The sequence below is a fragment of the Diabrotica virgifera genome, chromosome 10 (assembly GCF_917563875.1).
Source record: "Diabrotica virgifera virgifera chromosome 10, PGI_DIABVI_V3a".
Taxonomy (NCBI): Eukaryota; Metazoa; Arthropoda; class Insecta; order Coleoptera; family Chrysomelidae; genus Diabrotica; species Diabrotica virgifera.
In genome coordinates this window covers 88,961,887-89,250,244 of record NC_065452.1, presented here as the reverse complement: position 1 = coordinate 89,250,244, position 288,358 = coordinate 88,961,887, and the positions used below count along the sequence as shown (strand labels likewise).

The 288,358-nt window shown below is 34.5% G+C and overlaps 2 protein-coding genes and 1 long non-coding RNA gene across 6 annotated transcripts; all 3 read left to right on the top strand.

The window, feature by feature from the left end:
* Positions 1-80,231: 80,231 nt before the first annotated feature.
* Positions 80,232-82,166, top strand: LOC126893112 (uncharacterized). The gene has a single exon (XM_050663058.1). The coding sequence runs from the start codon at positions 80,232-80,234 to the stop codon at positions 82,164-82,166; it is 1,935 nt and encodes a 644-aa protein (XP_050519015.1).
* Positions 82,167-104,219: 22,053 nt separating this feature from the next.
* LOC114337973 (epidermal growth factor receptor kinase substrate 8) lies at positions 104,220-269,283 on the top strand. 3 transcript variants are annotated; one of them, XM_028288557.2, is made up of 11 exons: positions 104,220-104,456; positions 134,920-135,196; positions 207,314-207,460; positions 245,536-246,221; positions 250,439-250,644; positions 251,836-252,029; positions 254,868-254,999; positions 257,668-257,764; positions 264,042-264,292; positions 267,273-267,446; positions 269,010-269,283. In XM_028288557.2, the coding sequence occupies exons 2-11, from the start codon at positions 134,939-134,941 to the stop codon at positions 269,079-269,081; spliced, it is 2,217 nt and encodes a 738-aa protein (XP_028144358.1). In that variant the 5' UTR covers positions 104,220-104,456; positions 134,920-134,938; the 3' UTR covers positions 269,082-269,283. The 3 variants fall into 3 exon arrangements, with proteins under 3 accessions (XP_028144358.1, XP_050497212.1, XP_028144359.1); XM_050641255.1 differs by lacking the exon at positions 104,220-104,456 and adding an exon at positions 120,905-121,118; XM_028288558.2 differs by lacking the exons at positions 104,220-104,456; positions 134,920-135,196 and adding an exon at positions 181,061-181,161.
* Positions 269,284-277,332: 8,049 nt separating this feature from the next.
* LOC126878505 (uncharacterized) lies at positions 277,333-281,613 on the top strand. Of its 2 annotated transcripts, XR_007695684.1 has the most exons (3): positions 279,288-279,570; positions 280,281-280,438; positions 281,433-281,613. It is a non-coding gene; the product is annotated as an uncharacterized LOC126878505 (long non-coding RNA). The 2 variants fall into 2 exon arrangements; XR_007695683.1 differs by having other exon boundaries at positions 277,333-279,570; positions 280,281-281,613.
* The last annotated feature ends 6,745 nt before the right edge of the window (positions 281,614-288,358 follow it).

Below are 288,358 nucleotides of genomic sequence, written 5' to 3'. Positions count from 1 at the left end.
CCGGAGCATCTGGGCCTAAGGCACGTTATCCTCTGGAGTTTCGAGGGTTTTCAGCATTAATAGATTCAAACGGATTACTCATGGGTTTTTGTGGTTTCTGAAGACAAATAGGCCGTCAGAACAAACACCAAAGCACCTGGTTTTTTTTTTCCCTGGAAGCCGTCTGTTGTGAACCGGTTGTACTGCAGCCACTTGGCTTATTGTACATCTTCCATTGTTTATGAAACCCATTCCAGAATTCTGGAACCCTGTACCAGCTTGTACAGGTCTAGTGGGTGGGTGCCATATAATTTTGGAGTCATTTCGATGTCTCCGAAAAGTGTTTGCCGCCTCCGATCCAATGCCTCACAGTCATGCAAAATATGGTTGACTGTTTCAGGTTCTCTGTTACAGAGTCTGCAGCTCAAGTCTCCATGAAACAGCCCCATTGTATGCAGGTGACCCTTAACTGGCGCATGTCCAGTGAGGAAACCTGTTATGACTCTGAGCTGATTCCTGCTTGTTTTCAGCAGTAACTCAGCTCTACTAGCACATGTCCGTCCGATATACATCTTGCCATGTGTTTGACCGGGTACACTCTCCCAGTGTGAGTTGTGTTGGCTTCGGATCCAGGCTTTTTTTCGTTCGCGGACGGTGCTTTTTGGCACTCCCACGGCCGGCTCTGGACCCAGGTATTTTGTAGCTGATGCTCTCTTGGCAAGTGCATCAGCTCTTTCATTGCCGTATATGCCCCGATGACCTGGAACCCATACCAGTATAACACTGTTATGTTGTGCCAGTCTATCAAGTTCTTGTCGACATTCCCACACCAGCCTAGAGTTCACCTTAGGGCTTATAAGAGCCCCAATGGCTGCTTGGCTATCTGTGCATATGTTAACCCGCTGCAGTTCGAATGCCCTCAGGTTGTTTTCTCTTGCACACTGCAAGATTGCAAAAATCTCTGTCTGAAATACGGAGCTACATTCTCCCAGTGGAATAGAAATGTTGAAATTTCCACCACTATAGAATATTCCTGCGCCCGAACCGTCTGCAGTTTTAGACCCGTCCGTATACCAGGTGCAACCCTGCAGTCTGGGTCGAGAGTTTCCTCTGTCCCATTCGTCTCGTGGGCAAATGTCCACTTGAAAAGGTACTTCAGGCATATATCTTGATGTCATATGGTCAGAAATCATCATCCATTCGGCATCATTAATTTCATTCGTTATTTTACTATGTCCTGATGTAACTGGTACGTTGCTCAGGTTTTCTCGCAGTCTATAATAGCCCATTCTCGCCTCACCTCTTATTGTTATATGTAAAGGAGGGAGATCCAGTAGTGCCTCCATAGCTGCCGTAGGTGTGCCCCTCATAGCCCCCGTGATCCCGAGACAAGCAAGTCTTTGCACCTTGCTTAATTTGATGATGGCACTTTTTTGCTGCACTTTTGGCCACCATACCACTGATGCATATGTAATTGTGGGTTTTACTACCATGTTATAAGTCCAATATACCATGTCTGGTCTCAAACCCCACATTTTTCCATGAGTACGTCTGGCTACCATTAACGTAGATACCGCTCTCTTCGTTATTCTTTCTATCTGCTGATTCCAAGTAAGTCTTGAGTCTAATATTATCCCGAGATACTTTACTTCACTCACCAGATTTAAATGTATACCATTTAGACTTAGAGGACCCAATTCCTCTGAATTCCTTCTTTTAGTAAATTTCATGATTTTGGACTTTAGAGGACTGATGTTAAGCCCTACATTTGAAGTCCATTCTGTAACTACTGTCAGAGCCTGTTGCATTCGATCTCTGATTGTACCATTAAATTTTCCGTGGGCTAAGATGACTAGGTCATCCGCATAGCCCAAGACGTGATGCCTATCGTTGTCGAGTCTAGCTATCAGGCCATCCATGACCAGATTCCACAATAGAGGAGATAAGACTCCCCCCTGTGGGCAGCCTCTGGCTACCTGAGCTGACACTGTATCCCCTAGCAACGTAGCATATATCACACGGCTTCTCAGCATGCAGTCTATCCATCTACAGCTTGTTTCGTCTATTCCTTTTAGACGGATCGCCCTTGTGATCGCTTCGTAAGAGGTGTTGTCAAATGCTCCCTCAATATCGAGAAATGCACCCAACATCACCTCTTGGTTTTCTAGAACGTACTCCACTCTCTGTACAAGATGGTGCAGTGCCGTTTCTGTGGAGACTCCCGCTCGATATGCATATTGTCCCCGATGTATCGGACTTTCAACCAATACACCATCCCTGATATGCCTATCGAGCAGTTTTTCTAAGGTCTTCAGTACGAATGACATCAGACTTAATGGCCGCAGAGACTTGGCCCTTTCCTGTCCGATTTTGCCAGGTTTGGGTATAAAAGCCACCCTTATCAGCCTCCATGCTTTTGGTATGTACCCCAGCCCTAAACTAGCCTGCAGTATCTTACACAATTTTTTGAAAAGAAGGTCGTTTCCCTTCTGTAGAAGTATTGGATAAATCCCGTCCGGACCCGGTGATTTATATGGCTCGAATGAGTTTATTGCCCATTTGATTTTGTCCTGGTTTATAACTTCTTTTGCCACATGCCAGTTTTCCCTAGAACCATAATTCATGATATCCAGTCCGGTTTGCCATGTGTCTAGTGGTATCAGTTTTGTCTCAGACTCAGGAAAGTGCACCCTGAAAAGCTCTTTCAGGGTGTCTTCACCATTCTGAGTGTATTCACCTGACTCTTTTTGGAGCGAGGGAATACTTATCTGAGGGTCCTTTGAGAGAACTTTATGGAGCCTTGCCATTTCTGAAGTCCCTTCTATCTCTTCACAATGCCTTCTTCACGATTCTCTTTTTGCCCTTCTCAGTTCCTTATTGTAGTCAGTCAGAGCTTTGCGATAATCGCCCCACTCGCCTGACCTTCTGGCGAAATTAAATTTTCGTCTAACCTCTGTCCTTTGATTTGCAAGATTATGATTCCACCAGCTAAAGCACCTGGTGCCTAAGGTATACCATCTTATAGAGTTTAGAAAAATTTTGGGTACTAAATTGATGTAAGCGAATTGCTCATGGGTTTTTGGGTTTACGGAATACGAACTCTACTATGTTGATCTATTTAATTTTTTACATGAGTTTTATTATGCGTTGACATTATTCGTGATTATCGTAATCACTAGATACTCCAGAATTCCTCATGTAAGCCATATTCGTGTTCAACAACCCCAAAACCAAAAGTAATCCATTTTTCATCAATTTAGTACCGAAAACTCTCGAAACTCTAAAAGATAACGTGCTTTAGGCACCAGGTGCTTCGGTGTCTGTTCTGATGGCGTTTTTGTGTTCTGATACATGAGAAACCAATGAGTAATCCGTTTTCATCAATTTAGTACCGAAGCACTCAAAACTCAAGAAGATGACCTGCCTTAAGCACCAGATGCTGCGTGGGTTGGGTCTGATGGCATATTCATATCCAGCAACCCCAAAAACTCAAGAGTAATCCGTTTCCACTAATTTAGTAATGAAAACTATCGAAACTACAGAAGATAATGTGCCTTAGGCACCAGATGCTCCGGTGTCTGTTCTAATGGCGTATTTATGTTCAGAAACCCCAAAAACCCATGAGTAATCCATTTTCATCAATTAAGTATCGAAAACCCTCGAAATTCCAGAAGATGACGTGCCAGGTGCTCTGGTGTCTTTTCTGATGACGTAATCGTGTTCAACAACGCCAAAATCCGATTAGTAAGTAATCCATTTGCATCAATTGAATGCCGAAAACCCTCGGAACTACAGAAGATGACCTGCATTAGGCACCAGGTGCTCCAAGGGTGAGATGTGATGGCGTATTCGCGTTCGGCAACCCCAAAAACCTATGAGTAATCCGTTTGCATCAATTTAGTACCGAATACTCTCGAAGCTCCAGAAGATGACGCCCATAGCAATAACTTTGGGCACCAGGTTCTCCATGATTCGGTTCTGATGGCATATTCGTATTTAGCGACCTCAAGAACCCCTCAATAATCTATTTGCATCAATTTAATGCCGAAATTTCTCGAAACTCCAGAAGATGACGTTCCTTGCAGTGACTTTGGGCACCAGTGTTCTGGTACATGAGAAACCAATGAGTAATCCGTTTTCATCAATTTAGTACCGAAACACTCAAAACTCAAGAAGATGACCTGCCTTAAGCACCAGATGCTCCGTGGGTCTGTTCTAATGGCATATTCGTGTTTAGCGACCTCAAAAACTCCCCGAGTAATCCATTTGCATCCATTTTATGCCGAAAGCCCTCGAAACTCCAGAAGATGACGTGCCCTAGTAACGATCCTGTCACCAGATACTCCGAAGTTCAATTCCGATATCATATTCGTGTTTAGCAACCCTAAAAACACGTAAGTAATCCGTTTGCATCAATTTAATAACGAAAGCCCTCGAAACTCCAGAAGATGGCGTCCCTTGCAGTAACCTTGGGCACCAGGTTATCGAGTGGTCTGTTCTGACGGCATATTCGTGTTTAACGACTCAAAAACCTCCGAGTAATCCATTTTTATCAATTTAATGTCGAAATCTCTCAAACTCCAGAAGAGGACTCCAGAAGAGGGCTCCACGTGCACAGGGAGTCGGTGTTGATGGCATATTCGTGTTTTTTTTTTAATTGCCCTTTTGCCAGATTTCAGTAAGAGCCTAAGAAGGTATCCATTGAAATCTGGCAGGCAGCGGAAATCTTTTTTTGACATCTAATGTCACGGAGCAAGACACCCTGGCGTCCTCTGGCCAAGTATTATAGGCCAGAAGACACCAGGGTAGTGCCGGATTAACCATATTCCGGCTAAAACCGTAACCACCGCTCCAAAGTAGTGGTAAAAGAAACCAAAATCCATACACCGTCCTTGGTTTAATTTCCTCTTCTGTCTTCCTGTTCCTTCTTCTTCATCATCCCCGAGATCAGACAGTGCACCTCTCTCCATTCTTTCTCTCCTCTAACATCACATTTACTATATTTCTTTCATCCAGCCTGAAACCCATCCGCCTCTCGAAGTCTCCCCTCTCATTTGCCCACCTCTGACAGTTAAAGAGGTGGGCGGGAGCGTCCGGCACCCCACAAACAGCACAGTTCGCTGAAGCTGATTTACCTATCCTATTTGTGTAGGTGCCGAAGCTACCATGCCCGGTCAGAAACTGCGTCAGGAAGAAGTCCAGTTTCCTGAACTTACATTCCCACCACGGCCTCAGATCGGGAATAAGCTCCTTCGTCCACCTTGCCTTTCCGCTATCACTCGCCCATTCTCTCTGCCACTCCTCTATTGTTCTCTCTCGATCTTCATCATCTATATTTCCATCCATCCTCCTCGCATACGCTCTCGCTCGCTCTTTACACAATAAGACGATCGGTATCACCGCTCCAATAACATAAAGAGCCTCGTTTGAGGCCGTCCTATAGGCACTACATACCCTGAGGAGCATTCGCCTTTGCGAAGTCTCCAACAGCTTGGCGTACTTCGCTGTATTCAGCACGCTGCACCACACGGGAGCAGCGTATGTCACTACCGACTGGAAAACTCCATTTAAAACCCTCCTTTTGGTACTACCTGGGTCTCCAATGTTCGGCATTAGCCGTACCAATACCTCCAGACTTCGGTTCGCCTTCTCCACCGTCTTTTGGACATGCACTCCAAATTTCAGTCCTTCCGACAGCCAGACTCCGAGGTACTTAACCGATTTAACTGGTACAACCTCTACCCCTTCCACTAAAAAGCGAAGAGATGATTTGTCTCGGCTCCGTTTGAGAACTACCACCTCAGTTTTCTGAGGTGCTAGTTGTAGATCGTTCTCTCTGATCCACCTACTAATACGACGCAGGGCTGTGTTAGCCGCATTAACCATCTCCGTTTTCTGGCTCGCCTTCGCAACCAGTGCGAGATCATCGGCATAAGCTACAAGAGTGCAACCCCTCGGCATCTGTAACCTCAGCACCCCATCGTACAGGACATTCCAGAGGGTGGGACCCAGTACCGAACCTTGCGGAACACCCTGCGACAACTTGATGCTGGTATCCTTTTCCGTTATGAAACTGTCAGTAAAGTACCTGTCAACCACGTTAACCAGGTACTCACTGACACCCAAATCTCTCAACCTGGACATGATTTTTTCCCATGATGCCGTATTAAAGGCATTTTTGACATCTAGCAAGATGAGAGCCACCCATTTCTTTGTATCCTGCGTGACTAAGCAGGTCACTTCTGATACCGCATCTATGGTGGACCTTTTGGTCCTAAAACCATACTTACGCACCGATTTGGCCGAAAACGCACCTCTTCCTCATACCCTCTACCTTTCGGGATAAGGACAACCTTAGCCTCTTTCAACCGAGTTGGGAACTGCTGATGTTCGAGCAGTTCGTTTAGCAGCCTCAGAAAAACCTGCGGGTATCTTTGTGCGGCGAGCCTTACCGTTTCCGGCATGACTCCGTCTATGCCAGGTGCCTTTCGGATCTTTATCCGTTCAACGGCCTCGCGGAGTTCCAACTCAGTAAAGGATTCCGCATCTACGAAATCGGTAACCCTTTCACGTCTATCCTCCACCCGAGGAAAGAGTTCCCGTATTAAACGGAGTTTCTCTTCCTCGGGCAGGGAGTAGGGTGTCTTTTTCCCCTTTAGTTCGCTACACACAATCTTGAAACCCTGGCCCCAAATATCTCTTTCGAGGTCCTGAAGCAGGTTACTCCACCTTTCTCTTTCGATCGTCTAATCTCATTTCTGTACTCATTCTGCATTCGCTTCAATTCATTCATTCTCTCTTCCAAATCTGCTGCTTGCACTCTTCTTAACCTCTTGCACTCCCTTCTTACTCTCATACAATTTGTCCTCAGATATTCAAGCCGGTCATTCCACCAGTATGGTTGTTTCCTTTCATACCTCCCATTTGACCTCACACATGCCAACTCTTGTGCCGCACTCAGCCCTTCGATCAATTTACTCACATCCTCGCATCCCGGACCAATCAGGCCAAAAGCATCCACAAAAATCTCCTCATTTAAACATCTTTTTAGATCGATATCTCCATCTTTTCGTTTTTTCCGTTTGCTCGATAGTTCAAAACTTACATACTTATGTAAGCTGAGCGATTCTTCTTCCAGAACAGTCCAGCTGACGACCCTGTTAAAAAGTGGTGTTGAAACCAGCGAGATATCTAGAAAAGATTCACTGTTACCTCTCACGAACGTGGGTGCCTTACCGTCATTTAGCACGGTAAGTCCCACAGCGTGAATCCATTCTGTTAGATATTTCCCTCTCCGATCTTGCACTCGTGGATTCCATGGACGATCCTTTGCATTCAGGTCACCAGCTATGACGACCGGTACGCTCTCCGCCCTAGCCTCTTGCATAATCGAGTCAATGTACTGTTCATATACTCCAAACGGGACGTTAGGTGAAACATAGCAGTTGTACACCACCAGGTCTCCAACGTATACCTTAACATAGCCAATCTTAACAGAGTGTTTGATGATGCCCGCTCCTCGGTTCACCACGTATACGGCCACGTCAGATCTCCTATCTTTAATGATTCCCTGTCGAGAGACCACATTTACATTGGGCTCCTGAAAGAGAATCATGTCATAACCTTCCCTTCGTGCGAGTGCTTCTGCAACGTCGTGAGCGGCCCTCGCCCTTCCCACATTTATTTGAAGAAACTTCGTATTAGATGGTTCTTATCTCTCTAACTTCTTTACCCGTACGCTGTCTGATTCCTGCTCCTAGGTGCTTTCACCCACTCTTTCCTCATCCCTTCTGGCAAGGTCTTTCTTGAGGCCCCGCTTTTCTATTATCAGTTTTTTGTACTCTAAGCACTGTAAGCTGTCGGCTCTATGACCAGATTCTTTACAGTGTGAGGCAAAAAATTTCCTTACTACTACAATCTCGTGCCTGGTGCCCCCCCTTCCCACATCTGTAGCATGAGTCCGCTTTGTTTTCTCAGTTGCAGTCGGATTTATTGTGCCCGAACTGCAAGCATCTGAAGCACCGCTGTACATGCAGTCTCTCTCGTATCTTGCACGAGTTCCAGCCAATGGGTATATGCTCCCTTTCCAGTGCCTTCTTGGCTGCGATGCGCGTCAGTCCGATTGTGACGTTTGTGTTCCCGTCTCTATTTTCCCTTATAGAGACGAGTTTGACGTCGTTGGGCCCCCTACTGCCGGTATACCTCCGGACTTGCCTCAGGATTTCTTCCTTTGTGACATCTCCGTCTATATCAAATATGTCCATCTGGACCTGATAGCCTCGGACGTATTCTACTGTGTTTCCCTCCGTACGGGCCACAATGGTCTTCTTCAGGCGCTCAGCCTGTTCTTTCTCTGCTACTTCGAGGATGAGGTCCCCGCCCCTGGTCTTCTTAGCGCTTTTGACGATAATCCCCTCCTTCCTCGTGTCTACGCTACCCTTGATTTCCTTGAGCAACTCGGCATAGGATTTTCCACCTCCCTTCACGATCACCTTCTGCGTTCCCATCCTCATTTCCTCACGTTCATACTCGTCCAGCGCGAGATGGAGGTCCGTACCCCTAAAGGTGATTTCCAGGAGCTTCCTAAGATTCCTACCTCTGTAGCCCCCCACTACTTTTAGGGACGCCTCACTGGTCTCCAGTACTTCCATGTCTTCCCTCAATTTAGATAGAATTGCGAGTAGTTTTTTGTCTCCGTCCATTCTTGTCATCCCTTTCTCTACGGGGACCATGAAAATAGTCTGACGGTTTCCCCGATTCTCTTCCTCCTGACCTTTCCGTGTAATCGTAGTCATTGTATTGAGTTGGAGGTACTCCACCTCTCCTGCTCTGTATGTACCTCCTACACATACTCCCAGTTCCGGTATTTCTCTTATCAGGTCTTGAAATCTTTCCCCCTCACCGAAAAGTCTAGGTTCCATGACCACTACCAAGTCGCCTGCAGGTTTATTGCCTTTTCCCGGTTTAGTTACCTTATAGTGAACTTCTTCCCATTCGACTTCTAAAATGTCCTTTATCTTTCCAAAGCCTCTTTCCCCTGATTTCAGAACCTTTACGACCATTTCGATCTCTCTTTCCCTAAGTTTTTCGGGGGAGAACTCTTCGAAGTCCACCTGGGTAGACACGCTTGCCGTCTCCTTGGTCGTTCCTTGCTCACTGGTTTTTTCCACTACCCTTTTTCGTTTCTCACTCCTGCCCAGGGCGACTTGTCTGAAAGTGCCCTCCATATCTTCGGTGACCCTCTTAAGGAATTTTACCTCATTTTTTATCTCCTCGTTCGTGTTTGTGTAGTCGGACATAAGTTTTTCTAATCTACTTGTTACTACGGTAAGATTCTCCATTGCCTTTACCATGGCCGTTATCTCGGAGCATTCCTCCTCCTCTCTACGTCTTTTCTCGCCAAATGAGGAGCTCCCTTGCACGGTTGCTTCCTCTGGAAGATCTGTCTTGGTAAGCTCCCTGGCCCTAACCGGAGATCTTCCTACAGATCCCCTTCTTCCGAAGATCATAGTTTCCTCCTTCCTCTTTTCCTCTTCGCTGAGGACTTTGCCTTTGTTCCCTTCATCACTCTTGATTAAATATTTATCCATTCAATTCCCACGAGTTGGGACGAAATATATTGTCCGGCGAGGCAGTGCGCCCTTACCTACGCCAAGGCTTGAATTACAACGGAGGTTCGCCAGTTCTCCGAGAGCTCCGTTTGCGGCCGTCTGACGCTAGGCCATTCACCACTCAGGCACGGATCGCCTAACACCGTGTGGTTGCGGATTTTTTATCGAGGTTTACTCCTCTAGGCTTTTTTCACGGTTGCCTCCGGATGCAGTAGCAGTCTGTGTTCACAGGCTGCTTGGAGTTTCCGCGTAACTGCTGCCTCCCCTGTCAAGCGGGATTTGGAATGGATGTGTGGTGGGAAAGGTACTTTGGTGGGGTAAGACATGGCGGCTACTCGCAATGGGTATGTCGAGAAAGTCTTCGAATAAAGATTTGCGATCGGAGTCCGACGGCGAAGCCCCCCGCCCGGTGCGTGGGGCTCCCCCGTCGACCCCCGGTCACAATGCTGGGGTGGACGAGATTCACTTGAGGGATTAGAGTAGCCGTAAGGAAGTTGGAGGGTGTATTACAATTGCTGAAGGCGAAGGCGTCGCAACTGCTCGCCTCAGTTGCGACGCCTTTTAGCGTCCAGCGGTGGTGTCCGGCACTCACCCGGTGCACAGACGCTGGCCGCTGGGACTGTTCTTGGTTTCACCGGTCGTGCTCCCCTTACAGTTTAAGGGACCACGACCGGTTACTCGGCCCTCCCACCGTCGTCGAGGTAGAAATACAGTCCCAGGGAGAGATTACGGAGATTACGAGATAACTCCAGAAGATTACGTGCCTTCAATTCAATTCTGATGGCATATTCGTGTTTAGTGAGCCCAGAAACCCGTAAGTAATCCTTTTGCATCAATTTAATACCGAAAGTACTCGAAACTCCAGAAGATGACGTCCCTTGCTGTGACCTTGGGCACCAGGTAATCCGGTGGTCTATTCTGATGGCATATTCGTGTTTAGCGACCTCAAAAACCCGTATGTAATTCGTTTGCATCAATTTAATACCGAAAGCCCTCGCAACTCCAGAAGATGACGTCCCTAACAGTGTGTACAAGAATTCATCTGTACTCAGTAGATATATCTTAAAAACACCCTGTAATTATCTACGATAATTACTTTCAGTTATTTATGTCATCATAACAATATTACAACCTTCATTCGATTATATAAATATTGTTATCCTAGATCACGATTCACTAATAATTGCAGAGTCAATTATAAACACTTTTCATGGTCGATGCTGAATAGGCATTTCTAAATATATAAACAGCAAAACTATAACAAGGGAATTCTTATTATTATATTAGACATTCGTCATTCTATTTTGTGATCAGATGTAATATTTCCACATTAAAGATAGTGTCTCTTTCTTCACGAGACGTTCTTTGGGTGCGGTGCTACCAGCTTATGCTCATGCGAGTGTAAATAAAACAACTCAACAAGTAAAAGCATATCAATTATTCCACCCCTCGGATAAGGGATAACCACCCTCACCGGGAGCAGATAGCCTTAATGCCAGGGCTGTCATATGGCGATCCAGACCAGACGTGACCTGATGGATCAAGGATGGGAGGAAAGTCATCCAAGGATGAACTCCAGGAGAACGGAGTGGTGAACAGCAACTTTATCGTCAAGAATAAGGACGTCAAACCCGATACGGAGCTGAAGGTGCTGCTTTACGTAATTACGGCTGTTCTGATTCTTAGATTGGCGTGGTCGTTATGGAAGGCCCACAGGAGGAACCTCAAAAGGAACATTCATCGTGGACTGGCGAGATCAACAGCGAACATTGACGTGTAAAAGTGGTAAGTCCATATTAGCTATTTTTATGGTATTTCCTGATTAATATAAAGTATAAAGTATAAACATTATGTGCTAACTTAATTACATTAATATATGTTTCAAGTTTACCTATTTTTACTTAATTATTCTATTCTATTACCAATATTTATCAATATACAAAGATTTTTTTTTACCCTCATATTAAGTTATTATAGGACGCAATGATACAATTTTATATGATTTTTTTTTACATATTTATCAACGTATACTTTATCCTTCCTGACTTTTATTCATTTATTATTTGACTACTGATTTTTAGTACATTTTTGCAATTTTTTATGATTTTAATATTTGCTATCGTAAATATACCTATCAAAATAAATATACGATATATAACAAATATACGCTATATGCATAATACATTTAAATTATTATTCTAACTACTTATTTACAAGGGTTAATATAACGTTATTTATTTTTGAATTTTTCATTACCACTGCAATTTTTACATATTTTTACCATATATTGACTTATTATTTTATCTCCATATTTTTTTACTATATATCTATATACTACATATCTATATACACCGTAAGACTATCGAATTTATATTTTCGCTAAGAAGTGCAGAAGCTGGAAAAAAGAAAAAAATTATGTATAAATGAGTAGCAACAAAGTTACTTGGGAAGATTTTGTCAAAATAGTTGAGGAAATTGCACAAGAAATAGACAGGCAAAGCAGAAGAGTCTTAAAGAAAAAAGTTCCGAAATCTAAGGACATAAAGGAAGAAGTGACGACACAGCTAATTAAAGCTTATAACAAGTTCACGCAATTGACTAGGAAAAACTGGGAAGCACTTTCGGACAAACAAAGGGAATTGTGCAACAAATATTTTGGAAAAATCAGAGACAAAGTTATACGATCATTTCAAGCAGTAAATGTGAGAACAGTGGTTCCAAGTTCAATACATTAACCAATCGACAAGGAAGTTGAAGAGGAACAAAGCGATGAGGAAATAGAAGAAGGAAAAAGCGACGAGGAAGGAGAAGAAGAAATAATTAACGACGGAATAAAAGAGGAAAAAGGTGACATAAAACAAGATATAACAATATTAAACATGGCTTTGACAATCAATGAATTTTTAAATATCGCAAGCAAGATATTGCCCAACGAGTTCGATGGAAGCGCAGGGAAATTACAACCATTTTTAGACGCATTAGAACTACTTGGAAAATTGGCAGAAGGTCATGAAGACACAGCTGTAACGCTAATAAAAACGCGACTCACCAATAAGGCTAGGAACCTAATAACCACAGAAGATACGATTCCACGGATAGCTGAAGCACTAAAGAAAGAATTAAAAGGTGATAATCCGAAGAATTTAATAGCCAAATTAGCCAAAAAAAGGCAAGGGCATAGAGATGCAGCAGTGTACGCATCTGAAGTGGAAGAGTTAGCAGAACAATTAAAAGTAGCATACATAGCGGAAGGAATGCCACTTGACTTAGCAAAGAAATATACGACGGAAGCAGTAGTAACAACAATGAAACGAAACGCTAATGCAGAGAAAGCTAAGCTAATACTGGAAGCAGGTAACTTTACATCACCGCAGGAAGTAGTATCTAAATTTTTGTCGATCGATACGACTGAAGAAAATGCACAAGGAAGAGTCTTAAATTATAGGACAAACTACGAGAATAGGAGAGGACAGCAGCAATACAGAAGAGGATACCATAACAAATATGACAGAGGAAGAAGAAATAACTTCGGACAACGGAAGGAAGGAGAAGCAACGGACAATCAACGAAATTATTCGAACAGAGGATACAGACAATTTAACAATCAAACATACAGAGGAAACCAGAGAGGCGGACGTAACAGGAACGTAAGGTTACTAGAAATAGAGGACAGTCAAGAAGAGCAAGAAAACCAGCAGTTGGGGTTTTGAATGAACAAGAAGTTGGAAGCACACAGGCAGAAATAAAATATAACATTTACAACTTCGACCTAAACCTAACGAACTTTGTACGAATGAAAACAGGAATTCTTGAAAACACAAGCACTTTTATCATAGACACAGGAGCTGACATTTCAATACTAAAATGTTCACAAGATTTTATGAAGGAACAGGTGAAACCAAACACAAAGGCGAAAATAAAAGGAGTCACTAAAGGAGAGTTGCAAACAATGGGAGAAGTTGAGACAACACTCGAAGTAAAAGGAACTCGATTCGAACACATCTTTCAATTGGTAGAACCTAACTTTCCAATTCCAACAGACGGAATCATTGGGAGAGACTTTATTTCTAACTTTCAATGTATACTAGATTACGCAAACCTTAAAATGCACATTAAAGAGGACAACGATTGTTACATTAGTACGAAAATTCTGGATAATATAGACAATGACACCATAATAATACCGCCTAGATGTGAAATTTACAGAATCGTAAAAATTTTTCAAAGGTTAAAGAAAGACAGGATAGTGGAACAGCAAGAAATACAACCAGGAATATTCATAGCAAGAGCAATTATTTCAAGTAATAATCCATACATCAAAATTTTGAACACAACGTACGAAACAGTAAATGTAGACGCAAGCACAATCAGGACGTTGGATATTAAACTATTCAATATATATATAGGCTAGTCAACGACAGCAAGGACAGAAAAAAAGAATTACGAGAATCACTGAAATTAGACATACCAGAATACATACGAGACAACTTAGTATCGTTATGCGAGGAATATTCGGACATATTCGCCCTAAGGCATGATATGTTAACCTGTAACAATTTCTACGAACAAAAACTAAGAGTTAAAAACCAAACTCCGGTATATATCAAGAATTATAGGACACCTCATGCGCAAACAGAGGAATTAAATCGACAAGTACAAAACCTAAGAGACCAAGGAATCATAGAACCATCTACATCCGAGTACAACAGCCCAGTAGTACTGGTACCGAAAAAAGCTATAGATGGAGGAAAAGCATGGAGATTATGCATAGATTTTAGACAACTGAACAAGAAGATAGTTACAGACAAATTTCCATTACCAAGAATAGATTCGATATTAGATCAACTAGGAAGAGCAAAATGGTTTTCAGTTATAGACTTAATGTCAGGCTTTCACCAGATACCATTAGAAAAATCATCGAGAAAATACACATCGTTCAGCACATAAAATGGAGCATTTCAATTTACCAGATTACCTTTTGGATTAAATGTAAGCCCAAATAGCTTTTCAAGAATGATGTCAATAGCATTTTCAGGATTAACACCAGACAAAGCATTTCTTTACATGGACGATATCGTAGTAATTGGAATATCCGAAAAACATCACTTAGACAACCTGAAAAAGACATTCGAGACATGTCGAAAATTCAATTTGAAACTTAACCCAGCAAAATGTCAATTCTTTAGAAGGGAAGTAACATATTTAGGACATGATCTTTCTCAAGAGGGAGTATCACCAGACAAAGCGAAGTATGCAGCAATTGAACAATATCCGACACCTAAGACAGCGGAAGAAACAAAGAGATTTGTAGCATTTTGCAACTATTACAGACGTTTTATTAAAAATTTTGCGGAAATATGCAGACCACTCAACAAATTATCGAGGAAAGGAGTAGAATTTTCGTGGACCGAGGAGTGTGAAAAAGCATTCAAAAAGCTTAAAGCATCTCTGACGAAACCACCAATTTTAAAATATCCTGATTTCAACAAACAGTTTATCTTAACAACAGACGCATCCAATGAGAGTTGTTCAGCAATCCTAAGTCAAGATTACAACGGAATTGACCTACCTATAGCATATGCATCAAGAAGTTTTAGTAAAGGAGAATGTAATAAACCTATAATCGTTAAGGAATTACTAGCGATTCATTGGGGAATTAATTATTTTAAATGTTATCTATATGGAGCACCAACATTCAAAGTAAAAACAGACCATAAACCTTTGACACACCTATTTGCAATGAAAGAACCAACCTCAAAACTCACGAGAATCAGATTAGACCTAGAAGAATATGACTTCGAAATAGAGTATATAACAGGGAAAAGTAACTACGCAGACAGCCTTTCAAGAATAACATTGCATCAACTAAAAAACCTATACATAGACAACGCCCATATACTAGCTATAACAAGAGCTCAAGCAAAAGAAAAGGAGAAAGAAGCAAGACAAACAAAGGCTGAAAGTGAACTCGCACTACAGCCAGAAGCCACCAAACAGACAGTAAGGAAGGTACTAAATAATTTAGAGGCGCATAGACTACCAATTTTGTCCTTTGGAGCAGAACTAATCTCACCAAGACTGAGCATTAGGGCCAAAAACAAAATAAAATGCAGCAAAAGCATAGCCACAGGATTGAATCGTTTCGATTTAAACCAAGCGTTGGTACAGCTTGATAAGCTGGCGGTAGAGAATGCAGTACGTAAAGTAAAAATATACGTAAATGATATTATTTTTAAAATGTGCACAATTGATGAATTTATTAAAGAAGGAAATAAAAAATTGAAGAATATAGAAATATACATATGTGAAGTACCAGAAACAATAAAAGATGACAAAGAAAAACACAGATTAATAGGAGAATACCATAATCACCCGATGTTCGGAGGACACGTAGGGAATAACAGACTAATTAAGAAGCTAAAGGCAAGATTCCGATGGAAAAATTTGGAAAAAGACGTAAGAAAATACGTAAAACAATGCCACAAATGTCAAATTAACAAACCGAAAAGAACACATGTCGAAGAGTTCGTGATATCGGACACATCTTCCAAACCATGGGACATAGTATACATAGATACAATAGGTCCATTCTATAACGATCAGATGGATAAGAGGTCATGAAGACTGAACCAGAAGGATCAGGACGATATTATCCTTAGATGGAATAAAGGAATGACCGAAGATAGAAAGGTCCAATCGCCTACATTGACGAAACAATGGCCACGTTGCTCAGTCGGAAGAGATGTGGGCGCGGTTCTTTGGGTTGGGCTTCTGTTACAATGAAAGATGTTAAATGAATAAAGAATGGTATGCGAATAGGGCTAATGGAACGACGATAGACAAAAGATAAATAGATAACATTAACTGATGGTTTGACTCATGGACTCTAAGGAAACGAAATACTTAATACTCAAACGAAAATATAGGGCGCCAGGTATTTTGACCAAAAAATACTCAAAGGAACAATAATTAACGAAACATAACACAACAATAACAAATTAGCAAGAATGCTACGATAAGACATCAATGTACTAATCTTGAGCTGTAAAAAAATTAAATAAAATACGACATCGTAAGTTTCAATGTAACATTTATTAAAATACTCTACGAAATCTCAATATTTACACAATACGTACAGTGTATACGCAGTATAAGATCGCCAACAACAAAATTAAGAAACCAAAAAATACCTAAACCGTTAATCTATAAGACAAAAGTTGGCGACATAATAACAATCACTGCATATAAATTGGTGTATTCACCAACACAGTAATACTAAAAAAATGGAATGTAAGTGAACGAATATAACTATTAATTATTAACTCAAAAAAAATGAACTGTAGTTACTCGAAAAAATAAAAAATCCATACTCTAAATAAAAACTAGAAATTTTACCGTTCACTTACAACAAAAAAAGAAAGAGCTCTTTGTTTATATTTATACCTATCTAACAATACTTAATAACACTCTAATAATACTCAGAAAAATATCTACATAATGTAAATGTTTATAGTTTAAATGATCACCCATTTAAAAATAAAAAGATAATCATCAACTTCATACTAAAAGTATGACCTACTTTTCAGAATGTCACTATCACAAACTGGGCGAAAACTTTAGGTCATTGAACTTATTTCACGAAAGCACACAAAATTGTCCTTGCCCTGGACATAACAAAGGCGTCTCTACTAATTTCTTCAATAAGTAAAAGATGAGTGACTTACTTAAAACATCTGTTAGAGGGTAGGATGGCCCTTTGTAAGCCGGCAGGCTCTCAAGGTGTGGAAGATGGTCATGAAGAAATTCAACTTTACGACACAGTCGAAAGAATAATAGTATTTAACAGTGTTCATAAAATAGCAGCTGGACAACATAATGCATAGGTGGAAGGTGGAAGGTGAAAGGTGGACCCTTTAAAAAAATAGAAAACGAAATTGTACAATTATTGTACATACCAATAAACAATCATTAATACTCTTACCTGCCTAATCGGCGGGGCCCACAATACACGAACAAACTTGATCTCACATAATGACTATATTAACTCAACTCACAAATGATGCAGAATTTTGAGAATTTGTGGTTTTTATGAACCTTTGGCGTCCTTTGTGTGTGGTGGGATTTTAACCAATCAAAATTATGGGAAACTGTGAAAGATATTCAAGAACAGATTTCCTTACCACTCGTAAAAGGGCTTAGCGAACCTAATACTTAAGACGAGTTATGGGATGCAAGGCCCATATCATTCACCAGAAAGCTATTAAAGTCTAATGTTCGACTCTATCGATAGCACATATGTGTTTCTAAGAAAAACAACGCCGATAGGGACTCTAGGATCTAATCAGTTAAGATAAAAGCGTGAAATGAAAGGGACTAGACCAAAATCTACACTGGGAAAACGTAAACGTTATACAGCTTCCCCCCACGATTTAAACCGTGGTGCAATACCACTGTTTACAATCGGAGTCTGCAGTAAACACCATATTCTGACCATCAAGCAGTAGCCTGACATAGTCGGTAATGATCTAGACACACTAAACTAGGTTTTGGTACTTGAGGTGCTTGAACACAAGTGACCAAATCGGAAAAAGCTAATAAGCAATAAAACTCAAACACCAAACTAAAAAGGGTTATCTCTATGATAGACTAAACTCAAATAAAACACAAAAACTAGGAACTATATATACAAGGACTACTCTAATTCTAAACGACTAAGTCAGCAAACACCTACAGTGTTGCTTTAATCCTTAGCATAAAACTAAACATTCAACTCGAAAGTCGACTCAAAGTATGGTTCGTTGACTCGCAAGTACAACAACCAATGACAGATATCTACACCGATGGCTCTAGCCAAACTAAAAAGGTGGAACATACCAATGTTGAAGTTTTGGACGCGAAAATCAAAGTTGCTCCAGCTCAACAAAGGCGAGTAGCCAACAAGGTAACGTAGGCAAACTTCGTTATGGTTGTCCCCTCAACCGGTAACTAGGTAAGCGTCAAGCAATGCTAAGATTTTGACTGCAAGATCAAAGCAAAAAAGTCTCGAAATTTTATGACAGGGAAAGAAAACAAGTTGGCCAAAAGTTCCGTAAACATCTTGTGGGGTTAACCACGGCGGAAAATTTTCAATCAAGAAACTCCCAGAAAAACAAGGAATGTAATCAGGACAAGATATGTCTGAATACATTATAAGATATTATTATAAATAACTTTAATAATATCTACTCAACTAAAATAAAATCAACTCCATTGGAATTAACTCAAAACCAAACGCAAAATTAGCACAAGCAAACTCAATACAAAAATATTTGTCATAGTGCTTCCACTAACAACAAACAAACTCGAGTTCTAACAAACTCGACTAAACGCATAGGTGCCTTGGAGTCTCTCATCCAGGACTTTATGAGCTACACTCAAAAATTGCCACGAAATCTTTCATTCGGGACTTTAATAATAACAGACGCACTAGTTATTGCTAATGGTTTGCTTATTTGATTTCACTTTGCCGGACTAGGACAAAGCATTTCGCAATCAAACGTTCTTAAAATAAGTATAATGTTCACAGAACACTGACTCAAAAAAATATTTACTGCTATCCCGATAACATGAACCGGAAGAGCCTAAACAAATTCAAACAGCAAACAGAATACAAAAGCAAATAAACACGAGTAACATATAAAATTACCAAAGCACAATTACTATCTCACGTAACGAATAAATTCGAACTCAAACAAAAGGAATAGAGAAGTTAGTAAAACATGCCAAGGAGTTCTCAACAAAGATATATAGAAAGAAATGAACAAAGGAAAGTTCAGATAATTGTCGAAATCTACCTTTAATTAGGACTGGAAGTAATTACGCATACTAGACGCCTTTCTATTAAAATATATATGATAATATATTATTATAAAGGTAATTTAGATCGTTAGGTTAAATCACAGGTAGCTCACAGGTAGGGAAGTATCACAATTTAGTAGGGACTGATGCCCTAAATAGATACGACATTTTATCGAAATAGTATTTTATGTAAGCCCCAAGAACAAAATTCATTCTGCAAACACATCTGGACCTAGTACGTGCCTGTATTTAACAAAAAAATTAAATTCTTAATAGCCGACACAAAATTGCCAAAACATTATCCTAATTCATTCAAACTAGCGACAGAACTAACAATAATTACTCGAATTCTTGTACTCTAAACAAAAATATTTGCATTATCTGCTACCTAAACATAGAAAATTTATATTCACTAGTCAAACTACTTGTGAAATATAAACAAGCAATAAGATGCTACTTTTTACATCTCATTAATACCTAAAATAGGGTCATAGCCCTTTAAAAATATCTACTATCAAAATAAGTGTATCTACAAGCTTTTGCGGTTGCAACATATGCTAAATAAAAGCTAATAAAAACATTATGCCTCTTTATCTGAAATTAGGGTCAAAAGACACACTTAAATACCTCAAGCCCTGACAGATGTTGTTATTGGGGGTGGGACAAGAATTTTGAAATGTCAACCACCTTATCGTAGGCTAGTCGAAAAATATTAAGATTACGTAACGGTAAACGAAGACTCTACACTGCAAAAAGGAATATTTTCTGGACTGGAAGTAGTTTTGTACCGAATAGATTTTGGAATGCTAATAAGTGGTTTTTAAACTCAACGCAAAACATACTTCTCAAACATATTTCACAACAGCATGCGCCGAGATCTCTCACTCGCGACTAATAGCTAATGTAAAAAACAATTTCTGGAATAGACAGCTTAACTTCTTTCATTTAAGACTTAAATCACAAACCTAAAACAATAGCATGACGGGAAGCTGCAGGACTCTTTCCTTCTCCAGACTAACACCACGCCATGACTAAAAACTCTCTAAAACCACTCAAAACATTCTGGTACTGAAAAACATACGATATCAACCAAATAGGATATCATCAAAAATACATAACCACATTAAAATCCGAAAATATAAGGCAGAGAAATCATTACAACAATACTATTCTACAACGTCAGAAAAGATTGGTCATAAAACCGGACAGAACAATATCGTTGAACGACGAAGAAGCATGTACCCGAAAATTTAGAAGACAACGCAATCATAATAGTGATAATTGCTACTTCTGAAAACAGTTACAAAGCATTTCATAACTCAAAAACGGTACCTCAATGCAATAAAATAAACGCAATACAGTACAAGAAAATAAACATAACGCAACACAATACATATACAAAAATATAAAAAGTAAAATGCACAATACATACACTGATATAATGCAAACTGAAATAAATCACAAAAGTTGCAAAGTACTACACAAAACAAAAGTAAAAATCAAAAAGTTAAACAATTACAACTTCTTTGTGATTTGCTACAAAAAATACACAGCTCAAGATCTAGATACTTTTACCTTAATTAGATACATAACAAAAGACGTATCCCTTTGACATAAGGAAAAGTAATAAAAATGCTCAAATTTACTCAACTAAAAATATATCTAAAGAAAAAAGATCGATACTATACTATATACTTCAAAGAATGATACTCTAGAATGCGAAAAGGCAGGAATGAAAGTGTAAGGTACTACACTGACATTTAAATACTAAAAACGGAAATAAACAAACTAAAATGTGTCAAACTATTATTATCTATTAGCGAAAAATAACTCAAAAAATATTTTATCAATAAAAATAGCTACAAATTAGCCAAACTTAAACAAAACAAAAAAAAGAAGAAAAATCAGGTCTAATAGGAACATGATAAAAAAGAAAATCATGCTTCACGCATAGACATGAAAATTTGTATAGCCCGCGAAAAGGCAATTGACAAAGCTCTACGAAATTATGTATAAAGCAACCATAGGTAACAGAAGAAGTCCCACGTAATTTGTATAAGGCTCCACGAGAGGGGCGCCAATTTGTATAACGATCAGATGGATAAGAGGTCATGAAGACTGAACCAGAAGGATCAGGACGATATTATCCTTAGATGGAATAAAGGAATGACCGAAGATAGAAAGGTCCAATCGCCTACATTGACGAAACAATGGCCACGTTGCTCAGTCGGAAGAGATGTGGGCGCGGTTCTTTGGGTTGGGCTTCTGTTACAATGAAAGATGTTAAATGAATAAAGAATGGTATGCGAATAGGGCTAATGGAACGACGATAGACAAAAGATAAATAGATAACATTAACTGATGGTTTGACTCATGGACTCTAAGGAAACGAAATACTTAATACTCAAACGAAAATATAGGGCGCCAGGTATTTTGACCAAAAAATACTCAAAGGAACAATAATTAACGAAACATAACACAACAATAACAAATTAGCAAGAATGCTACGATAAGACATCAATGTACTAATCTTGAGCTGTAAAAAAATTAAATAAAATACGACATCGTAAGTTTCAATGTAACATTTATTAAAATACTCTACGAAATCTCAATATTTACACAATACGTACAGTGTATACGCAGTATAAGATCGCCAACAACAAAATTAAGAAACCAAAAAATACCTAAACCGTTAATCTATAAGACAAAAGTTGGCGACATAATAACAATCACTGCATATAAATTGGTGTATTCACCAACACAGTAATACTAAAAAAATGGAATGTAAGTGAACGAATATAACTATTAATTATTAACTCAAAAAAAATGAACTGTAGTTACTCGAAAAAATAAAAAATCCATACTCTAAATAAAAACTAGAAATTTTACCGTTCACTTACAACAAAAAAAGAAAGAGCTCTTTGTTTATATTTATACCTATCTAACAATACTTAATAACACTCTAATAATACTCAGAAAAATATCTACATAATGTAAATGTTTATAGTTTAAATGATCACCCATTTAAAAATAAAAAGATAATCATCAACTTCATACTAAAAGTATGACCTACTTTTCAGAATGTCACTATCACAAACTGGGCGAAAACTTTAGGTCATTGAACTTATTTCACGAAAGCACACAAAATTGTCCTTGCCCTGGACATAACAAAGGCGTCTCTACTAATTTCTTCAATAAGTAAAAGATGAGTGACTTACTTAAAACATCTGTTAGAGGGTAGGATGGCCCTTTGTAAGCCGGCAGGCTCTCAAGGTGTGGAAGATGGTCATGAAGAAATTCAACTTTACGACACAGTCGAAAGAATAATAGTATTTAACAGTGTTCATAAAATAGCAGCTGGACAACATAATGCATAGGTGGAAGGTGGAAGGTGAAAGGTGGACCCTTTAAAAAAATAGAAAACGAAATTGTACAATTATTGTACATACCAATAAACAATCATTAATACTCTTACCTGCCTAATCGGCGGGGCCCACAATACACGAACAAACTTGATCTCACATAATGACTATATTAACTCAACTCACAAATGATGCAGAATTTTGAGAATTTGTGGTTTTTATGAACCTTTGGCGTCCTTTGTGTGTGGTGGGATTTTAACCAATCAAAATTATGGGAAACTGTGAAAGATATTCAAGAACAGATTTCCTTACCACTCGTAAAAGGGCTTAGCGAACCTAATACTTAAGACGAGTTATGGGATGCAAGGCCCATATCATTCACCAGAAAGCTATTAAAGTCTAATGTTCGACTCTATCGATAGCACATATGTGTTTCTAAGAAAAACAACGCCGATAGGGACTCTAGGATCTAATCAGTTAAGATAAAAGCGTGAAATGAAAGGGACTAGACCAAAATCTACACTGGGAAAACGTAAACGTTATAATTCACGAGAAGTAATGAAGGTAATAAATACTGTATCACAATGTTGTGTGAACTGACAAAATACGCGGTCAGCATACCAGTGTGCAATAAAGAAGCAGAGACAATATCAAGAGGAATCTTTGATCATTTCATACCAACATACGGACTCATGAAGCAAATAAGAACAGACCAAGGCACAGAGTATAAGAACGAAGTAATGCAGGAATTAACAAAGCTATTAAAAATAGAACACAACTTTTCAACGGCATACCACCCACAGTCCATTGGAAGTTGCGAAAAACTACACAGAACGTTGAACGAGTACGTAAGAGCATTCATAGACGAAGACAGAGAAAATTGGGATGTGTGTTGCAGAATGTTCACATACTGCTACAATACAACCCCTAACGCGTATCATGGATACACACCGTTCGAACTGTTATATGGCAGGAAGGTTAATCTACCGGAAGACCTTACACATGAGATTCAACCATGTTACAATATAGATGCCTACTACAATGAGTTACGATACAAACTACAAAGCGCACACGAGAGAGCCAGAACCTTCTTATTAAAACACAAAAAAGAGCGGCAAGAAAAGAATAAGCTCAAAGCAACACCACAACACTTTAAAATAGGAGACCTAGTCCTTGTAAAAAGGGAAGAGAATGGTAAGTTTGATAGTCTTTATGTAGTTCCTTTCACGATAACAGAAGTAAATAACGTTAATTGTAAAATCAGAATAGAAAACAATAAAATCAAGGAAATACATAAGAATAGATTATATGCTTACAATCCGAAAACACAGTGAGTGACAAGTGTTACGAAACAATGTTGTAAAAACGAACATTTTATATTATTTATGTATTTGCGTAGGCTTAGGAAGTTTGTATATAAAATAAATTTTTTGTATTGATTACAACACAGTATGGGTTGGTAGCACGACTTGCAAATTTCCCTCCCCGTAGTCGGAAAATTCCTAAAAAGGGAAGGTGTACAAGAATTCATCTGTACTCAGTAGATATATCTTAAAAACACCCTGTAATTATCTACGATAATTACTTTCAGTTATTTATGTCATCATAACAATATTACAACCTTCATTCGATTATATAAATATTGTTATCCTAGATCACGATTTACTAATAATTGCAGAGTCAATTATAAACACTTTTCATGGTCGATGCTGAATAGGCATTTCTAAATATATAAACAGCAAAACTATAACAAGGGAATTCTTATTATTATATTAGACATTCGTCATTCTATTTTGTGATCAGACGTAATATTTCCACATTAAAGATAGTGTCTCTTTCTTCACGAGACGTTCTTTGGGTGCGGTGCTACCAGCTTATGCTCATGCGAGTGTAAATAAAACAACTCAACAAGTAAAAGCGTATCAATTATTCCACCCCTCGGATAAGGGATAACCACCCTCACCGGGAGCAGATAGCCTTAATGCCAGGGCTGTCATAAGTGGTCTTGGGCACCAGGTGATCCTAAGGTCTATCCTGATGGCATCTTCGTGTTTAACCACCTCAAAAACTCCCCCAAGTAGTCCAGTTACATCAATTTAGTGACGAAATCACTCGAAACTCCAGAAGATGACGTGCCTTAGTAGCGACCCTGGGTACCAGGTACTCCGGAGGTCAATTCTAATATCATACTCGTATTTAGCGACCCCTAAAACCCGTGAGTAATCCGTTTGCATCGATTTAATGCCGAAAACCATCGAAACTCCAGAAGATGACGTCTCTTGCCGTGACCTTGGGCACCAGGGTATCCGGGGATCAGTTCTGATAGCGTAATCGTATTCAGTGACCCCAAAAACCCCCAAATAATAAATTTTGTTCCTTAGTATACTCATTTTGACTTTATTTTTATATTTATGCAATTTTGGATGCATTTTATGCACTTTACAGTGCAATTATACATCTTACCCATTTTTGGATAGTAGACTTTTTTCCTGACGTCATCCTGAACATAATGCAAAAAAATGCAAGTCTCTAGGTGCTGTATTTAAAAATTTATTTATTCAGGTGTTTTTAGTGCTAAATGCCCTGGTCTATTTGGACTGTCAAGAAGTACACAAAGGAATCAAAAAATATTTGAGAAAATATAATAACGAAAAAATGCAACAAATGATACAAGCAAATATATGCTGAAAGTAGTTCAAAAGAAATAAAAACTGGAAAAATTCAAATAATCAAAATTAAACAACAAACAACGTAAAATAATATCCAACAGGACTTCTATCAAGAAATATACAGTACTAGACGGAACTCCAGAATAAGGATAAAAAGGCAACTGAATGTACCTTAGCTAAAAACAACATGAAACAAAGCCTCAAAACAGCTAAAGCAAGTAACTTCCGCGACCCCTATAAAACAAATTTTCTGACATCAAAAAAAGCCTATAGACAAATAATTAAAAAGAAAAACATATATATTTTCATAACCTGTATTCTCAACTTGCAAACAGCAGGGACTCCAAAACATTCTGGTCAGTGATTAAGAAATTTCGGAAAAATCACAATACTTCTTTTATCGATGTAGACGTATGGGAACAATTTTATTCGAATATATATCCCCCAAAACTATATCATAATGCTCGTTTTTTTGATGCAAGCAAGACATCCCATTTTTGACGCTATTATAACCAGTGACGAAATATATAGAGTCCTAAATAACTGTCCCGATCGTAAAGCACCTGGAACTGACCAAATTTCTTATGAATTTTTTTAAAAATCTTCCAAATAATTGGATACTTTATTTAACGGGCATGTTTAATAGAATACTGGAAACAACCATTACGCCGCATAACTGGAGTGAAGTCATTTTTACTATGATAATTAAAAAGGGCAACAGAGATGATCCAGCAAACTATAGAGGTATTGCCTTACTTAATTGTGTTGAAAAAATATTTAAAAATATTTTGTTAAATAGACTCAGAGATTGGGTTGAAGTAAATAATGTTCTTCCCGAATGTCAGTCGGGTTTCAGGGGATCAAGGGGTTGCATTGATAATGTATTTACCCTCACTTCTGCTGTACAACTGCAACTACGACTGAAAAAACGCAAAGTCTACGCTGCCTTTGTAGATTATAAGCGGGCTTTTGACTCCATTATCCATCATTTGCTGTGGCAAAAGCTATTTGGCCTTGGGGTGAGTTCTAAAATAATAGCCATTTTGAAAAACATTTATGATAATGCTAGGATGTACATCAAAACTCCAAACGGCTACAAAAGACCATTTTTTGATATTTCAACAGGAGTCTTACAGGGTAAACCTTTGAGTCCACTATGATTTAGTTTATTTATTGCGGATATAGAACAGTTTTTTATTAGTCAAGGATCCAAAGCTATCTCCATTGATAGCCAAAATCAAATAATAATGATATTGTATGCTGATGATTTGGTCATTCTTTGTGACTCGGCAGTTGAACTCGGTAAAAATTTAAGTTATCTTGAAAAATACAGTGACAAAAACCAGCTAACTGTAAATGTTGGCAAAACCAAAATTCTTCCATTTGTCCGAAGCGGTCAAATTGGCAATAAAGGCGTTAAGTTCCTATATAAGAACGAAAAAATAGAAGTAGTTAACAAATTTGTATATCTTGGAGTCACCCTAACCACAACATCACTTTTTAAAGCAATGGCCGATACAACAGTGGAAAGAGCAAAACACGCAATTGGTAACGTGATAGGTTTAATGGCTAAAACCAAAATGAATTCTTGGACATCTCGTGTGCAACTTTTCGATTCGCTAGTTCAAAGCCTTGTTATGAACTGTGTGCCCGTTTGGGGAATGAGATATGCTGACCAGTTAGAAAGAATACAAATAACTTTCTTTAAAAAACTTTTACATCTCAGTATCAATACACCTGATTATGCTGTTAGGTTGGAGACAGGAAGAGTACAAATTTCTTTTACTATTTTCAAGCTAACTTTAAATTGGTTCATCAAGCTATCGCAAATGCATAATTTAAGACTTCCTGTTATTTGTTTTCTGCGTCAGCTTCAAATTTCTTCAGCAAATAATTCAATAAATACGAACAGATACAACTGGGTCTCACAGCTTAAGCAATATTTTCAAATATTAGATTATGAATTTTCTTGGGATGAAAACATCTCTAATTGGCCATTAAAAAACAAGAAAAGCATGTTAAAAAAGTATATGGATATGCTTCATCAAGAAGACATTCATGCAATTTCCATGTCAACATTCTCAACTATTTACAAACATTTATCCGTAAATACCTCAGTACAGAAATATCTGGAATTTCAAATTCCCATAAAATATATTCGTGCCATGGCGCAACTTCGAACATATAACCGCCATGTGTTAACATTTACCTATAATGGTATAACATATCAAATACGACCATCTGAAATCTGTACTATTTGTAACACAAACAAGTTGGAAACTCTTGAACATTTACTGTTTGAATGTCCCATTTACAGTTCGATGAAACCAGTTAATATGGCCCCCCTTAATAATTGCACCGACCTTATTGGTTGTCTTAATAATGTAACTATAATATCTGTGAAAGCAATTTCAATATATATTTGGAATATCATAAAACTTAGATCTTTTGTTTTAAGCGAATAAGCTTCAGTTTCTCCTTCATTGATGTTTATTAAAAAAACCAAGTTCTCCATTTCACTTAGTGATAGCGATTAACTTTTGTTTAAATTTGTTAATAGTTACTTATGTTCTAGACTAGTTGTTAGTTATATTCTGTACTTACTAAACTCATTGTTATAAAACTGTAGTTTTTAAAAACAATAAATGTCTATCTATCTATCTATCCAACTGAAAAAACCATATTCAATCAAGGTTCTGAAATAATGCCAGAAATAAGGCTTAGTGAAATCAGACAAGCAATAATTGACGAAAGCCAATAAATCAGCAGGAGATGACATACTAATTATAGAATCCCTCAATAACGAGATCCTAAGAAGACTCTGAGCCTGAAAATACTTTTTAGTTTTTACGTTTACGAGAAAAGTCAATACCGTCTAAATGGCTCGTCTAAGGGATACATGGAAAGCATCCTACAAGAGTACCAGACTAGCATTAGAAAGGACAGATCTACTATAGACCAAAACTACTTTAATGGAGATGTAGACAACTTGTTACCAAAGTAAAGTTCCTCTGCATATTTTGTTTGTGGATATTAGAAAAAACATTATGATGAGTCGATAAAGTCAAAATATACCGAGCAACATTTGTGAATACCAAAAAAATAGATCAGACTAGTAAAAACGACAATAAATAACTCTACATGTGAAATTACTTGTTACGGTCACATTGTTAAGGCCATTATTGTATTTTACATTCGTATATTTTTTAATGTCACATTTATTTTTTATTTTTTATTCGCACGCCCATGGTAGGTCAGAGCACAACTTGTAAGCGCATGGCCTACCGCGCATGATCAAGGGAGAACGAAAGAAGATGTCGGAATGTACGGATCAAGCCAGATTCATATATTCAATTTGTCATAAATACTGTTTAAAATAAATAGTTAGTTACTTAGTTATAGAGGTGTTTATTTTAATAGTAAAACAGCTAAAGTGTTTACAGTCCACTTTTTACATCAAACACGTAATCATTGGTCTATCTTCAAAGCCGCATAGCACAGAAGCTAAGTGAAAATATCAATAATTTTTAAGGTTCAATTTCGCACAGCAAGCGTCGTTGGAACCGCGGAGGACAAGAAGGTTCAAAATCGCATAGCAGCTAGGCAGTCAAACGTCAAGTCAACCGTCAACCAAAAAATAGAAACAATAAATAATTATATCCTTTTATTCAAATTCAACTGAAGTCTGTAAGTACAATCTTATCCTTTTTTATACAAATCCTAGTGGCATTTTTGGGTAAATATTCCTCATTAATTAATTTAAAATGGACTCATTAATAGTTAAGAGAGGACAGGTCAAAGCCCGATTAACTCGTTTACAAAATTATGTAGAAAAATTAGATCTTTCACAAGTAACTAATGAGGTAGTAATAAATTTACAAGAGAGATTAGACAAATTTGAGCCATCTTGGGATGAATTCAATGAATTACAGTTGCAAATAAAAAGTTTAAATGCAAATGATTCTGATGACCCTGCCATATTTGAGGATTCATATTTTGAGATTTTCAGCAAAATAAAAAACATTTGTGTAACTCATCATCAATTAAGTGAACAAAAGGAAGTAAGGGGGTCGTGCGCTTCAGGCAATGGTTTGTGCTCTTCAGGCAATAATTCATGCTCTAATAAAAGTTGCAATAATAATATAAATGTTAGGCTCCCTCCAGTGTCCCTTCCTCAGTTCAGTGGGGAAGACTATAGTGATTGGGTTGAATATAGAGACGCGTTTGTCAACTTAGTTCACAAAAATCAACAATTAGGGGATTATTAAAGATATTATTACCTTAGGTCATCATTAAGCAAACATGCAGCCAGCATTATAAAAAATATACCCACATCAGCTGACCACTACAAAGTTGTGTGGGATTTATTAGTGGAAAGATTTGAAAACAAAAAAATTATTAATTCATAATCACATTCATTCCATTTTTGAATTTCTGTCATTGACACGAGAATCACATGTAGATCTCAGAAATCTTTTTAATGACATTTCGAAACATTTACGTTCTCTTAAAGCATTAGTGGAAGAAACACATTCTTGGGATAGATTAATCATTTACATCTTAACTAAGAAATTTGACTCAACAACTAGGCGTGATTGGGAGTCCTTTGAGCACAAAGGGGAGCTTCCGACCATCACCGACATGCATAATTTTCTGAAAACAAAATGTGAAATTCTAGAAACATTATACTTCTCAAAAGAAGAAAAATCAAACAAGCATGGATCTAAACATACACCTAAAAGAGAAGTAAGTGCCTACACAAGTTCCAATAAATTTAGTTGCCACTTCTGTAACGAATCTACGGAATATATCAATGCGATTTATTTCTTAAGTTAAATGTACAAAAAAGAATAGACGAAGTTAAAAGAATGAAACTCTGTTTAAATTGTCTGGGAAAATTTCATTTTTCATCTGATTGTAAATCAAGCAAGTGCAAAAAATGTGGAAAAGGTCATAATACACTTTTGCATATAGAGCATTCTAATAATAAAGTTAATTCAGAAAGAATTCAAGATAATAAGTCATTAACAAGAGATTCACATAATATAGATCATGCCAGAATGCAGGCAAACATCACAACATCCTTGACTGAAAGTCACACATCAATAGCTACGCCTTCAATTCAAAGCACACATTATTTACCATCACAAACATTATTGTCCACAGCTTTAATAAACACATATGATTGAAAAAACAATATACACACATGTAGAGCACTGTTAGACAGTGGATCTCAGTCATTTCATTTCAGAACAATTATGTAAGAAATTAGGTATAACATTTTCAGATGTAAACTATGCAGTCAAGGGTGTTGGGCAATCTTTATCAAATATCAATAAACAAGTTAGTGTTAAAATTAAGTCATGCATAAATAATTTCAAAATGAATATTACATGTTTAGTGTTACCTGTCATTACTGAAAAATTACCTTTAGTATCTTTTAATAAAAGACATTTACAAATACCAAATCATTTAAAATTAGCTGATCCACAGTTCAATCAATCAGGTCAGATTGACATAATGTTGGGATCAAATGTATTTTGGTCATTACTAGCAGTAGGTCAAGTTAAATTGGGGCCAAACATGCCCATCCTACAGAAAACCCAACTGGGTTGGATCATTGCTGGAGATTTATCAATTTCAAGAGGTATATCCAACTCAACTGTCAATTATTTCAGTATTAACAATGCATCAGAGGTCACTGATGATACATTAACAAGATTTTGGAACATAGAAGAAATAAACAGTGTCAATAAATTAACAGAGACTGAACAATATTGTGAGGATCACTTTAAAGGTACTACAGAACGAGATGCTAGGGGTCGATTTATAGTAAACATTCCATTCAATGAACAGATTTCCAAATTTGGAGAATCAAAACAAACAGCAATTAATAGATTTTTTCATTAGAACGCAAATTACTTGCACATTCAGAACTAAGGAAGAAATATGTCAATTTTATGTCCGAATATGAATCACTTGGACACATGACCGAAGTAAAGGAAATTAAAGGTGAAAGGAGTTATTTTTTACCCCATCATGCTGTAATCAACAATAAAAGTTTAACTACAAAACTTCGTGTTGTATTTGATGGCTCTGCAAAAACAGACAGTGGCGTATCATTGAATGATGCACAATTTGTTGGACTCAAAGGGATATATGTATTCACAATTTTACTTCGATTTCGAAAGCATCAGATTGTTATAGCAGAGGACATATCAAAATTGTATCTTCAAATTCAAGTGACTCCAGAGCAACGAAGTTTACAACAAATAATTTGGCGCAGCAATCCTAATGAAAATATAAAAACATACCAATTAAATACAGTAACATATGGTACTGCATCTGCTCCATACTTAGCGATAAGGTGTTTATACAAAATATATGAGGAACACAAGGACAAATATTATATTACAAGCAAGATAATCAAAGATGACTTCTATGTGGATGATTTGCTCACAGGAGCAAACTCTGTAGAAGAAATACTAGAAATTCAGCATGACGTTAGTAAGTTGTTAGGTGAAGCTGGTTTAGAGCTTCGCAAATGGTTGAGCAATAATTCAGTTCAATAAATTTAGGAGAAAATGAGCAGAACAAAACTCTTGGTGTTTATTGGAATGCAAATACAGATTCTCTTCATTATTCCACTAGCACTAGCAATATGTCACAACATAATAAAATAACCAAACGATTAATATTATCTACAATAAGTCAATTGTATGATCCCTTGGGACTACTAGGACCAATCATAATAACAGCCAAACTCATCATCCAGGAATTATGGAAGATCAACCTGACTTGGGATGAAACTGTTCCTCAACATATTCACACTAGGTGGATTCAATTCAAAAATGGGCTCAATTCATTGAATCAGTTAACTATACCAAGACATGTACTACTTCCAAATTACAGTCAGATAGAACTACATGGATTTTCAGATGCCTCCGAAAGGGCATACGGAGCATGTCTCTATATACGTTGCATCTCAGATGCAGGATACATTTCATCACATTTAATATGCGCTAAGTCAAGAGTAGCCCCCATAAAGCAGGTAACACTATCACGACTGGAATTGTGTGGTGCAGCATTACTGGCTAAATTGTCAAGAGTGGTACTGGACTTCTTAGAAATAAAATTTGATATATGTTATTTTTGGTCTGACTCAACAATCACCCTATCCTGGATACAAGGTCCATCGAACAAGTGGAAAACATTTGTCGCAAATAGGGTGGGAGAAATTCAAGGACTTACAAATGCCAATCAGTGGCATCATGTTAAGTCAGCAGACAATCCTGCTGACTTATTATCACGTGGCACCACCACAGATATTCTCATCGGGTCACAACTCTGGTGGCATGGCCGACGATGGTTAGAAACGGATTCATCTCAATGGTCAATAAAGGATGTCATACAAAGAGATAACTTACCGGAGCAACGTACAATTGTAAACCTGTCAGTTAATAATGAATGTTCCATGCAAGTGAATATTGACTTATTTGAAAGGTTTTCTTCTATAATAAGATTACAAAGAGTTGTGGCATACATCATTCGGTTTATGAAAAACACAAGGTTAGCAAAAGAACAAAGACAAATAGGTAGTCTCACTCTCAGAGAAACACAAGGTGCTATGAGCACTTTACTTAAAACTGTGCAAAAGGATCATTTTACACAAGATTATGCAAGTCTTGAAAATTCCAAACCAATCAATAATAAAAGCAAGTTATTGTCATTAAATCCATTTATGCATCATGACGGTCTTATACGGGTAGGTGGACGTATAATGAATTCACAAGCAACTTTTGATAAGCAACATCCAATACTTCTGCCACCCAAACATATCATAACTAAGTTAATTCTCAAGGCTGAACATGAAAGGTTATTTCATTGTGGTGCACAAAATCTATTGTGCTCAATTCGTGAAAGGTATTGGCCACTATCAGGTCTAAACTTATGTAAAGATGTCAATAGAAAATGTACTATTTGTTTCAAAGTCAATCCTAAATCAACTCAGTATTTGATGGGTAACTTACCTACAGTACGGGTTAACCAATACGCTCCCTTTTTTAATGTGGGTATTGATTATGGGGGACCTTATTTTTTAAAGGACAAACGATCAAGGGGAGCTAAACTTTACAACGCATGTATTTGCATTTTTGCATGCATGTCAACTCTGCAGCACATTTAGAATTAGTCACTGATTTGACCAGTGAAGCATTTGTTGCAGCTTTAAAGCGTTTTGTTGCCCGTCGAGGACGACCATCCGAGATATTTTCAGACAATGGGTCTAACTTTGTCGGGGCGAATCGTCAATTAAAAGAAATGATTCAATTTTTAAATTCAAATTCTAACAAAATATCACACTATTTGTCATTAGAAGGCATTAAATGGCATTTTATCCCAGCAAATTCCCCAAACCTTGGTGGAATATGGGAGGCAGGTATTAAAATTACAAAATCTCATTTACTACGGGTAGTAGGAAACGCAAATTTAGTTTTTGAGGAATTTTACACTATCCTAGTCCAGATTGAAGCTATCCTCAATTCTCGACCTATAATCCCTTTATCCTCTGATCCTGAGGACTTACAGGCACTCACTCCAGGACATTTTTTGGTTGGACGACAGCTCACTGCCATTCCTGAACCAGATTTAGTAGATGTACCAGTTAACAGACTATCAAGGTTTGAACATTTGCCAACATTTTTGGACACGTTGGAACAAAGACGTTGTCTCAGAGATGCAGCAGATAGTAAAGTGGAAACAGAATGCAACCCACCTGCTCAAGATTGGTTCCTTGGTTTTAGTGAAGGAAGACAATCTGCCACCACTCAAATGGCAGCTGGGACGAGTAATCGACGTCCACCCGGGTGCAGACAATGTCATCAGAGTTGTTACACTGAGAACTCAAGGTGGAATGCTGAAGCGTGCAGTGTCGCGTGTGTGCGCACTACCGATTGACTAAAGGTTCATAGACTAAGAATATACTCATATAAGTTAATATGTTTCAATTTATTGTGTTAAGTTTTATTTATGTTGAAAGTACATACTTTCAAGGCGGCCGGCATGTTAAGGCCATTATTGTATTTTAAATTCGTATATTTTTTAATGTCACATTTATTTTTTATTTTTTATTCGCACGCCCATGGTAGGACAGAGCACAACTTGTAAGCGTATGGCCTACCGCGCATGATCAAGGGAGAACGAAAGAAGATGTCGTTTAAAATAAATAATATCGTTCGCGGTAACGATCCTATACTAGTCCAGGATTACTTCGCATGCGCACTTTAAAAAAGAGCGTTCGCGGTAATCGAGTTCTGAACTGCTAGTCCGGGATTTTGTCAGATTTGTCGTTCGCGGTAACCGAACTGCGAGTTCGGAACCAGTCCTACCGATCCTTGGTATCTGAAGCGAACTCGGAGTCCGAATATGCGCAGTAGGAATTTCAAAATACTTACAAACATTTCTATATTGTTTTGTGCTAAACACCTGATTTGTAGCGGTGTTTGCTTTTCATTCTGTGTTTATTTCAGTTTCATTTGTTTTTAATACATACTGTGGTTTAACTCAAATGTTTAGAAAGGACATCGCACACATCTTATGGAAAATATAATGTCACTCAAATTCAATAAAATTTATACGAATAGATTCGTTTTAAATTAACGGTCAAATCTTATCATTGCGCCAACTCCATATTTTCAATAATAAGAGCAGAAATTGATATAAATAAATCTGAAATCAAATGGATACGTACATAAGTTAGAGAGAGAAAAAATATTTTATAATACCCAAATTGTCGGTACTCCATGAATCAGCGGATTAGTTTCACTAATCCGCTTAGGCCCAGGGGGGTTTAAGCTCTTTTGAATAGCACCCAGAGCAATAGTGATTGTAACTGACAGTTTTACTGACTCCAAAAATGTGATTTCGATAAAATTTAATTGCAATTTGCGCCGTAATTAATCATAATTAAGAGTTGGCGCAATGATAAGATTTGACCGTTAATTTAAAACGAATCTATTCGTATAAATTTTATTGAATTTGAGTGACATTATATTTTCCATAAGATGTGTGCGATGTCCTTTATTGATTGTGATTGTCAATAAAATCTTTTTTACATATTTTGATGTATAATTTTTACAGTTTAATATGATCATAAACAAATAAAACATTTTTTAATATGAAGGTATATGTACTAAATACTGTGTGTCTCTTTAAAGTTCATTATTTATTTAAAAATAACCAATGTAATGTAAAATGTACTACTTACTTAAAAAATGAATAAAATAACATAGAGGTATATCGGGTATATCTATGAAATCTTTATTAGACGAGGATACCCTAATATAATATTAATAAGCAATACCTAATATGGACGTTACTATTAAAATATGTAGGTATTAGAAATATTAAAAATACTCCATGTAATTAATAACAATTATACAATAGGTACCAGTAACCAGTATAATAGAACAATTTTTTTTCTTAGAAAAAATATTTGGAGAATGTTTTAATATTATGGTCTCGTACTTATTAAAGCCACTAAAACTTATAACAATTTAACAATAAAATATTTCATTAAACCATGCCTATATTCATACTATAAACATATATCTGGTTGATCTGATCTAGTAAAATGTTCACGCAAATCTGAATTAAAATAACAAATTCATCAAAATAAGATGGATACATAAAAACTAGGTTATGATAGTGTTAAGGACTAGTTCTAAATTCTTCGCGGTGTAAATCAATCCTGAACTGATTCTGAACCGCGCTTGCGTACAACCCGAGTACTAAGAGAATTCGTAACTAGTCCTGGACTTGTCCAGGATCGTTACCGCGAACGAAGCTAATAGTTCAAGTGCAAGAGGTGTTTATTTTAATAGTAAAACATCTAAAGTGTTTACAGTGCACTTTTTACATCAAACACATAATCACACATTTTAGATCAATTTTACGGTTGCAAAAGGCGTTAGGGACAGAGAGATCATTTATATAATATAATAGTCTCCCGTCTTATACCGCTGACGCAGCTTTGGGGATATAGCAGGGTAGTCTGCTATATCTAGGACCTACGGAATACAAGGAAGGTAACAGGGTCAGTGCTACGCTTCAACCGCCTATTATTACCTCTGGTTTTACCCAAAGTACTCATTTTATTCAGGCTGAGCCGACCTGGGGCCTATAGACATTTTAAAAATGTCTAGTTGTTCTTGCCGGGGTTGGGATTTGAACCCAGGCCTACCAGCACTCGGGGCAAGCATACTATCGCCCGTAGATCATTTATCCATTACATTATTCAACTTAGTGTTAGAAACTGTAATGAAAAAATGCAGCATGAAGGTAGAAGCAACAGTCATGAAAAATGAGCACCAGTGCATGGCATTTGATGATGATCTACCGATCTTAGGAAGAACCACGAAAGAATTAAGAAGAGTGGAGAAGAAAATTATTGAAGAAGCTCACAAATTCGGATTTGAGCTAATGAAGACCGAACCAAATATATGATCATGGGAGGGACAGAAGAAAAGAGAAGATTTTAGTTTGAGGTCTGTAAGTGGTAAAAGTTATAGTTCTAAAAGAGTAGACAATTTTTAATACATAGATTCGTGAAAATGGAAAAGAAAAATGGGAGCTCGATGCCAGAATAACAAAAGAGAATAAAAAATTAGACAGTGATCCCTAATGAATTCAAAATACGTTTTTAGCTAAGCCAAACTCCGAATACATAAAACAGTAACAAGATCCACAGTAACATATATTATGTTCGAGACTGAGACGCTTATTAGTGAAAGGAAGCTAGAACATACGTGGGAGAGAAGAACAAACAAATAATTAATGGCTATGTACATCTTGATTCAGCTTCCTTATTTCTTCTTTACTTGTGTCTATGTTCCCTTTTATATTTTGTCTCTGTTTCATTAGGGTTTTGTTGGGTTAATTGCTGAGTTTATCTTCGTTATTTATTTTAAAGCAATGTTTCTTTTCGCTTTCTCGGATAGCTTGTGTAATGTATTCATTGAGAATATTTATATCTCCAGTAGGAGGTGTCCTTGTATTTAATTTTCATTCGGTCTCAATATCTTGTTGGTATATTTTGATGTTTTTGGTTTGTTGCCATGTGTATTTTTCCATTTTTTTTTAAATAATCCCTTTGTACCCTTCGATGATCACTACCTACATATATAGAATTTGTTTAGGACAGTCACATCTTGGACGATTTTTCTTTTGTTGCTAATTATATAGTCTATTTCGTATTTGCATCTGATATTAGAGATTTGCCAAGTCCATCTTCTTTGTTGTTTTTTGTGGAAGAAGCTGTTTATTTGGAATAAGTTATTCTGAAGGAACCGGATTTCTCCTCTTTCGTTGTTACATATGTTTCTTCTATTGTGCTGTAAGTTTTAGCACTAAAATTTATCGTAAAAAATCATTTAGCGCTATTGATATTTCGTCGGAAAACGCATCTGAACGAGATGAGACTGGAGAGTCAAGCTGAATAATCTTTATCTTTTGTTGAGTTTTAAGAATAAATAAGCAACTGGACTTGAAATTCCTTTGACCTATTTACCTCTTGCAGACTCCTTGAGGTTGACCTCTCTCGGGGTGTGGGATTTGTCAAATACTGCTCTACCCATCTGGAGTACACATCCATGTTTTAAAATCTGTCATTAAGGAGTCTTTAGCAGTTGGCAGTTAATATACCGCACTTGTTTGGAGCGTTGAGTGTTGGTGAGTTTGATTTCAGCGTCTCATTCTGAGTCAGATGCTGTTTGCAGCCGTCTACTGTGGATCGTGGATCAGTCGCTGCATGTGTTATAGTTTTAGTCATTAATAGAAAGCAATAAAATGCCATTCTAAATAATAACTTATTGTTGGAATTGTTTACCCCCTCTCGTTTTTCGTGCCCTAAGCTTTTACAATATTTCTTAGTTTCTAGTACCTCCTACACAGTCCCGGATTAAGAATATTGAGGCCCCTATGCAAACCATGCTATGAGGCCCCTAAAGAAACCTGTGGCTTCTCCTTCCAACACCTCGGATAACCCCTCCATCTCCGAGCGGTATTCCTTAGATGGGATAACTCTATCTAGTGCTTTTAAGGACTAGATCGTGGCGAATGAGATTGCTTAGTCGAATTTCTTAAGCATTTGATCATAACTTCCAAACGGTGGGTAGAGGCTGAAAAAAGTTGTACACGGACTGAACAAACCCAAAATACGATATTGCTCCAACGCAACTTTCAGCAGCACTTAGAGATGCATCAAGTCAAACTAGTTTGATTTGACTCAACAAACTTGACTTGACTTGAAAACCAAACTTATTTTGTAAATAAGTTTGACTTGACTTGATTTCAATATCTTTAGGTTTGACTTGAAATCAAACTTCTTCAAACAGTTTGAAGTTTGAATATCATATTGCGTTTAGTTACGTTCGTTGTGAAGTGTGCTTTGTGCGATTATGTCTCAGTGGCGGATCTACGGAGGGAAAATAGGGGAAATTCCCCCCCCTCTCCTAACAAGGCCAAAAAAATTAATTTCAATAAACATAAAAATGTATTAGCTGATATGATACTTAAACCACAGACAGACAAATAAAACCCTATAAACGCGCTAGTTTGGATAATTTAGAAAACTTAATGCATATACTTAGGTAGGTTAATATATTTAAAATTTATATCTAAACCCAAACATAACATTTGTATCTGAAAAAAATTGAATTATACACATAAAACCAATAACCCTATTATTATTACTCAATTATTTTTAAATATTTTCTTTTTTATATAAAATATAATCATCGGGCGTAGGCGGTATTACAGTACATGAAAAAATATAAATATGATGTAAAAAGGAAAACAACCTTTAAGAGGTAGATTATTTTAAGCATAACATAATCTTGAATTAAATTTTAAAAAAATACTTCTGTATTGTACGTTTTCGAGCGAACTGACAGCTTGGCACCATATGTCACCAGCGTTTTCGAACTGGCCCTCAGATAAAAGAAATAGTACAAACACTCTTATAAATATATCTCAACTTTCCATTGACAAATTCCAGTTTATCTTTTTTAATTGCATCCCTTACGAGAATTCAAGTGCTTTATTGCTGTTCCAAAATCAAACGAATATCCGTTTCTGCTATAGCTTGCGGTCTACGACACATAATTATAGTGCCGGCAAAAAATCTTGAAATTCTGCAAAGTGAATAAAACGCATAAATTATGAGAATTATTATTTTAATTGTTAATTAAATGTAATGTAATTAATTCTCTGTCATATCAATTTACTATTTTAGTTTGGAATAAGTCACAAAATTAGTGATGAGCGAGACTGGTCTTGGTCTTGCGGTCTTGGTCTTGGTCTTGCAGCAAGACCAAGACCAAGACCAAGACCGCCTTTTGGTTGCAAGACCAAGACCAAGACCAAGCTTGCAAGAACATGACCAAGACCAAGACCGAACCTTGCAAGACCACGCAAGACCAAGACCAACCTGCAAGACTCTTGCACTTTTTTGAGAAAAATTGGTTTTTATTATTTAACTTTATTTTTTAGTTCAATAATATATACTGACATTGTAAGAAACCTTAAACAATATCGAATTTTTAAAATACATAATATTTTGGTTATATTTTTAAGTCGTTTTGATTAAGTCAAACGGTTTGCATTTTCTCAACCTTCAAAGTGTCCAGAAGGCAAGTTTTCAAACGGCGACAGTTCAAGGACAATTGAAATTACTTGTAAGACAAAAAAATGTAATTATAGATAGGGTAATCCATTAAAAAAAAATGCAATTAAAACGGTTTTTATGTACCAGTAGTTTTCGCTTTTTTGTCTAATAAAAATACTGACACTTATTTGAATTCTTTTCGCATAATCGAGGAAAAATGTAGGTCGTTAAATTTAAAGTGAATACAAAAAATATCATAATAGATTTTGAAAAGGGATTCATAATGCTGTGAAAGCATTGTGGCCTGCATAAAAAATAACTGGTTGTCGATTGTAATGTGTCAAGCTTGGTATCGCAAAATCCAAAGCTTAGGTTCAGTTTCTGAATATAATGACAAAAATTCCGATACTGGGAAATTTTTAAAATTATTTTTTGGAATAATTTTTTACAATCAACGAAAGTTGGAAGTTGAATTATTTGTGAAAATCCTGGATGACAAACGCGTAAAGAATTTTACTGATTTCATAGTTGAAAACTTTTGGAAGAATCTAGGTTTTCCCCAGAAAGGGCCAGTAGTACAAATAGTATGTGCCGCACTTGAAATGCATTCGCATCATTTCAGTGTGTTTTAAATTCTAGTTTTTACTACCCACATCCTAATATTTTCAACTTTTTAAATGTCATAATGGGTATTCAATCCAAAAATATGTGAAAATAAAAAGTGCGAATAACTCGTGTTACGAGAGCAATGTTGTAGTTTAAATAAAATTAAAGTACTGCAAGATAACAAATTACAGAATTAAGCGTTTATAACTCCCCATTAGGTTTAGTTATTATGTTATAGTATTAGGTCTATAAATAGGTATGGTAAATATGTACGTATTTACTAAAAGGTATGTTTTAGTTAGTTTATAAAAAAAGTTAATTATATTAAATAATGATTAGAGTAAAAAATATTTGATTGTGTTCTCTTAAAAAAATTTAATTTATGTTCTTAAATTTGACCCTCGTAGGATAAATACTACAGTGTTCGAGTGAAAGGCAGCAGATCATTATCTGTTAACAACTATAAACCGTTTATCCCTTTTAGTAAAATCCGTGAATTGAAAGTCCCCGACCATTTGTGGCACCTTTAAGAAGCTCTTTTTCAACATTTTATTAAAATACAGGGGCAATAAACAATAATCCAGACTCAAGACGTGGTCTGAAGGCAGGTGGCAGGTATCGATAGCATGCAAAACACAACGTGACACAACCGAAGGCCGGCAATTGCAACAAGGGTTGTAAATGCAGGTTTTTCCTACTGATAAACATTACCATTATAAAAATATACTCTAATCTCTTTATATAGAGGAAAATAATTAGGTCATTTGGTGAATGTATAATGTTAAAATTGGTATCCGTTTGAAACTACATTCTACATTCTGTTAAAATTTTAAAGCAAAAAATATAGTTTCATCCTTCACATCTTTATTCATTTCAATGTACATTTTATTCGAAATTGTTTGGTTCAAATTATTACTACCAAAAAGGCAAGACCAGCAAGACTCTTGCAGCAAGACCAAGACCAAGAACAAGACCGGCTAGTGCAAGACCAAGACCAAGACCAAGACTGCCTTTTAGCTGCAAGACCAAGACCAAGACCAAGCTTGCAAGAACAAGACCAAGACCAAGACTAGCCTGGTCTTGGTCTTGTTCTTGCTTTGCTAATCACTACACAAAATAGGCTTATTCTGCACACTATAATATAGCACTGCAATAGATATGCGCAGGTATATACGCATACTATAGTAGCAACCAGAATTTTTTAGTTACATTTAATTTTATAGCATACTTTAACTCAATATTTAACATTTCAATAGTAATTTTACCATCTTAGAGTAGGTCCACTTTGGATGTTGTAATTTTATCGACATACTTACTCAGTTGTAAATGTTGTACTCACATGTAAATATATAATTTAGCTTCCCAGGCCTAGAATGCCCATGGTTTGGTTTACTTTTCTTTTCCATCATCTCCTGTTTGTTGCTTTATTTTTCCAATTTGTGATTTTAAGTTCTTCTATGTCTCTTTTAACATATTTCTTCCATCTGATTTTGGGTCTACCTTTCTTCCTCTATCCTTTTCTTCCTCCCGTTAGTATTATTTTGGGAAGTCTTGTGTTTGTCATCCTTTGGATATGTCCCAACCATCTCAGTATTTGTGATTTGATGATCCCTTCTATATTCGGTTCTGCATAGATCCAGTTCTACATTTGGTATTTTTATCCACATTCCATTTCATAGCTTTTCTCCAAATATTTTCCTGAGGACTTTTCTTTCCCATACTTTCAGCATGACTTTTTCGGATTTGTTCATTGTCCGTGTTTCACTGCCATATAATGATATAGGTGTTATCACTGTCTATTTTTTATCTTAGCCCTTCTAGATATGTTTTTACTTCTTAAGTTGTTTAGAGCAAAGATACAAAGATTACCAGCCATAATTCTCGCTTGGTTTTCATCTTTCATATTTGATCTCCTAGTGAATATCGCTCCTAGATATTTGTATATTTCTACTTCTTCGAATTTATATGATTTTCTTTCTGTGCTTATTGTCCGGTATTGTCCTTGTATGTATTCTCTCGTTCTAGTCATTCTATATATTTAGCATTTTCTTCATTTATGTATATCCCCTTCTTTCTCGCTATGGTCTCTAGTCTTTTTATTATTTCTTAATTCTTGTTTATTTATGGCTATCAGTACTATGTCATCAATTTTGTCATCGGTAACTAGCATCTCAGTCGACACAAAAGTATATCTACTAAATAAATTATTTTTCAAACTGTCAAACTAGTTTGACAAACAGTTTGAATTTTCAAACCTGTAACCATGGACCAGTTTGACTTGACTTGAATTATTTGTCAGAAGGATTGACTTGAGTTTGACTTGAAATTATGTCAAACTCAAGTCAATTTCAAACATTCCAAGTCAAACTTGTACAACTCTAGCAGCATTCACTCCAATAAAATTAAGTGAGTGTGCGGTACAAGGAATGTAAATTGAAAGTTTGGTAATTTTAGATAAATGAGCCTGGAGACTATTGCATTTGCCTGACATGTTTGCTGCATTGTTGTACGATTGTCCTCTCATGTCGTTTTAACATCAATGCCACAGTCGTTTAAAAAAGTTAAAGCAGCAGAAGAAAGATTTTCTCCATTGTGGTCAGGTACTTATGGGTATGAATGAGAGAAAACGCTCATTTACCATTACCGGATTACCATCAGATGAACTAACATAATAATAGTTGACTGGTCAATATGAGACAAACCTGATGTTGAATCGACATTTAAGGAGTAGTATTCGGCTTCCTTAATTTCTTCAACAATTGTATTCAAAACGTGTTTTTCCATCTATTTTCTATTTATTTCTCTATTCGATCTATTTTCCTCTATTACTTCTTCACAGACTTTTGAAGAAAAGTAAGAAGGCTTTCCAGTACTCCTATTGCCATACTTAACCCTATAGTGCGCAGTGTTTTGTATTGTAATAAAAAAAATATTTTTAGTTGCATTAAGGTATAAGCTTATGCCTAAAAATAGTAAAAAAATCTAACTGTCAAAAAAACTTTAATTTTTTGAAAAATCTTGTTGTATCATATGTGATACATAGCCGAAATTTTTGCAACACAAATTTCAATAGATTATTATTAAGTATAATATGTTTAATGGAATGTATTAATGTATAATAACTAAATTGAATGGAATTTATGAAAACAATTATTATTTTTGTTCAGGCAAAGATATAGTCCACATTTTGAACATTGAATATACGAAAAAGAAGTACACTTTGGCATCTTGCATCTCTGTATTGTGTCTTTGTACAATGGCCAGTGTGAGTGACCATTAAGCCTAACGTGTTTTGGAGGAATATACGTTGTTGTTGCTGACCCTTTCTTTTTTTTTGCTATTTATTTTTCAAGATCTGATGGCCTTCCTCTCTTCAGCAAACGATTACTTCCAACGGTGCATAAGCAATATGCCACTTCAGCCCGAACTTCGGCAAGTTTCATACAGTTCTCTGCCTCGTTTTCTCTGCAACATCGACGGTAAAGAAGCCAAGAATTTACAAGCGTCATATCAAGAAGATGATAGAATAGTCTCATATACCACTTTTTTGATTTAATTTTGATTTTGTAGCGCCCAATGAGGCTATCCATAAGATCCACCCTCCCATATGTTGGTTATATTCCTGAACCAACTTAGGGCATTCAATATTAATTTTTGTGCTTTCTTTTTCTATCAAGCCTGTCAACATTTCCTTTCGGCTATTCTCCAGCATATGTTGACAACAAGCAAACAGTATTGTTGTCTCTCCAGGCCACTGACGATATTTCCACGCCTTCAAAGTCACAAACATACTCAGATGGCAACTTACAGGTTGGAATACGGTTTCGTCTTACAGTGCCCAGGGAATATATACCTTTGTTAGCAAGATAATGGAGTAAAGGAAATGACGTATAATAGTTATCAAAGCAAACAACATAATTCTGATTTTCCGGGATAATCCTAGATAATCTGACAACTACATTGGCACTTGCTCCTAAATCTCGTTCATTTACCCGACGATTCCTTCTATCGTTTTCTGTACCAGTGTATATTTCTAAATTGTAGGAATATCCACATAAATAGGAACACCGCATAAAACGAAAAGTTTATATCCCCACTTGTGGGGTTTGGCAGGCATGTATTGTTTCATATAGTGTCTTCCTTTTGAGACGCACATCTGTTCATCTACTGAAAGCTTTTGTTCCAATGGTATGCTTTGGAATTTGTTATTCAAATGATCGACAAGGGGCCGTAATTTATGAAGACGATCTCGATCCACATCATTTTGATCCAAACTCATATTGTCGTTGAAATGTATACATTTCCTGATAAATTCGAATCTTTTCTCACTCATTACGTTTTTTATTTGCGGATAGCCTAGGGAATTGGACCAATAACTACGACAATTAGGCATGTGAACTAGGGACATATAAATGCAAATTCCTAGGTATTGATTTATATCTGCGGTGGTCAGTCCAGCAGGTTTACTCGGATTCTTTTGAATAACATAGGTATTGGACTCTGATACAATTTTTTCGATCAACTCATTGTCAAAAAAGTACTTGAAAAAAGCGTACGGTGTTGACAAATCCATTATAGCATTAGGAAGGTTGGTATTTCCTCTAAAAGTCTTCGCTACTTCAGCAATGGATAGGTTTTTTTTTCTTCCACATTATATTTTTGATTCGAGTGGTGATAAGCTCAACCTCCACATCGACATCGACGATAGTTGGCTCCTCAATAGGTTCTATTGGTTGGTCTGGAAACTCTGTGACAGTAACCCCATCTTCAAACTCTACTGGTAAGCTTTGAATATCAATAATCTCATCAGGATCTAAGTTGGTCTCATCTCTAAAACATTCTTCAGAGTCGCTATTGTCCAAGTCATCACTGTTCCAAAAATTTGCTGCCAACTCCTCTAATTCACGCCCCGACAAAGGTTTTTTACCATACATAATGACCCTGTAACAAGCGCAATGTATCAGATGTGATACAACCATAAAAAGGGGCAAATTTTGAAGAAATTACTCGTAAAAATATAAATTAGCTCGATCTATATTCATAATACTTACCTTCTAAACAAAGTTCATGCAGCCAAAATAAAATAATTACGAAAAAACGAATAAAAACCAACCAAAATCTGAAGAGCTACAACACGTGCTCAACGAGAATAGGCACTTGCCAGACAACTAACAAAATTCACGCGCGAACTTAAACGATTGCCGGGTATGCAGCCTTATTTCCTAGTACGTAAGGACGTATCAGACTTGATACGAAGCACAGCAACGGCTTTAAACACACACAATTTAAGGAAATGATTATTTAAATAGGTTGTAGCAGGTCTGCTACATTGCGCAGTATAGGGTTAATTAAATAAGAGCTTAAAAAGGGATCGTACTCTACTAGTAGCTCTTAAATGTCTAAGTAGTTCTTATTATTTTGTGAACCAAGGATCTCTGTATAACCTCTAAATGCTAATCCGCGAGGAGATAGAAACTTAACCACAGAGACTATTTTTCAGAACTTACATCCAGCAATCTCGTTCTTGATTAAATTGAATTTCCAAAGAGCTGTCAATTCGACCACGAATTGCTTGACTTTCTTCACGTGACTTCATTTTTATGATAATTTTTCCAATCGGAATATCCTGTTGTGAAGTAGGTAACCAAACTAAGAATAAATAAGAGGCTAAATGATAAATTCCGCGGGAAACTAGAGCGAAAGGCCTGCGGTGGTGGATGAGAAGGTAGGGAAGGGGCGCTGACTCATTTGTTCCTTTTGATCTTACTACTTTTCTAAGAAATCGTGCAGACTGACATTCAATTGCGACTTATTCTCACAACATAGGATTTCTATGTGAACAAAAGTATGCATTGTAATGTACATAGTTTTTTACGTCTACCATTAGTTATGGTATTGCGCGATATTTGAATTTTTCAACATAATATGATTTATAGTTTTTATGTAATTCTAATTACTTTTTCGTTTTGGGATTGCGAGGCCCCCTTCGGGGCCGAGGCTCCTAGGCAACTGCCTACTTTGCCTAATGGTTAATCTGGCACTGCTCCTACATTTCTTATAAATATAATAACAATGATATGAATTTTCGGTTTACAACTAGCTACGCGGAAGAATAAATTTTCAGATATCAAATCTTATTATTGTTAACACACTTTACAATATAATATTGCTAAATGATAAGTGGCGGATCTACTGGGAGGGAAAAAGGGGAAATTTCCCCTCTAACAAGGTCCAAAAATTAAAGAAAAAAATTGTTGAATCATAAAAATATATTAGATGACATGAAACTTAAACCACAGACTGACAAATTCAACCCAATAAACACACTAGTTAGAAACATTAAGGGAGCTTAATGCATATATAAGTTATTATTTATGTCTATTTTGTAGTGTGGGTTTATATGTTTTATGTTTTTTAGTTGATGTTTCATTGGAGGTTTCCCCTAAGGCAAATTTCCCCTCCCCAAGGCAAATGTCTAGATCCGCTTCTGTAAATGATGAACTACTAACTACTACTAGTGTTTGAGTCATTTTCCATATTTAATTTAACTACTTACAATGTAGTACATAATATAGACGAGAGCATTTAGCACAAAATAAATAAATTTTTAAATACAGCACATAGAGACTTGCAGTTTTTTGCATTATGTTCAGGATGACGTCAGGAACAAAGTCTACTATTCAAAAATAGGTGGAAATGCATAATTGCACTGTAAAGTGCATAAACTGCATGCAAAATTGCATAAATATAAAAATGAAGTCAAAATCAGTATACTAAGGAACATAATTTATTATTTGGGTGGTTTTTGGGGTCACTGAATACGATTACGCAATCAGAACTGACCCCCCGGATCACCTGGTGCCCAAGGTCAATGCAAGAGACGTCATATTCTGGAGTTTCGATTGTTTTCGGCATTCAATCGATGCAAACGGATTACTTACGGGTTTTAGGGGTCACTAAGTACTAATAATACATTAGTATTAATGTATTAGTATTATTATTATATTACGCCATCAGAATTGACCTACGGAGTACCTGGTGCCCAGGGTCGCTACTAACGCACGTCATCTTCTGGAGTTTCGAGGGATTTCGGCACTAAATTGATGCAACTGGACTATTCGGGAGGTTTTTAAGGTGGTTAAACACGAATATACCATCAGAACAGACATCTGGATCACCTGGTGCCAAAGGTCACTGCAAGGGTCGTCATCTTCTGGACTTTCGAGGGCTTTCGGTATTAATTTGGTGCAAACGGATTACTCGGGGGGTTTTTTGAGGTCGCCAAACGCGAATATGCCATCAGAATAGACCACCGGATTACCTGGTGCCCAAGGTCACAGCAAGGGACGTCATCTTCTGGAGTTTCGAGTACTTTCGGTATTAAATTGATGCAAACGGATTACTTACGGGTTTCTGGGGTCGCTAACCACGAATATGCCATCAGAATTGAATTGAAGGCACGTAATATTCTGGAGTTTCGAGTGTTTTCGTCATTAAATTGATGTAAACGGATTACTCACGGGTTTTTGGGGTCGGTAAACACGAATATGATATCAGAACTGTACTCCGGAGTACCTGGTGCCCAGGGTCGCTACTAGGGCATGTCATCTTCTGGGGTTTCGAGGGCTTTCGGCATTTAATTGGTGCAAGTGGATTACTGGAGCTATTTTGAGGTCGCTAAATACGAATATGCCATCAGAACCGACCCCCTGGGCACCTTGAGCCCACTGCAAGGGGAGTCATCCGCTAGGCGAGGTTTTCGGTACTATATTGATGCAAACAGATTAATTATAGGTTTTTGGAGATGCTGAACACGAATACCCCATCATAACAAACACCGGAGGACTTGGTGCCTAAGGCACGTCATCTTTTGGAGTTTCGAAAGTTTTAGGTACTCAATTGATGCAAACAGATTACTCACGGGTTTTTGGGGTTACTAAACACAAATAAGCCATCAAAAGAGACACCGGAGCATCTGGGCCTAAGGCACGTTATCCTCTGGAGTTTCGAGGGTTTTCGGCATTAAATAGATTCAAACGGATTACTCATGGGTTTTTGTGGTTTCTGAAGACAAATTCGCCGTCAGAACAAACACCGGAGCACCTGGTGCCTAAGGTATATCATCTTATAGAGTTTGGAAAAATTTTGGTACTAAATTGATGTAAACGAATTGCTCATGGGTTTACGGAATACGAACTCTACTATGTTGATCTATTTAATTTTTTACATGAGTTTTATTATGCGTTGACATTATTAGTGATTACCGTAATCACCAGATACTCCAGAATTCCTCATGTAAGCCATATTCGTGTTCAACAACCCCAAAACCAAAAAGTAATCCATTTTTCATCAATTTAGTACCGAAAACTCTCGAAACTCTAAAAGATAACTTGCTTTAGGCACCAAATGCTTCAGTGTCTGTTCTGATGGCGAATTTGTGTTCTGGTACCTGAGAAACCAATGAGTAATCCGTTTTCATCAATTTAGTACCGAAACACTCAAAACTCCAGAAGATGACCTGCCTTCTGCCTTAAGCACCAGATGCTGCGTGGGTTGGGTCTGATGGCATATTCATATTCAGCAACCCCAAAAACTCAAGAGTTTTTAAGAGCTGCACTAATTTAGTACCTAATGAAAACTATCGAAACTACAGAAGATAATGTGCCTTAGGCACCAGATGCTCCGGTGTCTGTTCTGATGGCGTAATTATGTTCAGAAACCCCAAAAACCCATGAGTAATCCATTTGCATCAATTAAGTATAGAAAACCCTCGAAACTCCAGAAGATGACGTGCCAGGTGCTCTGGTGTCTTTTCTAACGACGTAATCGTGTTCAACAACGCCAAAATCCGATTAGTAAGTAATCCGTTTGCATCAATTGAATGCCGAAAACCCTCGGAACTACAGAAGATGACCTGCATTAGGCACCAGGTGCTCCGAGGGTGAGATGTGATGGCGTATTCGCGTTCAGCAACCCCAAAAACCTATGAGTAATCCGTTTGCATCAATTTAGTACCGAAGACTCTCGAAGCTCCAGAAGATGACGCCTATAGCAAAAACCTTGGGCACCAGGTTCTCCATGATTCGGTTCTGATGGCACATACGTATTTAGCGACCTCAAGAACCCCTCAGTAATCCATTTGCGTCAATTTAATGCCGAAATTTCTCGAAACTCCAGAAAATGAAGTCCCTTGCACTGACTTTGGGCACCAGGTGCTCCGTGGGTCTGTTCTAATGGCATATTCGTGTTTAGCGACCTCAAAAACTCCCCGAGTAATCCATTTGCTTCCATTTTATGCCGAAAACCCTCGAAACTCCAGAAGATGACGTGCCCTAGTAGCGATCCTGTCACCAGATACTCCGAAGTTCAATTCCGATATCATATTCGTGTTTAGCACCCCTAAAAACAAGTAAGTAATCCGTTTGCATCAATTTAATAACGAAAGCCCTCGAAACTCCAGAAGATGGCGTCCCTTGCAGTGACCTTGGGCACCAGGTGATCCAGAGGTCTGTTCTGACGGCATATTCGTGTTTAACGACTCAAAAACCTCCGAGTAATCCATTGCAGTGAGCCCATTTGCACGCCCCTTGCAGTGAGCTTGGGCTCGACGTGCACAGGGAGTCGGTGTTGATGGCATATTCGTGTTTAGCGACCTCAAAAACCCGTAAGTAATCCGTTTGCATCAATTTAATACCGAAAACCCTCGAAACTCCAGAAGATGACGTCCCTTACAGTGGTCTTGGACACCAGGTGATCCTAAGGTCTATCCTGATGGCATCTTCGTGTTTAACCACCTCAAAAACCCCCCAAGTAGTCCAGTTACATCAATTTAGTGCCGAAATCCCTCGAAACTCCAGAAGATGACGTGCCTTAGTAGCGACCCTGGGCACCAGGTACTCCGGAGGTCAATTCTAATATCATACTCGTATTTAGCTACCCCTAAAACCCCCGAGTAATCCATTTGCATCAATTTAATGCCGAAAACCATCGAAACTCCAGAAGATGACGTCTCTTGCCGTGACCTTGGGCACCAGGTGATCCGGGGATTAGTTCTGATGGCGTAATCGTATTCAGTGACCCCAAAAACCCCCCAAATAATAAATTTTGTTCCTTAGTATACTGATTTTGACTTTATTCTTATATTTATGCAATTTTGGATGCATTTTATGCACTTTACAGTGCAATTATACATTTCCACCCCTTTTTGGATAGTAGACTTTTTTCCTGACGTCATCCTGAACATAATGCAAAAAACTGCAAGTCTCTAGGTGCTGTATTTAAAAATTTATTTATTCAGGTGTTTTTAGTGCTAAATGCCCTGGTCTAATATGTCTTGGTCTATTATATTATAGATATGTCTTAGTCTATAATATATTATATTATATAATATATATAATAGATAGAATATATATAATATATATAATATATATAATATATTATATTATAGAACTACAAAGTATAGGTATAGTAGATCAAAAAGCATATTGAATTGCTAGAAATCACATAGATCTAATATCTAATGCTATGCAGAATTGTTATTTAAAACCTTGAATGTATCTTATCTTCAACTTCAACGTGAATACTAGCAATGGTGAATGGACCGAGACCGAACCCCAATAAAAATCACTTGTCGCCCGCATATTGAAACAAGAACTGGTATCATAAATAATTCTTAATGAACTCAACCGCTTAGATGTAATCCCGTTTCGTGATTGGAGCACCAGTTAGGGCAGTTGGTTTTCTTAAAAATGGAAACTGATTAACATATTATTTATAAAATCAACAACTAGTGAGTAATATACATCTCCAGGACTGTAGCTCATTTTAACTCTACCAATTATTATTATTTACCTATATAGAAATATACGTAGGTAAATTATTGTTAGTCACTGTAGACTGTAGAGTTACCTGGTTTCAAATCAAAGCAGGTTTCTCGTTAGTCACTTCGTATAATAAGTAGTTTTTTTAACACTACATACATACAATTAAAAATGTACCACACAATAAATAAATCAAATCACAAGTCTTTAGCGCCATCTATTGGCACTAAAGTTTGGCCCTGTAAGTTTTCTACTATACACGTTAGTAGTAAGTTTAACACAATAGCCGAAAAATTTTTTTATTTGGATTTCTTGATTTGCAAGCATTTTTGCAAAACTTTCTAATTTATTAAAGAAAAGTACAATACATGATTATGATGTTCTTTATTAAGGCATTTGGCATTGAAGTAGTCGACAAAACACACTTTAAAATGTTCTAATAGATGGCGCCACTATTGGGTAAGTCTTTTCCATGATCGCTTTCGGACAAATAAATTTATCCAGATTAAATTATTGTTTTCTTGACGTAAAGTCACACATTTGTGTTTACTAAAAATTAATGTATTTAATACAGCATACCTACATGTATTAGTCCTAAACGTGGAGTAAATTTTAATACAATTAAATATTAAGTTCATAGAAAAGACATAGGTATATGCTTAGAGTAGCGGTTTCCAACCTTTTTGAACCTGCGCCCCCCTTTAAACATATTTTTTTTCTGCGCCCCCCCTTAATTTTTCTAACAATCTAATTTCATAAATACTAAAATTATAATTTAGTTCATGGGCTACAAAATAATAGTAATATACAATATCATAAAAAATATACATAAAAAATAATAATGATTTATTATAAGAAATAATATCTTTAAATGTAACAAAAACATATCTTACAAAAATAAAAAAAAAAGAATATATAATTAATAAATTTTAAAAATTTAATGCGATGGTTGAGCTTGTTTTTCGGCACATATTTTCTCAAAGCGAGGTATCATTGAAGAAATTGCAGTTCTCAGTTCCTTTTCAATCACCAAGCGAGATTGATACTTTGTCTTTAAGACAGCTACTGTAGAAAAACCAGTTTCACATAGGTAGGATGTGACAAATGGTAATAAAATTGCTAAAGCTTTGTTTGTCAAAATAGGAAAATCGTCCTTTACTCGTAGCCAAAACGTAACAATATTATTTTCGTCTTGAAACATTTGCTTTAATGTGCTGTCACTAGATAAGTCAATTATCATTTCCTGCTCGGCTATCGTAAGGCCAAAATCGTCATATTGTTCAATCACAAACGGGTTTCTAATACATTCATATTTGGACATGTCAAGATCTTTAAAGTAAAACGAGAATTGCTTCAAGAGGTTGGTCAAATGATTATTAATAATAACTTTACTTTCTTCTATTTCATCAGCAAGACAGGTAATTTTAAAAGTGGGAAACATGTCAAAGTTATTATTTTTTAAACGTATTATACACAGTTCCAATTTTTTTATAAATGCAGTAGTCTTGTCTTTCTGTGTAAAAGCATGAATTTGAGGCCCTTGCATTGATTTATTTAAAGTACTGAGTCTTTGAAAAATATCAACTAAATACGCAAGTTTTACTAGAAATTTCGTGTCATAAAACAAGTTTGCTTCATCTCTATTATTTTCAGTAAGAAATATGGCGATCTCTACTTTTAGCTCAAAAACTCTTTGAAGTACCTTGGCACGAGAAAGCCAACGTGCCTCACAGTAATATAGAAGTGATCTATATTCTGCACCCATGTCATCACACAATTTTGCGAAAAGCCTTCCTCTTAATGGGCTGTTTTTGATAAAATTTACAACTCTGATAACAACTTCGAATACTTTCAGTAGATCTTCATCCATATCTCTTGAAACAAGTGATTGTCTATGAATCATGCAATGCGTCCAAACTGCACGAGGAGCCACCTTTCGAACTAGTGCCTGTAGACCAGCATTTTTTCCTGCCATAGATGGAGCTCCATCTGTGCATAGTCCAACACAGTTTTCCCATAGAATGTCATTTTCATTAAAGAAATTATCAATGATTTTAAAAATTTCACTTGCTGTAGTATTGCCTTCAATAGGTTTACAGAATAACATGTCTTCTCTAACATCAGTTTCCACAACATATCTTACATATGTTATCAAGTGTGCATCCTTAATAACATCGGTAGCCTCATCTACTTGCAACGCGAAAGAAGAAAGTTTTACTTTTTCTATTAATTGATCGCAAAGATCTGCAAGTGGAATGATTTTAAGTTGATCAGCATATGATTCACCAAGCATCGTAGATATCATGTCAATAGCTGCAGGTAGCACCAAAGTTTCTGCTATTGAATGGGGTTTTTTGCATTTAGCAATTCTATAAGAAACTTTATACGACGCAAGCAATGCTTTTTGTGTTACAGACATGGTCTTTGAAAACATTTCTTGTTGTTTATTTAAAGTCTCTAATTTTCTTTGGAAAAATTCTCTTGTCTTGCCAACGTGATCTGCATGTACTTTTTCAAGATGCCGTTTTAATTTATTTGGTTTCATGCTATCTGAGGCCAAAGTATTCATACACAGCAAACACATCGGTCGTTCTTGGCCATTAATAACCTTACATGTAAATCCTAATGATAAGTACATTGGATCATATTTTCTATATTTAGTTTTACTATTTTGCGAAGATGTATTTCCGTTTTTTTCATCACATTTTCTTTTGCCCTCTGCTTCTGCTTCATTTAATTTTCTTTTCAACCCAGTTACGTATTTATCCATCTAAAGAGATTATTTTATTATTCTAATATTTAATTATTTTAAATCAAATAAAAATACTTTTTCACTATTAGCTTTAAAAGGGTCTGTAGACCATATCGCACATTGAAAACAAAATTGACACTATACGAAATTTTATAAACAATTCAATACTACCTATACATTTTATAAACCACTATGCATTTCAATCTATTTAGCTATTAAATACATTGCAAACTAATTAATGTATATTTTACAACGTAAAATATTGATAAATAAAAAATATTTCAACTTCAAAATTAAATTTGACAGGAATTTGATATATTAGTAAGTACGCCATCTTGTGTTGATACAATAATATAGATATAGGCATCTGAATTAGTAAGGAACCTAGCAACCACACATTTTGTTTCAAAGATGACTTTATATTAATTAATACAATACAATTATATTATATCTATTATCAATATTTTCTTGTTTTTATTTTTTCTTTTAAATTAAAAATCAGTCTTAATTGGGGTAATTTTTAAATGTAGGTAGAATTAAAAACTAATTTTTTGTTAAAAATTAATTATTGGAATATAAACAACATAAAAATAACTTGCGCTCTACTTACTTAAACGTGAATTTTTTAAATACCTAAAAATATTCATATTATTCAATTAAAACGGTTACTGGTAAATTTACCAGAAAGTAAAAAATGTGCTAGTAGTGAAAAAACCTATAGTTTATTTTTTAACCAGGAGGAGTAAACTAAAAAGACAGATTCACACCTAAGAAAGTCACTAGAATAATAATCAAATACATCTTCTTTTTTGGTTGATGTAATCGGCCCTCAACGGCAATCCATAAATATTATATAACACAGAAAACACAAAAAATTACCGATATAACTTAATTAACCTATGAAATTTTACTAGTGTCAAAATTTGATAAATGTCACTAGTGTCAAAATTCTATAACAGTGGAGTAAACTTGCCTGTGGTTGGACCAATTACAAACAAGCAATACAGAGCGGGAAATTTGAATCACTCCTCTTGGTTAAAAAATAAACCATAGGCCAGGATGTTATTTTATTGTCTCGGATGTTTAGGTATAACATTGACGCGTTCGTGCCGATAAACTCCACAACAACAAAATAACATTTCCTGGATAATAATGTAGGTAATATTATAACAGTTCTGAAATTTACCCCAATATTAATTTAGAAGTTACTCAACATCAACATTAAGCGAAGTGCTTTATTCTATATATTATTATATCAACGTAGTTATCACAGGCACTACTAACAAACTAATTCTGTTCATTTACAACTGACTAACTGACAACTAGTGACAGACACAGACAAGACAACAGACAAAATTGATGCTTCTCTTTACTGAAGTTTGGCGCAAATAAGCACGAAAATACCCGGGATGTTCCGAGTGCTTGTCTTATTTCCTCGCCCCACCGGCATCGTTGCCATATTTAGTAAATTTCTACTTTTTTGGTAGATTTTTGATATCTTTTAAAAAATCTAGTAGGCATAATTTTTTAGTACATTTTTGGTATAATGTTTCAATATTTTGTTATGATTAAAATAAAACTTCCTTGCTAATAGTATTTACTAATATTTTGGAAACAATTGCACGCCCCCCTTGCAAGAGGCTCGCGCCCCCCCAGGGGGGCGTGCCCCACAGGATGGAAACCACTGGCTTAGAGCATGGAAAATTTTTTGAGAGAGAAAAAATTTTCCAGCTCTAAGGGTATATGTAACGTCTTTCCTCGAAAGTTGGCAAAGTATTGCTGTTCTTTCAGCATTGTGGTACCTGTAGGAAAAATACTTAAAATGACATTTAAGACTGTACCGTTATTATACTTTAGTGAGAATTTTTCAAATTCTAAAAATTAGAAATACAAATATGGTTTTTTCTAATGTACAGATTTCTATATTGCATTTTCTTCATCCATTTTATAGTTTGATCTCCAACTGATAGAGGGAACTAACATGCGCATTTTCGACGAATGCATGCACACCCATCACTATGGAGACCTACACAGAGGAGAGGAATCGAGATAGGACGACCTTGAAATTTTTGTACACAATTTTGCCTGTTTGCTTGGTTTCTCGCTAGGGCGGCGGTGGCGTAGAAATAGATGCTACTTTTGCATTGGAGTGAATGTGAAAATTTCGAAAATAATTAATTATTCGTAGTTAATATAAGATTATTGGTTTTGGTGGTTAATATTATTTAAATATGAGTGCCAAGAAAGCTTACACTAAAAGAACTTGCTTCGTACTGGGATTTATATCGAGTTATCGTTCCGATAAAAAATTCAAAAGGGAACTTAACGAAGTTAATAAAGACTTTTTATAAAGATTTGTCTTTATGTTATTTATAACGTTCGTGGATTAAACCTATTCGTTTGTATGTTATTTCCTTCGGTGTAAATAAAATTTGTGCCTATTATTGGTTTTTATTTTAACCTGAAAATTATAGTGATAATAGTAGGACGATCTTGAAAGTTTTTCTGTCGAAACAATGCATTTTTTGAGACAAAATATTTCACAAAAATTAACATTAATTTTATAAAAGTCAGACTATCGTCTGCGTAGTTTATAGACATATATTTTTATTAACTAAATTTAAACATCTGATAGATAAGCTTTCAGAATATAGATAAATGAAGTATTAAAAAAAAGCAGTTTAAATTTTGATAAAAAGAATACCTAATTAAAAAAAATTGATCAATAAACTTCAAATTATTTAAATAACTTTTTAAACTTTTTAAAAACAATTACGTACAGTTAAGTCAATTTTTTCAACTAACAAACTTTTTAATATCAGTTACAAAGATATTAAAAAATTAATTTGCCGTTGAAATACCATTGGTATATAAATGTGGCAGTTAGATAATGTGACAAAATATTTCCGCTTCAAAATAAGCTGTCCTACATATTAAAGTAATGACAAATTTAAATTTGATGTCACATCTCCATCTACAATGGTATATAAAGAATACACTTTTTACCACACGTCGATATGTTATAAGGGTAAAATAATTTATTTTTGGCATAAAACATATTCAGCTACAATCCACCAATAAATTAATGTCTAATTACGCTAAAAACAAAAATAAAATGAGTTAAATATTAAATAAGTCCATAAGAGCTAATGTATTTGTAGCACCTATTCGAACACTTGCGCCTCTAGCGGCGATTGCTGAAAATTGAATTAGAGGTTGAAAAGTTAGCCCACAAACGATGCATTGCGTTTCCACTCCTTCTTACAGGTCTCCATACCCATCACCCATCACTCTACACTAGGGTGACCAAAAACGTCCCGTAAAAATGGGATTGTCCCGTTTTTAAGCTGTAAAATCGTTGTTTTTATTTATTATAGTGCTTCTCATAGGCTTTTTTCATTGTGACATAAGTGACAGAAAAAAAGGTACGTCGGTGATATGTACACATTTTTAACATTTATTCCAGTTGTTGATAGATGGCGCTATAATCAGAAAAAATAGATTTAGGTATTTACCCATTATTTACCTATTACAATATCTACTATACGACTATAATTTTTCTTCTCAGTCTTTCAGTGTCCCATTATGACTTAATATATGATTTTAATAATTTAGAGAATCATAGCATGCCATTTTAGTTAAATCTGACAGTTGTTGTCAGAATCGTACCTAATCGTATATTGGTATAAAAACAAATTAATTGTGTTTATTTCATTTATAAAAAGGTATGTTCTTTGATTTGTATAGTCTTATAAATTGTACAGATTATAGTCGTATATATGATACTATAAATAAAGAGATAGTATTTTCCCGTAGCGAAAATACGTCCGAGCTCGCGCATTGATGATGTAACTGGAGACCAGAAGTTGAATTTGAATTCTTGTTAAAGTTAAATGGGATTTGTATGCATTATGTGATGAAATTATTCAATTAGCAAAATTAAATTAAACTTCTAATGTATTCGAAAAAATTTAGTGTCATAGATTCCAGTCAAAATTACTGTCAAAGATAAAATATAAAATACAACCGCGAACAATTCAAAGTAATCGGACATTACGAATGATTACGAACCATTACGAACTTGCCGGTCTCCAGTTACGTCACGACTTCCGGATGTGCAATATATTATCTTGTTATTTATAGTATCATGTTATTTATAGTACCATGGTCGTATAGATAATGGGGGCTATGCTGTATCCTTTACGTAAAGTGATTACGTACATGTGTTAAGTTCAGAATTACGTACATCAGATTACAGTCGTCAAAACATAAGTGTATAAAGTGGTATGCTGTATCAAAAAAATTACGTATCATGTTATTTAGGGTTCTGTCATGTCCTGACTGTCATTTAATTCATGTTAACCCAACTTTTTGCTTGTTTTTAAGTTTAATGTTTATATTTTGAAAAGATGAATTTTGTAAATCGGTTATTTATGTACTTAAATGCTGTGGCAGAAAGACATAATTTAAATCTAGAGTGACTTCAGTTACGAGACAACCAGTAATCCGTTTTTATGAGATATTTCAGTGCCAAAAACTATTACTGTGATATAAAATTAAATAAAACATTGTAATTACTACTAGATTAACAATCTTATATTTTTTATGTTTAGTAAGCAAGCAAGCATAGTGATTTAACCCAGCCTGAGAGACTTGCTCACCCCTAGAGAATGACATTCGGGTGATACAATTCATTGGGGCGAGGAGGATTAACTCCCGTAAGCAGGAATCACTCCACCCCGCTTCAATGCTCCAGACCATCCACTTACCCCCCGATAGCACTCTGATGCGCTATAGAGGCTCTCAATCAGCAAAGTGCTTATCATATGGGAGTCTTGGGTACACGGACTCCCATATGAAATCCTACCCCGATCAATGCAGGCCAGCGTGAGGCGCTCTATTCCCGCTATCTCTAGTGACTTATCTTCGATCTGTTTTGCTTGCTCGGGCGCCGAGTCCCCGCTCTGGGCTCTGTCCAGTTCGGCGACTCGGCGCTCGAGGATGTGGGCCCCTCATGCCCTTTTTTTGGGTTTTGTTACTAATATTTTTTTTTTGTGGCTTTCGCCTATTGTTAATATTTTATTGATTTTTTTAGTGGCTGAAGCCGATTTGAAGTTTTTTGTATATTTTTTTGAGGGATGTCTGAAAATTATAAAAATCAACATTAATAAATATAATGAGATGCCAAAGGTGAGCAAGTTGTCTTCTTTTGATAGAGCTACGATTATCTAGCCTTTATTATATATTTACTAATATTTGTTGTTTGGGTCTCCTATGTTTCCATCTATGGTACACATCATACCTTAATATCTCTTGCAAGATCCGGTTTGGGTGGTCTTCTAGCTCAGCAAATTTTGTTCTGGCTTTTTCCTCCATAATATCCAGTACTCTTATTTGTTTTAGGTCTCTAAATAAGAACCGTTCGGCGACGTAACTGGGCACGTTTGCAGCTTCTCTGAGGCAGTTGTTGTGTGCCGCTTGTATCTTCTTTTTGTTACTTTGACTTATGTGACCCCATGCAAGAGATGCGTATGTAATTATTGGCAGTATAATGCTATTTATCAGTCTTAATTTTGTTTTCATAGCTAATTTGCTTCTTCTTCCTGTGAGTCCTCTTATTGCTGATCTGGCCGCTGCTGTTTTCTGGACTGTTGCGTTGACATGTGATGTGAATGTAAGACCTTGGTCCATTGTGACTCCTAAATATTTAACTTCGTTTTGCCATTCGATGGGTCTGTCTTGCAATGTTAGCTGTTCTTCTGGGTTATCTCTTCTCTTTTTGAAGATAACCGCTTGGGTCTTATCTGGATTTATTGCTATTTTCCATTGGATACTCCATTCTTCTATTGTATCCAATGCCGTCTGTAGATTTCTTACAGCTATATCTAGGTTCATGTGTTTTGCAGCAATTGCAGTGTCGTCTGCATAAAGGCTGATCAATGTTCCGGGTGTTCTTGGAACATCTGCTGTATATATGGTATACAGAAGGGGTGATAAAACTGCCCCCTGTGGTACTCCAGCTTCCGGCATTCCGTGTTCTGATAGAACTGGTCCTATCCGGACCCTGAACTTCCGGTCTCTTAGGTACGAGGAGATGAGTTTCGTTTAGTGATAATGTTTAAAATTATGTTTAGTGATATTGTTTTATGTTTAGTGATAATGTTTAAAATTTAATGGACTAAGCTCATGTTGTAAGTTTTTATGCTTCTTTAATACAATGCTTTTTTGTCTTAATTTCATTGTATTTACTGAGAAAAGAATTATAAATTTATTTTAGACTTGATGAAACAAATAAATTTTGCGAAAGCTTGATATTAATACATTCACTGACACAACTACATATGAAGTCACTCCTTAAGAAGATGTGACTACATGTGAAGTGTGTCCGTTAATGTGTCTACAGAGTTTTTTTTTATTCTGCCCCTTAACTTAATGACTGCAACCTCAAAATACAGATAACAGACACTAAGAATTCAGCTTTTTCACCCATTTAGTGAAGATGTTTTGTTTACAAATCAACATTATCAGTTTATCTACATTTCTGTATGCTATACCGCTATACCTACTAGAGGTGTATGCTAGCTTGGGAAAAGATCACTACAGGAGCAATGCAACCAATTTGTGACAATAATGTTAGAAGATCCTAACGATTCCAGAGCAACAACTAACACATCCAAGGAGGAAGCTACAGCTACCTGAGGAAAGGAATGCGGAATGTTTCAAACAATCAATGTTTAGAGTTTTTCAAACAAGGAAAGGTTAACGCAGACCTATTCTAATTTGGCTATACTGTACTGATGATAGCTAATGAGTCAGAGACATGTGTCTGTCTTCACATAGTATATCTTAAACATACTGTATTTTTTCCATCCTTGTTGCGAGACGTGCTGATATATACTTCCTACTTGATTTTACTGTCAACTCGCACTGACCATGAGGAAGTGGTTCAAGCACTTCAAAAAATAAAGGAATCGGGATATTCCTGGGGAAATGTGGAAGCCATTAGAAGAGGCAGGAATAAGTTGGCTAATACGTTTATTTAATAGAATTATGGAAGTTGGACAAATGCTAAACGAATGAAGAAGCAGTATATTTGTACCCGTTTATAAAAACAAAAAAAAAATACAATAATGAACAAACTACAGTCATAAAACCACTTAGACACTTCATGAAAATATGGGAGAGGCACAGTAAGTACTCAGTTCTTATTTATACTCATTAGTTTTGGATCAGTAAACAAGGGAACTGCATAGACCTGGATAATGCGTACCAAAAAAAAGTTGATTAATAGCTAGCTGAAAATTATTTGTTAATAGATTAACAGTGTCTAGTCAGACAAACTTTGATGTATGGGAACAGGGGAAGTATTAATTGTGGAATAAGTTAAAAATTTGGAACGTCAGACTTTGAATACGTTTTATGTATTTTGTCGGACAGAACTTCCAATTGATTTGTTTCCATTTCATTACTCTCATGCAAAAATCAGACTGGTGTTTATCACCAACTGGGCATTTTAATGAGTGGAACAAGAAGAACATGTCAAATGACAGGAATCATGTTGGTTAGTAATATCAGTCTGCTTTTTGCATGAGAGTTTAATGAAAAGGTAACAAATCAATTGGATGTTCTGTCTGACAAAATACACATGAGTTTTAGTAATCTACGTTCCAAATTTTTAAACTGTTCCACAATTAAAACTTCCAGTGTTTGCGTACATTAAAGTTTGTCTGACTAGACACCGTTAAGCTATAGGGCTTTTCATTCACAGTCATTTGTTTCGAGCTTCTGTCATATGCCGTATAATCCGTGTATAGGGCTTTTCATCGATTGTCATTTGTTTCGAGCTTCTGTCATGTGTCATATTATATTAATATATCTACGTCATATGTCTTTGGTTTGTATCATTGGTATATGCCAATAACGTATGACGTAGATATATTAATATTATGTGACACATGACAGAAGCTCGAAACAAATGACTGTGAATGAAAAGCCCTATATTAATATTATATAACATATGACAGGAACTCGAAACAAATGACAATTGATGAAAAGCCCTATTAGCAAATTTTCAGCTTGCTATTAATCAACTTTTTTTTGGTACGTGGGATCCAGGCCTAGCAGGGTAAGGGTGCACTCACTAAGGAGACCAAAGGATGGTATCCTCTCCTAGAACAGAGTATCCTACTACTCTTCATTATCGTGAACGATCTCATCGCATTTAACATAATGCATCGGGCGATCCATGATATGGTACGAGGGATACCAGGGAGCGAGGGTCGGCGCCTCGTTGTGAGCACAACTTTACATTTCCTGGTACTTACTGTATCCTGATGATGTAGTGTTAGTAGGAAATAGTGAAAGCTACTTAGAACAAAAACAAAAATTCATTTTATGATATAATATATTGAAGTACTAAACAACTAAAAAATCACTTAAAAATTAAACACTAAACCAATTAAACTAAAAATCAAATAAAGTCTATCACACAAACAACTTGGTTTCACAAATAAAAATAACAATATTTATTAATATAACATAAACATTTTCACATAACCAAACTAAACGGCAAGTAATTTTTGTTTAGAAAAGTTTAAAATTACGTTTACGCGTGCGTTTACCTAAAAGAAATTACATACGAAGGTAGGCAACCCCTTGGTTATCATTGATACAGCATACCGATTTTACACACAAGATTACAGCCTGTAATTCGAGTTTACCGTACGTAATCAGTTTACGTAAATGATACAGCATAGCCCCCAATACATAAAACATTATTTCTTCGATTATAGCGCCATCTATAAACAACTAGAATAAATGTTATAAATGACTTTAATCACGGACGTACTTTTTTTCTGTCACTTCCAACTTAATGCGTTAGAAAGAAATCGAGAAACTGTGACGCACTGAAAGATGCCTCTGAGAAGGAGTATATACGTATACGCCCAGCATATTACATATTTATAGGTAAATTGAAACAGGTTTATGTGTGAAATTAGCTAAAAAGAGCATGTTTCAATGATTACGTCTAGATGGATGCCCCTGAAGAGTATCGCCCCCAAACCCTCTTTGGATGTGTCCCGTTTTTTCAAGTTTATGATTTGGTCACCCTACTCTACACCAATGAGAAAGACAGGCCAGTATTTTTTTAAAGTAAATCTACCGATTTATTTACATTCGGTAAGAAATTTGTAATCCTCATTAAACTAGGAAAACTGCAAATGTATCTACTACTCAAATGTAATATTAATGTTAATATCAGTAAATTTAATCTAATGAAATTTACTCATTGCTTCTTTCCACCTAACTTTGACAAAAGGCCGTAAATTTACGCTGGCAATGGCAACTGCAAAATATCCTTTCAGTTTGTAAAATTACCGGCGCTAAAATTTCATAATTTTACCATCGCGCTAGTAAAATGATTATTAATACTACAAATCCTAGAATCACTATACTAAATTTACAATCAAGATGCAGTAGAAATGAACAAACCAAGACACGCTAAATGCTACTAGGAGCACTCCCAAATCATAATTTACAATGTATATACATTGTAAATTCCAAATCATGATTTTCAAAGTTTATACATTGTAAATTATGATTCGGGAGTGCTCCTAGTAGCATTTAACGTGTCATGGTTTGTTTATTTCTACTGCATCTTGATTGTAAATTTAGTATAGAAGAAAAGAAAGTTTGCTCCGCTGTCTCCTCGACGTCGCGCAAGCTTTTGATAAAGTATGGCATTAAAACTTAAATGCAAATTAAGCAAAAGTTTGCTTACAATACACAGAATTATTGGAATCTTATATATTAAATATATTTTTTAGATATAAGTAAGAAGAAGCCTACTCCGAACTAAAAGAAATCAATGCAGGTGTACCACAAGGTAGTATGATAGGACCATTCCTGTACATGTACATATTATACACTATTGATATCCCTGAATTAGATCATAACACAGTAACTATTGTAAGCAAAAGTGATGATGTCAATATACATTAATTGTTTCGGTACCTTGTGGAAAATACCAGGGTATGAATCAGACCAATAACGGCAAATGAAGTACGCCACAATCGTAATTGTGACGATTCACATTTTTCCATTATTTATAAAAAAAAGTGCATTCATGGGAGAAAAAGATATTAAAGAGAAACTGTGAATAGGTCGACTGCTAGCTCACTCAGTATTTCACAAAACTGTAAACGGCAGTCATAATGATCCTCGCATTAAGTTGCTGCACTATTTCATATGGATGAAATTTGTTCCTTTGAATGGTTTGGGCGGTTATTCGGTTGATTCCAGGTATAACTGTTAGTTTCCTAGTACTTAACATGGAATCTAAATCTAGGTGAACATGTTCTAACACTGCACAGAATCAGAGGAAACAAAAACAAGCAAATAAAACAAACAAGCAAGCGGTAGGAACATAAAATAAATATCTATGTATGTATAGACAGAGGATATCTATGTATATGGGACTAGCTACCTCACCATCATACCTCATGCTATTTGAAACACCGCAAGCTGGCCTTTGCTCCACTTGGAGATGTATGATTATATTATGATGATAGACAGAGGAAGTCGAAGAAGAAAAACAAAAGTTAAAAACAGAAAAATATGCGATTAAGATGAAATACAGCCAGAAAATGATAAAGCATATATCTACAGAAGAACACGGCAACGAATTCTATGTTTTAAATGTACTGTATTAATTTTGCAAGTACATGTGTTTATTAGGCAACCAACATTACGAATGTGATTTCCAATAAATTAATTATTATTTTTATAGATCACAATAGTGCAGTTGTTATCCAGTAAAATTTACAGAATTTTTGTCCGATAATTACGACACGTATAATTACAATAATAGATTTTAAAGCATTTAAGTTTTTAGAATGTTTGATTAATACTCAAACGTTTGTTTAGTTACGAATGTTTCCAAATGGCTGCATTAATTATTATTATTGTTTCATCTATTAATATCAAATTAAGCAATACGAATGTCACGTCTTCTAACGGGATTATTCACTCATTTCCAAGTACCCAAGGGTTACCCAAGTACATACCAACCCAAAGTGCCCAAAGTAAGTAACTACTATAACAAACTACTTACAAAATTTATTTCGGCAAAGTGATGACGGTCGCAAATTCAATGTTTTTCCCCATCAAAAAGTACACAACATTCCTAAAGAGGTTTTCACTTTACAAGTTTATTTCGCCAAATCGATAACGGTCGCTAATTTAATACTCTTTCCCCAGACAAAGAGTGCAGAACGTCCCTAAAGAAGTTTTCACTTCAAAAATTTATTTTGCCGAAGCGATGAAGATCGCTAATTTAATACTTTTTGCCCATCCAAAAAATGCACAAAGTCCCTAAAGCAGTTTTCACTTCTAAAATTTATTTCGCTGAAGCGATGACGGTCGTTAATTTAATACTTTTTCCCCATCCAAAAAGTGCACATCACTAAAAAGGTTTTTACTTTAAAAATTTATTTCGCCGAAGGGATAACGGTCGCTAATTTAATACTTTTTCCCCATTCAAAAAGTGCGCAAGGTCCCTAAAGAAGTTTTCACTTCAATAATATTAGTATTATTATAGTACATTATAATAATATACGTACACAATTTATTTCGTCTAACCGATGACGGTCACGAGGACGGTCGTGAAATAATTTTTTTCCCCATCCCGAAATAGATTTTACATTTATTTTAAATTTAAATACTTCTACACAATATATTATATACATATACATACACATAATAAATATACGTACAAAATTTATTTCGCCGAAGAGATGACGGTCGTGAAATAAATCCTTTTTCCCCATCCTAAAATAGGTTTTACATTTATTTTAAATTTAAATACTTCTATACAATTTATATATACATACACATAATATACCCATATATGTACAAAATTTATTTCTCCGAAGCGATGACGGTCGCGATGATGGTCGCGAAATCAATTTTTTTCCCCATCCTAAAATAGGTATTACATTTATTTTAAATTTAAATACCTCTGCACAATTTATATATACATACACATACTATATAGCATAAGCGATGACGGTCGCAATGACGGTCGCGATGACGGTAGCCAATTCAATGCTTTTTCTTCTATCCAAAAATCGCACAACGTCCCTAAAGATGACGGTCGTCATCACGGTCGCGAATTCAATGCTTTTTCCCCTATCCAAAAATCGCACAACGTCCCTAAAGAAGTTTTCACTTCAAAAACCTTGATCTGATCTATATTGAAGTCTATAAAATGGGGAAAATCCCCAAAACTCCTTAAAAAACCAGTTTGGATTTTTGAAGGTGGCGCACCTTACGCAAAAATCTAAAAAAATAAAAATATAATTTTTGATATAATACACAAAATAAAAAAAATAGAATTGTGTATACAAATCGTAATTTTGAATTTTTTGATTGATTTTTTATTGGTTGATTTCATGTAATCGAATGAACTATCTTTCAGTAAAGTCGTCCCAGGAATGCAACTCATAAATATTGGCAATATCATTTTAAAGTCTTCTACTTTAAAATGTATAATATATGTCTGAATTGCCGATATAAATGTGTCAGATTAAATAAATTATTAGAAGAATTTTTTACTAAGCAACAACATTTTTGTTTAATTTAGTAGTACCTATTTTGTATTTTGACAACGACACCCGATTTGGGCGTCGAAACGTTAATAAAATTATTTTTTTCAATTTAATTGTGGCTTATTTAACATCTAGATAGTTAATTAAAAAAATAGACATGCAGCTATCTCAAAAAAATATAGATAGGTACGTACGCTTTTTTCAAAAAAAAAAAATAAATTTTTTTTGGGGTTGGACATACAATAGGTAATTAGACTGCACGCTGCTATCTAAAATTATCTGACGATTGTGACAGAGAAAACTGAGGCTATTATTAATGACATGTTTTGTAAAAGCCTCAACTGACCATGCCTGTGAATTTTTTGAAATTTTTAAATTGATTGCTGATAAGAAGTCAAGGTCCTATGGGTGGACTAGCCGAAGCTGCTTTCAGCAGTGGTAATTACTAATAAATTGATTTAATTATATTTAAGGTACTTCGGTATCTATCTATCGAAAAATACAGAGTCGGCTTTCTGAACGAAAACAAGAAGATATTGAAGAATAAGAAGATATTGAAGAATAAGAAGATATCGAAGAATAAGAAGATATTGAAGATAAGAAGAAGACATTGTTGATAAATCTAATTTATTCAAGTGAACATTAATTGTTGATATAAATAAATAAATAAGATATTAAATGGTATTTAAATAGTTTTATAATTAAAGTAAAAAAAATTGAATAATATATAAATATTTTGTAATTAAAGTAAAAAATTTAATTAATTTGATTTAATCAAGTAGGTTTTAATTTGATTTAATATTTGTATTTATAAATACATACCTACTTTAATAATTTGAATAGGAAGAAAGATGGCGGATGGTAATGATAGCATTAATGAGGACGGTAAAAGAAAAAGCAAAGAGGAGCCAGATATATTTAGCAGGAGTAGAAAAGTGAACCGAACACCAGACAGGTCGAAACCATCAACGAATGAAACCAGCAGCCAGAACGAAATGATGGAACTAATGAGACAATTAGCAAGCGATAACAAAAAGAAAAACAAGGACCTGGAAGATATAAAAAATACAATGGGTAATATGATTGAGGAACTAAAAGAAATTAGGAAGGAAAATAATGAATACAAATTGCAAATGAAAGAAATAATAAGAGAAAATGAAAATCTAAAGAAAGAAATGGCTACGATGAAACAAAAAATAGATAAAATAGAAATAACCTTGGAAGCATGTCAGAAAGAAAAGAAGAAAAATAACCTAATAATGAGAGGCTTACCACTAGACACAATAGGAACAGAGCAAATAGAGAACTTCATAGAAGCAAAAATGGGAGTAAAATCAGAAATAAATAGGGTACAAAAGATAAATGAAACAATGTGTGTTATAGAATGTAACAAATTCGAAGATAAAATGAAAATACTGAAAGCCAAGGGTAAACTAATGAGCTATAAACAACATAGAGTATATATAGAATGTGACCTAACATTAAAAGAGATAGAAATACAAAGAAACCTTAGGAAGATAGCAGCAGAGGAAAAGACTAATGGGAAAAGGACAAAAATTGGATATGGATTCATAATTATTGAAGACATTAAGTGGAAATGGAACCAAAAAACAAGCCGGATAGAAAAAGTAACATACAATACAGAACCAACTTGTTCAAAAAACTAGCTGTAGAAAACACAATGATGGACCGAGAAACAAAACAGGCAAAGAACAGGGACATGACCAGATTTAAAGATAATAACACAAACGTAAGGAAAAACAAATTGAAGTACAACCTAAACATAGAAAAGAACAGAACAATTCTGAAAATGGCATCATGGAATGTAAGAGGTATAAATGGGAAAGAAATAGAACTGGGGGAAGAAATTAGAGATAAGAACATTGAAATAGTAGCTATAACAGAGACAAAGAAAAAAGGAAGAGGATCAATAATATTAGAAAACGGAATGTTACTAATATACAGTGGAGTGGAAGAAACGAAGAGAGCTCAGGCAGGAGTAGCGTGCCTGATTAAGAAGGATAGTATCAACAAAGTAAAAAATTGGATATATTACAACGAACGTATACTAAGAGTAGACATATATATGGATACAGAGGAAACCAATACAAACCTAATCATATGCTATGGACCAGATGAAGACGCAACAAAAAACGAAAAGAATGAGTTCTGGGACAAATTACAAGAAGTGATAAATGATTGTACAGAGAAAATGGTGATCACAGGAGACATGAACAGTAGAGTGGGGAAAGAAGCAGAAAAATGGAACAATGTCATCGGACCGTATGGGGAGGAAAAAATAAACAAAAATGGAAAATTACTACTTGAATTCTGTCTAGACAATAACCTGGTGATTATGAACACACACTTCCAACATAAAAGGATACACAAGATCACAAGAGAAGTCAAATCAAGAGACGAACAATCAATTATAGACTATACTATAGTGCAAAAAACAGAGAAGAACTGGATAAGAGACGTAAGGGTGAAAAGGAGTTATGAAATTGGTAGTGACCACTATCTACTAGAAACCACATTCAAAAGCAAAAGAAAAGAAATAAAAAGAAATGAGAACATAAACAGAGAACACAAAGAAATAATAAAAATTTATAAACTAAGGGAAGAAACAACAAAAATAAGATACACAGAAGGGCTAGAGAAAGAAATAGACAATGAACATATAATAACAGAAACAATAGAAGAAGAATGGGGAAAATTTAAAAATGCGATGATAAAAACAGCTAAATCAATATGTGGAACCACAAGAAATAACAACAGAGGGAAACGAACGTCTTGGTGGAACGATGAAGTGAAAAGAGAAATAAAAGAAAAGAAGAAATTATGGAAAGAATACATACAAGACAAAACACAACAAAAATATGATAATTATAAGAGAAAAAGAACAAAAGTTAAAGAGATAGTTAGGAAAGAGAAAAAGAAAAGTTGGGAAAAATTTGGAGAAAAAATGGAAGAAAACAGCACAGAAAACGTAAAATTATTTTATAGAACACTGAAAAACCTAAGAAGCAACAAAGAAACGAAACTGAAACAAATAATGAACAAGGAAGGAATAATAATAAATGACGATAAAACAATAATGGAAAGATGGAGGGAACATTTCCAGCTGTTACTGAATGGAAATCAAGTGAACACAATGGAGAAGGAAAGCCACATAAAGAGAGTATCCATAAGAAACACGGAAAATCCAGAAACTATAGAAAAAGAAGAACTAGAAGAAGCAATAAGAAAGATAAAGATTGGAAAAGCACCAGGAAGCGATGAAGTAGCACCAGAAATGATGAAATATATAGGAATAAAAGCAAAAGAAAAATTGTTATACATATATAACCTAATATGGAAGAGAAAAGTAATACCCAGAGAATGGACAAATGCAGTAATTATACCTATATACAAAAAAGGAAACACAAGAGACTGTAAGAACTATAGAGGTATATCACTACTATGTGTAGCAGCAAAAGTATACGAAACCATAATAGAAAGGAAAATCAGAAAAGAAATAGAACATAAATTAGAGGACGTACAAAGTGGATTCAGGAAAGGACACAACACACAAGACCATATATTTACCATGCAACAAGTAATAGAAAAAGCATTAAAGAAAAATAGAGAAATATACCTGAGCTTTATAGACATGGAAAAAGCCTTCGACTCAGTCAAAAGAAAAGATATATGGGAAAGCCTAAAGAAGAAGGAAGTAAGCGAAGAACTGATAGAAGCAACAAAGAGTATATACATGAAAACAACAAATACAGTAAGAATGTTAAATATACAGTCAGAACCATTTGAAACAACTCAAGGAGTTAGACAAGGGGGAAGTCTCAGCCCAGTGCTATTCATAAATGTAATAGATGAGATAGTGAAAGAATGTAAGAAAACTTTCAAGAAATACTGCATCGGTTGGAACAGAATGCAAATGATAAACGCTGAGATGTGTATATTTGCAGACGACATAGTACTAATTGCGGAAACAGCAGAAAAACTGAAATACAACTTAGAGAAATGGAACCTAGAAGCAAGCAAATACAACTTAAACGTAAACAAAGAGAAGACTCAGATAATGAAAATATCAAGGAAACAAGGGACGGAAGATCAAATAGAAATAATGATAGACCAACATCAATTAATACAGACAAATTCATACAAATACTTAGGAACAGTAATCAACAACAAAGGAGACATAGAGGACGATCTTAACAACAGAATGGAAAACACAGGAAAACTATTCCAAGCACTAAATAGAGGATTCCTTAATAACAAAGAAATATCAACAAAGACCAAGATGACAATATACAAAACAATATATAGACCTACGGTGACATATGGAGCAGAAAATTGGATATTAAACAAAAGACACCAGAGCAGAATACAGGCAGCAGAGATGAAATACCTCAGAAGAACGATAGGAGTAAAAAGAACAGATAGAATCAGAAATGAAGAAATAAGAGAAAGACTCAAAATCAAGCCGATACTCGACTCAATCAAGAAGAAAAAATTGGCATGGTTCGGACATCTAACCCGGATGGACAATGATAGACAAGTGAAAAGAGTGTGGGAAGCCAAACCAATAGGTAAGAATAGAAGAGGAAGGCCCATCCAAGAATGGAACAGTGACATTTCGCAGATACTGCAGAGTAAGGGTAAGACTTGGCAGGAAGCAACACAGATGGCATCCAATAGGAAGGAATGGAGAAAGTTCGTTAAGAGCTAGGACAATTCAGAAGATTGTAAAATATTGTAATTTATTGAATTGTAATTTAATGAATTGTATTATAAATGGCCCTACACCGAAAGGTACTAATGGGTCTACTGATTAAGTAAAGTTAAGTAAAAGTAAATTGATTGCATTCCACCTGAAGAAAAATAAAAATTGATATTTTTGATGGGGTGTAGGGAAAGGGGCGGAGGGTTAAAATTGTGCTAAGTCTTATCTTTTAATTACATAGGATGTAAACAAATTGAATTCTGAAAGTGAGGCCATTTTGACTGTCTGAACGGGGGTACCTTTAATTTATCCCTTCCATACATGGCAAGTTTGAATTTCCACTGTCGACGCATCTGTCACTGAACATTGATTTGGCTCTACTATTTAAGCTACAGGCTCTTTCGGTGCCTAAAATGATTAGCAAAATTTTACCTATCCCGGCTATTAGTCTACTAGTAAATATACGAATTTGTTTTCCCTTATCTGAACCGCCTGAAAATAGTATGAGTGGGTAGAGATTAAATACGCAAAATGAACAAATAATATTTAATTATAAATAATGAATCCAAAAATTCACATTTTAAAATTTTGCAATTCAAAATAAAAAATAAGTAAAAATTAAAAATTTAAGGCACTCGTGGAAGTGCTGACAGAAGTGAAAACTTCTGGCGAACCAAGCGCCTTCGTGTACACACTCTATCCCTCTTCCAACCTGTATAACTTCGGTCGAATTTATGCGCAATTCAACTTGTAGTATATAAGTTACTAATACCTCGCCATAGCGTTGACAGTCGGGACCTCAATGGTTTTTCCCCATCCAAAAATAAGTGCTATACCTATACTATATACGCGTTGCGTACGTCCTATTCTATTTATGTATACATACACATAATTAACTGCTTATGACTCTTATGAGTCAACTTGCTTCATATCCAAGAACACATAAAAAGAGAGGTTTCCATGGTATCACGATCTGTGTACTGCCAAAATCTGCTTTGATCTTTGGATAATTATTATTTTCGCGGGGTTTCTCAAGTTTCTTAGTTTAGTGTTGTTTGTGAAGTACAGATTGTGAAAATCGTTCAAACTCGTTCTCGCATATTGCTCTCTCTCTCTCCAAATAATTCTTACTGATAACAAACAAAAATTGATTAATGGAATACATTACGGAATTATTCTATAATAACATGTAGAAAGAAGTTCAAAATGAGATCATACAAAAGAGACCAGAAATTGCACATTCGGAAGTACCTCATACAATAAAACAAACTACAGGACTAAACCGGATAATTTTCTTCTTCTTCTTTTGGTGCCTATTCGTTTCGAATATTGGCGATCATTCTGGCTATAATTATTTTATTAACTGATGCTTTAAATAGATTAGCTGTTGTTGTGGAGAGCCATTTCCTCAGGTTCTTTAACCATGATATTCTTCTTCTCCCAATTCCGCGCTTTCCGAATACTTTTTCTTGATGGATTACCTTCAGTAATCTGTATTTAGTGCCGTTTCTCATTATATGTCCGAGATATTCTAACTTTCTCCTTTTAATGGTATACATCACCTCCCTTTCTTTCCCCATTCTTCGTAATACGGTTTCGTTGGTTATCTTGGCCGTCCATGATATCCTTAGGATGGATTCGCCTATATAGCCACATTTCGAAGGCTTCAAGTTTTTTCTCCATCGCTTCAGTGAGTGTCCAGGATTCAACTCCGTAATATAATATTGGGAAGATATAACATCGTAGGAGCCTTACTTTTATCTCCAGATTAAGATTGTGACTTTTAAAGAGTTTGGCCATGTTATTAAATGCACTCCTAGCCTTCTCTATTCTACATTTTATTTCTTGTGAGTGATCCCATTGTTCGTTTACTATTGTTCCAAAAGAGGTATACTGTTTTACTCGGTCCACTGGTGTATTCTTGATAAGCAGTTGGGCGTCTCTAATTTTATTTTTGCTGATGACCATGAATTTGGTTTTTGATATAATATGTATTTACTTGTAGTCCAAACCATTCACTTACTTCATTTACTTTGTTTATTAGTTGCTGTAAACTGTTCAAACTGTCTGCAAGAATAACAATGTCGTCTGCATAGCGGATGTTGTTTAGGCCTTCTCCATTTAGGAGTATTCCATGTTCGCAGTTTTCCAAGGCTTCACTAAATATTTCCTCTGAATATAGGTTAAATAATATAGGTGAAAGTATACATCCTTGTCTAACGCCCCGTAGAATCTGGATCGCTTCCGTTGTTTCATCTCCAAGATTTGTTCTTATTGTGGCTGATTGGTTCCAGTATAAATCTTATATTATACGACGGTCATCCATTTGAGCTTTTGTTAGACCATCCATCATTTTCAGGCTTTGAACTGTATCAAATGCTTTTTGGTAGTCCACATAGCAGGTGTAAATATCGCAAGTCATATCTCTGCATCTTTGAAATTAATAATACCTGTAAACTAAAAAGTACATCTCTTGCACCTACGCCTTTCATGAATCCAACTGTGTGTCTTGTATTCTCTCTTCGCACAGCTTGTATATTCTACGATTTATAATTTTAAGAAAAAGTTTTAATGTCTGGCTCATTAGACTGATTAGCCTATATTATCCGCACTTTTTGCTCCCTATTTCTTTGGTAACGTAATAAATTCTGTAGCTAGCCAATCTTATGGGATATTGCCCGTGCCATAGATATTATTGAAAATTTCACATAGTATTCTTAAAGATTCATCATCAAGAAGTTTAAGAAATTCAGATTGTACTCCGTAGAAGTTGAACAACTGCAGTACAATCTAACAAGTTTAGACAACGATAGTACTAGAGAATTGTATAAAAAAAGATTAGAGCAACAACTACCACAGGAATTCAAACACAAAACAACAGAAGAGCTACATAGAATAATAAAAAAAAAGGAATCCATCAAGCCGCCAAAGAAGCCTTAGGTATAAGAGAAAATAAACCCAGAAGGAAAAATAATTGGTGGAATGATGAACTACAGGAAATGAAAGAACAAAAGCAAAAATTATATCACAGATGGCTGGGAACAAAAGATCAAGAACATAAAAGAGAATATAGAGAAATGGTAAATAAATTTAAATCAACGATAATAGAGTCAAAAAATCAAAGCTGGGGAAGAAAATGTCAGGAATTAGATACGTACATCGGCGGCCGCAAATCAAGAGAATCCTGGAGGTTTATAAAAAACATCAGATCCAACAAAACAGAACAAATAGCCATACACTCCATAGAACCTGAAAAATGGGAAAAACACTATAAAACACTGTTAGTAGAAGAAAGACCGGAATACAAAAACATAGAACAACATGAAGTCCTAATTCAAGGGGAGCCATCAACAATCAACATCGAAGACACTAAAAAAGCTGTATCACTGCTGAAAAATGGACGTGCTCCTGGTCCAGAGGGGATATATGCAGAGTTAATAAAAAATGGAACCAACAAACTATTCGAGATACTAACAGAAGTTTTCAATAGGCACTTGCATGGAGAACCAGTGCCACAAAGTTGGAAAGAAGGATGGATAACATCTATCCATAAGAAAGGAAATAAGGAAGATTGCAATAACTATCGGGGTATAACTGTTACGAGTACGCTTAGCAGATTATATGGAAGAATTATAAAAGAATGCATATGCGAAGAATACCGCCCTTTTGAGTCAGAAGAACAAAACGGATTCAGAGCAGGACGATCCACAATAGATAGTATTTTCTACTTATCCCAAATACTCGAAAAAAGAACACTGAGATCTCGTGAAGTGCATTTACTTTTAGTCGATTTAACAAAAGCATATGACACCGTGCCTGTTGCGAAGTTGTGGAAAGTATTGGAGAAAACCAGTATCAGCGTTACACTAATCGATGCTATTAAGGAGCTATATGAGAACACAATAGCAAAAGTTAAAATAGAAAAAGAGGTGTCTAATGGTTTTCAGGTAACAAAAGGACTGAAGCAAGGTTGTTGTTTATCTCCCATACTAGTAGATAGGCAAAGCGGTTTCTGGCGCAACCCCTAAATCGCAACCCTTAAATAGCAACCCCCGGTCGTAAATGCCAAACGGCTTAACGTAGGATGACGTGTGACGTATCGTTGGAAAGGGGATGAAAAAGGGGGTTGAATGCAGTATGTGGCGTGCGCATCAGAATATGCCAAAAGGGCATTACGTCATATCTTCGTTTCTATTGGTCCGATTGTGACGTAAGAGGGCTCGTTGGAACGGGGAGGGGATAACGAATAAGTTGAGACAAAAAACAAAGATGGCGGCAGTGTCAAAAGGGCATTACAGCATATCTTCGTTGCTATTGGTCCGATTTTGACGTATGGGGTGTCAAATGAAAGCGGCGGCGACACAGAAGCCAACTGTCAATTCTTCTTCTGTCAACGTTCAATATTAACTGTCAATTCTTCTTCTTTTCCGTATAGTGCCTAACAGAACGTGACATTTGACGTATGACGTGACAAACGAAATAAATAAGAAGAAGAATTGACAGCATCATGACAAACTAAAAGAAGAGGAAGAATTGACAGCAACATGACAAACTGAAAAGAAGAAGTTGACATGACAAACGAAAAGAAGAAGAATTGACAGCAACATGACAACTAACAGAAGAAGTGACAATGGCTTAACAAAATGAAGAAGAATTGACAAACCGGAAAGAAGAAGAAGAATTGACGGCTGCGGAAAAGAAAAAGAGTTGACATGACAAACGAAAAGAAGAAGAAGAATTGACAGCAACATGACAACTAAAAGAAGAAGTGACAATGTCTTAACAAAATGAAGAAGAATTGACAAACCGGAAAGAAGAAGAATTGACGGCTGCGGAAAAGAAGAAGAAGAAGAAGGTGACGTGACAAACGAAAAGAAGAAGTGACGATGGCTCGACCCAAAGTAGAATTAACAAACCGAAAAGAAGAAGAATTGATAGCAACAAGACAAACGAAAAGAAGAAGAAGAAGTAACAATGGCACAGCACAATGAAGAATTGACAAACCGGAAAACAGAAGAAGAAGTGACACACCGAAAAGAAGAAGAATTGACAGATGGCTTGACACAAAGAAGAAGAAGAAATTAAATACGAGTTTATTATTCATAAAATTCACATCTAATACTAAGTATTAAATAGAATTTCATTAGTCACACAAAACGAATGTGTCAGCGGAAGCAAGGCACATTCCCAATCTCATATTACACCTGTAACATGATATTGCAATAGTAAGAATGTAGGGCAATGACCGCAAAAAAGCAACGATTATATTTTTTGCAACATCGCCAGAAACACCTTGCAAATTTTACACGACTCGTTAAAACGGAAATTAAAACTGCAACTTATATAAATAATATTCACATGTCTAATATTGCATTTTAACCTGATATTGCAAAATAAATAAGAATGTATAATATGGCAATGACCGCAAAAAAAAAAAGCATCAATTATATTTTTTAGTATACGATTTCATTATTATGACACAGCACATTCTACCCGACGCGTTAATAACGGAAATCAAAACCGCAAACTCTAGCAATAATATGCACATGCCGTTTCAAAGAATCCTGCAAGTACATACATGTAAATTTTAATGCGTCATCAGATTAACCTACTATATAAATAGAAATCGGGGGATAGCCAGTTCATTGAGTTTCCGACAGGCATAAAGTACACCAATTGTGTCCGAACCACAGTTTCTGAACGTGTCGCTAGTTAGTTCGCAGTGCAGTGATAAATACTGAATCAAGGTAAGCTATCTTTGTTGTTCATATTAAATATTTTTTCTGTATGTATTTGTTGTGTACTTGTGTTTCATGTCTTAAATATTTTTTAAATAAGTTCTTGTGTTAGTATTATGTACTTGTGGTTCTTTTATCTATGTTTAAAATAATTACGTGCAAAAAAAATTCACGTCTACTGTGCTTTAATAATTGTGGACTATTTCTATTACTCTCTCCCCAATTTTCTTTTGCCGGCCTTCTATATACTTGTGTTTCTTTTATCTATGTATTTTTAAAATACTTACGTGCAAAGAATTTCCCTTCTCCTCTTCTTTAATAATTTGTGGATTACTGTTTTCTATTTCTCTGTGTTCCCAATTTTTTGTCGGTCTTCACAATTCACAATTTCTTATTTTTACACGATCACATTATTTTGTTAATGTAAATTATCGATTTTTTGTTTTTAATGTCTCTGTTTTTGTTACGTACTTCTGTGGATTTTGTTTTCTCTAAACTATTATTTATAGGAAAATAGTAAGATTTGTGCACGTTTTCTAGCAATTGTTTCTTATTGTTTTAGATGGATTTAACAAAAATAAATGCCGTTTCTTTGGTTGCAGACCGTAAACCAATAATTAAATTAAACGAACTACCAATAAACGAGCCACAAAAAGTAATAGACGCCAAGCTGGTGAAAAATAAATTTGGCCAAGTAGTTTTGCTGGAACTGGAGGAGAACGTTGTGTTCCTGCCAAATAGAGTCACAAACGTATATACTCCATTCATCTCTGACTTTGCAACAAAGAAGTATTCCATTATATTTCGAGGACTGATCGATACCGGATACCACCGCCCATCAGCAAAATTTGAGATAATAGACAACTAGCTATTAGAATAAAGGAAAAAGGGTAAGTGATCTTGTTCTTTCTTGTATCTTTTGTGTTTGAGTAGCCATGCAACATAAACAAGTGATCAAACAGTCTGATGATTTGCTTCACATTATTAAAACGCTTCGTAAAATAATGTTTGACAAATTCACTGATAGGGACCGTAAAGTGTGGACAAGACGTGTAAATAGTCAAATTTGGAGATGCAATAAAGTTATTAAAAACAATAAGCTACCCATTGGAACAGTTAGAAAATTGCAAACTAACATAGGTCATTTTAAGCATTTTAGACAAATTATTTTAAATTTCAATAATAAACATGTTGGGATGGGGTTTAGTTCAAAATTACGCAATAGAGTTAAATGGGAAAATGTTATGTCGTGTTTTGCCAGTCGAATTAAAACCGGTGTAATAGTAAATTTAACTCATAAGGACATTGGCCAATTTTTAGAGGATGCTTATACTGTTTTTAGCAACAAAATTAAAATTATTTTGAAAACACATAGAATACTTAAAGTCAATACTGCATTTTGCGGGGAGTTCATTAAAAAATCAAGTGATAGTGAAAGTGTAGATTTAAAATATTTTAATACGAAAAATGCTATTATAGATACATCGACCGATTTACATCTTTGGTTTCGTGAAAATGTTAAAGATAAAATTTATACAAAGCTGTCCGAATTTGCAGAAAAAGATTCAGGAGCCGCGCTGTCTAAAGTAATTTCATTAGAGGTTAATATTAATAGAGTGGACATAGGAAACGGTTCGTCCTTCATTGACTTGCCAAAAGAGATTAGTAATAAAAAGGCTTGTATCAATGTTCGTAATTTTGATCAAGCATGCTTTTATTGGTCAATAGTTAGTGCTTTGTATCCTGCTAACAAAGATGCTCAAAGAGTATCCAAATATCCACATTATTCTACTATTTTTCAAACGGACAAATTAGAAAGCCCAATGCCATTAAATCAAATTTCAAAATTCGAAAAACTAAACGCCATATCAGTCAATGTTTTCGTATTAGAATTAAATATAGTTAAGGACAAACAATTTTACGAAGTAGTACCTGCCAGACTGACACCAACAAAGTTGGAAAAGCATGTTAATTTGCTTCTTGTGCAAGATAAATATTTTCCAAAATTAAATGATTACGATGCTCCTCCAGAAGATGACGATCAGACGGAAATACGTTTTCATTATTGTTGGATTAAAGATTTGGGAAAATTAGTACAGTCACAAGTGAATAAGAGCAAAAGTAAAAAATATATTTGCGATCGTTGTTTAAACCACTTTAGCAGTGAAATCAAACTAGCAGAGCATGAAGAAATGTGTTCGGATATGAATAAATGCAAAATGACTGTTCCTAAATATGATCATGTGGGTTTTCGCAATTTTACGTACAAACAAACAACTCCGTTTATAGTTTATGCCGATTTTGAATGCCAATTACATAATTTTACGGATTCCAATGTCAAATTGAGTAAAACAGCAAAATATCAGAAACATGTACCTTTTAGTGCAGGTTATTATTTTAAATGTGCTTACGATGACAGTTTATCTTATTTTAAGAGCTATAGAGGTGAAAATTGCATGGAGTGGTTTGCAAAAGAAATGGCTGAAATTTCCAAATTTGTAAATTCCAAGTTGAAAACAATTATACCTATAGCCGAAAAGACTAATACAAATGGAGCGACTGTTTGTCATATTTGTGAGAAACGCTTTTTGGCTACAGATACAATTGTAGTAGATCACAACCATTTTACCGGAGAGGTACGTGGATTTGCACACCAAGCATGTAATTTGAACTTTAAAAAATTATTTGTTGTTCCCGTGGTTTTTCACAATTTTAGTGGTTACGATTCGCATTTTATGATTATTGATTTATGCAAACATGGGCACTTGAGTCTACTTCCAATTAATAAAGAAAAATATATTTCATTTACATTACACTCTGACGAACATCAAATTAAATTACGATTTATTGATTCACTAAGATTTATGGGAGCTTCACTCGACGAATTAGCATCAATTTTAGACACATCGGAAAAGAAGATTTTAAAACGAGAATTTAGTAATTTAGATGATGATACATTCAATTTGTTAACTTGTAAAGGAGTATTTTGTTACGATTATATCGATAGCGTGGAAAAATTAGATGAAACTTCTTTACCCAACATTAGGCATTTTTATAATAAGCTAAATAATGAATATATTAGTGAAGAGAAGTATGCTCATGCGCAGAATGTTTGGAATAAATTTAATTGTAAAAATTTGGGTGAATACAGCGATTTGTATTTGAAAACAGATATTCTGCTGCTGGCTGATGTGTTTGAGCAGTTTCGACAAAAATGTCGAGACACGTATAAACTAGATCCTGCTTGGTATTATACCATGCCAGGATACACGTGGGATTGTATGCTGAGATACACAAAATGTAAATTAGAATTGCTAAAAGATGTGGATATGATTTTGTTCATGGAAAAAGCCATAAGAGGCGGAATATCTGTTTGCAGCAACAGGTATTCGGAGGCCAACAACAAATACATGTCGACGTATGACCCCACACAACCCTCTAAATACATCATGTATTTAGACGTGAATAATCTGTATGGCTGGGCCATGAGTGAGGCTTTACCAATAGGAGGATTCAAATGGATTGAAGATGGTACCAAATTTGGTGTTGCATCAAAATCCACTAATCTTCCCGAAGGTCATATTGATATTATGTCAATACCAAATGATGCGAAAGAGGGCTATTTTTTCCAAGTTGACTTGGAGTATCCACGCGAATTGCATGATAAACACAAAGATTTTCCATTTGCTGCCGAACACCGCATTCCGCCCGGTTCAAAATTGCCAAAGTTAATACCAACCTTATATCACAAAACAAAATATATTATTCATTATAGAAATCTTAAACAGGCATTAGAGAACGGTTTAATTTTAACAAAGATACACAGAGTGTTGAAATTTAAACAATCTGCGTGGCTGCGACCATATATTGAGTTAAATACCAACTTACGAACAGCAGCCACAAGTAGCTTCGAAAAAAATCTCTTTAAATTAATGAATAATGCTGTGTTCGGTAAGACAATGGAGAACATAAGACGTCATCGTATCGTAAAATTATGTAAAAAATGGCATGGAAGGTACGGAGCTAAAAATTTGATTGCAAGTAGTCGATTTCATAGTCGAACGATCTTTCATGAGAATTTGGTGGCTATCGAACTGAAAAAATCAGAAGTATGCTTTAATAAACCCCTGTATATAGGCGCAGCAATCCTTGATATATCCAAATTATGTATGTACGATTTTCATTATAACTTTATGCTTCCAACGATGGGAGAAGAAAACTGTTCATTGCTGTACATGGACACAGACAGCTTTATTTATGAACTGCAATGTTCAGATGCATATAGAGAGGTTTTAAAAGCATATCCAAGCAAATTCGATACCTCCGACTACGCCGAAAATAACCCATATGACATAGAACGATTAAATAAAAAAATCCCTGGATTAATGAAGGATGAGGCAAATGGGAAAATAATTACACATTTTATTGGGCTAAGATCAAAAATGTACACATTTAAAATGCAAATAACAGACGTGGAGAGGGAAAAAGAAAGACAACGCCTGGAACGAAAACAACTAAACAAAGAGAGAATTGAAAGCGACGTAAGCAATTTGGGAATAACCAAAAAGGCAAAAGGAGTGAAATATAATGTCGTTCGAAATAAAATTACGTACGAAGACTATGAAAAATGTCTTAAAGAATTCAAAATTCAAAACGCAAGCCAAAGATGTATTCGGTCATATCAACATTCAGTATTTAGCATCGAACAATCCAAAACGGCTCTAAGTCCTTATGACGACAAGCGGTACTTAATACCAAAATCATTTAATACGCTTCCGTGGGGGCATTATAATACATAAAACGGCAGTGTCATCACTAAACATTTATTTGTTGTTGTTGTTGCAGAAATACAGCAAAAGAAAAGATGGTAACAACATTACGCACACAATCTATAAAAACTATTTGTGAAAATATCTTGAACATAACTGAATTTGTTGAGATGTCACCACTGCCGTGGAGCCTTACTGTAGAAATTTGTAATAATTATAGTATTTATCGCTTTCGAAAATTATATGAAACTGATTATTTGCATAAAATACAAATATGTGATCAAATAGATTTTGAACAAACAAAACGTGAAAACGAAGCAGAAAGAAATCATCTTTGTGAGTCAAATTATTATAAAGAGAAAGAACTTAATATGTATTGTGTTTGTTTTTCTGCATTTGTAGCAGATGCTATTGCTTTAAACTTTTGTTTTAGCTGTTTCAAACTTTTCCGAAACGTACTTAAATCAAAAAATAAATGTTATGGTTATGAACAGGTTCTTAATTGGAATGAATATCATGAATATGAAATAAAATATTTGTATGATTTAACAGATAATTGGTGTCAAAATTCGTTTGATCACGTCTTGTTTGATACAACTTGGTCCTTTCAATGTAGATGCTCAATGCATAAATAATTTTCTTCTTTTTGCGCAGTATATGGTTACTTAAAAAAAAAAGAAAAGATCACTTATCGCAAAGTTTTTGTAAATTGTATATAAAAAATATTATCCATTGTATAATGTAATTTTTATTAATAAAATTGTTTAATCTTAATTTTTGTTTGTTTTATTTATATTAGGTAAAAATAAAAGACAACATATTTATTAATATTATTTATTCACAACTATCCAAATCATTTACAACTTTATTGCTATAATACCATACATATTCATTCAAAGCTTGACTTAACAAAGTATCTGGAGAAATTTCACAAAACGCAGTTAAAGCGTGAAGTCGACTATATAAACTGTTACTCTTATGACAATTTTGCTGAATAAAGTATACAACATTTCTATAATACGAAAAAAACTGTAAATTGTCCAATAACGACACTCGTTGAGACACTAAATCAATGTTTGCTCTCAGGATCTGGCTTACATCATCTTCACATAAATAATATTCGATTCCGTGTTTCTCGATAGTCAGGAACTTTACATTTTCCATTACCAATTGTCTTAGTTTGCAGAAATCACCACACTCAAATTCGATTGGATCATACTCATCGGCATAGGTCGGCAAAGGTGGTATGAAAAATTCTTCCATAATTTGTATAAACATCTCAATTAGGGTAGTCCACTCGAATGTGTTTAAACTGATTCTTGTAAATTTACCATGTTGGTACAGAATAATGGATGGAGAAAACTGTCGAGCTGGAGATAGGCCAATTTTTATGTGAAAACATCCTATTGGATAGGTAGTTTCCAATAAATAATATGGTTCATCTTTGGCAGCTTCTTCATATTTTTCCAGTACTCGATCTAATTCAGCGTCGTAGATAATTGTCTCTTCACTTTCGTATCCGCTATCTTGAGAAGTCATAGTACTGCTGTTGCAACTGAATACACAAGTCGGTTGGAGAAACTCAAACTGAATGTGACGGATGGTTGCTGAGAGAATTTATACTTTTTCAATCCCCCACTCTTTGCGTGTAATTGTCAGCATTTTCTAAAAAATGTATGTCTACGCGGCGTATCGAAATATAGATCCTTAAACTACATCTGAACTAGTAATCCAGCTGTTGTGTTTGCTATCCAATCCTAACCATTTAACATACATCTTATTGCCTTTTCGTCTAAGTACTTTTTCAACCAAGTAAATGTCGGGATTTTTTGTTTTCTGTAATTCTTCTTCGTAAAACCCGCCGCTAATCAGTGTACCTTGCATGTCTTCGAGCAAATACGTTATAGGATTCGTTATCTTAACTTGTACAATTCTAAATAATTCTGTAGTCCAATTGGGCGTGTAGGCCTTTTCAAAGAAATGTTTTGCCTTTGATATACGTACAATGTCGCCAACTTTAAATCTTCGTGGACCAGCAATCTTTAAATGACTATAACTTTTGTTTAAAATGGCTTTTTCGTTGGATTTGTTGACATGAGATGGCTTGTATCCTGTTTTACTGTGCTTTGTATTGTTGTATTCCTCAGTGACTGTAGGTAGTGCATCTAGCCATTTGTATGATCCATGTAAACTGAAATACTTGTACAACTTTGCTTTCAACGTTCTAATAACTCTTTCACAAATGGCAGCCTTCTTAACCGTGTAGGTGCTGTAATGATTAATTTCGTGTTTTTTCATTAAATTTTGAAATTTTCTGTTGTAAAATTCGGTTCCCTGATCAGATTGTAGGTTTTTCGGAACTCGTTGAGTATGGGCGAGAATATCCGAAAATGCCCGAGTAATTTCCTCACCTGTTTTGTTCTTTAGAGGGCGTGTCCAAACAAATTTTGAAAAACAATCAATTACAACTAGTATTAGTTTGTAATTTTTATTTTGGTGCGCATAAGGACGCATTTCAGCCAAATCCATCTGCCACAAGTCATCGATTCCTTTGATTATTGTTCGTCGACGAGGATAGTTTTTTCGTGATGGTTTATGCAACTCATACACCACCTGTTCCTTTTCTTTAGACATTTTTATAAACGACTTTCAATTGCTGTTAGGCGGGTATCTATATTCATCGAATGAAGGTTGTCTACTACATCCTGTAATGCCGCGTTCATTTCTTTTATCTTCTTTTCCATCTTCATATCGTATATCGCATGATGTGCAATGGTTTCTGCAGCCGATTTTATATTCTTATCCGTATCCTTTTTTAGTGTATTCAAATCATCTTTGAATATTTTTTGCAACTTTTGCTCGAGAAGTGGAACTGTGGTTTTATGAAGCTCTTTTCTTACTTCGTTTAGTTCCATGGTTAAATTCTTTATATCATTAGTTTTTTGCTGCAACAACTTATTTACATTATTCTCCGTGTCCTTTTTTAGTGTATTCAAATCATTTTTCATTATTTTCTGCAACTTCTGCTCGAGAAGTGGAACTGTAGTTTTATGAAGCTCTTCTCTTACTTCATTTAGTCCGATGGCTAAACCTTCTATCTCCCCAGTTTTTTGCTGCAACAACTCACCATGTGTTTGAATTAATGGTGACTGTATGTTACGCAACTCATTTATTTGTGCATCGACGTATTTTTTCGTTGCAGCATCACCATTTTCTGATGGATCCTTGACATTGCAAATTTTCACATTTTCGGCATTAATATTTCCGTCAGAAGTATGTGGAAATGTAACTCGCGTCACCTTTTGAGCGCTACCACCACCACCACGAGAATGATGACCGAATTTGTCGACACTCATAATGGAAATGATATTGTCATTCCCAGTTACTCTATTATATTAGCTTCTTTTAGTTCATTGATGATGGCTACAATTTCGTTGTCGAGAGATGTGTTGCCGGCGTCTTTCGAAGCCACCAAGAGTTGAAGACGATCCACCAATTCATTTGGGTCGTCCCAGTAAATATATTCCCTAGGCAAATCATTGTATGTCAAATGCGTAGGTAATCCAGAACCGACATCTCCTCTACTAGTTTCTGTATGACGACGTTGAGGTATTAATGATGGAAGATTAGGTTTAATAATTTCCTTCCACTTGTAGCCGTGGGTTCCCTTTAGTGTACCATCCCGTCTTTTATGAGCGCCGGTTATATCCAACAATGAAATATAGTCTTTAACGTCTTCTTCTTTAAAATGATCAGGGTCTTTGTAAAATATTAACTCATATAGTCCACGTGTCCCTTTAACATATTTTCCTTTCGTTACAATCCTACCATCCCGAGTGAAATTAATATCAGTGGAACCAAGTGCCCATTTTGCCGTTTTGCTATCATAGGTTGGACCGTATACCTTATCTATTTGATCTGAAGATATCCCGTGATTTATCACGTAAGGTTGAATTAGAGAATGATATTGGTCTAGGTAATCTTGAAATACTTGTTCGGATACTTCATCTTGCGATTGGTTTGTTTCTATGTTATCTTCGTATTCTTCATCTTCTTTATCGTTGTTTTCAAACACATCTCCATCACTTATAAATGATAATGGTGGTGTAGGATTTTCCTCTCTATCTGGCTCTTTTTTTAGTCCTACTTGTTCCTTTTTCACCTCTTCTTCTTCTTTTTTAACTTGTCTAAACTTGTTATCGATAGCATGATGCAACGTTTTTGATGATTGCGCAATATTCTTGAGTGGTTTCGAGATTGGTTTAAAAAGTTTATTTAGTGACTCATCTTGTTCTGTCTTGCCTAATTTCAATGCCAAATATTTTTTGCGAATTGATCTAGCCAATTCGGCAACTTTCTTCTTGCGCATGGCAATGGCGACCGCATCATAAGACATTTTGTTGACAACTAAACAATACATCAACTTACAATTTTATATATTTATCAAATCCTTTGCGGTATCGGCCATTGTTAAGGGGAAAATCTTTCATAATGACCAAAGTACCATAGCGGTCTGTCGTCCAACATTCTGAACACATTTTTTTAAATTCATCAAACGACATGTCTGGCGATACGTGTTCATCAAATATATGCTTCAAATTTATCTCGTCCTGCTTGAATAATACAATCATGTTACAATTGTCTCTTATTAGCTGCTTCGGTATTTTTGAATATGTTTGACATAAATAAGCGGCATCGATATTTTTATGTCTGCACATGGAATAATACTCGCGAATCTTCTGTTGACCATCACATGCAACATCGTCAAATAAAAAAATTGAGTTTGGTTGTGCTTCATCTGGACTGATAATTTCTTCATTGTCTTTGAATGGAAAGTACCCAACACCTTTGACTTGGGCTATTACATCTTGCAGTAGTTGGTATTTCGGTTGAAAAAGGGATTTCGAATAAACATAGACATTTTTGAATTTGGCGCCATTCGGATTAAATAATAGTGATAGCATGACATTCGTTTTTCCGCACCCACTTGGACCGCAAATAATGGCTCTAAATGAGTTTGGTAGCAATTTACCATGTTTACTGACTGTCACTTTCTGGACAATGTCCAGATTATCAATTGGCAACGTCTGCTCTTGTTGAACGATCTTCATCGTGTGGCAAGTGTAGTACATAAGTACGGCAATATATTATAGATGTCATCACTTGCATGGCATCAGTCCAATGTTGGTCGTCGAAGGAGGAGGTCTCGTGAACTCTTTAATTAATAAACTGCCATTTGAGCTACATATTCCTGGCGGTTATCAGTACTGTGGACGTAAGTAACTTTGCGACAATTTTGTTGTGTTTTATAAGTAAAAAAAAAAATACGTTCTTTATAGCTGGAACAAAACTACAAAAACGTCTTGCACGTGGAGATCCAGGTATTAATCCATTAGACGCAGCTTGTAAACAACACGATATCGCTTACTCGCAGCATTCATCTCTCGAAGAACGTCACAAGGCCGATAAAGAATTGGAAAATAGAGCCTGGGAGCGATTCAAGTCGAAAGACGCTAGCTTTGGTGAAAAAACTGCTGCCTTACTTGTAACCGGTGGAATGAAGACGAAAAGAAAATTGGGAATGGGATGTCAGTTACGTCGTGGAAGAAAGGGGCGTTACTCTTTCAATCGCGATGTTGTCTCAAAAATTGCAAAGTCCATGAAGAGAGGAGCATCGTTACACGATACTGCTTTGACTGCTGTACGAATTGCAAAATCCATAATCAAAAGACTTGGCGGCCGAGAAGAAATTGATGTTCCTCGCGTACTACCACTAAAATCTGGAGGTTTCCTACCCCTCATACCTCTCTTTGCTGGTCTTTCGGCACTGGGGGCTTTAGCAGGAGGTGCTGCGGGGGTGGCAAAAACTGTGGTCGACGCAAAAAATGCCCAAAAGAAATTGGAGGAGGATATACGTCATAATAAGGCAATGGAACATATCGGTTCGGGTCTGTACCTACGTAAGAAACCCAGAGGCGGATTCGGCTTGTATTTGAAAAAAAACTTCCAATAAAGCTGCCCAATCGTCCGCTGTACGACTTGGACATTGCACATTACGCGAAAATACTTAACATACCACATTTTCGAGGAGTTTTCATGAATGACGCTCTGCCTAGAGACGGTCCTCGACAACGAGAATGTGCAATAGTTAACTTGGATGTGTCCGCGCATAACGGAACACATTGGGTAGCATATAGAAAGATAAACAACGACGTGGAATATTTCGATTCATTTGGTAATTTGAAGCCGACCAAAGAACTTGTGAAATATCTGGGTGCACGTGCCAGAATTTTCTACAATAATCACCAGTATCAAACTTACAATCAAATCGTTTGTGGGCATTTATGCTTAAAATTTTTATATAATGGACAGTAGTAGATTGCTTATGTCCCATATGTTTCGCGAAAAATGTTTTACGGAATATAGTGAAGAAGAACTAAAACACATACCGCTAGAGTATATTATACGGACTGTTAGACCTTCAGAATTGTTAAGTATATGGCATAAATTACCTGGGGAATATCGAGGAGAATTTAACTTGCAGATACTACTTCCGTGCTTCGTACATTACAACAGACCAGATTGGAGGACTCACTGGGATGGACCACCCGATTCTCAAGCATCTTGTCATTTATGTAAACTTGCTTTAGAACAAATAAAAAATATGTGAAAAAAAATTGGTGTTTATTCAACTATATATATAAACCTATTAATCTATCGACTTGAATCAGTCATCATGTCGCAGTTGTTGAGAGTAGTTAGCACCACTTATACATTTTCATTTCAACCACCCACACCAATCGTGTTGGATCCGAAAAAAGATTACGAAATAGCTCTTCGTGCCTTCCATTCCTACAACAGTATACCGAACATTGAAAATAACAAGTTTTATTACTGCAATGACAAAAACAAATGGCAAAACTTTGCTTTTCCCGATGGATGTTATGAAATTGCCGATATTGAAGAATACATACAAAAGAAACTGGGTGCTGACAATGAGCTTAAACCAGAATCGATATTTAGTCTAAAACCTAACCACAACACGTTGCAGTGTCAAATATTTAGCAAATATAGGATTTCGTTTAAGCAACCTGATAGCATTAGTACTGGAGCCTTCGACGGTAACAGACCTGCTCATACGATCTACGAATTTGTCATACAATCAAATCCTGGGTACGCAATTGACGAAACTCCTCACAATTTGTTGTATTTACCCGTTGTGCCGCAGCGTGAACTTACCAATATCACTGTCTTGGCTCTCGATCAAGAAGGACGACCTGTAAACTTTAGAGGAGAAGAGAGCACATTGGTGCTGGAACTTAGATCAAGAGGGAAATGGGACTAGTAATAAGGTCATCTACTGCTCAAAGGACACCATTAGTTGTGCAGCCGTCCAAGCGACAACATCGTATTAAAAGAACACCATTAGTTGTGCAACCGTCCAAGCGACAATATCGTATTAAAAGAACACCATTAGTTGTGTCGAAGCGGAAACCTCTTACGTTCGCAAAAAAATTGTTTTTACAATCACTTGGTTTTAAACTAAAAAATGACAACAATGTATGGAAAACGAGCTCGTTCAAACGACAGCAGCGTAATGCCTCCAATATTCGATATTTATCGTAAGCCAATGTTTGATGAGTCGATTCGAAAGGCCGAATACCGAACTTATGCACCATTCATCAAATCATTCAACTGTAATGATATTGTAGAATTTAGCATTAATCAAGTTGACTCGTTTTTTGCAATGAGCGAAACCTTGTTGTGCATTAAAGGATCACTCGTCGATAAAGAAGGATCTGGCGTAGTCAAACTAGCCAACAATGTGGGTGCTTTTCTTTTCGATTCGTGTACGTACAGCGAAAGCGCACGGGAGATGGAAACAGTGCGGGATCCTGGTATCGTAAGTGCTGTACGTGCCATGACGTGTTACAATCAAGAAGATTCCCATTATATGGTTATGGCGGGTTGGAATTACCCTAATGATCCCATTCTACACGATGCAGATAATTCATTCAACATACAGATACCTCTTAAGCATATTTTTAACATTTTCAACGATTATCCAATGATTACGTGTGGTCGTCAAACAATAAGACTAGTTCGAGCTCGAAACGACAACGATTGTTTAATTATTACTGATGAAACTACAAAAGCAAAGATTAACATCACCAACATTGAACTCAGAGTGAAGCACATATTTCCAAATGACGAAATTAAACTAGAACTAATGAAGTCCATTCAACAAGATCAACCTATAGTTATTCCATTTAGAAAGTGGGAATTGCACGAATTGCCTACCATTACCAAAGGTGCTAGGCGTGAAGTTTGGGCCGTCAAAACTAGCACATCAGTTGAAAGACCACGTTATGTCATTGTTTTCTTTCAAACAGGCAAACGTAACACGATTACAGCTGATCCTACCTTATTTGACAATGTTAGCATCCAAAGTATTAGATTATCCTTAAATGGAGAATATTGGCCAAACGAGAGAATGCAGTTGGATTTCAGCAAAACTGACTACAACGAGGCCTATTTCAACTATACCGAATTTTATCCCAGCTACGTACATTCCCACCAAAAGCGACCTCTACTCGATTTCTCAGCTTTCAAGAATCGTGCATTGTTCGTCATCGACTGTTCAAAACAAGAAGAAAGCATGAAAGCATCCACTGTTGACGTAAAACTAGATATTGAAGCACATAATGGTTTTCCCGAAAATACCAAGGCCTACTGCATTATAATTCACGACTGCGTAATGGAGTACTACCCACTTACCGAAATTGTAAAAAGTCTAAATTAGACGCATAAAGTGTCAGTAGTACAAGAGCAGTCATCATGAGAGTAGCATTCGTAGATATTCAGGGATTCGCTGTGGACGGGTGGTTTGTTCCCAAAGAACTTACCATCGAAATAGGTTTTAAACGAAGTCATTACATCTTTTTACCTCCGAAACCATTCAATGCGCTAAGTAATGATGATAAGAAGACAGCATCATACGTGGAGAAAAAACTGCTTGGCATTCGATATTCTGATGGAGCAGTAGAATTGTCCAAAATAAATGAAATACTAGAAACCAAGTTGTTGTATGCAGCCGATTACATATACGTTCGAGGAGAACAAAAAGCAGAATTTTTAAGCAAGAAATGTCACATTTTTGGAGTTTTTCCCCTTATTATTGATGTTTGCAAGTTTGATGGCACGCCTCTTGCTACTGGAAACGTTGGTCCTGCTACAAACCCCTGTCACGCCGTTGGACTATTTTCGTGTACAGAAAGAAATGTGGATCGTCTACGTCACTGGTTTTCTTATACAATATTACCATTGTAATTTTTCTATGTATAAATAAATATTTTTAGAGAGAGATTTTTGCTTTTTTATTTAAACACCTTATTTACTGATCAAGTCTTATATTACATGAAGATTCAAATTTTCTCTTTACAATTTCAAACATAATTTTTAAAATTAAGATAAATATAGATGCTAATATTACACAAGACATTGCAAAGACATTGTCTATTTCACTTTTCACATACTCGCTGGTGTTGTTGCTGGCACCCATGGTGTAGGCTGAATACGTCTCAATGGATATGTAGCTTGTGGTAGTTTTCTAAAAGCGTAAAGACCTTGCTGCTGCTGCTGTAAATTCAACTCTTCAGGCTTCCACGTTTTGTCCTCAATATGCAAACTATCGAAATGTCTTTTAATTTGTTTTATATCCTCATATGATTTAATATCTTTATTTAACTGATTAAGTTTAGTTTGAAATTCCATAACCCTATGTATGTACTCGGTGGGATTCATATCAGTACTGAACATGCTCAGTGTCACAATGTCTCATAAATGCCACGTTCTGCGTCAAATGTCGGACGGAAAACTGAACAATGTCACATATCTACGTCAAATGTCACGTTCTGCGTCGAATGTCAGCGCTTTGCCACGTCACACATAAATGTCACGTCATACGTCAAATCTCACGTTCTGTTAGGCACTATACGGAAAAGAAGAAGAACTGACAGTTAATATTGAACGTTGACAGAAGAAGAATTGACAGTTGGCTTTTCCACGCAATCGTTGACATAAGATTTAACGGACGAAAAAAGAAGAAGAAGAATTGACAAACGAAAAGAAGAAGAAGAATTGACAGTTGGCTTCTGTGTCGCCACCGCTTTCATTTGACACCCCATACGTCAAAATCGGACCAATAGCAACGAAGATATGCTGTAATGCCGTTTTGGCACTGCCGCCATCTTTGTTTTTTTGTTCGTTACCCCCTCCCCGTTCCGACGAGCCCTCTTACGTCAAAATCGGACCAATAGAAACGAAGATATGACGTAATGCCCTTTTGGCACTGCCGCCATCTTTTTTATGTGTTCGTTACCCCCTCCCCGTTCCGACGAGCCCTCTTACGTCACAATCGGACCAATAGAAAAGAAGATATGACGTAATGCCCTTTTGGCATATTCCGATGCGCACGCCACATACTGAGTTCAACCCCCTTTTTCATCCCCTTTCCAACGATACGTCACACGTCATCCTACGTTAAGCCGTTTGGCATTTATTAATATTTAAGGGTTGCGATTTAGGGGTTGCGCCAGAAACCGCTTTGCCTATCTACTCATACTGTTCAACATATATATCGATGAAGCACTCAGGCACTGGAAGAAGAAGTGTAAAGGGATGGGGCTATCTATTGGGGATGAAACGTTATATACGTTGCACTATGCAGATGACCAGGTAGTTATTGCCCAAGACAAAGAAGACCTGGAGTATATGGCTAGAAAACTAATGGAAGAGTACAAAAAATGGGGCCTCGAAGTAAATGTCCAAAAAACACAATATCTTTGCGTAGGAGGAGAAAATACTGCAGATGACCTCGACTTAGAAGATAAAACTATTAAGAAATGTGACCAATGTACATATTTGGGGGTAAAACTGACAAAGACAGGAAGAAGTGATGAAGCCATAAAAGACAGAATAACCAAAGGAAAACAAGTTATAGGTGCGTTGAATTCAGTATTATGGCAAAAAAATATAAGACCGTAAACGAAAAAACTAATATACAGGGTGTCCCGAAAAGAATGGTCATAAATTATACCACATATTCTGGGGTCAAAAATAGTTCGATTGAACCTAACTTACCTTTGTACAAATGTGCTCACAAAAAAAGTTACAGCCCTTTGAAGTTACAAAATGAAAATTGATTTTTTTCAATATATCGAAAACTATTAGAGATTTTTTATTGAAAATGGACATGTATAATTCTTATGTCAGGAACATCTTAAAACAAAATTATAGTGAAATTTGTCCACCCCATAAAAAATTTATGGGGATTTTGTTCCCTTAAACCCCCCCAAACTTTTGTGTACGTTCCAATTAATTCATTATTGTGGTACCATTAGTTAAACACAACGTTTTTAAAACTTTTTTGCCTCTTAATATTTTTTCGATAAGCCAGTTTTTATTGAGATGCCGCTTCTTTTTCAATATATTTACGTAAAAATTTTATGGGGGTTTTGTTCCTTTAAACCCCCCTAATGTTTGTGTACGTTCCAATTAAACTATTATTGTGGTACCATTAGTTAAACATAGTGTTTTTAAAACTTTTGTCTCTTAGTCTTTTGTTCATAAGTTACCTTTTATCGAGATGTAGCTTCTTTTTCAAAATATACCTAAAAATGTAAATTATAAATAAATTTTCAGATTATTAACAGGTCTCTATAACCGTACTTAACCATATACAAATATGTGGTGGATTCGACAAATATTCAAAATATCTCGATAAACACTGGCTTATCGAAAAAGTACTAAGAGGCAAAAAAGTTTTAAAAACAATGTGTTTAACTAATAGTGCCACAATAATAATTTAATTAGAACGTACACAAAAGTTTGGGGGGGTTTAAGGGAACAAAACCCCCATAAAATTTGTATGGGGTGCACAAATTTTACTTAATTTTTTTTTAAGATATTGCTATCGCAAAAATGCCACATGTCAATTGTCAATAAAAAATCTCTGAGAGTTTTCGATATATGAAAAAAAATCGATTTTCATTTTGTAACTTCAAAGGGCTGTAACTTTTTTTGTGTGCACTATTGTATATAGGTAAGTGAGGTTCAATCAACCTATTTTTGACCCCAGAATCTGTGGTATAATTTATGACCAATCTTTTCGGGACACCCTGTATAATACCATATTAAAACCAGTAACGTCTATGGCTCAGAAGTGTGGCAGTTATCACAAAAACTTAAAGGTAATCTATTGGCAGTTGAAATGGATTTTTGGAGGAGAGCAGCGGAAAAGTCTAGATTAGAACATGCCGTGAAAAATAAGGACATCAGGAGACAAATGAAAGTACAAAGATCAATTATAGAAGACATCGAAAAACAACAACTAATATGGTACGGACATGTTAGACGTATGGGGGAAGAAAGACTACCCAAAAAGATATTAGAATGGGTACCACCAGAGAAAAGAAAACGAAGACGACCACCAACAACATGGATCCAAGGAATCTCAAAAGCAATGTCAGCAAGAAATCTATCTGAAGAAGACTGGCAGAATAGACAGACTTGGCGAACGGGAACCCAAAGGCGTATTACGCTGTGAACGGGATATATATATATATATATATATATATATATATATATATATATATATATATATATATATATATATATATATAGATTGTACTCCGTCTGGTCCTGGAGCTCTCCCTTCTTTTAATGATATTATGACTGCTCTTATTTCTGCCACTAGTATCCGCCACTGTTTCCGTAGGTATTGGGGACTGGTTCTCCCTCTCATCAAAAAATAAATTTTGTATGTAATTTTTCCAGGTATTATCGATACTCTCTTTGTCCACGATTATCTCTCCATTGTCATTAACAAGTTTACTACTTATTCTTCTATTTTTACATTTGCTTGTAATTTCTCTTACCTTCCTATGCACGTTGAAGTCGTCGTATTTACTCTGTAGAATTTGATTTCTTGGCATTTTTTCTCCAGTTCTTTGTTTGGCTTCTCTGATCTTTCTCTATATCTCTCGTTGTAATGTTTTATACATGGACTTATCGTTCCTGTTTTTCCTTTTTTCTTCCAAAGAAATCTCTGTGCAGAATCTCTGTCGTCATCCATGTCTTATTCTTACCTTCTTCGGTCTTCATAAAATTGTCTTTAATGTCGTCTATCGTTTTATTAAGGGATTCTATCTTATATTCTGTGCTTTCTGCTGTATTATCAATTTTTTTCTATTTAATGGTTTGCTGACTATTTCTTTTACTTCGCTACATTTTAGTTTTCTCATGTCATGTTTTTTTATAGTTTTTCCGCATATTTTCTTTAACTTCGTCCTATACACGCCTACTAAAGGATTGTGGTCAGATTGAGTATCAGCGCCTAGGTAGGTTTTAACACTGTTGAAACTATTTCGATATCTTTTGTTAACAAGCATAATAGTCTATTTGATTTCTTATAATAACGTCTTCTCCGTTGCCTCTAGATGATTTCCACGTATACAGGCGTCTAGGTGGTAGTTTGTAAAATGTGTTTAGCACGATTAAGTCATGCTCAGCTGCAAATGAGAATACTGATTGTTTCTCCGGATAATTTTAATACCATAAAACTACAAAACCGGATATCCAAAAAATAGATCTAGAAATAAGTGAGCCTAATATAGGGTTCAGAAATGGAACTGGAACAAAAACAGAAATGAAAATATAGTCGTAAAGATGAAAAATACCTTGTTAAAGCCATTTCAAGTAGTAAAGGCCTTAAAGAGGGATGCTACAGGTACCCTACTTTATTTAAAATCCGTATTTAAGAGAAATTACAGGAACAGAGGCAAAACTGTTCAGGAATGATATTACTTTTCTCTGACGATTAACTACTAATGTGCAAACTGTGAAGGAGATGTTGATTGCATATTCGCGAAACATCAGGGGGGGGGGGGGTCAAAAATCTTAAAAAATCGCGTTACGTAATACTTGAACGCTCCCTTTTCGTGTTAATCGGTACGTTAAGAAGAAGACAGTATAAGAATATAAACATCTTTCATTGTTCCGCATACCCAAGAATATAATATCTAGATAATATCTAGACAGTACCATATTTGACAAAGATTCGTCTGAAGTCAAAGTCAAAGTGTGATATCTGACGCAGACTTCAACAGATACAAAAATTTTCTTTAATATAAAATTGACACTCTACAGAGAAATTGTAGAGTAAATATTAAGATATGAGTCAGGTGGCAGCGCGACTGTAGTTTGTTGATCCGTGTTTTATATAAGCAGACCTGTTGAAGAAAATCTAGTTGAAATCATCAAAAGTCTATAATATAAGAGAAATAGAAACTACATAATACACAAAAACATGACATCAACAGAATTCGAAACAACTGAATAGAAGGACTAAGGCAAGGAGGTGTCATGGCCCAACCCACTTGGTGACATCACTCAAGGAGTGAACTGTCAACATCTTTATGGATGAAATCATGGAAGATTGTACACCAAAACTAAAGAACTTGCTAATAGGGTACGGGAATCTCCAAAGTGACATTTAGGAATGTTCGTTCGCAGATGACGTAGTTGTTACTACAGAAAAAGAAAAATACTTGCAAAATAACCTGCACACTTGGAATAACAAATTGCGTAAACATGGTATGAATGTTTATATGTCCCAATATAGGGAATAGGGACATACCTTTAGACGAAATCAGTACTGGAGCATATTGAAGCAAAACAACTAAGTTGGTGGGGACACATGAAAAGAATGAAAGACAACATACCGGTGAAGTAAATATGGGAAGACAGGACACAAAAGAAAAGAAATAGAGGAAGACCTCCATAGAGATGTTCTCATATACATGTTTTCATCTTTAGTAGATATATATTGCGTCTAAATATATACTTAGCAGAATCTACATAGAATCTCAATCCCCACTCAGCGAAATAAATAGAAATTAGAAGAAACTCAAAACTAAAGAGAAATCATGACATATTATTTAATCATAATTAGTAAAATGATAATAATGGTATAATATTTCGATTATGTAGTGTTAGCGTGTATGACTGCATATTTTAAGGTGATTTTAATGCTAGAAAACGGAAACTTTGTTAAAGACATCTGCAGAATATAAAGTTAAGCCACTGTGGCATGTGCATTAAAAAGAATCCGATATAACAACAAAAACAGTTAAAAGAGTTTGTAACACAATTATCAGTATCTAACTTACATCTTTCCCAACGATAGCTTATCAATAATCCATATTATAGAAACTTTTCATATACGAGAATCAATTTGGATTCATGCCAGGCAGATTAACAACAGATGCAATTTTCATTAGAATGCAGTTAATTGAAAAATTTACAAACATAGAAACACGCTCATATGGTATTCATTGATCATTGATCTTAAAAAAATATGACAGAGTTCCTTTGGAGGTTCTCTGATCGGAGCTCCAAAAGAGAGGAGTTCTCGGTGAGTATATCATGATGTAATAGATATATTAGGGAGTAACAACTAGTCATAGGAGAAGGAGAAGAAATATAGTCCCACAAGACATTATACATGAAGATGACATTGAAACGGTTGGAAAGTTTACATATCTGGGAGTAGAAATATATGCCGACGGATCAGAAGACGGAGAAATACGGAAGAGAATAACGCAGGCAAACAGAGCTTATTTTGCCCTCTCCCATATTTTCTGTCTAAAAGTGTCCACCGAAATACAAAGATGAGAATCTATAAAACTTTAATTCGACCAACAACATATGGCAGTGAAGCCTGGGTCCTGAAAGAAACATCCAAAAACAAACTCAACACATTCAAAAGGAAAGTACTGAGGAGAATACTAGGACCTGTGAGGGAAAACGGAATCTTCAGAAGTCGATACAACAGCGAACTTTATCAACTTTATAAGGAAGCACCCCTGTCAGACTTCATTAGAATACAAAGATTGCAATGGACCGGACATGTGATAAGAATGGGAGAAGGTAGGCTACCAGAAAGAGCACTGAATGCTAGAATGCAGGGGACCGGTTGAAAAGCCAAGAAAACGCTGGGAAGACACAGTAAACAGCAACGCACAAGCCCTTTTAGGAGTTCGTGTATGGAGAAGACAAGCAAGGGTGGAGGCAAAAAATAAAGGATGTCAAGGCTCAATTTGGGCAGTAGTGCCGTAGAAGAAGAAGAAGAACTAGTCATAGTTCTGGGATGGACTAAAACATTTCATAAAAACGTAGAAATGCATTAGGGCTTAGTGCTTAGTCCTTATTTATTTTCATTAGTGTTAGATCTTCTTCTTCTTTACGTGCCATTTCCGCGACGGAGGTTGGAAATCATCATGGCTATTCTAATCTTAGATGCTGCTGCTCTGAATAGTTCGGTTGATGTGCATCCGTACAATTCCCTCAAGTTAGGCAACCATGAGATTCTTCTCCTTCCTACACTTCTCTTGCCCTGGATTTTTCCCTGCATAATCAATTGAGGTATGTTGTATCTTTCATTACGCATAACGTGCCCCAGGTACTGCAGCTTTCGTGTCTTGAAGGTTTCCAATATTTTCAGTCTTTTGTTGACTCTTCTCATGACTTTTGTTTGTTATATGCTCGGTCCATGATATCCTCAGGATTCTTGTATACACCCACAGTTCAAATGCTTCCAACTTTTTAGTAGTCGACGCGTTAAGTGTCCATGATTCTATCCCGTCAAGCAGGGTCGAGAAAATATAACACTTTTAGCCTAACTCTCAAGTCTAATTTCAGTTCTCTTGCACAAAGTACTCATTTTATTGAAGTTTGTTCTTGTTTTCTCTATTCGAACTTTGATTTCTTTGGAGTAATCGTTTGTGTGATTAATTATTGTGCCAAGATAGTTGTAGTCTTCAACTTGTTCTAAAGTTTTACCTTTAATTGTCAGGCTTTCATCATTATTTTGGGTTTTTGATATCCTCATAAATTTAATTTTCTTGATGTTTATTGATAATCCATATTCTTCTCCATACTCAACTATCTTGTTCATTAGCTTTTGGAGGTCTTTAAGGTTGTCTGCTATTATAATAGTATCGTCCGCATATCTAATTTTGTTAATTGGCGTTTCGTTTACCTTTATTCCTGATGTTTCTCCCTCAAGAGCTCTTTTCATAATTTCTTCAGAGTATGTATTGAACAGTAGTGGTGACAATACACACCCCTGTCGCACTCCTCTTTTAATTTCGAACTCTTCTGATATGTGTTCATTAATGCGTATGTGTGCTTGCTGTTTATAATATAGATTTGTTATAATTCGAAGGTCATTGTATTGTAATAATTGTTTTGCTTTGAGGACGTCCATTAGCTGTTTGTGGCGGACTTTATCGAAAGCCTTGTTGTTTGTTGTAATCTATGAAACAGACGTACATGTCCTGGTCCACATCCAAACATCTCTGGATTAGTACGTTGAATGCAAAGAGAGCTTCACGGGTACCTACGCCTCTACGGAATTAAAATTGGGTTTCTTCAATATCCATATAAAGTGTTTGGTAAATGCGTTTATGAATGATGTTTAAAAACATTTTAAGTGTATGAGACATCAGGCTTATGGTGCGGTGGTCGGTGCATTCCCTAGCATTTTTCTTTTTTGGGAGACTAATAAATGTTGAGGTCAACCATTCATTGGGTATGTCAACCGACTGATAAATTTCATTAAAGAGAAAAGATAAAGGCAGTTTTTGTTTATATTCGATTCAGAGTTGGACCACCATCTCCATATAGCTATTTCAGCATCCTCATGCCTCCTCAGTGAATCTATGCAGTCACAACTATGTTTCTTATTAAAGAGCTTTAAGAGGGCATCTATGTATGTAGTCATTTTCTATTATTTTAAGGATATCAATAGGCAGTGGATCGGGCCCCGGGCTTTTTCCGTTGCTGGTGTTCTTTAGTGCATACAATATTTCTTCCTTTGTAATTTCTACACTTGTTTCTCTGTTTTCTAAAGATATGTCTTGTACGTTTCCTCTTTTGTCGTCAAAAAGCTCTTCCATATATTCATTCCATCGTTTTAGCTTTTCGTCAGTCGTTATAATAGTATTTCCATTTTTGTCTAAAAGAGTTGTGTTGTGGTTTCTTTTTTGCAGCCCCGCCATTTCTTCAACCTTTTTATGCAGATTGAATAGATCGTATTTGTTCTGAAGATCTATCTCTTTACATTTTTTCTCATAGTAAGTTTGTTTTGTCTCTCTTATTTTTTTCTGATTTCATTGTTAATTATTTTGTAATTGTGACTGTCTTTGTTCTTGGCTTGTCTTCGTTGGTCCATCATGCCGAGTATCTCCTCGGTCATCCAGTTGTCTCTCTTTTTTATCGGCTCTTTTAATTACGCTTTGCATGGAACAAGGAGGCAGTTTTTTAGTGTTTCCCATTGTTAGTTTATCTCGTAGGTGTTAGTATCTAATTTATCAAAGTTTTCGTATATTTTCTGTTGAAGTTTGTTCTTTATATCAACTTCTTTCAGTTTTCTAACATCTATATTTGGAGTTATTTGGGGTTTTCTAATACCTTTAAGCTTAAGCGTGACATTAGCGATTAGTGGGTTATGGTCTGATGTGACATCTGCTCCTGGATATGTTTACGATATCTCTCTTTAATCAGTATATAATCGATTTGGTTTCTTACCACTTTTTCCGGTTTATCTGCTGGTGAGCGCCATGTATATAATCGCCTCAAAGGTAATTTAAAGAACGTGTTTGTTATTATTAGATTTTGTTCTTGGCAGAATTTTATTGGACGATCTCCTCTATCGTTACTTTCCCCTAGTCCTTGATCTCCCATTATTGTTCCAGCACTTCCCTTGCCGACTGTTGCATTAAAATCGCCCATAACTATCGTGATTTCACTGTTCTTTGTCATTTTCAGTGCATCTTCAATTTGTTGGTAGAGTGTTAGATCAGATAAACCGGAACGGACAAGTCACATGAAGAAGAAGACTTTTGCCTGGCGTCTCTCTCGCACATAATACAGAAAGTTGCACGTGAATAGGTGCTGTATTTAAAAATCGATTTATTTTGGTGTTTTTAGTTCTAAACTCCCTGCAGTGGCGTACTGAGCATGGTTCCGCGGAACCCGGGGCCGGCCGGGCCCCGCAGAGGCCCGCTCTAACACGCTTTTTGCTTCTTTTGTTTCTAATTTGCTTGAGACATTTTGAACTACAGAAGTGCACACTACGAAATGTAACTGCTTATTAAATTTTAATTTTTGTGTAGGTATTTATAAATAAAAACAGAACATACCTATTCATAAAAAAATTTGAAAACCAAATTTATTAAGAAACACAGAGAACGCTATTAAGGTTCCTTCGTTTTACCTGCTAAAAAAAGCCCTTTTCTCAACACTTGTTTAAAGAATAGCCGCGCGCCGGTGCCTGCCTAAACACGTGCCAACACAAACACTTTTGTATTTTTTATATTAGCACGATCCATGGGTAAGTTGTAAACTGCAAAGTTGCAGTAATTCGGAAACAGATATTCAATGCAAGTTTTCTACGGTGTGTCATAAAAATAATCCTAAGACGTTCGGTGCTCCTTTTGTTCGTATTTATAGCACCCTCATAAAACTGCATAAATATAGACAATTATAGTGATAGTGGTAAGGATAATAAGGATAAAATATAGACAATAATTTCTTTTTAAGAAAATCTCGTCGTTTGATTAAACATATCAACCTCACCGATCCAAGGTTTTTTTTTATATTTTCTTATTTAAGTGTTTTATCTCCCTAGAGATTTGTATGTAATTATTTAACTTATTAATAAATGTATCATATGCAATTTCAGAATCTATTTTATTGATATAAATGTCATTCCAATGTTCATTTTTTAAAAGCTGTAGTAGTTTTCCGATATTGGTTTTGAATTTTTTATGACTGGAGATTTAGATGTAGAAAATTTTTGAATTTTATTATTTATAAAAACGGCTGGCGTAAAGTGATCAGTCATGTCAGCATGAAAGACGATAGGAATAATATTAATTTACTGTTTTAATAGTCCATTTACTCACGGTAACATATTGCAAAACCTTCAAACCAAAATAATTTAAAGAAAGGCTTGGACAGACATGAAATTTGGCATACACATAGCTAATATGTCAAAGAAAACAAGTGATATTGTGCCGATGTGTGCTTTTGCCCAGGGGGAGACTTTCGCCCCTTCTCGAGGTGAAAAAATATACGTTCAAAATAAGTCCTGAATTGGATGAACTAGCAACTGAGCAACTTTTTTTCTATACTGTTTTTTCACTCAGTCAATACCTACTTTTCGAGTTATTTGCGAGTGAAAATGTTTATTTATCTACAAAAAAACCACATTTTCAGACACTTTTTCGCAAATAACTCAAAAAGTAAGTATTTTATTAAAAAAATACCTACTATTAGCAAAAATATAGCTTATAAAAAAGTGAAAAAAATGGAGTATATTATATAAAGTCTGTAGACTGTAAACCCGTATATAGAAGCAGAGTTGTAGCTAATAAAAAGTAAGTTCTTACTCGTCAAATTCAAAATCGAATATTTCAAGGAGAAATAACCAAAAAATCAAGCAATTTTCGCGGGAAGACTGATTTCAACTTTTTTAAAATTATTTAAAAATACCTTAATTTTTCTTTTTAAAAAAAGTTTCTAACATGAAAAGTAAGTAAGTTATGATCAAAATAATGTTGGTCCCTTTTTTTGTTAATAACAAAAATCGATGAAAATCACCCTCTAATTAAGATCTGTAAGATTCATCGGTTCATAGTACTTATTTTTGAAAAGGCTGTAGTTAAATGGGCTAAACGAGTCACGAAATCACGAGTGTATACAAATTTTGACTAGCCATACCTTAACCAATTTTTGTCTTCATGAAAACAAAAAGTCCAAAAAACAATTTTTACTCAACCAATTTTTTTCAGAAATGAGAACTTTGAACCGATAAAACTTACAGATCATATAAACAATACATAGGTAAGTCAAGTAAGTTGTGAAGCGGTAACGATTAGTTTCATTTGAGATGCTAATTAGCTTATGAGATGCTTAATTCAGCTTTTTTAAACACTTTAAAAAAGGTGTGATGAGTTAAAATATTCGATTTGGAATTTGACGAATAAGAACCTGCTTTTCATTACCTACTACTCTGTTCCTACTGGGTCTACAGAGGACTTTTTGAGTTATTTCCGAAAAACCGTCTAGAAACGTAGTTTTTTGTTGAAAAATGAACATATTCACTCGCAAGTAACTCAAAAAAAGTATTGACTTAGTGAAAACAATCTATGGAACTAAATTTGCTTAGAATTGGTTAGTTTATCCATTTCCTGACTTATCTTGAACGTGTGTTTATTACCCCTGAAAAGGGGTGATACTCACCCCCGGACAAAATCACACATCGGCACAATATCCCTTTTTTTCTTTGACATGTTAGCTATGTTTATGCCAAATTTCATGTCAATCCAAAAGGTTCTTTAAAATTTGGAGCAAAAACCGCGAGTAAAATAAACTATAAATTAGCTTGAGTTTTTATAAAATTATAAAAAATGTATCATATATTTTATGATATATGATGCTTTACATAATATATTCAATGTTTAGTAAAAACTTTTGATATACAATGTGTGGTTTTATTGGGCAGGCGGGCCCGCATCCCAACTGGAACCAGGACCCGCTGATCTATCAGTACGCCACTGACTCCCTGGTCTATTGTATTAGTAAAATGAGGGAAATATTATTATGTACATTATTTAATTAGTCTAATTTTATTAGACGAACATAATAATAAATCTAATACAATTAAATATAGAGAGACAGGTATTAAACGAAACAGACAGAATCCCCGCTGATCAAAAAAGAATAAGTCCCTTCAGAAATATTTCGGCCTGGCATGTCCTTCAGGTACCTACTGTGGATTTTTTTAATTATCCTGTATTTAGCGGCTTTCTAATTTAAAATTAAAAACCTATATCGGGTTTGCAAATATAGGTATTTAATAATAATAGGTAATAAATCAGTAGAATATTAATACACTGAAAATGAACTACGATGTATACAATGTTCAGGTAATTATGAAGGTGAGAGTCACAGATAGTACCCAGTACCCATCCAGGTAGCTCGTTATACGCATGTGCCGGGCGTTGAAGCACCAACTTATCTTACTTACCTGTCAGGTGGGAGCGCGACTGTAGTTTGTCGATCTGTGTTGTATATAGTTTATTTATTCGGATGTATTCTTCGGATTAATTAAACAAAATACCCGTGAACTGTTTGTTTTCTATGAAAAGTTGCTATAATATGGATTATTGATAAGCTATCGCTGGGAAAGAGGTGAGTTAGAAACTGATGATTGTGTTACAAACTTTATTAACTGTTTTTGTTGTTATACCGTATTCCTTTTAATGCACACGCCACGGTGGCTTAACTTTATATTCTGCAGATGTCTTTAACAAAGTTACCGTTTTTCTAGCGTTAAAATCACCTAAAGATATGCAAGCATACACGCTAATACTACATAATCGAGATATTATACCATTATTACCATTTTACTAATATGTCAAGATTTCTCTTAACTTTTAAGTTTCTTCTAATTTCTATTTACTTTGGCTGAGTGGGGATTCAGATCCTATGTAGATTCGGCTAAATATTTGGACGCAATATACACTAAATATGAGAACATATTATATCTAACTTTATGCATAAACATTTAAGAGACAGCAGACGTTCTTACCTCATTCCAAGCATTCCAATCAGTATATAGTTGAAGGTGTGGCAAAACCTTAGTGAAATATTCTGAATAGCAAGGAAATATAAATGAATTCTCAAAATTCTTCAGTATCTTACTATATGTCGTAATAAATAATACACTTAAACCAGTAGTACCCTATATAAGTAGTTTATGGTCTTCTAATAGTTTTCATGGTCTGAGAGAATTATGTCTGTTAAAATTTGCTAAGAGAATATAATACAGTCAGTAACAGTAGTACATACTTGGCGATGTTTTAGAAGAGCCAAAAGTCCCTTTTTGGTCAGTGAATATCATAACTCAATGTCACCGAAAATGAGTGGGTGTCTGCATGAAAATGAATGAAATAGCATAATTACTGACGATTTGCACAGGTGTTGATGGTACGTTCCTTCCAAGGTCTTTAAGCAGATTAGTCACTTTTATTTGTCATATGATATATAAATATAAATAATACTAAATGTATTAGCGACTGGTGGGTGTTTTGTTTTGTTGGAATGTGGAAAGACGACTACTACACACGAAGGGTTTATAAGGGATCTTAAATATCTGGCTTTGTTCTTGAAATACCGGTTTACTTGGAAATATCAAAATGACTTAAGTTGTGGAGTATGGTCAAAATAGATTTTCAAGGACGTCAAATTAGTTTACAACCAACCAGGAGGTTGATGCACATATAAATTTCTCCAAACTTTCATGCTTTCAGTGTTTTATGTGGCAAGCATTTTCTTGTCTCCTCTAGTACCAGTACCTATTAATTTTTTCATCCTATAGTGTTAAACATAAAGCTGATATAAACACACCACCAAACTTACATATATGGAACCAGCTGATATTTCTTATTATTTCAAGCAAGTTAAAAAAGCAATTTATGGAGCCAAGAATGTTTGTTTTAAAGCAATTTAATCACCAATACATAAAAATTAAGGTAAATAAGAAAGTCTTCAAAATAAAAAATTGACACTATTTGTTTTAAAGTATGTAAATAGCATAAAAAATTTCAATGTAGAAAGAATGATGTTTAAATGGTTTTTATTTATTTATGTTTTTTAGTAGTCATTGTTACCACCCCTAGCCCTTATGCAAACTTCAATTTGCATGGGCCGCTCCTAATCAAATGGTCGACATTTTGTTGTGGTAAGTTGTTCCATTCTTCAAGAGCAGCTTGTACTAGCTGTGCGATGCTTTGTGGATTATCTCGGCGAGCTCTAATTATTCTTTTAGCACATCCCTTTAAGCACATCCCATAAATGTTCTATAGGGTTAAGGTCGGGTGAGCAAACAGCCAGTATCATCCATGAAAATTAAATTTTCTCCCAATGCATCGCTCCAGAACCTAACTACAAGTTCTAGAACAAAATCAACATACCTATGAGCCGTTACAGTTGGTTGAATGAAAATTAAAAGAGTTTTTTTGCCGATCATAATGTCTTCCCAGAACATGACACTTCCTACTCTATATCTGTGAACAGATCTGTCAGTTTCGTTGCTTGTCTTTCTCGCCTTCTAAATACACGAATTCGTCGGTTTCTGATTTTATACAACTTGTGTTGTCAACAACTAAAATGCCCTTATCGACTCCTGGACGAGAAAAGTGCAATCCCTGTTAAATCATTTTATTAAACACGTTCGCTACCAAACGAATTACAGTCGGAAAAATGAAAGAATACCCATGAACGAACATATAAAACACGCTGTATTTTCCTGTAACCGTGTCACAAAGAAAATTGTCCAGTGCAAGTACATGAAACAATAATTATACATGTACTTGCGCTGGGCAATTTTTTGTGTGACACGGTGACAGGAAAATACAGCGTGTTTTATATGTTCGTTCATGGGTATTCTTTCATTTTTCCTACTGTACCTATATATGAGCCACATAGATTTTTCATATAGACGAGTGTCTCGACCGTGAGCCGGGGATCGCCCTGCAAATACCGGCAATTTAAATAGCTCTGGTCTATGAGGATGAAACTTAAGTGCCCCCTTGGTAGCGAACGTGTTAAAAATATAGTTAATGATTCAGGCTGTTTGGGAATTCTAACTAATGCCAAAATTAAAAAAAAAACCTCATGCCAAATGCCTCATCTTCCTTATGCCAAATGCCTCATCTTCCTTAGTCTCAGCATCCGTTATGGCTTGCAAATTGTAGAAGCCTCAGAGGTGTTACCAGAGAAGGTTCTCATTGTTCAATCTGGTAGGATGTAGAGTGTAGAGTAACATCGTTTGGTTTTGTTTTATGTGCTAATAGACTGAAAACTTAGTTTTTGCTAGCAGTTGCCGCTAGGGCATCCCTTTCGTTCGTTGCAATCCGTGACTACACGCCGGAGTTTGTCTAGTTGGGTCAGAGAGAGCAGCATATGTGCCTCCTGATGAGAGACTAATAAGTTTCGAAACCGGTAGAGGTGCTTGCTGCACTCTCTGATTGAACTAGAATATAATGCGGCTGTAGTTTCGTGTTGCAACGAAATTGAAAATGGTTATTCATTTTTGATAAAACAAAACCTTTTCCATGCTGTATGTTTTTAGCCACAATACTTTTCTCACCAGGGCTTTTCTGATTTTTCATGGAATTTATTATTTATCTAATTTCATATCTTGTATAAACTATATTAATTGGAATTTCCTCTTTTTATACATTATCTGTCTAATGTTATTCATTTGCAGATCGTCATCATCATTTCTGTGCTGTTTCCGTCGTTCACACATGTAATTTTTTGCCACTATTAATTATCAATATTCATCTTTCACATTCAACATTATTCAACACTATTGACACGTTTTACTTTATCGTCCATTTTCCGTTATTCAGTAAACTTTTCTAAGAAGTCTTGTCTTTGCGATAGTAAACTTGGAAAATGTTTTTCTTATTTATGCTCTACATTCGTCATGAAACTATTGAATTATTTTAGATCTTTTAGTTTCCGGTATGTTTTTCGTCTTGCTTTCATTATGAATTTTGCCATTTTCATATTTCATTCTATGCTCTTTCCTCATTATAGTAGTATTCTCTGTCTTAAAGTTGCAGCAGCTTTCCTATATATTTATATTCGTGATAATTTTGTAATACCACTTCGGGTTTTTGCAGCTCTTCATAATTAAATTTTGGGAAGAACTCGTTATTACACTGTAGAACTTGGCTTCTCAGGATGTATATACATAGTCTCATTTAGTTTGTCTGGTTTGAACGTGGACTTTTTCATAGTTCTTTATGAATATTTTTTTCCTGAAACACGTACTTCTTATTTTTTTTTGACTATTGCAAGTGTAATGATCATTATCAGTTGTATTTGCATGCTACTTTCATCCAGTGGCGGATCTACGGGGACGAAAATGGGGAAATTCGCCCCCCCCAACAAGATCCAAATTAAAGAAAAAAATTGTTAACATATAAAAATATATTGGCTGAGGTGAAACTTAAACCACAGACAGACAAATTCAACCCAATAAACACACTAGTTAGGAAAAGTAAGGGAACTTAATGCATATTATTATATATGCATATTAAGTTATTAATTATGTCTTTTATGTAGTTTATGTTTATTTTTTTATGTCTTTTAGTTGGTGTTTCATTGAAAGTTCCCCCTCTAAGGCAAATTCCCCCCCCCCCAAGGCAAATGTCTAGATCAGCCACTGCTTTCAACCCATTATTTTACTCTTAAAAATGAGTATTCTTTCCCCCACTTGCGTTTGCTTCGCCTGAAATAATGTTAACATCTTGTGTGGTGATTTCTGCTATGACCATCTCTATTTCGTCAAAACATTTATCTTCTACTTCGTCTACTAATTTTTCTCTTGGCGCGCGTATATTTAATAGTGACACAATAATATGGTGTTACTTTGTGTACCCTTTGTGTGTTTAATATTAAAAATGAGTATTCTTTCCCCCACTTGCGTTTGCTTCGCCTGAAATAATGTTAACATCTTGTGTGGTGATTTCTGCTATGACCATCTCTATTTCGTCAAAACATTTATCTTCTACTTCGTCTACTAATTTTTCTCTTGGCGCGCGTATATTTAATAGTGACACAATAATATGGTGTAAATTTGTGCCACAAATTCTTGTCTTGGCAGAATTCTCTGACAGAATTTGTCAGATTTTGGTATAAATTGGTTTACATGTTTCTCATATACATAAATATCATGTATATGGGAACAACTAGTTGTTCTTCTTCTTTTTGTATAGACATGATTCTGTTTTTTTAATGTGCCTCCAGTAAGTTGTCGTTCTATCGTTTTCGTGGTCTTCCCATTGATCGTCTTCCTATTGGGGAACCGTCTCTCGCTGTCCTGACTACCCTATTTGTTGTCATTCGGCTTCTGTGGTCAGTCTATTCTATTTTTCTGTTTCTTTCCCAGTTATTAATGTTCTCCACCTTGTATCTCCGTTGTATATCTGTAGATCTAGTTCTGTCCCATAGTACCTTACCATCGATGTTTCGAAGGGTTTTCATCTCCGCTGTTTCGAGCAATATTCTTGTCCTCTCTGTGGAGGTCGTGTTTCTGCCGCGTATGTCATTATTGGTCTGATGACTGTTTTGGAAATTCTGCTTTTCATTTATTTTCCGATATTTTGATTTCTCCATATTGTGTCATTCAGACAACCTGCGGCTCTGTTTGCTCTATTTTCACTTGATCTTCCACTTCTGGTTCAAGCTTTCCGTAGCTAGATAGTGTCATGCCTAGATATTTAAACTCCATCACTTGTTCTATTTATTTGACCCTTCAGCTCCAATTTACATCTTATTGGATTTGCTGTTATCTTTGCATTTTGTCTTATTTTTGGAAATGAACATGTTAAATTTTCTGGCGGTTATATTAAGTAGGTGTAGCATAAGTTGTGATTTACGTTGATGTTTTACAGTTACAGTTAGTAGTTACATTTACGCTGATGATACAGCGGTGGCAGCTCAGGGAAGAACCTTCAATGAAGTCGAAGTGAAGCTGACAGATGCCCTGGGAGACTTAGCTCTATACTATGATAAAAACCATCTGAAACCCAATCCCACAAAAAACCAGGTATGTGCTTTCCACCTGAGAAACAAGCATGCCCGAAGGTCGCTGGAGGTGGAATGGCGTGGTCAGATGCTGGAACACAACAAGACGCCAAAATACCTTGGCGTCCGTCTGGATAGAACTCTGTCTTACCGATACCACTGTCAAGATGTTAAGAAGAAAGTAAGTGCCAGAAATAATATCATCCGCAAGCTAACTAATACAAAATGGGGAGCACAACCACACACTCTCCGCACTTCTGCCTTGGCATTATGTTTTTCGGCCGCGGAGTTTGGAGCACCAGTATGGGCAAACTCTGCTCACGCAAAGAACGTCGACGTGGCTCTAAATGAAACGGTCCGTATAATATCGGGTTGCCTGAAACCGACACCTATCGAAGAGGTATACCCCATTGCTGGAATTGCTCCACCACCAATCAGGAGAAAGGTCACGTCAGAGGTAGAACGGAAAAAGCAGGAGACGGACCGAAGACACCCCTTATATGACCACCAAACTCAGCCAAGCAGACTAAGATCTCGGAAAAGCTTCCTGAAAACATCAAGATCCATCCCCGAAGCGCCAGAGACGCGCCGAATACACCTATGGCAAGCGTCAACTACTGCGACACATTTTCCTCCCTCGGAGGAAATGGCTGCTGGACACAATTTACCGTATCCGACTTGGAAAGCGCTAAACAGACTAAGAACCGGCGTTTCACGTTGTGCTAGTAACCTGAAAAAATGGGGATACCAGGAGGACGATACCTGCGACTGTGGCGCGGTTCAGACCAGCCGGCATCTACTATCATGCACAGAGATGAGAGAGACCTGCACAGAACAAGACTTAATTATAGCAAATGACAGGGCCATCTATGTGGCCAACCATTGGAAATACAGAATTTAAAGTTGTTGGTGTTCCGGACACGGAAAGTAAGTAAGTAGCATAAGTTGTAAATCATCTTCACTTTGAGAGATTAGTATTGCATCGTCTGCAACGCAGTTTATTTTAAATTGTTTTTGTCCCATTTGGTATCCTTTTTTAGTTCTTACTTTTTTATTATTTCATCCATGATCAGTTTGAACAATAAAGGATTCAAGGAATTCCTCTGTTGGAACAACTTGTAGGTTGTACTTTTTTCTCATATTATTAAAATAGTCTTTTCTGAAAACGATTTCCGTGGAAATAATTTGGTATGGAAGCAAGTTGAAATCGAAACGTCAAACAGTAGTTACAAACATAATTTACTAGTTAAAAAAGAATGGCTAGGGATAGACTAACTCATTTATTTTTGGACTTATCGAGAGTCTATGATACAATACCCCTCTATCCCCAACACTCTTCAAAATCTATCTGAATGAGGTACTGAAAAAATAGAGGAGGTAATGTTCTGGAACGAGTATACCATTTAACGACAAAACACCATTACATACTATTCATTTCGCGGACGATCAAGTTAATACAAGAATACGAGTGATGGGATTTAGATGAAATAGGCCAGAGTAATAAGGCAAAAATATACCCTGTTCGTGACACTCGAGCAGCCAGGGTACCTACTGAAGCGGTTTTTCGACAGGTAATACCTGTGAGAACAAATTGTAACTATTTCCTGCGTAGGATCTGGTGGCCATTTTTATTTATAAACAATTTAATGTCGAAAAACGGCATTTTTTCCGTTTTTTATCAAATCAATGGAAAACAGTGTACCTTGTGGTTACATTAGTACAAACATCTTCGTGAGCATGGAAAAAGCTTTAAAATGACGTATTACACAAATTGATATACTTATTTATTGTTAATATAATTGAGAAAAAGGTCTAAATTGCAAAAAAAATAATTTTGCAATAACTATTGTAACAATTATTGTACAGCTTTGAAATTTTTGTCAAATGAGGGTTCTGTAGTGCGTAATATGTGGTAAAAATTTCCAAGCGATTTATTCAATTGTTTATATTTTTAATTTAAGCGAAAAGAAATGTTTATTTGTGAAATATTTTTTTTTATTTACTGACAGCAGTACAATGTATTTTGAGTTAAATAAATTACATACATTCTTCTTTTTGCGTCAATAAATTTAATTCAAAAATTATTATTTTGGTCACCGTGTATAAATAAGGATATTATTGTTTATATTACTGAATAGACAATTGAACACCCTTTCAAATGAGGTGCCACTATTTGAAAGGGTGACCCCTATTCCCATTTAAAAAAATCATCGATTACGTCATCACGCTCAGATGGATGACGACACTAGTATAAAATATATGCCAAAAAAATTGTAATTTAAAAATAAAATCGACCTGTGTCGGGATTTGTCTTCATAGTCGTCGATTTTAGAGAAAATGGATTTATTCCACAATTTAGCCCCTCTTACAATAAAAGAAAAATTTCTATAAAAGTGCGACTTTTACTCTATAAGTTTGCTTACAGTTGCAGTAATTTGAATTTTGTGATTCATTGTTTATGAAATCATTTTTATGTCTTAGATTTTATATTTATATGAATAAAAAATATACAGTTATTTTCAATTACAAATTTAAGAAATTTTTTTAAAATGTACCTATAGAGTAACTATTTATACGAATTGTCTATTAAAAAACATTCCATGTGAGAAGAACACATTTGGAAAGTATGTACAACAGATACTATTAAGTGGAGCCATTTTTTACTTTTTTGTAAAAAGGACGTGTAAACATCTATTTGTAAGCTAATTTTTGAAGTATCCAAATATCTCTTTTCTTGTAAGAGCTGTAAATAAAAACACTGCTTTGAAGGTTTATTTAATTAAAAATATCAAGCGCACTAAAATTAAATAAAAACAAAACAAAATTAACAACAAAACGAAAAACTTCAATAGTGAGTATGTCCATCTCTTGCAGCAACGACTTCTCGCAATGTGTTTGGCATCGAATAAAGGTGTGTTAATATTGCCTGGGGAATAGTCCGATATTCCTCTACCAAGGCCATAACTGTACCAAATTTTCTGGAGGCCTGGTATAACGGCGAATAGCTCTTTTTAATTCATCCCATAAATGCTTAACAGGATTGAGATCTGGGCTGCATGCGGGCCATTCTAATCTTATCAATCCAACCTCTATTTTATGAGTCAATCAGTGTTTTACTTACAAAAAATGATACAGCTCTTACAAGAAAAGAGATATTCGGATAATTCAAAAAACAAAATTTTAGTGATGTCTCTGGGATAATATGGCAGGACTATGACACAAAATGTGCCCTTCCGTTTTTCCACAAAATTTTTTAAAGTTAGTAGAAAATACAACGCTTTTATTCACCTCTGTATATTGACATGCAAGCAATTTTTTTTTGATACCGGGAAAATACGAAACGATATCAATATATGTATCTACAAATTGGTGCAAGAATCTTAAAAATCGGAGCACAAATAATAAAGTTATAAACTATTAAACTTAATCAAAAATTTTGGGTGGCCGAATTTTGTGCCGGTGAGTGTAGTAATAATATATTTATTACAATTTTTTATCAATTATTACATACATAACATTATAGTTGTTTACCTAAAATAGGGTAAAAAAAATTTTTTTTGAAAAAAAATTTTTTTAAACAAATTAAATTGTTTATTAAATAATTTATAAATCAACAGACTCCACATTTGTAAAGTACGCTAACTACATACAAATTAAAAAAAAACATTAAAATCCATTGGTTGATTCCCAAGTTACAAAAAATTGTAGGATTTTGAAGTTGATATTTCAATTTTAGGTCGCACGGATTTTATGCTTCTACTTCGTCGGTTGCAAGCGGGTCGCGTTTGTACTTCATTTTTGAAGCTTTATTGACGACTCCCTTAAAAAGCAAATAAATCCAAAATTTTTTCTGAATAGTTCGTGTCTTTGAAAGTGGAAGAGCGCTATTTTAGATTCTTATTTATCATAAACAAATTAGCTGAGGATTTTTAAAAAAATGTTGCTAACTTTGTCCCTAATTGACCTAGGCTAACTTATTTTTTCCTAAGTTCGTATAAAAATGCCATCTTTTAGAATGTGCAAAAAAACGTTTGTACCGGCCATAACAAGAAAGTCATTCAAATTGTTTACAAGGAAAAATTGACGAGACTTTTGCATAATTATTTATTACTAAATAATGCACTCTTTATTAACATTTTTTAAACAGGTTTAAAAGTTTAGCTTATGCTCTTACATTTGACACCTGCAGAGTGGTTCTAACATTCTGTTTTTCTGACTTATGTTATTGCAAAAAAAAAGCTTTCTGGGATAAACAATTTGAATAAAATATAAACAATTAAATGAATCACTTCGCAATTTTTGTCACGTGTTAAGCACTAATTAACCCTAATTTGACAAAAATTTCAAAGTTGTACACTAATTATTACAATAGTTATTGCTAAATTATTTTTTTTTTGAAATTTAGACCTTTTTTCTCAATTATATTAACAATAAATAAGTGTATCAACCTTTGTAATACGTCATTTTAAAGGTTTTTCCATGCTCTCGAAGATTTTTGTACTAATGTAACCACAAAGTACACTGTTTTCCATTGATTTGAAAAATTACGGAAAAAATGCCGTTTTTCGACATTAAATTGTTTATAAATAAAAATGGCCGCCAGATCCTGCGCAGGAAATAGTTACAATTTGTTTTCATAGGTATTACCTCTCTAAAAAACGCTTCAGTACCCTGGCTGCTCGAGTGTCATGGAAAAAACCTTATTACCCTGGACTAAAATGATTTCATATAAAATTGGTGGAGGAGGTAGTCAAACAAATGGGCGCCGTAAATTATCGCGCCGTAAAAAATCGGCCGTGTGGCCAAAGCCTAAATGTTAATTCAACAAAAACGAAATACCTGTGTATAGGAGAAATTGAAGTAGACGATGTAACTTAGAAGATTGAGGCAATTGCATCATGTTCGGAATATATTTATTTGGAGGAAAAAATGAAAAGAAATGGACGAACTGAAATAAGGGTCGACTAAGGGAATTAAAGGGAAAAAATTAAAGGTGCGCTGAGCTCACGACTCTGGCATAAAACTATATCTAAATAGGAAACGATAAAGCTATATAATACTATTTTTGAAAGCGTTGTGCTTTATGGATGTGAAACCTGGCAAACTCACTAAGTGAATGGAACAGAGCCTCCATCTTCTGGTAATGGAATTGGTGCAGATCAGCAGGTATATCCAGAAGAATGCCGGGAATAAATGAAAGAAAAACACAAATCATGAACAGAACAACCACCATCATAGAAGAAATCCAGCAGAAACAGCTTACTTGGTATGGACATGTACAGATAATGGTAGACCATTGCGTACTGAAATTAATATTGTATTGGCAACCACCTGATCGAAAAAAACAAGGAAGTGGGAATATGGCTGGAGTACTGGAAACCAGAACAGGGGACTAGATCTGATAAAACCAGTAACTTACATAATTATACTAGTTTCTGCATTGTCTTCAACTTTATTCCCTTTCACTTTTTAATATAATTTAATAATACCATGATCACCTAGACACTACCTTTGGTGATACTTCTATTTATCTTCATTTTTAGTGTACTTATTTGAATTTTCTTATAACATTTCGTTCTTGATAGTACTTCTTGATTTATATTTTTTAAACATCTTATGACTAGCCTGTCCTGTTTATAAAAATACATACACAGCAGGTATTGCCTCATTTAGTGACTTTTGTGCACGGCATGATAAATTGAAAGTACTATTGAATCAGAATTATACAAATGGAACCATATTACCATTTCATGAATAACAGTTAATAAAATTACTAATTATTAATAATTTAAAATCTTTCGTGTCCATTTTTCATGCTGTGGCTATTTGTATGACTTATTTAAATAGTAAAAATACACTTTTCTAGTAAAAGTGAATCAAAATCAAGCATGAAGCACGAAAAATATCAGCAAAACGATGTTTATCTACAAATTCGTTGATACGTATAACAGAAAGTAACTTGTACATACATACTTATAATAATTATAAATAAAATAGATATGTATTCATATTAATTGTATTTCAAATGTACTACCCATCTGCTTTTATTATAGGTATAATGTCAGATAAAATAAATTTAAAAATTTTTACATTTTCTTAGCCATTCTTCAAATTGATCATAAGTAATATGACCAAAGAACATATGAAAAAACACTAAAATAATATCGTCATCATCATTATTATCACTTTTGCTTTTACTTCCATGCAAAGTCGGTGTCTCTAATTAGAGAAATGGAGCTCCGGAAAAACTATCCGGACTTCTTTAGTTCTCCTTACCTGTTCCTTCCAGAAACTTTTAATTAGCTATTCTTTGTATTTAATAATTATCATTTCAAAGTTTATCACTCCCGAACTATCTTTTCGTATATGTATATTTACCCCACATTGGTAAGCAGAGTCTCCACAATAAAACAGTTCAAATAGAAACCGAGTAGTCAGCAAGTTACGATCTTCTTTGTAGCAGCAACTCCATATATTCAAATGACCATATAGTCCAGAGAAATAAGGTTTTTGTCGGGACACTTGAGCAGCCAGATTGCAAATGGATTTTTTGGGTACTATATACCTAATACATTATAAATACAAAAATTCCCGTCACAGTTCGGACGAGAATTTTAGTTATTAACAAATAACGGTCAAAGATGGCAGTTTTTTCGTTTAAATCGCTACAGGTAAAAATAGGGTAATTATGTAAATATCTTATTTATAATATTTTTCTTTGAGTAGACGAGACAAGGTTTAAAATGGCACTTTTTAAATTTTGGTCCCATCATTTTTGCTTCGGAAATTGCAAAATAAGACTAAAATTTCAAAAATAAAAAATGTGCTATAAATTTTGCGAAAATGGCCTTAAGACTTTCATATTGCACGAAAAGTTGAGTCGAACATTTCGTATAATGCACAAACAATTTCAGACGATTCGTCAATTAGTTTAAATTTTATTCAATTTGTTTATCGCAAAGAGCTTTTTTTTTCGGAATATTATTGTTCAGAAAATAATAATGATATAGCAATTCTGTGGAAATCACGAGCAAGAAGAATAGTTGTGTTTTCAAAGTATTGAAACAAATCATTAAAAAGTCGTTTTTATCACACCGAAAACAGTTTAGTAAAACAGAGTGATTTTTGGCTTATAAACAATTTGAATAGCTTTGTTAATATTGACTACAAAGTAAATCTACTTTAGGATTTCAAAAGCTGGTATTTTTACACGAATTTTCAGAAAAAAACTTTTTGACTAGGTTAATTAGGGTCAAAGTTAGCCACTTTTATTATTTAATTCACAATTACTTCTATATACATCAAATTCTCCTGTAACAGTGTTGAGTACTACTCCGAAACGGCTTGGCCGATTTTTATGAAATTTTACACGTATATCCTATAGGACGGAGAATAGGTTTTAATCTCTTTCTTTACCCATAAGTTATAAGGGGGGTTACCCCCCTGACATTTTTTTATTTTTTTGGACAACATTATCTGTCTTAATTTTATATGATGTAGAATTAAAAAATACAAACAACCCTTAATTTTCACACTTCTATCACCAACCCCTATTTGTTAATAGCCATCTATATATTTACATCTATAAAATTCTCCTGTCACAGTGTTACTTTCCATACTCCTCCAAGACCGCTTGACCGATTTTTATGAAATTATATATGTATATTTCGTAGGTCTTAGAATCGGTCGTAATCTATTTTTCATATCCCTGAGTGATAAGTGCAGTTCCCCCTAACATTTTGTAATGTTAGATGGGGATGTGCGTACATAATAACGTACTCTATAAGACTATGAGTACATACAAATTAAAAAAATTATGGTCAAAATGGAAGGGAAAGTACGCATATACAAATCATGTGTAAGACCGATCATGACGTACGCGATAGAAACAAGATGTGACACAGCAGAAACCAAGAGGATACTGAGAACATCAGAAATGAGAACGCTGAGGTCAATAACTGGGAACACACTGAGAGACAGAATACCGAACGACAGAATAAGAGATCTCTGTAACATACAAGATATAGTACGGTGGGGAAGACAGAGACGACGAGAGTGGAATCAGCATGTAACGAGAATGGACAGCGAGATAATAGCCCGTATAGCCAGTGATTCGAAGCCAACAGGCAAGAGACCAATAGGAAGGCCCTTTAAAAGGTGGCGAGATAGCTGGCAGTCAACATCACAGCTACGAATACAAGCGCAAAATCGGTAAGGAACAGGCCAAGGGGCCTATTATAAGAAGAAGAAGAAGAAGAAGATGGTCAAAATCCATCAACAAGCTCCGGCGATATTAATCGTAGCATTATGTTTGAAGAATTAGTTTCATTTTTTGAGTGCATGGATTTTAATAATTCCCCTCCACCGACCACGAATCCGTTCCGTTAGGACGCCATTTTTAAAACTTTATTAACCACTCTATTGAGGTTCAAAGTTTTCTCAAACATTTACACATAAACTATATACCTTGAACTTCAAAATGGCTCTAGTTAGGTTGCTTAATTGTTATAAATAAAGTAGCCGTCAATTAAATAAAAAAAGTGGCTAACTTTGACCGTAATTAACCTAGGTAAAAAGTTTTTTTCTGAAAATTCGTATAAAAATACCAGTTTTTCAAATCCCATTGTGGTTTTAGCCTACAGCCAATATTAACAAAGTTATTTAAATTGTTTATAAGCCAAAAATGACTATTTTAGTAAAATGTTTTCGGAGTAATAAAAATGATTTTTTAATGATTGTTTTAAATGCGTTGAAAATATGACTATTCTTCTTTCATGTTGCTACATTGGTGCGCATTGTTGCGCATTCCACAGAATTGCTATATCATTATTATTTTCTGAACAATAACATTGCGAAAAAAAAGCTCTTTGGGATAAACAAATTGAATAAAATTTAAACTAATTGATGAATCGTCTTTAAATTTTTTGTGCATTGTAAGGACTGTTTAACTCAACTTTTCTTGCAATATGAAAGTCTTAACTTCATTTTCGCAAAAGTTATAGCAAATTTTTTATTTTCGAAATTTTAGTTTTATTTTGCAATATCTGAAGCAACAAATGATCGGACCAAAATTTAAAAAGAGCTATTTTAAACCTTGGCTCATCTACTAAAAGAAAAATATTATAAATAAGATATTTAATTACCCTATTTTTACCTGTAGCGATTTAGCGATTTAAACGAAAAAACTCTCATTTTTGACCCTTATTTGTTAATAACTAAATTTCTCGTCCAAACTGTGACGGGAATTTTTGAATTTATAATGTATTTATTATATAGTACCCAAAAAACCCATTTGCAACCTGACTGCTCAAGTGTCCCGAACATTGTATATTTTTGCGAACATGGTATATTTTTGCCTTATTTCCCTGGCGTAATAGTAGATATTCTGTTTTTGTCCTCTCTCTTCAATCCTGATCCCTGGTGGGAGTATAGTGGTCGACGTGATATCGTGTGTTGTCTGTCTAGAAAGTTCTCTGTCTCTGGTCATTTATTTTAACTCATGCATAGGTCTTTTGCATGTTCCTATAATTTGATCGATCCATCTTGTTGGCGATCTTCCGCGTGATCTTCGGCCTTCCACCTTTCCTTGCATAATGAGTCTTTCCATGTTTTCTGTGTTTGCTCACATAACATGCCCAAAGTATTTTAATTATTAGTGATAGACTTTACTGTAGAGTCGTTGGCTGACTTTTAGCTTTCTTAAAATTGAATTATTTGTCCTGCGGACCTTCCAAGGAATTCGTCTCCAACACAACATTTCAGTGGCGTCTATCTTTCTTCTTTTCGATTGTCTCAGGGTCCAAGATTCACATCCGTAGGTCAGTTTTGGGAATATTAAGCAGTTGATCAACCTCACCTTTAACGCTCTTGAAATTTGACAAACCTTCCACCTTTTGGTCATTTTTGCTGTGGCAATTGTTGCTGGATCACATCTACGTTTTTGTCCTACTAAGTTTTAAACATTTTTATTCCAGAACTTGCTTCCCGTGTTCCAGGTTTTGTTCTGATTCTCTTTCAGAACTTCCTACTAGCACATCATCAGCACACGTTAAGTAGCAAGCAATGACATGGAATTTCCTGTTATCTGATTGATGTGCATCAGTTATATATTCGCTTTACACTATTACCAAAACTTTTTATAACTGCCCTAGAGCGTGCTTTTACAACCATAAAGGGATAAGAGTCGACAGGGAAAGACTGTACCATCTAAGTTATGCTGATGACATGGTTTTGATAGAAGATAACGTAAACGAAATCAACACTATGCTATAAGAACTGGAAAAAGCCTGCAGAGAAATCGGTTTAAAAATAAATTTAATATCCCCAAAACAAAATATATGACGAGCCGCACGTCCAATAACAATTTAAAAATTCAGAAAGATGGATACATATACCTTTTACATGAAATTAGAATAGGCAAGGCTAACCAAACGGTTGAGGTATCAAGAATAATAGCACATGTATGGGCAGCATATGGAGCTCTTAAAAATGTATTTAAAAGCGGTAACATACCTACCGATCGCTCTTATTTTTATTTTGATACACTGCATTTTTACAATATACAAAGTAATAAGTGAATGGTATGTAAGTCAATTAGGCTAAGGTCACACGAGCGATAATTTACGGCGCCGTAAAAGCAGTAAACCTGAAGAGGCATTGGTTGACTAACTCCTATTTCATCTACAATTGGTTGAAGAGTTAGTCAACCAATGGGTTTACTGCTCTTATGGCTCCGTAAATTATCGCCTGTGTGGCCTTTCGCTTAACCCTTATCCGGACAAGGTGGGTCCAATGGGCCCTAGTAGACGCCAATTCTTTTATCATAAGGTGATAAAAAAATTTTTATTGAATTTTATGCATCACTGAATTTGTTTAGAAGTATTTTTCCTTCAACATAGTCATGAGCTATTCAAAACATTTATTATCATTTTTGAAATTATTGCGTCGAAAAAATTTTGTCACGTAAAGGGGCAACATAGGCCCGTCGGACCCTATTTGTATTTATACCTAAAGTCTAAATCTTTGTTACAGAAGTAAATCTGGCAGTCAAGTAATGTTTGTGTGGATTATCTAAATGACTTTTATGATTCCGGAAATCCAATAATAAAGTCTAAACGTGTATCAAACAATGTAAACATATCTTTGATGTGAACATCAAAGAGGTACAAAATAGATACAATAGGTGTTATATCTATTCTAACTGAATTTTAAAAACTGATAATGATTTTTGGAATACAATAATATTGTTAGGTAGGTACCTATATATATATATATATATATATATATATATATATATATATATATATATATATATATATATATATATATATATTTTGAAATAAATAATGCGTCTGCTATCAATCGTTTGATATCGATGTTAGTGTCGACAACTAAGCTCCTAAAATTATATTGAATTACAGTGAAAGTAGATAGTGCGAAAATTTATGGGATTCCGATGATGAAGAGTCTCCTGAATAAGGTGGCATTGAAAGTAACTCTGGAAATTGAAGATCATCTTTCGGAAGCAAAGGATAATCAGCAAGTAGTATTGAGTGATAATGATGAAGAATGTGTAGCTATGTTACCAGATTTCACAGTGTGTAATTTTTGAAACTAAGGATGGAATTAACTGGAAGAGTAAACCACAACCGACAAGACGTATGTGATCCTGCGACATAATAAAAAGCAAAGTGCACAAAGTAATGTTAGCCCTGGTCAAAGGGTAGATGATCCTGTTGATTCCTTTGGTTTGTTTGTGGACGAAAAAATTGGGAACGAAATAGTGAAATGTACAAATAAAGAAGCCGAAAAAGTCCTGGGGACAGAGAACTGGAAATATTGCGATTCTGCAGAGCTATATGCCTTTATTGGACTACTACTAACTGCAAGGCACCTGAGTGCCAACATCCATAATGTAGATGTACTTTGATGTAAGTTTTATGGACCTACTATATTTAAAGCTACCATGGGGTTAAAACGATTCAAAAATTTGCCAAGATTTTTTCGATTTAACGATAAGGACACGAGGTCTGAACGAAGAAGGAACGACAAATTAGCAGCAATACGCGATGTGTGGAATCAAGTCAACCAAAACTTTCAGAAATACTATTTACTAGGAAAAAACATAACTGTAAATGCTCAACTTGTTCCTTATCAGGGTAGGTGTCCTTTCAAGCAGTACATGCCTTCAAAGCCAGATAAGTGTGGCATGAAAATATGGTGGGCATGTGACTCGGAAACATATTATCACCCTTTAGGTGGAATACCATAGACAGAAAAAAACGGAAATACAGTAGCCAAAGGTCTTGCATCTCAAGTTGTAAAGCAACTCATTGAGCCTTATAATTCCAAGAGGAATGTGACTTGGGATAACTATTTCACTGATCTTTTTTCACTGTATTTTTTCTGACTTTATATTAAGCTTTGTCCATAAAATTTGTATAATTTTCAGTGACAATAAAGCATATTTCTATTCTATTCTATCTTGCTCTTGCACATGAATTACTGGCAAATTCACTAACTCTTGTGGTCACAGTGAAAAAAGATGAGATTTGTTCCTCGGGAATTTCTACCAAACAAGAACCGTTTAGAGAAATCTTCAATTTTCGGATTCACTCCAAAAGCATCTCTTGTTTCTTAGGTTCCGAAAAAACAAAGAAGTGTCCTAGTCCTGTCTACCATGCATCACAATGCTTACTGTGCAGATGATGTTGACAAAAAACCAGATAAATATGATATTCTATTATAATAGTACAAAATGTGGTGTCGCTCCAAATTATTCAGGTAGATCGCACCCTCGAGGTAGACCGCATACTATAGTAGCACCTTTTTTTAAATATAGACATAATAGACAATTTAAATTTAACTTTAATAAAAAGTCAAAAAAGAATATTAGAAATAATATGGGTAAATCTGAATAGTACATTCAAGAACAGTGGTGGGCCCAACGGACCCGAGTTGCCCGGTTACGTAAGTAAAATGTGTTGCCCGGATAAAGGGTTAAGGTGACTTAGGTACCGTCCACTTAGTATTATTGTGGTAGGTTGTCTGGCCATACTCTTATCAGTCTTCTTTCATCAAGTGGTTGGGTGAATAAATTATTTATCAATTCGTTGGTGTGGTCAGTGGTGCGATTTTTATATTTTATTGAACGAGTCTTTATTATGTCTTTGATTAGTGGGAGTGGGATGTCCAGATCATTGTGAAGTGTCTGGTTGGATACGTACCATGGGGCTTTACTTATCATACGGAGTATTTTGGACCGGAATGTTTGGAGTATCTTCGTATTTGAAGGTTTACTGCATTGTGAAGTGTCTGGTTGAATACGTACCATGGGGCTTTACTTATCATACGGAGTATTTTGGACCGGAATGTTTGGAGTATCTTCGTATTTGAAGGTTTACTGCAGCCCCATAGTTCTATTCCGTATGACCAAACTGGTATGAGTATAGCTTTGTACAGAAGCAGTTTATTTTCAAGAGATATTGTCAAGAGATAACTGAGACCTCTTGGTAAATAGCCAGTTCATTTATTTTATATATATATATATATATATATATATATATATATATATATATATATATATATATATATATATATATATATATATATATATCATTTTTTATTTACATATATCATTTACATATATCATTTTTTAGTTTAAGATTTATTTATTTACGTTTAGTTTTAATGTGCGTTTTCCATACGAGTTTTTCATGCAGATGCAATCCCAACTATTTGACAATTGGTTTGATGGGAATTGGGGTATTATTTATAGAAACTTGAGGACATGCAGATTTTCTTGTTGTAAAAGTAATTTGTACTGATTTGCTGGCACTAACATTTATTTTCCATCGCTTAAGCCAGTTTTGTAATTGGTCTAAATGATTTTGTACTTTTTGTGATGCTACATTCGGGTCGACTTGCACTGTTAAGATTCCCGTCTCATAGGCAAAAGTAACAAGGTATCATTTCTGGTTGTAACGTCGGCTTTAAATATCAGATACAGAAATGGGCCGAGAACGCTACCCTGTGGTACGCCAGATTGTATGATGTAGTAATTTGAGTAGTTGTCTTCAATTTTGACTTGGAAGTATCGGTTAGTAAGATACGATTTTAGAATAAAGTATAGTTGGTCTGTTAGGTGTAATTTCAGTTTATAGAGGAGACCTTGATGCCATACTCTATCAAATACCTGTTGTATACTGATCTATGTGAAGCAGAAAAACTTCGATTAGTGTGTTCTACCAGAAATGATCTACGGTGCAGAAACATTGTCCTTAACAAAAAACAATCCTTCAACAATAAGAATAGTACAAAGAAGGATGGTACATTTAATAATAGGAGTAACAATAAAAACAAGATCACACACGAATACCTACGAAACAGAACCAGAGTTACAAATGTTGTGGAGAAAGCTTTCAAATTGAAATGGAGAAGGGCTTGCCACCTTGCAAAGATGACGTATGGAAGGTGAAAACCCAGTTAACCGAAATGACGACCAAGAACAGATTTAAACGAAACAAAGGAAGATCACCTACACGATGGCAAGATGATCTGCGAAAGATGACAAAAAATTGGATTCATACTGCACAAGACCGTCCACTCTGGATACAAACAGGGGAAGCCTATGTCCTTCAGTACACGTAAACCCGGCTGATGATGATAATGAATATATTCGCTTACATTAATACATATATGCATTCTGTTATTAGTAACATTTAATAAAAATATTGTAACAGCCTCAATAATCACACTAATTTTTCTGTATATTGAAATGTTATGCATTTTTTTGTTGTATCATTGTGGTTACTTGCTACTACTTTTAAAAGTTAGATAGAGTGAAGCTATTGTGTACTCCTTTTCTTGTTTTCTATAAGTTTAGTATGTCTAGCGGCTTTATGTTTAAATCCAGTCCCTTTGCATGATGCCGTCTGTATTGTGTGATTTAGTCTTCTCTTAAATATGTCACAGAGAACTTTCCTTTCGTAATTATGACGATATTATGGAATCATCATAATTAGTCGTTTTAGTCCACTGCTGAATATAAGCCTCCCATAAATAATTCCATTACATCTGATCTTGAGCACACTAAATCCAATTATGCTAAATGTGCTTGATGTCGTCCTAACATCTTGTTAAATAACATCCTCGATTACGGTAAACATCGTGTCTAGGTCTCCATTCTAAATTTTTCTTGGTCTATCTTCCATCTCTGACTCTGGCAACATGTCCTGCCCAGTTCCATTTCAGTGTTGTAATTCTTCTAACTGCATCGTTAACACCAGTTTTTCTCCTAATTATTTGATTTGAAACTATGTCTCTGAGGGATATATTAACATTGTCCTCTCCATTGCTCTCTGTGTCACTTGTATATTATTGATTACTTTGCTGGTAAGGTCAATGTTTCTGCTCCATACGGTAGAATTGGGAGTACATATTGATCAAAGAACTTCCTTTTCAAGCACATGGGAATATCTGATCTAGAGACTTTCCTCAGTTTTCCGTAAGCTGCTCATGTTAATCGTATTCTCCCGTTTAACTCTGTTGTGCGATTGTTTCTTCCTCATTTAATCTCGTGGCACAGATATTTATAGATATATACTTGTTAAATTTTCCTGCCATTAGTTGAAATGTTTTGGTCAGCACTAGGTTGGTCATGTATTGTGTTTCGGAAAAGTTTTATGGCCAACTCGTGCACAAGATTTCTGAAGGTCTTGAAGAAGTTGGCAGGTATGATATACTCGCTCTGCAATAAGGACTATGTCGTCTGCAAACATCAAGTTGTTCAGACACTCCTCATTTATGTTAACTCCAATATTTTCCCATGGGCATATCTACAGGAAGATAACTCTAGGTTAGTCAAATTCCATCTCTGCCTCTCGTTATTGTCGTAAATAATGTTGTTTTTGTGTGAGAAATAGATTTTATGTCATATAATATACTTTTTCTTCTAACTAGTCTTCTGCTGATAATCATTCGTGCACTGTATTTATTCAACTGTCAAAAGTCCAGTTACCCCAAATTATATTATAATGATTTCTAATTAAAAAATAAATTTCACCTGGGTTACGCGATAGCGTTAGTACGTATTAAAATATGTGATAATATTAAATACCCATATACCTTCTCACAATTAATTACTTTAGACATCCAAAACTTTCACATGTTGTGGATATTTAACAACCAATTAGGAATGAATTAGCCCTGAATGACCAGAATTATTCAAATGGATAATTTTATTGTTGTGTGCTTACTGAGAAATAATTTTCTATACTTGAATGCTTGTGTTAATATAATTTGTGACATTATTTATTTAAGTACTGATAATAGCTTTAGCGAACTAGATTAATTCAAAATGAATTCATTCAAGTATATATATATATATATATATATATATATATATATATATATATATATATATATATATATATATATGATTATTAATATGTAGTGACTGTTAATAATACATAATGAATAATAACTTCTAATCAGCCCAAAAACACATTAACTGCATTCTTAAAATTATTCATTTTATATATATATATATATATATATATATATATATATATATATATATATATATAATGGATTTCTACGGCTGTCGCCGCCTCTCCATACCCAGCTTCCAATTTTTTCTATCGTAACACGTATCTTCATCTAATTGCCTCGAATCCACTGCCTCCTGAATATTGTCCCTCCAGCTTCTCCGTGGTCGTCCTCTTCTTCTTCTCTCCGGTGGGACCCACTCTAATATTTTTCTCGGCCAGCGAGTCTCATTCATTCTTTTAACGTGACCGAACCATGTCAGCTGTCTCTTTTCAATATCGTCTATTATAGTTTTTTCCACCTTCATACGTTTTCTTAATGTTTCATTTCTTACATGTTCTAATCTCGAAACCTGACAACTTCTCCTCAAAAAGTCAATTTCTGTATTAAGTAGCTTCTTTTTATTTCTTGCACTTCATTCATTCAAGTAAGTCACTTTTAAAATCCATTTTTGTGTATCGAAGAAACGGGATTTACATGCATAATATTAACAATAATGGTAGCGTTTAAATGGCTGTCAAACAAGGGTACATCCATAAACTACTTCCTAAAAAATTTGGACTATTTAATACCCTCCCTCTCCTTCGTCTCCTCATGTCGACATCGCAATGGCATCTCATGGCTCCCCATTTCAGTGATTTTTTTATTCAGTGTTATTTGTGGTTTTTTTAAAATCTATCGATATCGATATCGAATTTTTACGAATCTATCATAACAAGAATTATTAAATTAGGTTTATAGAGACAATAGCGACAAATTGACATACACCAAACTACGTCGGATTTGCACTCATGCACCCATCCCCTGCTGTCGTATATCATCGTAATAAGCAAAGTTCCCCCTTCCCCCGTCTCTTAGACGTTTATGGATGTTCCCTGAAGTCATAACGTCTGCTCGCTGTCCATTCTGTATACTTATCTTTCATCTTCTATCTAAGCACATCTTGTTGTCCAATTTCTCTCACTTATTGCTTTCTTGACATTATTCCCCAGCTTGTTTTGAGTCGTCCACGTTTCCTCCTCTCGGCTGGTTTCTAATTCCAAGCTGCTTGCGGAAGCCGTGACCCATTTATTCGGCCTACATAGATACCATCTTAATTATTGTTGTTCCACATCTTCCACAATTTTCCTTTCGGTCCCAATGATGCATTTTATTTGTTCTGTGCCATCGTGATATTCTGCACGATCTTCGTAATACATGTTAATCGTTTAAACTATAGCTGTTAATCGTTTTTGTCCTATTTTGTTCATCTTTCGTCACATTCCTTTGGGCGTTGATTTTTTCTGTGGTAATGATGTTGATTATCCTTTTGTTGGTTCCTGACAATTCTTGTGTATCAACTATTTATTTCATCTGCGTCTTCTGGTTCTGTCTCATTACAGAACTTGTCCTTGGAGCTTTTGGAAGCAGAAACCATGAGGCTAAAGGGTTTATGGTGAGAATGCTTCGGTGAACTTTGGACTGGGTCTTTGTAGATTTGCATTATTGGCGGTTGTCTGAGTGTTTTTTAATTCTTCGCCTTACTGTCATTTATTTGGGTTTTCCTTTCTTGATTCATAACGTCTGCTTTCTTGATTCGCCTTGCGATTGGTTTGAGTCGCCCTTTAAGTGTCCTTTTTAACAATTTAATAATCATGTTATCTCTTTTTTGGGTTTCTGGTTTTGGTGTTGCTTGTCGCTAGTTGCTTTTTTTTGAGGTGGCTGTAGCTCGTGTTAATTTCTTCGTTTTTCTTGATTTTCAGATGATAGGTTTGGAGTTTGGTTGGATTTTTACTTTCAACCTCCTTATATTTTTGTTTATAAGGAATTTATCTAATCTCAACGATATTCTTCGTAGCTAGGTGTTATTCTAGGGTGTTGCTGTCTTTATATGGTATGTCGAGTTTTGTCTTCAATTTTTGGTTTTCCACTTATATTTTGGTTACTTTTTCATTTCATCTGCTATTTTTTTCATCTGCTTGCTCTAATTTTCTCTAAGTTTGCAGTTAGTTGCTTTTTTACGTAGTTTCTTGCGGGCCAGTTCTTTATCATCGCATCTTACTCACTTTTGCTGGCCTTCTTTGCCTGGTTTCTACCATTATTCAGATTTTGTGTGCTAGCACTGGTTTTAGTATGATTTATTATAGTTTATTGGATTTCATTACATTATTTACGTAGTGCAGTCCGGTCCCTAGCAATCGAACTATGTCTTCTGTCGATGTTGTTTAGCTCCTAATTTGTGAGTTTTCAAAGGTCATTCAGTTTTATTTTCAGTCGTATTTAAACAAGAAGTATTTAAACGACGTTGTGCTTTTTAAATGTAAACTCAATGGTTTCTACGGGCAATGCGGTAAAATTTAGATTTTATTCGTATTAGTGAAGATTTTGCCAATTCTATCGGGCACATTTTTACTATGCGGTAAGAAAATTTTAGCTTTTAGTTCTTATTGTCGTTCTTTACGTAGGTCGACTCGTTTTGAACTTATGTTCTATATTCTATCCTAAAGCATTTTATAGATATTTCAAGTCATTAGCTAAGTACTCAGATTACTTTACGTACGCACTGATTTTCGGAATACTCTGTTCCCATGTTTCCTCAGGGTTCTACTTCAACTATTTGCTATATACAGGCACGTAGCCAGAAAGCTTGAGGGGGGTTCAAACAAAACTCAAATTTTGACGCTCTCTGAACTAACTAAAATAAGGCTGCTGTTGTTTCGATTCACAACTAAATGATTATTTATTTATTATTTTTATTAGTTCTACTCCTATTGTAAGTATTGGGAACTAATCTTTGTTGGAATTATGCCGTGTTGGACAGGCGGGTAGTGAGATGCCACTTGATAGATCCTCTAGATAGAGATAGACGCAACTCTTTACTTCGGCGATTCGTTGGCTTGCAAATTTTAGAAGCCACGAATGGTGTAATCAGGAGATTAGTTATGATAAAGTTTTATTTTTAATATTGTTAATATTAAAAGTAAAACTTTCGTTCGTCTTTAGCAGATGCCACCACAGCATCCATATCATCATAATCTTTCGTTTGTGGGCACAGGCTGACAGCCAGAATTTTAGTGGTTCAGAGAGAATCAAATATGTGCTCTCTGAAGAGACTCTAACAAGGGTCGAAACTAGTTAGAGTACTTTTGGCGCTCTATGAACTAACTAAAATAAGACTGCTCTTGTTTCGATTCACAACGAAATGATTATTTATTACAACTCAAATTTTTTGTTAGATGAGACGGTAAAATTTTTAAAATTTTACCTAATTTCACCTTTGTATCTTTAATATCATTTTAGCATCTCTGATGATGTTAGTCATCACATAACAGGGTTAAAGTGGAGATTTTCGGGTCACAATGCGAGACAGGAAGAAAAAAGATGGAATGCTACAATATAAAACTGGAGGCCGTGATAGGAATAAGAGGAAGAGGAAGACCTCAGATGCGATGAAAGGACGATATTGTATAAGCTACAGGAACTCACTGGAAAAGCGCAGCCAAGGACAGATTATATGGAAAGATTTGGGGAAGACCTATGTCCAAAACTGGATAGAAATGGGCTAAAGAAGAAGATGATGATGTTAGAGACTACTATAACAAAACATAGGATTCCATAGAAAATAATACATCTGGTCTTTTATTCAGTTGTCGACCCAGTAATTTTTGGTTATTTGATAAAAAATGTACTTACTTGGCTTTAACTCAACATTCCAATGAACGGACCAAAGAACCAATAAAATGAGTCTTTCGTCGTTTCCCATCTTGTTTCCGGGTGAAGTTTTTACTCGATTCATTGTTGAGAACGAACGTTTTACACTGGCCGTTGTGACAGGGATAGTTGCCAAAATTGTAAGGAATTTGTAAATTTTTGGAAAAAAAGCTTTATTACAATGTTCATTACGCGGACAATTTCGGTATTTGGTTCCAAAGATGATATTGTATTACAGTTATACCATAACATATATTCAGCTTTTATTGCTGTAAGAGAAGGGTCGTGGGAGTACCTAATAGACAGACAAATTTTCTAGCAATTTTGCTTTTTCTGTAGAGGCAAATCCAGGTAAAAGAATTTAAAATGTTGATAGAATACTTTTCCTTGTGGCAAATCTAATTTTTAAACTGGATATATTATGTATGTTGAAACGTACACTGAATAAAAACAAATAATCCTAGTAAAAAATAATAATAATTTCGTTTACTTTTTCAAAAATAATAATAATAACTTGGGGATAAACTTGCTGCTTTGGTACCAAAGCCGAGACAGTTGTGGGAGGGGTCCGGACCCCATGGACCCCCCTTTGGCTACGTGCCTGGCTATATATTTGATTTTCTCGATTTTCGTGGTTAACTGTTCACCTTCCTTGTGGTACCAGGTCTAAAAGGTGTAATTCACAGAACGAAACCAATACATTGGTTTTTATCTGCTAATCGCTTATAATTTTTTCATGGCTCAGTAGACTTCCTATGGCCATCCCATTACTCGATTTGAAAAATTCACCGTCCCACTGGAAATACGTTTTAATAAGGCAGTGACGAGATGCACCCTGTGAACTACTGACTAAGGTTCTCTAATAGTTTTCTTGAAAAACAGTCGAGAATCACTAAAGTTTCAGACTGCCCAATGAATTGCTTTAGCAACTTCGCTAGACATTTTGTGATGTATGTTGGTGACCTAATTACACTGACAATCGATGTTTTAAAGAAACATATTCGTTGAACAGGAAAAAACATCTGCCATCCAAAATGGATTTTCTCAGATCATCACTAAAATTGAAACTACATAATATACAGAGAATGAAAAATAATTATATCGGAAAGAATGCACAGAAGACAAAGAATTGTTGTTCATGAGATACGCTAGAAGCAACTGATATTATAATGATGCCGCATATTTGGGAAAATTTTATTGTTTTTATTAATTCTATTCTTGATAGTAATTCCCAGCTTTCATCTCTCCATTTTTTTTTGGTAGACTTTCTATAAATAGTATTCTATTCCAGATTGTTAAAACTGTAGTTGACTGTTTGCATATGTCGTCCTGCTAATAACTCCCAACAGTTGATGTTTAAATAAAACAAAATATTAGATTATCTAAAGTGCTACTGTGTGACACTTAACTGAGATTATATTTACTTATCGCCAAACTGTGCAGTGATATCATAAACAATGTTAACAAATGACAATTGTTTATATGCCAATTTAGTATATTTAAAAGCGAAAAAGCACTTACTGATAACAGGTACCTCCTGTTCTTTTTACTGACTGTATAGTTAAGTTTACTAAAAATATAAATTTTTACGTTATTAAAGAGATTTCACGTTACTAAAAATATAAATTTTGCTCGCTGCAACACTAAACATGGTATTTCTTTCAACAAAATTGGAACACTCAATGTCCAAAGAAACACAAAACAACATGGAGATATCAGCTCGATTCCATGAAAATAAAATCTTAAAATAGCAACAAAAGAACTTACCAAAAAACATAAGACACGCATTCATACAGACGAGCAAATAATACAGATCACTTTTTGGTAATAACCAAACCGAATTACCCAGCTTAATTGGACAAAAATATATGAAGCCAAAATAATCACTAAAACTGAGACCTCGATCCTCGTTTGGCTTTAGGGAAAAACCAAACACAATTTAGCAATGGCATAGGATAGTAAATTTAATCAAAGACGGTTTAGAAAACAAACAGAAACATTTGCACTGCACCATTTCTTGATCTTCAGCAAGCTATTGATAAAGTTTGGCATCAAGGGCTGCTTTTATATAAACTAAAAAGATGTATGCCCAGTCAGATTTACTTACTTCTAAAACCATACCTTTCCAACAGACATTTTGATGTAAAAATGGACAAAGATAATAGAAGCTGCCAACTTATAAATACAGCAGTATCCCAAGGCAGTGTCTTGGAACCATTTTTGTACTTAGTATATGATGCTGATATACCAACTAGGGATGAAACATTATCGCCACGGTTGCCGATGATACGTTGGCTCCTTACGTTGACGGTTTGATACCAGTAAAAATTTTTAATGATGCAAATATCTTCATATCTTGAGATAACTCAAAAAAAGAACGAATCATGAGAAAAGAACTGCCAAAAAATCAACACTTACATAGAAGGTAGAAGAAGCACAGAGAGTTGGAGATTAATTAAAAATATGAGAACTAATAAGAAAAAAGACGTTATATCACCAATAACAACGGAAAATGGGAAGAATGTTTCAAAAAATTACTAACAGAACAAAGACCAGAATTTGTTAACATAGAAGACAACACGATAGGTGTAAAATTCATCACCATTACAAGTAAATCAGAGATGGAAGAAATAACCAAATCCCTGAAAAATGGAAAATCCCCTGGTCCTGGTGACATCCTTGCAGAATTAGTGAAAGTCGGTACAGACAAACTCCAAGAACAGCTAAGAAAACTCTTCAAAGACTTAAATGCTTAAATGCTTTCAAGGCTTAAATGGTGCTGAATTACCAAAAGAATGGAAATTATCTATCATGTCAAGCATCTACAAAAAGAGCAGCAAGGATCAATGTGAAAATTTCAGAGGAATTGCGGTAAACAGCACAATAGGTAGGATGTATGGTAAACTTATTAAGAACAAAATAGAAAATGACTATAGAGATTAAGAAGCAGAGGAGCAAGCTGGCTTTAGAGCTGCTCGGTCCACAGTAGACCGCCTGTACTCTATTACACAAGCAATTGAGAAAAAAACAGCAGTCAATAAAGAAATTCACCTGGTATACGTAGGCTTACAAAAAGCATTTGACAGTGTGCCCCTCAGCAAACTATGGTCAACCCTACCTACATCAAACCAACATTAAACATGGTCTTATCAAAGCAGTCTAAAGTCTGTATAATGGAACGACTGCAAAAATTAAAACTGGATCAATGATGTCCGAGGGATTTAGGGTCACGAAAGGATTGAAGCAGGGTTGTTGTATTTCGCTTACCCTTTTTAAAATTTATCTGGAAAAAGCACTCACGCTGTGGAAAAGAAAATGTAATTGCATGGGAATCCCTCTCAATAACGACACAACACTATACACTTTATGTTTCGCTGATGACCAAATTCTGATTGCTCAGGATCATGACGACTTGAGTTACATGACGCGGAAGCTAATAGAAGAACATAACAAATGGAGTCTCGACGTCAATATTAAGAAAACTGAAGCCATGTGTATTGGAAGAACAAAGCAGTCCATTACATTAGACGATGGGGTAGAAATTAAACACTGCGCTGAATACAAGTTCCTGGGCATGAAGATAACTCAAGATGGAACACTCGATGCTGCTATAAAAGATAGAAACATACAGGGTAGAAAAGCCATATCCATGATGAACGGCATTCTGTGGGACCAGACAATATCTAAAGCAAACAAACAGCTCATATAAAATAGCATACTTAAAAGTATAATCACATATGGCAGTGAAGTTTGGCCACTGAGACAAAGAACGGAGAAAATGTTATTAGTAACAGAAAGAGACTTCTGGAGACGAGCAGCAGGCAAATCAAGAATAGATCGGATACCAAATGAGAGAATACGAGAAATGGGAGTCACGCATGCAATAATTGAACATAAAAATAAAACAACTAGTATGGTACGGCCATGTAAAGAGAATGCCATATGACAGGATCCCTAAGCAGATTTTGGCATGGACACCACAAGGGAGAAGAAAAAGAGGAAAGCCGAGAAGAAGCTGGAGGGGGGAATTGAAAAAGAACTAGAGGAAAGAGAAGTCCCTCCAGGTCTATGGTTAAACAGAGAAGAATGGCAGTTAGGAGTCGGAAGTCGGAGAACGCTGTAAATCGATAGTAGTAGTATATAATTTATCTTCATATCGTAAATTCCTACCTTCTATTTCACGTGCCATATCAGAATTGCGAAGTCTTCCCGATCTTCTGCAATATGGAATTGTCCAGCATTTGATATCTGAGTCCATTCACGAATGTTTTTTTAACCTTTTATGGCGTTCTATTTTGCCTTTAAGGATCAGTAGCTGTAGTTTTCTATATCGATTTCACCTCACTTCATCTGCCAGATAAGACATTGCAATCTAAAAAGGGCATACAAATGTTTTCTCTGATTAGATTTTTTAAGACTTTCAGCAAAAACTGTGCTTCTGTAGTCCTGATTGCATTTATTATACCAAACGTTGTCTCTTCAAGGTTTTATTCGCCATTTTATCTTGCTGTGAAGTGTTCTTCTGAGAATCCGAGAGTGTGGATCACCAGGCTAATGAGCATTAATAGTTATTAGTAATTCTTATTGTATAAGGTACACTTTGTACTAGAAATTTGTAGAACTTCCAAAAATACATAAATAGTCATATGGATATTGATATGCATATGGTTAAATGAGTAATGCATTCCCTCGTTTTTCTTTGCTATAAATTAATCCTTAACATATCTTTTTAGAGATAAGATTAATTCAGATAATACATTTTGAAAAAATTACTCGGATGTGTATTTAGTAAAGTTCCATTACTGTGTTGCAGGACTGAAGATCCAGTAATCATGGCATATCGAAACGGTTATTCGGGAGACGATAGGGAGCTCGATCGCGAAGACAGAATGACCGAAGGCGTAGGCAAACCAGTTCACGTTATCGAACATTTAGCTACTTTTACGGTAAACAAAGAAACAGGTATCATTTACCCAGCCGATGGAATGAGGAGGCTGCTGCAGTTGGAGAAAAGTAATGGAATATGGTCGCAGAAGATGCAGCTGTGTTTAGACAATAACTGGGTGCTGATTATGGATTATGAAACAGGGGTAAGTTTAGTTGGATATTACTTTTTAGTGCTTTGATTTTAGCTTTGCTATTTTATTTCTTACTTTACTAGTTTCTACTATTTTACCTCTGCACAGCAGTAGTCTAAAGGGTCGTTTAAACACAGCGACAAATCAAACAACTTATCAAGGTCAATCGAGTTGTTGCAACTTATCATTGTGTGTAAACGGTGCATCGCACAACTTATCAAAGTTGGAGTTGGGTTGAAGGTGGTATCGCATTGAATCGCAGCGTCTAAACAGCGTTTCAACTTGTCATCACAACTAGTTGCTGTGACTTATCGTTGTGTTTAAACGACGCTTAAGCTTAAGATAAATCAAGAGCAATAAAAATATAAGATTTTAGGGAACACATACCAGAGAGAGTCCTCCTCCTCATTCGTTGAGCCATTGCCATGGCGTCGGGACTAAATATTGTGGCTTCGATCCTGTGTCAGGTGGACGGATTATGTAGGGATTTTCCCACCAGAGTCTTCATTTAGTTTGACCATTGTGTTGGAAATCTTCCTCTTGGTTTTCGGCCTTCTAATTTTCCTTCTACAACCAACAGTTCCATAGTCCCCATTCCAAATATTTTTCCGTACAGGATAGCATTTAGGAGGGCATATCTGGATTTATTTCACATATCCGAAGAATTGTAACTTTAAAGTTTTGATGGTGGTCAGTACCTCCGGTTCTTCTTAATTCTTCTGAAGACCTCTTCATTTGTAACTCGGTCACTCCACGACATTTTCAGTATTCTTTAATATAGCCATATCTCAAAATCTTCAAATTTTCTGCAAATATCTTCGTTCAAGGTTCACGATTTAACATCATTAAAAAGGACAGAGAATAACAAAGCACCAGGACCAGGGAACATACCAGCTGAACTAATAAAATATGGCACAACAAAATTATATGAAAACCTGGCTAAACTCTTTCAAAGATGCATCAACGGAGCGGAAATCCCAGAAGAATGGAAGACATCATGGATATCCACCATACATAAAAAAGGCAGACGGGATCAATGTGACAACTACAGAGGTATCGCTGTAACGAACTCGATCAGCCGAATATACGGAAAACTGATTAAAAATAAAATCGAAAACGAATATAAAGATATAAAAGCTGAAGAACAGGCAGGATTCAGGGCAGGGAGATCAACGGTTGACCATCTGTTTTGTATTACACAGATTATTGAGAAGAAACTGGCCGTCAACCAGGAGGTGCATCTGTTATATGTGGACTTAAGAAAAGCGTATGATAGCATCCCACAAAACAAACTATGGGAAGCATTAGAGAAAACCAATATAAGCGTAAATTTAATAACAGCGACGAAACAATTGTATACCAAAACTGCAGCAAGGGTGAAAGTTGGAAGCAGGCTATCGAGAGGATTCCAAATTAGCAAAGGCCTAAAACAAGGGTGCTGCCTTTCACCGACATTATTTAAGATCTACCTCGAGCAAACTCTAAAACTTTGGAAACGCAAATGCAAAAACATGGGATTACCGATCAACAACAATACAATATACACTTTGTCATTTGCAGACGACCAACTTGTACTAGCGCAAGACTACGATGATATAGAATATATGACCAGGAAATTAATAGAGGAGTACAAAACAGGTGGTTTGGAAATAAACATAAAGAAGACCGAAAATATGTGTATCGGTGGGACACAGCAGGACCTTACACTGGGGAATGGCGAAATTATTAAACATTGCGACGCATATAAATACCTGGGTATGACCATCACACAAGAAGGAAACGTAGACCGGACGATAGAAGAAAGAAACAACCAGGGAAGAAAAGCAATTACCCTTCTCAATAGCATCCTGTGAGACCAGTCAATATCAAACAACAACAAACATAGAATATACAATACAATTGTTAAGAGTATAATCACTTAAGGCAGTGAAGTATGGCAAATAAAAGAAAGATACAAGAGAAAACTTGAAGCAACAGAAATGGATTTCTGGAGGCGCTCAGCAGGAAAATCAAGATTAGAAAGGGTAACCAACAACAGAATTAGGGAAATAATGAATGTGAAACACACAATAGTAGATGACATTAGTACCAAACAGCTTAGATGGTATGGACACGTACAAAGAATGTCCGAAGAACGACTTCCGAAACAAATCCTAACGTGGACTCCTCATGGTAGACGAAAAAGAGGAAGACCCCGCCTTAGTTGGAGAGAAGGCATAAATCGAGAAATGAGAGAAAGAGAATTGGATGAAGACCTTTGGATGGACCGAAGTGAATGCGACTAGGCATCGGAAGACGTAGGAGAACGTTTTAAAACCGATATATATATATATATATATATATATATATATATATATATATATATATATATATATATATATATATATAAAGGACAGAGAAGACGCTAGCATCCTTAATTTTATACCAAGAAACAGGTTCTGGGTCTGAAGAAAGCCTCCATCCGGTTGAAGGTGAATCTAGCTTTTCCGATGCGTGCTCTTATATTTTGCTTGTTGCTCCATTCTTCATTTATTATGGTGCCGAGGTAATTAGAAAGAAGACGTAGCATTGCAGCATTCTTAATTTTATACCAAGAGAGAGGTTCTGGGTCTGAAGAAGGCCTCCATCCGGTTGAAGGTGGATCTAGCTTTTCCGATGCGTGCTCGTATATTTTGCTTGTTGCTCCATTCTTCATTTATTATCGTTCCGAGGTAATTGTAGTGCGTCACTTTTTCTACATGGGTTTGATTGACGTAAACTGACCTTCTTCCTTCTGTTATCTTGCTATGCTAATGATCATAAGTATTGTCTTCTTTACGTTTATGTTGAGTTCATATTATTGACTCTTTTTTCATGATGATTTTTTTCATAAAGATTTGCACCTGAAGGTCTTTTAGATTGTCCGCAAATACTATGGTCTCAGGCTCTATATGGCAGGAAGGGCCCAATAAAGAAAATGAATACCAATGCTAAGATGGGTAGAAAATATTCAAGAATAATGTATCCTAGTGATGTAACGAATATTCGCACATTTTTTCATATTTGCATTCGCATTTGCAAAATTTATGCGAATAAATTGCGAATATGAATATCAGAAAAACCAGTCTTAAAATAATATTGGGTTAATAAAATAAGAATCCATTCACTTCTTATTTTTTTATTTAGAAAAAGTAACAACCATTTTCAATCACATATTATCAGCCTTCACTTTATTTTACAGACCGGGCTGCATCGTCGCCCCCGCTAGCGAAATTATTCCGATTCGATTTTTTTGCACAAACTTACTCAAAAAGAGGTGCCAGGAGGTACCGCGGCGAAAAATTGTTTAAACAATTTTTTTTAAACAAATTCACAAAATTTTTTTTTTCATTTCGAACAATATTTTTTTAGATAATTCCGGTCATTCTCAACAAAAAAGGTCTCTTTTCATTTTTCTCTAAAATTGATTGTTGTCGAGTTATATGCGATTAAAAATTTGAAAAATGCCAAAATGACCATTTTCAAGGCTTAATAACTCGATTAAAAATTACGATTATGAAATTCAAAAAGTGACCCAATCAAGCTTCAAATCCCTTCTTCAAGGTCCTGAAGAGATTTTTGTCATTATTTGATTACAAAGCTGTTATTTTTAATTATCAACAATTAGCGCTACAGTCCAACTGTATCGTCGCTCCCGTTATCAAATCTATTTCAATTCGATTTTTTTGCACAAACTTACTCAAAAAGAGGGCCTTATAACACATCCACAGGGTGCCGGGCGGTGCCGTGGCCGAAAAATTGTTAAAACAATTTTTTTTACAAATTCACAAAAATAATTTTTTCATTGCGAACGAATTTTTTCAGATAATTTGGGTTATTTTGAGCAAAAAAGGTCTCTTGTGATTTTTCTCTAAAATGATTGCTGTCGAGTTATATGGTCATTTTCGCATTTGTCAAATTTTAAATCGCGTATAACTTGACCACAATCAATTTTAGAGAAAAATCACAAGAGACCTTTTTTGCTCAGAATGTAACAAGTTATCTAAAAACAATTGTCCGAAGTGAAAAAATTATTTTTGTGAATTTATTTAAAAAAAATTGTTTAAACAATTTTTCGACCACGGCACCGCCCGGCTCCCTGTGGATACGGGGGCGACGATATATCCTGGACTATAGCGCAAATTGTTAATAATTAAAAATAACAGCTTTGTAATAAAATAATGACAAAAATCTCTTCAGGACCTTGATGGAGGGGCTTGAAACTTGATTTGGCCACTTTTTAACTTCATAATAATAATTTTAATCGAGTTATTAAGCCTTGAAAATGGCCGTTTTCGCATTTTTCAAATTTTTAATCGCATATAACTCGACAACAATCAATTTTAGAAACAAAAATGGCTAGAAACCTTTTTTGCTCAGAATGACCCAAATTATCTGAAAAAAATTGTTCGAAATGAAAAAATATTTTTGTGAATTAAAAAAAAATTGTTTAAACAATTTTTCGACCACGGCACCGCCCGGCACCATGTGGATATGTTATAAGGACCTCTTTTTCAGTAAGTTTGTGCAAAAAAATCGAATCGGAATAATTTCGCTAGCTGGGGCCAGGATACTCATGTAGTACAGCTTAAGATTCAGATTTATTTATAATAAATATCAATTAATTTCTCATTAAAACTTAGAACACAAAAAAATAAATGTTGCAACATACATAAAACGAAAACAAATTATTCTCGGAAACTTTTATCAGTCTTTAAAAGTTTTTAATGTTAGATAATCATCTTGAACGAAACACAACAATAATCAAACAAAAACCATATTGTGGTTTGCTTAGACAAATGTTATAAAAATAATTTTCCACCATGTTAGAGAGTCGACGTCATTTGCCCCGCGTTTTTCTACTGAGAATTTTACGACAGACGACAGTTTTGTAGATTAAAAAATAGATAGGGTTTTAAAAAGGATGAAGGAGACTTTCGTCAGGTACGAAAAGGAAGCAGAGAAGATGGGGCTCGTAATCAATGAAAGTAAAACTAAATATATGTATAGATAGAATCGGACAAAACATTACCGTCGATGATTTTAACTTTGAGCGCAGCAAAGAATTTAAGTATCCTGGAACAACAATAACTGACGCATCAGAAATAAGGAAGAGGATACAAGCCAGCAACAGGTGTCTTTATGTCCTCCAAAGCCTTATAACATCAAAACAACTAACAAGGCATACAAAGATACAATTATACAGGGTGGGCCAAAGAAAACAGTCCACCTCGATATTTGGCAGTAGTTATTAGATTTTAAGGAAATGACGAAACAGGTCGGTTTTTGTTCTAAGGGGGACACATTTTTACGGTACATACATTTGTTATTTGTCAACCCCCTCCCTTCCACTTCCCCAACCCCTTATTTTTTAAATAGGGAATACATAGGCGTAACCAGGATGATCCTAGGGGGGTTACAACTACTGGAAAGGGGGGGGTTACAACTACTGGAAGGTCTCTAAGGGGTATGGTGTTAAGCGCATAGAGCTCAAAGTACATCCCGATGGGGGGAGGTTATAACCCCCAAAACCCCCCTGGTTACGCCAATGAGGGAATATGTCTGTATACCATGTGCACCACATCATTAGAAAGGCATTGAGATGGAGTATTCAGACATAATGTTCGTTCACGCTTTTGTTTTCGATATTTGCACCGTCTTTGCAAAAAAAAACTGTCAACATATTTGAATTACAACATCGATTAAAACAATAGCGTAACGTCTATGGTTTGCTAATATGTAACTTTTCACGTCACGTCACGTCACATTTACTTTCGATGTGACAGAAAAAATGACATATTAGCAAACGTTACGTTTCATTTTTAAGAGGTGTTGTACTTCAAACGTTTTTTTGCAAAGACAGTGAAAATATCCAAAAAAAATCTTGGACGGTCGTTATGTCTGAATACTCCATCTCAATGCCTTGCTAATGATGTGCCGCACATGGTATATTCCTTATTTAAAAATAAGTTGGGGAAGGGGTAAGGGGTTGGGTAAGTGGAAGGGAGGAGGCTGACAAATGACAGATGTATGTATCGTAACAATGTGTCCCCCTTAGAACAAAAACCGACCTGTTTCGTCATTTCCTTAAAATCTAATAATTACTACCAAATATCGAGGTGGACTCTTTTTCTTGGCGCACCCTGTATAAAACAATCATGTGACGCATAATGATGTATGGTAGCGAAACATGGACGATAACAAAGGAGAGAGACTACGTGTTTTGGGAAAGACGTGTGCTTAATGAAGCAGCAGGACAGCAGGACAATATAGGATAAGAACAAACAAGACTCCAATGGACAGGACACCTTAGAAGACATTCTAACGAGAGGATAGTAAGGCTGGTATGGGAAGAAGTCCAACTAGAAGAAGACCACGTGGACGCCCTCGACTCCGGTGGCCAGATAATATAGCAGGGAACCTGAAAGCTATGGGCGTGAAGAATTGGATGGAAATTGCTCAAGACAGAGAGGAATGTAGGCATGCTGTTGAGTCTACTACAATCCACGAAGGGTTGTAACGGCACAAATAAAGTTAACTGTTTTAAAAAGTAAGTAGAGACATGCCATCTTCTTCAGTGCCATTTGTATCCATTTGTAAGCTAATCATTTGTTGTAAAGATACACTTTTGTGAGTTTCGGAATCTTCAGTTTCATTTAATCTGACACGCAATCGCATTCGCGAAAGTTCAATCGGACTATTCGGACCCACAACCATGTTCTTGTGACATGTCAAGATAAGCTGTTCCCTCAATTGTATAATACTTCATCTTCGAATACATAATATATCTTTATTTATTTGTTATAACTCTTTAATCGAACTACTAATTTGATAGTTTGTTTATTATGTATGTATGTACTGCAACGGATGTTAGAAAGCAGCAAACGCCAATTTATAAGTAAAAAACCTATAGAATTTTAATTAGGTACTGCCGCCATAAATTAGTAAGACATATGCGATAAGATTCTATCAAGTGTGGGTTAGTCATCAGATCGCAAACTTCTATAGACTAAATCATTCTGTCCTTGCCGATGCCTTAAATATGGTATATAGTCTATCAACCCATACCTGTTTGCATATTATGTATGTATGTTCATTAAAACACGTACATTTTTACATACAACCATTTTTTAAATGACCATATTTAAGTCATAAGTTTAATATGTAATAAGCTCAGACAACTCAAAGTCAAAAAAATCGTCTTTAATTACTAAAATTATATATATGTAAGATTGTTAGTGTAATTTCTCCTCTCCTATAGTTTCATGCTTTTTTATTTTTCAACTCACGTTCCCTCACATCTTTTTAGATTAGAAAAAAATTATTATCGTTGACGTCAAAAAGACAATGTTAACAGGTGACTGTAAACAGGATAAGATTGAACAAAAATAGCAGCCAGTCACCTGGAACCTAGGAGTGAATTACAGGACTATACTTCCGAAAATGAAGAAAACTAATGTAAAATAGTAATAAAGACCGTGATGAAGCTCTACAATGACCCAAAAAGTTTCAGCTAGCAGGAAGAAGGAAGCAAGAAAATGGTTTGAGTATCTGCTGAACCAAGGGACCGACTCAGAAAAGCAGGCGTAACAGCAAGCACAAACAGATCTTTCAGGTCGCAGTGTGTAAAAGTCTACGAGATTAAACGACATCGACAATGAGATCGTTATATCGATGGCTTAGTGTGAAAACCCCGTATTTCATTTGACAGAAAATTTTACAGGAGAGACTTTAAACTAAACTTCGGCAGGGCCTATTTTACCACTAGGCCCGTGAGGCACCTGCCACGGGTCCGCATTTTAATGGGACCCGAAAAGATCACCAAAAAATTTTTATTGCAATACTTAATAAAATAAATTTTCAAAATTCTTTCATTTTACGAACAGGAAATGATAAATGTTACATTTTATGAACAGGAAATGACTCCACTGTTGATTTTCAAGACTGTTGACGTCACCTGTCACAAGTACATCTCCGTCATCTCCTATAGAAAACGACATTGTCAATAGCTCTTTTCCTAGCGATATAGAGCATTGGCCAAAACATTTTAAATCTGGAATTTCAACAATATTTTTTAAATAATCGACTGAATCAATATATTGATAAAATTAGTGAATGTGTTACACAACTGGATAATAATAAAGCCACACATTTGCAAAGTGCGATATTTTATAAAATAAAAGCTAATAGGAAAAACGTTCTTCACGAGTAGTTAGTGTACATTCTTAAATGTAGCCGTGTTTATTGTCACGTTTATAAACTGATTTCCACGAAAATGATTGTTCTTATAACTTTCCATGGGTATAATGACTGGAAAAATATCAATAGGACAGTTATTCAACATGACCGATCTCCTGAACATATTTCACTAATTGGTACGTTAGTCAAGAGAAGTAGTACAGCAGGAAAAATTGTAACATTAATGGAAAAAAGTGATTTAGAAGAAAAGGAACATTAGAGAAACGTTCTTCAACGAATAATAACAACCATTAAATTTTTGTCCCAGAACGGTCTATCCTTTTGTTTTTACAACCAAATTATTTACAAACGGAAATGAAATATATACAGTGTGTCGCATTTAAGATGAAGACAGCTCGATATTTTGGCTATCAAAACAAATCCAGATTTAAAGTCTTGCACAATTATACAGTATACAGTATGTCCCTGTAAGTTGTATCCATAAATATGGAAAACTTTTTTATTATTAATTTTACGAAAAAAACTTATTCTTTATAAAAAGTTCTGCATGGTCCAAAACCCGAGATTCAACCATCAGATACTAAATTTTATGAATGTTATACGAGGTATGTCAATAAGTTTGAATTTCACTCAAGAGTAAAGTAGCTTTATTTTTCACAATATTGAAAATTGCTATTATGAAAAGTTGTTTGGAATTAAAAACTATATTCTAATATGCAATTACATCCTTCTAATTAAAAAATTTTTTTTGAAAAATATTTTATTTAAAAATTATGGATAACATTATTTTCAGTAATTTCAATTCTGATAACTCTTTTATTATTAATTTTACGAAAAAAAAATGATTCTTAATAAAAAGTTCTGGATGGTCTAAAACCTAAAATACAACCATCTTATATCAAATTTTATCAATTTTATACGAGGTATGTCAAAAAAGATAAATTTAGATCAAAAGTAAAGTACCTTTATAGTTCAGAATATTTTAATTAGAGGGATGTAATTACATACTGAAACATAGTTTTTAATTCTAAATAACTTTTCATAATAAAAATTTTCCATATTGTGAAAAATAAACGTATTTTACTCTTGAGCGAAATTCATACTTTTTGACATACCTCGTATAAAATTGATAAAATTTAACATAAGATGGTTATATGTTAGGTTTTAGACCATGCAGAACTTTTTATTAAGAATGACTTTTTTTCGTAAAATTAATAATAAAAGAGTTATCTGAATGGCAGCTATGTACGCCGTTGCTCCCGCTTGGCGGCGCAAGTATAGTTGGGGGTCAACGTTTTGACAATTCGTGAAGTTTGTATATGGTGTTTTTGTTTACGATTTAATAAATAATAAATTATGGCAGAAAAATACGGATCTTGGACTGTTTGTATGCTGAAAAACGAATTGAGGAGAAGGAATGCGAGAACTGGAAAAAAGTAAGCCCTTTAACAGCCTCCACTGTTTATATAGCCATCTATTTCCTAACTGCCCTGTCCCAGTTTCTTAGTCTCCTGTTGCCACAAGATCAAATTTATCTTTTTTGGCTTCGTTTACTAGATGCTTCGGTTTTACTTCCTGGAATGATCCTTTTATATTCCCCGTCGCTGTTTTAACTAGTTCTTCTTTATTGTCATTATCTAGTTTATTATTTTTCGATTCTTGTTTCCGTTTTCTTTGCTGGGTCATCTTTGTCGGGTCTCCTAAAACTGCATTCAATTCTAGTTTTTTGCAATGTCTTCCTCTATTCTTTCCAGCTGTTCGTTTTCTTTATTCCATTTCCATAATTCATTGTTTATTGACTGTCTTTGGTATCCTGCTATTTCCTTTGATTTTCTCTTCCTTAGCAATTATTCTTATTTTGGCCATTATTTCCCTATCCGTCCTTCTTCAGATCATCATTTATGCATATTCTTTCTCTCAGTTGCTTGAGTTTCATCTTATTTTGCTTTACTTTGGTCTTTTCTGTCTTGCTATCCATCTCTAACAAATATATTTTGTCTCCCAGCTTTCTTACTTCATTAACGTTTACTTTTACTCGCATTTCCTTTTCTATGAATTTTTCTACCTCATTCCCTAGCAAGAGTGTTTGAGATAATTGATTAATATCTTGAAGCGCCTTTCCATTAATAAGTTTTAGATCTTAAATTTTTTTTCGATATTCTTTTTGCTGGAATTCGAGAGCTACTGGAAAAAAGGAAGCCCTTATCGAAGGGTAAGCTATATTAATCATCGTCTTAATATTTTATTTCTATAGCTTAGACCAAAATAAAAATGAATCCAGGCAGGGGCAATACGTAATCTGTTTCAACAAAATGTTTATTGTAGATACGTGCATTTATTGTCGGCAGATATTTATCCCTTCTTATTGCTACAATCCACTTTTTTCTCATCAGAATATCTTTGGGAAACCTGTATCCTGATGTTCTCGATGAGCACAAATGCACAGCACAACATTGAGGCATTCTATTTTCTCAAATTAAATTCACACAGCGAAACAAATATGCAATATTTACTAAGAAATAGATTGATTTGAATAGTTGACGTAAGTTGACGTGACCTCCAACTACACAAGCGCCATCTACGTTGAGTTTTCTAGATTAGTTGCCATTGAAATAACTAAAAATAATGTTAGTTATCCATAATTTTTCAAAAAAAAATTTTCAATTAGAAGGATGTAATTGCATACTAGAATATAGTTTTTAATTCCAAACAACTTTTCATAATAGCAATTTTCAATATTGTGAAAAATAAAGCTACTTTACTCTTGAGTGTAATTAAAACTTTTTGACATACCTCGTATAATATTCAAAAAATTTGATATTTGATTGTTATATCTTATGTCTTGGACCATGCAGAGCTTTTTATGAAGAATAACTTTTTTTCGTAAAATTAAAAATAAAAAAGTTTTCCATATGGATACAACTTACAGGGACATACTGTATAAGTTGAATGTTCACATTTTTTAAGATACTCATCTGAAATTTAAATTTTAAACGCAGCCTACTACGACTCCACAAATAGTGTAAATTTTTGGTATTTTGCTTCACGTTAGAGATATCAAAAAAAGTTATTTGAAAAAGTTCTTCCAAATATTATGCTAACCCCACATACCAAATTTCAACTTAAAATTGGCTGGCCCGAGGTGCATCGGAACAGCTGAGATAAATTTTAGGATTCTGACTACAAATACTGAAAAAACTAAAAGTGCGAATTTTCTCGTGTAATTTGCTATGTGAGGTTAGAATAAGATTTGCAAGTAATTTTTCAAATAACTTTTTCCGATATCTCTAACGCGAAGCAAAATATAGAAAATTTTACCCTGTTTGTGGATTCGCAGTGGGCCGCAATTAAAATTTCAGTTGAGTGTCTTAGAAAATGTGAACCTTGAACCTGTACGACTGAGCAAAACTTCAAATCTGTATTTATTTTGATAGCCGAAATATAGAGCTGTCTTAATCATAAATGTGACACACTGTATTTAAACAATATTTAAATATAAATTTTATTTAATATAATATAATATATAAATATAATTTAAATTTATTTCTATTTAATAATTAATTCATTTAACAAAGTTATTATTATTATTAAATCATATTTAGGGGCCCGAAAATTGTGTAGTGCCTCGGGCCTGATTTGAAGTAAAATAGGCTCTGAACTATGGCATAGGTAGGTACTCTAACCTAAAAACAAAAAACTATATTTACGTCTTTTGATTCTGAACATAATTTAGATCGTTACATATAAATTTTTACATATATGTATATTTTAGGTTAGAGTATGCTGAAATTCAGTTTAAAGACTCGCCTAAAGCCATTGATATACAATCTACATTTTGCACCATCTGATCTGGACCATCTTCCCAGGAGTTAATACAACTTTCTGAATTTTGGATCAAGTCCTTTCCCTTTCATCTTTATATGGTCGGTCCATTTACGATGAACTTTATGTTAATTTCTAGATATCTAGCTGATGGAGTTGTGATTCAGAATTTCATTATTATTTGAGAGGGTTAGATAATGGTTTAGTTGAGAAAAACGAAGTCAAAGTTAATTTTACGTAGTAAATTCTACAGCGAATTAATACCTCCTGGACTTATTTTGAATTAATTTCATACATTTTATTTATCTAATTGTAAAAGCTTTTTTAAAGTTAGTATTTATTTTCATTCAAAATACATATTAGAAATTTTGAAAAAACGTTTGCACTTGTACCCCTCTTCAGCAAACTTTGCACTTATTTCTCTTTGTCATTTAAGTACTTTACCAATTTCTGAAAGTAAAATAAAAGAAAAATTATAAATGAAATATTCTTATTGGGTTACGTTTATGCATAGGTTTTCTAGTATTATTTGATTGCTCCGTTATGTCCTGAGTATAAGTCTTATGCTTATTATACAGGGTGTTTGGTAAAGAATGGGCCATAGCTTAACCTTAGATTCCTGAGCTTAAAATAGGTCGATTTAAGTTTACTTATCTTAGTACGAAAGTTGATAATAACTAAAATACAGAGTGTCAAAGTTAAACTTTTCTTTTATTTATTCTTGAATATTTCCTGAAAGTCATGACTTAACAACACAAAATTTTGTAAGCGGGGTTTTTTGGGACGGGAAATCTAAATTCGCCACCAAAAATGATGTTTTACCCAGAGGGCGCCACATACGTCTTTCAGCGCTCATTTAATACGTTCAATTTTTTTTATCCCCCACTCTACATACTTTTTGTATCAAAATTTTTATTCTCTTAATATTTCTACTTAAAAAAGATGTACTACTTCATCTCGCTAAACTTAACCGTTTTCGAAATAAACACATTTTAAATCTGGGATGCAACATATCTTTTTGCATAATATCATTGTAGTTACACACAAAAAATAAACTTAAATCCATAATAATTTCCAAAAAAGTATCTCAAATTTCTTCTAATGGAATTTACGATGCAATAACATAAATTTGAGAACTTGCACAATTATTATGGTTTTAAGTTGATTTTTCGGGTGTCACTACAATCATATTATGCAAAAAATTATGTTGCCTTGCAGATTTAAAATGCGTTTATCTCGAAAACGGTTGAGTTTAGCGAGGTGAATGTAGTACACCTTTTTTAAGTAAAAATATTAATAGAATAAAAGTTTGATTCAAAAAGTATGTAGAGTGGGCAAAAAAATTGAACCTATCAAATGAGCGCTGAAAGGCGTATGTGGCGCCCTATGGGTAATATATCATTTTTGGTAGCGAATTTAAATTTCTCGTCCCAAAAAACCCCGGCTTACCAAATTTCGTGTTATTATCCCATGCCTGTTAGGAAATATTCAAGAATAAATAAAATAAAACTTTAACTTTGACGCCCTTTATTGCGGTTATTATCAAATTTCGTACTAAGGTCTTTTTCTTCTTAAAGTGCCTATCCGTTCCGGATGTTGGCGATCATCATGGCTATCTTGACTTTGTTTACCGCAGCGCGGAACAGTTCAGTGGTAGACGTACTAAGGTAAGTTAACTTAAATCGACCTATTTTAGGCTCAGGAATCTAGGGATAAGCTATGGCCCATTCTTTACCAAACACCCTGTATATATACGACTTCCTTTTTGATTATTTCCTGTCAGTATACCAAAGTTCCAAAACCGGTGATATGCTTGGATCACATAAATAAGTATATAAGGTTCTTGTACTCCTTCGAAAATACGAAAAAATCTTCGTAGACATTTGTTAAAAACTCCTTTCGCTGGTACCGATGTCTTGAGGCAAAAATACGTCATTGGCATATAGCTAAGATCAATATGCAACTGCAAATCCTACAGCCATTCATTATTGAAGACGACGTCATCGAGGCAGTTAATGAATTTGTATGGCCAAAGGATTCTGTTTTGGCTCAATTCTCATTTCAAATGCTCAAATATATCCATAAATACAATGGTGAACCTTTACATTAGTTACATACTTTACCTTTACATCCAGTTCTAACATAAGTCAAAAACTTAGACAGTTTAGGATGTTTTGAGACACAGGTACAGAGGCGAATTTACGGAACGGTGAATGACGATGATATGGAAAAGACGATAAAACTTCGAACTGTACTGAATATACCAAGAACTAGGTAAAATACATTAAAATAGGACGTCTATGGTGGGTAGGACATGTAATGCCGACAGATAAAAATGATCCAGTAAGCAAAACACTCCTGGAGAGACGCACTGGGCAGAGAAGAAGATAAAGACCCAGAAAAAGATTTATTGATAAAATAGAAGAAAATATTAGGAACATGGGGTACGTGCTTGACGGAGGAAGCTTGACGATGCATAGACTAATGATGATAATAATGGCATAACCAGCTGCATTCTTATCCATCACACTAGGCGTTTGCAGAAGCTTTATTCTTGCTTTCTATGGTGATTTCTTTAGTGTTATTTAAGTTGGAAGGTCGTAATTTGGCATGATTTCAGATCAGTATTAGCTCCAATTTCTTCAGAGACTTCTTAGTAGTCTTGGTAGTTGTTGGTCTAATATCTATATATAACTATTACCTATATACTTGCACATTATTGGAAGGTCAACTTAGCTCCTAACACTCAACAGGATTTAAATTTACTTTCCATAAATGATTGGAATTTAAAAAATTAAATTCCCACTCATAGTATGTACATAATTATATTTTTAAAAGTGGGAACAAAATTCTCAATATTATATTGCCAATACATATACATTTACCAGATAAATTCCACGGATTTTTACAATCTGTTATATAGATAAACAGTTTTATTTACCTACTTTTGCCTAGGTAATATTTGAAAAGCTGATAACAATGATAATATTGATATATATTTTCTGGGTGTTCTTGATGACAATAGATTGGATTTAGATAACCAGAATAACGACCTGCGTTAAGATCCTATACTATCATTGTAATCTTGGATATATTATTATAAGTACCACCTCGGAACTGTGAGTGAACATCTAAAAATAAATTATTAAATCATATGCTAAAAAATTCGAGTGCCAATTGATTCATCGCTCAGCTTCCAGTTTTAAGATAATGGCTAGTCTAACTGTTCTTCTAAAAAGTTCACTTGGACCATAGCTAAACCATTCATGGAAATTCTTCAGTTAGGACATTTTCCTACGACCTACATAATTTCTTTTCCCTTTATTTTGATGGAAGATTAAGATCTATAAAATTATCATTCTGCCAATAGTGTATTGTGGATGCAAGACATAGGGGAAGGTTGGCTTCTTGTTCTATTTTTACAGCCGAGGCTGCTGCCATACAAAAAGCACTAACTTGGTGTATTTCTAATTATTGCGAGAACGTTGTAATAGTCTCAGACTCTCATGCAGTACTACAAGCTATTTGTAGCCATCCATTAGATAATTTCCAAAACCCCATTATTCTTGATATCAAAAAAACATTACATAATCTATAATCCAAAAAAAAAACAGGGACTTTAATGTGGGTTAAAGGACATGTTGGAGTAGTTGGAAACGAAATAGTGGATGGAATGGAAAAAAATAAATCTGAGATACCAGAAATCACAAACATTTTCAACTTAAAAGACCTATTTTCTATTATCAGAAGTGTTGGCAGTAAATCATTACTTTTCTATTCACCCATTATTACCAAAAAGTATACCTCATTTTAACTGCAATTATAACACAGTACATTCCTCGTTAATAACCCGGCTAAAACTTAACCATGGCCTTTTTCCAGAGCACCTACATAGGATTGGAATCTATGAAACTCCCTTTTGTTCGTGTAACAATCAGTCCATCGAGGATCTGAACCATGTATTCTTTGATTGTCTTAATCATAAGGATCAGACTCGAAACTTATATTTGGGTTTTATTGACCTTAACATTAGCCTTCCAGTTAACATCAGCAATCTTTTATCTTATTCTGACAAATCTATATATAATATCCTAATCCAGTTTATAATTGATTCTAAGATAAAAATTTAAACATCTTTATAACAAAAATCTGTGGCAAAAAGACTCTTTGTCTAATGCCATTTTTTTTCTCTCTACACACACATACACACACACACAAGGTTGGCTTCGACAAGTATTAAGTCGGAATTCCTAATTTCCGAATGTATGGCATGTAGGCAATGGGCTTCAGATCAATGGTATCACTATCTCTGCGTTGTTTCTATTCATTGCTTGTTTTGTTTGTTAGTTCTCTGCCCCATAAGAACCTCTCATTAAAGCAAGCATATTAGTAAATATTTCCTTATGAGCTACCAACTTAGCAACACGTTATACATCGCGCAGGTTTCCAGAAGTTCGTATATTCATGCAGCTGACCTGAACACTAGTCCATTTTGGACTATTGTTCAGGTCATTATCATTTCAGCAGTATTGAACCTAAAGATTGGTAGTTCCTTTTGATATGAAGTGTCAAGAAAATAATGAATTGGTTCTCCTTGTTCTAGAGGTACTACTCTAGTAAATGGACTAAATTCTGTCGAAATATCTGCGAGGGTTCTGAGAATGTTTCTGCTTTTTCTGTATCTGCTCTTACCCATTTTCCTTCAGTATTTTGTACAGGCGGGCGTCTTATGGATCTTTTAATTTTCGCCTTCCATAAAGAATAGTTAGAATTTTTGAACGACGTCTAATTTAAATAAGTTTGGATTTTTATGTTTAAAAATTTAATAATTTTGTTCAGGTTTACTTTGTCAATAGGTGCGTGTGTTTTGCTACTTTCACAAATTATTTTTTTTTCAATCAAGTTTTTTGTAGTCAGAAAAAAATGTATGCGTTTTTTATATTGTTTGTTCAGGAATAGCATCATATCATATCAAGTATAGTCCAGGGCGCATCTGTTTTGAGATGGACTTTGAGAGGTGACTCAAATTTGTTTGCAGAAATTGCTTGAAAATAACCCAAAAAATAATATTTGAGTTATCCTTCCACTCAAAATGGTCCGGAACATTGTTTAAATAATCAAAATGTCAAAAAATGGAGGAAAAATTCGATTTTTTTTATTGGTTTTTTTATTATAACTTTAAAACTATTCATTTCTGAGAAAAGTTGTACTGACATAAAAGTTGCGTAATTAAATTTCCAACAATATAAAATTGGTTAAAAATTTAAAAAATAGTCACCCTTGTTGAAAAATAGCAATAATTGCGAAAAAAACCATACCAAAACAAGTATTCGCATTTTACGTTTTTCAACCATTTATGCTAAACTTAGGACCTTCATATTTTACCCAGAAAAACTTTATGATATAGTAAAACAACACTGTAAATTTCATTAAGATCGGTGTAATAGATTTTGCAAAATAAATTTTGCAATCCAGCTTTCGCAAAAAAAATTCACTTTTTTAAAATGTTGCAGGACTGAAAATAAAGCAGATAGCAAGTTAAATTTTTTTTTGTGCTTATAGAAGTGTACTGTATATAGTGTATATTTCATTTTCAATTTGCAAAATTAAAATCGATTAATTACCACGACGTCAGGAAATTTTTTAAATAAACATTAATTTTTGGTGCTACGCGCAGGACAGCGGTGTTTGATTCACACAAGTTGATTTCCACCAAAATTTCTTCCAATCTTTATCTAATATATTATTTTCTTACTCTATATTTTGTTGTATTTTAATATTTTAATTCCACAAGTTTGTGGAATATTGTTTAAACAATTGCATATGTTTAAAAATAATAAACTTTTATTCTCGTAAGTTAACATATATGAACAAAGAAAGTTTTTGCTAAAAAAAGTGTTATTTCAAAGGATAGAGTATGTGTTTTTATTGTGCAATAAACAAATTTATCTATTTATATCGAAATGTAATAAAAATTAAAATGTATCAATCATTATCAAAGGTCATTGGAATGCCCAATCAGAGCAAACTATCCGCTGTCCTGCGCGTAGCACCAATAATTAATGTTTATATAAAAAATTCCTGACACTGTGGTAGTTAATCGATTTTAATTTTGCAAATTGCAAATTAAAGGTACAGTACACTTCTATATGCAAAAAAATTTCAACTTGCTATATGCTTTATTTTCAGTCCTGTAACATTTTGAAAAAATGAATTTATTTGCGAAAGCTGAATTGCAAAATTTATTTTGCTAAATTTATTAAACCGATCTTAATGAAATTTACACTATTGTTTTACTGTATCATAAAGTTTTTCTGCGTGCAATATGAAGGTCCTAAGTGTAGCATAAATGGTTGAAAAATGTAAAATGCGAATACTTGTTTTTGTATGTTTTTTTCGGAATTATTGCTATTTTGCAACAAGGGTGACTATTTTTTAAATTTTTAACCAATTTTATATTGTAGAAAATTTAATTACGCAACTTTTATGTCAGTCCAACTTTTCTCGGAAATGAATACTTTTAAAGTTATAATCAAAAAACGAAGAAAAAAATCGAATTTTCCCTTCATTTTTTGACATTTTGATTATTTAAACAGTGTTCCGGACCTTTTTGAGAGGGACGATAATTCAAATATTATTATTTGAGTTATTTTAAAGCAATTTCTGCAAAAAAATTTGAGTCGCCTCTCAACGTACAAAGGTACTAATATTTTTACAGATGCGCCCTGGTCTAGTAATAACATATTATACTGCGTTTTCAATGTGTATTTTTATTTTGTAACATATTATACTGCGTTTTCAATGTGTATTTTTATTTTAGATGGCAAGTTCGTTGATATATTTTGTGCTGTTAGTACACTTCAAACAATGTTTTAATCTGTTCGGTTATTAGTTAGGACTGGAAGTCTATTTCTGACTTTGACTTTGGTGTATTCCAACTAGAATGGGAGAGTAGTCTAACGAAAAGACTCAACAATATTATATTGCAAAGTAGTCAAGGGAGATGCCTTTAATCACACTCAAGTCTAAAAGATCGGGTACTCTACTTGGATCTGTAGGCCAATAAGTGTTCAACTGTCGATATACAGTGTGTCACATTTACCATGAAGACAGTCCTACACTACATTTTGGCCACCAAATTAAATACAGATTTGAAGTTTTGCACAGTCATACAGGTTAAACGGTCACATTTTTTAAGATGCTCAACTGAAATTTAAGTTTTAAACGCGGCCTACTGCGAATCCACAAACAAGGTAATTTTCGATACTTTGCTTCGCGTTAGAAATATCGGTAACAGTTATTGGAAAAAGTTGTTCCAAATATTATTCTAACCCCACAAACCAAATTTCATAACAAAATTCGCACTTTTAGTTTCTTCATTATTTTTTTAGTCAGGACCCTAAATGGGCTGTCCCGTGCATCTCCGCACAAAGTAAAAAATGATAAATCTCTGATAGAGTCATAAACCTTCACCATTCGTGTCACCAAATTCCGTACCTCAGAACAAAAGTGTATTAAATCACAAAATGTAAATTTTACAGGAGAGCGAAAATAAAAATTATTTTTAGTGTTTTGTAAATTTTCCATTTAATACATTAAATCTTATTTAGCAAATTCTTATAAATGTGAATAATGATCATTGTTCTTTTTACCACTAAAAAGAAAATTTTTTGAAAATTACTGTTTGTGGAAAAAATGGACCTTTTTCGTATTTTCGCTCTGAAAAATAAATTTTTGACTGTGACTTAATATTAATTTTGGTACCTATCCTATGGCAAAGACGGAGCTCTATTACGAAAAATATCATACCTATTTTACAAAATTAAGGAAATGTTTGGGTATAAAGAACTAAAAATATTATACTGACGTATTTGTAACAAAACCATTAACACGAGTACTAAAAAACTACTTAAGTCGAATTAAAAAAAAAAACAGAAATGGTTGTAACGCAACTGTATTTTTATTAACTAAAAAAATTAACATAACTTTTTGAAGTACACAAAAAATAATTGAAAACTTAACAAATGCAGGGCATTTGTGCCGCTATACTTATCAGTAATTTGAATTGTGTCTTTATGCACTAGAGTCTGAAAAAAATCGTGAATCCTCGCTGGAACCCACTTTAGCAGAAGATCATTGAATTTTTTAGTACTTCTCGGATTTAAGGTGGGTATTTTTCAACGAAATCAAGAATCTTCTGCAGATTGATTATTTCTTCTACCAACACTTGGGTTAAGTCTACACTCTTAAATTCCAAATCGAACTCTGTTTCAAAGTACAGAATCCCAGGATGTTCTTGTCTGAATTCTGAATTACATACATGTGTAATGTTTGTGAATTTAATTTTTTTTTATTATTCTCAGTTTTATTTTTATTTTGAAACGGCGAATCGCAAGAATTGCACAGTTTATTAAAGTCTTTAAAAATAGAAATTGTCATTTCATACACTTTGAAACATTTGTTTTTTTCCGAAAATTTTAGCCAACTGTAACCAATAATATGGAGTAGATAATAATTTGAAAATTAGAGGTCCGTGAACTTAGCCCGAAAAAGTCGGGAAAAAAATGCGATTGATGCCATTCGTTTGTCCATTGATTGTCCACGTTTGTCCACCATTTTATTTCGTTAGTCCACCCATCAGTTCTTTTTTATAAACAAAAATTTTTTTTCGGGCTAACTTCACAAATCCACAAATTTTTGAAAATTTAAAAAAACTCTTGCTATATTGTTTGTCCATCGTTTGTCCATGTTTGTCCACCACATAATTTTTTTTGTCCACCCTCTGAAACAACCCCCTGTTAATTGTAATTATCTTTTTATTTCTTAATTCGGGCTAACTTCACGTTCTCTTAAATGGGCATTTAAACGTTAATTCGGGTGCAGAATCACAACTACCCGTTTGTCCACTCCTTCGCAGCGTTTGTCCAACCCCTTAAAGTGCGAAACAACCCCCCTGTTAATTGTAATTATTTTTTTATTTCTTAATTCAGGCTAACTTCACGTCCATTTAAACGTGTATTTTAAAGTTAATTCGGGTGAACAATCACAACTACCCGTTTGTCCACCCCTTCGCAGCATTTGTCCAGCCCCTCAAAGTGCGAAACAACCCCCTCGTTAATTGTATAACCTAATTATTTTTTAATTCTTAATTCGGGCTAACTTCAAATTCTCTTAAATAGGTATTTAAACGTTAATTCGGGTGCAGAATCACAACTATCCGTTTGTCCACCCCTTCGCAGCGTTTTTCCAACCCCTTAAAGTGCGAAACAACCCCCCTGTTAATTGTAATTATTTTTTTATTTCTTTATTCGGGCTAACTTCACGTTCTCTTAAATGGGCATTTAAACGTTAATTCGGGTGCAAAATCACAACTGCCCGTTTGTCCACCCTTTCGCAGCGTTTGTCCAACCACTTAAAGTGCGAATCAACCCCCCTGTTAATTGTAATTATTTTTTTATTTCTTAATTCGGGCTAACTTCATGTCCGTTTAAACGCGTATTTTAAACTTAATTCGCGTGAAGAATCACAACTACCCGTTTGTCCACCCCTTCGCAGCGTTTGTCCAGCCCCTTAAAGTGCGAAACAACCCCCTAGTTAATTGTAATTATTTTTTTATTTCTTTATTCGGGCTAGCTTCACGTTCCCTTAAATGGGCATTTAAACGTTAATTTGGATGCAGAATCACAACTACCCGTTTGTCCACCCCTTCGCAGCGTTTGTCCAAGCCCTTAAAATGCGAAACAACCCCCCTGTTAATTGTAATTATTTTTTTATTTCTTTATTCGGGCTAACTTTACGTTCTCTTAAATGGGCATTTAAACGTTAATTCGGATGCAGAATCACAACTGCCCGTTTGTCCACCCTTTCACAGCGTTTGTCCAACCACTAAAAGTGCGAAACAACCCCCTCGTTAATTGTAATTATTTTTTTATTGCTTTATTCGGGCTAGCTTCACGTTCCCTTAAAAGGGCATTTAAACGTTAATTCGGATGCAGAATCACAACTACCCGTTTGTGTACCCCTTCGCAGCGTTTGTCCAGCCCCTTAAAGTGCGAAACAACCCCCTAGTTAATTGTAATTATTTTTTAATTTCTTTATTCGGGCTAACTTCACGTTCTCTTAAATGGGCATTTAAACGTTAATTCGGGTGCAGAATCACAACTGCCCGTTTGTCCACCCTTTCGCAGCGTTTGTCCAACCACTTAAAGTGCGAAACAACCCCCCTGTTAATTGTAATTATTTTTTTATTTCTTAATTCGGGCTAGCTTCACGTTCCCTTAAATGGGCATTTAAACGTTAATTCGGATGCAGAATCACAACTACCCGTTTGTCCACCCCTTCGCAGCGTTTTCCAGCCCCTTAAAGTGCGAAACAACCCCCTAGTTAATTGTAATTATTTTTTTATTTCTTTATTCAGGGTAACTTCACGTTCTCTTAAATGGGCATATAAACGTTAATTCGGCTGCAAAATCACAACTGCCCGTTTGTCCACCCTTTCGCAGCGTTTGTCCAACCACTTAAAGTGCGAAACAACCCCCCTGTTAATTGTAATTATTTTTTTATTTCTTTATTCGGGCTAGCTTCACGTTCCCTTAAAAGGGCATTTAAACGTTAATTCGGATGCAGAATCACAACTACCCGTTTGTCCACCCCTTTGCAGCGTTTGTCCAACCACTTATAGTGCGAAACAACCCCCTCGTTAATTGTAATTATTTTTTTATTTCTTTATTCGGGCTAGCTTCACGTTCCCTTAAAAGGGCATTTAAACGTTAATTCGGGTGCAGAATCACAACTACTCGTTTGTCCACCCCTTCGCAGCGTTTGTCCAGCCCCTTAAAGTGCGAAACAACCCCCTAGTTAATTGTAATTATTTTTTTATTTCTTTATTCGGGCTAGCTTCACGTTCCCTTAAATGGGCATTTAAACGTTAATTTGGATGCAGAATCACAACTACCCGTTTGTCCACCCCTTCGCAGCGTTTGTCCAACCCCTTAAAGTGCGAAACAACCCCCCTGTTAATTGTAATTATTTTTTTATTTCTTAATTCGGGCTAGCTTCACGTTCCCTTAAATGGGCATTTAAAAGCTAGCCCGAATTAAGAAATAAAAAAATAATTACAATTAACAGGGGGGTTGTTTCGCACTTTAAGGGGTTGGAAAAACGCTGCGAAGGAGTGGACAAACGGGTAGTTGTTGTTCTGCACACGAATTAACGTTTAATTGCCCATTTAAGGGAACGTAAAGCTAGCCAGAATTAAGAAATAAAAAAATAATTACAATTAACAGGGGGGTTATCTCGCACTTTAAGGGGTTGGACAAACGCTGCGAAGGGGTGGACAAACGGGTAGTTGTGATTCTGCACCCGAATTAACGTTTAAATGCCCATTTAAGGGAACGTGAAGCTAGCCCGAATTAAGAAATAAAAAAGTAATTGCAATTAACAGGGGGGTTGTTTCGCACTTTAAGGGGTTGGACAAACGCTGCGAAGGGGTGGACAAACGGGTAGTTGTGATTCTGCACCCGAATTAACGTTTAAATGCCCATTTAAGAGAACGTGAAATTAGCCCGAATAAAGAAATAAAAAAATAATTACAATTAACGAGTGGGTTGTTTCGGACTTTAAGGGGCTGGACAAACGTTGCGAAGGGGTGGACAAACGGGTAGTTGTGATTCTTCACCCGATTTAACTTTAAAATACACGTTTAAACGGACGTGAAGTTAGCCCGAATTAAGAAATAAAAAAATAATTACAATTAACAGGGGGGTTGTTTCGCACTTTAAGGGGTTGGACAAATGCTGCAAAGGGGTGGACAAACGCTTAGTTGTGATTCTGCACCTGAATTAACGTTTAAATGCCCATTTAAGAGAACGTGAAGTTAGCCCGAATTAAGAAATAAAAAAATAATTACAATTAACAGGGGTTGTTTCAGAGGGTGGACAAAAAAAATTATGTGGTGGACAAACATGGACAAACGATGGACAAACAATATAGCAAGAGTTTTTTTAAATTTTCGAAAATTTGTGGATTTGTGAAGTTAGCCCGAAAAAAAATTTTTGTTTATATAAAAGAATTGATGGGTGGACTAACGAAATAAAATGGTGGACAATCAATGGACAAACGAATGGCATCAATCGCATTTTTTTTCCCGACTTTTTCGGGCTAACTTCACGGAGCTGAAAATTAGGGCATTTTTAGCCTCTCGTTCTATAACTGAGTGTATACTGTCCACCTCCATGTGCGTATGTGCTGGCAAAAGGAATTTGTGAGTGATTTCTTTTATATGTGGATATCTCGAAAGTGGATAAAAGTAGCACATAATCATTTGTAAGTTCCGGTTTTGGGATGAGCAATTATTGGTCCAAAATAAAAATAGAGTGCTTTGAGGTAATGAATGAATGTATTGGACATTTCGAGGCACCATGAGGCCATTTCGTTTCCACCTCAACCAGCAATTGATTCATCCCACATTAGACAGTTCGCCTGTTTTTCCGTTGAATCATAAATTTTATAATTAAAACACCAGAGTTTTAGACTGTAAAAACTTTGAGGATCAGTTAGCTTTGCGCAAGGAAGACACTTTTGTAAATCAATCATTAAAACTTTTTGTCCAGGGCTATTGATGGATATCTCCTTGTCTATATGTTTCAATTTGTACCATCACTTGTAATGTTTCTCACTCAGCTTCAGACGATGAATGCTTTAGATTGATTAGAAATTCATCACATTTATCACAAGTGTCTTTTGAAGGAACAGCGAACGATAAATTAAATTCTGTATTAAAAATGTGATTGTAAAACCATTCTTTGTCTACTTCGTCCGAAGGAATTCTTTTCAAATCTCATTCTTCTTTAAACATCCTACACATTGTATAAATATTTTAGTGACCTCCTAAATATTTGTTCGCCGTCCTTCTTCGACTATGTGATTCTTCATATGGATAGGCCATTATATGCTCATGAATCCCATCCTTTACGTCATTCTTTACTTTATTTTTATATGGCTGCTTTCCTCTTTTGTCACATCTAAAACTCCACTTGTTTGCATTTTTTCAAGTGAACATCTAACGATAGATTGAGAAATATCTACTTAGAGTCTCTTTTCTTTAATGGTAAAAAAATATTTCGAGTTACAATGGCTAGCTTGAGCACGTGTGCGTTCTCTTTTTCTTTTGATACACGTTTTTTCAAAATAAGAACATAAAAACTGTCTTTTTGGATCTATGGCTGTCTCATGACTCCAAAATTGTCGGTGAATTTGTGCTCTCTGAGGCACAAACTTACCAAATTTTAAAAGATTGTGGACTAAATGCTTTGCCTGAATTGCATTATGTGGGACATAATACTTTTTGTTGGACGTAATATGGTTTTGCCCTGGGAAACGTATACACCATTTTGGATCTAATACATTTGAAGTCTGGTTTCCGTCCTGGATATAGCTGCACTACCGCACTTCTTAAAGTTTTAGATGACATTTACTCTTATATTGACTCCAACAACCTGTGCATACTAGTTTTATTAGATTACTCGAAGGCATTTGATAAAATTAACCACCCTCTACTTCTCTCACTATGTAATTTTATGTCTTTTAGTAAACAAGCGCAAAAAATGTTGAAGTCATATTTAGATCAAAGATCTCAAAGCGTGTTTTTAAATAAAAAGTCGTCAAATAAAATATACCTATCACGAGGAGTTCCGCAAGGTTCTATATTGGGACCTTTGTTGTTTTCGATATACACCTCCCAGTTCCCAAGTTATTTAAATTATATGAAGTCTCACTATTATGCAGATGACACACAATTGTACTTAGAGTTTAAAGAATCAGAAGTTGAAAATGCTTGTTCTAAAATTAATAAAGAACTAAAATCTATTTCAGACATTTCAAACAAATTCTGCTTAAGCATAAATCCCTCAAAATCCAAAGCCATGCTGTTTGGACGTAGAATAGAGAAAAATCGAGTAAATAATAAAATACATTTAAAAATCAATAAAGAAAATTTAATTCTATCTAATTGTGAAAAAAACCTGGGACTCATATTAGATGACTCCCTAACGTTCTCTAATCATATTTCATCAATAATTCAGAAAGCATTTTGTAATTTAAAACTTTTATTCTCACATAGACAAGTGTTTAATAGAACCACTAAAATTATGCTCTGCAATAGTTTAGTGCTTTCACAGTTTAATTACTGTGATGTAATATATGGACCAGCATTAACACAACTAGGTCAGAATCGTTTGCAACGAATTCAAAATATGTGTGTCCGTTTCATTTGTGGTATCAGACGTCGAAATCCAACTTCTAAGCATCTTGCAGATCTAGGATGGTTAAATGTTAGTAACAGGCGTATTCTTCACGGATCAGTATTATTTCATAAAATAATGCTAACCAAAAAGCCCTATTATTTATATAAAAAAGTTAAAAAAAGGTCAGAAATACATAATATTAATGTCAGATTCAAAAATAAACTTAATATACCGAAACATAAAACCTCGTTATTTCGATCTTGCTTCTCTTACAATATTGCTAATCTGTACAATATGATACCTGAAAATTTCAAAACTTTACCCATCTCTCAATTTAAATCCAACGTAAAAAAGTCTCTATTTAATAATAGCATAAAATTAAAATTTAGATTATAAATAAGTAAATTTGGCTACATTCGTTTAAATGATTGCAAAGTTTATTCAATAAAAATTTATTCAATAAAAATAGATAATTAGTGTTATTAGCATATACGACAAATTTATTTTAGCATGTAAATAAGGTCTTTAGGTTACACTAGAATAGTAATTATTTGTATTGCGGTTACGTGGAAGAGCGCTTCTTAGCTGGTGTTTCTAGGAACATCATCTAAGAGCGAACGTCGCCTTTTGCTTTATTATAATTATTACTGTTTTGTATTTTTTTTGAAAAAAAGCAATAAAGTCATTATTATTAATATTATTATTATTAAGTGCAGAAGATACTGTTTTGCTCTAAGCGAAGTGTGGACTTAATACTGTTCATACAAGGCTATTTTGGTCAATTTCAGTCGGAACAGCGAATAAGAAACACCAGTGAATAGAGCGGAAAATTTTAAGCCTAGTGAGCTAAAAAAGTAGAAAACTGAAATTTTGGACTTAATACAGTTTTGCTCTGAGGTACGGAATTGTACTAGCTTGTTTTCTGAGGTTTTTATTTATCCAGCAATCGAGAAATTGAACATTCCTTGATATTAAATCCCCATATTTATTTTTAAAATACCCTTTGGACATCGATGATCTATCTTAGACAAGATAGATGGACAGATTGAAAGACCCAAAAAAAATCAGTGGCGTAAAAATTGGCTAAAATTTTACGTTTTTGAGAAGTTTTGTACCAAAAATGAGTACAGGGGCAGTGTAGACTTAAGTAACAGTAATATAAAGCAAACTGAATAAAACCTGAGTTTTTAACAGTAGGTAACTAACAAAAAATGTAAATAAACATGTCTGTGTCTGTATTATGTTTACATACCTACTATGTACACTGCTTAAAAAATAACATTTTTAATATTTTGCAAGTTTTTAATTTCAGAATGATCATACAACTCTAAAATGTTTGATGACAACAATATTAATATGCTTGTACAGCAGTACAGTCTGTATGCTTGTACAGCAGTTCACGTTGTGCTCAACGTATAAGAGGATGCATACATTATTTATTATATAAAGCATACATACGAAGACGTATGGCGTAACGCTGTACGCGACTTACGGCGTTTGTTGGAGACCACCGCCTACGCTTAGCATAAATGCGTCCTTAATTAATCCAGAAGAGAAGAAAGAATCCATTAGCCATGTATAGTGCAAGTCAAGGTATAGTGGTTTCATCGCTTTTACTGTTAAGTAATTTTTTTCAACTAAATAATAATTTCGTTGTAAAACGAAACAAGAGCCGTCTTATATTTTAGTTTGTTCAGAGAGCATCAAAAGCCCCGTAACCGGTTTCTAACCTTATTAGGTTATCATAAGAGAGTGCATATTTGATTATCTCTGAAAACACTAAAATTCGGGATGCCAGTATCGATTAACAACGAAATAACATGTTCGTGTGGGTGTCGTAGTGACATCTGCTAAAAACAAGCCAAAGTCTTGCTTTAATAAAATAATTCAATAATATTAAAAACCAAATTTTATTAGGACCAATCTTACGGTTACACCATTCGTGGCTTCTAAAATTTGCAAGCCAACGAATCGCCGGAGCAAAGAAGGCGGAAGGAGATCTAAAAGTTGCATCTCACTTCTCGCCTGTCCAGCGCGGTAAAATTCCAACGAAAAATGGTCCCCCATACTCAGAATAGAACTAGTTAGAATATTAGTGTTACTCCTGTTCTGAGTATGGGGAACTCAGGATGGAAAGTGAATATAGCCAAAAAATAATAAATAAAAACTTGTACATATTCCAAAAAATATATTCTCTCTGTCCAAAAATATAGTATATCTACACTTCAAGCATTTTTATGTATAAATATAATATACCATATTATGGGATAGGATAGAAAGAAAGTATATGTTATACTTAGTTTTATGATTTTATGGCTTTGAAGTCAAGTACCTTAAGTTTCGCAACAATCTGAGTCAAAAAGTGCATATTTTACCCTTCAAAATCTCATACAAAAATAGCCAGAAAACTAGAGGAGTATAAACTTGTTAAATACTATTAACACTTACAAACAACAAACTGGAAATCAAAATAGATGGAAAACTTCTAAAATCTATAGATATATGCAGTGGAATAAGACCAGGGGACTCATTGAGCTCCATTCTGTTCAATTTAATAATGGATCAAATGTGTCAATAAGTCTCAGAAATAAATAATACCCAAAAAATTTTTGTTGCACATACTGGTGAGTTGTTCCTGACATCGCCCTTTATAATACAAAGTAGGCTTAAAAAATTCACTAATTAATGCGCATTTTTTCAACTACAGCCTGTGATAAAAGGATGGAATGGTACTAAAATTCTATCGTGGTGGATAACCGCAACAAATACGCATAAAAGTAACTCCTCTTTTTTAAAGCAGTATATCTTAAACGATCTCATTCCATCAATGTTTGTCGGAAATGCCAATATTTACCTAACGCATACACAATAAGGAAACGACAAAATAATTATAAGACTGCTTTATTTTACATGAATGGTTTAATTTATATTTATTTTGTTCAATTATTTCTCTACTAAACAGTAAGCGACCTTCAATATATTATGTGAAACCACAGGTGCATCGACGTACGTAAATATTTATTTGTTGTTACGTAATTCAAAACTACTAGCATTCCTTTACAATATCATTCTGAAATTCAAGAATCAAGATATTCCTTCTACAAGAGATTCTGTAGCTGTTTCGGGATTTTCATCTGTGACTAACATAGCTGTGTCGTCTGCGATTGTTGTCGTCGTTACATTTTCATTTGTTGGTATGTCGTGTGTAAATATCAAATATAATATAAGGCCCAGAACACTACCTTGAGGAACTCCAGATCGTATAGGGTAGACTTTTGATGTATCTGCTTCATACTTGACGCGGTAATATCTTCTTTCTAAATATGATTTCAGTACAGTAAACATTGATTCTGAAACGTTCCTTTTTATTTTGAAGAGCAAACCTTTATGCCAGACTTTATCGAAAGCTTGACTTACATCGAGAAAGAGTGCAAAACAGTATTTGTTTTCTTCAAAAGTTTTATTTACTATATATCGACGACTCTATGAACTTGTTCTATTGTTGAATGCTTCTCTCTGAAACCAAACTGGTGGTCCGGGAAAAGATTATTATCAGTTATTATCTTCATAAGTTTTGTCGCTAATAGCCTCTCAAATAGTTTAGCTAGTATTGTTAAGAGACTAATAGGACGATAAGAGGTATGTTCGTGAGGTGGTTTACCAGGTTTATGGATCATTATTATATCAGCAATTTTCCATTGCGTTGGTACAATTTTGAGCCTTAGTGAAGCGTTTTGAGTTATCATAACTATACCTTTATCTGGTAACTCCTTTTAGATAGTTCCTGTTATAAGGTCATAGCATGGAGCTTTTTTGGTTCTTAATCTGTATATAATGGCATTTTTAACATATTTTTTTAATACTAGTTTAATTTACTCACTTGGCTGTTGGATTGTTGCTAGACTTTCATAGATAGATTCATCTTCTTAGCAGCTAGCCAAATATTTAACATATTTTTTTTGAAAACGATTTCCAGAGTGGAAATCGGAACGTCAAACTTTATTTAAAAATATAAATTTGATTATAATCAATTGAGGCTTAATCCCATATAAACATGATATTTATTATAAATATATAATATATAGCTAAATAATGTAAAAGAATAATTACGGCGTTGGTGTAATCCAACTTCACGTACCTGCTTAGAACTGATAGTCATAAAAATGTAACAATTTGAAAGTCACATGTTAATAAAAATAGAGATATATCTGTAATATACAAAAACCGTTAGATATGAGAAAAATAGCTTTGCGATGCAAAATTTAATTGTTTCTTTCTACTTCGTGCAATTAATTGCATTATTAACCGTGATTGTTGCTGAGAGAGGCGTTAATTAGAGTAGTCCATATAATAAATTATGGTTTTGATATACGACTTCTTTGAAATTATTAGATCTTTGTATTTGTGGTCCCCCTTGTAATCGTTTGTTTTAAGTATTGTTTTATTTTATGTATGAGAATCTGTTCATCCCCCTTCGGGGGGCGAAAAACATTGATTTAACAAAAATCGGTCCGTCATAGAAACGAAAACCGTAAAACGTAAAAACGAAATTGGACAGAATAAGAAAGGAATATATTCGACAAAGACTGAAACAGGAATCGATAATAACCAAGATCCAAAAAAGAAAATTAAAATGGTATGGACACATTAACAGAATGGACCAAGGAAGACTACCAAAGCAGGTGATGGAATCAAAAAGATATGGTAAAAGAAGGAAAGGGAGGCCAAGGAAGAGATGGATCGATCAGATTATAGAAATTAGACAGGAAAAAGGAAAAACACATCAACAAATGGAAGAGAAAAAAAATCAACGGACCGCAAGAAATGGAAGATATGGATAGAGGATGAATAAAACCTCCGACGCCCCGGAGGGGCATAAGGAGTTTCGAGAAAGAAGAAGAAGAAGTGTTCGTCAAAGTCAGTGTTTGTAATATCCATAGTTTTAAATATTTTATAAAATTTCTACCCTTTTGAAAAAATACCAATAAACTTTATAAATGGAATTAAGACGAACCAGACAAAAGCAGCTATATCACAGAAAGATGATAAAAAATTAATCAGTAAATCTGGTATCCTACAGCCGTAAAATAGTTTATATAATTTCCAACACAAAAAACACACACAAATAATAAGATTCCCATTACAACTGAGTGAACGAGGTCCTGTTTTTAAGGAGATGACGACATTAAAATATTATGTAAACATGTTAACTTGCAACCCTCTTTTAACTGATATCTTATCGTTTTGTTTTCTACAACAAACAATAAAACCTTTTTTTTGGCAGAGGATGGGACCCCACTATTTAACAAACATGACAAACAAGATTCTGAGTATTTGTTTTGTTCAGTTCAATGATGGATTCAGACGAGGAAAGTCTTCTTTCTAGTCAGAACGTAAATGTAAATAGAGAAAATATTGCTTACCGGATTTATTCTTTTCGATAGGGCTACCTTCTTTAAAATCAGGAACAAATAATTCGAAGATCTCGTCCCACGCTTTTCCTTTCAATGCCCTATAACTATACCCTCGGGTTCTTGTATCCCATAAATATAGCCGGTCTGTTTTGGAATTCAATTAAAAATCTTTCGGAATCAAAATTCATTTTACGTGCTCACCGTGTAAACTTTCATCAATATTTATGGCAGCTACAAAAGTGGTCCGTCTGAATGGGTTTTGTCACTAGTGGACGCCACTAGCAGTGAGGCTCGGCGACTGTGGCCAGCCACAGTCGCTCGCCTGGGATGCGACGTCCACTTCACATAAGAACCCACGGTCAATCATCGGAAGCTGCTTTGTGGATCCACAGAGTAGCGCTGCAGAGTGGCCCGTCTGGTTTGGCCCTAAGGTTTGTGAGGTTGAGCCTGAAGACTATGTCTTGAATAGGTATCTAACAGTTCTAACACTTCCCCGTTTCTATGTCACTTCCATGTTTATGGAGTCGGTTTTCGTGACCCTTGGCAATTTTTTCTATTTATTCTTTAATTTTTACGACACGAAGTTTTCGATGTAGGTCTATGTTGCAGATATACCACGGAGCGTTGTCTATGTTTCTTAGTATTCGGTTTTGGACTCCTTTAAGGCAACAATAATTACTCTCACTATATATATGTTACGGTAAAAGTAGATAATTGGTTCTTCTTCTTAAAGTTCCCTCTTCTATCGGAGGTTGGATATCATAATGGCTATGGTCACTTTGTTGGCTGCTGCTCTGAATAGTTGTAATGAACTACAGTTAAACCATTCTCTAAGGTTTATCAGCCAGGAGATGCGTCTTGTTCCTATGCTTCTTCTTCCTTGGATCCTTCCTTGCATAATTCTCAGCAACTCATATTTTTCTCCTCTGGTAATGTGACCCAAATATTCCAGTTTTCTAGTTTTTATACTTTTCATAATTTCTAACTCCTTATTTAAACGTCGTAGCACTTCAACATTGGCAATCCTTTGGACCCACTGAATTTTCAATATTCTTCTGTAATACCACATTTCGAACGCTTCTATTCTTCTTATGTGTTGTCTCTTCAATGTCCAAGCTTCCATTCCGTATAGCAATAAAGAAAATATGTAGCATCTTAGAGCCCTCAATCTGAGAGGCAACTGAAGGTCTTTGTTTGTAAGCAGATAATTGGTAATTGTATACAATTACCGATAATTGTATACAATTACCAGAGCCAACGGTAAATGAAGGAAATTATTTTCAATTATCTACTTTTACCAGTAATTGTATAAAATTACCAAGGACCAGTGGTAAAAATAAGTAAAATGACGAATAAAAACAATAAATTCCATCAGCTATTCAAGAAGTGTGTGATTTTTATTGAACTGAATTAAAAAAAGAGATTTTGTTTAACCTGAATTATTGAGCTTTTTTGCCTGAATTAATACATACTACTACTTTACTTACTTACTATCTGTTATGACATGGCAAACTCTCGTGGAACTTGGAATTACACAACTTTCCATTTTTTACTTTTACACTTATCTGTTTTACATTTACTTTAGCCATGGGCGCCCATATAAAAATTTTTAGGAGGGGGCAGACGTGAAGATGTTACACATTATATTTTGTACACTTTGGATAACCGTATATAGTTTAAAGCACCCGAAAAGCTAGGCGGAAAAGTCATGGGCGCCCATACACAGGCGCCGTGCCCCCCTGCCTATATGTATGGGCGCCCATAACTTTAGCAATCATATCGCCTGATAACCTTGTCTACCCGACAAAGACGTTTTTCTAACATACTAGCAATGAAAAATGTTTAGTTTTGGACCTATGTCTATAGAAATGAATAATTATTATTTGCAGATGGTAAATTGATTTCTGTTATACAACTGTAGCAGTCGCCCTTCTTTAGTACCCAATTCGTATAATTATTTTAAACACTCATAAAAACAGCCAAACTTTTTTGATGATTTAAACATTTTCTTCGCTTGCTTTTCAAATCTTTCCTTTGCATGTGTCCGTTTAATTGTAACAGTAATCTCGCCTCTCTGAAATTTGATTAGAAAATAGTTCTTCTAGAATCGCATTAGATTCATTCACTGATGGTTTCTCAGGTTTTTCTGGTTCTTGTTCTATTAGAAGCTCATTTGATTCATCAACTTCTGCTTCTTCACGTTCTTCAGAATCAAGAACTGACTGGGTTTCTTCTACTTGTTCTTCTATTTCCAAATCTTCTTCAGTCAAAATATTTTCTAAAGAATCTTCTGGCAGTGATGAAGTTTTGAAACCGATTTTGGTAGGAACCCCAAACATAGCTTCATACGGACTGCACTTGATGCCGTAAGGGTAAGTTCGGTTCTTGGCGAATTGTATTGATCGAAGACCCTCTGACAACTTGTTTGTTTGCTTGCTCTAACTAGGAAATTTCATATACATATATGAAATATGTCTATATTTTCAATGTCTTTATTCGCAACAGATCCTTGTGACTGATTGTGTCTTGGCTTACCGTGCACTTTAAATCTTTCCACATGGAGCACAGTTTTATAATTATGTTGGAGAATTCTGGTCCATTGTCGCTTTGATGAATGCTAGGTGCTCCAAAGGTACAAAATATGTCAAGGAGAACTAACGCAACTTCTTCTGCACGCTTAATTTTCAACGGTCGTAATTGTACAAATTTTGTTAAGTGATCTTGGTAGACAAAATGAACTTTAATTAATTATCTGCTTAGGCTTGCATATCTATCAAATCTATTTGACCTCTACTATTCATTTCTTTTTGATAGGATAGGTTTCACTACTACACCTTTTTTGGGAACTTTAGATTTTTCTGGCAAGTTTCACAGAGATCCAAATAGATCGTTATGATTTCTACAGTTATGTATTTTGGCATTCCGCTTACGCGTTGATCGTTATAATTTGAATTTCTTACTTTTACCAAGATCCTCTGGGAAATGTATACAATTACCGGTAAAAGTAGGAAATAAAAGGTTTTTAAAGAATATTTCCTACATTTACCGTCGACCCTGGTAATTGTATACAATTACAGATTATCTACTTTTACCTTAACATTATATATAGCAACGATATTGATCTGTATGAGTTTACTCTATTTATAACTGTACTGGTCAACGAATTAAATAAGAATGTGATTAAGGTATAAGAACGTTGACAAACATGATTAACCGCCTCTTAAAAATGATGGTAAAGAAATAACAATAATCCCCCTTATAAATCTTCTATTGTTGAAAATTTGTAAGTTGTCAGGACCGACTTAAATCCCAATCAAATAATTCTGCAATTTTTTAAGCTTCTAAATTCTAAAAATTTGAACTTAATAAACTGCTTAATATTTATAATCTTCAGTATCTTGTTATTAGCGTTAATTTTGGGGTTTTCGGGGAATTAGTGTAAGATTAATAATTTGTAAGCTGTCAGATCATTTGGGTGTCTAAGGTTTTTCGGTTTTTTATTAAATTTGTTACCAGTTCCACAGTAAAGTTTCCTTCTGCGTCCTCCTACGTAAATTTTAGAGCATTAAGGCGGGTTGAAATTACTAGTGAATAACGAACGTGGCTCACGCTTACGTATTTTGCCCGTGTGTTGTTAGATATTTTATTATCTATTTTCAAACTCGAGCAGTACATTTGTATCTATGCATTGCAAACTGGCGTTAAAAAAATCTCTTCATGTTACTTGAAACTTACCATACACCGTTACATATACCGTAATCATCGTACTTATACCATCTTTAAAAACATATAAATAAATAAGAAAAGAAAAGTATTTTTGAAGTGTGTAAAAATGTTTAATTTTCTAGCTGAGCGCTTTCGGCTTACAAAGCCATCTTCAGAGGTATTCTACAATAGAATAACATTAATGAGTAACTAATTTTAAGTATTACAAAATTTAACTTATGTCAAAAAATATAAAGTACCACTACTAAAGAGGGATCCCATTGTTCATTTAAAAAAAATTATTGAAAAAATTCCTTACAAAGTAGAAAAATTTGGAGGATGGTTGAAATTATTTGTTGTAAAAATTGAAAACAGATCTAGAAACGGCACAGTTGAGACTTCACAAAAAATACATACATTGAAATGTTTTGAGTATTAGACCGGACTCTCAAAGGAGTTTCGTTTGAAAAAATTGCAGACCGGATTCTGACTTCTGAAATGTGTTGTTGTAACCCTGGACTTTAATTTCACAGATGTTGCCAGTCTGTACTGTGGTTCCCCCTCCCCCCACCCCACCCGCTCCAATACTTCATAATATTTTTTTTTCAAAAAATTCTACAGACTGTACAATAGCACCAGTAAAGTTAATTTTAAATTTGAATCGATCTCTTAAATATGACCTACATAACAAAAAATGAATCATAAAAATCGGTTCATAATTGATGGAGTAATCGCGTAACAAACATAAAAAAATCATACAGATAAAGGCTTGTATTTGCGATGAAAAAAATAAAGATGCGATGAGATAAAAGCTTCTTTTATTGTTCAATCTCAAATTAATCCCTTAATTTGTAATCTCACATTTTTTCTTAACTTCCTAAACTTTTATAGTTTCACCGTGTATGATTGAAACATTGGGAAACATCGAGTAATATTTTAATAATTAGAGTTCATTCAACCTGCAAACTTAATAAAATGCCAAATAATATATTTTCCAATTGAACTTTACAAGTTTTGCAATAGCCTCCTTTAAACTGTAGTTGCAATCTTTCAACATGCAAAGTCCGTAGTTCGGTTGTCATGCAACTTATTGATGAATTGTATATTTTGACGAGATTATAAATTAACCAAAGGGACTATTTTGGGTTGCAGTCTAATTGAAATAGTTACCTCGTTAACAAGTGCGTAAGTCGTTGTTAGAAGTTACGCCGAGTGTAATTATTATCAGTAGCTGTCATTAAAGGCAGTCTATCATAGAAAGTTACCTGAACATCATATATAGTGTAATTATACGTAGCTGTCAATAAAACCATATTTTTTACTCCACACTCAAACATTTATTTACCATCGTCGATCGAGAAGAAGCGGACAAAGGGGCATTACAAAACAATTCGATCCTTAGATCTACGTCGAATTGTCCATTTATTGAAGTCTATTAAAAAGACTATTGCCGGACTTACAGCCATTTTTTCATAAGAAGGTTCCTACTCACCCCCACCTCTTATTTGCAAAGGTAAAATTAAACTTGTGAAATCAAATATGCGCAGAATTTTATGAAGAATACGATGATTGGATTTCCAGTGTCCTTTCATTAGGTAAATTTTGTAAAATTTTGATTTTTTAAGTTTTGATATTCAATAACGCCATCTAGCGGTGAGCCTACAATTATGAAAATAATTTCCAGGCTTTTCCCGAGGCAACTTTTGTTATAAATATTTTTTTCTCAAAGCTGTACTATAAACGGTTCCTGAGATATGGCCGAGAGCCGTTCTTATTGGGACACCCGGTACATAGAAGACATAAATAATAACTTATATGCATTAAGTTCACTTAATTTTATTAACTAGCGGGTTCTATTGGTTGAATTTGTCGATAATTATGTTTCATGTCAGCTAACATATTTTAATATTTCAACAATTTTTTTTAATTTTTTCCCATTCCCCCCCTCTTAGAGCCGCCACTGGTTCTCTCAAAAAATTGTAGTAAATCGTAATTGCAACAATTTCAGTCTTTATACTTTTTGTCGAAAAGTTGAAAATGGGGAAGATATTGAACAAAAACAATTGCTTTAAAATCAATCGGGTCTTACGCTCGCGCCTTTACCGCATACGTACTGCCTTAAATCTTGATTTTATCAAAAAAATGAAGAAGATCGAAATTGTGCAAAATTTAATTCTCTTCATTTTTGTATAGGTTAAAATTTGTTGTAAAAGTAATAATAAACGAGATAATTCAATAAATCCATAATTATGCTTTAACTGTCACTGTTTTCCCCATAACTCGGAAAATATGGACCGCACGAAAAAAATTATAATAAACGAAATTATATAAAATCACATTTTAAACAATTCCAGTTTATATATTTTTTGTCGAAAAGTTGAAAATGGCGGAGATATTGAGCAAAAACGGTTCTCGTTTAAAATCAAGATGGCGGCTAACGCAACGGTCAAATTCAGTCGAGATTTTAAATTTTTACTTCTATTGACCCCCCTAAAGATTAAAAAAATAAAATTTGGGGCAGCTCCTAATGCAAGGTCAAATGGTATCCCGACTGGGCTACTAGGGAAGTGGACGAGGCGCGCAAGGTCGGAACGGCAACGCACCGCGCATGCTCGTGGCAACAAGTATTTTCATACGGCTAAAGGTACCAATAACCCGTATCAAAACTCAAATCACGGTCGGCAATTTTTGCAAACGATTATCCGTTTCGAGCCTGCACTATTATATGGTTAGGTGCAAGCACCCATCATCTAGAGTCGATGCAGCCAACAGAATAAACTGACAGACTGAACTGTGTGAAATATCGAAATATCCTTTCAAGACGGCAGTTGCCATGAGTTATAATATACAGGGTGTTTCATTGGGAAAGTAACATACGTTAACTGCAGAAAGAGGACAGTTAGGCGGTCTCAAAAATACCATACTTAATGGGTCTTACTTCATTAATAACAAAGGTACTGGGTGTTTTATCTATTTTGCCATTTTTTATTTGGTTCATAACTTTTTAACCACACTGTATATTTATTTTATATTTGGCACGCAAATATTATTTAAGGTGTACAATAAATTAATTTATTTAAAATTGTAAAAAATCCAGGTCCGGACTAAAAATATTGGAAAAATGTTCCGACCCAAAAAACACCATGTACATTAAATTTTTTTAAAGAGCATTTTGCATTTAAAAAGATGATAAAAACAAATTCAGTGGTATACTTTGAATTTTCGGCAAAATGATTTTTCTGGTAACATTTTGAATTTAAATTCTGAAATTATGTGAATTGCGGGAGTTTGAAGTTAAAAAATTAAAATGTGACGTAACTTTAATTAATACCATTATTTATAACATTTCAGTATTTTTTATTATGGCGAAAAATATTTCATAACAAATATTCACCTTTAATTAACGAATAAATAATAAAGAGTCCACAAAAAATACATAACTCTAATCAACAAACTATTATATATATATATAAATTTAAAAAAACAGGAACATTTTTCCAAAAATTAACATTAAAACTATAGTAATTGTTCAAAATGGCCACCACCTTGTGGAGTATAAAGTCTTGCCCTTTTTGTTATTTGTCTAACTGACTTCCTAATCTCGTCAGGGTTATTCTTCATTTCTTGGAAGGAGTCTCGAATCGGGTCAAGAAGTTCATCTCTACTATTTATTTTCTCGCTATAAACTTCGTTATTTTTCAGCAATTTTTTTTCTGTTTTTTTAATTTTTAAGATAGTTTGTTGACTAAAGTTATGTATTTTTTCTGGACTTTTTATTGTTTATTCATTAATTAAAGGTGAATATTTGTTATGAATTATTTGTCGCCATAATAGAAAATACTAAAATGTTAACATTTTACCAATTTATAATAAATCATGGTAATAATTAAAATTAAGTCACATTTTAATTTTTTTTACTTCGAGCTCTCGCAATTCACATAATTTCCGAATTCAAATTCAAAATTTTACCCGAAAAATCATTTTGCCGAAAATTCAAAGTATACCACTAAATTTAGTTTTTCATCTTCTTTTCAAATGCAAAATCCATTTTAAAAACATTTAATGTACAGGGTGTTTTTTGGGTCGGAAAATTTTTCCAATATTTTTTAATCCGGCCCTGGATTTTTTACAGTTGTAAATAATTAGATACCTTAAAAGATATCCGGTGTTAAATATAAAATAAATATAAAGTGTGGTTAACAAGTTGTAAGTCGTATTTCAATTTTTTTTCTACTTCGATCTTTCGCAATTCACATAATTTCAGAATTCAAATTCATTTGACCAGAAAAATCATTTTGCCGAAAATTCAAAGTATACCACTAAATTTAGTTTTTCATCTTCTTTTCAAATGCAAAATCTATTTTTAAAAAAATTTGATATACAGGGTGCTGTTTTTTGGGTCGGAACATTTTTATAATATTTTTTAGTCCGGACCTGGACTTTTTACAATTTTAAATAAATTAATTGATTGTACACCGTAAGACCCATCAGGTATGGTATTTTTGAGACCGTCTAAGTGTCCTCCTTCCACAGTTAACGTATGTTACTTTCCCAATGAAACATCCTGTATACCTACAGGAAATGAAAAATTATTTAACTTTGAAACTCAAAATATTTTAAGGTTTTTTTGTGAAGTCCTAATTTTGCAGTATCTAGAATCTAGATACTGCAAAATTGGGACTTCACATCAACATCTGATGTTTTTTCAATTTTTACAAAAAAATATTTTCAACCATCCTCGTTTTTCAACTTTATAAGGAATGTTGTCAATACAATTTTTTTTATATAAAAAATAGGATTCCTCTTTAGTAGCGGTACTTTATGGTTTTTGGCTTAAGTTCAAATTTTTAACATTTAAAATTAGTTAGTAATTAAAGTTATTTTACTGTAGCATAGCACTGAAGATGACGTTGTAAGCCGAAAGCGCTCAGCTAGGAAATTAAATATTTTTAAACACTTCAAAAATATTTTCCTTTTCTCATTAATTTATTTGTCATAAGTGTGTATAAAACATATCAATCTGTTTCGAATTTAAATATGCCGCTTAATTTAAAACATTATTTATTTTTAAAATGCTAAATAAATCGAGAAAATAATTTCAAAAACGCCGGCGCCTTGTTGCGGCGTCTTTGAATGCCAACAAGATATTTTTATTCAAAAATATAAAATATACATTAATGGATTTACGACAATCTTTTGAATGTACCGCCGAGATTATCATTGTTTGTCTTTGATAATATGAATCCCAATTTAAATTAAAATTCCGTTTTGAGTTCCTGTTAACATTTCTATTGTTAATGATTGTTATACTTTGCTCCTTACTTTGCTTACATGTGCCACCTCTTTATTTATTTATGTAAACATTATATATGTTTGCAGTTTGTAGTTAAATATCTTTCTTCTTCATGTGCCTCATCCTTTAAGGACATTTGTAATCATCATGGCCCATTTTACTTTATCTGCAGCGGTTCTGAATAGTTCTATTATTGTTGTTTTTCCATTTGTGTACATGATATTTTCTATATCCTTCCAAAAAACATCTAACATAGGACAAAACAGTACAAGACAGTACTGTTTCATCTGATTTTATATTTTATGCACTAAACTATAAATAATGTATGGTGAGACACAGATTTCAATTGGACGATTTGATCTCTTAATGTTGCTTTATTTAGAGCTACGTTTATTACCTCAAGTGGTTCTAAAAATACCTGTTCAAGATGCTTATTAAGCGTTGGCGAACAATTATTCCATAATTGAAGACAATATGTTGGCCTGTTTCTTCTGCGTGTTTCCACAATCTGCATGTTGCTGTATTTAATTTTCCTTTTTTTACAGGAATGACATCTAAGTTAACAGTGTCCAATGGTAATACCTGTGGTTACTCTAAGGCCCGGTACTTTATGTCTCGATTAACAGCCGGTTAGTTAACCGGGGTTTAATCGCGACCTCTTTAGGGTCTCTTGCGTTGTAATAAATGCAATTATAATTATTATTATACTTATTTATAATTATAATAATACTTGTAATTGCATTTATTACAACGCAAGAGACCGTAAAGAGGTCCCGATTAAACCCCGGTTAACTAACCGGCTGTTCATCGAGACATAAAGTACCGGGCCAAACTTATTTATAATTATAATAATACTTGTAATTGTAATTGCATTTATTACAACGCAAGAGACCGTAAAGAGGTCCCGATTAAACCCCGGTTAACTAACCGGCTGTTAATCGAGACATAAAGTACCGGGCCTAAGTTTAGTTAACTAATTTTGATGGGAAATCTAAATTTGGTTTACTGAGGCTCTAAAAGCATTTTTACAAAGCGAACAGAAGGTTATAGTACCCTTCTAGCTTACCATAAGCCTAAAATATTTTTTCAGTAGGTAGACTGCACCAAGTACATTTCCCATTATAGGAAATCAGCAATGATATGACTTTCTGTGATAACGCAGCATCCATAACAAAATAACTTTCTTATTCTTTGCCAGTTACTTAGCGATTGTTTATCGCTCCAAGCATGGACTTACAAATTTTAGACTTTAACTCTTTCAGTCAAATAGCTTCCTGAAGATTTTTCAGCCAGTCCTGAGCACAAAAGTCTATTTTTCGAAATTTTGCTTGGAATACTGTATAGCTACAGCTGATAAACCACATTCAGATATTAAATCCTTCTATGCGGAAATAAAATAATTGCTATCCCAAACCATGGAGAAACTATTATCCTAGGAGGCTTTAACGCAAAACACGAAAGGGAGCATGTGATGACACTGTTGGGGAATGTGAACTGTGAATTAAAAACGAAAGACGATGCCATGATCCAATTCCAAGAAAAGTAAATTACAATTTCTAACACTTGGTTCAAACTACCTTTAAGATACTTTCATACATAGAGATCATCCCAAGATACATAAGATCACCCAGTTGGACTGAATATATCTTCTTTTTCTTTAAGTGTCATTTCCGCGACGAAGGTTGGCAATTATCACAGCTATCCGGACTTTAGAGACGGCTGCTCTGAAAAGTTCATTTGATGTACATCCGTATCATTCTCTCAGGTTGCGCAGTCACGATATTCTGCGTCTTCCTATGCTTCTCTTTCCTTGAATCTTTTCCTGCATAATCAATTGGAGCAAGTCGTATCTCTCTCCACGTGTAATATGTACGAGATATTCTAATTTTATTGTTTTGATGGTAAGTATTTAGGATTTCCATTTCTTTATTCATCTTTCTCAGAACCTCTTTGTTTGTGACGTGTTCTGTCCACGATTTTTCAGAATTCTTCTGTACAACCACAGCTCGAATGATTCTAGTTTTTTCATTGATGCCGTATTCAAGGACCAAGTTTCCATTCCATAAAACAAAGTCGAGAAAACGTAGCACCTAGACAACCTAACTCTTAGCCCCAACTTCAAATTTCTTATGCAGAGCACTTTTCTCGTTTTGTTAAAATTTCCTCTAGCCTATTCTATTTGGATTTTGATTTCCTGGAAGTAATCACCTGTGGAGTTGATCATTGTTCCAAGATATGCATATTGGTCGACCCGTTCGACATTGGATCCATTTATGAAGAGATTCTCGTTATTTCTTTGAGTTTTAGTATTCTCATAAATTTTGTCTTCTTGAAGTTCATTCTTAGACCGTATTCTTGTCCAAACTCCGCTATTTTGGTCAACAGCCTATGAAGATCCCCAATATTTTCGGCTAAGATGACAGTGTCATCCGCATATCTAATGTTGTTAATGGGGGAGAACTCCATTTACCTTTATTCCAGCTGTTTCGCCCTCAAGAGCTTTTTTCAAGATCTCTTCCGATTAGGCATTAAACGAATTGGCGATAACACGCATCCCTTTTTCATCCCACGTGTGGTTATTGGAAAGAACAAAAAAGTCAAGTATTAATTCATAGACGCCAGTATATTACTCAGCATTTTCTCTAATTAAATTCCATACAAATGTCTTGTTTTAATGTATTTTAAATAAATATTATCTTCAAAGTACCGCTTAGCTTAGATTATCTGTTTAGTAGAATTGTTTAAAGACTTTTTAATCTATACATACATAATACTCTAATATGCCTTATCTTAATCTAATGCATCGAACGACAAAGCATTTTAACACGTTTTTAATAGAAAATTTCTAAATATTTATTTCACACAAATAAAATCATCAAACACCTTATGTGTAAATATTATCATCAGAGAGTGTTGCACCTTCTTGTGAAAGAAAGTTTTCATTAGAAATTCAATTTTGGAGCATAAACTCATGGGTGTATGGAACAATAATTATTGTAAAAGTAGTAGCTGATCACATTAGGAAGTCTATCAAAAAACAGCAAAATCCATGATTCAATGATGAATGTAAAATAGAAATAGAGAAACGCAACATGCTTAGATTGGAAAGGTTTAGCCGGTGGTCTCCAATAGACGCTGTAGGCTGCGTACAACGTCACGGCGTAGGAAAATTGTTCATTTTCGTTACGTTTAATAAACTTTGCAGGACAAAAACTATCTTACAACCGAAAATAGTTAAAAATGAGTAATTCTAAAACAAGTTCAAATTACGGGGTGAATTGAAGTGACCACCGACTTAACCGCTTGTCTGCAATAGACGCCGTAGGCTGCGTACAGCGTGTATTGGAGACCACTGCCTAAGAGTAAAATGAGTAACGAAGAAAAACAATGCAACATTACCAAATAAACAGGAACAATTTTATTAAGATAAGTTGAAGATATAGAAGAAAACTGTTAAATAAGAAATTTTGGTCAAGGCATTAAACACCAAAAAGGAAATATAATCCTACAGCCTACTTATTACAGATATAAAGAAGAAACAATGACATCTGATGAACAAGGAATATTAAAACAATGGAAACAACATTTTGTTGAATTGTAAATAATAAACGGAGACTATACAAATAGTGACAATAAACAAAGCACAGATAATGGAAATAAAGAAGACATGTCACGATAATGAAGAATACACAGACTCAACAATGAATATGCAAAACTACTATACGGAAGATTTAGGGCCGTCCCTAAATGACGTTTAAATCATTAAATACTATAAAAAACAAATGTCACAAAAGTTATTCTATAACAGCGGAAATGTTATAATATGGAGGGGCACAGATGACACACAAAATACAAAAACTACTAAAGAACATATGGAAAAAGGAAGTATTACGAACTGAATGGAAATCTCTTTATAAAAAAGGAAATAAAGCGGAATGTCACAATTATAGGGATGTGGTACTAACGAATATACAGCGCAGAGTAATATATTCGTTGGTGGTACTGTTAAATGTTGTATATGATGAGATATTAGCAATCGACATCAATAATAAGTTAGCAAGAAGTCTTAACAACAGCCTAGGAGAATACCAGTGTGGCTTTAGATACGGGAGACATACTGTAGAGAACATCTTTACTTTTAGAGAAATACAAGCTACGAATCATTAATATAATAAACCGATAATGGCACTCTTCAGAGATTTTGCAAGCTTTTGATATAATTAAAAGAAAAGAGATATACAGAAGGCAAAATGAAAGATTACCGATAAACGAACATATAAAACACGCTGTATTTTTCTGTCACCGTCTCACAAAAAAAAACTGGCGAACGCAAGTACATGTAATACTTATATAAGCTGTTCTTATAGTACTGAGACTAGTTCAATATTTTCTGGAACATAGAAAATATGTGTTTAATATGATCGCTCATGGGTAATTTTTCATTTTTCCTCCTATATAAAGTATTAAAAAATCATTAGTTTTACCAACAGTAATAAGAATGATAAAGCTAACACGAAAACAGAAAATAAAGTGAAGGTAAATAATAAACTAACAGAAAAAATTGAAGTGAGAGAAGGAGTACGACAAGGAGATCCGTTTGCATCATTATTTAATGTAGTATTGAAAATGGTAATAAAAGAGGCTATTCTCAGATAAGGTCACATATATCATAAAAAACATCAATGTTGGCATACGCGGATGATGTAGTAATCCTGTTCAGAAGCAAAACATAAATAATAAGGGTAGTGAAACAACTAGAAGAAGCAGATCAAGAAAAATTACTATATAAACGAAACAAAAACTAAGTACATGGATTGGACGGACAAGGAATTTGAACAGGCACGAATGATAACAATGGGCATGAAAAATGTATAAATGTATAAATTTGAACAGGTATTTCAAGTTATAAACACAAAGTATCTATCTTAAAAGAATTAAAATGTCGAAAATTACTAATTTGGGTTCTTATCTTATTTTGTTTTTCTGACTGCTTTATTTAGAATTTAAATGTTTTACATAAATAATTATTACATATTGTCCATGCAAATTGGGCAATTTTCTCAAGAAATATACATTAACATATTCAGAACTGATAATGGAAAATTTATTTACTGATTTATCGGAGAAAAATAACTCGCGCTGGAACAGAAAAACAACTAGTTTCAGTAAAATCTTTGGATGGTTCACATGTGAACTAAGGTAACTCCACCTGCACTATTTAAAATTCTTCTCAAGAATTAGACCATAAGTGTACGTTAGGTATATATATTTCAAGGAATTATGGTAAGAAATTTTTTATTGTACATTAGACGCTATTTTGATTTTTCTTTCTCTACATTTTTTCGCATCTTATTAGATGGGTTGATCACAAAGGGAAGACAACTGTTTATTACATTAGATAGAATATTACGATTTAGGACATTTTGCCCTATTATATTATAATCTAAACCTTTCTACCTAACGGTGTAAGGTGTTTAAAAAATACATTTTATGCATCTATATCAAATACAAATCGTATCCATTCTTGCTTATTCTTGGCCCTTCGTTTCGCTTCAGTCCAAATTGTATTTTTCGTCTTCAGAATTTCTACCACTTCATCGTTCCAGGTTTTCTTTGGTCTTCTTTTTCCTCTATTGTTTTGTACTTTTGCCTCCCATACGCGTTTTGCTTGTCTATTATGGTTCATTCTACACATATGTCCAAACCATTTAAGCTTGTTCTTATCTAGTATTTGTGTTATTGGTTCGATTTGTAGTTCTTTTCTTACCTTACTGTTTCTTATTTTATCGCGTCTTGTGATTCCTTTTACTTTTCTTAGGTACTTCATGTCTATTGAGTTTATTCTAGTTTTCGATGATTGTGTTAGCACCCAGCTCTCACTACCATAGGTAAGGATTGGCCTAAAGATCGTTTTAATTATCATCATCTTTGTTCTGCTGCTTACTTCTTTCTTTCCAATGAATGCTCTGTTTAAGCTATGGTACATTCTGGACGCATGGTTTTCCTTTCGTTGACTTCTTCTTCTGATCTCCCTCCATTCTCTATTTTCACACCCAGGTATTTATATGTTGTTACTTGTTCTAGTTTCTTGTTATTTATCTCTATATTTACTTGTTTATCCTCATTCTTCTGACCAATTTCTTTATTTCTCCATGTTAATTTTGATACTTCTTTCTTCCAGCTCCTCTTTCCACATTATTAGGTTCCTTTTGAGGTCATCTTTGTTGTGTGCTAATAACATCAGGTCGTCTGCAAATGCACATACTGAAATTCCTACGGGTTCTAGTCTGTGGTAACCAATGTGTAATTTGCGTGTTTTTGGTTCCATTTTTTTATGATGTCAGCCATGAGTACGATAAATAGTGTGTGGCTCAGTACTGCTCCCTGCTGCAATCCATCACTTATCTCAGTCTTCGGACTGGGTATTATCTCTCCTGATGTAGCATTTGTTGTGTTTATACAGGGTGTTTGGTAAAGAATGGACCATAGTTTAACCTTAGATTCCTGAGGTTAAAATAGGTCGATTTAAGCTAACCTACCTTAGTACAAAAGTTGATAACAACCGAAATACAGGGTGCCAAAGTTAAAGTTTTATTTTATTTATTTTTGAATATTTCCTGACAGGCATGGGACAGCAACACGAAATTTGGTAAGTGGTGCTGGTACTGTACACCCTACTAAATTATGTTAAACAAACATTTCTGGCTACTACCAGAGGCGTACGATGGTGGAACGTGAATGGTTGACCCTTCCCAAATGCTACGTCACTAGCGGAATTGCTATTTTAGTGGAATTTTTTGATTCTCCAATACTTTCTTTGTCAATAACATACTCTTCATAAAGTAGTTAGTTTATATTATGCTCCTTCGTTTTTAGCTTGAAATATCTCGAAAACTAATGGCTTTATCGTTAGGAATGAAAATTATGTTATTTACATAGAAAGTATTGGACAATCAAAAAATTGCACCAAAATAGAAATTCCGCCAGTGGCGTAGAATTTGGGAAGGGTCAACCATTCACGTTCCCCCATCGTACGCCTCTGGTAGTAGCTAGAAACGTTTGTTTAACATAATTTAGTAGGGTGGACAGTACCAGCATCACTTACTAAATTTCGGGTTGTTGTCCCATGCCTGTCAGGAAATATTCAAAAACAAATAAAACAAAAGTTTAACTTTGACACCCTGTATTTCGGTTATTATCAACTTCTGTACTAAGGTAAGTTAGCTTAAATCGACCTATTTTAACCTCAGGAATCTAAGGTTAAGCTATGGCCAATCCTTTACCAAACACCCTGTATAAGCTTTGTATAACCTGCCTCAGTTTTAGTTCAATATTTCTTCGTTGTAGATTTTCCCATACTTTATATTGTGAAACTTTATCGAATGCTTTTTCTATATCTATAAATGCTGCATATACTGCAGTTTTCGTAGTTCTCGTTTTTTCTGTAACTTGCTTGATCGTAAAGATGTGGTCTTAGCTACTTCGGGCTTTTCTGAACCCACTTTGTGGTTCTGCTAGGTTGTGTTCAACTATTGAACTAAGTTTCTTGTTTAATATGTATTCGTATGATTTTGACACTACACTTAACAACGTAATACTTCTGTAGTTGCCGCAATTTCTTGTGTCTCCTTTCTTAAAAATGTTTGCCCTATCATAATGAATATTAATGAGATAGTTAGTATATAATGTTGCTGATCCTAAAATTTTAACAATTTTGCTTTTATTTTTATAAAAGTTGATTCAAAAATTTTTATCGCCACTTTGAGATACTAAATAATCGAAAATTACTTTGCAAATTATTATTTCATAAAACTTTACCAGTTTAGAGGAGAACATTAAGAAATATTTAATGGAAAATGTTTTTCTATCATATTTTGTAGATACCTACAGAATGGCGGGACGAAAACAAAACAGTCACTATCAGGAGTTACGATAATATTTTTGAAAATTCCAGTGAGACGTCGATTTTTGATTAAAAGGGGACATATTTTTCCGGTATTATCGATTATTTACTTTGACCTCTAAGTTAGGGTAAGAATCACCCAACATTTTTTAATATCAACGGGGTGAAACAAGTTATTGTTTTAAAGCCCTTACCAGTTACCTATACGTTAGTCTTTAAATTTTTAAGTGTGACTAAATTTGATTTATTAAACAAATACATTTTAAAAATTAACATTTTTAGCTGGTTACTTCTTCTGACCTCTTGATGTCAATAAATTACTGAACTGTCATATTGGCACATGTATTGTTCATAAAATAAAACGAAATGATATTTAGGCTTTTCGAAATGGAATAGACCATATAAATAAATTTTCAAAGACTAAAAATTAATACTTACAACTGATGTTCACAAGAGAATCTTCAATTTTGCGTTCTTTTTGTGTCCGTATTATAGCATTTACTTAGTGCGACAAATATGATCAAAAAAGCCAAAACTATACAAAGAAAAAATTAAGATCTAAATCATTGGCGTACTTAATCAACTAATTAGGCAGGTAAATAGAGTTTAAAGTTTAAAATGTATTTCTCTTTAAATAAATAAAATAAAGTATTAGACTGACTTTGTAACCCTTACAAAGGTTATTGGCTAGCCTGCTCAGCCTGGCGTAGGTCCTGTGCTATGCAACAATGAATCACTTTTCCAAGGATCTAAGGGAGGTTAATCAATAAAATTCAAAATTAACTTCATATATTCATTTATTGACCCTGGTAAATAAATCAGATACACATTATTGCTATTTAATATACTGAAGAAAGGAAATTGAAGATTATTAACAAGAGAAATTTATTGTCAAGGAAACTAATTTGTTCAGTAGCACTTTGCTAACGCCTGACTGCAAGAGGGCTACTTATCTTTTGCGTCCGTCGAGGAATCTCCGTTGCCGTCCTCAGGTCTTGGAGTATTGTGACCAACTCCAATTCAGTTGAATCCGGGACAAGGCTGAAAAACAATACCTGAAATCCGGGACTTTTCAATGAAAACAGGGCCATTTTTTTTCACAAGAAGATAATTAAAATACAGAAACCAAAAAGTCTACCGTTTTAGTTTTCGTAGAACTATAATCATCAACATCATAATCATCAATGGCGTTACAACTTTTCGTGAGTCTTTGCCGCGTTTACTATTACCTTCCATGTTTGTCAATCCTGTGCCACTAATTATCATTGTCTCATTCCCATTTTCTCCAGATCTTCTTTGACTGCATATTTCCACATTTTTTTAGGCCGTCCTAGAGACCTCCTTCCATCTGGCCTTCCTCAGAACAGATTTTTTATAAGGCGATTATCGTTACTGCGTATCACATGCCCTGCCCATCTGAGTCTATTGGCCTGTATATCTCTGACTAGATTTTCCTTTCCGAATAGAGACTCTAACTAGTTATTGTATCTGCGCCTCCATTCGTTTGTCACGCTGTCTCTGCAAGGGCCATATTATATCATTTGAAGTATTTTACGTTCCCACACCAGCAATTTTTGTATCTCGTGAAAGAAGTTTTGACTTCATTAAATGTTGCATTGCAAAGAAAGATCTGTTTCCTGCCATTATTCGTGTTTCAACTTCTCGCTCTATTTTGTTGTTATTTGTGATTGTTGCTCCAAGATATTTAAATTCTTTAACCACTTCGAAGTTATGATCATTTATAGTAATGTTTTGCCTTAATCGCCGTCGTTCTTGTTTTGAACGACCATGTAGAACTATAATACCACGAAAAAAAATGCATGCGTTTTGGATGTGGTATTAGTATTACACTCTTCTAGAAATTGTCGACTTTTTTTCGTCCCACCAATACAATTTGATGTGAATTCTTAGAAGAATAACGTATTCAAAATAGAATTTTACCAAAACGTTGAAAATTCGGATGGCCCGGAAGCCTTGTCCGGGACGCCGGGACACGACTTCGTAATTCGGGCCATGTCCTGGATTTTTCGGGCTAGTTGGTCACACTAAGTATTCTGTCTAAATCCTTACCCGTTGCCAAGCGGCGTGTAATTTGGGTTGCGTATATAAAGTTGAATCTACTGTTTCTACTGTTTCCTGAACCTAACCTGAATTTCTACTGTTCACAGCAGGAGGTATTTCATTTTCTTGACAACGAAAATGTTCGGTACGGAAAGAATTAATAAGTGCGTGGAATACGGAAAAGTGTTTACACGTAAACATGATTTAAAAAGACATGTAAAAAGTTCGCATCCCGACAAATTGGATGTAATTGCCCCTTTAAAAGTGCTTAAAGGCAACGTCTATAAGTGCACACATTGTGATAGACAATTTAGATATAAGTCAACTTTAAATGTTCATGTCAAAAAAGTGCACACAAATGTATCAGTTTCTGCTTCGGTTTCTGCAGAAACTAAAACAATTCAACATAAATGTTCTCTGTGTAATTATCATGCAACTTTTAAAAAGGACTTTATTAAACATTATGAAACTTCTCATAGCATTCCTATGCAATACGATACAATAGAGTTTTCCAACCATGATGACTTTATTTCTAGGAAGAATAAAATAGAGCTTGAAACAAATGCTAGTTATATTGCGGAAAAAGGAAAAAAGGCAGGAATAGTGAATTACATATTATGCCACCGAATCAAGTTTATATAGGCAACACAAATTACACGCCGCTAAGCAACGGGTCAGGGTCTAGAATCAAGTGTCTTGGAGGGACTTCGGCTCCACGTAGCCTCTGTTGGCTGGAGGTGTTCGGATGCAGGCCCTTATTCCTTATTGTAGTTGCATCGGCACCGGTGCAGAACGGCGGCTAGATTGTACTTTATGCATACAGCATGGGAATAGGCTCTCCCCAGCGACTAAGAGAAAAAAAAACAGTGCGTATTACTATGGATATAGCACATGAGATCTACGTTTGGCAAGGAGACCCAGTTTGCGTATAAGCAGACCGTCTTACTAAAGTCAAACGGTCGTAACTCATACCACTGCACATAATTTCCTTGCCCAACGAAGATACATAAAGGTAAAAATTGTAATTAAAAACTAAATAAAAATTATTGATAGCAATAAGCGTAAAGAATAAAGATAAAGATGATAATAAATAAAAAAACTCGAGCATTGCTAAGGATCGCTCACTAAAATATTAGCCGAAAAGCATAAGGTAAATTATAATTAGGAAAATACTCACCCCAAATAAGCTGGGAAAAACTGCTTGTTGTAGATATTATTTCATATGTTTTACTTGTTTTAAGTTTTATTCGTTAGAGAACAAATTATATGAAGGCAGTCATTTTTTAAGTGGTTAACATATTGGAGGAAAACTAGTACTAACGAATTTATTTGATGGTCGCTAATTACAATAAATAGTTCGGTTTTTAGAAAATTATTATTTGAAGTACTTTAGAGGAATAGGACAGGAGCTAGAACAATTGAAGTGCTGAATTTAATTTTTGAATAGCGAATGGGGACTTAATTTGAAAGGAAAGACTACAGAATGAAATGTAAACTAAAACGAAAACGCTTGGAACGAAAATTAACTCAAATGTCAAAGAAACAAAATGAAGAGAAAATCTATATATGTATGAGAAGTAAAACACAAAGGAAGACAATAGGAGAAACTATAGAAAGGAGATGGAGCATTGTAACGTTACAACTTTTAAAATTACCCGTGTACAGGGAATTCAAAAAGTTGCGGTGATTCTCATTCTGGCTTAGGAGTCAAAGTAAAATAATCACTTATATATTATACTGGAAAAGTGTGTCCCACTTTATTAAAAAATCGACGTGTTATTGCAGCAAATTTCACAATGGTATACTTGCCATCAAATTATTGCAGAAAACCCGTATCTTGATCCTATTACAAAGTCATCTGTATTTGAGTGGTGTCCTTAAGTTTCGAAAAGTAAACATACTGAATAGCAGGTATAATAAATAAAGAGACAATAGATTAAAATTTATAATTTCTGTCTGTGCCGGAAACTTAGGTAACCACACCATTCAAATAAAAAAATGACTTTGTAATAAGCATAAGATTAATGTTTTCGGCAATAATTTGATGGCAAGTATACGTATAAACCTTTTTCTGGGAACATTATTTACGGCGTTTCCTCTTAGTTCTTCCGTCGTTGCATTTTGAAGAAATTTTATAACACAGTACTGTCTAGTTCGATGCTTGGTAGATCTTGGGTAGATGGTAGATGCTTGGGTTCTTCTAGTATCTTCCAAAGGCTACAAATCTGATAGTCTTAAATCGTATAGAGACAGTTTTCGACCATTTCTCGATTGTTTGACAGAAGTTTTTGGTATGTTATTAGGTTATTTTCTTAATTTGTAAATTCAGTTGGAGTATTATCAAATGTATGAATTAAAATGTATTTTAAAACAAGTAGGACGACGAATTTACATCTAACATTGACAGTTTTGAAATTTATGCTAATCTATGTATTTCATGAAATAATTATTCATTCTGTCAGTTGTTATATAATAAAAATATATTCAAGACACATAAGAAACAAGTGTTTCAGAATGAATATTCTATTTCAAGAGTGAGAGTTTTTTACTTCTGTTAATAAAATTGATTTCCATCAACTCAGTTGGGATTTTACATGGCCAAAATAAATTAATATAGATGTTAGAATGTTTAGGGGATAATAATAACCATATTAAGCAGTAACTTCTTCTTCTTCTTCTTCTTCTTCTTCTTCTTCTTCTTCTTCTTCTTCTTCTTCTTCTTCTTCTTCTTCTTCTTCTTCTTCTTCTTCTTCTTCTTCTTCTTCTTCTTTTCTATAGGCAGTACTGCCAGTTTTTCTTCAACGGTGCCTTTCATTCTGTCCTTAAATTGTCATTCCATCTTTTCCTTGGGCGTCCTATACTTCTTCTGCTTAACGGTGACTTGTCCCTTGCTATTCTTACTATCCTCGATTCAGACATCCTGCTTATGTGTTGATTCCACTCTTCTTTTATGTTCTTTCCCCATGTATTTATATTGTCTGCCCCACATGTGCGTCTGATTTCCTCACTTCTTACCCTGTCCTGTAGTCTTTTTCCAGCAATCCTTCGTAAGATCTTCATTTCGGTGGTCTCCAGATGTCTTTGTGTTTTGCTTGTATCTGGTCTTGTTTTGGCCGTGTAAGTCACAATTGGCCTAATAACTGACTTATATATTCGGGCCTTTGTTTCCACTCTTAGGTGTTTGTTTTTCCAAATTGTGTCGTTTAGGCATCCGGCCGTTCTACTAGCTTTAATTATTTGGTCTTTTACCTCTTCTTCGATATTGTTGTCGGCTGATAGCTTAATTCCCGGGTATTTAAAAGTCATTACTTGTATAATTTGATTGTCTAACTCCAATTTGCATCTTATTGGTTCTTTGGCTATTACTAAGCTTTTTTTCTGGACTGATATTTTCATACTCATTTCTTTTGCGTTAATGTTGAATTCGTGCAATAATCTTTGTAGGTCGTCTTCGCACTCTGCTACTAACACGGTGTCATCAGCGTAACAGAGTATTTTTATCTCTCTATCGCCCATTTTATACCCTCATTTTTTCTTCACTTGTTTTATTATTGCATCCAACATTATGATAAACAGTAAAGGGCTTAGTGAATCTCCTTGCCATATTCCTATGTTTGCTTCTATGGGTTCTGTTATTATTCCATTGCCTTTCCTTTCTATTTCATTTCTTACATATACGTTTTCTATCAGTTTTATGATATCCAGTGGTAAATTTTTGTCATATAGTAGGTTTATCATATATATAATATCGGTTTACAACGTTCTTCGACATCTTCCGATTTCCAATCTCCATATCGTTCTGTCATTCCATATATCGTCCTCGAGTTCTCTGTCCCTGATTTCTCTATCAACTCCTTCTCTCCAACTTCTTCTAGGCCTTCCTGGTCTGCGCCTTCCTCTTGGTTGTCATTCGAGGATTTGTCTTGGTCTTCTATTCTCCGGCATTCTCCTTACGTGTCCGTACCTGCTGAGTTGTTTCGTCCTGATGCCGTCAACAATAGTATGTGTAACCCCCATGATTTCTCGGACTCTCTCGTTTGTTATTCTGTCGCGTCTAGATATTTCAGTCGAACGGCGCCAGAAGTCCATTTCTGTTGCTCTTAACATTTTCTCTGTTCTGTCTTTTAGGGGCCAAACTTCGCATCCATATGTTGTGATGCTTTTTATTATAGTGTTATATATTCTTTTTTTTATTTTCCTTAGAAATATTTTTATCCCACAGTACGCTGTTCAGTAAGGATAGGTACGATTCAGTAGTAGGTTTATCACATCTTTTAATTGTATTCTATCAAACGGTTTCTCTAGTTCTATGAAACAGAAAAATGCAGGCTTGTTATATTCTAATGATTTCTCAGCTATTTGCCTTCATCACAAAAACTACATTGTTACATGATCTTCCACTTCTAAATCCTTGTTGTTCATCCGATATATTTATGCACGCCATTATTTTCTCCATCAGTATTTTTGTTGTGAGTTTCAGTATAGTGCTCAGTAAATTTATCCCTCTATAGTTACTGGGGTCTGCCCTATCACCTTTCTTAAATAACACTATCATTTGAGTGGTTCTCCATTCTTCTGGAATTCTTCCTGTATTTATTATTTTACTTATCAGGATATTCAGTTCTTTGTGAAGTCTCTCTCCTCCGTATTTTAAAATATCATTAGGTATTCCATCTTTCCCAGGTGCTTTTCGATTTTTCATCTTTTTTAAGGCGTTCGTTATATCTTCCTCTAATTTCTATTTGCTCATCCAATTCTAATCCTGGTGGTTCCAGTTCTTCGTGATTAGCTGTTTGATACAGGTTTTTTATGTAAGTTGTCCATATATTTGTATCAATATGTTTTACTTCTATCAATTGCTTCATCTCTGCTCTTTGACCTCTTAGAAGTTACTAAAAAACAATGTTAATTATGTATTATTTGTAGAGGCCTTTCTCATTGGGTCCCATATAACGTTGAATCTAGTTACTAAAAATCCATCTTAATTATCTGTATTATTATCTGGTAATTTTACGTTTATCATAAGTTATTCTTTTTGCGTAAACAAAAACTTGATGTAAACATTTCCATATCGTATAAATATTTTGCATGGCAATTGTTATTACAGGTAATGGATTTTGACAAGAGCTATGAGTCATGCCGATGCAGTACATAAGTTTACGTGTTATTTTCAAGCTCATAGCTCTTGTCAAAATCCATTACCTCTACCACTTTACTTTTTCGTGTTCGGAATTATAAATTTTTTTAGATCGTTGAAGCCGGTACTAAGGCAGGCTGGGCTGGTCAGTACATGTTCTATGTTTTGTATTGCTCCGCAGTTATCTTGTATCTTAGGGCCCACTTTATGTGGTTCGTTTTTATTTGTGCCATATTCGGTTTATTGTTGGGTTTTTATTTTTGCACCAAGCAAAGAAAGTGGCATTCATCAATTGTCTGATTTGTCCGATCTATACTTGTAACCAGAAAAACTGACGGCTCTATAGACTTTTTCTTATGGAGTTGGCTATGGCTCATAAAGACTAGAGCGCACGGACAGTGCCTGCCAAAAATGCCAGTCTGGCCCCTCATCTGCCGTGATATCTGTTTATCGGTGACTTGCCTAAAGGGACACCTGGTTAGAGTGCTTTCTCCGTGTATTCGTGAGTGTCACCAGTGACACATATACATATTACATAACACTTGGTTGGTCGATCACGTATATATTTAAGATGATCGAGGCCTGATGCGCTAGGCCACTATTTTCTCTTCGCTACCAACTCTTTTTTCCCTCCAGCATGACTTTGAATCGGCTCATTTGCAGGAAGGGTCGACAATTTTCAATAGGTAATAATCTTTTGGCTCCTTTACAAAGGAGAATATCGATAAAGTGGCAAAAGTGCAAAGATCGATGGAAAGACAGATGCTGCATGCAGAGGAGTAACCAAAGTGAAGACGTTAAGGAACAGGTGGCAAAGCTCAAATGGAAATTTGCAGGTCACACCATCCGACAAGCAGATGAACCAGATGGATGACCACAGCGCTGGACAGAAACCAGTGGAAAAGAGAAGGGGAGGCCTATGTCTAAAGATGGATAGATTAAGGCTCGAAAATATATAGAAGAATAACTTTTGACCGTGTCAGAGTATTGTCAATAACACTTTGTGATTTGCATTATTGTAAGGAAAAGTTATTTCTAAAAAAATGAGTAGGTACCTACTATAATATGTTGTATCTGCTACAAAGCGACAAGTAAGCTATAACAAATTGTATCTAACTACATATTAACTAAACGAAGCTATAACAAATTATAATGGATAACAAAAATATTTTATCAAAACCTGATTAATCTATTTTAAACGATTATTTTTAATATAAATGAAGCTGTTAAAAATACGGACCTATATAATATAGTATAAAACATTTGATTATAGTTTTATGATACGATACAATATCCATAATTTTTAAGTATTGACAATTCGGAAGTAACATCTGCCTATTCGGATTCTGAGCTCCTGAATCCGAGGCTGGCTCCTCGAGATCTGGGTGGCTCCTGAATCCGAGGCTCCTCTGAGGCTGATTTATGTTAGGAGGGGACGTGGACGACACGGCTGTACGGGGCACGTTGAAGAATCGTCTAAAATGAAAAGCATTGGCTAGTTTATCGTGTAACGGAACGGGGCGGCACCGGGAAGTGCCGGGAACGTTCGCTTTCTATTGTTCTACGGCACCTATCGTGAACGCCCCGTCCTAACTTAAATCAGCCTTAAGTCTGATTTTGTAAAAATTGTTTTTATGCTAATGAGTGTTTTTGACGGATTAATTGATAAACCACATTTGTTCTATTCTTCATGTCTTTTTTGTAATATTTTGTGTATCTCGTCTGAAAAAGTGTGACGTTTCATCCGCACTGCTATGTTTCCATTCCAGTTTAATTATGACCCTTATTGACATATGGCATAAGACCATCACAAAATGTTTTTTCAAAATTCTGACTTATTTTAAAGTATTTAATTGATGTAGTATTTTTTTTCTGGTTCTATATTTATGTTTATTTAATTCTATATTTTCCTTTTATGCAAATAATATTAGAAATTAATTTAAAAAGTTAATAAAAAGCGTATCAGACGTATGTCGTTGATTGTTGTTTGGTTTATCCATAGGACTCATTGAAATGTATATTTTCTGTGGACTTAACACGTTCCTTTTTGTGTTCTGTGGGTTTTTAATACCATTTGTGACATTTGTCATATTTCCATTTCAGTCTTGTGCTTGTGTACTTGTAGAGGGAATTTTGAATTTTACTGACGAGTAAAATTTTACTGAAGATTTTGAATATAATACATTTTTATTTTTAGTTATAACGTTTTTGTTCTATGTATAAGGTTGTTATTGCATTATTATACAGTTTCTGTCTTTCAATTCAAAGTCCTTTTCATATTTCATTCTTTAAACAGTTGTTTTCAGGACTAATTATATTGAGTTTTTTAACGCTATAATTTACATGAAATCCTTATTTTTCTTTGTGAAAAATAGTTATTTTGGTAAAACATAAAAATGTAATCCAAAGTAGAAAACGAGGTTAGTAATCAATTCGAAATAATTTTTACTTGCTTAAATAATCCAACAGAAAGCAAGATCCTACTACATAAAATAGAAAACTGGATACACTTAATTATTTAATAAAACTTATTACCGACTGTATAAACAAAATATGAAAATACAAAGTTCTAATCCTACACAAAATCGTAATTATAAATCTATGAAAATAAAAAGTTTTTTCAACACATAAATAAACTTAAAAAACCGAGAATCAAAGATAGCTTACTACACTAATAATAGAAAAATGAAAATATGGATTTAATGTAAATTAGCAATAAATTATTAAAATGTACTTACGATAAAATTGGAAATTCCAGATAATTAGCCGTGAAAAAAACTGTTTGAATAATGGCGAAATTATTAGATTAATTAGAAATTAGAAAGGCGAAATCTGTATAACAAAACAACCACAAAAACAACAACCTTTAACTTAACCCGTTGATTGAAATATTTATACCCCAGCCCCAAATACATCAATCAACGCTTAACCACAGTATCCTTAATCATAGAGACAGTAAAATAAAAATAATTACATATTTTTATTATTATTTTTATTGTTATTTATCTACAACCTAACCTTATATTTTATATTATACCCAGAGACAGAGACAGATAAAAAAAGTATATGCAAACATATAGAATAGACAGAGACAGAAACACAGAACTGAAACCAAACGTGACCAAACGTTGTTTTGCGAAAAACTAAAGATCCGACATACGTTCCACTTAGGGACGGACACAAGCTCGAGCTTAGCTCGGCTCGGCTCGAGGCTCGGCTCGTTTGACGAGCCGAGCTTCGAGCTCAAGCCTGTTTGTTTCTTGCGAGACGAGCTTCGAGCCGAGCCAAATTTTTTTCGAGCCGAGCCGAGCTGAATTGGAAACGAGCCGAGCTTTCCTTAACGAGCTTGTCAATATTTTAGCTAATACTCTAATATTTTTTCTATTTATTTTTGATACCACTGATACTTTTGTTTGAGAATAAGTAATTTAGACGACAAATATGTATTTGCAATATACAGTGTGTCCGTAATGTATTAAATAAATGGGATATTTCCTAAACTAAAAGTCTTTTGAAAAAAATCTAAAACACGTCGATTTTTAATTTTAATGATCTACATTTTACAACCAAATTTAATTACACAGAGTGATACACATAAAGGTGATGACGCCATCGGATTTTTTGTAAATATAACAGCTTCATACACAATACCTGCAAAAGGTAAATATGTGGGCTAACAATTATCGGACCCTACTTTTCAAAGGTAATTGAAACGAGTCGCATAACATCAGTCTTTAACGGGGTATCTCGCACCTACTTTAATTTATTTATTTCCCAGTAGAATTAATCCTGGAGGTTTTGATGAAAGTTTATGGTTTCAATAGGATATTGCGCCTCCGCATTATGCTGTAGATGTTCCAAGGTACGTAGACGAAATTTTTCCGAACAGGTGGATTGGAAGACGTGGGAGTGTGAAAATTTAAGATAAAGTCATGTATCAATTACTGGATTACTTTCAAATTCTTAGATTAATAATTTGAAATCAATAAAATTTATTTTCATAGCGCATATCTTTGAAATTCTGTCCGTTAGACCCCAAGTATCATACCTTTTTAACATCAGCTCAGTTTTTCGATCTAAAAATGTCACAACGTAGGTACAGAGTGTACATTTACCTCATACATATCAGCTTAATGTATATCACCCTGTATAATCAAATTTTATGGTAGAAGGTAGAACATTAAAATTAAAACTCCACGAATTCCAGATATTTTTAAAAAGGATTAAGGAAGTATCTAATTTATTACATATTTTACGGACACTCTGTATAAATTCCTTTTTAAATAATATTCTTGCATTTCGATTATCCCTAATATCGTCACTAAATATTTGAATAGGATTTATAAAATGCAGTTATGTACTTCTCATTTTTACTATAGTTACTCGGAAGAGGTAAAAATTTTAATGAACATATTTTTTTGTTATGGTAAAATGTAAATATTCGCATTCCTAGAAGTTAGTCTTTTTGATAAACAAATTCTTAAGAAGGTTACAAGAGGCAGTTTAAGTTTATGGAGGATTATAAAATTGGGATTCTACCTCGTACCTCCATACTTGAATGGTTTTGGATATAATGATATGAATTTAACAATAGAAATTTACTGTTAATCTGTACAGTTGAATGTTTTATTGTAACTTATTTCTCAGTATAAACTTTGCTAAATCTGTAGGTATTAAGAAAATAATTCCGATTTTAAGAAAACTAGCACGTTTTGTATTTTACGGGTAGTAGGAAAGAAATCTAATAGTTATTACAATCTTTTCAGTCTTGAGAAAGAAGTTGAAGTTGCTGTTCGTCCATTTCTGTTTAGGAACCTAATTCCAAATTTTTCGCGTTTTTAAAATGTTTAATTACGATAGTGATGATAGTTTTATGGACACAAATCTTCCTTCTCCAAGTCCAAGTGAAAATAGTGAAGTGTCAACTAAGTCGACTGAAAGCGTTAGCGGCGATTATACTCTTGACGAAACTTCGACATTTCGGAGCAAGTTTACATGCTTTTTTGAGTTTAAAATTATTGACAAAATAAACAAATTAGCGACATGCAAATTATGTAACAAACGAAAAATTAAAAGTGAGTTTAAAGTAAAACTTTCCGTTACAACTACTTTAAAAAGGCACTTATTAAGTAAACATCCAAAGGAATATGGTACTATTTTTCCAAAGCTCTCTCAACCTGGAACTAGCAAAGCTGGACCACTTCATAATTTCTTAACAATTAAGGTAAGAACACATTTTACTATTGTAATGTCAATATTCAAAGTATTAACGCCAAAGTTTTCGATGTGCCAAAACAATGCAAATATTCAAAAATAATATTTTATTATTTTTTTGCATGATGTTTCAGTTTTTATTTATTATTGTTGGAAAAAAAAGTGTAATAAAATTTTTTGTTCATAACCAGTTTTTTTGGGAATTTTCTTAATAAAATTTTGGTCGATGTAATAATCTGATAAATATTTGGCATTAAATAATTGCTTAACGTTAAACAATGTTGTCAAACTGAGTAAAATTATAAAATTTTAAGCTGTTAGTTTTCAGTACTAACAATTGCATTAATTATAATGAAAATTGATATACCTACTTAACCTAAAATGCAAATCCGAGATCCATTGTCTAGTCGCAACAGAGGGGGTCCCGTGGGAAAGTTCGAGCTCCCCGTGATTTAATGGTGGTATTATAAGTTTTTTGGGTCGCTGAATCCAATGGAAGTGGTCTGGAAGCCCAAATATGGTCCGTTTAATTGTTATTAACAAATTATGGTAAAATAAGGGCTTTATGAGAAGCCCTGTAAAGAAATTGATAGTATTAAGGTCTTTTTAGATTCTTTGGATAATTCTGAGCAAAAAAGGTCTCTTGTGATATTTGTCTAAAATTAGTTGTTGTCGAGTTATAAGCGATGACCTCTGCCAAACGTCATTTTAAAGAGGAAGGATGAATTTGCATTTTTTTATTATATTTTTTAAAAAACACTTTTAAACTTTAAAAGGTGATAATTCAATAGTAAATTTAATTTCGAACAATTTTGCTGTAGAAATGTATGTACTAAAAGGGCATAGAACTCATACTATGCACCTTAGTTCATAGGGGTTAATTCACCCCTTTCTCAAAAACGCACCCCTGTAAATGGAAGCACTCCGCGGTGTTTTCATATTTAGAGGTCCATTGACCATATGAAACAAGAAACAATAAAACCCCGTGAACGTTGTAGTTCCTTTTAGCCATCTTATTTTGAACATAATCAATAGCCTAATATATTCTCTTCTATTACATCATCATCATTATACATATTTGCCTTTTTTGTCTTGAGCCACATCAGAATAAATATTCTTTACCGCCATGTCATTCCTAACTTTACCATAACGGCTTCTTCTTCCTCTCTTACTAGCTCCAGGTGCGACACACATTTTCGCTTTTTGGATGAAATGGTACCTTTGCGCATTGTACGCGCCATAACCACCTTAAACTTATCTCATTTTATCTTTAATAATTGGTACCACACCCAAACTCCCTTTTATGTTTTTTACCATGTTTTATCACTTTCATTTTACTTTTATAAAACTTTTCCGTCTGCGACAAGTAATTCTTGCCGTTTTCGTCCATAATTTAGTTTTTAATTACTTCTATTTTTGTGTTGTTTGAAACCAAAGCTTACAAAAGTCTGAAAGGAACCAAAAATTAAAATATAAAATACGTAAAGAACATTTAACACTTAACAACCATTGTCTCCTTATTCTTGCTAATATTCTTGTTGGTTCAATTGCCGTAAAGTTGGTAAAAATAATTTTGTTTACCCGCTGGGCTGCTATAATAATTCTAAACAATTAGATAATTTCTCATTATCTATTACTACTTTTCTCAATGATTTAGTTTTTTAACAATGTAAATGATATTGACTTAAAGAACAAATAAAAGTTATAATTAAAATATTTTATATTTCATAATTTTCTAAAAGACTAGGTCAATTTAATTTGTTTATTTATGGAAAAACCAAAAAAAAAGTTCAAAAAATTCAGCGCCCAATTCGGTAATCCCTTTAGTGTGCAGTTCATTGTACCTACCCAACGACCTCCAATCCTATTTTAACTATTAGCGGGCTCTGGTAATTTAGTGTGAATTCATGTTGGCTGGGAAATAATAAATAGCAAAATAAATACAATAAAATAATAGCTTTATTTTAAAAATAATTCAAATTTACATTCAAATATCAAGTAATTTACACTCGTTTATGTTTATTGCAGAAATCCGTGAATGAACCTAAAGATGAAAACTTTATCGTTGATTGGGTGGCCACTAAATACCTACCTTTTTCGTTTTTTGACGACGAAGCAACAAGGAACTTCTTCGATCAAATCAAACCTGGAATAAACCTGCCTGGACGAAAAGCTTTAAAGAGAATGGTTGTGTCCCGTTTTGAACAGGATCAAAAAAAAGTTATGCATATACTACAACAAAACACATCAAGAATATCTTTTACCATTGATGGCTGGACGGCAATTAATGGAAAATCTTATTATGGGATCACCGCCCACTTTATTGATGACCATTGGCAACTCCAGTCTGTAGTTATCGATTTCTCACCTTCACATGGGCTTCATACTGGGAGAGATATTGCCAAGTTGTTTTATGAATCTTTGCAGAGCTATGGCATCACATCGAAAATTCAAGGCATAACTGTTGACAACACTGCAGCAAATACAACGTTCATGCAGGAGTTAAAAAAGCTTATTCCTTCTTTTGATGACGTTAATCAACATTTTAAATGTGTAGCACATATTCTGAACTTGGCTGTTCAAGATTGCTTAAAATCTCTGAAAATAGAAGAAGACGTAGGAGGGGAGGCTGAAGATGAAGAAAGCAGTAACGTAGATGAAGAGGTTGAGTTCGAACACAACGATGTTCTAGATGAAGATATTCAAACACCAACTAACTGTTTGGATAAAATTCGTTATATATTTAAGAAAATAAAAAAATCTGAAAAATTACGGATCCGTTTTAAAAGTGCGTGCCAAACTGCTGGGGCATCTACACAGATTTCACCTATTCTGGATGTTCCAACAAGATGGAACTCCACTCATGATATGTTGGATGTCGCATTAAAGTTAAAAAAGGGGATCGACTGTCTATGTGCAAGCGACAGTGTCAATAAATTAAACAATTTTCGACTACACCAAAACGAATGGCAGATGTTAGCTTCCGTCTGTAAATTTTTAAAGATGTTTAAAATAGTAAGCGAAAACCTTGGAGGAGACAAATACGCAACGCTTCCATCAGTGATAGTCAGTTTAAATATACTGTTAGACAAAATCGAATTACAATCAAAGTTGCTTGACGATAAACCGAATCGTTCCTGTGTAGATGAACAACTTTTAACTGCATTTCAAAAGGCCAGAGATAAAATTTTAAAACATTACAGACAAACAAATTGGATTTACTGTGCAGTACTTATTTTAGACCCAAGACATAAACTTGAAGCATTTGATAACTCACTTTGGGGAAGGGACTTAAAGAACGAATCGTATTCAGTGTTTAAAAAACTGTTAAAAAAGTATGAAGGAAATCAGCAAGCTGTAGAAAATATAACGCAAAGTACATCTGAATCGTCGGTGGTCATGGAAGTACAAGATGAGCTTGAAATCAATTTCGAAAGCTATTATCAATCAAAGGTCATAACAAAACCAAAAGACTTAAGTACTGAATTCTATGACTACATAGCACTCCCGCAAAGTACTGGCAACGAAGATATTTTAAAGTGGTGGCAGGTAAATAAAGGAAGATTTCCTGTTCTTGCTGAAATGGCCAGAGACTTACTAAGTATTCCTGCTACGTCCGTACCATCTGAGCGATTGTTTTCGAAAGCTGGCTTAATTATTCGAAAACAACGCAATAGATTGACTAATGAATGTGCCTCTTATGTCTAAACTCTTGGGTAGAAAACCCAATTTTGAAAAATGTGTAAAACAATTTTTTTTTTTAATTTTAATCGTTTAAATTAGTTCTAGGTTTAATTTTATTTATTGTTGAAGTAGAGTCGTATATGTATAATTTGGTAAGAATAGAGTTATAATGTTATTTTTAAATATATACCTACACTTTCCTCCTTTCCTCTTGTAAATGATTTTTATTAACAATGTAATTTTTTTTTAAATAGTATCTCCGATATAAAATGTTAATGGAGATACTATGTACCTATTTATAATTGACTGTAAGTGTACAAAAATATTTTTCAGGTGACACAGGTTTTTTAGTTACTTAAATTAAAAAAAAAAAGAGTTACAACTCATCTGTATTAAGTTTAGTGAAAGATTTATTTTATGCGAATCTAGTAATATAAGACAATAAAATACTTGATACTTTTTATTTATATTTTTTATTTATTTATGCAGGCCTTTTAGGTGGTAGGTACTACATTACAATATTACCAATAGTATTATACAGTGTGGCAAAGCCAAATGGAATAAATTCATTATTTCGTGAATGAGCGATTTTGGAAAAAGATCTCAAAACAGGTCGATTTTTATTTTTAAATTACGATTTTTTGGCATATATAATACCTACATATATCATACTAATGACGTCATCCATCTGGGCGTCATGACGTAATCGATTATTTTTTTAAATGGGAATAGGGGTCATGTGCTAGCTCATTTGAAAGGTTATTAAATTCTCTATTCAGTAATATCAATATTAACATAATTATGTATACAGTGTGTCCAAAAAAAAATTCGAATTAAATTAATTAACACAAAAAGAAGAATGTATGTAATTTATTTAATTCACAATACATTTTACTGCTGTCAGAAAACATAAAAAATGTTTATTTGACAAATAAACACAGCTTTTCGCTTAAATTAAATGTTCAAACTACCAAGAGGCAGGTGAGTGGCATCTTGAACATTGAATTTAAGTGAAAAGCTATGTTTATTTGTCAAATGAACATTCTTTCTGTTTACTGACAGTAGCAAAATGTATTTTGAATTAAATAAATTACATATACATTCTCATTTTTGTGTCAATTAATTTAATTAAAAAAAAATTGGACACCCTGTATATTATGTTAATATTTATATTACTGAATAGAGAATTTCATAACCGTTCAAATGAGCTACTATCATATACGAGTATATGCCAAAAAATTGTAATTTAAAAATAAAAACCGACCTGTTTCGGATTTTTTTTCCAAAAGCGCTTATTCACGAAATAATAAATTTATTCCATTTGGCTTGGCCACACTGTATGTACATATGAATATTGATATTTAAAAAAATGTTTTCATAAAATATGCTGCTTTTTCCTACTCCGATTATTTATGGATTAGTCTGGTCGTATTAGACTTTACTTTTTATTGTTATTTGTATTATTTATTATCACTACACTATACGAAATCCGGGTGTTATCAAACAATTCATCCACTATCTTGTCATAATACTTAATACAAATATGCCATCTTATTTGAAATTTATATTAAACTATCGTAATATATCTACCTATATAGTTTCTCAGCGATAAAACTATTTTCTTGGCTTCCTTTAAATCCGGTTATTTTAAAAAGACTGACATTATTTCAGGACGAACACTAAAATCATACATTATCATAGTTTTTTAAACAGAAATTAAGACAAACTGTGAAATAAACATTTTTAATTTCTCCTATTTGTTCATTAATCTAAGAAAAAAAATATCTCGCTCTTCTTGTCTCCTAACGTTACTATGACAGAGTATGTAGCTATTATGTGAAAAGCATTTAGTGAATTTCTTATTATTTCTTATATTTGACTATTATAAGTAAAAAAAATTACTACGAATGTTATATTTTACATTCATTATTATGTTTTTGAGCTCGGCTCGGCTCGGCTCGAACTATTCGAGCCGAGCCGGCACGAGCCACGAGCTCAACCTGCAAGCTCGAAGTTCAAGCCGAGCTTCTATCTCGAGCTCGGCTCGAAATTTCGAGCCGAGCACAAGCTTTTCAAAAGCTCGGCTTGGCTCGGCTCGAGTCCATCCCTAGTTCCACTCCACGTTCCACTCCACTATTCAACTTATTTTACTCTTATTTCAATTTAAGCAGCTTTTTATTGTATTCCATCGATGCAAACATGAGATAAGCTTATTTACTTTCATAATAAATATATTTCAATAGTTATTTCGGAGTTAGTGAACCTAGAAACTCGTAAAGAACATTATAGGATTTAATTTTGACCCTTATGTTCAGTAACAATAAGGACAGCCATAATTTGTGCTTGGAAACATAGTCAAATTTCCCGCCTGAAAATTACGTCACAACTTTTTCGGTCCATTAGAATACCTATAGGTATTCTAATAAATCCTAAATAGTATAGTAAATATAACAAACCTTATAATATAGTATAGTAGATGCAATTCAACAGCCTTGGAGAAATCCTTTGGCGATCTTTATCTTTTTTGTCATTTTTCTTGTGTACAATCACTCCAAGGTACGTGTATTAGTCACAGAGCATAATTATGTCATTATATTCCAATGTATGTAATGTTCGTCATATCGGTCCCCATTGACAGGTATTTAGTTCTTGCTTTATTAATTTCCATCTCCCATTTTTTATATTCCTCTTGAAGTTTCCTTGTCATGTATTTTAGATCATCTTTAGCATTCGCTGTGATAATCTGGTCATCAGCAAATTGCAGTTTTGTACAATCTTTATTAAACTCGTTATATTGTCGTACCCTACAGCCAGGGGCGGATCCAGAAAATCGATTAGGGGGGGGGGCACATAGGGTACAAACTCAAGGAGTCTGGAATATACCCCGATAAAATCTATTATATCTAGTGTATTTTTGATCCGTCTGGGAGGGGGGGGGGGCACGTGCCCCGTGCCCCAACCCTGGATCCGCTACTGCCTACAGCATTAATGTAAATCGGTGGCATTTTCCTGTCTGCTAGTACCTGCCACAGTTTGGCAAATGGTACTATCATACGGTTTTTGAATATACATAAATAACATGTGTATCTGCATATTGTGTTCCAAACGCTTTTCTATTATTTGTTCTAGACAGATTGCCTATAAAAGAATGACCATGATCTTTAAACTTTTAAATGGTAATTAGAGATTCCGTTTTAGATCGACAACCGCATCACGATACATCTTTCACAGTCATTTTCCAAGGAGTTCATACCACAACAGGTTATTGCCATCACTTTCATTACAAATCATATTACCTGATCGATCTTTCGTGACTTATTAATCAAGAATGTTATTGTTTATATTAATATATCCACCAATCAACGTTTCGTATCGCAGCACGTGTCTTAGTAAAGATTTTTCCTAAAACGGCACGCTTGCTTCAAGTTGCGTTGTCAATACAAAAGTCCAATCATACCGAAGACTCTCTCTAGCACTGGCGTTTTTTATTTCTAAAGATTATTATGTACAAATCTCTTTGAAATGGATAACCTCACATATTGGTACTCTTTGAAATAAAAAAAAAGATATGAAGTTTTAAAGAAAGTTCTAGCTGGTCTCCTCTCTATCTATAAACTGTGGTAAACATTTGTTGTGCTGCAAAATGTATCTGCTCCATTCGTTGTGTACAAGTAGGTACTTGATGAGGATACGAGAAACGATTGTGCGCGTGAAGCAGCGAAACCTTGCATTTTTTAGCACATTTCTAAGTACTATCGTTGAAGCAAATGGGATTACACAAATGCTGTGTATTATAAAGCGTAGAAATACAACAAGAAATAGTAAATTTAAGTTCTATTCGTCTCCAAATTAAAAGCACAAATTAATAAAACATAAAAGTGGATTATGCCACACCATAAATCAACAAAAAATGTTCAGTAAGTGTTATGAGTGGGTGATCATCAAACTCACAAATTCCCGATACAACGTGGAGTATGTCAGGGAGCCACCATATCACCGAAAATATTCACTACGCTTTAGGAATATATACCTATGCAAAAGGGAAACACTAACAGGGCATACCCCAACTTTCTGTGGTAGTTATTTTATTACACATCGGCGCCCAACGTTTCTGATGGGTCGTTCAAATGTCACAATTGTTACACTTGCCCTCCCAGTTTCGCTGAAGTTTCGGACCAAGTCATATATTATGTTTGGGATATTAAAACCATATTGGGTCATCTGTTTCGAAAGTTTTCCCGGCAGCATGCACATCGAGCCTGACCTTGGCTTTATTACTTTCAAGCTTCAAAGTTTTACGAGAAAATATTTTAAATAATTTTTCCAATTTCTCGTTTAAATTTTCGTTGTATGTCATAGATGAATCTTCAAAAAGAAGATCCTGGGAAGCTTTATTTCTCTTCCGGTGATCGTCACTTTAAGTGGAAGTCTAAAACATGTAATATTTTATACCAACACACACTTAATGTAAAAATGGACGAAGATAATAGAAGCTACCAACCTATGAAAGCAGCAAAGATAATAGAAGCTACCAACTCATAAAGGGCAGCAAAGATAATAGAAGCTACCAAACTACAGATGAAACAACTATCGCCACGTTTCCCGATGATTCAGCAGTAACTGCGCTCGACCATTATCCATTAGTGGACTCAAACAAGCTTCCAAAAGTGGAAAATCAAAGTAACCAACGAAAAATCAGCTCACATTACATTTACAAACAGACATGTAAATTGTCCACATGTCACAATAAACCAAAAACAGGAGCTTCAATTAAAAACCAGACAAATGAATTGGCTTCTTGGTAGAAGATCACAATTATCCATAGAAAAAAAACTGGCAATATACAAAATAATACTAAAGCCTCTATGGACCTACGGGATTTAATTATGGGGATGTCCGAAACCATCAAACATCAAAATTCTGCAGACATACCAATCAAAAACTAAGAATCATAGCAAATTCACCCTGTTATTTCAAACCAATTCTTACATGAGGACATAGAAATACCATTCCTTAAAGACGTAATAGGACAACATGCGACCAAACATAAAGCATGAATCATAGCAATGAGCTGATTTCATCGCTTACAATCGTCCATTACCAGTTCGAAGACTCAAGAGTAGAGAATTAACACATCGGAAAAAAACGGGAAAAATTGAGGAAAAACAGGTTTTTTCCGTTTTTTTCCAGACCATTGGAAAAAATGGGAAACTTTGAAATATTTTTTAATTGAGACTTAAGTGTACCTACTTAAACTAAGAGACTTTAATTGTAAGTGTCAAAACAGAAACTTCAAAGGTAGAAAGCACAATATTTAACCAAATTGCTCAGTGGTATATTTTTATCTGAGTCTGAATCTTCAGACCAAGCATCTGATTTAGACTCGATCTCCGCTTCACCATCCTGAACGGATAACACAAACAACATGATTTTTGTCAGTATCTTTTAAAAGTGGATCTGGTCTAGTATTGGCCAGATATTAACAGATATTAACAAATAAATATGTTTTTCGTTTATAACCAAATTTAAATGAATAGCAACAACTTATAAATTTTATCTTGTGATAACATATTTTTTTGCTTGTATATATGAGGCCGTGTAAAGACCAGTTTCTTTCTGACGCATGACGAGGCGGAATATGGAGGTCCATTTAAAATTCGGGAGGCAATTGGCATAAGTGGCTGCGATGTACATAAACCTTGCTACCATATAACGGGATTAGTACTACATATTTACACTATCCCATAAAGAATTTCGACTAAAAAATCCAGTTTTTGTTCTAAATTGGGCTAGATTTGCCATCACCTTCCCTACATCTAGGTTTAGGCCCAGTCTTTTTAACTCCGAATAAATAGTTATCGGGAAGTTTATCCGGCAGATTACATGTAAATAAACTTCCCGATAACTAGTTATTCGGAGGTGAAAAGACCGGGGCCTTAGTGAACAAGCCATTTCAAGAAATGAAGTCTATGGCTTCCATTAGTTGGTCTTCATTCAATTATTCTTCTTTAAAGCGAGCATCAAGAGGCTGCCAAGTGAATCAGCTGAGAACAAAATTCGTAGCGTTTTTCAACATACATATTTTAGCAATCTTTCGATAAGAGAACTAGTCTGGTTAACTTGTTGGGGAATATTTTTTAATATTGTGTCTTTTATGTACCTACTTAAAGACAAAAGGCACTTCTGATAATATAGGTCTATCGAATTCTACTAAATTTATCGATTTTGATACGGGATGCAGAATTTGTTTAGTATATTGTAACAAATATCAATTTTTCCGTATTTTTCCTGTTTTGTTTCCGGAAAAAACAGGTTTTTTCCTGCACCCAAATTTTCCGGAAATTTTAAATCTCTACTCAAGAGACAGTGGCCAGAAGACTTAGGTGAACCGGCACTGACTGGCTACACCTACAAAGGCATTACATAATGCATCAGTTTTACTTAATACTCCTTTGTGCAGAGTAGATTCTAAATATACAAGTTTCAAATAAAATAAAAAATAATTATAAGTAGAAAAATAACTTTGTAAAATTACCGATTAATCGGTTTATTAAAGAAGTATTATTTACCTGTAACAAAAAAAGAAGTATTATTAGTTATTTTATTTATAAATTTCGCCATAAATATGACAATAATTATTTTTTATTGTAAAAGTTTAAATTTTTAAAACAATATCAAGCTGTTTTAATCCTAACATTAGTTAAAGCAATAACAACTAATATCTAATAATTTTAATAAAAATGTATACCATTTTTATTCAGTTGCAATGCGAAGGCAAAACAATCTTACTTTTCAATTAGAATACGGAGTGCAGTTCAGTCCCTTGAATCGCGATTTTCGACTCTTATTGGAGCCTCATCGGAAAGAACGTAGGCACTGTTCTCCATATTCTAATTGATTCGCATCGAGAGCTTTTCCCACCCATTGCAACCGAAGTGATGATAGTAGGTGGCTAGCGCCATCTGGCATTGAAAGACGTATCACCAGGAAAGTGTACCAATAAGTTTTCGTCTAATAATTTTAAATTTGCAATAAAACAAAATAGATCTTGGGCCTACGACTTCACGAGTCGGACAACTTTTCTATTACGGAAAATTTTCGCGAGAGGGCCGTTTCGTAAATATAGGTTTCTAAACTTTGGTGCGTCCAACACCTGGAGTACCCTTAAAAATATGTTGGACCATATTACCAGTTAATTGTAAATATTTTTAATAAACAATCCTGCAAAAATCAGTTGTTAGGGCATAAACTTTATGACTTTTTATGGCGCATATACCCCCCACCCCATATGGAGTCATAATGGTAATATTTTTTGCAGGATCGTTTGATAAAAATATGTCTTTATTTTACAAGACACAATTTTTTATTTGTATTTATAAAGTTTTATTTAAATTTTATTCTCAGCATGTTCCATAATTTGTTTTTTTTTGTTTTAGAGTGTGATGGAACGATTTCCTGCCAGCTCAATACAAGAACCGAGCGCCTTCATGAGTCAAGACCCCATGGACATGTATAATAATATACTAGTCTTTATCGTAACAAATTCAAACCAATCCCACCCCACAGAAATGCACATATTTCAGGTAATTCTTTGAATAATGCATCAAGTGACTATTCTTCTACTTATGAATAAAGCATTACTGAGATTATGTAAGAAATGAGAACATTGTTAGGTATTTATGACAATCCTGGAAGAGTGTGTGCAGTGAATTATATAGTGATTTTTAGGTGCGAATATTATACTAAGTTATTTATTAACAGTACCTGTTTCTGTTAAGGATAAGATTTGATTTTAAATCTCTTTTACATTAAACAAACTGATGAAATATTTCTTTTGGTATATAGACCAGGGCATTTGGAACAATAAACACCGGAATAAATCGATTTTTAAATACAGCACCTAACAGCTTGCAACTTTTTGCATTTTGTTCAGGACCAGGATGACGTCAGAATCAGTCTATAATAGAAAACGCTGGACGGAAGGGCCGCCCGAGAACTTTATGGTACCGATCTATTTTCGTTATGGTACTAGATACTGATAATCTATAAAAATAACAAAGTTGCTCGTTATTTTGATATTTTAGAGACACCCTGTATACTTGAAAATATTTTATGGTTCTACGTATCATTAATTTCGGCAAATTTTATAAAAAAAATTTGTAAAATTTTCAAAAGATTTTGAGAAAATGTGCGATGCCATATTTCGGGGAACACTCTATATATTATTGCACAAATCAATAGAATATTAGTCATACTTTCATTTCAAATTAGTTCATTTTTTTTTGAGAAATTAATAGTTTACATAATGTTTGCATTTCATTCTATTTCTATGGACTGCTATGATTGCGCTTATACAATGTGAGAGAGGACACACGAGATTACAGCAAAACTTCTATTTACTGTAACTTTTCGAGTTTTTAAGCTACAGCAAGCAATTTTATGTCATTGGAAAGGAAATTTTGTATTCTTTCAAAATGTGTAAAAATATACAGGTCATGTCTAAAAAATTAAGATTTTTTTATTTCCGGTTAAACCGGAAGCCATCTATTTGGGTAAAATTTAATGTGATAATAGATAATACCGATAGGGCATCTAAAATATATCAAAAAATAAACAAATGTCTTGGAGCCATTTTTGAGAAAATCTAGTTCAAAGTTATGTCAAATTTTGAGGCCTCAAATATAGGCAACCCATAACTTTTTCTGAAAAACGATAATATTCTCCTTATAGCCCCATTTTTAGACTATATAACGGCCTTTTCTCAAATTAAACTTATCTTAAACAAGTTTTTAGTTAGGTAAGAAAATATGCCGGGTGGGCGTTCGGCCGTATTGGCCGCCATTTTTAATTTGGAAATGTCAAATTCCGTATTTCCATTAACCTATCGATGATCTAACTCTGCACAAAGTTTCATTCGTTTAGGTCAAAATTTGCAAAAATGGGCCCTAAATAACCCCCCTGTGACCCTAGTTGGGAGGTTTTTGGGATCACTGAACACGAATACTTATTAAGAAGATGATGTGCCTCAGCAGTTTCCTGGGCACCAGTTGCTTCGGAGGTCGGTTCTGATGACTTATTATTGTTCAGCTACCCGAAAACCCCCAAGTAATCTGTTTGCATCAATTTAGTGAATAAAATCCACGAAACTCCAGATGACGTGCCTTAGTAGTAACCTTGGGCACCAGGTGCTCCGGGAGGTGGTTCTGATGGCATATTCATGTTCAGCGACTGCAAAAACCCCCGAGTAACAAAATCTGGTCCTTAATATACTGATTTTAACATGTTTATGCACTTTTGAATGCTGCCCGATGTGAAGTCGATAGGTGCTGTATTTAAAAGTTGACTTATTTTTTCCTATTGGAAGAAGACATATTATTTCTTATTAGATACAACTCAAAATATTTTTGCGGTGTTATCGTTGTCAGACTCAATTTACATATATCTCAGCTACGAAAGTTTCCTTCATAGTCTGTACTTTAGGGAATTTAACAGTGAATGATAAACTATAGTTCAAGATGTAATGAGACAGCTGTGTTTTGTGGATTTACGATTTTTTTCAGCAGTTACATCAAAACTTTTATATTGGAGATAGTATAACCAATATTTTTGGTACCAAATTTTATTTTAAACTTTGTATTTCGATTTAGATTTCACTTGGTCGGGACAGCTTTATAGCTTGTGGACACAAAAAAGGGGTTAGTTCTGTGAGTGAGATATCGGTAATAGCTATTTGTATAACAAGGGAGGAAAGTGCTATTTTTCCTTCCGAGAATGAAGTTTACTTTTTACAGTATTCATTCAAGGGAGGAAAAGACACTTTACTCCCATGTTATACATTTGATTTTTCCGCCTTCCTCAAATAACAAGTCATCTTTTCATTTTTACTTAATTTATTTACGTAAATAACCAACAAAATTTATTAGAACTAAAACTAACAAGTAGGTACAATATAACTGTCAACTGTCAAATATAGATCAAATTATTAATGTAAACATTGTTAAATCAGAACAACAATTTACTGTTTTTTACCATTCTGCAAAATACAGAGTGTTTTTAAATAAACGTTAAAATGTATAGATACTTACGTAATAGAAAATAGATATTGTACAGGGCGTCAATACATAAGTTATATTTCATGAATGAAATACCATGACGTCACTTTTAGGAGGAAAAGTAAAAGTGACGTCATGGTATTTCATTCATGAAGTAACTTATTGACGCCCTGTACAATATCTATTTTCTATTACGTTTTTTTTTATAACCCCTAATGGATTCTGCAATCTGCTGGAAGGGCAATAAGCGTTTGCTTTGACAAATGTGAGATTGACATGTAGAGTATCACTCCAGTGAGTGATCTCCTTTAAAGCACTAGCTAAATTTAAATTTAGGTTTTTTTTGACAATGAGAGTACTTATTGGTGTCTATAATATATATTAACATACTAAGGACATATTATGTCCTTAAAAGCTAAAACTTATGTAAGTCCTGTAGACAGGTTGGCAGGCAGCAGGCGTCCAAGTCTACGCACTTCGTTGACATCGGGCACGTTTAGGTGGTTGGCCAACACGTTAGGATGCACTGACACTCTTTCACTGTAACGAACAGTGAACTGGTAGATCACTTCCTTGATGGATTCCAACTTGACGTGGTGTAGAATGACCCTGTTGGGGATGTAGAAAGGTGCATCGACGATGGTTCGCAACACTTTGTTTTGGAATCTTTGAAGAATGTCAATGTTGGAATCACTGGCGTTTCCCCAAAGTTGTATACCATATGTCCACACAGGTTTGAGAATTGCCTTATACAACAGTATTTTGTTGTCCAATGATAATTTAGATTTGCGTCCAATCAGCCAATACATTTTGCTAAATTTAATGCCTAGATGTTTTCTTTTGGTGAATATATTTTTCTTTCAAGTCATCCGTCGGTCCAAATGCATGCCAAGATATTTAGCATCGTCAGCTTGTGGGAGGTAGCAGTCGTTGATTTTTACTGGTGGACATGTTTCTCTGCGTAAAGTGAATGTCACTTGTGTAGATTTCGTTTCATTAACTCTGATACGCCATCTTTTTAGCCACTTTTGGATTTTATCAAGGTTTGTCTGAAGGTTCTTTGAGGCCGAGGCCGGATTGGTGTGGGATGCCAAGACCGCTGTGTCATCAGCGAATGTTGCTACAGTGGTGGTTCTTGTTCTTGGCAGATCAGCTGTATAAAGAAAAAACAATATAGGTCCCAAGACGCTGCCTTGAGGAACGCCAGAATATATTGGATGTAATGCAGTAAGTTCACTCCCTTGTTTCACGAAGAAATGTCTGTCTGAAAGGTAGGATTTTAGTAGTAGATAGTGGGGATAGGGTAAGAGTTCTTTTAATTTAAATTGTAGCCGCTATGCCATACTTTGTCAAATGCCTGTGATATATACAAGAAGGCTGCTGAGCAATATCTTTTACCGTTCAGATTCCTGTAGATTTGGTTAGCTAATCTGTTCACCTGATCAATTGTTCCGTGCTTTTTTCGAAATCCAAACTGATGATCTGGAATCAATTTTTGTGAATTTATTATTATTTCGAGCCTACTGGCGTAGAGCTTTTCGAAAACTTTGGATAACATTGGGAGCAGGCTTATTGGCCTATATGAGGAGACGACTTCTGGTTTTTTCCGGGCTTAGGGATCATGATGATTTGTGCAACCTTCCAGGTGCAGGGAAAGTAACTCGTCCGTAGCATTGCGTTGAATATGAAGGTTATAATTTTGTAACATTTTTCAGGTAACTCTTGTAGGATTTTTCCAGAAATTAGATCGAATCCAGGTGCCTTTTTTATGTTGATTTCATGCTTTACAATGTGTTTGACTTCTTTTACAGTAAATTTATGTAGAGGCAAGTCCATCTGAAATGGGGCATCTAGGTAATCCATTATTTCTTTTTCTTCTGCCGTGGATATCTCGGAAGGAAATGGTTTAAATACATTTTTTAGGTGCTCCGCGAAGACTTCAGCTTTTTCTTTATTGCTTCTGGCCCATGTATTGTTGAAGTTTTTGATTGGTGGATTTGGAAGTTGTTGCGTTTTGAGTTTTCTTGTTGCTTTCCATAATGAATATTCCGCTGCTTCTGTAGGTGTAAGACTTTCTAGATAGTCTTGAATGCCTTGGTTTAGCTCTTCTTGAATTAGTTGTTTCAATTCTTTGGTTACTTTATTAAGTTTCTTCTTGTTTTCACCAGTCCTTGCCTGTTGCCATTGTTTCCGTAATTGTCTTTTGACAGCAATTTTTTCTTTAACTGTAGGGGATGTTTCACTTTTGCCTAGAGGTGTTTCATAGTTTGTAGTGGCTAACCAAGATGCTTCTTGTATATTCTTTGTTAGTTTTTCGACTGCTGTTTCGATGTCTAGTACAGTTTTTAACGGTAAGTCTAGGAAAATTAAATTATCTAGTTTGTCCCGGAATATGTTCCAGTTCGTCCTACTGTTGTACAGAGAAGGTTGTTTTTCTTTATTTCTAATCTGAGAATTAACCTTTATTATTACTAAAGAGTGATCGGATGATAAATCAAAACAAGATTCTGCTTTACATTTCTTAGTATCAATACCTTTCGTGATACAAAAGTCTATGGCGTCTGGAATTTTATTACTATCTGACGGCCAATATGTTGGATCGTCTGTAGATATTTGTTGTAGATTGTTAGCCTTCATTGTTTTGGCTAATTCTCTTCCTTTTGTAGTTGTAATTCGTGAGCCCCAAGTGACATGTTTAGCGTTATAGTCACCTCCTGCAAAGAACCTGGTTCCAAGTGTATTAAAAAAACCTTCAAACTGTATCTGTTTGTTATTATGTTCGGGTGGGCAGTATATGGTAGACATTGTTATATGACCGTGCTCATCCTCGATTGTAACACTAGTAGCTTGTAGGTAATTTTTGTCGAATTTCTCTCTTTCGTAATGTTTGATGTTTTCCTTTATGATTATAGCAGTACCTCCATAAGATTTGTTATCTGGATGTTTTGTGAAGTATAATTTGTATTTCGGAATACAAAGATAATTTTTATCTGTAAAATGTGATTCAGAAATCATCATTATGTCGATATCTTGCTCAATGAGGAAGGTTTTTATTTCTAACGCGTGTTGTTGTAGACCATTGGCATTCCATATAGCTATTTTATATTTGGGTTGTACTGTCATTAAGCTAATTTACTAACGACTGCGGTAAGTAAATTTAACATTGTCCCCATTTGCTCCATTAGTTTGGTTAACATCTCCTCTAGTTTAACCATGTTGTTGACAGACTGGATATTTTCTGGTATTGTTTGACTGGTTTGTACTTGGTTATTTGTTACTTGGGCATATGTAAATAGGCTATTACGTAAGTATCTATACATTTTAACGTTTATTTATAAAACACCCTGTATTTTGTAGAATGGTAAAAAACAGTAAATTGTTATTTTGATTTAACAATGTTTACATTAATAATTTGACTTATATTTGACAGTTGACAGATATATTGTACCTATTTGTTAGTTTTAGTTTTAATAAATTTTGTTGGTTAGTTACATAAATAAATTAGGTTAAAATTAAAAATGACTTGTTATTAATTTGAGGAAGGTGGAAAAACCATATGTATAACATGGGAGTAAAGTGCCTTTTCCTCCCTTGAATGATTACTGCCCTCCGCTACGCGTCGGGCAGTAAACTTCATTCTCGGGAGGAAAAGTAGCACTTTCCTCCCTTGTTATACAAATAGCTATTTCGTGGTTCATAGCAATATGACTGACTGTGCGGACCATGACAAATCCATGTATTTGATTTTTTTAGTTATTATAGACCTATATAAAGAAAACTCGTATCTTCAGATATTTCAGCGCCTTTTTTTAAACGCTTTTCTTTAGTTCAATGAAAATTTGCAGACATATGCATTCGCGGGAACAATACACGAATAGCCAATAAAAAAATTCTTTTATGTTTATTAATTGTTTAAGTAAAAAAAAACATTTTAATGGAAAATGCTTAAATTTTCTTGTTTTTTACAATGTGGAAACTTAAAACTTTTACGGATTGTAGCTAATGATATGAACTACAACATAATTTCACTTTTTACGTTAATTGTAAATAACATAAACAATAAAAACACATAAACAATAAAGTTTCAAATTTTGAACGCTCGTATATTTGTTTATATAAAAATCGGTGCTTATTCGTGTCAAATTTCAATACGATACGAAACAAAACTTCATCCAAAACTCGAATTAAAAAAATTCGTGTTTTTATCGTAGTCTTAGTAAAACCACCGGTAGAGACGTTTTCTGCTACAATTAACAATAGAATTCGTTTTGGCGTATTAATTAATTAAACGTTTTTCTTTAGTTGAATCGTTTGGGTCAAATCTTCGGACGTTAATTTGACTGCCTTTTCTTGAATGTAAATGACTAAAACTTTGCAGACATATGCATTCACGGAAACAATACACGAATAGTCAGTAAAAAAAAATTGTTATGATTATTAATTGTTTAAATAAAAAAAAAAGATTTTAACGGAAAATGCTTACATTCTCTTATTTTTTACTATGAAGAAACTTGAAACTTTTACAGCTTATTGTAGCTAATTATATGAACTATACATAATTTCACTTTTTACGTTAATTGTTTACATACGTTATGCTTCATAAATAAACAATAAAGTTTCAAATTTTTTGCCGATTCCGACTATTTTTCATGTTTGTACATCATATGTTTTATACATATTTTAATAAACATGACGATATATTTTAATGTTTAAAAAGTGTAAGACTAAAACGTAAAAAAATAAAAAATATTAAAAAAAAATTTAAGACACGCTTTTCTTTGGTTACGAGTGACTAAAATTAAAAATGGTTTAAAAAAATCAATTAAAAAGCAAAAAATAAAAAAAGTGAAAAAATCTAACACATTTGTTAAAGAAAAGCGTGGGGCCAAAACAGTTTATTCGATGAAGACGCGCCACGCTTTTCTTTGGCGAATGTGTTAGATTTTTTCAATTTTTTTATTTAAATTTTACCTATATGACTAATGTAAAAAATCAACCTAGATATTTGTTATTCCGCCCAAAGTTGTGAATTGTAGCTCTTAGGAAACTGTTAAAGGTTCAGATCGGTCAATCAATTACTTTAATAGGTAGGGTATGTATTAAAAAAAGTGAAAACAATATTTTTTTAAAACGCAAAACTCTTTTGAAAAGTTACGGTTACTTTTGATTTTGAAACAAATGGAATAACTTTTAAACTATTGCTCGAAGATAAAACCTTTTCGATATTCGAGAAGCTGATAATTTTTCGAAAGTAATTCTGGGACGATTAGATAAACAGTAGGAATTATTTGTTTAATTCCCAGTTAATTTGTTTATAATAATTAAAAAATGTAATTAGTTTCATTTGAAAGATAAAGACTTAAAGTTTTATTATACAGTAGAAAATTTTTATTAGAATAGAATAAACAATTAGAATTTTTTGTAAAAAAATATATTTTTTAACTGTTTAAACAAACTGCATTGTTTGTTTATTAATGATATTGTTAAAGTATAGCCTATTTGTAATATCTGCAAAAAGTAGATACGAGTTAAAACAAAAATTACAATCTATCAACTACCTTACAGTAAACGTATAGTATTTTGAAGTTCATTAACATTTTTAAACATTTGAATTTTTAGTTCACCAATATGGTCCAACTAATGTTCATTTCAATCTCAATTTTAACACTCACAGACAAAATGCTGTCTAAGTGAAATCTTATCCCTACATTTTACCTAATCGTTATAGAATAATCAAAAATGAATAACCATTTTGAATTTCGTTGCAACACGAAACTACAGCCGCATCATATTCTAGTTCAAGCAGAGAGTGCAGCAAGCACCTCAACCGGTTTCGAAACTTATTAGTCTCTCATCAGGAGGCACATATGTTGCTCTCTCTGACCCAACCAGGACAAACCCTGGCGTGCAGTTACGGATTGCAACGAACGAAATGGCGGGGATGCCTTAGCGGCAACTGCTAGCAAAAGACTAAGTTTTCAATCTAAGAGCACATAAAATAATACTAAAAATATTACTCTACATCCCACCAGATTGAAAACAATGGGAACCTTCTCTTTAGAGGCTTCTAAAATTTGCAAGCCATTTCATTCGTTTTCGGCCCAACACCGAAAGGTACAAATGGGTCTACTGATTAAGTAAAGTAAAGTTCGTTCGTTGCAATTCATAACTGCACGCTGGGGTTTGTCCTGGTTGGTCAGAGAGAGCAGCATGTGGCTCCTGATGACAGACTAATAAGTTTCGAAACCGGTAGAGGTGCTTGCTGCACTCTCTTATTGAACTAGAATATGATGCCGCTGTAGTTTCGTGTTGCAACGAAATTGAAAATGGTTATTCATTTTTGATTTACATGTTTATTCTGATTGGAGTACGAAGGGAACCATTCTCGTTGGAACTTTACCGCGCTGAGCAGATGGGACGTGAATTATAAATTGTAAAATTTCCTCATCTTCTTTAGTCTCAGCATCCGTTATGGCTTGCAAATTTTAGAAGCCTCGGAGGTGTAACCAGAGAAGGTTCCCATTGTTTTCAATCTGGTGGGATGTAGAGTAATATTTTTAGTATTATTTTATGTGCTATTAGATTGAAAACTTTTGTCTTTTGTTATAGAATAACTTTGTTTTTTTCTTTAAATTCGTATAAAACTGCCAGCTTTTTGAATGTGAAAAAATATTTCGTCTACGAATTATAGCTTAGAAGTTATACTAACTTTTTGTTTTGATTCAGTTCAGTCTTCTTACAAAACCTCTTTGATAACGAGTAAGCCTACAAACACGTATCCGAGGATGGTAAGAAGAGACTCTTTATCTTTATTTATTCCAATTTTTTACACGTTAAAAATAGCAGTAATTTTGCAAAATGATTTTTGGTTATAAAAATGTATTTTTAACTTTTATGATGGATATTATTATATTTTAACAAAAAAAGGTCTATAAACTGTGGTAGATATTATCAACATCATTATAATCATTCAGCCGATCGTGTCCTCTGCTAGACATATGCCTCTCTCAGTCTCTTCCTACACTGAGCAGCTTGTACCCAGTTTCCCACTACCCTTTTCTTTTATAGTTCATTTAGAGGCTTCTTTTATAAAGGAAAGGTAAAGTTTTCAATCCTAATAGCAACATAAAATTGAAAAATATTAAAAATATTACTAAAATATTTTTAAATTGAAAACTTATTGGCCCATTTCCCTGGTAACACCTCCAAGGCTTCTAAAATTTGCAAGCCGGATAGATGCTACAGTGAAGACAAAGGGAGGGAATTCTAAAAAGTTTCAATTCACAACCCCCCGTCTTCAGCTTGGTAAAGTTACAACGGAAAATGGACCTAGTTACTCTATAGGAGTAATACTAATATAAAATAAAAATGTATAACATTTTTATTCAGTTGCAATGCGAAGGCAAAACAATCTTATTTTTCACTTAGAACAGGGAGCGCAGTCCAGCACTCTGAATCGACGATTTTCGACTCTTATTGGAGTCATCATCGGAGAGGCGTAGGCCTGCTGCTTTCTGCTCGAAGTGACCAAACCATGAAAGTTTATCCCCACATTGCAACTGACGTGTATGGATTAGGTGACTAGCGTCATCTGGCAATTGAAAGGTAAAGTTTTCAATCCCAATAGCAACATTAATTATATTGAAAAATATTAAAAATATTACTAAAAGATTTTTAAATTGAAAATTTATTGGCCCATTTCCAGTTTTCAATTTAAAAATCTTTTAGTAATATTTTTCAATATTACTAATTTTGCTATTAGAATTGAATTACCTTTCTAATGACGCTAGTCACCTAATCCATACACGTCAGTTGCAATGTGGGGATAAGCTTTCACGGTTTGGTCACTTCGAGCAGAGAGCAGCAGGCCTACGCCTCTCCGATGATGACTCGAATAAGAGTCGAAAATCGTCGATTCGGAGTGCTGGACTGGGCTCCCTGTTCTAAGTGAAAAATAAGATTGTTTTGCCTTCGCATTGCAACTGAATAAAAATGGTATACATTTTGTTTTATTTTATATTATTATTACTCGTATAGAGTAACTAGGTGAATTTTCCGTTGGAACTTTACCAAGCTGCAGACGGGAGTTGTGAATTGCAACTTTTTAGAATTCCCTCCCTTTGTCTTCACTGCAGCATCCACCTGGCTTGCAAATTTTAGAAGCCTTGGAGGTGTTACCAGGGAAATGGGCCAATAAGTTTTCAATTTAAAAATCTTTTAGTAATATTTTTACTATTTTTCAATATTATTAATGTTGCTATTAGGATTTTTTTAGGATTAGGATTGAAAACTTTACCTTTCAAATGCCAGATGACTTTCAACAGACAAACTTTCACGGTTTGGTCATTTCGAGCAGAGAACAGCAGGCCTACGCCTCTCCGATGATGACTCCAATAAGAGTTGAAAATCGTCGATTCAGAGTGCTGCACGGCGCTCCATGTTCTAAGTGAAAAATAAGATTGTTTTGCCTTCTCATTGCAACTGAATAAAAATGGTATACATTTTTATTTTAGCTTCTTTTATAGTTTCTGGGCCTACATTCCATGATTCGTCTTGTTTATCTTGTGTTTTTGCAAATGCCCTGCTCAGTTCAATTTTAATGTCGTGATTATTTTAATGGCGTATAACTCCTGATCTTTGTCTGATTTGTTGGTTTGTTATGTGGTCTCAAGGGCTCACGTCCAGTATTGCACGTTCCATGGTTCGTTGTGTAACTTTGAGTATATTTGGGGATCTTTGAGCCAGCTTTAACCCAGATATTACTGAAACTTTTATTGTTAACATTTTGAATTAATTTCGAATTTTCATGGAAATTATAGCATATGGAACCAAAAAACACAATCATATATTTTTTTATGACGATACCTGTCAAGTTTTGACGTGTTCTTTTAAAAGGACGGTAGTAATATACGGTACCAGATATCATATATATTTTATTAGTATCAATTTACAAAGAATGAAAGGATTTAAAACAAAATTTTGGATGTAAAGGTATTTTGCACTTTTCACACAAAAACTGGACTTTTTTGTGACAATATCCACATCGCGATTGCTTTTCTTGATAAAGAACCAAGTGGTTAATACCGTCATATCTTGAATTGGCTACCGAATTCGAATTCCGCTTAGAAGGTCCGCGTTTTGTTTCTTTTTTAAAAGTTTCCAAAATATTAGTTGCAATAGATCTTCTAAATTCAAGTTGATCCAGTTTACCGTCTTGAGTTTTGTGAATCTGCCACGCATTTTGAATAGCCATATCAACGCAATGAGCAAAAAGGGGAAAATACCATTTCTTTCCTCTCATGGACACTCGATATAAACTGATGTTCTGGTCACTGCGATCAACGCCGCCCATGAAGTTGTTGTATATTCTAACAATATTTGGTTGAGGAACTTGAATATGTTTTTTCTCTGCTTGTGAAAATCTCTTTACAGAGAAGCAAGGCATTACTGGTACAAAATTGGAAGCAATAGAAACGATATTATTATCATGCCAGCGGCAAACCACTATTCCTGTATTTTTATCAAGACGATACTCGTATTTACCACGTTTAGTTTTTTTCATAATAGATGAACAGGGTAAAGGGCATTTCATGGTGCGATTTTCCCTTACAGTGCCTGTACCAAATATGCCTCTTTGTTTTAGCTCATGCAGTAAATGAATAGAAGTAAAATAATTATCAAAAATAAGATGGAATCGCCTTTGAGGCCATACTTCATTCAATCTGTCTGCATAGGATAGAACTACTGATGCACCCAATCCAAGGACTTTATATTGTTCAGGTATTGTAGTGGAATTACCTTGGTAAGGAGAAAACCAAACTACGTATCCCAGACAAAGGGCTCCTACCCACATTTTGTACCCCCAACGGATTGGTTTTCCCCTGATGAATTGTTTTGTGGGATGGCGACCAAAATACGGAACCATTGCCTCATCTATGCTGTGATGTTGTTCTAAACGGGAAAATTGTATAAATTTTTTGTTTATTACGTCGAACAGGGGTCACATCTTGGCAAATCTATCAAATTTATCTAATGGCAAGTTATTGCAAACATGCAAAACTTTCATTATGTGGGAAAATCTATCCCTAGATATAGCAGCTACCACCATTGCGTTGTGCGAATCGTCACGATTTTCCCAGTACATGTACCTTTTCGGCACTACCACATAACCACTCAATACAAGAACGCCTATAAAACATCGAATCTCATTTTGAGTAATGTCGTTCAAAAGATTTCTTTGTCCTGCGTAGATGTTAGTGTATTCGGTAACCAAATTGATGACTTCATCATCAAAAAACAAATTGAAAATTTCCATCGGCGACTGAGTCATTTTCGGTCCAAATTGAGTTTTCCAGTAAGTACAATCAGGGTGTTGATACAAGTCTCCTTGAATCCAGTGTGCAGATATTCTCTTCTCTAATTGATGGGGCAGCTTTTCCTTGGAAAGAAACAAAGCCAATGTATATTGTCATCATCCGAATCTTCTTCTGGTAGGCTGGAATTCACAGAATCTTGTGGTAATTCAGTCGCGTTGTCAAAAACAAGTTCTACATCGTTTCTCAACTGACTACCCGGTAAATTATTTATTGTAGTTAGTTCTTCATCGCCGGAGTCGCAATCGGTGACATCATCATTGGCATTTTCTGGGGGAAATATGATCAAACCATCTGGAGGGACTGGGATTTCATCAGAATCAAGCTCTTCTAATAGCTCATGCAATTTGAGAGGCCTCCTGAAACAATACGCACGTTGGTAGTACTAATTACTACCGTCCTTTTAAAAGAACAAAATGAAATCCCAAGCGGCGAGCCTTTGAAACAACGTGACAACTATTCGAGCCAAGAATATACGTACATAAGTCCCTATTATACAATAATCCACATGCCAATGCCGTGAAATAACAGTTTTTTAATTCTAGACTTACCTCCAATTATAAGCATCCATTTTGTAGTCCAAAACCTGGCAATTTACACAGATAACCTCACAATTACAGCATGTGCGCGCACTAAAATCGTTAAAACTTGTCGAATGCTGGCTCTTGAAAACACTCCATCTAGAGCCATCTATCAGTTGGTAGCTGTACTAACCTAAATTACGCATAATTTACACTGCCTTTTAAAAGGACGGTAGTAATATCTGGGTTAAGTTTCTGCTTCATAAGTTTGTACGGGCAAAACACATTGGCTATAAACCTTTTGCTTGAAATACATGGGAATTGAACTTCTTAGAATATGACTTAGTTTGCCAAATGCTGCCCATGTTATGCCTATTCTTTTCCGTATTTCTTGTTGGATTGTCGGTGCTTATTTTGATCTCGTGTCTCAGACATTTCTAAGTGTCTGTTTGTTGTATGGAAATATTATCAACAGTTATATTTACGCTTATCACGAGATATTTCATAAGTTTAGTTTTCTCAAATTTATGCGTAATCCTACTCTTTCAGTTAGAGTTTTAAGCGAATGTATCATAGAAATTGTGTCTTGTAAGTAAGTTGTCTGCGGTTAATACACAAGGCTCATAATATGATGTTCTAGAGTCTATAATATGAAAATTTGCTGCGTCGAAACATATAGCCATTTTTTAGATTAATTCTGCATAATATAATATTAAACCTGATATAACCCCGTATAATTCACATGCATCTTTATTATTTAAAATCTGTGATTTTTTCTCTTAGTTTATATTAGTCCAAACCATTTATTTATCACTAGCATTTCGCTTATCTTAGATGATTATCAAATTCAAGTTTCTTTAAGTACTTACAATGTCATCGATCAAACCTACATTAGCATTCTACTGATTGTTTTTGAAAAGTATCTATAAAAGCATTCATTTCTTCGTTAAATTCAGATAAAAATTTACAACCAAAGATTTATAATTGTTTAAAATAAATTATCTACCAGGCGCCACCTAATATTTTTATGTAATTTTACGCATTTTTTATAACCTTTCTTAAAGTCTTACTAACCTTAAGGCAAAATTAGTAAGTCACGCCTTAGTAATTTTTAAAATCATCTCTAAATATAACAGAAGTATTTTTATCTATGTGTAGACTTAACGGGATTATTATTAATCCTTTTTTTATTTTTTAATTACTACTTAAAGGACGTCATTAGGCTTACATGAGTGCGATTACAAATAAAATATCGAACAAATATTTCATATATCAGAAATTTTCAACATGGATTTTCTCCGAATATATCGATAAACTAAGATATTTTTTTACCTTGACAGTTTTCAATAACTCTTAGTAGTATTAGGTTGAATTCCATTTTTGATTATCAGTTTTACTTCTCTACTATTATACCTGGAGGTTGGTAATTCCATTTGCGTAAAATAGACAGGCAATCATGAAACTAAAAAACGCTGGACGGAAGGGCCGCCCGAGAACTTTACCGTACCGATCTATTATCGTTATCGTAATAGATACTGGCATTCTATAAAAATAACAAAGTTACTCGTTATTTTGATATTTTAGAGACACCTTGTATACTTGAAAATATTTTATGGTTCTACGCATCATTAATTCCTGCATTTGAGAAAATGTTCGATGCCATATTTCGGGGACATACTATAGATAATTGCATAAATCAATAGAATATTAGTCATATTTTCATTTCAAATTAGTTCATTTTTCAGAGAAATTAATAGTTTACAATATTTGCATTTTCATTCTATTTCTATTACGCCAGTCAATGCGTGAGAGTAAGAACAAGATATTACCTCCGAATTCTATCCTACTGCATCGATTTTAATGAAATTTTGGGAGTAGCCCAATCTCCTAATTCAAAGTCTATCCTATATACTATGGCGCTTTTATCATGGGGGCGGTTCCCACCCCTTCTCGGGAGTGGAACATTTTTATTTTCGAATTACATGGAGAAAAAGGAAGATTTTTAAGAAAATTTAAAAATGTGCTCTATAATTTGATCTTGTTTTTTTTTCAAAAACCTTACATTTTAAACCCGTCCAACTTTTTGAAAGTAGAAATAACAATATATTAAAATGTATTGCAGAAGAAAAACGATGCATTTAAATTTTGGTGGACGAGGGGTTAAATATAAATATGTACTTATTATGTATGTACGTATTTTTCCTTAAAGTACATTAGTCATATATTTTTTGCACCATATCTCGCTTAGTTTGAATGTAACCGAAATTTAACGGTGCTCGTTTTAAAGGCCTTTTCAAACACTACAAAAGGCGTTGGTAGCATTATACACCTAAAACGTACCGTTCCTCTGTTATTTCAAGTTGAATACACCAATTTGAGCATGCACAAAAAAAACAAACTCTTTTCACCTACCATATCTCTTTTTGTATTATAAATAGAAGATTTACGAAGGAACGAATCTCTTTGTTATTACATACATAATCGATTGCCTCTTTTACCATTAGGTGTCGAGGATTCCTCCTTTATATATTACTCTCTGCAAATTTACGCCACTTCTTCCTATCTGCTGCTAAAACTTTTGCTTGTTGCCACGATGTTCCTCTTTTCTTTTTTTTCGTAGTATTTCTTTAGTCGAAGTATTTCGTTTACACTAGTTTTCCAGCTTTTCCTTGGTCTGCCCCTCGTACTTTTACCCACTGCTTTGGCCTCCCATGTCATTTTCACTTGTCTGTCGCCACTCATTCTTATCATGTGCCCAGCCCATTTTAACTTCTTTTTTTCAACTTTTTCGTTGAACGATTTTACCTGTAATTCATGTCTTATATCTTCGTTTCTTCTTTTGTTTAATCTTCTTGCTCCCACCACTTTTCTTAAGTATCTCATTTCTGTAGCTAGTAATCTTTTTCTTTGTCTGTCATTGAGTACCCAGTTTTCTGCCCCATATATTGTAATTGGCATATATACGGTTTTATATACTGTCATTTTGGTTTTTCTCGATATTTCTTTTTTGTTTAGGAAATTTTTATACAGTGAATAATAAGTTCTCGTTGCCAATTTTATTCTGTTTCCAATTTCATCTTCTTGTGTACCTTTGTTGTTTAACATTATTCCCAAATACTTAAAGAGGTCTACTTGCTCGATTTTTTGCCCTTCGATTTCAATATTTACAGTTGCTTCTTTGTTGGCTATTGTCATTACTTTAGTTTTCTCCATATTTATTATTAAGTTATAGTTTTTTAGTTCTTCGGCCCAGATTCTTATGTTATCTGCGAGAGCCTTTTCAGTTCTTGCAACTAATACAATGTCATCAGCAAATGCACAGGCTTCAATTTTTATTTGCTGCAAATTTCTATACCCTACAGCACATTTTTTAGTTTTTTTCCAACACTTTTTAATAACTTCATCCATAACAGAAATAAATAACAGTATGCTCAGCACTCCACCTTGTCTAACCCCGTCGTTGTTAGAAAGTTCGCCTGAGATTAAGTTACTTGTCCTGAACTGGTTTTTTGTGTTGACATACAAACTCTCATAGGCGTAACCAGGATGATCCTAAGGGGGTTACAACTACTGGAAGGTCTTTGAGGGGTATGGTGTTAAGCGTATAGAGCTCAAAGTCCATCCCAATGGGGGGTTATAACCCCCAAAACCCCCCTGGTTACGCCTATGCAAACTCTTTATTACAGTTACAAGTTCTTCATCTACTTCCTTGTTTATCAGGCTTTGCCATATTCCTTTTCTATTGACCATATCAAACGCCTTTTTCATATCTAAAAACGCCAGGTACAGTGTATCGTTTTTAACAGTGTTTTTTCAGGAATTTGCTGTAGTGTGAATTAGTTATTTATAATCTAAAAAATGTTTTATATAGTATTTTTAGTTCGATGCATAGCTTTTAAGGTATTCACAAAAAACCGTCCGAAAAGTTGTCATTTTTCAATGAAAATAGCCAGTTTTCACCTACGCATAACTCAAAAAGTATCGAGTTCTCAAAAACAAGTATAGACCAGTTTTTGCTTAGAAATAGGTTCTCTAGCCACTTCCGTGGTTATTTTGATCAACAAATTTTCCACCCCCTAGAAGGGGTGGGAACCGCCCCAAGATAAAAGCGCCACAGTATATAGCGTAGATTTTGTTTCTTGAGCTATTCCCTACTTACTGTGAAAATATCAAGTACATCGATGTAGTAGGATGGAATTCGGAGCCAAATACCCTATTGACTGCCCCATAATAATGCTCTGCTATGATCGCGTGAGAGAGGACACACACAAGATTATAGCAAAATTTCTATTTACTGTAACTTTTCAAGTTTTTGAGCTACAGCAACGAGTTATATGTCATTGGAAAGGTAATTTTGCATTTTTTCAAAATATGTAAAAATATACAGGGCGGATCTAAAAAATTAAGTTTTTTTTTTATTTTTTCATTTCCGGTTCAACCGGAAGCCATATTTTAGGTAAAATTTATTGTGATAATAGACCATAAGGTACCATATATGTCTGCCAAATTTAAAATTTTAGTTTTTATTACAGAGGAAGTTACGGGCACTCTAATATTTTTTTATAAAAAATTCATAATTCATAACATTTAACTCCCTATGTGGAGATAAAAAATCTGACTAATGTCACTCAACTTACCGACAGGATATCAAAAATATATCAAAAAATAAACAAATTCCTTGGAGTCATTTTTGAGAAAATTTAGTTTAAAGTTATGTCACATTTTGACCCCTTAAATATAGGTAACCCATATTTTTTCTGAAAAACGATAATATTCTTCTTATAGCCCCATCTTTAGGCTATATAACGACTTTTTCAAATTAAACTTATCTTAAACAAGTTTTTAGGTAGGAAAGGAAATGTGTTGGGTGGGCGGTCGGCCATGTTGGCCGCCATTTTGAATTTGGAAACGTCAAATTGCGTATTTCTATTTACCTATCGATGAGCTAACTTTGAGTTAAATTTCATTTGTTTCGGTCAAAATTTCCAAAAATGGGCCCCAAATAACCCCCTATTTCGGCCCACCTTTGAGAGGCTTTTTTTAAAAGCTTAGTTTCTCGACAAAATTCTCTTAAACTTACTCATACCGAATTTCATCGAAATCGGTCCAGTAGTTTTTGCTGGGCGGTGGCGACATACGTACGTACATACATACTTCCGACATGTTTTTTTTATTTGCCTTTTAGACTCAGGGGGACTTAAAACGTCGAAAAAAAGTGAAATCTGAAAAATTTTTTGCACGATCCCATAACTTTATCTATTATACTACGTATGTAGTACGATAAAGTAAAATGCCCTCGAAAACCACGATATGGTAAAGTAAAATGCAGTACCTGCAAAGGGTGCCCGGCTAACTATAGGGGATGCTAAGTTCCCAAACCACTGCAGAAGAAACTATATCCTACATTAACAGAGAAAAGAAACATGCGACCACATGCCCAAATGAATATGACACAACAAACTCAACCTGATTGAAGATTTGCCAACAAAAGGCAAGTACAGTGTGTAGCTCCTATAATCAAACAATATCAGGGACTACCAGGGCAACTTAACAAAACTTAGCCAAGCTCGAAGAAATGAACAATTCCAGAAACCAGGAATATTTTAATACTCTAGGCTAGAGAATAAATTGTCGGAGAAAATTCTAATTGACAACACCGCCGTTTAATTCTTAAGACACACAATTCTTCTCCTTTAAATACCGTGCCCAAATTTTAGGCGTGGGTAGCTTCCATGACAATTTGCCGATATCATTCTCGATCTTGCGCGGCATGTAATAGTTGATCTGCTGATAAGCCAGTCCATTGACGAAGGTTTCGGAGCCATGAATATTGCTTCCTAACAATTCCTCTTTTTCCGCCGATCTTTCCATTGAGTATTAACTGCAGCATCCTGTATTTGCTACCTCTCATTATATGCCCGAGATATTCAAGTTTTCGTCAAGACACACAATATCCATACTAAATACGCGAGAGTTGAAAACTCTGAGACAAAAATCGCATCGACAATAGACTGGTCGAATACTAACAAAATATGCGACGATCCACCCGTTTGGTCGGATACTAAATTGACACTGTTACCTAAAATTATAATATTGCAATGCTTAGCCAAGCCCAAGGGGTTAGCGGGGGACATCTTCGAAATTTGTAGAAGTAAATAGGTAAAACAACAAACCACTTGTTGAATATTTACTAACAAGGATTTTTGGGGAATTTGCTCGGGACAGTTAATTGGTAGGTTTTATGAAAGTAGAAATTATTTTCTACCATTGGCGTAGCAACCAAATTCCATACAGCACGATTTCAAGTGGACCTGCCTGGTACGAAATTGACTGTAAACTAAGTAAAACAAACCATATTGAAAGAAATCAACATCAAAAATCTACCGGTTTTTATTACCTAATTGCTTGCAATATTCTGAGTCTCGGGTAAATGCCTAAAACTGAAACTTTTATTGTCAATGCAATTCTTCGTTTAAACTATTTTCCTAGCACCTTGAAGGTGGCGCAAATCCTAGTGATCCCTAAATCCGGAAAAAAGACATAAAATGTATTTCCTATCGGCCTGTCTTCTGCCTGTGCTTGGCAAACTTTTTGAAAATATGTACGTAAAGGCTAAAAATGCTTAATGGGCAAAGATAAAATAATTATATCCTCATAATATTCTATATTCTATCCTCATTTCCAGCTCTTAAAATCCTACCTGAAAAATGAACACTTCCTGGTGACACAAGAAACCGACTACACTGAAATATATCCTATACGAGTATATGTAGGCGTCCCGTAAGGCAGCGTCCTTGGCCCAATACTCTATCTCTTGTATATAGAGGATATTCCAACAAAAAGAACAACTACAGTAGCAATGTATTCAGATAATACTGCTATTTTGGCATCCCACATAGATCCATCATCAGCATCCAGAAACCTCCAATCAAATTTAAATAGAATTCAGCAATGGCTAAAAATATGACGTATCAAATATAATAGAATTACTCACTTCACATAAAATTTACGCTACGTAGAGAATGTCCTACATGTCCTCCTGTATGTTTTGACAATTTTCAACTTCCTCATCCGAAGGTGCCAAAAATTTCGACATGCATTTAGACCGCAATCTAACTTGGAAAAACATATATTTACCAAAAGCAAACAGCTTGGACTTAAATTAAGTAGGTAATATGTATTGGTTCATTGCCTCATTGGTCTTAAACTGGATTGTGAATCATAATGTGATGGATTGATGCAACTAATTTTACAAAGAAAAATAGAAAGAAAATGCTGACCAGGAAGGAGAATAATTTCCTGGTTAAACAATCGACATCCGTGGTTTAACACAACAACCACAAATCTTTTCAGAGCAGCAGTGAATCAGCAGCAGATCTGGAACGGATATGCACTACAAGAAGAAGAATGTGCTGGCTGACCATTCAATGTGCACGACGTTCCCGAAGTGCGTAGACTGAAACAATTATTACAGAGAAAGTGCATTCAGATTATAAAATATTAATTGTAGATTAGTGTTTTAAGTTGTTATTTGTTCCACTGAGATTGGATTATTCAATTTTTAAGACACATTAAATAGGTACAGGGTTATTCACTATGTTTTGACCCCCCTGTAAACTGCTTCATTTACAGAATTAGACAAAAAATGTAAAATACAAAAGTTATTTGATTTTTGAATTATAATTTTTTGACATATATATCGTACTAGTGACGTCATCCATTTGAGCGTGATGACGTCCATTTTTTGAAATGGGAATATGGGTCGAGTGCTAGCTCATTTGAAAGGTTATTTAATTCCCTATTTAGTAATATAAACATTAACATGATTAATTATACAGGGTGTCCAAAAATTTTTTTTTCAATTAAATTAATTGACACAAAAAGAAGAATGTATGTAATTTATTTAATTTAAAATACATTTTACTGCTCTTAATAGTACGGTTGAAAATTTGGTAGTAACGTTTGTTGAGTTTTGGTTATTTAGTAACCGATTATTTTGTCATTGGAGGATGTATAGTTTGTATGTTTGGATGTATATGCTTTTTGTGTGTGTCAGTGAGAGAAAATTTTTGTTGTAGAGTTTTTGTTTTTGAACGCCTTGGCAACAAATCAACAAAGTTCATTCTTTTTCAATAGACAGATTTTGAGAAAGCACTTGAAGCCTGGTTGGCGATTTGAATTCCCAGTTTTTAATTGAAAATGGTAGTTTTTCGCTCCTTTGATGGGATGTGTTGGGAATTCTTTTGTTGAGGTTTCCGTTGGTGTGCTGGAAATTTGGGGCACATGAAGATTTTTGTTTGGAAAAACCTCAAAAGATTCATTTGATGTTTGTTAATGGCCAGGCTGAGAGTTGTAATGGACCCTTTTGCATGTAAAAGGGTGTTTCGGTAGTACGAAAATTGTATGTGTTTATCGATCCTGGGGCTTTGAAGAAGCTGCGGTAGAAGTACATTTACATTTACATTTATTTAGCAGTTTTATATTTGACGTTTAACCATTTGACATTTTGACAAAATTTAAGGAAGATTGCAGTGTGTTTATCTAGGCAAATGGTTTTTTATTGAAGGAAAAAAAGGACGGTAACAGATTTTATTTTATTTTATGGGAGAAAAAAAAAAGAAACAAGGTACAATTTAGGTTGGGTTAAATGAGTCTAAAAAGGGGACTAAAATAACCAGTTTTTATATCTATGTGAAGGAAACAGCTGGTTCTGGTTTATTTTTTTAATTAATTACATATTTTTTTTTCTTATAAACTGTTGAAATCAAAATTAATATTCGTATGTAAAAAAAGGGGATTTAAATTTATTTTGATATTACATTCTCTATAGTTATCTAGTGTTTTATTTGAACTGTCATGTCTCATGCTCTAAATCTAACCAACTAATTAAAAATAATAATTCTGACTGAGAAATAGTTGTGGTATTAGAAAACAGAAATAAAATTTTATTGCACAAATAAACATTGATTTTTGCTTCAATTCAATGTTCAAACTGCCAAGAGGCAGATGGGTGGCAGCTTGAACATTGAATTTAAGTGAAAAGTAATGTTTATTTGTTTAATAAACATTTATTTCTGTTTTCTGACAGCAGTAGAATGTATTTTGAATTAAATAAATTACATACATTCTTCTTTTTGTGTCAATTAATTTAATTAAATTTTTTTTGAACAACCTGTATAGTTAATCATGTTAATGTTTATATTACTGAATAGGGAATTGAATAACCTTTCAAATGAGCTAGCATTTGACCCCTATTTCCATTTAAAAAATAGTCGATTACGTCATCACGCCCAAATGGATGACGTCACTAGTACGATATATAAAAATCGAATAACTTTTTATTTTACATTTTTGTCTAATTCTGTAAATAAAGCAGTTTACAGGGGGGTTAAAATATAGTGAATAACCGTGTACATATAAAATCAATTTTAATAGTGTAGTGCAGCCTCTATCATTACGCTGTCTTTTCCCGGGGATTTGTTATTTTTCATTTCTCTTAAGAAGTTACAAGTTAAGTCCATATATGACGTATTAACATCATCAATATTTTCTTACGAAACTTGTAGTAAATGATCCTGTGTAGGTTCTAGTTTCTGTCTAATTTCTATGCTGACTTCCAAATGTCCTAATGTTAGGTATGGTCCTAACTTTGTGATTGTTAAACACTTTTTAAAAAATATAGAAACATAATAATAAATGCACATTTAACGAAGTATTCGATAAGATAAACACGATTTATTTTCTATCGTTGATGGATGATCTCACATATCTTTCAGATTAGAGTATGTACAATATAAGTTTTAGTAATCGATTGTTATATGCTGTTTGTTTAGTTATACATTTCAGCTTGAAGAGCAATATAAATAGATATCATTCGTGTATTGTTTTTGGTGTTTTTTTTTGCGGTAAGTTTTTAGCTGCTTTTGGATATTAATATCTTTGAATAGCGCATTTAAATTTTTCCATTTTTTATTAATAGTGTTGGAAGTATTAGTTCATGGGATTTTGGATAGTATATTGGCCAATAGTAGGTTCATCATCATCATCATCAATGGCGTTACAACTCTTCGTGATTTGCCGCGTTTACTATTGCTTTCCATGTTTGTCGGTCCTGTGCTACTAATTCCCATTGTCTCACTCCTATTTTCTCCAGATCTTTTTTGACTGCATATTTCCACATTTTTCTAGGCCATCCTACAGACCTTATTCCATCTGGCCTTTCCCTTAAACCATTGTTTATAAGCCGATTGTCGTTACTGCGTATCACATGCCCTGCCCATTTGAGTCTATTGGCCTCTATATACCTGACTAGATTTTCCTTTCCGAATAGAGACTCTAACTCGTTATTGTATCTGCGCCTCCATTCGTTTGTCACGCTGTCTCTGCAAGGACCATATATCATTCGAAGGATTTTACGTTCCCACAACAGCAATTTATGTACTTCTCTTTTTGTTAGCGTCCATGTTTCGCTTCCATACGCGATTGTTGGTATTATGGTATTATGTATTATGGTATTATATATCTGGATTTTTGAACCTCGTAAAAGAAGTTTTGGCTTTATTAGATGTTGCATTGCAAAGAAAGATCTGTTTCCTGCCATTATTGGCAGCTCCTAGATATTTAAATTCTTTAACCACTTCGAAGTTATGATCGTTTATAGTAATGTTTTGCCTGATTCGCCTTCGTTCTTGTTTTGAGACGACCATGTATTTTGTTCTGTCTTCATTTATTTTTAGACCGATGTTTAATGCAGCTCCTACAAATCTCGAGAAAATATCCTTAACTTCTAATGTTGATTGTGCCACCGCATCTACGTCATCGGCAAAGGCGAGTATGATTTTTGCTCCCCGAGCAGTTATGTCTAAATTTTTCGCATGACATATTCTAAGGCCAGGTTAAACAACAATGGGGAATGTCCCTGTCTCAGTCCAGAATTTACGCAGAAAATTACGCAGAAAGTTACTTACACACATTTGTCTTACCGCAGTTAGTTTCTTGCGTACACCGAGCCCGATCATTGCCTTCCATAATGTTGCACAATTAAATGAATCAATACTAGGTTACAACGTTTAATAAAGGCATCAAAGCAAAGTAACTAAGACTGAGGATCAGAGTTATAACCCCAAATTTAAACATTGATGAAGTAATCATACCGTAATATGCAAAACTGCTTAACATTATAATCCAATATGAAAAAATAGCAGAAGAATTAAGAATAAGCCTGATATTGCCAATTTTGAAAAAAGAAGACCAAACCAATCCCATGGATATCCTAAAGATATTGGACCAGATATGGGAGTACATAAAAAAAGCATCCTAGTGAATTGCAATAACGCCTTACTTATCTCAGAATCAGAGTTCAGCTTAAAAAGAATATTATACGCATATAGCAAACAGGCGAAAAACTAAATATGAACATATAAATAATCAAGACTAAATAAATGGATGGCAAGAAATAAGGAAGCTCTGCGCTCTAGTAAAGATGAGAATATATAGAGTGTACAAGAACAAATACAGAGGTTTTTAAAAATGAATTCAGAAGACAAGCAAACAAAGTTAGTTTCTACAATATGTGTAAATTTTAAACTTTCAATCTGGAAATTAACATTTTCGCGCATGCTGCAAATCTAAAATTTACAAAACATCAGTGGTGTCATGGCAAAATTAGCAGTGCGGGAACGCAGTGCCGGAACGCACTGCTAATTTTTGTTTACAAAACCTAGATTCTCTATTATTTTTTTTTCTTTTCTTAACCAGTGCGGGAACGGCGTTCCCACGCGTTCCCACACCATGACACCACTGCAAAACATGCGTTTTTCGACTTCTAGACGATGATGATGATGTCCTATATACATCCACTCTCATTTTGGGATTATTATTAGCACTAATCATTATTTTCATTAACCTAATATGTTTCTTGGTGATTTTATAATTTTTGTGATCAAAGTCATCCATTAACACATTTTCGCACATTAAGGGGATTTTTAAAAGATGCCTGGCAATTCCCTGATTAACTTTTCGCTTATCGTCGATTTGTTATTGTTGCCTGGAATGCTAGTCCATAAATCATAATAATGTGAAGGAATGATTATTATTTATGTATGTGACCTGTTACCATTATAGTGTAAGCTTTAAGCTTTTTTGTTTGAATTGGTGGCGCAAATAATCACCCGATATTCTGTATTTTTTTTTATGAAACCTTTGGTTCCGCTTGTGAAATTTGTTTATGTACTCCATTGTAATTTATTCTATCAAGTCGAGAAAAGATATCGGCCATGTGACTGCCATCAGAGTTGATGACCATACGGGCCCATTTTATGGTCTTGCCATTACTCTTGCCAGAACTTCAGGCCACAAGTTCTCTTATTTCTGCGAATGTTCTCTTTAAGGGCTTCAAGAGTCGGAGCTTGTTGACGTAAACTTCAAAAAACTCCAGTGCCAGTGCAAATCACCAAAATCAGAAATTAAACGACCCGGAGATGCTTTCTTCAGAATATCGGTTGTGGCTCGAGCAGTGTGCGCCCAATTCATTCAATTGAGTTAGAAAAAATTCAGTAGTCATTTGAAATATACCGCTATAGAAGGAAATTGGGAATATCATCGACCAAGAGAAAAACCAGTATCGAGGTAATGGAACAAATGGAAAATGAGTGTGAATTAATGATAACTATTAAAACAAGAACACTTCGAAATTTGGGTCGTATAATCAAAGGAAAATGATGAAAATTGTGGGGAAATATGAATTATTAGATGTAGCTAATAATATAAGAGAAACTACAAGAGACAAGACGAAAAAGAAGTAGTGAAGGAAGAAGAATACTACGATTAAGAAATTTGACGGATTCAATGCAATTCAACAGAATCTCTTACTTGAAAAAGAAGAATGAAAAAAAAAATAAAAAATAAACATTATTCTAAAACACAATACGAATAAGAAATTTGATCAAATTTAGAAATAATTCTTATAATAAAATACAAACAGTTTGACACTTGGCTAACACGAGAAAAAACAAAATACTAGACGGCCGTGTGAAAACAAAAAATATATAGGTGATGACCTTGCCAACTTTTCCATAACTCTTATCAATAGCTCCAAATAAATGTACATTAACTAAAACACATCTTATAGCCGGTTACGTTTATAGACCAGTTAAGGAAATTTGTGTACTAGTAATATAAAGTAGACAACTTCATAAATAAAGGATTTACATGATGTGAGGATATATAGTCGATTCGCTAATCTGAGACACAACTGTCTACACTACAGTCACAATAAAAATGCACTATATAGAAATAAACAAAAAAAGACACGTTGAATGTTCGAGGAGCACCCCCAAATCATGATTTGGGATTGCTCCTCGTGCTTGTTTATTTCTAGTTCATTTTTAGGCTAAAGCCACACGGGCGATAAGTTACGGCGCCATAAGAGCAGTAAACCTGACGAGGCATTGGTTGACTAACTCCTATTTCATCTACAATTGATGGAGGAGTTAGTCAACCAATGGGTTTACCGCTCTTAGCGGCGCCGTAAATTATCGCCCGTGTGGCCTTTCGCTTATTGTGATTTTAGTGTAGACAGTTGTGTCTCAGATTAGCGAATCGACTATACCACTCTTTTTGTTATGTAAAAGTCAGGCCATGTATTTAGTGGCATTACGAATATAAGGTCATTTCGAAAAATAAGAACTGACAGCTGTCATTCATTTTGATGTGAATGAAGGACTTTCGGTTTTGAGAGTTTATGGTAAGTCAGACCATGCATTCTGTGGCATTACGGTCATTTAGAAAAATAAGAAATGTCTGCTGTCACTAATTTTGATCTGAATGAAGGACTTTCGGTTTTGAGAGTTTATGGTTAAATCACGGTTTACTGAGAAACCTTCTTTATTTACTTTTATGTAAAGCGGGAGAATAATAAATACAGTTGTTAGGCCATCTCATTATTTTATTTAAAGGATCCCCCACAGTTAAAAGAATATTTTGATATCATTGTTAAAATTATTATATGATTATTATAACTGAACTCATAAATTACTCAGTGTGTAGCGGAAAATTTTCAAACATATTATTAACATTCATAAACCCGAGGTCAAAAACTTTGAGATTTTCTGTCCTTACATTTCTGTCGATTAAAAATAACTGCTGAATTTTGTTTTGGTACATAGGAATAAGGTTTTATTTTTCATAGAAGCAAACACGTTTTAAAAAATCTTTAAAAAAATACACTAATCACAAAAAGTACCGCATAATTTTTAAAAGAGAAAAAAGTTTAAAAATAATTTTTAATTTTTAGCGGAATGTAACAATACTCGTCTATCATCTTCTTTAGGTGTTTACAAACCCATAACATTTCAAGTTAAAGCGTGTTTTTGCGAAAAAAAAAAGCAGTAAACAAAACGTTGTTAAAATGTCTGTTTGATTTTCCAATTAGGAGGTGCGTTCTTACAAAAAATGAGTAATTTAACATCAGAACGAGCAGCCCAAATTGTAGCTTTAATTGGAGATGGACGACCGCAGCAATATCTTGCTGATCTTATGAGAATCCACCAATCCAGCGTTTTAAGTGCTTTAAGAAGGTATAAAGAAAGTGGAGGATACACAATACCAGTTCCAGGACTTCCAAGGTGCACGAACCCCGCAGATGAACGTTATTTACAGCTAGACAACTGCGAAATGATCTTTCCACAGCCTTTGGCCCGTAATGTTCGGTTCGTAAAGTGCCAATTCGGTTAGAAATCGATTAAAGGAATTTGGGTCAGAGCCAGAATGCCTGCTACTGCTCCACTGTTAACGAGTGCACATCGTATAGCACGTTTAAGCTTTGCGCCAGAACATGTCGATTGGGATGTTAACGGCTGGACTAATATTCTTTTTAGTGATCAGTCAATATTTGCACTTTGTGGATCTGACAGACACTTTGCACTGTCGGATCCACAAAGTGCACATCTTGTCTCATCAATAAAGAGAATATTATTAGCCTAATCGTTAATATCCCAATCGAGATGTTCTGGTGCAAAACTTAAACGTGCCATATGATGTGCTCTCTTTAACAGTAGAGCAGAAGCAGTCATTCTGGCTCTGATTCCAAATTGCTTTAATCTGTTTCTAACCGAAATGGCAATTAATCGAACATTACGGGCTATGACGGAAATATCATTTCGCAGTTGTCTAGATGTATCATGATGTGTACGCAAAGTCTGCAAATGTAAATAACGTTCATCTGCGGGGTTCGTGCACCTGGGACGCCCTGGAACTAGTCTTCTTGTGCATCATCCACTTTCTGTATACCTTCTTAAAGCTCTTGAAACGCTGGATTATGGACTCCCATAATATCAGCAAGATATTGCTGCGATCGTCCATCTCCAATTAAAACTACAATTTGCGCTGCTTGTTCTGATATTATACTACTCATGTCATTTTTTGTAAGGACGTACTTCTATTGAAAAAGCAAGCAGACGTAGGGCTCAGATCAAATTCTTCAACGCAAATGTCCAAAATAAATATTCTCATTTAACAACGTTTTGTCTATTGTTTTTTTTTCGGCAAAAACATGCTTCGACTTGAAATGTTATGGGTTTGTAGACACCTAAAGACTATAGACTATAGACGAAATACGAGATAACATTCTGCTAAAAATTAAAAATTATTTTTAAACTTTTTTCTGTTCCAAAACTTATACCATACTTGTTGTGATTAGTGTATGTTATAAAATCTTTTTTTTGTAGAGCATGAAGTAGTTTTTTGGGAATGTATGGTTTGTTTTTACGCAAAGTACCATATTATGTAAGATTTTCCTGTGACAACTTATCGACTAATATGACATGTACACATTGTGTAATGTGCTAATAAACTACACTATGTCCTGACTGCTGAGCTTTATTTGGAGCTAATTCATTATCAATACTTCTTTCTTGTTTCATTGTTATCATATCTTAGAAAGCCCATAAGTTGCTTCAATATATTGCGTGACAATGTAGCTGCTACTACTAGCCGACATCAAGATATTTTTTGTGTCCATTTCTTATCCTAACAAACATTCGTTTTTCGATTTGTTTCAAATAAGACTATATCCATAATATTTTGTGACAAGAACAATTTAAATGGTTCTTTTATGCTTGAAAACTCAGAACTATAAGAGATACAATGGAATCTGCAGTGGCATCTTTAAGATACATACAACACACCTTCATCTCTATTAGTTTCAGTCACTAGAACTGTCCTCTAATACCAAATCATCGAAATCACTGGTACAGTCATCTCTTTCGGATAATGAAAATAGTTCTTCCTCGATAAGAATAAAAAATAAATAAATGGGCAATCAGACCTATTACCTATGCAACGCAAACAATTTATTCTTCTCCTTGACTTGCTTTACAACTCGAGGTGAGTCTTTGCCACATCCATTATAGGCTTCCATCTTTAACGATTTTGCGCTTCCAGTTCCCATTGTTGTACCCCCCTAGATAAATCGACTTGAACATCATCCTTCGATCTTTTCTAGAACGGCTTACTGATCTACCGTCTGGTCTTTCAAAAACACTTTCTTTAACGCTCGTGTCTTCTTCTGATCATACCACATGACCTGCCCATTTTATCCGGTTAGCTTTTATATGTCTGTTAATGTTTTCAGGATAATACAGAGTCATCAATTCAGTACTGCGTCGCCTTTTCCTCTCTCCTGTCAATTAATCTCTTTGAAGGCCAAATATCACTCTTAGAATAATGAAATTAGAACCAAGATGAACTAAGACGCTATCATTCGTTACATAAAGGTCTGAAATGGTAATGTCATATCCAAATAAGAGGGCGAACTCTTAAAGGAAATATTAAAATGAAAATCAACCAATTCCAGACCTCGATAATTACATCATAATATTATCATGATATTATCAGAACTCTTAAACTACAAAAAACATCAAAATTTTTATGCAAATTTCTCGCAGAATTTGCGATTAAATTCTAAGGTGCGTCTTTTTTTTAAATGGAGAAGTGCATATTCAAATATGTTTAATGAATCATCATGATAGTGTTATGTAATCATGATATTTACAACAATATGCTAACGTTGACCAACAAAGTGGTATTCTACAAGGTTGTTTAACAATTATTGGATTTCCGAAAGTGATATTTTTAATTTCTTTCTCTTATCTATTTTTTTCTCAGAGGGTTATACATAGAGGGGAATGTATACATTCAAAGGTTCAAAACATCTAGTCAGCTATACAGCCTTTCTTAATTTGGTTTTATTTTCATTCTTGATCAATTTTTAATAAACTAAATAAATTTATAGATTTTATAGTTCATTCATCATATATTTATGTTCAGTGTTAACAAATTTCTGCTAAGATTCTCCGATATGACTACCAGCACTTTAGACTTATTTGGTCAAAGATAATTTTGTATTTGTTAAGATATGCAACAAGTTGACGTGTTTCCAAAACTATTACCATCCTAGCTAGTTTTTCTAAGCTATCTAAGTAAGTTGTCGTTCCATCGTTTTCGCAGTCTTCCCACTGATAGTTTTCTTATCGGGAAATCGTCTCTTGCCGTCCTTAATACTCGGTTTGTTTTCGTTCGACCTATGTGGTCATTCTATTTTACTCTTGTGTTTCTTACGCAGTTAATAATATTCTCCACCTTGTATCTCTGTCGTATATCTGTACTTGAGTTCTATCGCCGTATATCTGTACAACTACCTCGGCACCATAATAGATGAAGAATGGACCAACAACCAAGAGATTTTTTTTTTTTTTTTTTTTTTTTAATGGCTTTGGCAGTTTGCCATACAGCCAGTTACATGTTTTTTTTAATCTCAGGAGCAGTAAAAAGTTTATGAATTATTTTCAATTAAATATAGACTAGAATAGATAAATTTAAAGTTGGAAATCAATACAGCAATTAGTGAAAAGAAGAGAAAATTTTATATATATACATACACATTAACAAGGGTCACACGCTTCACGTCCAGGGGCCCATCAGGACATTATAATATAAAACATATACAGGAAAACTAGGCCACGGTAAATAGGATTAAACATATAAAGGAGAGAAAACAAAGGTAAACAGTAAAAACAAATTATTATTATTTTTTTTTATCTAAAGAAAAATATTACATTTGGCCAAAAAATCGATTATGCAGTCGTAAATTAATCTGTTTTGAGTCGCTAGAGCAGATAAAACGTTAAACGGAGATTTACCGGTAATGTGAACTATATTATTATATAATAAGGTGGATTCCAGATTATTTTTGGCACAACCAAAAATTACATGATCTAGGTCACCTTCTACTCCACATTCCACACAGTTTTTACTCTCAACCACATGAATTCTTGCAAGATGAGCAGGAAAGCAAGCATGTCCAAATTTTAGCCTAGATATCGTTGTTATATAACGCCTAGGGACATTATAGGTTCTATGCCAATGTGAAACAGGGACAGTTGTGTGTAAAGAAGTGTATCTATTTGGGTTGGTAAAGCAAAACTCAGACCATAGGTCACTTCATTTATGTTTCAAGGCTGCCTTACGTGTGGCAACCAAATCAGAAATACTTGGTAGATATTCTGTGGTTTCCCCTGAATAAATACTTAATTTGGCTAAATGGTCCACATGCTCATTATGTTTAATCCCACTGTGTGCTTTTGCCCATATAAATATCACATTTTTTTTATTTTCTTTAAATTGTTTCACCAATTTTTTAATTAATATTATGTAGGGATTGGAGTATGTGCTTGGAAAAATAGGTTGGTTAATAGCTGTGAGAACTGACATCGCATCTGTAACAATAATAACGGAGGATTCCCTGTTAGAAACAAAAACTAGGGCTTGATATATGGCAATTGCTTCCGCACTAAATATGGAAATATTTGCTTTTAATTTGAACATTTTTTCTACCTTTTCCATGGGGATGTAAAAGGCACATCCTGTACCGTCTCCTGATTTGGAGGCATCCGTGTAGATAGTACTGTGGTAATCCCAATTGCATAAGATGCTTGTTATAATGTTGTTATTTGCTCTTCCAGTGTTTACATAATTTGGTTTAATAAATTTAACGTCATAAAAAAATGTTTCAAAATCATTTGTATCTGTGTGTGATTTTAAGTTAATAGCTTCATCAGCAGAAACTGTGTTTTCTCTAAGAGCTTCACATAGGGTTGGAGAGTTTTTCTTCATCCAATATTTATTCGTTAAATCATAATTGTTTAAATTTATTAATTCGGTATAAAGGAAAGTGTTCTGGTGTTTAATTTTCAGTAAAAATTTTTCGGCCAGGAAATGTCTTCTAAGAGAAATTGGAGGCTCAAGTGCTTCAACATAAAGGGGCTCAATAGGAGTTGTCTTCATGGCTCCAATACAGATCCGCAGACACTGGTTTATAAATATGTTTAATTTGTTTAGTAAGTTCTTGCTGGCAGATCCATATAACCAACATCCATAATCTACGATAGAGCGAATGTACGTCCTATAAAAAAGTAAGGAAGTCTGAACATCTGTTCCCCACCAAGTTTTAGTTGTCATTTTCAGAAAGTTTAGGCCTTTTTCACATCTATTTAACATATATTATATGTGAAATTTCCATGTGAGTTTGTGATCCAGTATAATGCCCAAATATTTAACTACCTTTTTAAAAGGAATTTCTCGCTGTTTTACTATAAATGTTTCTATATTGGGAATATTATGTCTACTGAAAATGGTCATTACTGATTTTGTGGTCGACAGTTGAAGGTGATTTTCTTCCAACCATATTTCTACAACATTGTAAGTATCCATTAAAAATCCAAAAGCTTCATCTCTCTTCTTTGTTTCGCAGTATATGCTGAAGTCATCTGCATATTGGATAATCTTAAAAGGATATTTTTCCAACTTTAATTTATGTCGGTCAGCTGTGTATAAATTGAAAAGCAAAGGACTTAAGACAGCTCCTTGTGGAATTCCCGTAAAAACATATCTTGGGCCTAATAAATGGTTGTTAAAATCCCTGACATAAACATGTCTTTCTGAATATAATCCGACAATAGCATATACTATTGCCTTAGGAATTTTAAAATCAATAATCATTTTTTTACTCAAAATATTTAAGCTTAAGGTGTCATATGCTTTCTCAATATCAATAAAAATTGTTGGAAGATAGTTATTTCTAGAGAAATTATTTTGAATATTTGTTACTAAGGTTGTAAGTGCATCTAGCGTACCCACTCCTCTTTTGTATGCAAATTGATAGGGCGTAAGCAGGTCTTTTTTATGTAGCCACCATTCTAGCCTATGTTTTAGCATACGTTCGAAAGTTTTTTGCACACATGATAGCAGAGAAATCGGTCTATACGAATGGGCCAAATTAGGGTCTTTACCTTGTTTAGGAATCGGTGTGATTATAATTTTTCTAAAGTCTTCAATGCATTCACCTGCAAGCATCTCATCAAAAATTTGTAGAAGAAACCTTTTTGCTATAATTGGTAGGTTCTCTAACATTGGATACTTTATTTGATCAAAACCCGGGGCAGTACATTTTTTATTTATTAAAGCATAATTTAGTTCATTAATGTGAAATTTTTTTGCCAAAAAATGATTTTTATCTAAGAACGTTTGTTCGATATTTACAGTGGAAGGAACAGTCTGGGGAGCTACATGATTAAAAAACTCATCTATTAAATCATCATTATGTGGCTTACCCAGGTTTATTGCTTTACGATTCATTTTTTTTGCTTGTTTCCATATCATGCTCGCTGGAGTATTTTTGTTGAGATTGGAACACCATTCAATCCAACTTTTTTTAGCTTTTTCTTTTAATGTTCGTTTAGTAAGTGCCATACATTTTTGGTAAGCAAGAAAATTATCTTCTGTGGGGGTTTCTTTGTATACTCGCAGTAAATGTTTTCTTTCAGAAATTATGTTGTCACATTCTGCATCCCACCAAGGTGAAGGTGTTCGATTTTTGCACTTAAATGGTCTGTATTCTCTTAAAGTTCTTTGTGCTGCATTATTTATACAATTGATTAAGAATGCATATTTTTCTTTGGTGGTTGGATATTCTGCATCAGTAAAATTATAAAAATAGTCTTCCACAATCTCTTTATATTGCTCCCAATTAGCTCCTTTTAGGTTCCATCTATATCGCGGAACTGTGATATCCTGCGGAATTTGTTGCATTGCAAGAGTTATTTTTATCATAAAATGATTCGATCCTAGTGTGTCGGAGTAAACTGCCCAATCTATATCACTAGCTACATCCGAGGAGCAAAAGGTAACATCTATCATAGAAACATTGCAGCCTGGCCGGGTAATGCACGTAGGTTCGCCCGTATTCATAACTACAAAATCACAATTATTACTTGCTTCAATGAGTTGTTTACCAATAGAATCGTTTTTATGCGATCCCCAGGTAGAATGATGCGCGTTAAAATCCCCACCAATAATACATGGAGTTGAAAATTGCGAAAAAATATTTACCCAATCAGTCGTGTTGGTTTTAATGTCCGGTGCCCTATAAACGGAAACTATACTTAAAATTTTATTGTTGAATTTAATATTAATACCACAAACAAGAAGGTCGACATTAAAATTGGAAACTATGCTTAATTCTAGGTGTGAAATCGATTTTTTGACCAAAATGCAAACTCCAGAAAAACCATCTTGTCTATCCTTACGAATTACATTATAACCTACAAAACTGTATACTTTGTTGGGTTTAAACCATGTTTCACTTATTATTGCCACATCAATATTATTATTTACAAGATAATGCATTAAACTATTTTTATTGGAAACAGCAGAACGTGCGTTCCACTGACAAATATTTAATGTCTTTAGTAATGGAGTGAAGGTTACTTTTTACATGTTTCCTCCAACACTTTATTTATTCTTGTTTGAATTAAATCATTATTTAAATTTTTTATATCTTCAATAGTATGAATACTTTTTAAAAAATCAACTATACAATCTGCAATTGACTTTACAATGTTTTTATTATTTAAATCTTGATAAGTTGGTGGATTATTATTTCGAGGCAGTGGTTGATTAGGGCCAAACTGAAAAGGGAACATCGGTTGTGGAGGAGGAGTGTCATTAGAAATTCGACGTTTTTTATTGCTGTTGCCGGTAGGACTACGTGTAGGATGTGTGGGCAAAACATAATTGCTATTTTTCTTAAAATTGGAGTGTAAAAAGGAGTTAGAATTTCCAGACCTGGATTCAACTGCTGGTAAAGGCGGAAAATTTTCGTTGGACAAAATAGAAAAACTATTTTTAACAGATATTCCCGAATAAGACATTTCATAATTTTCTCTTGCTTCAATAAAGGAAATATTCTCCACAACCATAATATTCTTAATTTTACGTTGTTTCTCATAATGCGGACATTTTCTTGAAATGGAAACATGGTCATTAGTTTTGCAATATATACAGCGAATTTCTGAATCGTTACAAACGTGATTTTCGCCTTTTACGTTACTACATTTAATGCACAATTCCTCAACCCTTTTACAGTTCCCGGAAATGTGTCCAAAAAGCAGACACCGGAAACATTGAGTAATTCTGCTGAAAAACCGCTCTACCGAAAAATAAACACTATTTATTGAAATATAATTGGGTAAAATATTCCCTTCAAAGGTTACAATGACGGTTTTTTTTGGGACATACTGTATATCACCATCCTTTTCTATTCTACGATGTGTACGTTTAACATCAACTACTGTTGCGGAAGATGTTATGTTATCTAAAATATATTTCGTATCGTATTGAGTATCAACATCTCTTATCAAACCCTTAATTTCCAATAAATGATTTGGTATAAACGCTACAAGATCATTTTCTGATAAAAGAGGATTGTTTACCAAAGCATTGGCATCGGAACATGTTTTTAGACAAACTTTTATTCTATTTTTTCCAACGCTTCGAATTTGAATAATATTCTTAACGTTCAATTTCTTATGCAAAATATCTGCCACACATAAAGGATGCAACCGACCTGCATTTTGAATATTTTTCCGTTCGATATAAACACAAATATTATTCAAATTATACTTATCTCCATTCCTTAGGTTAAAAAGTTTAGGTATTTTGTTTTGTTTATGAATATCCTTTTCATTATCACTAATGAGCTGACGACTGGTTCCAGCTGTTGCTACAGAACAAGCAGTGGTATCCATCTCTTGTACGGGGACCGATTCATAATTCGCATCACTTTTAGAGTTATTTACACTCACTGTCTGGTTAATCGTTTCACCTAACGGCGTCTTTATATTTACAGCTTCCCCCATTTAGGGGGAGCTATTTACACTCCGTACACTTTATCGCAAAAAGAGTTTAAACTAGTTTACAAAGTAAAAATTAAATAATTAATAGCCGATATCGGTAATTATCACTGGTTTTGTTGATAGAAATACGTCCGGTACCTATGAAGTCTATCACGATACTGAACCAAGAGATAAGAGCGCGCATCGGAAAAGCTAGATCAATCTTCAACCGTACGGGGGCCTTTTTCAAGAGCCACAACCTTTTTCTTGGTATAAAGGTAAGAATGCTGAGATGCTACGTCTTCTTTGGAAGCATTTGAGATGTATCTATATCGGAGAATTCTTAAAATCCCATGGGCTAATCGGGTCACAAATGAGGAGGTCCTTAGAAGAATGAGGAAGAACCGAGAAGTACTAACCACCATCAAATCTCGAAAGTTGGAATACTTTGGACACTTTATGCAAAATAAATCCAGATATGCCCTCCTACAAGCTATCCTACAAGGAAAAATATTTGGAAAGCGAGGTCCAAGAAGAAGAAGAACATCCTGGCTAGAGAACCTCAGAATCTCAACACAAAATCTGTGCAGCTTTTCCGCGTTGCTGCAGATAAAGTGAAGATTGCCATGATGATCGCCAATATTCGTCACGGATAGGCACATCAAGAAGAAGAAGCTCTATCCCATATTGGCTTACCATCGATTTTCCGATGGGTTTTCATCTCTGCAGTTTCTAGCATTCTTTTTGTCCTCTTATGTCAGGTTGTGTGTCTGCCGCGTATGTCATTGTTGGTCTGTAAATTTTGCCGCTCATTTCTTTTCTGACATTTATATTTCTTCATATTGTTTCATTCAGGCAACTTACGGCTCTGTGTGCTCTATTCACTTGATCTTCAATTTCTGTTTCGAGCTTTTCGTAGCTAGATAGTGTGATGCCTAGATTCTATTATCTGACCGTCCAGCTCTAATTTACATCTTGGCAGATTTGCTGTTATAACCACACATTTTGTATTTTTTGGAAAACTAATATGTTAAATTTTCTGTCGGTGATATTAAATAGGTGGAGCATACGTTGTAAATCATCTTCATTTTAAGAAATTAGTATTGCATCGGCTGCATAACAGATTGTTCTAAGTTGTTTTTATTCCATGTGGTATAATTTTTTAGTTCTAACTTTTTTATTATTTCATACATGATCAGGTTGGACAGGTAGAAGACTCAGGGACTCCCTTTTCGTATCCCGTCATTAGCTTCAATTTGTCAGGTAGTTCTTTTCTACTTTTACTTTTATTGCGTACCTCTCTTGCGTACAATAAATGGATAATGTTCTTTAATTTGACCCTGTCAAATGTTTTTTTAATGTCCTCGAAACATAAATATGCCGGTTTGTTGTATTCTAATGTTTTCTCTTGAACTTGCCTCAATTTACCTCAAGTATTTTTTACGTACGACAAACCATTATTAACATATGTTGTTTTGTTTTAGTGCCAGAGTATATCTGCTCAAGATTTGGTCGAAGACTTAAAAGAACTCCGAATGGGTAAAGCACCGACTAGAAGCCGTAAAAGTAGCATTCCACCTCCCAGCCACAAACCACCCCAAAACGTAATAAGCCCATCCAGAGATGTAACTAGAGACTACTACGGATCAGACTCAGAACTCACAGCTAACAATGACGACTCCAGCTCTACAACAAGTGAAAAGTATGAAAGAGATGTCACTATCCTCAACCACTGTTTCGACGACATAGAAAAGTTTATAGCCAGATTACAACACGCAGCTGCTGCTGCACGAGAACTTGAGCGCAGACGAAAAACAAGGAAAACTAAAAAACGCGATATGGGTGACGGAATGTTAACCATGAGGACAAAGCCACCCCCAGAAAAGGAGTTCGTCGATATTTTCCAGAAGTTTAAATTATCCTTTAACCTTTTAGCGAAGTTAAAGGCACATATACATGATCCGAATGCTCCAGAACTGGTCCACTTCCTTTTCACACCTTTGGCTTTAATTGTTGAAGCTGCGCATGATCAGTATTTCGACCAGCATATACCCCATAATGTCATTTCTCCACTACTCACAAGGGAAGCAGTTAACTTATTAATGAACTGTGTCACTAGTAAAGAAACCGAACTATGGCATTCTCTTGGCAGTGCATGGCTTATTCCCAGGTAAGATAGTAAAAATATGCTTTGTATAAATACGGTAAATCCTGAAAGATCTATCTAGTAATTCAGTACTCGCTATTGTGGTCGCTTCTTTACTGACAGAAAACAAAATCAAATACCTAATATTATGTAATACATTACAGCAGTTAGTCAACGATAAAACTAAAAAAAGAAGATTAAAAAAAAAATTAAGGCACTCGTGGGAGTGCCGACAAAAGTGAAAACTTCTGGCGAACCAAGCGTCTTCGTGTACCCACACTATCCGTCTTCCAACCTTTATAACTTAGGTCGAACTTATAGGCAATTCAACTTATAGTATATAAATTACTAATATCTTGCCATAGCGATGACGGTCGCGACCTCATCCAAATGCTATTTCCCCATCCAAACAGAAGTGCTATACCCTATACCTATATTATATCCGCGTTGCGTACGTCCTAAGCTATTTATGTATATATACACATAAATACGTACAAAATTTACTTCGGCGAAGTGATGACGGTCGCAAATTCAATGTTTTCCCCCATCCAAAAAGTGCACAACATCCCTAAAGAAATTTTCACTTCAAAAATTTATTTCGCCGATGCGATGTCTAAAAAAATGTTTTCACTTCAAAAATTTATTTCGCCGAAGCGATGATGGTCGCGATGGCGGTCGCTAATTCAATAGATTTTCCCGATCTAAAAAGTGCACAACTTTCCTAAAGAAGTTCTCACTTCAAAAATTTATTTCGCCGAAGCGATGACAGTCGCTAATTCAATACTTTTTCCCCATCTAAATAGTGCACAACGTCCCTAGAAGTTTTCACTTCAATAATATACGTACACATACACAAATTATTTCGTCGAAGCGATGACGGTCGCGATGACAGTCGCGAAATCAATCCTTTTTGCCTATCCCAAAATAGATTTTACATTTATTTTAAATTTAAATACTTCTACACAATTTATATACAGCGTGTCTACTTAAGTTGGAAACATATGGGAAACTTTTTTATTATTAATTTTACGAAAAAAAGTTATTCTTCATAAAAAGTTCTGCATGCTCTAAAACCTAAGATTCAATCATCATATATCAAATTTTATCAATATTGTACGATGTATGTCAAAAAATATGAATTTCGTTCAAGGGTAAAGTACCTCTATTTCTCTGAATATCGAAAATTCTTATTATAAAAAGTTGTTTGGAATTAAAAACCAGGATCAAGTATGTAATTGCATGCTTCTAATTGAAAAAAAAAATATTTTACAAATTTTTCTCTTTATGAATACTAAACGTCATTTTTATTTATTACAAATTAATATGATAACTCTTTTATTATTCATTTTACGAAAAAAAGTTATTCTTCATAAAAAGCTCTGCATGGTCTAAAATCTAAGATGCAACTATGATATATCAACTTTTATTAATTTTATACGAGGTGTGTCAAAAAATTTGAATTTCGCTCATGAGTATAGTACCTTTTTATTTCACAATATTTTAATTAGAAGGATGTAATTACATATAGAGACATACTTTTTAATTCTAAACAACCTTTTTAATAACAATTTTCAATATTGTGAAAAATAAAGGTACTTTACTCCTGAGTGAAATTCATATTTTTTGACATACCTCGTATAAAATTAACAAAATGTAATATCTGATGGTTGCATCTAAGGTTTTAGACCATGCAGAACTTTTTATGAAGAATAACTTTTTTTCGTAAAATTAATAATAAAAGAGTTATAATATGGGTAATAAATAAAAACGAATTTAAGTAAGTATCCATAAATTTAAGAAAAATTTGGAATTTTTTTTTCAATTGGAAGCATGTAATTGGATATTTGATCTTGGTTTTAAATTCCAAACAACTTTTCATAATAAGAATTTTCGATATTCAGAGAAATAAAGATACTTTACCCTTGACCGAAATTCATATTTTTTTACAGACGTCGTATAATATTGAAAAAATTTGATATATGATGATTGAATCTTAGGTTTTGGAGCATGCAGAACTTTTTATGAAGAATAACTTTTTTTCGTAAAATTAATAATAAAAAAGTTTCCCATATGTTTCCAACTTAAGTAGACACGCTGTATACATACACATAATAAATATACGTACACAATTTATTTTGCCGAAGAGATGACGGTCGCGAAATAAATCCTTTTTCACCATCCAAAAATAGGTTTTACATTTATTTTAAATTTAAGTATTTGTATACAATTTATGTATACATACATATAATATTGATACGTACAAAATTTATTTCGCCGAAGAGATGACGGTCGCGAATTCAATGCTTTTTCCCCTATCCAAATATCCATTGAAACAGTATTGTGCAGTGATGTACTGGAGTCTTGTGGAGTTATGTGTAGAGCCATCATCTTGCACTTACAAACATGTTTTAACACCACCAACCACGTAGATTGTACACTTGTACTATTACTATCAGTTGATATTACAGTCCGTAATGTGAGGTTCTGCTCTCTGTTGTTAAACATCATACTTAATTTAATCATCATCAATGGTGCTATAGCCCTATAAACGAGCCTCGACCTTCCCAAGTCTATTACGCCAGTCAGTTCTATCGATTGGCAACTGTTGCCAGTCTGTTGTGCCTATTTTTCTACCATCCTCATCTACACTATCCTTTTATCTGAGTTTTGGCCTACCCCTATTTCTACTTCCCACAGTTTGTAACATAAGGATTCTTCTAGGAAGGTTAGTCTGCTGTGATCGTGCTAGATGTCCGTCCCATCTTAGTCTTCCTATTTCTATAAGAGATACTACGTCTTTACCACCAAATATATGTTTATATCTGTGATATATCTCGTAGTTGTATCTCCTCCAAACACCATTATGCCACCGAATATTTCTCTCAGGACCTTTCGTTCAAATATAAGCAGAAGGTTTTCATCTGCCTTGAAGATAGTCCATGTCTCCGATCCATATGTCAACACTGGTTGTATAAGGGTTTTCTATTTTTGTTTTTTGGATTAAGTTTCTGCTGGTCATATGTCTACTCAGTCCAAAATAGCATTTATTTTCTAGGATTATTTCTCCTTGGTGATCAGGGAGCCTAATTATGTGAATTTGTCCACCACTTCAAAGGTAGAGTTATCAACCGTGAATTGGTGACCGATGTTTCTTGCTCTATTGTTGGGTGTTGATGCCATCATTTTTTTAGTGTTCTCCTCATTTACTTGCAGGCCCATATTTTTTGAGGCATTTAAGAAGGTGGTATACATTTCTTCTAGCTTGCGTGTTGTGCGGGCAACTAGGTCCACATCATCTGCATAATATGCCAAAATTTGGGATGATTATTTATTAAAAATATTTTCTGTTGTCTATTCAGGAATCTCTGACCGCCTTTTCCACAGCTACGTTGAAAAGGAGACACGCCAGCGCATCTCCCTGTTGCACCCCAACATGCGTTTCAAACGCCTGTGATTGTTCGCCCTGTATTTCGACTGTGCAAACAACTTTACGCATTGTAGCCTTAACCAAACTGTGGAATTCATCCATGACTTCATATACATTATTTCTTAGGACACCGATAGACACCATATTGACCATATCGTAGACCGATTTAAAATCTGCGAAAAGATGGTATGTGTCGATATTGAATTCAATGGTTTTTTCAGTATTTGCCTTAGAACAAAGAACTGGTCTGTTGGTGATCGACCAGGCCTAAAACCACTTTGATATTCGCCAAGAAGTTCCTCTGAATATGCGCTTAGGCGACCATAATATATGAGACTCGAAAATATTTTGTATGCTGTATTAAGGAACGCTTAATTTAATATCGACATGAAAAAAATTTCTATAACTGTAAAATGTTTAAAGGGTTTAACCCTATATTTTCGTGGCTCAAGCATGTAAAAATCTGTTAACAGCACTGATGATGAACTATTTAGTCCGAAAACATTCTCTTATGCCCTTCGAAGGAACTTTTTAAATTAAATATAGGTAGGTACCTTTTATAATGGGTTTTAACTAATTTCTTTATATTGAAATTTGCTGATTCAGTGGCATTTTCAAAACTGTAAACTTATGCTAGTTATGTTTAAAATATTCTTGGCCAAAATCATCTAATTCCGCGCCTGTAAATAGTAATTTGATCACTCAGAAGTGACATATCCCCCCTATAGTTATTTTGAGGACTTAGTTAGTGAGTACCAGCATACTCTTGAAGTTATATGTGGAAGTGTAGTAATATAGTAATATGGTGTTACAGGGACCAATACAAAGGTAACGTTATGACGTATCATCCGGTGTTTATGGATGGCTGGTCGCCGGAATATCCAGTAATTGACGAAACAGAACCCAAGTCATACCAACACGATCAGTATGGAGGAGACTATACAGACTACCCCTCATCAAGCCAAGATGTCTACGATAGGAACAACCACCATCAGCCTGATAAGGACATTGCAGCATTAGGTAAAGTAAAACATGCATTTAAAAAAAATACAGTCATAATATCTTCTTCTTTGAGTACCATGTCCAAATTTTAGAAGTAGATAGTTTCTATAACAATTTACCGATATTGTTCTCGATATTGAGCGGCATGTAACAATTCATCTGCTGATAGGCCAGTCCATTAACAAAGGTGTCGGAGCCATGAATATTTCTTCCTACCAATTTCCCTTTTTTCTTCGATCTTTTTGTTGTGTACTAACTGCAGCATCCAGTATCTGCTACCTCTCATTATAATGCTCCAGATATTCAAGTTTTCTCTTTTTTATCATCTTGGCCAATTCACCTTCGCCTTGACCTATTCTGTTTAACACTTCTATGGTTGAAATGTGTAGAACCCATGATATTTTGAGCATTTTGTGATATGACCACACCTCGAAGGCTTCTAATTTGTTGGTCATATTAACCTTCTGATCCAGGTTTCATATCCATATAGTAATACAGGATACAAACCATTTAGGAACTTGATTCTTAGTTGTAAGTTTAGCTGAGAATTGCACAGTATAGATATGTTTCATAAATGTCCCTCTTGAAATTTCTATACCAGTTTTAGTTTCTTCATCAGGATTTAGTGTTTCTTTTATTCAACATCCTAGGTATTTATAATGGTTAACTTTTTTGTAATCGGCTCATTGTTTACAATTAGCTGCATAGGGCCAACATTTTACTAACCACAAGTGACTTTTGTCTTTGATGTATTTATGCAAAGTCCTTTATTGGAGTATTCTTTAGTAATTCGATCTATAAGGAATTATAGATATCCGATACTTTCAGCCGTGATCGCTGTGTCATCTGCATCTCTGATGTTGTTACTAATTTCTCCCCCAATTCAAACTTCACATTGCTTTTCCAAGGCTTCGTGAAATATTATTTCTGAGTACACGTCCAACAAAGTTGGTGATAACACACAACCTTGTCGGATATCTCTTTGAATGACAATGTTGCCTGTGTTTTTTGTCGTCTACCTATAGAATAGAAGCTACTTGATTCCAATATAGATGTTGTAAAAGTCTTAGATCTTTATCATATATTCCAATCAGTTCTAGATATTTAAACAGCCTATCATGTTGGACCCTATCAAACGCCTCTTCAAAATCTATAAAGCAAACATAAATTGGTTTCTGTACTTAATATAAAATTGAATATTTATTTTAGGAGAGAGTACCCGAAGTGATATTTCTATTGACTCAATTGAAAGAAATGGTGGAGAAGAACGAGGTTTTGGAAGAAACCAGGAAAGTTTCCTTGAGGACTTACAAAACAGAGGCGCTACCATCGTTCAAGTTACATATCCTAGAACAGCGAATAATGAGAAAGAGTTGACTGTCGTTCGGGGAGAATATTTAGAGGTAAATTTATATACTAGACTTTATTCAATGGTTTTCTTCTTCTTCTTCTTCATGTGCCATATCATAATTTTGCGACGTACACGATCATCATTGCGAAGGCTGCTCGATCTTTGCAACATAAAATAATTGTCATGGATTTGATATCTGAGGCCATTCAAAAATATTTTTTTAACCAAAAAACTTGTTTTCTTCCTACACTTCTACGCCTCTCTATTTTGCCTTTAAGGATCGGTTATAGTATTCTATATCGATTTCCCCTCACTACATGTCCTAGCCCTATGAAAAAGCTATTCTACTAAACGGGTACTGGCTAAATAACATCATGTATGCAGATGATACCATAGTATTTGCGGACAACCTAGAAGACCTACAAGTTCTTCTTCTTAAAGTTCCGCTCCTATCGGAGATTGGAAATCATTCTGGCAATTATAATTTTGTTGGTTATGCGCCGGAATAGTTCAATTGAGCTGCATCCAAACCATTCACGGAGATTGCGTAGCCACGAGATTTTACGTCTGCCTACGCTTCTTCTGCCTTTGATTTTGGCCTGCATTATATTCCTTAATAGTTCGTATTTTTCACCTCTCATGATGTGCCCCAAGTATTCCAACTTCCTGATTTTTATGGAATTTAAAACTTCGCATTGTTTTCCTAGTTGTTCTAGCACTTGTGCGTTTGTTTTACCTACAAGTACTCATGTACAAAATCACATATTACAATATGGACTCAATATAAATGTAAAGAAGACAAAGCTTATGATCATTAGCAAGAAAAAGATAACAGAAAGTCAACTTTATATTAACCAAACCCCTGTAGAAAGAGTGACACTACAACTAGCTCGGCATCATAATAAATGAAGAATGGACCAACAACCAAGAGATAAGAGCGCGCATTGGAAAAGGTAGATCCAGCTTCAACCATATTCACAGCCTCTTTCAAGAGCCACAACCTTTCTCTTGGTATAAAAGTAAGAATGCTGCGATGCTACTTCTTCTCTGTCCTTTTTATCGTGTTTAATCGTGGACCTTGAACGAAGATATGTGCCTGAAATTTGAAGCATTTTGGATGTGGCTATATCGGAGGATTCTTAAAATCCCGTGGACTGACCAGGTCACAAATGAGGAGGTTCTTAAAAGAATGAGGGAAACCCGAGAGGTACTAACCACCATCAAATCTCGAAAGTTGGAATACTTTGGACACATTATGCGCAATGAATCCAGATGTGTTCTCCTACAAGCCATCCTGCAAGAAAAAATATTTGGAAAGCGAGGTCCAGAAAGAAGAAGAACATCGTGGTTAAGGAACCTCAGAACCTGGTTCATCACAACATCTATGCAGCTTTTCCGCGTCGCTGCAGATAAAAAAAGATTGCCATGAGGATCGCCAAGATAGTTGCATTCGTTGCTGATAGGCACATCAAGAAGAAGAAGAAGATACGTCCTAGATAACACATTTTCCAGTGTTTAACAGTCTTTAGCAAGTTGCTATCTTTGTTGGCCCTCTTTAGCACTTTCTCATTAGTTTTTCTTGCTGTCTAATGTATCTTCCGCAACCGTCTATAAATCTTTATCTCCAATGCTTCAGTTTTTTACATAATGAATACTGTTAGTGTCCAAACTTCTGCACCATACGTACCAGACCAAACTTAGCACTTAACCATTCTCTGTCTTATTTCTAAACTGACATGATTATTATCGTCCTATGTATGTATCGTCCGCGTATCTAATTACATTAAGTAGATCCCGTTGATTTTTACTAGATATGGCTCTTTCAAGTGCCTTTTTAAAAAACTGGTCAGAGTATACATTGAACAATGTTGGGGACAAAATCTAACGTTGTCTAACTCCTCGTTATATGAAGATTTCGTCGCTATATCTATCTCCAATTTTTACGATAGTAGTTTATTTTAAGTACAAATTTTTAATGACACGAATATCTGTCATCTATTCATATATTTTTTAGCATTTGAATTAATTTTACATGCCTTACTTTATCGAATGCCTTTTTAAAGTCCACGAAACAAGCAAGATCTGATCATAGATCTCTTTACATGACCACATTTATTACGGATAGTCTTTCTAGTGCCTATGCCGTTTTTAAAACCTGGTTGGTTGTCACTAACTTCACCATCTAATTTTTTATCCTATTAAAGATTATCATCAAGAACACCTTCAGCACAAGGCTCATCAGTGCAATTTTCCCGATTTCTGAGTACTCAATCTCATTGTGCTTCTTAGGAATGTTTATGAATATTGATACTAACCGTTCTTTTGGCAAAGTGCCGGTGCTATAAATATTATCGTAAATATCTGCACAAATGTCTACAATTACTTCATCGACAAGTTTAAGAAACTAATTATTGGATTTCTTCTAAACCCGTTACTTTTCTTTCTTTTGTCTATTTCAGTGCGTATTCTGCATTTTGTCTTAGAATGTTTGGACCTGTTTCTTCCGCTTGATCATCTGTTATGTGTTTACGCTAATGTCTGCCATTATTTCACATATTCTGACCATCTATTTCCTCGATGTTTTGTCCCTGTGAGAATTTTACATTCTCATGTGCTTTTGTTTTTTCATTGTCATTTTCTTCACTTTTTGATGAACATTAAAGCTATCACATTTTTTGTTTTCGTATTCTTCAATTTTCCGACATTATTCAGTTAGTCAACTTTCTTCCGCTGCTTTTTTTTTCAATTTTTTCAATCCTGCCATTTAGGACTTACACTGTCCACTTCGTCTAATAAGTCAGTTGTCCCAAGAGCCACATCTGAGCTGGTATTTGTTTGCATAAATATAATATATCTTTTTCTAATAATACAATAACTTTGTTAATTTTAGATATTGGATGATAGTAGAAAATGGTGGAAAGCTAGAAATAGCAGAGGACAGATCGCCCATGTACCCCATACTATAGTAACACCTTATATTTTTAATAATCCCTTACACGCTACTCAAAACTACAGAAGAAATGTAAGTACTAACATGCTAAATATTTTTTTCAATATTTAAATTATCGTTTCTGCATTACAAATACTTTTGATAGAGAAGCAGTATTTTGTTTTTTCTTTATAACAAATTATCATGTTTGCCCGGACTATTTTAGGACTCTAAATCAAATTCACCGTTTTTTTGTTTGTTCATATTTCGTAATGCTATATATAATTTGTAGGATGTCCGGCACAGTTAAGTAAAATCCTTATATAATATTGTCTTGTCGAAATTCATTACTTATTTTATTGTATTCGTTAAGGGGCCCACAAATTGCGATATTGCTCGGCAGTTTTGTTCCACGAGCAAGTTTCTTCGAACAAAAATGACGAACACGAGTTGCACACACAATTCAGTTTTGTTTATTAGTTTGTCCGAATATGAAACAAATTTCATTGTGTGCAGTAGCGACGGAGTTTGCCATAAAATCAAACAAAAACGTAAACGAACAATATGGACGAAAGAATGTATAATATACAAATTCTAATAAAAATGTTCTACTCATCTGGCGAAGATCCACCATATTGACACAATTCGTTGAGAAATATAACTTTTATTTTAAAACCAATATGATAAAAAATAAATGAATGCGCCACTCAATAGTCGGTTTTTAAAATTGTACCCACACACTTCAGATTTGCTGGAATTGAGGTGCTTATCGAACAAGTTCGACAGACATAATCAAGCTGATCCTGATTATTCCATCATTTTTGCACGCCACCAAAACGACAGTTTTTAACCCACACACTTCCGTTTTCGTCATTTTTGTTCGAACAGACTTACTCGTCTAACAAAACTGTCGAGCAATAACGCAGTTTGTGAGCCCCTTTACTCATTAGTTTACAACCGGATGGGACTTATGTCTTGGCAACTTGGCCTACTCGAAATTGCAACTACAGATGTAATTGCCGGTTCCCGGATAGTTTGTATCCATTTTCATTGACTTCATGTCGTTTAATTTAATACTTTTAAGTATGTAATCAAAAATTTAAACCCGATCACTGTTTGGTTTTGCGGTTATTAGCTCAAGTACTTCAAAGTTAACTGAAGACAGACTGCTAAGTCTGAAAACAGTCATTCTGAATATTTATTGTAATCCATTTAACACAAGTTTTTTAGTTCTAAAATTGAAGAAGATGTTCTGCGTAAGAGGTATATGTATTTGAAAAGCCCAATTAAGGGCCACATTAAAAAACACAACGTTTTCGCTCTAAAGAGAGCATCATCAGTGTTCTAAGCAAGCTCTACATGCTAAGCCACCAAAAATACATGGGTTAAAACCCTTAAAATGCCAATTAAAAGCCTTACATTGGCGTGTTATATATTAAACCCTGGCGATGGGTGAAATTTAAAAAGATAGATATACCTCAAAGCATCATATGACTATACCACGAGCATGTGGGTGGTTGAATTGATTTCTCTGTCTTCACAAAGAGAAAGGTGAAAGCCACCTTGGCTTTCATCTTTCTCTTTGTGAAGACTCAAATCAACTCAACCACCCACATGCTCGTGGTATAGTCATATGATGCTTTAAGGTATATCTTTGAGGTTAAGCCAACTTGGCTTTCACCTCTTTCTCTTTGTGAAGACTCAAATCAACTCAACCACCCACATGCTCGTAGTATAGTCATATGATGCTTTGAGGTATATCTATCTTTTTAAATTTCACCCATCGCCAGGGTTTAATATTATATAACACGCCAATGTAAGGCTTTTAGTCGGCATTTTAAGGGTTTTAACCCATGTATTTTTGGTGGCTTAGCATGTAGAGCTTGCTTAGAATACTGATAATGCTCTCTTTAGAGCGAAAACGTTCTGTTTTTTAATGTGGGCCTTTATTGGGGTTTTCAAATAAATATACCTCTTACACAGAAGATCTTTTCTTTAATTTTTGTAATTAATGGTATACAGCCAGCTACAGGAAATTTTTCCTTATGGATTTTTTAGTTCTGTTTACGATGTTAAAGTTTTTTCACTTAATGGTATATACAGCCAATTTAAAGGCACCTAAAGTCCCATTTAACGACGATGTTAACATTATGTCACACATCTCTGCAACCAAAGCACTTAACGACCTATTTTTTTTTATTTTGAAACTAGATGCAATGTTTAGTTCGGCGTAGATTTTTGTAAAGTGAGAGTGAAAAAAACATTTATTTTAAAAAATTTTAAAATACTTTTACAAAAAAACCTAAAAAAGTTTAGATTTAATTTTTTATTTTATTTGTTTTTATACATTTTTCAAGAAAACTTTACAAGGAACTTGATATTATCTGTCTACAACTACTGTAAAAATTTGAACCTTCCTATCATCTAAGGATCCAGAGATATTTGACATCAAAAGTTAAAAAACCTCAGTATTCGGGAAATAGCGCAAGCAGAACCCGTCCCCAAAACTGTCAAAAGTTGAGTGCAGACGTTCAAAAAACAAATAATTTTGTAACCATAGATATTTTCTACTATAATGTATTATATATCATTGGAAAGAGAAGAGTTCAGAGAACAATTTTCAATCATAACCCAAAAAAAACTTAAAAACTCCAATTGTCGGACTTTCGATGCCCTTAAGGGATCTATCCTGATTTAGCTTATGTTATGTAAATCTAAGATATAGGTAATAGATTTAAGTAAGTATTACGTTATGTTTCAGGACTCGCCAGTAGAAAGATTTAACCGTGATCATAGCAACCAAGATCACTCCCCTCAATCTAAGAGTACTACAGATTGGATCAGAAACGAAAGGACCGGTAAGAAGGGAGAATTTCGCTATTTCTGAGTGCAGCTTCCAAAGTATTTCGTCCGCTTTTTGTGTTTGCTAACATTTTCGTTTGTTTGATGAGCATAAGGGATCGATTTTTCAAACTTCATTAAATTGATAATTGTATTTTTGAAAAACATACGTCGAATGATTGTGCCAGTAGTCAGTCAGTTAAGCATGTATCATAGTTTGCTAGCAAATTACTATTTGAAAAAAAAAATCAATTAAACTAAGTTTCATTGACATGAATAAGAATCAAGTATTACTAGATTCAAAAAACATGTTTGAAAAACACTTGTTTTGATACGACGGATATCTGTTTCTTCATTCTTTAAAGCTGATCTACCTGTTTCCTTAGGCAGGCCGCACATCAAAGAAACATGAAACGTAAATTACGTTTCATGGAAATAAACCACTGCTAAACAAATATATGTCCGGCCATTTATGAAACTCTCCGAAAATAAAAATGTGTCATGAGCATGAATCACACTCGTTTCATTGGTAGGCGGACTTTGAGATTTGTTTAGCAGTGTTTTCTTTTCATCAAACATGTTTTTCGTTTCATGTTTCATGTTTTTCGTTTCATGTTTCTTTGGTGTGCGGCTTGGCTTAGAGTTCTCAATTTTAATTCCAAACTATCTTTTAACATCATAATCTCAGACTGAAGATTACCGACTTTTTTCTCTTGGTCCTTTTTGCCCATTTTGGTGATGATTTAAGTCTGGTTGATTCGTTAGAATTATTTCTTGGAGTGCCTCAACTGTATTTACTTACTTACTCCTTAGCGTTACAACCCTTCGTGGGTTTTAGCCGACTCGACAACATGCCTCCACTCCTCTCTGTCTTCTTGAGCAATCTCTATTCAGTTCTGCATGCCCATAGCTTTCAGGACTCCTGTTATATTATCTCAGCCTTACTGTTTTTTGGTCAGAATGTCTTCTGAGGTATCCTACCTATTGGAGTGTTCTGAACTTTATTTCTTTTATAATGTTCGCGTCTGGGCATAGTTCTTTGAGCTCGTTGCTAATTTTTATCCTATATTGTCCTGCTGCTTCACCAAGCATAGGCCCAAAGACCTTCCTTAGGATTTTTCTTTCCAAAACACGTAGTCTCTCTTCACTATCGCAGCGAGTACTCTACTAGAGTATAAAATATTAATTTGCACAAGGAGAGCACCAAAAACCAGTACTTGATTTTAGTGGCACCAAAAATACTTTTTTTAGTACCAGGGGCAATAGACTCTGGAAAATATTTTATGTTATAAACTTATTTTACTAATTTATTTGACTGGCTGGCTACTCGCAAAGGATGACCATAGGAACATCCATCCTAATAGCTTGTATCCAATTTCAGCTATTTATATTAATTTATTTCGTATATATTCCACTCCATTTGTTAATAGATATATAAATTTTAGTGCAATGACAAAAAGAGGAAAGTGTGACAATAGCTAGTTTTAAAGTAGCTTAAAAGATTTTGAATATTGCTCACCATATAAGGAGATTATGTAATTACATAAATAACTTTATGTAATTTTTTAACTATGTTATTAAATTCTTATTAATATAAATGTATATATTTGAATTTCCCTTTTAATATTTGACTTTTATGAATTTTTTACTAACTCAAAATAATACGTAAATACTTTTTTTGTATCCAATATATCATACAAAAAAATAAATTTATTTACCATTGTTGCTTTTATTTACTGCTTATATTCCTGGTAGTATTTATCTTGGGTATATTATAAAACATTTAAATCTTGTGAGTTTTAATTAATTTAAGAGTTTTAGTTAATAGTAAATTCATATTTCTATCATATCTGATAACTCGTACATTTAAGTTCAGTACGACAAGACTGCGTCGCTGTAGCCTTAACTTCCTGCCATAGATATAATAAGAATAGACAGGGCATGATGAGGAAAATAGTGAAACGCAGAGCACTCTAGGCAATCTTATGATACTATAAATAACAAGATAATATATTACACATCCGGAAGTCGTGACGTAACTGGAGACCGGCAAGTTCGTACTCATTCGTAATGGTTCGTAATGTCCGATTAGTTTGAATTGTTCGCGGTTGTAAGCTAAGTGTATTTTATATTTTATTTTTGACAGCTATTTTGACAGAAATCTCCACATTAAATTTTTTTCGAATACATTGAAGTTAAATGTTATGTTGCTAATTGAATAATTTCATCACAGAATGCATTCAAATCCCATTTAACTTTAACAATAATTCAAATTCAACTTCTGGTCTCCAGTTACGTCATCATGCGCGAACTCGGACGTATTTGAGCTACGGGAAGATACTATCTCGTTATTTATAGTATCATGGGCAATCTGACTGGAGTGGTTTATCTATCTCTCTTTACTGCGCGATCATGTGCGTATGACAGACAAAGATAGCTAAAGCACTCAAAGTAAATATTGGCGTTTCACCTCTATTCACAGAGCGGCCCATAGTTTATCTAATCTATTTTTATTATATCTATGCTTCCTAAAAGTGTTGCTGGGTTCCGTATATTTAAATTTCTTTGATTTCGTGTTGCCAAATGTATATTTCATCACGTTTATAAAGGGAAAATTTCCAGTGGCTCTAACGTGACAAAAACGTAACAGAGTGAGGGCTCGGTATAATGGTTCTCTTTTAGTTAAACTCTTTTTTCATCCACATGATGTCACTACTTTTTGAATTAAAATAACTTTCAGCACATAAACCAAGGGTTTTTATACCTAAATTGTAAGTGGCTTTTTGCACGTGTTCAAGCTTTACTAATGATGGTCTGATAATACCGAAACCGTTTAGTAATAATTAACCAAATTGGATAATTTTTAGTATATATTAAATACATCAATTAAACAACAAAAATTGTTTATACTTCCATTTAAGTATGTTTTTACGCTTCTAAACTCAGGACTCTGGAACAAGCAGATAAAGCAGAACGGCTGCGAAGTATGGCCTATGAAGGAAAAATCAAAATAAATGTTAGAGGTGACCGAATGGATTTCTGGAGAAGACCTGCAGGAAGATCAAGAAGAGAACATGTCACGAATAAAAGGATACGATAAATAATGAAGGTCACACATACAATAAATCACGAAATCAACGAAATACAACCAAGATGGTTTGGTCACGTACAAAGAAAGCATGAGGACAGAATACCAAAACAAGTACAACACTGGAAACCGCAAGGTAGAAGAAGAAGAGGTAGACCAAGGAAAAGTTGGCAGGAATAAACAAAGCCATGGATGAAAGAGGTCTGCAAGTAGATCAGTGAGCGTACAGAGAGGAATGGCGAATGGGTATCGGAAGACGGAGAACGTTTTAAACCGATAGTATATATATATATATTATATATCTAAGTATGTTTAATGATTATAGTTCTCTAAATAAAACAGAAAAATATCATGAACATGAGGCAAAAAACGTCACAAAATAAGAGGTTCTGAGAAAGGTGAATAAAGAAATGAAATATTTAAATATAATCAAAACCAGAAAATTGGATCATTTCAGACATATTACACGTGGAGAGAGATGCAACTTGCTCCAACTCATTAGCCAGGGAAAGATCCAAGGAAAAAAAGCAGAGGTAGACTTAGAATATCATGGCTGCGCAACCTGAGAGACTGGTACGAGAATCGTTTTCAGAGCAGTTGTCTTTAAAGTCCAAATAGCCGATGATTGCCGATCTTCGTCGCCGAGATGGCACTTGAAAAAGAAGAAATACAACAGGAAGATAGTTCCAGATAAAAAAAAATGAAGTACTGTTTAACTTGTTTGAATTATTGAGAGATATATTTTCAATGCTCTGGGTAGCAATGGATAAACAAAGAATATACAAAAAAATATATACAAGCAGTATAACAGTTTTACATTACAAAAATATGACTATAAACATTAAAACTGTACACAAATAGGATCTAGAACAAGACTGTTGCATAGCACCCTGGTCTCTTCAAAATATATCTAAATGGGGCACTCTCAGTGTTGTGAAGAAAGTTCTGCAATATGGGCATCCCAATCGAAGACGAGAGACTGTACAATTCACTGCCAGCCAAGCCATTCTAGACGAAAACTAAAGGTAACATAGACTATATTCTTAGAAAACTGGAAGAGAAGTATAGCAAGTGAGGTCTTATATTATAAAAAAAAACCGAGGATTTGGTTGCAGAAGAAAAACCAGAAAAGCTTTCAAAGTTAAATGGGAACTATAAAATCAATTAAAACGGTCAAATACTAGGGAGTTCAAATAACAGCAAAAGCAGGGAGTTACGAATTAAGACCAGCCCCGTTTTATTTATCCCACATTTTGTTATGGTTACTTTCTTATCCAGATTAAATTAAGGTTAAAAGAGGAAACAAAATATAAAGTTAAGCATTGTTTTTCACATTTAACCATCAACACGGACATTATTGTAGTTAATAGCTTCGTGGATTCTATTTTGTACTAGAATATAGGTAAAATTAATTGGGAAACAATATTCTTTCAAATCCTCCAGAACGTTTTCGATCTGAATACAGATCATCATCAGTCCTGAACAAGATGTTCACATGTTAAGCCACCAAAATTAAAAATATATGGGTAAAGACCCTTTAAAATGATACAATCATGGATACATTGACAAAAAATGTTTTAAATAACATGAATGTTATAAATAATACATGATTAAGCGTCGGGCACCATTTGACCCTCACATGAGTTGGGACACACCCCGAGGTTCAGCTACCTCATATCTTGAACGGTCGATGGCAACTTGGTGAACATTCTGTTCAGCACTGATGGTGATCTGTATTCAGATCGAAAGCATTCTGCATTTGTGATGTAGCCCTTTAACCCTTATCCGGGCAACACATTTTACTTACGTAACCGGGCAACTCGGGTCCGTTGGGCCCACCACTGTTCTTGAATGTACTATTCATATTTACCAATATATTGCTAATATTCTTTTTTGATTTTTTATTAAAGTTAGATTTAAATTGTCTAGATTAACAAAAGTGCTACTATAGTATGCGGTCTACCTCGAGAGTGCGATCTACCTGAAGGATTTGCACATAATAATGAAATGCAAGAAAACTTTTGTAGAAAAAATATTTATTCACAAGTAATACATTTGGAGCCAAATAAAGACTTAATTAATAAATAAATAAAAACTTTTGCAAATCTACCAGGCCATTTTGCACTTTGTGCACTTTGCTTTTTATTATGTCGCAGGATCGCATACGTCCTGTCGGTTGTGGTTGACTCTTCCAGTTTTTCAAAAATTACACACTCTGGAATCTGGGAACTTTTAGCTACACATTCTTCTTCATTATCATTCAATACTACTTGCTGATCATCCTCTTCCCTTCCTTCCGAAAGGTGATCTTCAATTTCATAGTCACTTTCAATGTCACCTACTTCAGGAGATTCTTCATCATCGCAATCTCATAAATTATGAGCAATATGTTGCAGTTCTGCAGCTGACAATGGTTTTTGGGACATTTCACTGTAATTCAATATAATTTTAGTTGTCGACACTAACATCGATATCAAACGACTGATAGCAGATGCATTATTTATTTTAAAATATGTATAAGTACCTACCTAACAATATTATTGCATTCCATCAATGATTATCAGTTTTTAAAATTCATTTAGAATAGATATAACACCTATTGTAAGCATCTCTTTGATGTTCACATCAACGAGGTTTACATTGTTTGTTACACCTTTAGACTTTATTATTGGATTTCCGGAATCATAAAGGTCGTTTAGATAATCCACAAAAACATTACCTGACTGCCAGATTAACTTCTGTACCAAAGATTTGGACTTTAGGTATAAATACAAATAGGGTACGACGGGCCCGTGTTGCCCATTTACGTGACAAAATTCTTTCGACGCAATAATTTCAAAAATGATAATGAATATTTTGAATAGCTCATGACTATGTTGAAGGAAACATACTTCTAAACAAATTCAGTGATGCATAAAATTCAATAAAATTTATCAATCAGTTTATGATAAAAGAATTGGCGTCTCGGGCCCGTTGGACCCACCTTGCCCGGATAAGGGTTAAGGAAATTTTAATAAATTATATACCTTTTATAAAGGATTTAATTTTTTTTTTTAATATTTTTTCACTCTCTTTCATTGACGCTTTTGATGTTTCGATTGTTTTTTGCCAAAATACAGCATAATAAGCTTCTTGTGTGCCAAATCAGCTTTTGGGATCATTTTTATACAAACTAGACAACCATACTCATAGTATTATTTCTTTAGAGGTCCAAAATACTCCTCCCCCTCCTCCTCCTCCCCCACCAGCTCCCGAACCACCCAGCCAACCTGTAACTCCACAGCCTTTAAAGAGAACTCAGTCCAGGCAGTCTTTAATGTCCACGAAGTCAAATGGAGATTTGCAAGAAGAGCTAATCAGCGTGTTAACGTTAGTCCGGGAGAAAAATAAGCAAAGGCATTTAGAAATCAAACAAACTCCAGAAACTTTCATCGATCAGAGATCTAATCCAATTGAGGTAAGTTTTTGTTTTCTACCAAAAAATTTGTTTTTTTAATTTAAAATATTACCAACTAACATTTTTTTAGACAATTATCTAACCAATGTGCCGACAATTCTGTAATCATTTCCTCCTGTGATTCAGATGTGTTTCCATGGAGCTTTCTTTCTTTATGTGCCGTCTTCTACCGAAGGTTGGCGACCATCAAACGATAGGTTTCTCTGTTTTGTGCCGCATGTATTATGTTCGCAGCTTCTGGTATTTGAAACCATTCTCTCAAGTTTCTCAGCCAGGATTTCTTCTTTCTGCCCAAAACTCTTCTACCTCCAATCTTGCCTTCCACGATAAGCTGTAGCAGACTGTACTTATCATTACGGAACACATGGCCCACTCATGTGTTTCCATGGAGCACTCCTTTGAGATCTTCGAACAATAGTAGCTGCAAGGTTTAAAAATAAAAAAAAATAGGTGGATGCGGACACAATGAGTAATTCGGTTAATCTACTTCTGTCATCTTTGTAACCGTCTTGGTTTCTTCCTTGCTTGTGGACGTTTTTGACAATTTCTTCCTACAAACGCACGGGTATCGCTCGATAATAATCGTTACTAATGGTTCTGCTTTGTCCAAGGCTTTTTTCTTTAGAAGTCCTCTGTTCTACGATTATACTTGGGACTTCAGCAGACATGCTATATACAGGGTGCGCCAAACCTCTGGTTTTCTTTGATTACGGCTAAATTATGGGATATACAAAAATATGTTTTTAACAAAATTAATGTATATAGAAGCCGTCTATAATTTAAAATTATTTTCGATTATACAGGGTGAGTCAGAACGACGGTACGAACCAAAGTTGTGTTTTTTTAAATGGAACACCCTATATATTAAATCATTTTTAAATATATTTTTTAAAAATATTAAGAATTTATATAAGGTATTATAGGCCTAAAGTTAACAATTTTCGAAATATGTACACTTTTATTGAGAAAAATGGTAATATTCAAAGGGCTGTGAATTAGACTTTCAAGGTAATAAGAATTTAAATGATATGCCAAAGTTTTTTTAGTATAATGTTATTTTAAAATAAATTAACATATTTGACATATAGCCATAGAGTATACAGTGTGATCACTATTTGGAAATACAAAATTTTCTCATTTTTTTTAATGAGACACCCTGTATATGAGTATTGCCTTTTGTAGTAAATATTATAACCTTTTTTTTGGTATAAGGTTGTATGCACCTAGCATGTTTCGTTTTGTAGATATTAAAAAAAACTATAGATTTTACGTTTTTGCGGATTTTTTATTAAAAATTTTTTTTGCAAAAAAAAAAATAATTATAATCTGGTTTTAGAAACATACATTAAAATATCAAATATGAAAATAAAAACGTAATTAAAGATTAAAATAAATCGTATACTAGTACAATGCAATTAAATTTAATAACTTAAAATTATTTTACAAAAAATATTTTGCCATACTAATGAATGCATAAATTAGTTACTAAATTAAATAAACAACCAAATTTGATATCTACCCTAGAAATTTTTCCACCCTAGTAACTTTATTGTACCCAATTTTGTTAGTTAAATTGTATATCAGTTTTAACTTTTTAATTTACCTACATCTTGAGAACGTATAAAGTATGATTTGAAACAAATGAATGTTATAGAAGTATATTATGAAGTAAATAGTCTCTACATTATGTAGTTACGTCACAAAAGCTGGTAATAATTTCTAATGGTTTCGCCCAAAACAAATGTGATATCCACCAATTGTTCGGTTGAAAAATTGAAATTTAAAATATAAAAAATTATTACAAAAATTTCAACTACAAAAGTATTACCAGCTTTTGTGACACCAGTTAATATTATTTATATTAATAAATAATTTGGTTGATACATTTAACATTCATTTGTTTCAAAGCATGCTTTATAATTATGTTCTCAAGATGTAAGTTTTAAGAGGTAGGTAAATTAAAAGTTTAACTGATCTTACTCGTAAATACAATATACTAACTATACTAACTAACAATTAATTTGGCACAGGAAAGTTTCTGTGGTAGAAAAATTTCTAGGGTAGATATCAAATTTGGTTGTTTATTTAATTTAGTAACTAATTTATGCATTCATTAGTATGGTAAAATATTTTTTGTAAAATAATTTTAAGTTATTGAATTATACTAGTATGCGATTTATTTTAATCTTTAATTACGTTTTTATTTTCATATTTGATACTTTAATGTATGTTTCTAAAACCAGATTATAATTATTTTTTTTTTGCAAAAAATTTGCAAAAAACGGTTTCGATATACATTAATTTTGTTAAAAACATTTTTTTGTATATTGCCATAATTTAGACGTAATCAAAGAAAACCAGAGGTTTGACGCACCCTGTATAAGCTCTTTGATAATACCCAATAGACCTTTTATTTGTATCCTTGTATACCCAGGGCAATTGATCAAGGTGAACCTTCATGTAACAACAGTAAGAATAATACATATACTACAATAAGAGTATATTAACAGTACTGCCTTGCTGTGCTTAATTTAAACTTTGCCTGTAGGCCCAGATTGAGATTGGGATCATTTTGACTTACTTGGTGCATAGACAGAGTCGTCGGCTCTCTGCTGGTTCCCTTTTTATTTTCATTGATAGACCCACAAGAGTCACTTATTTCTGAGTCATGTTCTAGGCTATTCCTTCTTGTTCTCTCCATGTTCATTTTATTCTCAGTAGTCGAGATATGCTGTCATACATGGCAGTGTCCCATACCGTACCTAAACTATAATCTATCAAAGTTCATAGATTACTGGGCTACCGCAAAGATAATTAACTTTTTTTCCATATGTCGTGCATTGCCATGGTCGTCATGGTGGTAGAAGCGTTCTAGCTCTCAAGAGTTTCCAGCATTCTGGGCCATCGATTTTTTTCATGTTTCTTCTATTCTATGAGTTGAGACAAAATGTATTTAATACCATATTTTTTTTGGTTTTAGGTACAAGAATGGTTGGAAGCTAAAGGATTTAGCGAAAATATTAGAAACAAGTTTCAAGGCGTTAGCGGCCATCAAATATTTGATTTTAACAAATCAGAGCTAGAAAGGGTCTGCGGAAAAGACGAAGGAAAGCGGTTAACATCACAACTGAATATCCAGAAAGCTACAAGTGGGGTAAGTATACTAATTTTAAAAATAAATATGTGCATTTAAAAATGTACTCTATCTTTTCTCTCTATTCACTTTTCAAATATAATATGGATTTATATCAAGCCATGGTTTTTGTGCCTCGGATTTATATTTAGGTTTTTGAATTCCTAATTAGAGCATAGAGCTTCAGTGAAAACGCGCCATCGAATTCTATTTTGCGCTAAGGTCTTCACTTCATTCCAAGACTCTCCATGACCTCTTATCTCATCCATGATTGATCTTCTCCAAGTTTCTGCTGGGCGACCTCTTTTTCTTTTTCCTTGGTGATTTCACTCTAGGGCAGTCTTTGCAATACTAGAGCTATTTTTTCGAAGTCTGTGACCGATTCAACGCCACTTTTTGGCCTATATTTCATTTTTTATCCTCTTTTGTTCCGTCAGGTGTAGCAGATCTTCGTTTCTGATTAAGGCCAGAGAATACGAACAATTCGTCGTGGGCATTTGTTAACAGAGACCTGCAGTTTCTCTGTAAGGGGTTTTGTCTCGAATTTACGGATGGGTTATTTGCATCCATTTCATTGCAGATAATTTTCATTTTTTAAGTGTTGCTACTTGAATTGAAATTCACTTGACATTTTTATATTCAGCATGCTTTTCTTTAAATGGTCTTTTTTATATACACAAGTGGCAAAAACTCTGAAAAATTTACTAAAATATAGTTTTGTTAGCAGCATTCCTCTTTTTAGCACGACCTTTTTTATTTACAAGATTATCTATAATTTTATTGCATCGTTATATACATTTACTTAATATTTAACCTGTATTTTAAGAGAGCAAACCCCACTCAAACATTTAAAAATAAATCAAACAACAGACGTTAGCTATTCGTAAATCTACTAAAAAAAATGGTACAATGGTTATTATAAAGAAAGTTAGAAGGTATTTGGTGGGGTAACCTTTATTTTTTAACACAGATTTGATTCTATGAGCATATAGTTCACGAGCTGAACTAGATCTTCTGATGTAAAACTCTAAACCAGTTTTAAATAATATCTCTTCTATCAGTTTTCTCTTGTTACTTTTGGCGTTTCGGAGTGATACTCCACTTACAGCCTTGACCATAGATTTTCTATTGCATTTAGATTGGGACTATTTCCGCAGTTTTTGCTTCTGTTTTTTATTAAGGAACGGATTCTTCCTACGAGATCTTGATCGCAATCCATTTTCACAAAACTTTCTTCTGATAGTGTCTGTTGCAGATCTGCAACGATCTTCTAAAGATAGGCGGTATATTCTGTACTCATCGTATTGACTAACTTTCGGTTTTCTGCGTGTTATTTTTGCTGATTTTGTCATTACTGTGTTAGGATAACGTTACATGTTATAAAATGTTACATTAAAAATGCAACCCATAGACCCCGATAACAATGGATCTTTAGAAAACACTAGCTCTGGAGCCCTACACTCCTTGATAAGCTGTAAAATTTTTTTGATAAAGAGAGGGAGCTATAGAGTACATTAAAAAATTGGATATATCTTTTTTCTTACCTCTAGTTGCCTATTATTTATATACTATTTTTTTTTTCAGTACCAAACTGTAAGGAGTACAGAACTAAGAAAAATTCTGGCAAAAGTACGACAAAAAATGGGAGATATGTAACAGCGTTTCTAGGTAAAAGTGTCATGAAAAAATTTTGTATAGTTGTTAAAATATTAATCGTTACCAAAAGTGTTATATAGTGTACGTCATTTCATTTTGTCTAGTCCATATCACTTTATACTCGTTATTGCAATAGTAAGACTTGGAGAGGGCTGTATTTATTCATTATGTTTACTGTTGTTGAATATAACTATGATTTAAATTTTATGCGTTTTATTCAATTATTTATACCAAATTTAATATTGGTCCTAGAGGAATAATATTATTCCAATACCTATCTAGGAATAATTAAAACGATCGAAAATATCTACCAGAACAACACAATAAAAGTAAAAGTAGAAAATAAAGGTCAGAACTAACTGATCAAAATAAAGCTGTTAATGAGATAAGACGGGGGATTCCCTAAGTCCTCTATTATTCAGTTTGATCATGGATAAGATAATAAAACAAGTAAGAACTAAAAAAGGATACCAAATGGGAGAAAAACAACTTAAAATAATCTGCTATGCAGACGATGCAATACTAATCTCTCAAAGTAAATATGATTTGCAACCTATACTGCACCAATTTAATATAACCGCTAGAAAATTTAACATGTTTATTTCTCCGAAAAAGACAAAATACATGGTTAGGAGAAATCTACTAAGATGTAAATTGGAGCTGGAGGGAAAGATAATAGAATAAGTGGCAGCGTTTAAATATCTAGGCATCACACTATCTAGCTACGTAAAGCTCTAATAAACAAGTGGAAGATTGAGTAAATAGAGCAAACAGAGCCGCAGGTTGCCTAATGAAACGCCGAAATAAAAATATCGGAAAAGAAATGAAAGACAGAATTTACAAAACAGTCATCAGACTAGTAATAACCTACGCGGCAGAAACACGACCTGCCACAGAGACGACAAAAATAATGCTAGAAACAGCAGAGATGGAAAGCCTTCGAAAAAGTTATTAGAATTAGTAAAATACAGAATACAGTCTGACAGTTGCTAAAGTCTGAGAATTATTGGCTTGTGAAATTCAAAAACTATAAGCAATTCCAAGACAGAAATGTATTTCGGTCAGTATCACCTATTAATTTAAAATCTGCCATCTTCAATACTATGAATTGAAATGACATGCACCACCTTCTAATCGTGGCGGCCGTAGCGCAGTGACTATATGTTACTAACTTAACAAGCTAAAGGGCGAAGAAGGAAAAGGATATTCTTTGAAGATAATCAAATAGAAACTGACATGGATCTGTTTCAGGAAGAGTTAAACATTGTTTTAGTAGGAGACAAGAAAGCTTAATAAACGGATTGTATCTTTTTTCATATATGCGTGGATTTATTATTATGGAAAATTTTTCCCAAACTGAAGTGTTCCCACTTGACTGAAGTGAAGTTCAGTAAATAGAGAAAACATTCCTTAAGGGCATCCAACCCGGTGGCGCCCAAAATCCCGACAGCCAAAATCGAGAGGCCAAAATTCCGACATGCAACAATCCTCGCATAAGCAATAATCCGGACCACTACATTTTGAATATTTATTGTTTCCTTTTAAAATACAATACCAAATCATATTATAGAGTATTGAAATTGAAAAATTAATTACTTACTAATAAGTGCGGGTACTAATTATTATGTATTTTAAAAGAAAAAATTATTAAAGACTCCATTTTATAATATAAAAGCTATACTTACTGAAATGAAAGGTTGTAAGTGACATGATAATATCTACTATATGAAAGTAAACTTGAATTCAGGATTTGATTATACATATATTATTGGACTATAATATATTGGCAAAAAAAATAATTTAATTCATATCCCCATGTTAGAAATTTTATTTAGAAAATTAGTTCATATTAAATGGTAAATACTTTTGTTTAGCAACAAAAAATAAAAAACAGATGGCGATAACAAAAAACCAGAAACAAATGTAATTGTATGTTAAAAAGGAACTAACCAAACTTGTCGGGATTCTGGCGTGTCGGGATTTTGGTCTGTCGGGATTCTGGCGTGTCGGGATTTTGGCCGTCGGGATTTTGGCTGTCGGGATTTTGGTTGTCGGGATTTTGGGGTAGACCCCATCCAACCCATCTACATATAGTTGTCTATTGCAAGCGGGTTTGACCAGGGCCGGAGTGGCCCATAAAAAAGGCGCCAACCCAAATTCTAAAAAAGGCGCCAACCTAATATCTAAACCAGAGGTTCCCAAACTATTTTTTCTCGTAGACCACTTTAAAAATATACTGGTTTCGGTGGACCCCCTGCTGCTACATTTTTACCATACTTCCAATGAAAAAAACATGGGGGGGGGGGGGGGGTAAAAATAAGATATTGAAGGTCTCTTATTTTCTTAAAATATAATTTTATGCGATTTTACAGTGATTTGAAATCTATTTAAACAAATTTGCATTTTTTATCATAAATTATCAATTGAAAAAATAATGTTTTAATAGAAGGGAGTCCAAAATGTGCTTATTAGGCATTATAACAAGTTTTTTGTTTTAAAAACAAGTTGTTGATCAAACTTTAGCGTAGAAAACGTTAAAATACTGTTTTTTCCATTTTCCTCCATTCCCAAAATACATGTTCTTCTATTTGGCTGAAAATTGGCCCACGATAGCCAAAACACAGGACTTTAATGGTTAAAAGAATCTGGATAGTTTTACAATACAAGAAAAGTTACATGCAATAAAGAGTCAACATTATATAGTACAGTCGGGTTAGCATTTGATCTTGCATGCCCGAGCTACCCAAGCAAGATTCTATTATTCTAATCTTAAGGGGGTCAATAGTAGTGTAAATTTAAAATCGCGAATAAAGGAGAACCGTTTTTGCTCAATATCTCCGCCATATTTAACTTTTCGACAACAAGTGTACGAACTGAAGTTGTGAAAAATATGATTTCGTATAATTTATTCTATTATAAATTTTTTTGAGCCGTCGATATTTTCCGAGTTATGGGGGAAAGAGTGACAGTTACAGCATAATTATTGAATTATCTCGTTTATTATTAGTTTTATAACAAAAATGTACCTATACAAAAATGGAGAGAATTAAATTTTATACAATTTTGATCTCTTTCATGTTTTTGCTAAAATCAATATTTCAGGTAGTACGTATGCTGTAAATGCGCAAGCATAAGCCCTGATGGATTTGATAGCAGTGGTTTTTGTTCAATAACTCCGCAATTCTCAACTTTTCGACAAAAATGGTAGGAACTGAAATTGATCCAAATAAATTGTGTTTACAATCAATATTATAATTTTCTTAACCATTTTTTTCGTATGGTCGATATTTTCCGAGTTAATTGTACTTATTACAGTAGACGCCTATATTTTTGACTCTGATATTATTCCACGTATTTTTTTTGTATTGTAAAACGATACAAATTCTTTTAATCACTTAAAGTCCTGTGTTTTGGCTATCTGTGGGCAAATTTTCAGTCAAATCGAAAGACATGTGTTTTGGGAATGGAGGAAAATGTAAAAAACGATATTTTAATGTTTTCTAACCTAAAATTTGATCAAAAACTTGTTTTTAATCAAAATAACGTTATAAATTATTAGAATAACATTTTTAAGTCACTACTTTTAAAATATTATTTTTTCCATTGATATTTTACAATAAAAAAATGCAAATTTGTTTAAATAAATACCAAATCGCTATAAAATTTTCGTGGACCCCCACTTGCAACTTGTGAACCCCCATTTTTATTTCACGCCAACGTGGACCCCCGCTGAGTCCCTCGTGGACCCCTGGGGGTCCACCTGGACCACTTTGGGAACCACTGATCTAAACTAAACAATGGCCCCAGACCTCCCTCTTAAGCTTTGACATCAAACTTTTTTGAAATCCTAATGCGTGTACAGTAAATCAATATTACTAATTTTTTAAATCCATAAAATAATTTACTATTTTTATTGGGAATAGTAAATTATATTAAGATTCCACAAAAATGTAGCTTCAGTTTCCCAGTATCCGTTTTACTCTGCTACACTCTTTGATACTCTCTGAAGACTCCAAAACAATTTTCGAAAAGTGTGAGTAATTTTCACTTGCTACTACAAAATATATTGGTTCAAAAACATTTAACAAAAATCATGATGATTTGTGTTCAATAGAAATCACCTTTTGAATTTTTTCAAATTTTTTACTAAATTCCATATAGCATAAGAGTAAACCTCGATAAAAAATCCGAAACCACACACGGTGTCAGGCGATCCGTGCCTAGTTGGTGAATGGCCTAACGTCAGACGGTCGCAAACGGAGCCCTCGGAGAACTGGTGAAACTCCTTTGTAATTCAAGGCTTAGCGTTGGCATGGGCGCACTGCCTCGCCAGACAGTAAAATTCGCCCCTACTCGTGGGAACTATATGGATAAGTATTTAATCATGCAGGAAAAAGGGAAACAACAAAACGAAGGGATAATGGATCGAGTCACCAGTGATGGTGCAGCTGGAACAAGCTACGAATGAGATGATCAGGTGTTCATTGTAGTAAAGGGAACAAAGGGAAAGTACTCAGCGAAGAGGAAAACAGGAATGAGGAGACTATGATCTTCGGAAGAAGATCTGTTGGAAGATCTCCAGTCAGGGGTAGCGACCTGATCAAGACGAATCTTCCAGAGGAGACAACCTTGCAAAAGAGCTTCTCACTTGGGGAGAAAACACCTAGAGACTTAGAAAGAAGGGAGAGAGCTCGGACATAACGGCCATGGTAAGAGCAATGGAGAAACTTACCAGCGTTACAAATAATTTAGTGAAACTAATGTCCGACCATATAAACATTAAGGTCGAGATCAAGAATGAGGTACAAAACCTTAAGAGAGTCACCGAAGACTATGGAGGACTTTCAGACAAGTCGCCCTCGGCAACATTAAGAAACGAAATAGAATAGTGTAGAAAACCGGTGTGGAAACAAACGACTAGGAAAACTGTACGAGTGTTCACACAGATGGATTTCGACGAGTTCTTTCCCGAAAATCTTAGTGAAGGAGAGATAAAAATGATCGCAACGGTCCTGAACTCAGGGGAAAGGGGGCTTTGAAAAAATAAAGGACATTATAAAGTCGAATTGGAAGAGGATCACTATAAGGTAGCTGAACCGGGAAGAGGGAATAAACTTGCGGGCGACTTAGTAGTGGTCATGGAACGTGGACTTTTCGAACGTGGATCACGAACTGATAAGGGAAAAACATGAACTGGGAATATGTGCAGGAGGTGCAAACACACCAGGAGAGGTGGAGTACCTCCAACTTAATACATACTATGAATACAATTACAAGGAAGAGTCAGAAGGAAGAGAACCGAGAAAACCGTCAGACTATTTTCATGGTCCCCTGTAGAGACAAGGGTGACGGAAATGGACAAGGACGAGAGACTACTGGCAATTATTTATAAATTGAGGGAAGACATGGGATATGGGTGTGGACCTCCACCTCGCGCTGGAGGAGTATAAACTCGGGGAAAGGAGAGTGAAGGCGTAGAAGGTGATCGTGAAGGGAGACAGAAAATCCTACGCCGAGTTGCTCAAGCAAATCAAGGGTAGTGTAGACACGAGGAAGAAGGGGATTAGCGTTAAAAGCACTAAAGAAGGCATAAGAGGGGACATCATCCTCGAAGTGACAGGGAAAGAATAGACCGAGCGCCTGAAGAAGACTATCGTGGCCCGCACGGAGGGAAACGCAGTAGAGGTTGTCCGGGGCTATCAGGTCCAGGTCTACCTATTTGATAATATAGACGGAGGAGTCCCAAGGTAGAAATCATGAGCCAAGTTCGGAGGTATACCGGCAGCAGGGAGTCTGACGACGTCAAACTCGTCTGTATAAGGGAAAATAGAGAACACAAACGTCACGATTAACGGTTAGACTGACACGTATCGCAGCCAAGAAGGCACTGGAAAGAGAACATATATCTATTGGCTGGAACTCATGCAAGATACGAGAGAGACTGCGTGTCTAGGGGGTGCTTTAGATGCCTGCAGTTCAGGCGTAGTAAAACGGACTGCAAGAGAGAAAACAGGGAGGACTCCTACTACAGATGTGGTAAGGAAGGGGCACCAGTCACGAGAGTGCAGTAGTGAGACGACTTTTTCTCTCACTTTTAAAGAATCCGGTCACAGTGCCGACAGCTTACAATGCCCGGAGTGTAAAAAACTGATCCTGGAAAAGCGGGGCCTCAAGAGACACCCTGCCAGAAGCGATGAGAAAAGGGTGGGTGAAAACACCTAGGACCAGAAATCAGACAGCGTATGGGTAAGTTAGAAAGATAAGAACCATTTTATACGCAGTTGAATGAAGAAAGTGAAAATAGTATATTATTCATTCAAGTTTGTACAAAATTTATCAGTCTTTCAACTAATACGCAGTTCCTTTAAATAAATGTGGGAAGGGCGAGGGCCGCTCACGATGTTGCAGAGGCACTCGTACGAAGGGAAGGTATGACATTTGGTCTTTCGACAGAGAATCGTTAAAGATAGGAGATCAGACGTGACCGTATACGTGGTGAACCGAGGTATTGGAATAACCAGACACTCTGTTAAGAATGTTAATAGGTATGTTAAGGCATAAGTTGTAGACCGGCTGGCGTACAATTGTTATGTTTCACCAAACGTCCCGCTTCGAGAGGAGAATACATATCAGAATGGATCCACGCCATGGGGCTTACCGTGCTAAAAGACGGTAAGCCACCTACGTTCGTAAGAAGTAATAGTGAATTCTTTCTGGACCTCTCGCTGGTTTCAACATCACTTCTAAACGGTGTCATAAGCTGGACTGGTTTGGAAGAACAATCGCTCAGCTTACATAAGTATGTGAGTTTTGAACTAACGAGCAAAAGGAAGAAACGGAAAGATGAAGATAGCGATCTAAAAAGATTTTCAAATCAGGAAGCTTTTGTGGATGCTCTTGGCTTGATTGGTCCGATATGCAGAATGTGAAGGAGTTGATCGAGAGATCAGGTATCAGATAACCAAATAGCTTAGATGCGACTCGTAGTGCTTTCGCGTAAAAATATCCGTTATTTGATAAACAGCGGAAATTGATACCCACGAAAGGTGCCATAATCGTAAAAATGGTCTTCGAGGGCGCGGCTCGTTGCATCTAAGCTATTTTTTATAATAGAAACAGCGGAAATTGATACCCATGAAAGGCGCCCGAATCATAAAAATAGTCTTTGGGGCGTCGCGCGTCGCATCTAAGCTAGGTACTTATTATAATAGAAACAGCGGATATTGACCATATGAAAGACGCCTGAATCGTAAAATGGTCTTTGAGGGCGCTGCGAGTCGCATCTAGGCTATTTGATTATCTGATACCTGATAAAAGTTGTATTTTATTGTTCCCACTGGCTTCATTATTTAGGAGTTTGGGACACAACAATCCTGCATGTATAATGTAGTTTTGGAGCACTGAAAACCACACCTGTATATTTTAGTCCAATAATTGTGGGATGTAACACTCTTTGTATCAGGTATCAGATAATCAAATAGCTTAGATGCGACGCGCAGCGCCCTCGAAGATCATTTTTCGATTTGGGCGCCTTCCATAGGTATAAATATCCCTTATTTGATAAACAGTGAACATTGATACCCACGAAAGGTGCACCAATCGTAAAGATGGTCTTCGAGGGCGCCGCTCGTTGCATCTAAGCTATTTTTATAATAGAAACAGCGGAAATTGATACCCACGAAAGGCGGCCGAATCACAAACATAGTCTTCGAGGGCGCCGCGCGTCGCATCTAAGCTATTTATTACAATAGAAACAGCGGATATTGAACCTACGAAAGGCGCCCGAATAGTAAAAATGGTCTTCGAGAGTGCCGCTTATCGTATCAAGCTATTTGATTATCTGATATCTGGTATTTTGTTGTACCCACTGGCTTTATTATGTAGGTTTCTGGTGTGCCTTCGGTGCCAAACGGCGAAAGCAGAAGCAAGTAAAAACATTCTTTAGGGGAATGATAGCTGCATCATTTTTGTGTAAAGGTTCAAAAAAAATTTTTTTCAGCGTTTAATTTTTTTAATGGATAGATACTAACCAAGGCAAAAGGCGCACCGGCCCGCGGGCCGGTGGGCCGGCGGCCCAGTCCGGGCCTGGGTTTGACATTCTGTGAATTATCATAAATTAATCGTCATTTACTATTCCAGAGCCGTTAAGAGCGATACTTCTCAAGGGCGGATCCAGGACCGATTTTCGGGAGGGGCCATAAACTTTTTTTGGGGTGGAGTACCGGAGGTACGGGGGGTAATTTTTAAAAATTAGGGTTACAATGGTGAGTTTTAAGGAACTTTTCACACACTTTTACCGTGTGTGAAAAGTGCCTTAAAACTCACCATTCCTGCCATAGTCTCGATTCCTACACATTTCTTCGGATTTAAGTGCAGTTCTTTCAACAAGTTCAATACTATTTTTCCCAATGCTGCTCCTGTCAGGCCTTGTTCTTTCCCTCTTTCTTGATTTTCACTGATTATTTTTAGGTTCTCATAAGCGTCAATGAATTTGACAAAGTCTTCACGATTGTTGTTATGGTGTATGTATCTCAAATTTATAGAAAGCTGTTCCACGTAGGATACGTCGGTCGTTTCGTCAAATATTATTTGTTTAATTATTTCTTCACCACAACATGTTATTAATTGATTTTGACTGCTGCTACTAATGTATGTTGCTCAGGAAGATGCTGTGGATAGGTGTTATTTAAGAGTCTTATCTCCTGATGCGATTTTAAATCTTAACAATTCCCCTCATTGCTAGGTCCAGCATCTTCGTCCAGAAGCAGAAGGCCATCATCACGATGGTCTCTTAGAGGAATATTTTGTCGACCTAAGAACACTAAAGACCCTACTATTGGTCGTAGTCTTTCTTTATTTTTTTGTATCTGTTTAGCCCTCTGAGAGTATATCTGTTAATGACTGACTTTGGAGGGTTGCGATAACTTTGTAGAAAATCCAGCTCAACCTGAACGCACTCCTTGTGGTATGATGTTTTTTCATGAGTTTATATGGCTCCGTCTTTGCTCATGAGTTTGGCGAAAGATGTTAAAGGTTTCGTGCCAAGGCTCTGGTATATCATCCCCTAATTGTGACCTTATTTTTCATTAGAAAAATAAAACGCAATACTTGTAAAACAAGTCCTTTTGACTGTGAGAAAATATTAGCTGAGAATTATTATGCAAGGAGGGATCCAAGGAAGAAGACGCATCTCCTGGCTGAGGAACCTTAGAGAATGGTTTAACTGTAGTTCATTACAACTATTTAGAGCAGCAGCCAACAAAGTGACCATAGCCATGATGATATCCAACCTCCGATAGGAGAGGGAACTTTAAGAAGAAGAAGTGAGAAAATACCAACCAACTCCTTTGTTCTAAGTGCTACTGACCCAAGTAACGCTTCATTTCTTTTTTATTCTTTAAGTGTATAGAATATGGAAATTTGTACGATTTTGATGGCTGTCAAGGTCATTCTAACAATTGGCATTTTGTAAAATTATCAACATTTTAATTTAAAAAAACCCAAGTCATTCTTGAAGCTTCCGTTACTTCCTTTTTTCAATTCTAGTCTAGAAATCATATTTTAATCTCCTGTTTTATACATGTATATGTACCTATTTGAAATTAAAAACATTTGAAATGCACCCTAACAACACACAACATTCCAGGAATGTACTACCAAAGTTCTATCAATATTTGAATGTCCTGGACATTTAGGGAACATTCGGTGAACATCTGTTTAAATTATTCCTGGAATGTTACCATAAGACATTCTGTGAACATACTACCAATGTTCCTATATTTTAAGTTGCGAAATAATACATACGTGTAACAGATTCAGATACAACATTACTTATAACATACCAGACAAACTAAGTGACATTTTAGGCCTACAGTGTCAAATTTAAAGAGTTTCCAAGTTCAATTAATACAATATTATAAACATACAAATGTAATAAAAATTATTGTTCGCGAATATTCAATTTGGAATGCGATTTTGTTGATAAAAAAATACTTATAACTTATGCAAAACCCAAGAGAGGCATTATTTATATTTATTTCTTTTGCGTTCATTTTCAAATTCGCCGTGCATATATTTTTGTGCATGGCGCTTGAGAGGGCATCACGTGACTAAAAACGACCAACCAACGACCTCGCTTCGGCCATCTTGGCATCTTCATTTTCATTTCATCTTGGCAAAGAATACATATCTCCCAAATCTCCCTTGAGATATGTATTCTTTGATCTTGGCCACCTTGCCCGGCCTTGCCTTGCCGTGGATAGTTTGTATTATTTGTGCTTTTTAAGAATATTTTTTTAATTCGGATACTTTTATAATAGCTTTAATAGTATTATTAACATAGTGCATAAAATGGTGTCCTGTTTTTGACGCAGTTGGAGTAGCAGAAACAAATGTAGATAAAAAAATCTGCAGGAATAACGTTTCAATTATGACAGAAGCTCGAAACAAATGACTGTGAATTAGTGTGAATGAAAAGCCCTATTAAAAGGTTAGTATGCAAATATGTAAACGAAGGCATGCCCTGTATTTCAGAAAATAAATTAATACTATTAATACCCTAATAATACTATTCATAAAAAATCTTTTAAGTAACGTAGATATAACAAAGTGAATAAAAGGCATAAATCAGAAGAATTTTTATTTTATAAGTTAATAATTGGTCATATCCATTTATTATTTTAATAATAATTGTGAATAAGCCACAAACTTCGCTTATTCCTAACTAAAATAGTAAATAGAGATACCTAATAACAAAAGGATTTGTAAAACTAAAATAATTCTTTTTGCGTTTTTGCTAATGTATGCGTTTATAAATAGGATGGTAGACCACACACTATAATATGCAGTACCAACTAATGAATACACAGAATATTATAGTCGATCTGCTAAACTCAGTCTCAGTACTACCGAGTCTCAGACACAACTGGCTAGTGATTTTAGTAAATAATTTAGTAAATAAAAAAAAAATAATAACTAAATAGTTAATAATTACTGTAATTTTGGCAAAATTGGCCAAAAACAAAAAAAATTACCTACTAAAATCACTAGCCAGTTGTGTCTGAGTTTGGGGAACCGACTATACTAATAAACAATTTCTAAGCTGTTTTATAATATTTTGTGAGTTCATTAATCATATTTTTTATTTAAAACTAAAATTTGTTAATAATGCTTAGTAATGCATATATTTTGTATTTTTAGCTTTCCAGAAGATCCTGCGAAGAAGACATGAAGTATAGATCAGATTTGTTAATAGAGGAGTATGTTCAAAACACTTTTTAGAAAAAGATATTGACAGAACTTCACTTTCATCTGTTCGTTTGAGAGACTGTGCTGTTCCAATAGCTTATGTCACACAGGTATATGCATAACCTAATTAATAATATAGTCCGTACAATATAGATACTGTTGTAATTCATTATCTACATCGGAGATCTAAGTTGACATTGTTGCCCAACTACAAAAAATTTTTGAATTCATTTTAAGTCAAATATATCACATAATTATTGTGAAGTAGATTATACAACAAAACATATTAATATTCAATGTAAATAAATAAAAACATCAGAAATAGAAAACAAGAATTAAGGTATAATCTTATGTTACAGTTATTAAGGTACCAAGGGTATTATAAGGATAATAACGCTTGAGGTCAATGGTGTTTTTAACAAGGGCCTTCGTCCTGAGGGATATACGTTGACCGAAAGCGTTATTATTATAATACCTGTGGTGCCTTCAACGTTTAATGTCCGACTAAATTATTCTTTATATGCGAAAAATTTGAATGAATTTTGAATTGATTAGTTTTTAAACAAGTACATTTACCAGTAACAGTAGTAACGTAATTGTGGTAACCATAGTTTTACTTAGGTTGATATTTGTCAACTTGACAGTATCTAAGTCGTTATTTAAATTTAATGCCCAAGGGCGTTATATCGTACTTAACAGACTTCGAAATGTCATTATTTGTCAAATAATGTACCAGTAGGACATTAAAGTAAATAATAAAAACAATAAATATAATGAATACTAAATTCTTATTTGTTTGTGAAAAATCTATTTCTTTGTGGCTTTTTTGTAATTAACTATTCTAATGGGGAAATAAGCCACAATTTACTTGAAAAATAATTTTATTAAGGTTTCTACTTCCACATCGGATGTCGTTGTCAAAATACAAAATGTTCATTATTATTATTTTATGTATTAAATATTATTTATTATTTATTTAAATATTATTTAATATTTATTTTTTTATTATTATTATTTATGCGTATTATTACCTGTAAATAATATTTCTTCTGATTGTTAATTGTAAAGGATAGAAAAATTACCTTTTAATTTATTTTCTTTTAGAATCAGCTGAGAGAAGTGGTCTACAAAAAACCAGAAAGGAAACGGAATATGTGGCTACGAAAAGCAAAAGAAAGGTTTACAAAGCAAATGTGACACATTTTTTTATAATATTTAGGAATGTCAGTAAATTACATTAAAAAATGTATGTAAAGATTTTTTGCAATAAAAATGTTTATATTTATCAAGGATGTATTATTTGGTATGGCCACATATCGTCAGTGATGTGACAATACCTCCTATCTGTTTTTTTCAAGAGATTTGTAAGATAGACTAAAAACTTGTTTCGGCCACCTCCTGTTTTCATATATTTTTTGACTTGTTTTGCAGTAAATTCAACTATCTATTTACTACAAAAAAAGTCAGAATACATACGAAAACAGAAAGTGACCTTAAAAAATGTTTTTCGTCTCCTGCAAACCTCATGAAAAAACATATAGGAGGTATTGTCACATTACTGACGATATATTTCAGTGAATGTCTAAAAAATATACTGTGAATGTTCAAAGAACGTTCGTAGACATTCATGGAATGTTCTAACAAGACATTCAGTCTAAAAATATACTGTGAATGTCCAAAGAACATTCATGGAATGTTCCAACAAGACATTCAGTCTAAAAAATAGACTGTGAATGTCCAAAGAACATTCGTAGACATTCATGGAATGTTCCAACAGAACATTCTAAGAATATTTAAAATGCTGACACAGCACTTTCCTGGGACTTTCCAGGGACATTCGTGTGCATTTGGGGACATTCCAGGAATGTTTTCAATGTCCTGTGTGTACATTCTAGGAACATTCATGGAATGTTTTGTGTTATTAGGGCAAATATTTAAATTTATATTTTTTTAAATTCTCAGAGGGGGCCATGGCCCCCTCCCTGGATCCGCTCTTGATACTTCTCTACAAGTACCTTACTACCTTTCACGGCCGCTGTCGTGAAGAGCGGCAACGTTGTAAAAAAATTCTCATTTAGTTTGCATGGAACTATCCTTGTGCACTGCATCGCATGTTTGAAATAGGCTGTAGACCTAAGTGTAATGTAATATTATACCTGCGGGATATGTAGGTATCCTTCTTATTGTAATTGTTTTGGCATAAAAATGGTTTTCATTGGTTACAAGTTCAATTTGATAGAACAAGTCGCAAACTTCATTTCTCTATATTTCAGATAAAAATCACAAATAAAGCTAACCTAATACAGTTTTCAACATTTTGTTACATTCAGTCTAGTTTAATTTTGAATTTCTTGCCTCCTTATTTTTTTTCGCCCTCTAGCCGGTTTCAATTCTGACTTAATAAGATCATATTATATGGAGTTTGAGGTCTAGGTTATTTAGTAAAACTCTATGGATACGAATATACGAATAAAGAACTTGACACTGTTTTATACGTCACACACACACACACACACACACACACAAACACTCTCAGAATATAAATAAAATTAACAAAGGTTGAAATTACTCAAAAAAAATATCTAAACTTTGTTTTGCCACCTATCGTACGTCATTGGAGACTAAAAATGTTCTGGCGAACTACTCGTCTATCTACTCATGCTAAAAGCGGTATGCACTATTAAAATCTAGATGGCGCCACCTACTATATTTCTGTAATATTTGGACCTACTATATTTCTGTAATATTTATTGGACTTGAAAATTATCGGGGACGTATTCAAAATAATATAAAAATACGGATATAATTATTTAGTATAATAACTTATTATTAATAAGATTACTAGTAGTAGTCATAGCATTTTGTCTTTTGTTTTACCTGAGCTATCATAGGGAGTTGTACTTGTTATCGGATAAGGTAAATACTTACAAAATAAAATCAACGACTATAGACTCTCCATCATGTTCATGTTTGTTGACAAAATGTAGGACTAATGTCAATAATGTAAAAAATAATAAAATAATGTTAAAATCCTGTTTATAAAATTAATTTCTTGCTTCGTGCACATCAGTGCCATTTTATCCATTGGGCGCTTGGGGTGGGCGCCCAGAGGCCCGGGACCCGGAGGGGCACGTAGGGACCCTTCCTTTTATTAATAACAAAATTAAAGTCCGCTAAATAATTGAGGACCATATTTTTTTAAATAGAGAAAAAGACTAAGAAATACCTGCGATTTCGATATGGTCTGATTTTAAGACTGATAAATAAGAACTGTGACAACTTTTAAACCAAAGAGCGGTCCTTAGAAAATTGTAAAAAAATGTATGAAGCTGGAGACAAAGCTTAACAAAGATTAAATGAAAGCAAGTCTTATAGAGTAAAACCCAATGGAGGCAAAGAGAAGTGTTAAAGCTGTTTATTGTTACCCGTGCAAATTATTTTCAATTGAAAAAAATTGTTTTCGATAAATCGATATTTTATATTTTACCCACTGGAAGTATTTGAATACTTAGTTTACTCAAATTTCATGAAGAAAGTAAATTTCATCTGAACTCTATGGTTACATTAATAACAAGATCATCAGTTAAATTGGAGTTATAGACGCTGGCTTGAAAGTGGAACGCGAAGCTGACTATTGAGTAAAGGTCCTAAGAAGAGTTGTTGTCACCATTAAATTACTTGCTTCTCGAGGACTACCTTTCGTTGATCCCATGAGAATTTAACGGGTCGTCATAAGGGAAATTATTTAAGTTGTCTTGTATACTTTGCTTTTGACAACTTCTTAGCCCAGCATTTACAGTGGAATGCGAATAAAGAAAAAGGTTCAGTTAGCTATCTGTCTGACCAAACTTGCAATGAATTCCTGGAAGCGATGAAAACAAAAAATGTAGAAACTTTTGACGCTGTAAATGCTTTACTTAAAAACTACGGATCCATCAAACATATTTTTCCAGTTAAGCAATAATAGAGACAAAAAATCAGCAGTTAGAAGTGAAGCCAAGGCATTGCATAATAAAACGGATACATTTGAGACAGGTTAACTTAGATAATCTATTGACACTGATTTGAGTAAGGATTTTAAAACGAGTGAATGCAACAAGCAAAACGTTAGAAACTGTGGACTTGAGCGTGTCAATTGGAGTAGAATTAATGACATTTGAGCTTTGTTGGAGACGAAATAAATTAAGCGAAATTGAACTAGAAGCCAAAAATATTTTTTTGTGAAGGCAATAATCTCAAACATATTCTATAGAATTGGCCTTTAAAAAACAAAGAAAAAACATTTTTCAATGAAGCAGTTGAAAGTGAAACAATCTTAAAGGGGCAAGAGATATTCAGAATTGAAGTACCTATTCTATATGCCACCATATTTCTCAAGATCTTTTAAAGAGAATATAATGCTACAAAGATGTTACATCAGCTGTTAGATGTTTTTTACGCTAAGTAAAGAAGTCAAAACGTGAATTAATATTTTATGCGAGGAATATAAAAAAGATGTTGATGAAACCAAAGCGAACTTGCGTAATGAAATTATTCCTTTTATAACGTTATGCCAAAATTTGAATAAACATTTGAAAATTTGGTGTCATCCAGGACGTAAAGGCAACTTTTGCCAATTTTTAACTTTACTGCAAGTTTATTTGAAGATACCAATTTCTAATGCGTCAGGCGAGCGGTCTTTTCTGGCTTTAAAAAGAAGAAAGATACATATATTGAAGGCCAAAGGGTCAAGAAAACCTAGACGCATTATCACTATCGTACTATAAAAAATGAATAAGTGGAGCAACTGAATTTTGATAGTATTAATATGACAGTTTGCTAATACCTAGTCAAGAAAAATCTTTTTTTCTCATATATTTTTCAGAATATGTTTTTTTGTTTGTCATGTCATTGTCTTGTAGAAGTTTCTGTTTTTTTTTATATTGTTAAATGTATTTTTTGGAATATTTTTTACGTTTGCTATTTTGCTCGTTTGGTTCAAAAATCTTTTTTAAAATTTTTAAAAATGTATGGGTTAATACAGGTTCATGCATGTGTTTTTTTGATAAAAAAATTAATTGACAACGAATAGCAATGAAGGGGGCCCCTAAATCTCTAGTGCCCAGGGCCCGAAGTTAGTAAACCGGCACTGGCGCACATGCAGCGTAATGCAAAAAAAGATGACACCTTGCCTTTTGTAGGTTACAATTTTTATCGCCAACCATCACTAAAGTCATTCCTTATTGTACTCATTTGCCCTCATTTGCGGCAGTAAAGTAACACTTTATTGTACTGAAAGAAGAATTTTACTTTACCTGCCGCGATTAATCGAGATTGAATGTAAGTGGTCGATGGCTGTAATCGATTATTTATTTGAGTTGACTTACAATTTATTTACTTTAATTATTAAAAATATTGTACAAAATTTACGACATTGTTAATTAAATTTATATCAAAAAGTGAAATTCTGTAGTATTTTGTAATTATATTCATATAAAATAAATCAAACTTTACCGATTTAGTAATTACTCAATATTGATAACTATCGATTAATAATCGAAAGAAAATTTAAAAAATTCTTAAATTGTAAATTGTAAAAAAAGTGTTAAAACCAATATCAAATTGTTGGCGATAAAATTTTGTATGTACCACGTCAGTAAAGACTCTTTATCGAACTCGTCTATTATTCGCCTCGCTCGCTAGGCTCGCTCTGCTCATAATATCAGACTCGTTCGATAAAGAGTAACTTTACTGATTTGGTACATAAATAACTATTATTAAAACCAAAAAGAATCCCATCAAGGCCGAAATCCTAATTGGAAAGTTATAAGTTGAAATTCTATAAAGTTGTGTTTACAATACTGGAAAACACAATAATGAAACATGTGTAGCAAACCCATCAGCAGAATGAAGCAGGTTTTGGTTGCCAACACTAAAAGAGGGAGTCAACATCAAGAATATAGATACCAAGAAGAAATTCGGAGACATATCGACTACAATTATACACAATATATGCAACACAAAATGCACAAACATAATACAGGAATACTCATGCACAAACGCATAAAGCACACGCAAATAATGTAGAAACACACAAAATAAGCAGAATGTGATGACTCGAGGGCAAGAAATCCACTCTCAGATTTGTTCTGCTAAATACATGGCTGTTACCTGCGAGATCGTGACCAAGTAAGTCAATCGTCACTTTTGAAAAGACACAGCCCACACAAGAATTTTTGCAGTTATACTTCTTTTCACGAAATTCTAAAATATCCTTTTTGAGGACGATTTTCGAAGTGGAATTGTAAACGTAATTTTAGTTACAAATGTCATTTTCATTACAATAAATTGTGGCTGAATCCCATCTTCCTCTTCTTCTTCCTCAGCTTTTCCCTTTTCAGGGGTCGCTGTTCGTTACTTTTCTTCGCCACTCATTTCCGTCCGTCGTGTCTTCTTGACCTAAACCTTTATCTCTCAAGTTTTTGCTTCATAGTCCTCCACATTCGCCTCGGTCTTCTCTACCTTTCCTTCCATTAACTTCTAACAACTCTGTCCTTCGTCCCACATAGTTTTAATTCCTACGTTTAACGGGTCTAGGACGTTTTATCGCCGCCAGTTCATCGCCGCCGTTTCGATGCCGCCAGTTCATCGCCGGCCGATTCATCGCCGGCCGTTTCGATGCCGCCGGTTCATCGCCAGTCAGTTAATCGCTAACTGATATATTTCCGAATTTTCGACCAATTTTCGACAGTTACATTTATTATTTATTTTTAGTATTAATTAGGAATTCTAGGAAATGCGAGATATGACCATTCCCGTTGCCATACTTAATCTTTTAATATACTTTTAAACTTTTATAATTTAACACTACAAATTTAATACTGTTTAGTATCAAATTTAGGGGAAGTAGAAATAGAACAGTAAATTAATATAACAATATTTTTTTATTTATATTTGTCATAAGTTTTGAACTAAATTTATCGTCGTGTCGTGTCATCTCCCATAATACAAGATAAACTGACTAACTGGCGATGAACCGGCGGCATCGAAACGGCGGCGATGAACCGGCGGCGATGAAACGTCCCATTCCGCGTTTAACGTGACCAAAACAACTGTTAACTGCAGTCTTTATCTTGAATCTTTTTAAAACTGTAGTCACCTCGGTCGTTTCGCTAATTTAGTCGTTCTTGATCCTGTCCTTTCTAGTCTTATCCAGCATACATTGTAACATTTTCATTTCAGCTATCTCCTTCGTCTTTTCCTGAATCTTCTTTATAGAGACCATACTTCACCGAAGTTATATGACACCAACGAAGGTCTCAGCACACGCTTGTATATCTTTCACTTCAGCTCTTCACCTATTTTTGAAACAAAGAGCACCCCACTCATTCGCTTCCAGTTAAACGAACCAGCCTATATCCTATGGACAATTTCTCGATTTAGTGTCCCATTTTCCATTATGTAGGATCCAAGGTATTTAAATTCTCCTTCTTCTAATGGCGCTACAACCCTTTGTGAGTCTTGGCCAGCTTAACAATGTTCTTCCATTCTGCCCTGTCGGATACTTTCCTTCGCCACTGCCTGATGTTCATGGTTTTAAGATCCCCCTCTACGTCGTCTATCCATCTTTTACGGGACCTTCCTCTTGTTCTATTTCCTTGGGGCTTTCATCTCTGGATTAATTTTACAACTCGATTATCTAGCATGCTTTCTAGGTGGCCAACCCAGTTTAGTCTTTTGTGACTTTACAAATCTAACAATATCTGCGCTCTGCATTAGTTCATCCAGCTCGTGGTTCATTTTAATTCTCCACGAACCATCGCTGCATTAGGTTGGTCAAAATATTTTCCTTAGTATTTTGCGCTTAAATATTCTCAGTTAATTTTCTTCAGTGGTTGAGAGGGTCCACGTTTCACATCCATATGTGACCACTGGTCTAATTACTGTTTTGTAGAGCTTAAATAATCGTAATTTCTAAGCTTAGACTCACGATTCAGTAACTTACTTTTCATTAAGTCTTTGTATGCATAAAAGCATTTGTTACCGCTAAA

Bases quoted from the DNA above. Each gene is read 5' to 3' on its own strand.
- LOC126893112 (XM_050663058.1), top strand. From the start codon at position 80,232: ATGGGAGCTTCACTCGACGAATTAGCATCAATTTTAGACACATCGGAA.
- LOC114337973 (XM_028288557.2), top strand. From the start codon at position 134,939: ATGGCATATCGAAACGGTTATTCGGGAGACGATAGGGAGCTCGATCGC. The intron at 246,222-250,438 runs GTAAGATAGTAA...ATGGTGTTACAG, and splicing joins AGTGCATGGCTTATTCCCAG to GGACCAATACAAAGGTAACG. The intron at 250,645-251,835 runs GTAAAGTAAAAC...TATTTATTTTAG, and splicing joins TAAGGACATTGCAGCATTAG to GAGAGAGTACCCGAAGTGAT.